This window comes from Callorhinus ursinus, unplaced genomic scaffold, assembly GCF_003265705.2.
Source record: "Callorhinus ursinus isolate GAN/ISIS: 27379988/994484 unplaced genomic scaffold, GSC_fseal_2.0 scaffold17, whole genome shotgun sequence".
NCBI lineage: Eukaryota > Metazoa > Chordata > Mammalia > Carnivora > Otariidae > Callorhinus > Callorhinus ursinus.
In genome coordinates, this window is record NW_027397079.1 from 10581699 (window position 1) to 10870056 (window position 288358).

Genomic DNA, 288358 nt, shown 5'->3' on the forward strand with positions numbered 1-288358 from the left:
AAAAAAGATACAAACTATAGTTACCCTCAATAACCTTTGGGGTGTTGTTTCCTATTGCATTTGATTACACTTCTGATATTTTTTGTTCTTTGGTATTGTTATCACATGATCCCTAGTCTGTTTCTTAAATGGCTCTCATTTCATCTGTTTCTTCATGGTTTCTTCTGTCCTTTTCTTGACCCTGTTTCCATGGTGTTAGAAGAGTCACTCAAGGTCTCCTCTTTTATCATCTTATGATGAATTTCATCCAAAACCCTGCTGATTTCTGCTATATTGGCGAGGTCGATATTGATGTTCCCTGGGTCTCTGGAATTGACTTCTGTAACTATGTCACATTAAGTAAGATTTGACATCTTGTTTTTCTTTCCTTCTCCTGATATCAACCTTCATCTAAAAGATTAAAGTCTTCTCTCTCTGGAAAATACACTTATTTCTAAAGGCAGTTCTTTTTTATAATTTAGTTCCATCTGCATTATTTTTGACGACTTTCTTGAGAGTTTGTGCATGTGGATATCATTTTCTAGTTTCTAGAAGTGCTGTTTTTCCTAGTGTTAATATTTCATTTATCAAAGGGGGCTAAGAAATTTTGGCAATGCTCATTTCCTATCATTCCTCCATATTCTCTATTCCAGTATATTAAAAAAAATGACTTTATAGTATTTATGTGTCTTTTTTTTTTTGGTTTTAATGCCAAGTCTTATATTCATTAATTCATGTATTAACTACAAAGGATTTCCTACTATGAATCCTTGGGTAAACTTCAGAAGGTTCCAGGACTACTTAAAGTTGTAGGAAAATTTTTGTATAGTAAGACTGTGTGTGATCTGTTATTTCTTTTAAGAAATATAAAACTTATAAGAAATTAAATGTACAGATCTTAAGTTTTCAGTGTTAAGTATTGTTTTCATTTTTAAGTTTATAATATTGACAATCATAGACACTAATGTAAGCACAACCAAAAACACGCTAAAAGATATTTCTATCACTCTAGGACGTTCCCCTGAGCTTCTTTTGCTAAAAAGAAAGGAGCTGAGTAATATGTTTTCTACGCTAATCATATATGCTACTCATATATGAATTTAAAAAATGCCACTCATTTAAAATTAATACATGAATAATTATTATATTTAAAATTTTAACATTGAAAATTGGAAAAATAATAGAATGAATCATGAATGCTCAACTTTAAATGGATAGGCAGGTTTATTTAAAATCAATTAACCTATTGCTCTTAAATTAATATCACAAATTTCATGAATTATTTTCTGAAAAATTATATCTGAGAACAGTTGTTAATGTGAACATTCATCAAATAAATTTTTCAGGCAAATTTTATTTCAGTGGATCATCATATGTTTAAACTTCCTAATAAAATGTATTAGCAATTAATACATATTCCTCTCAAATATATATATTCTTTTCAGTCCCACGGCAACAACATAGTAAAAACTTGCATTAACAAATCTATGAATAGTCTCTATATTTCTGCACATAACTCCTGAAATATTCCATCCAAAAATTTTTGACATCAGTGTTTACAGTGAGAGAGAATTCCTCTTTTCAGATTTCTCATTTGGTTGTATTTTGCCTTATTTCCAGTATGTGTAATAGATTTAGTGAAAGGAGGAGGGAGAAAAAGGATCTGTCATCTTGTACTGACCAAAATCCGGTATGAACTGACAAAGGTTTGTTTTAGAGATTCTAAAGTATTTGTTTCTAAGAAGTTTGAAAAATAAGTGATTTTTTTCTAACTGGAACTTGATGTTTATTTTGCCATAATCACTCTTTATCAAGGTGTTATTACAGTTCTGGAAGTTAGTTCACCTACTCTATTTTTCTTTCTTACACTGGTTGCTATGCTGTAAAGAGGAAACATTGCAATCCCATAGCTAGACTGAATATTTCTACTTCCTTCTCCCCCCTTCCCCAGGAATGCATTAGCACATTACTCCAGTTCAGAGGAAATATGAACTTAAGAGTAACTCTAATTGCTGGCACTCTAGCTGAGTTGCATCAATTAATTGCTATTTGGGAATAGATCATTGAAATGGTTCTTTATGGTTGGAAGATAGTGGCAGAGTAGGAGGACTCCAGGTTTGCCTCTGCCCATGAATACAACCAGGTAACTGTCAAATCATTCTAAATACCCTGAAACTGACTTGAAGATTGGAAGAACAGACTCCACAACCAAAGGGAGAGAAGAGGCCACATTGAAGAAGGTAGAAGTATGACGATGCAGTTTGGGAGAAAAACAGATTATGGCTGCTGTGAAAGGGAGAGAGCCAGGGTCACAGAGAAGGGCCAGAGACAGATTACATACAGGGGAGCACAAGGGGAAAACAAATCCCTATAGCAATTGGCTTGGGAAGTGAGGGGAGCCAAATTTCATGACTTCTGGCAATGAGTGGGGCATAAAGGCTGTAGTTTTAAAGTCAGTGGGCTTGGCTGGAACAGAGCCCAAAGGGCATTACACTTCTCTTGGAGAGAAGGTAGGCAAACAACCCATGGACATACAATGGAAAGAGTGATCTGAAAAGTGCCTGGGGAACAGTGTGGGGAGGTTATTCACTCATTTCAGAGCACATCCCAGAGCAGAAGCATTCACAGAGACATTTCTCCAGGAACAAAGAACTAACCAGAGTCATCTCCCTCCCCCATCCCTGAGCATAAGCACAAGGGCCACCTTAGGAAACCAACACAGCACCGACACTCACTACCTAACTTGCTTATACCAAGCCCCACCCCTCAGTGTCCCAGAAGAACCACCCTTCTCAGTCTCCTTTGCCTCAGCCCTAGTGAGGTGGGTCCCCACCCTGAAAAGATTGCCCCAATCCTTGCTCACACCATGCCTCCTGACGGGATTTTTGCAGAACCTAATTTTTGGCAGTCGTGGCAATAGGTCTCATTTCACAAACAGACCAGAGCACACCCAGTAAAAACACACCATCTTCAGTCCAGGGACCAAACATTGTCTGTCACAGGCCAAGAGAACCTCTACAGATGACTGGATTGAAGGTAAAGTGGCCAGTACCAAACAGCAGAGCTCACACAGCACTGGAAACACACCCAGAAGTGCCAGACCCTGGGGACCAGAAGAAACTACACAGAAGGGCACTAAAGGACCTCTTCATAAAGCCATTACCCTCAAAAATAGGAGATGTAGCTGACTTTCTTACCACAAAAAAAATATAGGTACAGAGACTTAGACAAAATGAGAAGACAGAAAGATTTTCCCAAATGAAAGAACAGGACAAGGCCATGGCCAGAGATTAAGCAAAACAGATATAAGTACATGCTTGATAGAGAATTTAAAGCAATGACCAGAAGGATACTCACTTGACTTGAGAAAATAGTGGAAGACATGAGTGAGACCCTTAACACAGAGATAAGGAATAACATAGCAGAGATAAAGGGCTCAATAAACAAAATGAGATACATGCTTGCTGGAATGACCAGCAGGCTGGAAGAAGCAAAGGAATGAATTAGTGACCTACTAATTGGTGACCTACAGAGTAATGGAAAGTAATCAAGCTGAACAAAAGAGAGAAAAAGAATTATGCAAAACAAGAATAGATCTAGGGAACTCAGTGACTCCAACAAATGTAATAACATTTGTATTACAGGAGTCCCAGAAGAAGAAGACAAAGAAAAGGGTGCAGAAAATAACTTGAAGAAATAATAGCTGATGACTCCCCTCTCGGGGGAAAGAAACAGATCTCCAGATCCAGGAGGCACAGAGAACCTCCAACAAAATCAACAAAGGCAGATCCACACCAGTACATATTGTAATTAAATTGAAAAAAGATAGTGATAAAGGAAAAAAATAAAAATTAAAAGCAACAAGACCAAAGAAGACAGTCACATACAAGGGAAACCCCATAAGGCTATCAGATTTTTCAGCAGAAACTTTTCAAGTCAGAAGGCAGTATCATGACATATTCAAAATGCTGAATGGAAAAAATCTGCAGCCAAGAATACTCTATCCAGCAAGGCTATCATTCAGAATAGAAGGAGAAGTAAAGAGTTTTCCAGACAAGTAAAAACTAAGAGTTCATGACCACTAACCAGCCCTACAAGAAATATTAAAGGGACTCCGAGTGGAAAGGAGAGATCAAAAGTGACAGTATAAAGGTGGGAAACACAAAAGATATAAAAATGAACATTTCTGTGAAGAATCAGTCAAGGAACTCAAAAAAATAAAAGGATATAAAATATGACTCCATATATCTAAAACATAGGGAGGAAAGGAGTAAAGAATGGTGTCAATTAAATGACCATCAACTTAATATAGACTGCTATATACAGAAGATGTTATATACAAACTGCATGGTAACTAGATAACAAAAATATAAAATAAAATAAATATTTAAAGAATAAAAAGAAAGAAATTCAAGTACATCACTGAAGAAAATCAGCAAAATATGAGAGAAAGAGAAGAAAGGATCAGAGATAATCTTCAGAAATAATGATAAAACAAATAATAAAATGAAAATAAATACATATCTATCAATAATTACTTTGAATGTAAATGGACTAAACACTCTAATCAAAAGACACAGGGTGACAGGGGCACCTCAGTGGTTCAGTCAGTTAATGATCTGCCTTCAGCTCAGGTCATGATCTCCAGGTCCTGGAATTCAAGCCCCATGTGGGCTCCATGCTCAGTGTGGAGACTCCTTTGGCTTCTCAGTACCTCTGCCCCTCCTGCTCATGCTCTCTCTCTTTCTCTCTCTCTCTCTCAAATAAATAAATAAATCTTTAAAAATTAAAATTCATAGAGTGACAGAATGGGTAAAAAACAAAACCCATCTATATGCTGCCTACAAGAGTTATTTTAGATCTGAAGACACCTGCGGACTGAAGTGAGTGGCTGGAGAATCATCTATCATACAATTGATAGGGAGGGGCAGAAGGAGAGGGAGGGAGAGAATCTCAAGCAGACTCCCCACTGAGCACAGAGCCAGGCATGGCTTGGTCCCAAAATCCATGATATCATGACCTGAGCTGAAGCCAAGTGTCAGACACTTAAACAACTGAGCCACCCAGGCACCCTGGACAAACTAGATTTTAAAACAAAGACTGTAACAAGCAACAAAGAAGGACAGAATATAATAATAAAGGGGACAACCCAACAAGAAATGTAGCAGTTGTAAATATTTATTCACCTAACATAGGAGCACCGAAATACATAAAACAGTTAATAACAAACATAAAGGAACTAATCAATAATAATACAATAATAGTAGGGGATTTTAACACCCCACTTACATCAATGGACAGATCATGTAAACAGGAAATCAACAAGGAAACAATAGCTTTGAATGAGACACTGGAACAAATGGATTTGACAGATATATTCAGAACATTCCATCCTAAAACAGCAGAATACACATTCCTTTCAAGTACACATGGAACAGTCCCCAGATCAGATAGTAGCCTATAAAACAAGTTTCAGCAAATTCAAGAAGATTAAAGTCATACCATCCATCTTTTCTGACCACAGAAGTACAAAACTAGAAGTCAACCACAAGAAAAAAATCTAGAAAGAGGACAAATAAATGGAGGTTAAATAACATGTTATTAAACAATGAACGGGCCAGTCAGGAAATAAAAGAAAAAAATAAAATAAATAAATTACGTGAAAACAAATGAAAATGAAAACACAAGGGTCCAAAAGCTCTCTCCTGGGTTGCAGCAAAAGTGGTTCTAAGAGGGAAGTTTATAGCATCACAGGCTTACCTCAAAAAGTGGGAAAACTCTCAAATAAACAACAATTTTACACCTAAAGGAGCTAGAAAAAGAAGAATAAACACAATCTAAAAGCAGAAGGAAGGAAATAATAAAGATTAGAGCAGAAATAAATAATATAGAAACTAAAAAACCAATAGAAAAGATCAATGAAACCAAGAGCTGGTTCTTTGAAAAAATCAATAAAATTGATAAACCTCTAGCCAGACTTATCAAGAAAGAAGACAAAGGACTCAAATATATAAAATTGCAAATGAGAGAAGAGAAGTAACAGTCAACACCACAGAAATACAAAATAACATAAGAAAATATTATGAAAAACTATATGTCAAAAAATTAGACAACCTAGAAGAAATGAATAAATTCCTAAAAACATATAAATTACCAAAACTGGAGCAGGAATAGAAAATATGAACAGACTTATATCCAGCAAAGAAATTGAATCATAATCAAAAAACTCCCAACAAACAAAAGTCCAGGACTAGATGGATTCACAGGTGAATTCTAAAAAATATTCAAAGAAGAGTTAATATCTATTCTTTTCCAACTATTCCAAAAAATAGAAAAGGAAGAAAAACTTCTAAATTCATTTCATGAGGTCAGCATTACCCTGATACCAAAATCAGATAAAGACACCATGAAAAAAGAGAACTACAAGGTCACACCTTGATGAACATATATGCAAATCCCTCAACAAAATACTAGCAAGCTGAATCCAACAATACATTAAAAAAATCATTCACCAAGATCAAGTGGGATTTATTACTGGGTTGTAAGGGTTCAATATTCACAAATCAATCAACTTGATACATCACATCAATAAGAGAAAGGTTAAGAACCATATCATCATTTCAATAGATGCAAAAAAAAAAGCATCTGACAAATTTCAAAATCCATTCATGATAAAAACCCTCAAGAAATAGGTTTAGAGGGAACATACCTCAACATCATAAAGGCCATATATGAAAAATCTATAGCTAATATCCTTAATGGGGAAAAACTAAGAGCTTTTTCAGGAACAAGACAAGGATGTCCACTCTAACCACTTGTGTTCAGCATAGTACAGGAAGTCCTAGCCATAGCAACCAGACAACAAATAGAAATAAAAGGCATCCAAATTGGTAAGGAACAAGTAAAATTTCACTACTTGCTGATGACATGATAAGCTATATAGAAAACTTGAAACACTTCACCAAAAAACTGCTAGAACTGATAAATGAATTCAGTATATTCACAGGATACAAAACCAATGTACCGAAATCTATTGCTTCTATTCACCAATAATGAAGCAGCAGAAAGAGAAATTAAGAAAACAATCCTATTTGCTCCTGCACCAAAAATAGATACCTAGGAATAAACCTAAATCAAACAGCTGAAAACCTGTACTCTGAAAACTGTAAAACATTAAAGAAAGAAATTAAAGGTGACACAAAGAAATGGAAAGACTCCACGGTCATGAATTGGAAGAACAAATATTGCTAAAATGTCTATATTACTTAAAGCACTCTATACATTTAATGCAATCCCTATCAAAACACCAAAAGCATTTTTCAAAGAACAAGAACAAACCACCCTAACGTTTGTATGGAACCACAGAAAAACACAAGTAGCCTAAGCAGTCTTGAAAAAGAAAAGCAAATCTGAAAGTATCACAATTCTATATTCCAAGATATATTACAAAGCTGTATAATCAAAACAGTATGGTACTGGCACAAAAACAGGCACATTGATCAAAGGAATAGAATAGAAAACCCAGCAATAAACCCACAACTGTATGGTCAATTAATCTTTGACAAAGCAGGAAAGAATATCCAATAGAAAAAAGACAGTCTCTTCAACAAATGGTGTTGGGAAAACTGGACAGCTACATGCAAAAGAATCAAACTAGACCACTTTCTTACACATAACAGAAAAATGAATTCAAAATAGATTAAAACATGTGACACCTCAAACCATAAAAATCCTAGAAGAGAACACAGGTAGTAACCTCTTTGACATCAGCCATAGCAACTTTTTTTCTAGATATGTCTCCTGAGGCAAGGGAAACAAAAGCAAAAATAAACTATTGGGACTACATCAAAATAGAATGCTTCTGTACAGTGAAGGAAACAATCAACAAAACTGAAAGGCAACCTATGGAATGGAAGAAGACACTTGCAAATGATATATCCAATAAAGGGTTAGTATCCAAAATATATAAAGAACTTCTAAAACTCAAAAAAAAAATAAAACTTCTAAAACACAAAACCCCAAAACCAAACAATCCAATGTGAAAATGGGCAGAAGACATGAATAGACATTTCTTCAAAAAAGACAAACAGATTAGTAACAGACACATGAAAAGATGTTCATCATCACTTACCATCAGGAAAATGCAAATAAAAACTACAATGAGATATCACCTCACACTGTAAAAATGGCTAAAATCAACGATAAAAGAAACAACAAGTGTTGGCAAAGATGTGGAAAAAAAGAACATTCATTTACTGTTGGTGGGAATACAACCTGGTATAGCTACTGTGGAAAACAGTATGGAGGTTGCTCAAAAATTAAAAACAGAACTACCCTACAATCCAGTAATTGCACTACTGGGTATTTCCCTTAAGAATATAAAAACACTAATGCAAAGGGATACCTACACCCCTATTTTATTGTGGCATTTTTTAGAATAGCTAAGATATGGAAGCAGCCCAAGTGTCCGTGGATTAATGAATGGATACAAAAAGAAGTGATATCTATCTATCTATCTATCTATCTATCTATCTATCTATCTATCTATCTATCATCTATCTATCACAGAATATTATCCAGCCATAAAAGAGTGAAATCTTGTCATTTGCAAGGACATGGATAGAACTAGAGAGTATTATATGCTAAGTAAAATAAGTCAGTCAGAGAAAAACAAATACCATATGATTTCACTTTAAAAAAAGAAAAAGGAGTGCACTTGTGATGAGCACAGGGTGAGGTATGGAACTGTTAAATCACTATATTGTACACTTGAAACTAATAAGAAACTGTGTATTAAAAAAATTTCTTTCGGTTTCTTTTTTTAAAGATTTATTTATTTATTTTGAAGAGAGAGCAAGCACAAGCAGGGGAGGGGCTGAGGGAAACTCTTTAAGCAGACTCCCTGCTGAGCGCAGAGCCCCACATGCAGGGCTTGATCCCAGGACCCTAAGATCATGATCTGAGCTGAAATCAAGTAGGCCAAGTAACACACCCCCTTTCAGCTTCTTTCAATAGGTAAGGTATATGTAATGCAAATAAAAGCATGTTCCATGATATTTCTGAGAACGTGCACTAATTTTTGTTCATTTTTAATAGCATGCCTTTAATTATAATTAGGCTAGATAATTGTGTTCTCCTGTAAGAAAGGTAACAGAAATCTATTGTCATTTAGCTAATAGTTACATTGAAATTTTTCTCTCTTGATTTGAAATGTTCTACTTCTCATTCCTTCAATTTCTTAATCAAAAGGAAAAATATTTTATGGTCTTACTCTGTATTACTTTTTACACATAGGGAGTTTTGCAAACTATAACCACCATCATTCCCTTCAATGACTGTAGCTAAACATTTAACCTAATTTTTGTTTCTCAAATAAGAAATTTCATGTTTTCTTATATAAGTTCTTTCAGGAAATGGATGTGATTTGTATTCACAGATATTCATTGAATTTTTTTTATTGGTGGTACAATTTACTATTTTAGCAATTAGAGAAGCCCTAGAAATAATGTGGAATAGCTGGAGAAGTAGTTTGTAAGTACTCTGAGCTGATAATACTGTACTGGTTATAAAAGCAGATGGCTTTCTAATACAACTATGGATATACTAAATCTATTTAAACAAATAAACCAGCATAATAGTCCAATACGAAAGAAAGCCAGTTAAAATAAGTTGGCGACATTATTTGCAAAGATAGATTACCAAATGATTTTGACCTAGTCTGATTGGCTTTAGACTCACATGAATTGATGTTAAACTATGACAAAATGTTCATTTCATGTGGTTGATTTAACTGGTAGTAGAACATAAGCTGGATCTTAATTCAAAATCAATATTTTAAAAATTGTGGAGTTCTCTACAATGTTCATTTGTTTCAGCCACTTTTAAAATGCTTTCTCATTGGCAATGATCCAGATTAAGAAATACATATCCTTGGATTTTGTGGCATGCAAGATGTTCAATTGAGATTTACTCCTGATACATGATAGCATTAGGATTAAAATATGCATACTTTAGCGTTGACTTTAGGGTTTGCTGAAAGTTTTAAGTAGACAGGAAAGTTAAACTATGATGCCATATTTCCTGGATATTATTCATGACTGGTCAGGTAAATCTGATAAACATCCATACCCTTCAGACAACATTTTCTGATAGTTTCTTACAGTTTATTTAGAGGGCCTAAAATGTGCTGTCACACAATTTATAGTCCTGGAGGAATAGACACTAAGGGATCTGTTATAAAAAATATGTTATGAACTATAATTATATTTTCTTGTAAGTTATAAATTAAGAATGGTATAAAAACAAGCATACTTGTGAAGAGGGTATACATTCGAATACCATAGCTGTATTCCCTATCTTCTGAGGGAAAAGATAGTCCAGACCGGACCGAAAAAAAAAATAATACAAGAGAATGTTTTTTGTTTTGTTTGTTTTTTATTAAGCTACTATGTGCCAGACACAATCTCACTTAAATATCTTACGGACCTTGCCAAGCAAGTTGAAACAAAGCAGAACAAAACAAAACCAAGGTTCAGTCACTTTAAATACGTTGTCCAACATCACATAGCTCATTTTTGTACCATTCTATATTTCCTCATAGTACTTAAAACAATTCCATTCAGTCAATTATTAAGTTATAAATTGTTACCTAATGTCTGCGTGCTCTGGTAGGATATAAACTCCATGGCTACTTTGTATCCCCCTGAATCTAGCCTCCTGTGTGCTCTTCATAAATATTGGTTGTATAAATGAATGGCTCCTTCAGGGGGGTGGCTAGAAGGATCAGAACTAAATAAGAAAATATGGACTGAGAATTTTAGCACAGTTCAGCAGGATGGGGCTTTCCATAATACTTCTTACAAATCCAGGCACCTTAAAAATTTCCTCTATTTTCTAATTTATTTCATATGTTAGCTTATTTTTGTCCTATATTAGATTCCTGTGGCTGCTGGACTAAATTATCACAAACCAGATGGGTGAAGGCAACAGCAATTTATTCTCCTTCAGGTCTGGAGTGCAATTTATTCTCCTTCAGTTCTCATTCAGTCTGAATTCCAGGTGTCTCTGGCAAGATTCTACTCCCTGTTGCTTCTTGCTTCTGCTAGTTCCCGCCATTTCTTGGCATTCTTGGCGTAAGGCTGCATCCCTCCAATCTCTGTGTTCATCTTCACATAGCTGTCACTTCCGTCTGTATGTCAAAGCTCCTTTGTTTCTCTTTCATAAGGACATTTGTGATGGATTTAGGGGCCATCTGGAAAACCCAGAATGATCTCCACATGCCAAGATCCTTAAGCATACTGCGAAGACCTTTTTCCTTTTAAGGTAACATTTTCAGGTTCCAGGGATTTGAACCTGAAATCTTTGGGTGGCCATTATTTAGCCTACTACTCCTTCCTTACATAACTCATCATTAAATATTTTAAGGATTTTCCATTTGCAGATCCTGGTTCAAGGGCTTAAGCTTACAAAAAACCTAAATGGAAATTGCTAAATATAAAAGTCTATCCTTGGACCATACAGAAAATTAAACTGGGGACAAATTCATTTCAGTTTAAAAGAGTTAAGAATGAGAGTTTGGAAGAGCATGGGGGTGTTTTTCATTTATATCAAATGCAGTATGAAATTCCATATTATCTCTTATCCCATTTGTTGTAAAATAATTAAAAATTTGTGGACATATTAGTAATTACTGTTCATGACTTAACGTAAGCTCACACCTTACCCAAATGTCTCATCCTTATCGAAATGATTTTCATTTCTGACTCTATTAACCTTACACTGAAGAGAAAACATAGAAAGAAAATTGACTAAAGCAAATGATTGACTTATTTATTGGCTGGATACATCAAAATACAGAAATTAGGAACTCCTCAATTATATCTTAACTGAAAGATAGAATAAATTATAATATTGCTCTTTGCAAAACAGAAGAGATAATGGATTGAGAAACAAGGAAATGTACTGGCTTACAAAAAGAGATATATAATACAGATGGCAATAATCTCATTGAGATTCTCATAAAATTAACTGATTTTTTAATAACATTTTAATGCTTATTATTGGTAAATTGCTGTTCGGAGGCTTCTTGGGCAGCATCCACCTGGGTCTCTTGGAAACCCTGTTCTGCATGAAGCCAGCTGCCATGAAAGAAGTCCAAATCCCTGAGATCACCACACTGTGAAGAAGTCCAAATTAGCCATGGAGAAAAGCCATGTTGAAAGAGAGATGCCTGACTCCCTAATATGTCCAGCCACCCCAGCTCAGTGTCAGAGATAGGGATGAAAAAGCCTGCAGATGACTCCAGTGCCACCCATTATCTAACTGTCACTTCAGGAGGGACCCCAGCTGAGAACCACCCAGCTGAACCCAGTTAAACTCCAGAACTATAAGAGATAATGATAAACGGTCACTCAGACGTAGCTTTTATCATTCTCATACATTTTCATGCCCTCCATATCATTCTACTGCCTTTAGGTGTCCCAGCTTCCTTGCTCTTCCACTGTTAACATCCTATTAAGGCCTTATCGTGTCATGAACTAGTTTCCTCATCTACACCCACTTCTCCCCTTTTCCCTCTACCTCTTTCTTCATGATCAGATTATGATCTTCATAATAATAGTAACAGCTCACAGTTAGTAAGTAAGAACCAGATGCTAGGCATTTAGCATTTAACATGAGTCAAGGATTTTATGTCTGTTATTTCATTAAATATTCCCACAAACCATCCCACACATCATAGTTAAATTATCATCACTAGATTCTACATTTAATAAACCACATTTTGCAAATAAATTTCCTTTTCCTTTGGGATACATGCCATGTTTTCTAGGATATTTTTACTGTGGAAGAAGATGAAAAATAAACATGGATATTGAGGTAATTGCAGGTGGTGAAAAATGCCATGAAAAATAAATAAATACATGGAGTGTTGTCTGAGGCATAGTGCTTTCAGGGGACTACGTAGGATGTAGTGGTCAGATAAGTCTTCTCTGAGAAGGTAGTGATCAGGCTGAGATCAGAAAGCTGGAAATGAGCTCACCAAATGAAGATCAAGGAGAAAAGTATTTTAAGCAATGGATAAGACCAATGCAAAGAACTTGAGCCTTAAAACGTTTGAGAAATTCAACAGAATAAAATAATGTTTACTTGCTTGGAAAGTAACAATTAAGGAGAAAAAACTGTTTAAAAAAAGTGGAGGGGTTAACAGGAGTTGATTTATGCAGGATACTGCAGTGATACAGAACTTGGCTTTAATTCCAAGTATATTAAAAAGACAATGGGGCGCCTGGGTGGCTCAGTCCTTAAGCGTCTGCCTTCGGCTCAAGTCATGACCCCAGGGTCCTGGGATCGAGTCCCGCTTCGGGCTCTCTGCAGCGGGGAGCCTGCTTCTCCCTCTCCCTCTCCCCCTGCTTGTGTTCCCTCTCTCGCTGTGTCTCTCTCTGTCAAATAAATAAATAAAAATCTTAAAAAAAAATAAAATAAAAAAAAATCAAAAGACAATAAAGTTATTGAACAAAAGGGTCGGCAGGCTGTGATTTGTAATCGTTATTTAGGAGGGCCAGTGCAGAAGCGGGGAGATCAGTTACAAGGAGGCTCTTGAATAGTTGAGGTGAGAGCAGATGGTAGCTTGGAATCGGTTGATATCAGTGAAGATAAAGAAAATGGGTATTAGAATCTACAGGATGTTTATCTTCATTTGTGCCTGAACGTGTATGAAGGTATGTTCATAGGGTTTTTTTGTTTTGTTTTGTTTTGTTTTTTAGTTCAGAATACATTGAGGTCCAAGGATTGATAATAGGTGTTGGCCACATGAAGGATTGAATCCTAAATAACTCTCCATTAAACTATTTTTGTCTTGGATAGACTGAAAATTTCTGCAGTGATACTACCCAATATCTATAATTGATCAGTTGATTAACTGCCTTTCTCTCTAAATTTTGGTCAAAGTGTGTATGTTTCACAAGAGTATGGTGCATACAAACCAAGAAACTTGAGCTCTTCCTGGAAGAATAATGTATGAGTCTGAATTTTTTTAATATCTTTTTATGATTTGGGTGTCAGTTTCACAACCTTATGCTTCTCTGTTTACCTAAGCACTTAGAAGAGAATAGAAGATTTAAGAGAAATATTTCTGAGAAACAAATCATTTAACCATATTTAAGAAATTAATAAAAATATAATATGCCTGATTCTACCAAGTTTCCCACCAGTATTTCTCAGAAAAATGATAGTTTCACTATTCTCCCTAACTGTAAGGAGAACATTGTGTTCCCTAATGTTATCACACTTAATTCTTAGAGAATGTTTTTTGTAAAAGAATATAAAAGTAAGTAAAGCAAGATAAAAAAGCAATAAAAATTACATACATTAGTTTTCATTTTTTTTAAAGTATGGTAATTTTAAGATGATACTCAAACATTTCAGTTAAATGAAGTTACTTCACCAGACTCCAAGTGTAGATACTATCCAAGTAGGCAAATACTATCCTGGATCATTGTGCCTTTACTTGTTAACATTTCGTTGTTTTTCTCATAATCAAAAGGATTCCAGTAGGTCAGATTGCATGGAAGTACAATGGGTGACTCATCTCTTATTCCTGTCTAATAGGATGAATGCATAACGCAAGTTGGCTATAAAGTTATGTATTTCATATAATGTTATGGAATATAATATTATCAAAATTATACCTGATCCCTCAAATATGATCCTTTTTATCCATCCCCAGTCCAATATTTCCATTTCAAGAGGATCCTTATCATTTCTTGTCTGACTTCTGGCTATTAGTAGCCTACTAAAAAGATGCCAGTGATTGTAACCACAGTCATCTCTGTTTACTCCCTTATCTACTGCCGAAAGGATCTTTCTAAGTGAAAGCTATTCTCCTCCAGTGCCTGACATCTTTCAGGGTTCTTATATTGCTTTCCTGGATATCCCATTCAATATAGATACGTCTGCTTTGGTACAATTTAGGCCACTGTGCATATTTCTATTATTTTATTTTTAAGAACTATTTAAATTATAGACAAGAATAATCCAATAAATGAAGATGTTCATCTTCTGAAAATACATACACTTTCAAAACAAAATACTCAACTATGAAGCCAAACAGAAAATACTATGCTGACAACGACATAGATTTCTAATATACTTGAGTTATTTTCATGAATACAGTAATTTCAAGAACCCTAATATAACTTGAGCAGAAATAATAGTAACTTCACTCAAAATTCTGGAGACGTTAATAGATATTGCAAAAATGTATACTCATTTCCCAACTGTTTAATGCATCAAACATAATCACATGCTCCTTTAAGTTTTATTTTAGAAGCAAATTTACAGTTTTATCTACTAAATCCTTATTTGAGAGAAAGGACTTCACTGTGACTTTCTGGAAAATTCATAAGCAAGTTTATAGGGTACCAAGAAATAATATTTCTTTCATCTTATTAGTTGCTTCAATTAGCATATCAACTTATTATTGAAGAAATGTTTTATTGTTTAGTGCTTATCCCCTGATGGATTAATCTATGTAGTCATATAGGAGCAAGCACCAGATTATAACTGTTATTTAAAATTTATTCATATTTGATACTTTGCTACTTTTGTGTTGATATTACTACATTAGAGTTGAAACAGTTTGAGTAAATTTTTGTGCTTTACCTGGAATGGCTCATAGCTCTTAATTCAGAGTTAATAGGTTTTTGAGACACTAGACAAGTAAAGAAAAGTAGCCTCATTTGATAAGTAGTGGTTGATTAAATCAGTTAACATTTTTTTGTTATTGTTGTTACAGAAAATAAAATCAAGCAGTGCACAGATTTGTGTTTTCTCAATTAATCATTTAAGTTCTCTATGACTTTTACTTATATTTCTATGATATTCATTCCTATATTTATGGGGAATGAGAAAAGCAAACCAATACTTACTTTTACATTTTTATGTAATGATTAATTTTATGTGTCTTGACATTATGTACCCAGGTATTTGGTCAAACATTATTTTGGGTGTGTCTCTTGAGAATGTTTCTGGATTAGATTAATATTTGAATTGGTAGATTGAGTAAAACAGATTGCCCTGCCTAATGTTAGTGGGTCTCATAATGAGTTGAAGGCCCGTATACAACGAAAAGGGTAAGAGACAATTTCTTCTACCTGACTGCCTTTGAGCTGTGACACTGAATTTTTTATTCCACCTTCAGACTTGCATTGGAACATTTGTTCTTCCTGAGTCTGAGCCTGCTGACTTTCAGATTGGAACTACATCATTGACTGTCCTAGGTGTCTACCTTGCTGACTACAGATCTTCAAACTTTTCAACCTCTGTCATTGTTTGAGCCAATTCCTTATAATAAATCTCTTCCATATACATAAATATAGCCTCTTGGTTCCATCTCTCTGGAGAACGCTAGTACATTCTATATTCTAATATAAATGGAATTCAGTAAGCTATGTCTGAAATGCACTGAAGGGAAGAAATTAAAACTATGTAAAATAACTTTTGTTCATTTCTTACATTTGCTCTTTCTTGCATCATATATTTATTTATTAATTAACAAGCCAGTACTATGTGCTAGTTATTGTCTAAAGCACATGAGATGATGTAGTGAACAACATAGACAAAGATACCTGCTTTCATGGAACTGGCAAGTTAAACAATAAATAACAAACACTATATAAGTAAATTATTAACACATTGGAAGGGGATTAAAAGAAAAAGAAAAAGAAATGGAGAAAAAGAAAAAAAATAGGAATGCTGAGGGAGGGCCAGGGTGATGGGGCAAGGACAGTTAGTAATTTCACAGAGCTGTTAGAATGGTCTTTCCTAAGAAGGCATCTTTGAAGCAAATCTTGAAAGAAGTGAGAAGGAGGTAATCACACAAATATCTTGGGGAATAGTATACCAGATAGATGGAAGAGCCAATTCAAAGGTTCTGAGGTGAAATGTGCCTCATGTATTTGAGAAAGAATAAGGAAGCCAGTGCAGCAGGGGCTAAATGACCTAAATTGGAGGGGAAATATGATGAGACCAGAACAGTAACAAGGTGAAGAGATCTCCAGAGCCTTGTTGACCAATGGCAAAACAATGGCTTTTGCACAGAATGAAATAGGAAATTATTTTCAGGGCTTAAGGCACATGAATGATATATCTGATGACTATTTTAAAATAACACTTTTGCAAACATCTTGAGAATGGACCGGAGGAAAGAAAGGACAGAGCAGTTAACACACTCAAATGTTATTACAGAAAATTGGGAATGATGTCAACTCACAGGATAACTACAACTGAGGTGGTGGGGAGAAGTGGATGGATTCTGGGGCATAACAAAAGGGAATTCATCGCCTGTAGAATGTGGTCTGTGACAGGAATTCCAGGGAACTTTGCCAAATCATTGGCTTGAACCACTGGAACTAGTTGTCATCAACCAACATAGTAAGACTGTGACTAGAGTAGGTAGGAGAAGAAGAATGGGAGTTCAGGTAGGGAATTGTTTGTTTATTTGTTTGATTTGCTATTGGACAACCAAGTAGAGATTTTGAGAATGTAGCTGAATATATGGGCCTAGAATTTGGGAAACCTATGTGACTTGGAGTTATACACTGGGAATTGTCATCCTATAAACTGTATTAAAAGCCATAAACCTAGACAGATTTCCAAGAGAATCAGTGCAGACAGAGAACAAAAGAGTATGTGGAAATAAGCCTTAGGAATAAAAGATGAAGCCATAAAAGAAAAGTGGAAAACATCCACTGGTAAAATAGCGGGGGAAATCAAGAGAATCTGGATACTGAAAAGTAAGTGAAGAAAGTGTTTTGAGGAGGGAACTGACACATTGTCAAATGCTACCAGTAGGATGAGAACTAAGAATTGACCATCCTGTTTAGCAATGTGGAGATCACTGGCAATGATTACAAGAGAGTTTTAGAAGAAAAATGGGACTGAAGTCTAAGTGAAGTATGTCTAAGTGCTGGGTATATATTTCCATCACCTGTTTTATTAAGTTACGATGACAACAAAAGATTTTATCAATGAAATTAAAGAGTAACCTGTTGCTTACAGAGATGGGCTTCTTGTATTTTTAGCAACATAAATAAGCAATAGAGATATATTTCTATTTCAAACACACTTTGTAATATTCTTAAATAAAAAAAGAAAAATGTTGAAAAAGATTTTCTAGTTATGGATTTTATATTTGCATTATATGATGAAGAATATAAGCCTCACCTTCAATCAAAAAGCTCCCTTATGAACCTATAAGGTCCCTAAATCTGTGGCTTTAATTATATTCCCATACATGCTCCAAAACGGTATGCCCAAGCTTCAGCAAATTATTATTGAATGCAGTGGTAATCAATACAGTAAACTCAATATCCTCCATTATTACATCAATCCTGATTACTTTGTCCAGGTAGTTAGTAGGAGCTGTGTGAAAACAGGATAAAAACAGACACAGAAACGTAAGAGAGAAAAAGACAGGGATACTCCTGAATATGATCAAAGATATTTGCAGTAACAAGTTTGATATACAAAATAAAACAAAAAAAAATCATAGCTTGATTCAAATGTAGCAATTATTATCAAATGAACTTATGTATAAAACTAATTAAATCTTATCATGTACTATATATCTTGTGATTTGCCATCCCAGCTACAACTATCAAGTAATATTTCTCTATCTTAAATATATAAAAAGATAAAATAATTTTAATGTTCTTCAGTACTGCATAACAGTTTAGAAAAATCAAACAAATAAAACTATTCTTTAGGATGATCATAATATATTTTAATTCTCATTATAAATATTGAAATGCAGAATTAAGCACTGATATATTGAATCAAATCAACTCAGACAAATAACACTTAAGCAGATAGTTTTTCCAAATACTATTTTAGACAGCCAATAAAATTGTGCTTATTACATAGTCCAGGACTAACTGATCTTTTAACAAGTTCTTGAGAGAAAGTTGAAGGTATTGAATGCACTATATTTTATTTTATTTTATTTTATTTTTTAAAGATTTTATTTATTTATTTGAGAGAGAGAATGAGAGAGAGAGAGCACGAGAGGGAAGAGGGTCAGAGGGAGAAGCAGACTCCCTGCTGAGCAGGGAGCCCGATGTGGGACTCGATCCTGGGACTCCAGGATCATGACCTGAGCCGAGGGCAGTCGCTTAACCAACTGAGCCACCCAGGCGCCCCCTTTGAATGCACTATATTTTAAATTCAAGAACATATTTGTCTGTGGCTTTAAAAAAGTACTCCATTTTTATTTTACCTAAGTATATGTTTCCTAGTTTCATAAATATGTTTTTTTAACAACACTTTTAAAACATTACTTCATTAGAAACATATGTGAATTTTAATGATGTCATCAGATTTCTGGACTTGTTATAATTTATTTGAATTTAAAAATAGTATCCTTCCTATATTAATTTTTCTAAGATGATTTTATTTAGATATAGTAGAGAAAACACTTCTAAAGTTATAAATATACCATTTTTAAGTATTTTATTGTATATTTAATCAAAATCATACCTTTATATTTCTCCCTGAAAATCTCCATCTTTCTTTCTTTGCTTCACTGAATACCCTACAGCTTCCCAATGGGAAAATAAATAAATCCTCTAATAATGAATAATTTCCCAACACGCATCCTGTCTTGATTTGGAATATTTTAATGAAGGCAAGAATAATCAGTCTCCACTGTGTTTATCAAAACTTTAGAAATTTTCACTACAATTTTTTTTTTCCTTTTAAACATATAAGTGATTGCATAGGCTTCCTGTTCAAATTGGTAGTTTCCTTTAACTATTTGAATGATATGTTTTGACACAGAGTCTCAAAAGCCTTAATTTACAAGCAGGTTATGATCAATAATGGTTAAGATTATGACGAGTGAAGGCTTACTGATTTCCTCCTTGCTTGTCACCCAGGGCTCTTGTGAGTGGTTTCCTGTTTCTATCACACTTGTCTAGTGAGGATGTGTTTTTAATTCCTCTCTGTCCTTGTCTAATTTTTTAAAAGAGGTGGATGCAATATTGGGTGTGTCTGAAAGTTTGGTTAATTTTATTTGCATTCATTAAGATGTGGTTTATTCACTTTACAAGGTTATTTAGATAGAGGCAGCAATTTGGGGGAAAAATCTCACTTATACACACCAACACCCATATATACATAAATACAGTGGTATTTTAAGTAACTCAAAACCAACCTGGTGTGACCTTAATACTGTTTTAAACCCTTAAGTTGGGGGCGCCTGGGTGGCTGAGATGCCAAGCGTCTGCCTTCGGCTCAGGTCATGATCCCAGGGTCCTGGGATCGAGCCCCATGACATGCTCCCTGCTCAGCGGGGAGCCTGCTTCTCCCTCTCCCACTCCCCCTGCTTGTGTTCCCTCTCTCACGGTGTCTCTCTCTGTCAAATAAAAAAAAATCTTAAAAAATAAAATAAAATAAACCCTTAAATTGTAGTGAAATTGGAATTATGTATAGTGAAGAAGAAAATGTCTACTAAAGGGGAAAGATAAAACAAACATAATTAATATCATTTCTATTAACTGACTTCCTTAATTAATCTATTCTAAAATAGTTGGAACACAGTTTCTTTCTTGAGAACATGAACTCAGTGGGCCTTCATTTTTTTTTTTAAAGATTTTATTTATTTATTTGACAGAGAGAGACACAGCGAGAGAGAGAACACAAGCAGGGGGAGTGGCAGAGGGAGAAGCAGGCTTCCTGCAGAGAAGGGAGCCCGATGTGGGGCTCAATCCCAGGACCCTGGGATCATGACCTGAGCCGAAGGCAGACACTTAAGGACTGAGCCACCCAGGCGCCCCAAGATTATTTTTTACCTTCTTAAAGTGGTTTTACACTTTGCCCATTTTTAGTTTTCAGGATTTTATTTTCTTAATGATTTCCCCCCAAAAAATGGCAAAAAAAAAGTCTGTACTGTTATTAGCCAAATAATTAACATTGTATGGCAAATTAAATTATGTATATACATATATATAATTTAATATATATACGTGAATTAATTTTCTTTGTTTCTTTGTAGTTTTTTTTAGTGTGGCTACTAGAAAATTTTAAGTACCATATATGGCTCATATGTGTAGTTCTCATTATACTACTAATGGATACATTGCTCTGGAGCATTGTTTACAATAAATGGCATTATTAATGCTAACAATGCTGAATGGAAAATCATAATGGAGCAATACAATTACACACATCCATTAAAAATACCTGTCAGCCTTTTAAGTTTTTTGTAAATGATAAGATCTCCTGAGGTTCCTGTTTCATTTTCCCTGGAACCCAGGGGAGCCACACTCATTATATGTGTCATGTGCAGTGACAGGGTATAGTTACAGCTGCAAAATGATCTTCTTTTATATCTCTATTTCCATGTTCTCAGAACGAAGAATATCTCACCTTTTATCTGGAAATTTGCCATTATTTTGCCTCAGACCAAAAGCTTTATTTAACTTTTTAAAAGTTATCATGGGTGGCAAAGATACCCTTTTTTTCCTTTGCCCAATATTCTGAATAAGATCATTTTATTAACTCAATTGAAATATAAAATATATAAAATGGACAATACCTTTTTCACAATAAGCATGATGTTCATCTTCCAGTGACTTACGATCAACTCAGAAATATCTCCATTATTCAAAATCCAGAAAAGCATGCTGTGAATTTGCATCAGAAATCTTAAAAAGTTAATCAGGCACTCATTTTTACTTAAGATGATAGAGAAAGATCACAATTTGACATAATTCATTGTTTTTGTGCTTCTGTCCATAACTGAGTAGCTGCTATGAGAAGCGAAGCCTAGAAACTATACTTCAGGGTAAGCAGTTACGGAAATTATTCTGCACTCCCACCTTCTTGTACCCTTGTATCTTTGAAGCATGTCTAAATGAAGTCTAGAAATCCTATTTCTTTTCTTGCATAATGGGAAGCTCCTAATAAGTACTGGCTTGAGAAACCCATAACAATCTTTTTTTTTTTCCTTCTTTTAAGATGATAGCCACAGGGATTGTTTAGAGTTCATTGAACGGACAAAAGCTCAGAAATTTTAGTAGTATTTTCTCATGGTGTTTGGGGCTTCACACATAGGCAAAGATGTAGCTTCAGTAAGAGAATTTAAGAATTACTTCAGGATTATAACACTAGCCACATACAGGTTCCTGTAGATAGGCATTCATGTAGCCTATCTATTGAGTATTTATTATGCATTTTCCCTAGGAAATACAAAGGTGAAAAACTAATAATCACTTTCTAGTTCTAGAAGCACGGGAGCTAGCATACATTATAAGACTTTCCCAATCGAAATTATTAAATGGTGGATAAAATGCAATTTAAAAAAACCCTTTAAAAAGCCATAATTCTGCTGACAAAATACAAAGGAACTTCAAGGACTAAAGCAAAAAGAAAATAATACAACCCTGGGAGGTAGACTGTACCAAGGCTAATATTGGCCCTCAGGGTTTCTGTTCTCTCAGTAGGAAAGAATTGTACATTGACACTTTTTTGTTGTTAGTTTTTTTTTTCCATTTTATCATGATGATGGTAGACTATATTTGAAAAGCAAAATGTCATTTTGAAAATAGCATTTTTCAATAAGAACATCCTAATATCAAACAGTGCCTACCAATGTAACAATCAGCCAGACGTAGGGTTTCCCTAAATATTCTTTTTGATTTTACACAAGTTTAAAAATACTTAGCATCATTAATATAGCAACTTATGAATTCTGATTCCATGTGGATAATGTCTCTGAGCCTTCCAACATATAATTTAAAATCAGCTGAATCTCAGATGATATGGGGTCCTTCATGTTAATCAATCCTAAACAGATGATAATACTTAGAATTACATAAAAATTACATATGGACACTCCTGAATTCCTACATGTGAGCAGTTAAGGGTATGAGCAGGGTTTTATGACACAGAGAAACTAGTAACAACAAGCTGGTACCACCTCTAGGGCTGAAGTGGTAAATAAAGAAATAATGTGCAGAGAGGAAAGGGGCCACTGAGTGGGACCTGAGTCTTGGGGTTATGCTACCACAGAGCCAAGTTCCTAAAGACAGAGGGAGCAGGAAAGATAGAGCCAACCTCTTCCACCTCCAATCCTCCAGTTTCTTGCTATAAACTCCATTAACTGAACCCACCCTGAACAGTCAATAGACTTCCTGAAATTCTATGGCCCTCTTCCTGAAATTCTATGGCCCTCTTTATTAGCAGAGGGATGATTGAGCTATGAGAATGCATGATCTATTTTTTTAAGATTTTGTTTATTTATTTGAGAGAGAGAATGAGAGAGAGAGAGCACATGAGAGGGGATAGGGTCAGAGGGAGAAGCAGACTCCCCGCTGAGCAGGGAGCCCAATGTGGGACTCGATCCCGGGACTCCAGGATCATGACCCGAGCCGAAGGCAGTCGCTTAGCCAACTGAGCCACCCAGGCACCCCTGCATGATCTATCTTGATCCTTCATTAATGCAAATGGCAATATAATAAATACTATTTATGTTCTTCGTTTTAAGATGGACAAGACCATTTAAGACCAGAGACCATGCTTTCTCCCCTTTAGTCAATTACAGCCTTTGTGTATTGACATGCAGTCCTCAGCAACCCTGAGGATCAAAGACAGAAACAAACCAGCATTTTTCTGTGTAAATACTGTGCTACACTAAGTGAAGTGATGACTTTGTTTTCTTTTATGTAAAATCCGAATCATAAAATTAGAAGGCCAAGAAAACAAATGTCCTGTGCCAAGCAGAACGATGCATTTCTCATCGTCTCTGATTATATATTAGATATAGAATTTGTGGTGTTTCATCAGTAAAAATGTATGCTGGAATGTATTAAAAAATTTACAAGGCACAGTAGGTATAATGAGGTTATAAAAATGAGTAAAATGTGGTCCCTTTTCTCAAGAATTTTATGATGGGGAATAATACACATTCAATAATGTTAAGACACGATTTGTAAATGCTGAAAGAGATATAATCACACTATTGGTAAAAGCACATAGGAAGGTAATTTATTTTTGAATGGAAGGATCCAGAGCAGCTGGGGTGGGGTGGGGTGGGGAGTAGGTCTTGGGTAGGAAATGGAAGATAGAGCTAGGGAGTTGCATTATTACACTGTAAGAGAATGGATGGAAAAAAATTACCCAGGGGTGGAGGCAAGTAACTCAGAAGAGGTACAAGAATTTTAATATGTTAATCGGAACATGGGGTACTTTTCTCCAGATAGAGGAGATAAAGTCAGAAATCGAAGTTGGGGTCATGTTTTAATGGATTTGAACACTATATTTAGAAGCTTATTATGAATAATGAAATTCTATAAGGGTCTAGCAAGATAGCAGTGATATCAAAATGGTCAATTTATTAGAGCTTCTAATCTTAGATGATTTTTATATTATTTTAATATATACATTATATTTTAATGAAAAGTGAGAAAAGTATAAGATAAAGAACCTTGAGTACGAAAACACTAGATGCATAAGTATGATTTAATCATTTGTAATAATATATATACGATAATGCCTGCACTAGAAGGTATATATTCCAGTAAAATATTCATTATATAAAACTTCATTACTAGAAGTTGAAATAATTTTGAAACAATAGAATTATTCCATAGTGTGGAAATAGCCCCACATATGCCTTGATAGGTGTAAAGGAATTATTAAGCCCAGTGTCATTATTTTTAAACTTGAAAACTGGAAATTAACCCATAGTGATTTGCAAAGGAAAAAAAAAAAGGTACACAAACACGTTAATCATAAAATGAACATTATCACAGGCAATGGCCAGGTTAAGAAAAATAATTGAATTAGTACTTTAATGCTGTTGCTTTTCAGACTTTTAATGTGTACAAGGAGATTTTTTTAAAATTATAGCTCCTGATTCAGTAGTCTGGGGCAGAGCCTGAGATGCCTCCAGGGATTCTACAAATGAAGCTGATGTTGCCAACAGAAGTATCACTCTTTGGATAGCAAGTCTTGAGACAACCTCCTTTAACCTTCTATTTTATAACCCTTCTTCCCTCCCACTAGCATAGTGCTGACCTTGATTTTCCTTACATCTTAATACCTAAATATATCTCTCCCAAACTGTGTATGTGCATATGGATTATTTTATATCTTCCAGTTTTGAAAGGTATATACATGAAATATGAGATTTTTAAAAAAGACTTTATTTATTTGAGAGAGAAAGAGAGCACAAGTGGTGGGGAGAGGGAGAGGGAGAAGCTTCTATCTGAGCAGGGAGGCCGATGCGGGGCTTGATCCCAGGACCCTGAAATCATGACCTGAGCCGAAGGCAGATGCTTAACTGACTGAGCCACCCAGGTGCCCCGAAATATGAGATTTTTAATCACTTAATATTATGTCTTAAGGGTTAGTTATAACTGCTTCTTTTATTACTCTGCTGTATATTGTTCTATTTTATGATTATATTACAATTCATTTGTCTATATTATTATTGTATCTTCTAATTGCCAGCAAACATATAAGCAGCAGTAGGACTATTACTGTTAAAATTCTTATGCATATGTGCAGGGGTACATGTGCAAGAATTTCTCTAGGGAGTAGGCTGGAGAGGGAAATGATTCCAACGTAGTGTAACATGGAGTCTGACTCCATTTCTGATGTTTGACTGTGGACAGCTTTTAAGCCTCTTGCTACCTTTTGCCCTTTTGCCCCACATCTGGGAAAGTTGATAAGAAAGCCCAGGTGATTCTGCCTTTGGCGCGGATGGGTCCTACAAATCCTCCCTCTGACTCTACCTCCTAAACGCCCCTAAACCCCCAGTCAGTCTCTTTCCCTGTTCCCTTTAGTCATTGTGGCATCCGCCTGGAAAGGTTGATTTACTCTTCTTAAAATACCTCATTGTATGAGAAACAAAACCTCTTGTATCCTCTCACTGAGGGTGTGATGTCCTCTCTCTCAACACTTGAACCAAATTTTGGAAAAATGCAGCTTATATTCTCAAGGTGGCCTTAACCCATTGGATAAGTAAGAAATTTCAAATGTACCAGGTAATGCCAAATCATTTTCTAAAGTGTAAAGAATTATCATTTCTTTAAATGTTTTCCAGTGCTTGATACTGTTAAACTTTATCTATATGAATCCATTGGCTACACAATTTTATCTTTTTATCCTTGATTTAGTTGATTATTAATATGCTTGAAACAACTTTTTGTAGTTTTCTTCACCATATGATCCCATCATTATTTTTTATTCTCTGAAATATCTGTATATACTTAGTTTTTCAAAATCTAATTGCTATTGACTTATAGTTTGTAATATGTAATAAATGTCAATTCATAATAATTTTAGGATTATTATGGTGCCATTTTTCTCTGATTTAGCATAATGTCTTTTTAGTCAATTTATAGAATCTTTTCATGACCAGAAATTTAATATTTGATGGGATATTTGACAATTTTATCATGCATTTGAATTTTAATATTCTTGTTTAATATCTACTTTTATCTCTCCAAAAAGGTTTAACATTAAATATTTACATTTACATGTCTAATACACCACTTACTGATATGGTACCATGTGAAGAAGGAAGGACTGATCCAGTTTCACTTTCTTTCATCATAGATGACAAATTTTCCTAGAAACATTCATTTAATGATCCATCTTTTTCCCATCCACATGCAATGAAATTTCTGCCCTATAACAAGTGACCCATGTTTGGGTAGAGTCATTTCTAGAGTTTAAGTGGTATTTAGTTAGTCAATTTATAGATCCACTTGATTTATAAACATGCTTAAATACTATATATTTAAAAAATATCTTGACATCTGTTACAGAGAATTTCCTCTATATCACTCTTTGTTAACAAAGTGTTTCTCTTATTCTTGAACCTTTGTTCTTCAACTTAAAAAATTAGAAAACTTTTATCCAGGTCTTAAAAGGTAAATCTGTGGGGATTTTATTTGGAATTATATTGACTCTGTGGGTCAACTTTAACAGAATTTACATATTTAAGACATAAATTATATATCCATTTATTTTATTATATACACATTATTTAAGTATTGCGATCTATATAAAAGATATATTATCTTTTTCATAAAGACTGGCATGTATATCATGTTTTACTATTTTTTAAGATTTTATTTATTTATTTGAGAGAAAGAAAGCATGATTGGTCAGGAGAGGCAGTGAAAGAGGGAGAGGCAGACTCCCTGCTGAGCAAGGAACCCGACTCGGGGCTCCAACCCAGGACCCTGAGATCACGACCTGAGCCGAAAGCAGATGCTTAACTGAGCCAGCCAATCTCCCTATTTTTACTATTATAAAGAGTAATTTTTATATTAAATATTCTCCATTTGTTGGTGTATAAAAATACAAATGACTTATACATAAAAATCTTAAATTCAGCTATATTGTTAAAATCTTTAATTTCAAGCCATTCTATGATGTCATCAGCTCTCAAACAATGAAATGGAATATTTAAAAAATATCAGCCTTCTATAACTATGTATTATCATTTGTAGTATTTTTTTTAGCAATGTTCCCCATACACTGGGGAACTGTCTATTGTTGGAAATTATTACTGTTTCTAAATATCAGTATTTATTTGGATTTATCCACATACTTATTAATGTCTTTGCTCCTCCTCCTATTTTAGATCTCAAACGTCCCATGTAGGAGGAATTCCGGAGTTATATCCTTTATTTCCTTTATTCATAAACCTTGTCTGTTTTGCCTAAAAATTATTTTATCTCACATTCTTTATTGCATTTTTCAATGGTCACAGAAATCTGATGTGAAGGATGTTTTCATGACATACATTAAAAGTTCTCTTTTGGGGTGCCCAGGTGGCTTAGTTGGTTGAGCATTTGAGTCTTGGTTTAGGCTCAGGTCATGATCTCATGGGTCATGGGATTGAGCCCTGTGTTGGGCTCTGCCCTGGGCGTGGAACCTGCTTGAGATTCTCTCCCTCTGCCCCTCCCCCAACTCATGCACCACTCCACAAATAAATAAATGAATAAATCTTTAAAAAAAAGTTCTCTTTCACTAAAGGAAGTTAGGAAGGAAGGGAGGGAAGGAAAGGAGGGAAGGAAGAAAGAGAATATCTGACCCACAAATCCTGAAATATGTACCATCTGACTACAGAAAACATTTGCCAACTCTAAATCTACATGCATAATTCGTTTGGATTCATTTTCTAGTCCACAGATTTTATTTTCCATACTATCTAAACTGCAGTTTAAAGTGTCACTGTATTTTCAGTGTCACTGGGAAATACATCATTTCCAAAACATACATTTGTTTTTGTCGTGTGTAGTAGGTCTTTATACTTTTATAATTTCTTCCTTACGTTTTTCAATGTTTAAAAAAATTGATGCAGATTTTATTTTCTGAATTTGTTTTTTTTTCATAATCATGGTGTCTTCTTTCTATAATTGTATCTTTGAGGAAAAGAGTACAATTGAATTTCTCCACAGGAATATTCCCAACCTGGAAAAATATGATAGTGAGTGTTTTACTGAAGTTTAATGGGCCATACTAGTCATATGAATTTGCAACAAAAATTTCATGAAGACTGACTTATGGTTACAAATTCTCAGGGCAAATATATTCTCCTCCATCCAGTGCCAAATTCAAGATAGAAAATTTCCCTTATTGTTCCCAATATTTTTTCATTTACTTTTGTCATTTATTTTAGCTCTTTTTTGTGCCAGCTTTGTGTAGTACCAGCTCTGTGTGGGCAAATACAAGTTTTATATTCTGTCTTCCAAATTCTGTGTAGCAATCAGTGTTTGCAAGGCAAACTAGACTGAAATATTCAAAATCAGAAAAATCTCCTAGATGAAAATATCTGCTAGATCAACTGACTCATCTGTACTTAGTGCATTTCTTCCAATATGGATATATTTTGATGTTTCTTAGATCTTTATTCAGTAGATATAATGATCCTCTTGCTTCCATATTTTAAAATCATGCCATTTCTTTTTTTTTTAAAGATTTTTATTTATTTATTTGTCAGAGAGAGAGAGAAAGAGCACAAGCAGGGGGAGCAGCAGAAGAGGGAGAAGCAGGCTCCTCACTGAGCAAGGAGCCCGATGCGGGGCCCGATCCCAGGACCCTGGGATCATGACCTGAGCCGAAGGCAGACGCTTAATGACTGAGCCACCCAGGAATCCCAAAATCATACCATTTCTTAATGATTTAAATTGTCATATATTTAAACCATTTGTAAAAGTTACACCTTTTATTTCATATTCTTCTCTAGCTTGTCCCCTCATTTTTTTTTTTTTGCCTTTTATGTAAAGTTACTCAAAATAACAGTGGGACAACTTCATAGCTGAGAGCCTATAGGAATATCTCTAAATAAACTATTCTTATTAATTTTACATGATCTTTCATCAGAACTTGACATTGTTGACTACTCCTTTTTTCATGGCTACTAAGATGCCCTCCTCTCTTTCTCTTTTTTTTAATTTTCTTTCTTAATTTCTCTTTTTTGTGTGTGTTTATAATCCTTTATCAGTTACATGATAGGTTTCTTACCAACTATTTAATGTTTAAGAATTGGTATGTTCCAATGATCTATCTTCTCCTCTTCAGAATATATTTTTTCTCCAGAAATGTTTTTTGTAATTACATAGTTCCACATTTTATTTTGTTAATACCTTTCATAGTGATGACTATTGTCTGAGCACCAGGCACTCATATCCAACTGCTGACTAGATTTTTCACAAAGATCTCTCCCTCTGTTAATGCACAATATCCTTTTTAAAATGCCCTATTTCCCCATCTAGATCTTTTTTAAAATTTTTATTTAACTATTTTAGAAAGAAAGAGAGAGAATCTCAAGCAGACTCCCCACTCCTCCCTTGGGAAAAACTTCAAAATGCTTTTTTTTATTTTTATAATTATCTAGGTGTATCTCCCATCAATACATATAATGTATAATACTAAATACTTATTTTTTAGATTTATTGGTATTTTCTTTTTCTAAAAAAATATTATCTCCAAGAAACCATCTACCCCATCTTATTCATGTAGGACATACTTACACTATAACTATACAAGATAAAAAATTTGCTGGAATTTAGAAATAATTATGTAAAAATGTGGGAGTTTGTGCTTAACCAACATACTGAAAATCTTTTCAGGATGGCTCTGGTTTTAGTTTGATTGTTTGTTTGTTTTGTTTTTAATAAGAAGAAACATGTTATAGGCCTAAAATATCAAAGTTAACTAGCATAGTAAGATTGACTTTATTAAGAGACTGGATAATGAAAAAGAAATAGGAAGATTTTTCAGGCAAGAAAGAAATGCTTACTGTGGAATAAAATAAGTCTTTACATTTACAAAGGATATATAGATAAGAAAAAAATTGGACTACCATATGTATCCTAAAGAATATCTCTTCAAGACTCTTAAAATTCCTTAAATATGTGGCTCTTCATCATGGAAGTTTGAGATATTTATAAAATGAAATATGTATCAGTAAAATAATATTTTTAACATAATATATTGAGTTGCAAAACTTTTTAGGAATGCTTGAGTGTACCTATAAACTTTAGAAAATTATTACGTGAATAGACACATCCTGTCACATAAAATCCTTAGCCTTATTATAAAAAACAGAAGACTGTAATTTAAGTGTTGTATTTGTACTTCATTTTGTCAAAATTTTTATGAACTGTCATCATGTTACATTTCAGATGGGAACAGCTAGCAGCTAAAATAATTAACTCCCAGTTCTGACAGGCAAAATTTTGTGGTTTAAGCTGTCCCACTGTCTTTACATAAATAGAAAGGAAAACAAGACAAATAATCCTCCCAGACTTGAGTTTAACACATTCTCAATTCACTTACAAATAGGCTGTATGTGCCTGCATAAAACAAAGATATTCAAAATTATTTAAAAAAATTTCCAGCAGCTATAGTACCTTTATTCCAAACTTGCATTTTGGCCATCATAAAGGTCCTTAGATCCTAGTCAACCTTCCTTCTCTGGGTCATTTAGACCCATGGGCATGATAATATGAGAATATGTTTATAAAGTTCTATCAACTGCCTTATTTCCATTAACTCTTGCACAAGATTGTAAAATTAAAATACAAAGTAATTTTCTTCTCCTCATATCCTTAAATAGATAACATGTTTCAGATTAAGTCCTGGTGAGAAGAAATTGACCTTGGATTCAGATAGTGAGGATTCTAATCCAGCCAAATCATGTGACCATGTTTTCTGTTTCTTTTTTTCTTCTTTTTTTTTTCCCCAAACTATTCTTGAGCCTCAGCCTGATTGAGGAATGAAACAGATAATGCAGGGGAACTTTTATGTTGGAAGCTGACTCATCATGTTTCTTTTTATTAGTAAATCATAGACTGAAATAAAATGTGGGCAATCTCATGGTGAACTAAAAATCTGTATCTTTTACGTGATTTTCTCAAGATTCAGAGTCTTCAAATTATGTAAATGTTTTTCTGACATATCTTTGTTACTTTGTGTTTAAAATATATGTATTTCAATATTAGAACATTGATAACCTATTTTTTAATTCAAAAGTAGAACAAAATTTGAAAGGGAAATCTTCCTACCCCCACCTCAGTATATTTGCTTATCTGGGGATATGATTTTCCACTAAAGTGTGTGTGTGTGTGTGTGTAAAATATATAATAATCATAATTGTAACACTATAATACTCTGTAATTTTCTTTGGTGATTTCTCTAAGCAGAGTATATATAGAGAATGTCTTTCTTTTTAATATATGCTCAATAGTTTATTGCATGGGAGTAGCATAAATTGTTTTATCCAATCCCCTAAACATGACCATTTGAGTTTTTTCAAACATTTTATTGTTACAAGCAAGGCTTTAATGAACAATATACACGAGTTAGTGCAATTACTTTCTTGGGGGAGAATTGTTGGAGTTTAATATATTTTGTAGTTTTGATTGTTATTCCTAAATTGTCTCTGAGAAAAGGTTTTGATGAATTATACTCCCACCAATAATAAATGAGAAGGCCTATTTCTGGCCAGAATTGAGTACTCTGCATCTTTTTTTCTTTTTGCAAACTACTAGAAAATTACCAATAACCACTTTTGTTTAACTTTCATTTAAAATATTTTACCAATTATATATCATCAGGTTGAGCTATATTTATCTATTTGTATTTCCTCTTCTATAAAACTGAATAACTGTATTTCATAAGCAAAATTCCCTGGGAGTATTCAAGATTGAACCAATATTTCTATGAGTGTCATGGAGGTTAAGGAAAACCCCTGTAAATTCACATTGCATCACAGGATTTCCAGACCATATTTGAGGAGTGAATGCCGGGATTGAGAAGCAAGGGATGCAGTACTTTCACTGACTTTTTTTTTTTTCTTTAAATATGGCTGTTGTAAGTAGGAGTCAATGTGATGGAAAAGGAAGAATGGAGTAATGTATTCTGTATTAAACCTTTAGAAAGTTCACTTTTGCATCAGATGTTTATATCTAGAGAATTAATAAAGTCAAGATTAAAAATGCCTTTCATGTTGCTACATTAAATACAGATTAAAGGAAGTTGTCTCAGTTTTCATATTAATAGTTTTGGGAAGAAGAAAAATTTTAAATTGCTACTTTTTAAAAAGATCTTAGATTTTGCCTTTAAAGCGTTCAGACTTTACATTCCTCAGACTGGATGATGTGTTTTTGCCCAAGGGCATATGAATGTCACTCCCTCAGAAACCCATCAGTGCCAGGTCTAAAATGGCCAGAGGAATTGCTGCAGGCAGGGCAGGCTGCAGTATCCATTGGCTCTTGCTGCCTTCACCACTCTGCGGGCTGAGGGACTTCCACTAACATCTGTATGTTGTGCAATGTCAGTACCCCAACTGGCTGTGTGGAGCTGTCCAGCAGTGATACAGAGAAGGATAAAATATTCGCATGTCACTGCAGGATTTTAAAAAGTCCCATATGCCCAGATCTATAAACCCAACAATATATAACAATATGTATGGGGCAAAATTATTTGTTTTGTTAAAATGTAATGGGTGAATCAATCTAATGGCAATTACAGAACTTAACTGTTTTCCCAATTTAGTAGCTTTAATACTGATGCTTACGTCTATGTACTTTTTCAAAACATGTAAAAGTCAAGCACTTATTCAGTCTGAGCCTCGTTTGAGACTGCCTTTTTGATTCCCAAATGGCAAGATGCAGGCTGCATGGGTGAGACAGTCATATGTAGACCCTAGAGTATTTTCAAAAAGAAAATTATCTCAAGGCCATGATGCACGTATCATAATTTTTCTCAAATTATTATTTTTAAAAATATCCTCATCACAGTAGCAGCCTGAAAAGAACTTTTGATGAAACTGGGCAGGTGGAGTAGACCAGCCAATCTGTGAGCGTGGGATGTAGTGTGCCTTTTTGTTCTTAAATATTTAAGTAAATTTTTTTTAAATAAAGTATTAAAAATCAGTTTCAATGCTGTTGCCAACTAAATTATGATTATTATCAGAATCATCAGATAGCTTGGAATGAAATGAAGACTGATTTGAGTAATTGGATAGAAAAAGAAAACTGGATAAGACAATAAGATAAGCCACAAAAAAAGGCAGAATGTCTGATATTATTTACTAGAAAAATTCCCATCACTCACCATTTGGTGGATTTAAAATAATCTGGAGAAAAGCTCATAATATAACAGGGATAATCTCTGTATCTACTGCTATTTATTTCAAATTTAGCTATTCTTACAGCAAACTTACATGGCATTATTTTTGAAGAAAACTGTGACGACCTTGTCATGGTGACAGATGGTATTCCAAAGTCATATTCTTTTCATCACTAATCTAACTACATGATTTCACCTTGGGCTCAGTTTTGTGAAGAATAAATACAACTTCTATACATAAAGAATATTTTTTTACTTTATGAAAATAAAATAATTTAATTTAATTTAATGTAACATAATATAAATGCACTTAAAAGGTGAGTCCATTACAATTTATATAAATATGACAATTTGTTTTATCTTCTTGTAAATACAGTGATCTATTGTCCTGGGCTTTGATAACATAACACTTCAAAATTACTTATGCAATTCCTCTCTTCTGGACTTGTAGGCAGGAGTCTATATATTATAGTTTAGTAATGAATAATATCCATTATGTAATTACAATTCCTTGGTGCAAATCCTGTCTCTACCACTTACTAGGTGGCTATAATGAGATTGTTCCACTTACAGAAAAGTTTTTGATATAAATGGCATTGAATTTTCTTTTTCTTTTTGCTTTTTTCAATGTATGTGCTGGATTTTAACTTTTTAAATTATTTTAAGGGATCTTTTGTTTTATTTTATGTTAGCCTTTGTGGATGAGTTGAAAGAATATTAGAATGTTATTCCTTAATAGCTGTATTAGTCATAACAGATGTTGTCAAATCCTGGACTGTCCCGTTCGTTGTTACCACTGCCTATAACATAGTCTAGTGTGACTCATATTTTCATTCATACTGAATGTTCTTCTATTGGTCTGTATATATACTGTTTTATGTTTAGTGTACTATTTCATTATATTATGTATCTTTAAAAAAGTAGTAACTTATTATGCTATATAAACCACATCTCAGTATTATAAATAAAATACAGTCCAATAACTACCATTGGTACTACTATCACACCCACTATTATTACTATTGCTTTCACTCATACTCTGAACAGCCCACATTTGCTGAATGTTTTCCATATTATCAGAACGCTCCTAAGTGCTTTATATTTACTATTTTAATTTTTATAATAACACTATGAAACATTAGAGGTCTCGAACAGTTAGATATCTCCAACAAATCACAAATCTCTTATGTGTTAGAACCAAAACGTGAAATCTGATGTATCCTCTCCCGGCCAAAGCCTGTTTATGCACTGCAAGGGTATAAAGCCTCTTTGACAGAAAAGCATTAAAAACAAGATGAGTAAACCCAATTAAATATCTTTTGCTTTTTTTTTTACCTTTTTACTCCTTAATTTGAATATTTGCCACTTATTTTTCAAAAGTGTTTCCTTTTATATTTTACTTCTACTTTGATCACATATTTAATTTTGTTCTAATTTGGAGCCTTATTTACTTATTTATTTAAAGATGTTTATTTATTTATTTGACAGAGAGAGAGCACAAGCAGGGGGAGAGGCAGAGGGAGAAGCAGACTCCCCGCGGAGCAGAGAACCGGTTGTGGGGCTCTATCCCAAGACCCTGGGAACATGACCTGAGCTGAAGGCAGACGCTTAACCAACTGAGCCACCCACGTGCCCCAGTAATCAAATACTTTTATATTTTCCCAAAAATATGTATATATCATGTAGGAAATAACATATATTTTATTTTATTTTTATATATTTTTTTAATTTGAAATGGGACCTAAAAACATTTGATCCCACTTTCTCAAATTACTGTGAACATTAAAGCTAGCTTCAATACCTATTCACCACATTTTTTTTTTCTTCCTCTTTCAAGGAAAAAATATAAAACTAATTTTTGGAGCCATCTGCTAAGGTGTCTTTAAAATATTTTCAATTTCTCAGTCATTGCACAAGAGCAGAAAGTAGCTTTTGGTACTGAACTAAAATTGGTGATTTATGAAATGTCTTATATGAAATAGGTCCCATATTTTGCAAGTGTTGAAAAATATACTCTGAGTTTTAGAGTCACCTACAGAATTTTAAGGACAGGAAAATACATCCAGTCATTTCTCTAACTTTCTCCTGGGTCACAGGCTAACCATTCCAGGCAAACAAGAATCCACCCATGTCTGAAAGAGCCTCCAGAGAAGGTTTCTTAATACGCCCTGTAATGCTTTCACTCTTGCTTTCAGTAGAATCTCCTTACCGATAACTTTATTGCTATGGGTGAAGGCTGCTTCTATTGTTCTTCTCTCCATGGAGATGTAGAATAGCTACCCAATATCTCCTGTGTAAAGACATTTGAAATTCTAGAATACAGCAATAAAAATTCTTCTTTGCCTTTGACTAATATTTTCTATGATGTTTTTGAGACTTTAATATGTTTTCAGGGTGTGTGTTCTGAGCTCTGGAATACTTTCTCACGAAGCTCATATTTTTCTATATGAGGTACTGGCTGAGCAGCTAAGAGAAATCAATGAATTGCTTTATATTATTCTAATATATCATTCTTTCATTTGTTTAAATATTGCTATCCCAGACATGAACCGATCAGATAATCTCATATTTAAATTTCTTCTTCATGTCTGAAAATAAAGGGAAGCGAAACAAATCACCAAAAAGGATTACTTTATGGTTATACCAACTTTATTTAAAGAATAGTTTTGTTTGGGAACCCTTTCAAATTCATCTGTGAGCCTGAAATAACTTGACATAGATTATTTCTTTCAACAAACCATTTTTAGTTATTCACAGAGCCTCATAATCCATAAGCTTGATTACAACCACTATTTATTTGTACAGGTGTTATTGGCCCTGGTTTCTGACATAAACTACAATTTTATCTTGGATTTGTTTGGCAAGGGCTCATGAGACAATAGGTGTAAAAATAAAGGAGAGAAAAATGGAAATAGAAGCATTTACACTAAGTACACTGCATCATCCAGCCAGGAGGATGAACTGATTTTTTTTATCCCTCAAACATAATCAACGGCAGTAGTCAGGACAAGTTTTCTGCAAAACGCAAGATAGCAAATATTTTAGGTGTTGCACACCATATGGTCTCTGCTGCGGCCACTCAACTCTGCTATGGTATCACTAAAGTCGCCACAGGCTAATTGTAAACAAATGCATGACTGTGTTATAACAAAACCTTATTACAAACACATAAGAAATGCTGAATTTTGCCCATGGACATTATTCATCAATTCCTGTTCTAGGACAAAGAGTGCCAAGACCTGCCTATATCTGCTTAGATTTTTGTTCCCATGTTTTCCAAAAATCTCTCCTCTGGTCGGACTCTCTGAGGGATCAATCCCTCAAGAAGAGAACTAAACTGGAAATCCACAAAACTCCACCTCCGTGTCCTGTGCAGGCACCTTGGACACCTACAGAAGGCATTTTTCTCATGCATCCTGGCTAACGTGTATCATGACTTTTATCAGTCTCAGTAGGAGATCCCCCTACCTAAGTTCCCTGCTTTTTGTTTTTCATAGTTTAGAGAAAAATCTAAGTTTTGCCACCACAAGCCTTCAAAGAGACCGGAATGCTCATCCCAAATTCTAACTCCAGTGACTGGATAGCCAAGCGCTCCTCATAAATTCCATTTCTCAGTTGCTCAGGCTAAAATAATAAAGACTTGTTTTTCATTCTTTTCCTACTTCATACAATTCATCAGAAAATTGTATTAACTATCCTTGAAAATACATGAACTCCACACCATCCCCAAGGTCCCTCCTGGTTTGAGCATCATCATTTCTTCTATGGATTATTAAATCTACCATACCACCCCAATCTATCTTTAATAGAGAAATTATATAATTAAAGCCTAAGTTGGATCACATAAAAGTCATCCCATGAGTCCTCATTTCAGCCAGAGTGAAAAAACAAGGTCCTTACATGCCGGGGTGGCTCAGTCGGTTAAGTGTCTGCCTTCGACTCAGGTCATGATCCCAGTGTCCTGGGATCAAGCCCTGCATTGGGGTCCCTGCTCAGCGGGGAGTCTGCTTCTCCCTGTCCCTCTGCCACTCTCCCTGCTTGTGTTCACTCTTACTCTCTCTCAAATAAACAAATAAAATCTTTAAAAAAAAAAACAAGACCTTACAATAGCATGCATGGCCTCAGTGCATATGATCCGTGCCACCTGCCACTGTTATGCCTTCAACCTCAACCACTGTCACCTGCACTTTGGAATCCAGCCACACTAGCCTCTGCTACTTCTTGACTACACTAGGCACACTTCCACACTAGAGCATTTCCCAGACTTAATTATTCTGCATGGAATGACCCCCCACTCTTCACTTAAGCAATGGCATCACCTCTTACTCTATTTTTATATAATTCCACATTCTTTAAGTCCTGACATGGCCAGTTACTTATTAACTACAACCATCCCTACTGTAGCCAACACTCCATCTCTCAGAATAGCTCTTATCTGCTCTTGCATTTTTACCACATATCAATCATCACCTTCTATCATAAATTTAAGTTTTTATGAAGTTGTACTTATCATTCTTGACTTTCTCTAGCTATTAAATTGCAAACTCCTGAGGGCATGAATTCAGTGTTTTCTTCCCAACCATCAAATGCAATGCAGGACCAGATAGAAGATAAACCTCAAAAACATGATAGTAAGTAAAAGAAGCCAGACACAAAAGGTCACATGTTGCATGATTCCAGTTTTATGAAATATCCAGAAGAGGTAAATCAACAGCGACAGAAAGCAGATTGGTGGTTGCCAGGAGCTGAGGATGGCAAGGGGAATTGGAAAATGACCACTTAATGATACGGAGTTTCCTCGTGAGGTGTTGAATTCAACTAAATAGAGATTGTGGTTGCACAACACTGTAAATGTATTGAATGTCACTGAAGAGTTTACTTTAAAATGGTTAATTTTATGTTATATGAATTTCACTCCAAAATAAATAAATAAATAAATAAATAAATAAATAAATAAAATTTCTCTACCGTGCTTTCACCTAGGGAGACACTTATTAGTAAGAGTTCATGTGCTTCAGGAAAAGAGTTGGTGCAAACTGAAGCTGGGGACACCTAGAGAGACAGCATGTGCAACAGTCACAGAGTTCAGGATAACTGAAAGGTCCAGGGCTCCACCTCAGCCTGCAGGTGACACAGGTTTCAGTTTACCACATACACTTTGCCCCAGTCATTTCTCTCCATCCACAAAACATGATCTTTGAGCATTAGGACACATAATACTATAATAAGTTGTGAAAGCAGGAGATACTTGTAACTATTATACTTGTGTATCTTTCTTAAAAGATCATTTATTAGTTTTAAAGTTACACATTGCCCATATCTCTGCTGAACTAATTCCTTTGTGTGTGTTTAGAAGGCAATAGGTCCCACTTATTACCTAAAAATGTGCCCTCTGTGATAAATAAAACCTATCAAATGGAAACCAAAAGACAGAGTGGTATCCAAATTATTGCAAATGTTCATCCAGCTGCAGCAAGATACATCACAAAGATAGATTACTCTAAATTTCAAACTACATTTTTTTTAAAGATTTTATTTAGTTATTTGAGAGAGAGAGAGTGAGGGAGAGAGAGCATGAATAGGGAGGAGAGGGAGAAGCAGGCTTCCCACGAACAGGGAGCCCGATGCAGGGCTCCATCCTAGGACCCTGGGATCACGACCTGAGCTGAAGGCAGACGCTTAACATACTGAACCACCCAGGCGCCCCTAAATTTAAAACTTCTTAAATCTGCCCAGACCAATTCAGGACCTTCAGCTACAAACAATGGAGCATGGTGCCTGCACAACTTGGTCTTACTAATATCTTATAATATAGTGATTGCTACTGTCCTACTTTTTGTTCTGCCCATTGAGATCTTGTTTCCCTTCTTCTGTCACTGTATACCTGCCTTACAGTTGCAATACAGCTGTCTTATAGTTTGAATTTCAGCCCTATACCCTTGAGCTAACATCTATAAACCATGAGATTTGTTTACCATTTTCTGGAAAATAATAGGAAATGGTTCATTTGACTGTGAATGTGTTAAGTCATCAGGGGGATCTACTGTAGGGCTCAAAGGCATAGCAGCTTCCTGTTCAATCATGATGGGTACCCTCAGTGATGCCCTGACACATGTTATTGAATATACCATTTCTATTTGGAGGAGGCATTTTCCTCCCCTTTAGAATGTTGTTTTAACAAAACCCATGATATGATGAGCTTTTCAGGTCTTAAAATATTTTTATGTCCTTCCGGAACAGAAACAATTCAATTATAAACTAGTCATTGCCTCTCAAAGGGACTATACCTACTGGCCAATGCAGGTGATTTGCTAATACAAAATCCTCAGGGCCACCACTGGTTGGCAGTCATGGGCTTTTGCCCAAGGCTCCTGTAAGTAATATGTTGCTGACAATTCCAATGTCATTTGAACAACAGAGTATGTGATCCCAAAAGAATCTACTGGGTGATAGCTTTTTGAGGCTTTCAGAGAGCCTGCATTTATCCAGAGCACCACAGAAATCCATTTTTTTTTCTCATAATGTTGTTATAGGGGCTGCTACTAAAATTTCCAGGTGTGACAGGTGATGTCTCCACAAATCAAACAACTCATTCAAATCTTATGCTTCTTGTTTTGATTTCAGAGCTGGGTGAGACAATAACCTATTTTTAATTGTTCAAAGAATCTCTAATGGCTCTAGCCTCTGTTATTCTTCATAATTTTAACATTCATTTTGGGACCTGTACTTCAGTTCAATGGCCACTCCCTTGTGGTTGTATGATTAACTGGTATTTGAAATTCAGTTTTAGCTTAATATTTGGGTTGAGATATCAGCATTATATAATAACTATTTCAACTGAATTATAACTAAGCGTCATCACACCAGGTTGTGGACAGTAGCAAGAAAGCTTAAATATCTCTGCACAGTAAACAAGTCCTGGAGTCCATCACATATGAATTGAATCTGACTTTGATTTTCTTGCAAGATACAAAGTGAAAAGAATGTGTTCAATCAGTCAATCACAGAATACCAATCTCCTCTATCTTGTTGCTCAGCTTGAATCGTTAATGCTGTTATTGAACACAGCTGATGCTTTTGGAGGTGTGCATGTACTCCTCTGTAGTCTTTAGCTAAGCTTTAGGATCCGTAAGTTTTTCTTGAAGTCCATATTTTCTCACAGGCCACCAAAAAAGAGATTTGTGGGTACTAATATAATTGCATTTGACAAGTTTTTAAATTTAAGACAAAAGTTCTTGAACTCTAGGGCTCTTATATATATTTTTTCATATATTTTTAAAATAAGCTATAAGAATGCTTTTCTATAATTCTAAAGGCTCTACCAAGAATGACAAATTAAAAGAAGAGAGCAGATTTTCACACAAACCCATTCCTATCATATTCCATTTAGACATCACGTTTATTCTAGTAATACATTCATGTATGGGTGAGGTAAAAACCATTATAACCATTAATTCATTAACCACTACTTTTTTTTTTTTTTTTTATTTGAGAGAGAGAGAGCAAGCACAGAGGGACTGGATGGAGAGCGGGAGAGGGAAATAATCTCAAGTGGACTTCCTGCTCAGTGTGGAGCCCTACCTGGGACTCAACTTCATGACCCCGAAATCATGATCCAAGTTGAAATTAAGAGTCGGTTGCTTAACCCGCTGATCCACCCAGCTGCCCCCCATTAACTCCTTCTTTGAACTATAATTTTATTTCTTTGCTTTCAGGTACATCACTATATGCCCCTAACTAACTAATATAGTTTACTATATTTAACTTTTAATCAATAGGTTTGTGTATAGTACTACACTGTACACCAGTGTCCAGTAATCCCAATGAAATTCTTTCACTGTACACTATGGGACTTTTACCCATAATAGACAGTCTCAAGTCCTCCTCTGCCAACAGATGCTGAACAGCCTTTTATTCAGAATCATACTCTTTTATCTCACACAGTATTAATTGGCACTGGTTATAGAGAATCTATAGATTCCTCTCTTGCATTCTTATAAAATATTTCAAAAGAGACTACATGGTTAACAAACACTAGAAATTTATTTCTCATTGTTTGGGTGCTAGAAATCTGAAATCAGGTTCTGGTGAGAACCCTCCTTCAGGCTGTAGACTGCGTAATTTTTATTGTGTTCTCACATGTCAGAAAGAAAGCAAGAGTGTTCTCTCAGGTCTCTTATATAAGGGCACAAATCCCATTCATGAGGGCTCCAACCTCATGAACTAATTATCTACCAACGACATCTTAATACCATACTTTGGGAGTATAACTAAAACTAATATAACACTGTATGTTAACTAGCTGGAATTAAAATCAAAAGTTTAAAAAATACCATACCTTGTAGGGGTAAGAACTTTAGCATTTGACTTTTGGGGGGACAAAAACAGTTCCTTGCTTTTTTGCCCATGCCCCCCAGCAAATTCATGTCCTTTTCACGTGCAAAACACATTCATTCAATCCCAACAGCCCAAAAAGTCTTAACTTGTTCCAGCATCAACACTAAAGTCCAAAGTCTCATCTAAATATCATCTAAATCTGGGGTGCCCTGGGTGGCTCAGTCGGTTAAGAGTCCAACTCTTGGATTTGGCTCAGGTCATGATCTCATGGGTTGGGAGATCAAGCCCCACATCAGGCTCCACACTCAGCAGGGTCTGCTTGAAGATTTTCTCTCTCTGCCCCTTCCCTTCCCCCACTCCCACTTTCTCTCATTCTCTCACACTCTAAAATAAATAAATAAATATTTTAAAAATATCATCTAGGGGCACCTGGGTGGCTCAGTCTGTTAAGCATCTGTCTTCAGCTCAGGTCATGATCCCAGGGTCCCGGGACTGAGACCCACATTGGGCTCCCTGATCTGTGGGGAGCCTGCTTCTCCCTCTGCCTCTGCCTGGTGCTTCCCCCTGCTTATGCCCTTTCTCTCTCTGTGTGTGTCAAATAAATAAAATAAAATCTTAAAAAATTTAAAAAAATATATCATCTAAATCCAATATGAGTGATTCTAGGCACATTTCATCCTGAAGCAAATTCCTTTCCAATTGTGAGCCTGTGAAACCAACAGGTTATATACTTCCAAAATACAGTGATGGGACAGGGTAGGCAAAAATAGGTAGAAAAATAGGTAAGAAAAAAGAAGTAATGAATCCCAAGTAAGTTCAAAACCTAACAAGGCAAATGTTAATCCATAAGGCCCAAGGATAATCCTCTTCGGTGTGATGCTCCACCCTCCAGAAACCACAAAGATAGCAGTTGCTCCACCATGGCTCTCCCAAGCTAAGGTTGTGACCTTGCAACTCTGCGTGCTCCTGCTCCCAAGGCTCCAACTGTACATTACCAACGCTGTAGCTCTCTGTGGGGGTTTCACACCTGAGGCACTGAGAGGGAATGTCCAATCCTGCCTGAACTAGGGAGGTGACTCCACTCTTTGAAACTGCTCTTCTCCTTGGGCCCTTGTACTCTGGACCTGTGGTGGCAATGACAGCCATAATGATCTCTAACTCACCTTCTTTGGTCATTCTTCCATTGTCTTGAAGAATAGTTCCTGGCTTCCACTGAGAGGGGTGTTTAAGTTTGTGGTAACTACCCACACTAATTTTATCAAAGGGTCAATGAGCACATCCTTTGTGTTCTTTTCCATAGGCACTTCCTCATTTTTTTTGCAATATGGGAAGGCTGAAATTTTCTAAATCTTTAAGTTCTAGTTCCATTTTGCCTAATGAGTCTGTCTTCAAGTCATTTCTCTCTTCTCACATTTTACTGTAAGTAATCAGGAGTAATCAAACCACTCTTTCCATACTTTTTTCAGAAATCTCCTCAGCTAGTATCCAACTTCATCACTCACAAGTTACACCTTCCACAAAGCACTAGAACAAGAGCATAATTCAACCAAACTCTTTGTTACTCTCTTACAAGGGTCACCTTTTCTCCACTGTCCAATAATGTTCCTTATTTCCTTCTGAGATCTCACCCGAATGGACTTAACTGTCCATATTTCTACCAACATTCTGTTTATTATTATTTAGATATTCTCTAAGATGTGAGCTTTCTTTACAGCTATGCTTTTTTTATTCTGAACCCTCACTAGAATTGCTTTTAAAATTCTGATCACAGATATCTAAGCTTTTGATCATTTCCATCTCAAAATTCTTCCAGCCTCTACCCACTACCCAGTTCTAAATTTCCTTCCACACTTTTAGGTATATGCTACAGCAGTGCCACCACTTCTCATTACTGTTTCTATTTTAGTCAATTCAGGTGTCTATAACAAAGTACCACAGATATAACCATAGGGGGTTATAAACTAGATATTTATCTCCCACAATTCTGCAGGGGGAAGTCTAAGATCAGGGTGCCAGCATGATTGGGTGAAAGCCTTCTTCAAGGCTGCAGACAGCTGAACTCTCATCATAACATGGTGGCAAGAGGGTAAGCAAGCTCTCTGGGGTCCTTCTTATAAGGTCCACTGTTCAGACCTTTACACTCATGACTTAATTACCTCCTGAAGTCTACCCTCTTGAAGCCATCATATTGGGGGTTAGGATTGCAACATATGAATTTTGGGGAACCATACATTCAGTCCAATGTACTCACCAATGCATAAATTCATTGTAAAAGTGCAAAAAATCCATTTCAATAGTGGTTTAACAGGAAGCTATTGATTTTAGTCCACAGAGTGATATAATTCTTTGACTCATTATCCCTGTGTTTTGTCATTTGATTCTCTTCCTTTATGAACTACAAAGTCTTTAATGTGACTTTCAGTTAGATAAGATTGTTTTCTGTTCAAAAGAAATACCCACTCAACTCCCTTTTGGCATTATATATATATATGAAATAAGTTAAAATATTAGTTTTACTGTGAGCCATCAATGAAAATTTAATCTAATACATTTTCAATCAGATATATTTCCTTCTGTTTTAATAACAACCACTTATTAAAATGAATCATTCATGTAGATGGCAACATCCTTCCTTTTTATAAATAACATCATCACCCCTAGCTTGACAGACCTGGTGACCTCCAATTCCTTATCAAATATTTTCATTTTCACCAAAGTGACCAAAAGCAACCAAGATACCTAGGGTAGTCAGCCTCCAAGGTGGCCCACAGTAATGTCCGCATCATTGTATTCACATTCTTTCACATTATACCAGGATTGGGCTCTGTAAGGAATGGCATATAGCAAATGTAACGATATGTCACATCTGAGATTAAGTTCTAAGAGTCTCTATCTTGGGTACTTTCTCCTTAGTTCATGGACTCTGTTAAATGACTTGCTAGGAGGAAAATAACCTGTCATTTTGGAGCATTCTAATAGAGTTGTCCATATAGCAAGGAATTAAAACCTTAGACCAACATCCATTAAGGAACTACCAAAAAGCAAATGAGTAAACTTGGAAAAAGATTCTCTAGCCCCAGTTGAACCTTGAAATGACTGCATCCCAGACTGACACCTAGACTGAAATGTTTTAAGAGATCTTGAGACAGAATCATTGGCTGAACTACTTCCAGATTCCTGACCCTGAGAAGCTGTATGAAAATTAATGTTAATTATTTAAACTACTAAGTTTTAAGTGATTTGTTGTGAAGAATTAACTAATAGAGTACCAACTTCTTGACTGACTTCTAATCTACCTGAAACTTTATGAAACTTTAAAAAATTAATTTGGAAATGAAAATGGAATTACAACTTATCAAAATTTGTGAGATGCATTGAGTAGTGGTTAAAAGAAAATTTATAGAATTGAATGCAATTTAATAGACAAGAAGAAAGATCTAAAATCAATACTAGAAATTCCCAATTTAGGAACCTAGAATAAGAAGAGAAAAAGAAATATATATATAAGCAGAAAAATGAAATAATAAAAACTAGAGCAGAAACCAATATAATTGAAAATCAGATAACAATAAAGAAAATCAATGAAACCAAAAATTGGTTCTTTAAAAGGATGAATAATGTTGTCAACTATCCAGCCAGGCTAAACCAAAAACAAAACAAACAGACAGACCCCCCCAAAAAAAAATTAAAAAAGGAAAGGAAGATAACATAAACTATTAATGTAAAAAATGAAAGAGAAGACATCACTATTGATTTCATGAATATTAAATGGTAAATGGATAGTAACGAAATATTAGGAACAACTCTATGTCCATATATTGGATAACTTAGCTAAAATGAAAAGTTTCAAAAAAAAAAAAGGAAAGTTTCCTCAAGATAAGTAATCTACCAAAACTCACACAAGAAGAAACAGGTAATCTTAATAGCTCTATGTCTATTAAAGGGATTGAATAGTTAATTTTACACAACAAAAAGCACCAGACCCAGAATGTTTCACTTATGAGTTCTACCAAATATTTAAGGAAGGAAAGGTACTGATTCTCTACAGTCTATTTCAGAAACTATAAGCAGAGGAAACACTCCTAAGTATGAGGCCAATATTACCCTAATACCAAATCATACAGCTATACTTAAGAAAAAAGAAAAATACAGATTTATACTTGCTATGAACATAAATGCAAAAGTCTTCAATAAAATATTAGCAAATTAAATCCTTAAATACATAAAAGTAATTGTACACCATGACCAAGTAGAATTAATTAGATATGTAAGTCTGGTTCAACATTTGAAAATCAATTAATGTTATCCATCATTACAAAGAAGAAAACTAACTGACCAAAGAAGAAAAATCATTTAATCATGTCCATAATACAGAAAAGTATTTAAGAAAAACCAATATCCACTCATGATAAAAACTCTCAAGAAACTATGTATAGAGCAATTCTTCTACAGTTTGATAGAGAACATTTACAAAAATCCTATAGCTAACATCACACTTAGTGGTAAGAAACTAGATGCTTTCCTGCTCAGGAAAAAATGCTACATTTTGTTTTCCTGCTAGGAAAACAACAGTGCAACAATGTCCAGTCATACTAATCTTATTCAACTTCATACTGGAATTCCTTCCTAATGCAAAAAGATAAGAAAAAAAAACAGTATATGGATTGGAAAAGAAAAATAAAACTTTGTTACAAATTATCTATGTAGAAAATCCCAGCATCAAAAAACCAAAATATCTCATAGAACTAATAATCAATTGTAGCAAGTTGTCAGGATACAAGATTAATGTACAAAAAGCAGTGCTTTCCTCCATACCAGCAGTAAAATACTGGAATTTGAAAATGAAAACACCCACCATTTTATTAGCACCAAACAAACAAACAAAAACAAACAAAAAACAACTTCAGTATAAATTAAAAAATATATATGTGCATAAGCTATATGAGGGAAACTACAACACTCTGATAAAAGAAATTTTGAAAAGACCTCAGTAGAAAGATATTCCATGTTCATGTATAGAAAGACTCAATATTAGTAAGATGCCATGCTTCTCAAATTGATGTATAGATTCAATAGCAAAATTCCAACAAGTTACTTTGTGGATATTGGTAAACTGATTCTGAAGTTTTGAAGGCAAAACCCAGAATAACCAACATAATTTAAAAAAAAAGAACAGAGTTGGAGAACTGATACTACCTGAATTCAAGATTTACTATAAACCTACATTAATCAAGACAGGGTAGTATTGCTGAAAGAGAAAGAGAGAAACTGAATAGAATACAGAACCCAGAAATAGACTAGCAAATACAAAACAATAGAATATATTGCCCAGAAATACTCATAACTATATCAGTTGATTTTCAACAAAGGTGATATATTTTTTAAAGATTTTATTTATTTGACAGATAGAGAGAGAGCACAAGTAGGCAGAGCGGCAGGCAGGAGAGGGAGAAGCAGGCCCCCCGCTGAGCAGGGAGCCTGATGCGGGATTCGATCCCAGGACCCTGGGATCATGACCTGAGCCGAAAGCAGATGCTTAACCGACTGAGCCACCCAGGCGCCCAAAGGTGATATATTTTTTTTACTTATATAATAAATTACCTGCATCCAAAATATACAAAGAACTCTGAAGACTCAAAAACAAGAAAATAGACATCCCAATTAAAACTTACAGATTAATGAGAATGACTTTATTATTTTCCTCTTAAGGCCTTGAGATTAAATGTTTCTTGAACAATGCAGGAGTACATTGCAATTGCATAGAGGTTCTTTCTAGGAGGTAACAGACATCACGTAGATAAAGATCTCCACAATACTGCTGAGGAGACTGAATTTATTTGGAACATAGCATGGATGACAAGAGAGAGAGAAAGGACAGAAAAAACATTCAAAAAATAATTTGTTAAAATTTCACATATCTGATGGAAAACAGAAATCTATCTATTCAAGAATGTAATAAACTCCAAATAGGATATATATAAAGAGATCCAACCTATTTTATTTTTTTTTATTTTTGAGATCCAACCCATGTTAGTAAATGAAATTTTTTCTTTGACTTTGATGAAAGTCAAAGAATAAATCTTGAAAGCAGATAAATGACTCTAAAAGAACCCCAATATAAGCAACAGATGATTTTTTATCAGAAACAACGGAAGTCATAATGCAAGGGGAAAGCATTTCAAAGTGTTCAAATTAAAAATAAAAACACAAACAAAATGCCTTATAATGTTTTATAATTCAAAATTCTCTCTCAAAATGATGATGAAGTCTTTCACAGATAAATAAAAACTGAGAAAATTTGTTGCTGAAAGACCTGCCTTACCATAAGTATTAAAGGAAGTTCTTCAGGATGGAGGGAAGAAATACAGACACTAATTGGAATCCACATTAAAAAAAATAGCACTGCTAATGCAATTATGTATAAAAATATAAAATATAGTATTATTGCATCTTTCTCCTTTTGGTTAATAGATATATAAGCCAATTCCATAAAACAATATGTATATAATTGTATTGTTGGTCTTAAAACATTTAAACATGTATTACATTTTACAATCACAGCACAAAGAAATGGATGAAAATAAAATTGTCTTGGAATGAAGACATGATAACATGGTAATTTGAATCTACAATTTTTATGTATAAATATTAAAACTTCTTTTTTATGTCACTTCTTCAGAAATATAAAATTACACCAAGTAATAATTATAACTATGCACTATGGTGTTTAACATAAGCACAGGTAATATGCATAACAATAATACTACCAGAGGTAGAGGAAATGGATACTTATTCAGGAAGACAATTTCCTTATTACACTACAATTAAGACAAGTCTGACTTGTATTTGAATGATTTAAGATGTATATAGTAATCCTAGAGCAATCATTAAGAAAATATTCCAAAAATATAATTAACAATTCTTAAGTTAAAATTTTACACTAGAAAATAATAATTTAATAAATGATGGCAGTAAAGAAATAAAAGAGGGAAGAAAAAGATCTGAGGCATGCAGTTTAAGAAAAAGCAAAATAGCAGGTATAAATCCATTCTTTTCAATAATTACATTAAATGTGAAAGATTGGGAAATCTAATCAAAAGATAGAGATTCTCAGCTGGATATAAAAATGATGTACAAATGAACTATGTGAACTAAATGAACTATATGGTGTCCATACTCCTATCACCTTAGATTAAAAGATACAAACATGCTGAACATTAAAGAATGGAAAATATATATAGTACAATGCAAACCCCACAATGAAAGAACAAGGCTAGAAGGCTAGCTATACTAGTATAGTTATATACATGTTAAAAATATACATGTTAAAGCGAAACCAAAGTCATTAGAGATAAAGAGGAACTTTTAATAATAATAAAAGGTCAATCTATCAAGAATATATTAAATGTAGAGACACAAAAATATCTAATAAGAAGGCCCAAATATACATGAAGCAAAAACAAAGGGAAGTGAAGAAAAAAAATAGACGTTAAAAAATATAGTTTGAGTCATCAATATCTCACTCAATAATGGTTAGAACAACTAGGCAAAAGATGGACAAGTAAATAAAGAACTTGAAAACAGTATAAAACAATTATATATGATAGATACCTATAGAGCACTCCACAAAACCAATGCAAAATATATATTCTTTTCAAGTGCATATGGCACATTCCCTACTATGGACTGTATGTTAAATTATAAAACAAGTCCTAATAAATGTATAAAGTTAACAAAACAAATAAACATTTACAACTACTGTAGAATAAAACTAAATTCCATATAGAAGAGCATCACAAAGAATAAGATTTATAAATACACATTAAAAAAGAGTGCAAACCTGGTGCACTGAGTCCATAAAACACTATTGCAAGAAATTTAAAGCTCTAAATTGTACAACATCCACTGTTCATGTACAGCTGGAACAGGAGAAAATGGATCTATGTTGGAGCAACTTTTCTATATTCTTACTGGAATGAATTTAGTATTAATCAGAAATAGATAATATATTAATATATTAATAATATAATAATTCCCAGAGCAACCACTAAGAAAAGTACTTAAGAATAATAAAAAATAACTAATATATTAAAATGATACATTTGAAAAATTTTTTTTAAATAGAGGTGATAAAGGAGCAGAGAAACCAAAAGACACAAAACATATAGAAAACAAAAAGCAAACTGGCAGACATAGACCCAAATATATTAATAACATTAAATGCAAATAGGATCTACACTCCATTTCAAAGGCAGAGATTTCCAGAAGTGATTTTTATTTATTTATTTTTAAACATTTTTAAAAAGATTTATTGATTTATTTGAGAGAGAGAGAGAGCACACAGAGGGAGAGGGAGAGGGAGAAGCAGACATGCCATCAAGCAGGGAACTCCATGTGGGGCTCGATCCCAGGACCCTGGGATCATGACCTGAGCCAAAGGCAGACATTTAAGCGACTGAGCCACCCAGGTGCCCCAAGAAGAGATTTTTAAAAAAGAACAAAATTCAACTGTATTTCATTGAAAAAATGCAAACTTTATATTCAAATATACACATAGATTGAAGACATATCCAACAAAAAGTGACTATGTACAAATAATATATATATATATATAATATAAAATATATATTATCAGACAAAATAGATTTTAAGGCAAAAGTATTAGTAGACAAAAATAGTAATTTTATGACAATAAAGAGGCCAATGGGGGTCCCTGGGTGGCTCAGTTGGTTAAGTGTCTGCCTTCAACTCAGGTCGTGATCCCATGGTCCTGGGATTGAGCCCCATGTTGGGCTCCCTGCTCAGTGGGGAACCTGCTTCTTCCTCTCCCCCGCTCATGCTCTCTCTCTCACTATCTCTCTCTCTCTCAAATAAATCAATAAAATCTTGTAAAATAAGAGGCCAATCATTGGAAGTGTATATGTATAAACATTTATATGCATATATATATAATTTTATATATATAGTTATATGTAATTATACATACATAATCCCATACATGCATATATCCCTATATGCATGTATGTATACTGAAAGACAGAGTGCTCCAAACTATATGACATCAAAACTGACAGATTGAAGGATGACGTGGACAGTTCAACAATAATGAAGATTATAATGCCCACACTCAGTAATGGATAGAATTATCAAGACAGAAAATCAATGAATTTATAGAACACTTGGAAACTGCCAACCAACTGAACTAAATAATATCTCCAGAACAATTCCCCCCAAAACAGCAGAACTTACATTCTTTCAAAGTGTACATGAGATTTTCTCTAGAACAGAGCACATACTAGATTATATTTTTTAAAAGTCAATAAACATAAAAGGATTGAACTCTTTCAAAGGATGTTCCCTAACCACAGTGATAATCAGCTATAAAATAATAGAAGAAATTTTTGAAAATGCAGTTATTTAGAAATTAAATAGCATACTTCTAAATAAGTCTTGGAGAAATGTTTTAAATTTTTGAGAATTCAACAGAATTCTACTTCTTATAAGATTCAAGAGACTTAAGAAATATTTTGACCTGTATGAAAATGAAAAGACAACATAACAAAATTATTATATGTAGTTAAAAAATGCCTAGAAGAAAATTATACAGTAAAGTACATGTTATTATAGAACAAATAGCATATCTATAATGAAATCTTCTTCTTTATGAAACAAACAAAAAATAGCCAACTACACCCAGAGAACATAGAAAAAAGGAAATAATTAAAATTAGACTGAAATTTGATAAACTATTTTATTTTATTTCATTTTTTTGCTTGATAAACTATTTTAAAATATTGAATAATTAAAGCTGAAATTTATTTGGAAAGAGCAAAACTGACAAATCTTTAGCTAGATGGAAGAAAAAGAAAGAAAGAAAGAAAGAAAAAGAAAGAAAGAAAGAAAGAAAGAAAGAAAGAAAGAAAGAAAGAAAATCAGGGATGAAGGATTAAAGAAGGGGATATTATCACTGACTTCAGAAGTTAAAAAATTAGGGAATATTATGAGCAACTTCATGGCAACAAATTAGGGATATTTAGTGAACTTGATTCCTAGGGAGACTCAATTACTGAAACTAATTCAAATTGGAATAGATCTATAAGAAGTAAAAGTACTGATTTAGTAATTAAAAATCTTCCCAGAAAGAAAAAGCTAAGATGATTTCACACAGGAATTCAACCAAATAGCTCAAGAATGAATCTATTATATTTCTAGGCACCAGCAATGAAGAATCTGAAAATGAAATTAAGTAAAAAATTCCCTGATACAAGAGTATCTCAAAGAATAAAATTCTTAGAAGTAATTTTTTTAAGTACAAGAAATTTATACTAAAAACTAAAAAGTATGTTATTTCAAAACATTGAAAACATCTATATAGGGAGCAATTTCACATTATTTAATTAGAAGATTTAAAGTTATTAAAATAGGGCTGCCTGGGGTGGTTCAGTTGGTTAAATCTTTGTGTTCAGGGAGTAAGCCCTGAATCAGGCTTCCTGTTCAGTGGTGAAGTCTGCCCCTCCACATCTGCCTCTTCCCCTGCTCATGCTCTCTCTCACTCTCTCTCTCAAATAGATAAATAAAATCTTTAAAAAAAATAAAGTTATTAAAATAGCAATTGTCCCCAAATTGATCTACAGATGTTATGAAATTCCTATCAAAATCCCAGTAATAACCTCAAACACATTATGAAATGTGAAAGAAGTCAGATGCAAAAGACCACACATTGCATAAGTCTATTTATATGAAATATCTAGAAAAGGTAAATGTGCAGAGACAAAAAGTAGATTACAAGTTGCCTGAGTGTGGACAGTGGGGAATGGACTGAGTGCAAACTGGCATGAGGAATGTTTTTGAGCTAATGAAAATATTCTAAAATTGGACTGCATTGATAGTCACACATTCCATAAATCTTCTAAAAGCCATTGGACTATAGCCTTAAAACAGCTGAATTTATTCTATACACATTATACCACAATAAAGCTTTTTAAAACTTGTGAATTTTTGGAGTTGAAAAGTTTAGTTTTGAAGGGAAAAATGTCCTAAAGGATTTATTTAAAACAAATAGAATTGTAAATTTTAAAAATTGATAACTTGGGAGGTAGTTTTATCTCATCGTAGAGATACATTTAATCAGCTGGGGGCAAAAAGAACTCTCAGGAAGCAACTGAGTTTATATTTTTGGGTGTCTATGAGCAGAGAGTCCTTTTGCTGGGGAGTCCCAGAGAAGAAAGACCCTGTTTGTCACTCTCCAGCATTTTGAGGGAAATCTTTTCACTCCATAGGATGCCTGGATATAAGAGCAGTAATGGCTCAGTGAAGAGTTTAGTTGGATTGGCAGAGTGCAGCCTCTTTAAGGAGAGTGAAGTCATTTGTGTATTATCTTCCTAGAGCAAATTGCTATGCTTTTAGGCATAACTGAATGAATGTTATACTTTGGGAAGCAATAAAAATAAGAAAAAAATAAATATAAGAATATGTATATCACCACACTTGTAAGTTCCAAAAGAATAAAAAAAAGTATAGGGACAATCTCAAAGAACAGTTGAGAAGAAAAGACATTTGAATGAGGTGAAAACACATTATATATTTTTTTAAGATTTTATTTATTTGAGAAAGAGAGAGCATGAGCAGGGGAGGTACAGGAGAGGGAGAAGCAGATTCCCTGCTGATCAGGGAGCCCAGTGTGGGGCTCGATCCCAGGACCCTGAGATCATGACCTGAGGCGAAGGCAGAGGCTTAACTGACTGAGCTACACAGGCACCCTGAAAAAACATTAGATTTTAAATAAAGGAAAATAAATTCTAGTTTTAACATTTTCCAGTAATTGTTTAAGACTTCATATGAGTCACTTAACCACTTCCCAACTATAGGAGAATTAGCCAGAATAAATGTCCTCTGATACCCTATACATGCATATTTCTAAAACTGTGAGGTCCAAGGTATTGCTGAACTTGTGACTGAATTAACTGAAATGAAGATGAATGTATGGGAGCCCTAATTATGAAAGAAAAGAATAGCAGGAAAGCCTGATTCTTATTCTAGGTTGCCTCCGTATTGATCATTAATTCTATTACATAACTATGGCAGACAACAAATAGGCACTCTGATATTGTTTTGTTGACAGACTTATCTAAAGGATCACATTCGTTCTCAACAAATATCTACTAGGTCTAACCTTCAAGATGCTTTTTCATATCTTTATTTTTATGATTTTCTGATTTGATTTTTTGGTGTGTCAATTTTTTTGAACCCAAATCTTGGGTCAGGTCAACATTTTCTGTCTACTTCTAAACCCATTTGTTTCATGATTTATTTACTATGTGATCAACTTTATGAAATTTTATAAATCTAATATATATACAGATTTTATTTATTTAAGAAAGAGAGAACATGAGTGGGAGGAGGAGCAGAGGGAGAGGGAGAAGCAGACTCCCCACTGAGCAGGGAGTCCCACATGGAGTGTGATCCCAGGACCCTGGGATCATGACCTGAGCAGAAGGCAGAAGCTTAACTGACTGAGCCACCCAGGTGCCCCATGGAAATTATATCTTTTTTAAAGGACATGGTAAGTTACTCCAGATGAGCACTCATGGCAACGGGGAAGTTGAAGAAAGACAAATCTTTGACGGTTTGAGGCATAATAGCTTTGTGTAATTTTAATGATTTATTTGAATGCTACTTTAAATCATGCCTTATGATGGACAAAAGGAGAACAATCTCCCATCATATGTATTAACAGAATTATTTATACCAAGAAAATCAACAACTTGATTTTAAGGCAGCATGATATGTTTGCTTAATCAAATAAATGCAGTCTGAAATCAAGTAAACAGCATTTTTTATCTCCAAATATGATATATCTTTCAATTTATTGGGAATTAAAATGTGTGCAGGATCCACATGTATAATACATATTAATAAGAAGCTGACTGTGGGGGCGCCTGGGTGGCTCAGGCGTTGGACGTCTGCCTTCGGCTCAGGTCATGATCCCAGGGTCCTGGGATCAAGCCCCGCATCTGGCTCCCTGCTCTGCGGGAAGCCTGCTTCTCCCTCTCCCACTCCCCCTGCTTGTGTTCCTGTTCTCGCTGTCTCTCTCTCTCTGTTGAATAAATAAATAAAATCTTTAAAAAAAAAAAAAAAAAAAAAAGAAGCTGACTGTGACTCTTTGAATGAGTGCCCAAAACCTGCCTACCTGAAATAAAGTAGCAAAATTCTACTCTAAAGCCTCACTAAAATTGACTTGGTAATAAAATCACATAACATAAAGCAACAAAGATCTTCATTACCGTCTATTATTTTACTGTAACAATATGACCTATACTCATTGCTAATTTTGTTCCTTCACAAAGAATGTAGTCTTTTCTTAGGAAAAAATATTCCACCAAATATATATTGAGGCATTCTTGATCATATGAATTCTCTCTTAATCTTCTACTACTAGTTGGGATGTACAAAGGAGAAATCCGACAATAATATCTGCCTTTGAGGAAGCTGTCTTGTGAGAAACACATGATAGTCCCAGAATAAAAAGACATACCTTTTAGTTAATCTCCCTCTTGACCTTATGTGTGTGGGTGGTACAATGTATAGTAATTTTTCACATTAATATTTAAATGAATAATAGGAATGGAAACCCTAAAAATATTATGCTCCTCACAAATATCAACTAAAATATCATACAATTCAGATTTGTCCCAAATATGTGCCAATTTTAAGTATTCAACCAATAAATGATTGGACATAAAATTTTTAAAACCCGTCATTACTTAAATTGTTATGCAATTTTCATAGGAAGGGAAAAATGAAGGGGGGAGTTGGAGGGGGAGATGAACCATGAGAGACTGTGGACTCTGAGAAACAAACTGAGGGTTCTAGAGGGGAGGAGGTGGGGGGATGGGTTAGCCTGGTGATGGGTATTAAAGAGGGCACATATTGAATGGAGCACTGGGTGTTATATGCAAACAATGAATTATGGACACTACATCAAAAACTAATGATGTAATGTATACTGATTAACATAACATAATAAAATAAAATTTCAAAAAATTGTTATGCAATTTTCAATAAATACCTTATACTCACATAGTTTCCTTATTTTATTGGATGATACCTACTCAGTTTATGCTAGGTCCCACAAATGATGTATGGAATGAGATAGAATTGATTCATGATCTCTCAGACCTTGCAACCTTACAATTAAAGATGACAGATATTTAACTAAAAAAATCAAATGCAATGATTGTAATTTAAAACATAGTATTCTATGGTAATTCATAGTAGCCAGTTATAAGATATTAAGAGAGACACAAGGAAAACTCTTTTTAAGATTAAATTCTTTTAGACCAAGGCATAAAAATTGTTCAAACCAGGTAGTAATATGGATGAGGCCTTTGGGAAGCAAAAAAGATTAAAAATTGAAGTAGATAAGATAATTCCAATGTATTTGAATAAGAAATAGTAAAGAAGGAATGATGTCAGCAGAAGTGGCAGAGAAGGAACCTCTGGAAATCTTCTCCATATTAGCAATGAGAGAATTGGAAAAAAAAAGTCAAAATCAAGGGTTTCATAACTCTAGAAATTAAGCGGTGAATTGCAACTATCTAATGAATGCTTAGTCTAGAAAAAAGCAGATAAATGTGGGAAAGAACAGAATATAGTGAGCTCTGTGATGTTTTAAGTTGTGCTATTGCCATTATTCTCTCCCCATCTCCATGGGAGACTTGAGTATCAACTACATTACAGGAGCTGGGAAGGAAAGAAAGAGGTGGAAATTCATTCAAAGTCACATTCCAAGATTACTGTCATTATTTGACATGTCTGAAAGTTCCCTAGAAAATCTCACTTGCAAGACTTGTCTTTAATTGACTTATTTAAATTTCTCCCAATATGAACAGCCTTTTCCCTAGGAATGTTTATCAAAAACAATCAGCAAATTGTTTAATACTGTAGCTGTCTGAGGTGGCAATAATAGTTGAAATAAACAGCAAAATGACAAAAACCCTAAAAAGGAAAGCCGAGGAATCAGATAACCATAGGGAACTTTGAAAAGCTGTGACACATTTCGGGAAATGCAGAAGGTTACAGGGATACATAAGGCTATTTGCATGTCAGGTGGGTCTGCATGCCTAGAAACAAGTGAAATGGCTCTAGCCCTCACCTTTGTCCAGTGTTCTGTGCAAGCAGGAAGTGACAGGTAAGGCATAAATATAAACAGCCTGCCTGAGCATTGAATGAATGCCCCTAAACACAGAGTCTGTTGACAAAAGCTGGAGGATTTATTGGTTCCAGCATGTAAGAATACCTTTGACCAATTATTACCTGATAACTAAGCTACAATGTATAGAGATTCCATGGGCCATCCAGAACATTTACTCTACACAGAATGTGTACTCTAAAAAATTAGTTCTGCAAACTGCTAAAACAAAAAACAAAACAAACAAACAAACAAAAACAGCAATAAGAGCAAATTCTTGGAAGGAGGGAGATCCAATATCTAGAGTTGCCACATTAGATTACTTAAAATGTCTGGTATTTAAGAAAAAAATTATAAGCATGCAAACAATATATGGGCCAACACAGGAAAAGAAGCAGTAAGTAGAAACTGAGGATGAGGGACCCCAGGTGTCGAATTTAATAGAGAAGTACTTTAAGTTTAAATTTGCTCAAATAATTAATATCTAAAAATCCTAGTGGAAATGTCTTTCTAAATAGAGAATAGGAATTACAAAACAAATAAAAATCCTGGGGTTAAAACACAGTAAGTAAAACAGATTTATTTCTCCATCACATTTCATGGCTATGGCAGATTGGTCTTATTGTGGTCACTTGAAAATCCAACTTGAAGACAGCTCCACTATCTTAACATGCCACTATCACAAAATGTCTTCCAAGTTGGCAGTGGAAGAGAAAAAGAATGGATAACTGTAATCCAGATCTTTAATTCTTCTGTTCATATATCACTGATCAAAACAATACACCTGATTGTACCCTCTTCAAGGAACCAGGGAATGATAATCCTCCAGTGTGCATGGATTAAAGAGATAGTAAAAAAATATTGAGAGTAGTATCTCCAATATTGTGTAATCACAATTTTGTTATTTCTTGTTATTTGAAGTTTATTTTTATTTTTTTAAAAGATTTTATTTATTTATTTGAGAGAGAGAATGAGAGATAGAGAGCATGAGAGAGAAGAGGGTCAGAGGGAGAAGAAGACTCCCTGCTGAGCAGGGAGCCCGATGTGGGACTCGATCCCGGGACTCCAGGATCATGACCTGAGCCGAAAGCAGTCGTTTAACCAACTGAGCCACCCAGGCGTCCCTGAAGTTTATTTTTAATGAATTGCTCAGTGTTAGGCATTTTAGGCCATGACATCTGGCTGCCATACAACTTCAAATCAATTTTTAATAAAGAATATTTATAAGGTCTTTAAATTTTTAATATTTTCTTTCATTAATTATGCTGATATATAAACGACAATTTTTGCTAGGTAAAGAAATTTGGTTTAAATATTTTCACACAAATGTCTTTTTGATACAGACTAATTTTGTTTGTATATAAAAATATGTCTTGCCTGGATATTTGTAATATTCTTTGTACTTGAATCACAGTTATTTGAGTAAAACCATTTTATTTTATGTAGATATGGAATAATTTTTCCTGAAACACTCATCCTTTTAAAATTCAGACTGAGTTCTTCATTTCATTATACACATTTTTTTCCCCAACATTTCTACCTCATATTGTTGACTACTGTAGCCATCCCAAAACTAGATATCATGCCAATCAATGCTTTAAGATGTTCTATGTTAAGATGCTAGTTACACTATGTATATCCTTCGAGTTGAAAATATTACCATCATTACCAACACATAATTGAGGAAAATTTTAAGGGAACTCCGTAATTCTTGAATGAATTAATTTTGATGTAGTGTCAATGTTTCATTCTTAATTTTCTTATCTGAAGAAAAATGAGGAAAAAAGTCAAATAAAATTTGTTAACCACAACCTATATCTTGACTAAAATTTAAAATATCTGACCTCTTGCCTTGGTCAATATGCTCTGGTTATTGTTTTATGTTTATTTTTTTCCTATCTTTTTAACTATCTTTTTTGATCACTTGTTTCAAAGTTAAACATTGGGAGCTTCAGCATCTGCTGGCTCAGGTTGAATAATCCCACTGCATTCTATCTTTCCCACTGATTAGAACTAAAATACGTGAACAAACTATAAAAACAAAACAAAACAAAAAACAGCTAATTACCAGAAGACGCTGAAGAGTAAGGACTAGTACATGAATTGGGGAGGTAAATGAAAACTAGAAAAAAATGACTGATATGGCAACAATAAAATAAGAGGAAAGAGGAAATTCTTATTAGAGAAATAGAGACTACACAAATAAACCAAATGAAAATTACAGAGCTTGAATATATAATATCTGAAATTAAATAATGTATGGGGTAGGCTCAATAGCAGGATAGTGATGCAGAAAAAGAGAAAGTAAACTCAAAATAGATAGATAAAAATTACAGAATCTGAAGAATAGAGAAATAAGAAAAAAAAATTACAGGATGAGAGCCTTGGAAACTGCTGGGAAAATATCAAAGTTCTAACATTTTCCTTACTGAACTTCTTGAAGGAGAGGAAAAAGACATAGGTATGGAAGAAGAAACCATGGCTGATAGCTTCCTAAATTTATTTACAGATTAAAAATACACAGTAAACCCTTCTTTTTTTTTTCTTAACTTATATTGCATTATTTGTTTTAGAGGTATAGATCTGTGATTCAATAGTCTTGCACAATTCACAGCGTTCACCATAGCACATACCCTCCCCAATGTCTATCACCCAGCCACGCCATCCCTCCCACCCCCACACCACTCGAGCAACCCTCAGTTTGTTTCCTGAGATTAAAAATTCCTCATATCAGTGAGGGCATATGATACATGTCTTTCTCTGATTGACTTATTTCACTCAGCATAACACCCTCCAGTTCCATCCACATCATTGCAAATGGCAAGATCTCATCCCTTTTGATGGCTGCATAATATTCCATTGTGTATATATACCACTTCTTCTTTATCCATTCATCTGTCGATGGACATCTTGGCTTTTTCCACAGTTTGGCTATTGTGGACATTGCTGCTATAAACATTGGGGTGCACATACCCCTTCGGATCCCTACATTTGTATCTTTGTGATAAATACCCAGTAGTGCAATTGCTGGATCGAATGGTAGCTCTAATTTCAACTGTTTGAGGAATCTCAATACTGTTTTCCAGAGGGGTTGCACCAGCTTGCATTCCCACCAACAGTGTAGGAGGGTTCCCCTTTCTCTGCATCCTCGCCAACATCTGTCATTTCCTGACTTGTTAATTTTAGCCATTCTGACTGGTGTGAGGTGGTATCTCATTGAGGTTTTGATTTGCATTTCCCTGATGCCGAGCAATGGTGAGCATTTTTTCATGTGTCTGTTGGCCATTTGGATGTCTTCTTTGGAAAAATGTCTGTTCATGTCTTCTGCCCATTTCTTGATTGGATCATTTGTTCTTTGGGTGTTGAGTTTGATAAGTTCTTTATAGATTTTGGATACTAGCCCTTTATCTGATATGTCATTTGCAAATATTTTCTCCCATTCTGTCGGTTGTCTTTTGGTTTTGTGGACTGTTTCTTTTGCTGTGCAGAAGCTTTTTATCTTGATGAAATCCCAATAGTTCATTTTTGCCCTTGCTTCCCTTGCCTTTGGCGATGTTTCTAGGAAGAAGTTGCTGCGGCTGAGGTCGAAGAGGTTGCTGCCTGTGTTCTCCTTCAGGATTTTGCAGGAGGGGAAGAATGAAGGGGGGTAAATCGGAGGGGGAGATGAACCATGAGAGATGATGGACTCTGAAAAACAAACTGAGGGTTCTAGAGGGGAGGGGGGTGGGGGGATGGGTTAGCCTGGTGATGGGTATTAAAGAGGGCACATTCTGTGTGGAGCACTGGGTGTTATACACAAACAATGAATCATGAAACATTACATCAAAAACTAATGATGTAATGTATGGTGATTAACATAACAATAAAAAAAGTAAAAATACACAGTAAACCCTAAAGAAGATAGACTCAAAGAAAACCATGTACAGATACAATGAATGCTAATGTAAAAAAAAAAAGAAATTTTATACAGGGGCAATACCATTCAGCTAACTCCATATTTCTCATGATGAATTGAAGAAAACAGAAGGTGGGCAATGCCATTCCAGGGACAAGAGAAAAACAGCTATTGACTCAAAACTCTGTGCAGGTGAAATACCTTTCAGGAATGAAGGCCAAGTAAGGCATTCTCAGATAATGAGAAACTAAGAAGATCCATTGCAAGTGCTACTCTAAAGGAAATGCTAAAGAAAGTTCTACAAAAATGTGAGATCAGAGGGAAAATCTAAACTTTAGAAATTATGAGTTTCAGATGGCAAATGTTTAAATAGGTCGAATAGAATATTATCTCTGCTTTAGTCTTGAAAAATGTGTGATCATTGGGTTGCCTGGGTGGATCAGTCAACTGAGGGTCTGACTCTCGGTTTCAGCTTAGGTCATGATTTCAGGATCCTGTGATTGAGTCCTGCATCAGGCTCAGCAGGGAGTGTGCCTGAGATTCTCTCTGTCCCTATGCCCCTCTCCTTCCTGCTCTCTCTCTCAAAATAAATAAATGAATCTTAAAAAAAATGTGTGATTATTGAAAGCAAAATTATAATATTTTGTAGGCAGTTGGTCAACATATGTAGTACACAATACATATGGCAACTACAAGATACAGTGGGGGAAAGAGGGGTTTATATGGTTTTAAGAGTCCCATGTCTTACTTTAAGTGGTAAAACCCTAACTCTGAATAGGCTATGAAAGTTAGGTAGCCACTAAAATTAATATAAACATATAGAGTAAAAAACAGAGACATTAGGGCGCCTGGGAGTCTCCATCATTAAGCGTCTGCCTTCGCTCAAGACAGGATCTTGGGATTGAGCCCCACATTGGGCTCCCTGCTCTGCGGGAAGCCTGCTTCTCCCTCTCTCACTCCCCCTGCTTGTGTTCCTGCTCTCGCTTTATCTCTCTCTCAAATAAATAAATAAAATCTTTAAAAAAAAGAGACATTAAAATAAAATTCTAAAAAAAATTTCAATATATTAAATGAAGTCAAGAAAGGTGAGGGCAGAGAATAAAATTTAAAAAAATGAAAGAAATAAAGGAATAGGTAAAACCTACATGAATGATTTCAATAATAATATTTAATGTAAATAGTTTAGATATATTGATTAAAAGATAAACTGGATTAAAAAAATAAAACCCAAGTATACTTTGCCTCTTACAAGTTCATCTTAAGTATATTGATAAAGATGGTTTAAGTGAACCATACCATGCAAACACGAATCTAAATGAAGTTAGAGTGTCTCTATCAATATCAGACAAAGTCGAATAAGGAGTATTTCCAGCAATAACCTTTGACTCCCCCAAAAGTTAGCTAAAAGCCTACTGTTGACCAGAAGCCTTCCCAATAACATAGTCAATTAATATGTATTTTGTATGTTATATATATGATATACTGTATTCTTCCAATAAAGTAAGCTAAAGAAAAGAAAATTTTATAAAGAAAATCGTAAGAAAAAATACATTTTCAGTACTGTACAGTAAAAAATCTGTGTTTAAGTGGACGTATAGAGTTCAAAGTCGTGTTGTTCAAGGGTCACTTTATGTTAAAAATAAATAAGTAAATAAATATTAATGAATTACTGTTGTTTCCTTATGCATTAGTTAATTGTTTTGGCCCTTTTACAACTTCTGAATATCCTTCCAATATCTGATAAAAATAGTTTTAAAAATAATACAAGTCTGAATTTGACATGAGCAAATTGTTTTGTACTCAGTGCCTCATTTCTTATATAAGAAAATGAGAAATGCATGAAAAAGAGGCCATGGTGAATGAGCTAGCAGGTAGTACTCTGCACCTCTCCTGGGGATTTCACTCATGTATACTGTGCACTAAACAGCTATTTTTGTTCCTTCCTTGCCCTACCATTAGAATGGACATTGAAGAAATGTTGTATTTAAATTCTTTAAATTTAATTTCAGAAATGATCCAGACTGTATAAATTTGAAGTCACTTATTCAATTCTTATATTTTATGTTTGTAAAAGAAAGTGTTAATCTCCTTTCCAGCCTTAAAATTCTAAAATAATAGCTTTACCTTTTAATTTTGTACCCCTATACCTATGCTTTAAAATAATTTTTGAGTTTCTAATTGTCTTATTCAAATAGGTCTCTCTAGTTATATTTGTAAGAATTCTATAGCCAGATAATAATGACATTCAGTGCAGTTCCCTTTTATCTACAATATATATTCAAAGTCAGTTCTGGTGATATCCAGAAACCAGAGGGCCCTTGTTCAATACTCTTATGTATTCTCAAAGACCTTTCCATCTTCTAAGAGTTCAATTCTAAGTATATGTGCTTTTGCTTTAACATATAAATGTGTATTTATTTATGTGCAGATAATTCAAAGAGAACTCTGGCTGTGTAACAATAAAAATGTCTGGAAAATTTAATATTTGCTCAACAATGGGATCATGCTTTTATGCTAATCACAGGCATATGAAAAATGCTTGTAAAATTTAGTCAATTTGTAACTAATGTCAACTGAAATAGTTCCTCAAGTATATCAGCAAGGATGAGATCTTTCATATCCCAACTTGGTATACCGATAGGATATAAATGTAAGAAATATAAATAGGTCAAAAAAGCCTGCATTGATATTTGATATCTATTTAATGTCTTTTCACAAAGAAAATCTCAAATCTTTGACTTGAAAATTACTCTTCAAGAACTTGAGTCCAAATTGTTAGACTGAGACTTAATCCAAACTAAGGACTTTTATTTAAAAAAAAGATTTTATTTATTTGAGAGAGAGGGAGAAAGCATGAGCGGGGGAAGGGAGAGAGCTAGAGGAAGTAGACTCCTCACTGAGCAGAGAGCTGGAAGTAGGGCTGGATCCTATGACCCCGAGATCATGATCTGAGCCAAAGGCAGGTGCTTAACCAGCTAAACCACCCAGGTGCCCGTAGACTGTTAAGCCGTATTTCAATACAAAATGATTTGAATGATAACATTTATTTTGATAGGAAAAATAGTAAGAGTATGACTGGTCAACTCTGCTTTGGCCAAATGCAGAAATATAGAACACGTTAAGTATTTTAAATCATATAGTTGTGATTCAAAGTAATTTAAATTATCTGGATCTAAATTTGTTCAGTCTTTCAAATAAAGCACTTCTGATATGATCACTAATTAACACATATTTTTCTGTTTAATATGTTTCAGCTGAGGATAATTTTTAAATAGTTTTGATACATGATTATACATTCAGTGAAAAATTATCATACAATATTTAATCTATTTCCTATTTATTTGTACTCATGTAGATTTTTCCTTCAGGCTACTAAAGGAAGAATGAAGGATGTTTTCCTCTGTGTCTCCATTCATATGTCTTTCTCCAATCTATAAAAAGTAAATTGTCATCTTTTCTTGACACTTAATTAACAGGAGGAGACATGGTCCATTCTGATGTCCTTTGTTGGTGAAGATTGTTGTGTTATGTTTTGCTGAATTCATGGGGCTTTTCTGGAGAAGTCTGTCTCAGTGGCATGAGGCAGTGTGTGATCACAGCAAACAACGAGGTTAGCGTCTGAGCTGCATGCTAAAATCTCCCTGCTGCATTGTTCCTGATCAGGACGAGGAGGAGAATTTCATTTTGACCTCAAGTCCAAAGCAGATGCAAAAATCCAAATCTTCCAACAATAAAATTGATATTTTTTCCCTAAATGTCATCTTTTTATAGTACTTCACTGTTTCAAGACGTTGGAAGTGAAGTCAGCCTTCGGACTTCCAGATCTATACTTTCCTCCTCGTAACTAATGAGCCGCCTCTCTGGTAAATGCTCTAGGAGAACCCTGGGAGAGCAGAAAGGGTATAACCCTCTAGTGCATCTAAACACTAGTAGTTTAAGAATTAAAGCATTACTCTTAAATTTTTTGGTTCAGTTACAAATTCACCCCCTTTAACATTTTACTTTTTAAAAAATATTTTATTTATTTATTTATTTGAGAGAGAGAGGGAGAGAGAGAGAGCACAAGTGGGGGAGGGGCAGAGGGCAAAGGAGACACCCCGCTGAGCAGGGAGCCTAACGTGGAGCTCAATCCCAGGACCTTGATATCACCTGAGCTGAAGTCAGACACTTAACCAACTGAGCCACCCAGGCGCCCCACCCTCTTTAACTTAATTTTCAAGCTGAAAGCCTAATGAACAATACTACCTCTTGTAGTTTCTCTTAAACCAAAATTTGTGCAAGGACCAAGCTCGTTAGCATTAAGTGGAATCAGACCATTCAGCTCTTGCAATAGTTTCTTGCAATATTTTCACCATTATCACTGTATTTGGTTAATAAAATATTGTTACTTCAACTGTTACTTTATTTTTCTTATTGTCACTGATGTCAAATTCTTGTTATCCCATGAATTAAACACCACTACTTCCAAATGACAAAGATGCTTTTTCTTTTAATATGTGCAAAATATATTCATTTTTCAACAATAACAAAAATGTATTTGAAAATTCTATGATATGGAATTACATTTGGGGGATAGTAGGCCCTAGGTCTTTCTTTGGTCTTATGTTTTACGCTGTATCCATCTTAGACAAATAAGTGCCTTTGTGCTCAAACCTTATATTCTAGTGATTTCTATTTCAGGATGAACAACATGCAAAATCATAATAAAAAGTTATGTCATTTCCTTTACTTATTTCTCCCTTGCAGAGAGTTCTTAGGGTTGAAGAGTGTGTTTGCCAAGGTAAATTTCTATTGCTCCTGAACTTTGTAGCTAAAATGTCATCTTAATTCAGATAAATTGAGAAAGACTTTCTCAATTTAGATATTGAACTGAGAAAGTACCTAATCTCAATTCTTCTGTTCAGTGAGTCAAAAGAAATGTTCAGAGTCATAGCTTTTAAAAATCTAATTCTGAATGCTAAAAATGAATTGATTGATGAATATACTATGATAAAATTAGAAGCAATGATACTGTGATTTCAGAGCACAGATTAGGGCATTTAATGATATCATGAAAAGCTAAAAAGATATGGTAACATATGAACTCAACTATGAGTATTAATAACAATTCACTAAGTAAAACTTGTAAAAGCTTAATAGTTGGAAGCACAACAAGTATTTAATTATTGCTAGAACTTATAGTTTTAGGTTAATTTCCAGGGCTAAAAACACCATAAAGATAAAAAATTTAAGGTAAGTTAATGACTATGAATAGGTATATATATATATATATATATACATACATATATATATATATATATATATACACACACATACATATAAGCTGAATAGAACAGCTTTCCCTGAATAAGAGATAATTCTCCAGTAATGGCCTTCAGACATCATCTATAAGACTGATTCTGCTGGGTTTCCAGCTTGCTGACCCACCTTTCAGATTTTTAACTTGCCAACTTCCATAATTGTATGAGCCAATTCCTTAAAATAACTATCTATAGATAGATAGATCTATAGATAGATAGATAGAGATACATATGCTAGTTAATTTGAAACCAAAGCCTATAATCTAGGTTCTACTAGGGTTAGATTCAATGGGAACCAGTATAAAGTTTGATAGTAGTGGGAATGTAAGCTGGTGCAACCCCTCTGGAAAACAGTATGGAGGTTCCTCAAACAGTTGAAATTAGAGCTACCATTCAATCCAGCAATTGCACTACTGGGTATTTACCCCAAAGATACAAATGTAGGGACCTGAAGGGGTACGTGCACCCCAATGTTTATAGCAGCAATGTCCACAATAGCCAAACTGTGGAAAGAGCCAAGATGTCCATTGACAGATGAATGGATAAAGAAGAAGTGGTATATATACACAATGGAATATTATGCAGCCATCAAAAGGAATGAGATCTTGCCATTTGCAACGATGTGGATGGAACTGGAGGGTGTTATGCTTAGTGAAATAAGTCAATCAGAGAAAGACATGTATCATATGACCTCACTGATATGAGGAATTCTTAATCTCAGGAACAAACTGAGGGTTGCTGGAGTGGTCGGGGGTGGGAGGGATGGGGTGGCTGGGTGATAGACATTGGGGAGGGTATGTGCTACGGTGAGCGCTGTGAATTGTGTAAGACTGTTGAATTACAGATCTGTACTTCTGAAACAAATAACGCAACATATTTTAAGAAAAAAGAAAAAGAAGAAGATAGCAGGAGAGGAAGAATGAAGGGGAGTAAGTCAGAGGGGGAGACGAACCATGAGAGACGATGGACTCTGAAAAACAAACTGAGGGTTCTAGAGGGGAGGGGGATGGGGGGATGGGTTAGCCTGGTGATGGGTATTAAAGAGGGCACATTCTGCATGGAGCACTGGGTGTTATGAACAAACAATGAATCATGGAACACTACACCAAACAAATGATGTAATATATGGTGATTAACATAACAATAAAAAATTTTAAAAAAAGAAAAAATCAATAGCATTAAATAAGAGATGGAACCAGTGGACTTAATAAAAAACTTTAAAAATTTTTCTACCAGTTCTGTGCAAGCCTATATAAAATTATGAGTTTGCCTGCTCAGTGGGGAGCCCAATCTCCCTCTCTCTGTCCCTCCCCCGCCGACTCTGCTCGTGCTCTCTCTCACTCTCTCCCTCTCAAATAAATAAATAAAATCTAAAAAACAAAAACAAAAACAAAAGCAAAAAACCAGCATTTTTCACAGAGCTAGAACAAACAATCCTAAAATTTTATGGAATCACAAAAGACTCCAAATAGCCAAAGCAATCTTGAAAAAGAAAAGCAAAGCTGGAGGCATCACAATTCCAGACTTCAAACTATATTACAAAGCTATAGTGATCAAAACAGTATGGTACTGGCACAAAAACAGATACATAGATCGATGGAACAGAACAGAAAACCTAGAAATGAGCCCCAACTATATGGTCAACTAATCTTTGACAAAAGAGGAAAGAATATTCAATGGAAAAAAGACAGTCATTCAATGAATAGTTTTGAGAAAACTGGACAGCAACATGCAAAATAATGAAACTGGGCCACTTTCTTACATTATGTGCAAAAATACAGATGAAAGACCTGAATGTAGGATAGGAAACCATCAAAATCCTAGATGATAACACAGGCAGTAACCTCTTTGACATCAGCTGTAGCAACTTCTCACTGAGATGTCCCCTGAGGCAAGGGAAATTAAAGCAAAAACAAACTTCTGGGACTACATCAAAATAAAAAGCTTCTGCACAGCGAAGGAAACAATCAACAAAACTAAAAGGCAACCTTCAGATAGGAGAAGATATTTGCAAATGACATGTCTGATAAAGGGCTAGTATCCAAAATCTATAAAAACTGATCAAACTTAACCCCAAAAAATAATTAATTCAGTTAAAAAAAGGACAGAAGACAAAACAGACATTTTTCCAAAGAAGACATACAGATGGCCAATGGACACATGAAAAGATGCTCAACATCACTTACCATCAGGGAAATACAAATCAGAACCACAATGAGATATCACCTCACACTTGTCAGAATGGCTAAAATTAACACAGGAAAAAACAGGTGTTGGGGAAGATGCGAAGAAAGGGGAACTGAACTCTGTTATACCATTGGCAGGAATGCAAACTGGTGCACAGTCACTGTGGAAAATAGTATGGAACTCTCTCAAAAAGTTAAAAATAGAACTACCCTATGGCCCAGCAATTGCACCACTAGGTAGGTATTTACCCAAAGGATAAAAAAATACAGATTCAAAAGGGAATATGCATCCCGATGTTTGTAGCAGCATATATATATATATATATATATATATATATATATATATCCCACATCTGTACCATTCATCACTCAATGGTCATTTGGGCTCTTCCTATAATTTGGCTATTGTTGATAATGGAATATTACTCAGCCATAAAGTAGAATGAAATCTTGGGATTTGCAAAGACATGGATAGAGCTAGAGAGTATTATGCCAAGCAAAATAAATCAGTCACAGAAAGACAAATACCATATGATTTCACTCACATGTGCAATTAAGAAACAAAGCATAAACATATGAAAAAAAGAGAGAAGGAGAGAGGCCAACCAGGAAATAGACTCTTAACTATACAGAACTGAGAGTTACTGGAGGGCAGGGAGTGGGCAGGGGATGCCCATTTTTTAACTGAATTTATTATTTTTTGGGTAGAGTTTGATCACTTCTTTATAGATTTTGGATACTAGTCCTTTATCAGACATGTCATTTGCAAATCTCTTCTCAACGGGCTAGGGGATGTGGGATGCAGATTAAGGGCAGCACTTGTTATGATGAGTACGGAATGTGGCATATAAGTAATGAATTAGTAAATTCTATACCTGAAACTAATATTACACCGTATGTTAACCAACTGGAATTTAAATAAAAACTTGGAAAAAGACTGTTAAAAAACTAAATGATAGTCTTTTTTTGAATTATGTTAATCACCATACATTCCATCATTAGTTTATGACGTAGTGTTCCATGATTCATTGTTTGCATATAACACCCAGTGCTCCGTGCAGTACGTGCCCTCCTTAATACCCATCACCAGGCTAACCCATCCCCCACCCCCTCCCCTCTAGAACCCTCAGTTTGTTTCTGAGATTCCATCATCTCTCAATGTTCTTCTAAATGATAATCTTTATCAACAGAATGGTAATGCTAATTTAAAAACCTTAGAGAGGGGAAACTGCTTTCTGATGACAAAAGCACTGACTTAATTGAGGACATGGAGAAGAGTTTGGCTGGGAGGGCCATATTTGAGCTAATAGGATTGTTCCCACAACTTTCTTTCAAATGATTAAGACCTTTCCTTCCCTCCTTTCCCTGTTCTATATCTAATCAAATTCCTTAAATGCATCATCCCCAGAAAAACTCCCCTAACTCAACCTCCGTGTTTTAAATGTGTATGTCATCTGTCCTTCTATTGTAACTTGAGCATCTTATTTCACAGCACTAACATGATATTGTAATTATCCTTTTACAAGTTATTTCTTCTTATAGTTCATTGAGGTCAAGTACAATAAAACTAAACCAAACTTATTGCACAGTTGCTTAAAGGAAAAAAAACTAGAAAAATATTTATGTAATGGTAAAGTAGGAGGGCAAGATCAAAGGGCAAATGCCCAGGAGGTAATAGACATATGAGACCATTTTTAAATTTTAGGCTGTTAAAAAACAAATTTCTAAGTAATAAATATGGTATACATTTATAATAATTCTTTTGCCAGATTGACAAAGTTGAACACTATGTTGCTATGAATTCAAACAACAGTTAACATTTTATGTACATTTTAAGGATTCAGTTTAAAATATGCATGATTTCCTCCTCAAATTTTCCAGCATTATATGTCATTTTAACTTTGCATAGAGTAATGACATTCAAAATAATATAATTCAGAGTGACTAATTACTTGAAAAATATCACTGTACTTGAAAACAATACATTTGTTAAAATAATAAAGCCAAAAGGCCATGAGACTGAGGTTCTAATGCTTTGGAGGCCAATGCAAGTAAACGGAAACCTAAGCCAGAGTCAACGCACTCAAATCTGAGAAAATTAAATTTAAGAACACCTAATCACAAACAGGTAACCAGGCTTCCAGAAAGAAGACAAACGATTAAGCTACAGCCAATCTAATCTAATTGCTTTGCTTTGCTTCCTGCCTTCTCAATAAAAGCCTTTCTCCTGCTCCAGTTAGTGGAGTGCTCCTAACTATTTTCAGTTTGTCAGATGCCTGACTGGAATCAATGTTTGCTCAAATAAACTCTTCAAAATATTAATGTACCTCAGTTTATCTTTTACATGTTCTGATTTCAGAAGCGAGGTTGGAAGGGAGTAGTGAGCAGTGGAGTGAAGGAATATGGCCAGTTGCTCATGTTCACAGATTTCTCCCTGCCCTAGAAAGCGGGGTGGGGGTGGGCGGTGAATCCCTTTCAGATCTGAGCCCCATTGTTTCTCATTAGGAACTCTCTGACTATTTGAGTATTTCTTTTTTGGTACTGGATATGGAGATGGACTGGTTCTGTTCTAAACTGGATGGGGTCCAGTGTGAGGTCTGCAGAGAGCAAAACAGAGTCCCTCCTGTCCAGCGGGAGCCTGTGTCAAGCAATGACCAAGCAGTTAAAGGTACGGCAGCTATGACATATCTCGGGGACCAGCATCAGCGGACACCCCAGAACTGATAGCAAGCAGGAGCAGAGGAGGTCTGCAGGGGCCCAGGACCGATTAAATCCCCTTAAAAGGGGGAGGATTTGGGCAGCGGACTGTCAGACTCCTCTCAGACATGACCCCTCTGTGTCTGACCACTTAGAAAAGGCACCTGCCTGGGAAGCTCTGTTGAAAGGATCCCCCAAAGGAACAGAGATCCTTCCCTGCTTGAAAATAATAAGCAGTAAGTGCCCAGAGCTGACCTGGACCAGATCGAGGCTTTATCTCAACTGCAGGCCCACAGACTGACCTCAGGTTTGGTTCCTGAACTTCCTACACCATTTGTCACCTTGTTTATTATGTGGTTTGTCTTCTGTCCTGCTCTGAGTGCTGTGTAAGAAGCCAACTTCAATCACATGGTGAAATGTCACTGAGTTTTGGAATCTGAACCTGCTTTATAAATTGCAATTAACTTTGCTTTATGATTGAATAAAGCTGACGTTGTGGAAGGATACAAGTCATGTGTGCACCTTCACAGCGTGCTCATGACAAGGCCTCAGGTAGGTAAATTTGCTTTTATGAGAACAAAAAAGAAAATGGGTTCCTCTGAGTCCAAAGGGTCTGGGACTCTACTCTGGCTCACTGTATGTATAAAAATTATGGGTACAAAGTTATGTTTTTCTGAACAAGTGGATTAAACTTGTCAAAGATAACCCTGAATTACAGAGGTCACAGCAGTAAACTTTTAACCTTGTTTACCCATTTATGAGAAGCCCTAGCGAAAAAGAGGTCCTAAATCTCCCCAAACTTAATGAGACACACTTTGTATTGGTATGCAGAAGTTTCTAAGAGACTAAATTAATTTTAAAAATTCCCTCTTTAAAAGATTCCTTCCAAAAGGCATATTTAAAAATCTTAAAAGTCTTTTCACAAATATTAATAAAAAGCTTTATCCATCCAAGTGGGTAATCTGAACTAATTCCAACTGCCAGAGACATTTGGTTCCAGCTGTTCTTTTATAAAGTAGTAAGCATTGTATTATTTTGTATATCCTTGTATGTACTTGTTTCAGGGTTAAAATCTTTAAAAATCTGTCTGTATGCTTAAGAATGTCTATGTGTTATTTTTCTACCTCTGGATGGTATTGCCAATATTAATTTGTAAAAGAGCTATTTTTAATTGTCTTAAAGAAAAGTAAGCACTAATATAAAATTAAGTGTTCTCTCGAAAATACAGAAACTAACCCAAATGTTTCCTAAGTTCATGTGATCTTAGATGATCTTTGGTAAATAAAAGCTACTTCAAGTTTGTTGGTTTAATTAAAATAGGCATGTTTTCAGAGTTATCGACATTAAATATAATTCAAAGATATACAACTTTCAATCTACCTAGGTTTACTAGTCAAATAAGCTCACATTATCTCTGTTACAAAATTTATCAGCAAGAAAAATAACAGTACGATTGCTAAATGTCTTGTGAAATTTTCATGAGTAATCTATACATAAAAATTAAGAATGAGCAAGTTAAATAGATGCAGAAACGTTTTTTATAACTTGAAGGATTAAAGTTATACTAAGTGAAGTTAAATGATGTATATTCATCGAAATCGAGGTTATTCTCAAATAAGGTAAAATATTAAAACAGGGCACCTGGGTGGCTCAGTAGTTTAAGCGACTGCCTTCGGCTCAGGTCATGATCCTGGAGTCCCGGGATCGAGTCCCACATCCGGCTCCCTGCTCGGCGGGGAGTCTGCTTCTCCCTCTGACCCTCTTCCCTCTCATGCTCTCTATCTCTCATTCTCTCTCTCTAATAAATAAATAAAATCTTAAAAAAAATAAAATATTAAAACAGTAACTACTAAATAGAGGTTTATCTACTTTTAGCTTATTACAGAGGAACTAAAGAAGTTTGGATCTGCTAATAAACATGTCTTGTGACACAATGAAAAAATTAATTTGAGGAAGAACGTGCTTCCAGAAATTATGAAAAGAATTCGTTTGCCAATCTACTACAGAATATTGGTGTAACAGTCCACACTTGCTTACCTCTTAGTTTTCATTAGAAATTAAGGTTTCTAAGGGTTAAGAATTCTATTCAATATTTGTAATTAAAACTAAGAAAATAATAAGGGAAACAATTCTGTATACAAGGAAAGTAGGATACATATTTTGAAGGAGAAAAAGATATAAGGTATGGAGACACAATTTTTAAGGGAAAATAAAGTAATTTTGTCTTAAAGGAGAGTATTTTCAGAATGAGAAAGAGAATAAAGTACACAAACTAAATGGGTATAGGAAATTGGAAGAGAAAGAAAGAGAGAAGGGGGTAATGACTCTTACCTGGTCAAGCTGGCTAACGTTGGATGAATTTAAAAATAAACTTTAATATCAATAGTGTGCCTATGTAAAACTAAATTTTAATTTTATTTCATATGTTAAAAAGACAAACTTTCTTGGACTATTGGTCTGCTCTTGATAAGATTCTGAAAGGTCTGTCTTTAACTTTTGGGTAATCAATCTAAAAGGCAAAGGTTTTCTGTCTTACCAAAATAATTTCCTGTGCTTAAAGTTGTCTTTATTACGTCTTTGATTACTTGGGAGAAGTGTGTTTTCTCTATTAGATGAGCGGAAAGATTTTATTTTGTTTTGTTTTGTTTTGTTTTCACAACTATGTAACTTTCTGTGTTTGCCTTTTAGTCAAACTAAGTTTTGTGTAACAGTGATACTGATCCTATTTAATCCATTGTTTTAAACTTTTGATATTGTTGACAAACTTCCCAAATCAATATTCTAAAGAGGAAACCTTTTTGGCCTCAAAATAACTTTGAAAAAAATCTCAAAAGCATGTGTGCTCTTCCCTTATAAAAGAAGAGAAAATGTAGTATAATTAGGTTTATTTGATAAGCTAAATTTTGTGAGAAGCATTGCCAAATTAAAAAACAAACCAAAAGTAATGCTAAATATTCTTTAGGTTTATTTGTATGGATACATTATTAATATAAGTGTTCCAGAAATTGTATGAAATTCCTAGAGAACTGATATGTCCTAGTATAATGTTATTAGTTATAATTCTAATTGTTATTCTAAAAAATTGCATGTCACAGAAATAGTAAATCTGCTCTGTCAGTTGTGTTATAATGAACTCTCATCAAATCTTTAACCATGGCCACTTTTAAGTCTTTTGTCATTTACAGACAGTTTCTGTTTTACACTGATGTCTTTGCAAAAGTGTTTCATCTTCAAAGAGATTCATGGAAAGGACTGACAAAGATTTCTGATAACTTTAAGATCATACCACTGACATGGACAAGAAGTTTCTAATAAGAAACTGATGGATTCATAAAACTGCTAAACCAAGACCAAGCAAAACAAAAATTAATTACATAGGACTGGATAAACTAAAGATGATTATAATTTCAATGACTCTGTTGGAAACATTGATAGTTCTTCAATGTTTTCTTTTCCAGATTTAAAGAACTATTTTCTCCTTTCTTTGAAGCTATCTATAACTTAAGCAATTTGGTAAAGTATGTTTTTGGGAAATAAAAATGGAATATTTATCTTTTTTTTTCTCTACCTGATCCCTCCAGAATTCAGGAACTCTTATTGAGTATCCTCATTTTTCCTGATAATATAAGTATTTGCCTAAGTTCAACAGGACACAATTGGGCAAATCCTTGCTTGGCATGTCTCCTAAAGAGGCCTTAAAAACTTTAATCCAAGATTCCTTATTAACTGATACTTATAAAAATAAGATTGACTTAATGGAGTCAATAAAGCCCCTTAACTATCAACTCAGACAATTTATCTAGAATGTCATATGTAAGAATATATGTAAAATTACTATTCTTAAACTGGATCCTGAAATTCAGGATCTAGTTTCCTCCAATATCTGGATACAACTCCAAACTAGTCTTCCCAATTTTCTTCCACCCTTCTGACTTGAAATAGCCAAGAACAAAAACTGCCCTTTTATTGAAGCTCTACAAACTGAAGCTGGCTGACTCGATATCAGTTTCAGAGAAATAACCACAACTCATGTATGGACAGTCTTTGTGCCTGTTGCTTGTGGGCCACTCAGAAAGATCACCAGGACACTGGACGACATTTATACTACAAGAGGTCCAACATCTAGAACCCCGCCATCTGGGAATCTCAACGGACTGCCCTCCGGACTCAAAAAATGATTTATAGTCTGTTCCACCCTTTGTTTTTCTTCTGTTTTCATAGAAATACCTCTTATTAATACCTGATTGCACCCACCATGTTTCTAACTTTGGAAGCCGACTTGCAACAGCATTTCCTGAAATGAGACAACTATTTAACTGAATTGACCTATTTTTAGGACTAAGAGACTGGTCCATTGAGGTGGAACAATCTACCAAGTAAACTTCTGGACTGTGAAACTTGGGGAAGTTTCAAAAGCAGGGAATGAAGAATAGCAGAATATGTCATCTAAGAATATGCCTCTTTAGCATCAATTTATTTATTTAGATAATAGTATTGCCTTAGATTACTTGTTGGCTAAATAAGGAGAAGTCTATACCCTAGCAAATTCTTCCTACTGTAGGATCAACACTCCTGTTATTGTAGAAACTCAAATACAAGAAATTAAGAAACCATTTGCTAAATCAGGTTGATGGCTCTTTGGGTACATTCTTTGATTTATTTGTTACTAACTGGTTTGTTTTTTGTGGGCTCTGTCTGAGGAGCATACTTTAGTCTCTTGACATTTCCCTCCTAATTGTCACCACTACAGTCTCTCTGATGGCCCTGTGTTCTCACAAGAGTGTTAGATACCTGTTTGCAGTCCTCGGCAGTGTTATCAGGTATTCTTACTGAGGTTGCAGCAACAGAAACAAGATGAACAGTGAGATGAACAGCAAAAAGAATTCTTCCATGGACATGGCAGGATAAACTATACATTTCACAATTAGACAAAAACAACTTAACCCTGATGGTCTACCAAATATTTGCTCCATACTGCATGTAAGAGAGGTGACCAAAAGAGGGGAATTGTTAAAGTAATTAAACAAGTGCCTTGGTGACCTATGCAAGCAAACCAAAATGTAAGCCAGAGTCAATGGACTCAAATCCACGTATAAAAAACTTAAGAACAACTAATCATAAACAGTCAACTAGGCTTTCCCAACGAGGCAACTGCCTAAGCTACAGCAGTTCAACCATTCCTTCACTTTACTTTCATGTCTTCTCTATAAAGCCTTTCCTTCACACCTGTCAGTGGAGTATTCCTAACCATTTTTGGTTTCACGCTGCCTAATTTGAACTGATGTTTACTCAAATAAACCCTTCTAAATTTTAATGTACCTCAGTTTATCTTTGAGCACACCTAAAAATAAAAGTTATTTTTACTATGAAGAAATGTGCCTTGATATAGTACAATGTGTATTTAGATAGACAAATGTTAAATGCATGCTTTGTTGTCTTTTTGCTCATGGTGGGAATTTTCTTTCTTGTGAAGTTCCCCAAAAGACATTATCTTGGTTTCTCAGAATAGAAATGTGTGCAACAGAACAATTTTATACATGTGGTATAAAAGAGCCAGTCTTTTTAGTATGTAGATGTCACAAATTGCTAGGGGGAAACTCAGCAATCTTCATACTTTCTACTTTTTTCTAATCTATTAAAATTCTTCCAGATTTCCTATTGCAACTACAGCTGTGAGCCTGTGATTATCACTAAACCAAAATGTAAATAGACTTTACAATTGAAAAAATACATGGAGAATAAGTAAAGATTCATTCCCACCTTGCCCACAACAGTACACAGACATAATGGTTTCATCTGATTCTACTAAGGCTAATGGGAAATGCCTAAATGTCAAGCTAATTTCTATCAATATGTACTAAACAAGTGCTTTTAGAATTAGGATTAGGGTTGCTACTAAAGAAAAAAAATTGAAATCTCGATACATTTTTTAATATTCTGATTAATCAGCATTCTTAAACCATGTATGCATATACAAATAACACTTCTATTTAAATGTTAATATCTAAACTAGAATTTTATTTTATATGTTACTTTTTATAAATATTGACATGATTTGAAATAAAATGTGGTCATGTATTTTGATAATGTTTAGCAGACTTTCTGATATACTGTAGTAGTAATAATAATAGTAATTATAGTAATAATAGTAATATAATAATAATAGTAATAATAGTAATAATCATTGTGTTTTAAATTAACATAATAGAAGAGGAACTCAATTTAAGTACAATCTAGACAAATAAGCTAAGGAATTTGTTTTCATATGATTTCTACCTCATTTCCCACATTGCAGCCACAAATGTAATTGAAAGGAAAAGTCAATTTTAATAAGAATATAATTTTATGAATTTTGAAGCCATATTTTTGAAATACAGATTAAACATACAGCCCATAGTAATTAAATGAATTCAGTTGGAGTTCTGTCACTAAGCCCATATAATACCACCTAATATTTGAATGGTGCTTTATAATTTAAAATAATTTTTTCAGACTTTATTTTATTTTCCCAAGAAATACATGAGGATACTGGTCAAACATTATTAATCTCATTTTACAGAATAGGGCACTAAATTAGATTTAGTTAAGTCATAAATGGCACACATAAAACTATGGCCTTGCTTTTTTCTTTTAAATGCCAATTTAATGTTTGTTCCATGATACCTCACTGCATTTGGAAGATAATATTTTCAGTGATAAATTTTGTAATTGTTCTATAATAGAGTCATAGAGTTTTCTGATGATTAGTGGTGTTATATTTTAAAATATATCATTTGAAAAAATGCTTAACACTATTTAGATATTCCAGTTTTCCCAACATAACTATGCTTCTGCTTATTTATTTTAAGAAGCTTTGTAAAAACGTAAGCAAAACTATGGACAAGTTAAGGGGGAATAAATTTTTATATGATAAAAGCTGAAAGCTCACTTTATATTTAGAGAAGTGGTATTTAATACAATATTTCCATAGCTATCACAAAATATATTATCTAATTTTAAACTAATAAAAAAATTATATGGGTCATCTTTATTTAGGAAAGGTGATTTTTGGAGACTGATCTTCCAAGGTGTTTGGATGTACAAATAACTTTTCCATAAGTAATTTCTTCTGTGGATCTCAGAATTTATAATGATGTTATGTGCGCTAATTTAATATACTTTGAAGTTGATAAATTGCATTATGTTTCTGCTAAGACAATTACTCTACATTTCACCCCCAGAATCTACCCAAAGGCTTGCTACTTATTACTAATAAAAAAGACATCATCAAAATTTGATTGGTAGTTTTAGTAGAAAAGTATTACTGCCTTTTACACTTTTGATAAAACAGAAGGACTTCCAAATATGTAATGCCATCATGTCTGAAAAAAATGGGAAGAAATTGGGACACTTGGCAAGTTATCTAGTTCATTTAACTATTCCACTTAATTGCTTACAATAAACACAGTCATCAATAGATCTCAAACAGCAAGCAGTTAACACAAAGCAAATGACTGACTTTTTATTATAAAATGTGGATTTTAATCATTGGTTTGTGTAATCTGGGTTTGAATTAAAAGTGAAATATAACCAGAGAATACTTTGAAAACACTACAAAGTATAAAGAAAATTAAAATATCATTTTTGTTTCCAAAATTAGACAAATGGTATTAAGGAGGTAACAAATGTAATTTAACACAATGACATTTACAATGCACAATGAGAAAGGAATACAAATATTTATGAACCAAAGAGCACAGCCTTTAACTCATAATGCCTGTATGACAGAGAAAAAGATAAAGGAGTCAATAGAATCATCAGAAATGAGAATCTTTATCTTTGTCAACCTATGCCAAATTAAGTAAAACTAAAGTAAGTATGGGGAATATAAAATTATTTTGATCTAACAGATATAAACTGATTCTTCTAATTGGAAAAGAGTTATAAGTGGAAAATTGTGTTTGACTATGAAAACACCCTAAAACTATAAAATTATTTGATAATATTAATGATAAAACATCATTAAAATAGCAGTACTAATTGGACAACTTTGTGATTCCATTTACACAAATAAAACAGGTAAAAAGAAGTAAATCTAAGTCACATTGTCAAAAGTAAGAATATATTTATCATTGGAGGGAAGCACTGTTGGAAGGGGCCAAATGGATGCTTCCAAAGATCCAATAAGTGTCTAAGTCCTGATCAGAAGCGCCACTACATGCACATGTTAACTATGTGATAATTTATCACAGTTACTGCAATCAGTATTGTGTCCCTGTCCATATCTATGATATATTTCCATAAAATTCTACTAACATACATAATCAGGCAATCTCACCTATAAATAAGACTGCAAATTTTTAAGTTAAACCTTAGTGAATAAAACTCTACAGTACTGTCAAAAAATGATATGTCAATAATAGTTCAATATGATGCAAATGATTAATAAAATTCATCATATTTATGGGTCAAGACAATAATCATGGGATCATCTAGAAATACATCAAAAAATTTGTTTCATTTGATCAGCTATTTCTGCTTGAGGAAAATCTCTCTCTCCTCTCTCTCTCTCTCTCTATATATATATGTAATAATAATAATATGGGCACCTGGGTGGTTCAGTCAATTAAGTGTCCAACTCTTGATCTCAGCTCAGGTCATGATCTCAGGGTCGTGAGCTCAAAGCCCCACACTGGGCTCCACACTGGGCACGGAGCTTATTTAAAAAAAAATAGTTGCACTAAAAAGTTTATACAGGAGTTACATCATTAAAATAGTGAAATAGGAGTTTTCTACCATCTTTCCATCAAAGAACACTGATTTTAGTAATCACTCACAGATAAGAATGCCTTTGTGGAAGTCTAGTAGTCCAGTGGAGAAGTTCCAGCACACCTTTGGAATAAAAATAATTCGAGATTGGATGAATTGAAGAAAGTAAGAGGAACAGTCTCATCTCACATGTCATTCCTCTCTGGGGAGCCATAACTCAGTGACAAGAGAACCCTTCTTGGCCAGTGACTTCTCCCACAGGGGAAAGTGAGAGCATGTGCATAAGCACCTGGCTTTCCCGGCAGTAAAGGATGCTGCCAAAGGGACCCACTTTTTTCTCTCCCAATATAGAAAAATTCTGAACCTTAGCCCGGGGTTGATGAGAGGTATTTCACTCTTAAAACCAGTCAGTAAAAATGGAGGAGGTGACTCCTTCTTCAAATGAAAAGTCAGCAAAACAAGACTTTAAAGAACATGAAAAATCAAGGCAACAGGACACCACCAAAGAAACACAATAATTTTCCAGTAATCAACTCTAAAGAAATGGAGATCTGTACTATGTCCATTTAAGAATTCAAAATAGCTGTTTTAAGGAAGCTCAGTGAACTACAAGAAAGCGTAGAAAGACAATTCAATGAAATCAGAAAACAATACATGAACAAAATAAGAAGTTTACCAGAGAGAGAAATCATAACAAAGAACTAGACAGAAATTCTGGTTTGAAGAATACAATAAGTGAAAAGAAAAATACAATAAAAAGCATAAATAACAGACTAAATCAAGCAAAAGAAAGAATCTGTGAAGTAGGTAGACAGGTAATTTGAAAGTATCCAGTCAGAGGAAAACAATGAAGAATGAAAAGAGTTTCAGAGTGCCTACATGTACTACGGAATACCATTAAAAAAAAAATACAATATTGCAGTCTCAGACAAGAGGTAGAAAAGGGCAGAAAACTTATTTAGAGAAATAATGGCTAAGAACTTCCAAGATGTAGGAAGATATCTGGATATCCAAGTTCATGGAACTTATTAGTTGCCCAACATTTTAACCCAAATCAATCTTCTCCAAGACACATTGTAATAATACAGCAATCCCATCTATGGTTATTTTTTTAAAGATTTTATTTATTTATTTGTCAGAGAGAGAGAGGGCACAAGCAGGGGGAACTGCAGGCAGAGAGAGAAGCAGGCTCCCCACTGAGCATGGAGCCTGATGCTGGACTTGATCCCAGGTCCCTGGGATCATGACCTGGGCCAAAGGCAGATGCTTAACCCACTGAGCCACCCAGGTGTCCCTCATCTTTAGTTATTTACCTAAAAAAAATACATCGGTATCTTGGAAAGATATTTCCATTCCCATATTCACTTCAGCATTATTCAAAATAGCAAAGAAATGACTTAAGTGCGCCCATCAATAGATGAATGGATAAATACAATGTGAAATTATATATAGTGGAATTTTACTTAGCACACACAAAAAAAGGCAATCATGGTAGACTTTGAGGGCATTATACTAACTGATATAAGTTAGACCAAGAAACACCAGTACTACATGATATCACTAACATGTGGAATCTAAAAAAGTCAAACTCATGAAACAGAAATAAGAATGGTGATTTTCAGGCCTGAAGTGTTGGGGAAACGAGAAGATGTTGGTCAAAAAATATGAACTTCCATTTATAAGATGAATTTGTTCTGAGATATAATGTACAGGACGGTAACTAGAGTGAATGGTACTGTATTATTTACTTGAACGTTGCTAAGAGAGTAGATAAAATATTCTCAGTACATACAGGCGGGGAAAAGGTTATATATAAGGTGATATGCATTAACTGTCCTTATTGTGGTGATCCTGCTGCATTATATATGTGTACCAAAACATCACAAAGTGCACATTAAATTTCCATAATGTCATGTGTCAATTATATGTCAATAAAGCTGGAAAAATATTTACACATACATATTAGAAAGTGGGTATAAATGCATATGTGAATATATATGAACAGATTTATTAAGTACTTAATTTAGAATTAAACATTACATGTAATTTTATCTTTTATTCAATACCGTGGTCCTATAAATTAGGTGTTTTTATTGTTCCCTTAGCAGATAAAGACATTGAAGTAGAACAAAGCTCGGAGTATCACAGTTCCTGATTTTAAACTATACTACAAAGGTATATTAATCCAAAGTGTATGGCTCTGATAGCAAACAAACATAGATCAATAGAACAGAATAGGGAACCCAGAAATAAACCCACGATTACATGGTCAATTATCTGTGTCAAAAAAGGCAAGAACATACAATGGGGAAAAGATAGTCTCTTCAATGAACTTCAAAGTCTCTTCTTCTGGTTTTGTGAAAACCATAAAACTATATGCAAAAGAATGAAACTGGACCACCTTCTTACACCATACACTAAAATAAACTCAAAGTGTATGAAAGAATTAAATTGAGACCCAAAACCATAAAGCTGAAAAGAAACAAAGGTGGTAAGGTTTTGAACTTTGGACTTAGGAATATTTTGGGGGGTCTGTTTCCTCAGGCAAAGGCAATATAAGTAAAAATAAACAAAGGGTATTATATCAAACTAAAAAGCTTTTGCACAGCAAAGGAAATCGTCAACAAAATGAAAAGGCAATCTACTCAAGGGGAGAAGATATTTGCAAATGGTATATCCATTAAGGAGTTAATATCTAAAATATATAAAGAACATCCTACTGCTCAACACCAAAAACCAAACAAAAAAATCCAAAAAAACACAAAATGATCAGAGGACTTGTACATTTTTCCAAGAAAGAGAGATGGCCAACAAACACATGAAAAGATGCTCAACATTGCTTATCATCAAGGAAATGCAAGTCACAACATCAGTGAGTTACCACCTCACACCTATCAGAATGGCTAGCATCAAAAATAGAAGAAATAACAAATATTGGCCAGGATGTGAAGAAAACTAAGATGACTTTAGTTTGCTTTGTTTCTTGGCTATATATATATATATATATATATAGCCAAGAATTATATATATATATTACATTATGATAATATATATAATAATTACATTATTATCCATTGTAATTATAAAATATTAATATATCTTTATTTTAATGGCTACACATTTAAACAGGAAATGTACTTGATCTCTCATTTTATTTTCATTTTCGTTTTCATTTTTGGAGCATTGTGTGAAGTTGAGCTCCTTTTCCTACACTTGTTATTGTTTTAGATTTCTTCATAGGTCAATTATCTGCTCCTCTTTTACTTATAGATTTTCGAGAATACTTTGAGATTTAAATACATTTCTAGCTGTATGCGGTATACCTACTCTGTTCTTTAATTCACCTTTGTTATTGTTCTCTTTTCCTATAATTACTTCCTCTGTTTTAGAATTAAGAACTTAGGCAGAGTTTAAGGATGTCAAAGTGATCTAAAATGATGTTCCATAATCCACAAACATTCCGTGTCACTACTCTTTAGATATGTTGCAGTGATGAGATATACTTTTATAATTTCAACACACTTAAATTGGACAATGAAATTTGGTGTAAGGAGGTGAAGGAGGCCATGAAGTAATTATGTTTGATTCAGAGGTAAAGACTGAAGCTAATGCTAACATGGCCAAATTATAATAAAAATCACTGTTTCACAGGGCGCCTGGGTGGCTGAGTCGGTTAAGTGTTTGCCTTCAGCTCAGGTCATGATCTCGGGGGCCTGGGATAGAGCCCCGCGTCGGGGCCCCTGCTCAGCAGGGAGCCTGCTTCTCCCTCTCCCTCTGCCACTCCTTCTGCTTGTGCTCTCTCATTCACGCTCTCTCAGAAAAATAAATAAAATCCTAAACAAAATAAAATAAAATAAAAATCACTGTTTCACCGCATATGTAGGGTAGGGTTCTTAATGAAATAACTGGAGTACTCAAGAAGAGAGCCCAAGCCTCTATATCTGCTTAGAATACGCCATTATAACATTTCATGAATGCAGCCTTTACTGTGTTGTTTGTGTTGTCAGATACGTAACATAGGGAACATCTGGATTTGAGATTACTGAATACCTTTAATGTTCGTATTGTTACAATTTAGATGTTTAAGTATATGTTTGGAAAACTATGTTGACAGTACCTTTGATATTTTAAATCATGGAAAGGTTTTAAGCACTACTCAATATTAGCAGAAGTTTATGTCATTTGCTGAATGTGATTAGAATCATCCTGTCTCAACATGGTACACACATATAAACATACACACAGACACACACACATGCACACTCACACATAAAATCTCAAAGGTCATTTTAACTAACAACAATGATGACCTTAGTACAGTAATCTTTATATACTTGAAATGTCAATTTGATCTAGCTAACATTTTTAGGTGAATTACATAATTATCCATCGTTCATGTTTTACTCCCATGGGGGACTGTTTATTTACTGGAAAAGTACCCTTTATCAACCCTGTCATATTTTTATAATGTGCTTATTTTAAACACTTCCCATATGTTCCCTGAAAATGAAGACATATGGTTCATATAGCATTACCATATGCTTGCAATGATAAACTTGCATTACAACAAACACATATACTTTATAATTTATGATGTAACTCAGTTCCAAACTGTTTTCTTCCATGTGATGCTCATTTAACTACTTTAACCGCCCTTACAAATAACTTTCCAAACTAATCATTATTATGTATTGAATATTGTGACGAAAAAGAAAATAAATTATGATATGTTAGAGAAAGAACTCTTGAGGTTAAATATATCACTGTCATAGATTAAGAAGAATTTCAGATATATAGCTAATAGGTTCTAAGATTATAATATAAAAAATATCAGGAAGGAACATGAAAACAAGAAATAATCACCAAAAGGACATAAATTATACTTATTGTGCTTTACTGCATTAAAATATAGATCCAAGCTAAAATTTGGTAAACAAAACCATACTTTGATTCCAGTGGTTTTGTTAACAATATTTAAAAAAAAAGGAAATGAAAACAATTCTTTCTCTTTTTGTCTCCTTTTTTTTTTTCCTATTTGTGTTATTTTGCTGTAGAAAAATAAGAAGTTTCAATGGAGTGGAATGGATTATCTCACTTTTCAGTTTGGAATTCCTTTAGTCCAAGAAATCACAGTGATGCCTTAGAGTAGAAAATGAGTCTACAAATCCTTTGTTTTCTGTGACATATTATAGGTTCCAATGAGTTAACAAATCCTTTCCAATTTTATTTCTTCTGATAAATAATTATTAATAGTTAATTGCATAAAATAACTTATTCAGGTTCAAAAAAGACTGCCTATTTATCATTTTCTTGAATGAGATATAATGTAACTGACAAGGCAAAAGGATGGTTTTGACAGTGCTTAATAGATAAAGATTTAATCTAATTCATTAATACTTGAGTAAACATAATACAGAACTTGTACATATACATTGCTGGTGAAAAGCACATGTAAAAAAATATACTATTTTAAAGTATTAGCATTATTGATCTAGGGAAAGTGAATACAATCTATAAAATGACAGAGAAATATTTTAAGTCAAGGGTTAATTAATATACAAACACTTACTCAACATTAGCTTTTTTCTCATAATTATGAAATCATCATTGCATGATTTTGTCTTTGGAATTTTTTAATGGATCATGTCTACCTGGGAATTTACAAGGTTGTAATTTTTCAAGATTTGCCTCCACAACCAGTTTATTTTGTTCTCCTTGAGAGTATCTAAACATAGTTTATGCTCAAAAGAAGTTATTGAATTGGACTAACCTAAATTAAACTGGTTAAATGCTGTATGTACCACTTTTATTTCTTTGGCATTTAGCCTATTGCTTTGAACATAAAAATATTCAATATGTGTTTCCCTTTAAACTTAAATAAGTAAAGTAAGAGTTGGTCAGACTTGTGGTACATAGTGCTCATAATTATTATATTATCCTTGTCACCATGGGGCAAATCTGATTTGGATTGTTGCTTTTATTTGATTTTGATTTTCTTTTTAATAGTATAGAATTTAGTTTTTTTTATTTGTCCTACAGAATATGAAATGTGATTTGAGATTAAATAATCTTTGCTCAACTATTAATAATAAATGTGTTTCCCATCTTTGGCAGGTGGGAGTAGGAAAATTTTGATAAAAAAATATTTTTCATTGTGAATATTTTATATTCAGATCATTGGAGGATAAAACATTTTATGCATCATCAATCTATTGTTATTAATTATGCTGTCACTTATAGTAATATACTATATCAATTCATAACACTGGCTGCACATAATAGTAATATACTCACTTAAAGAGATCAAATAAATTGGGGAATTACAAAAGTTAGTTATTAATATTATAGGCCACATGCCATTTTGGGTTATAATGTGATTCAGTTTTTACATCAGGATTACATCATTTTAAGAAATGTACCAATAAGACATGTTTACTTTCAAGTATTAGAAAGTTGAACAAACTTAGGTTGATTTTTGTTATCTTAAATGTTCAGACTAGTGGATTTTCTTTTAAAAAGAATTCAACTTGACAGGAACATATTGTGTCACTGGAAGAAGGGATTAATCCTTATATTCATGGATTAGTAAAATAACAATGTGAAAACTTGTCATAAATACCAAGCTTAGCCTGCTAAATTTTCCTTCCACCATAAGATATGGGGAAAATCTGTCTTAGAAATTATAACCCTGCTCAGGTATGGGTGAATATGTGTATTTCTCATTCTTTTTGAGCTTTAAATTCTATTTGTGTTCTAGAAAAAAGAAAATTCTCTCAAGTAAGTGTAAATTTTACTTTTCTTTTTCTCCATAGATTTAAGTCTCAAAAAAGAAAACTTTTAAACATACATGTATCTAGTGGCATTCTCTGTGTATCATTTTTGGTCACAAATATTTGTGTTTTAATATGTCAAGTGTGTTTATTCTCATGTCACTGTTCTTAAATACTAATAAATCCCAAATGATAGAAAGAAACAAAAGAGATGAACATAGAGGGGGAAAAAAGAGAAAGGTAAACCATAAAACAGACTCTTAACTACAGAGAATGAACTGAGGGTTGATGGAGGTGGGTGGGGGATGGACTAGATGGGTGATGCATATTAAGGAGGGCACTTGTTGTGATGAGCACTAGATGTTATATGTAAGTGATGAATCACTAAATTCTACAACTGAAACTAATATTACTTTGTATGTTAACTATGTGGAGTTTAAATAAGAACTTAAAAAAAATTACATGGCAGCTAAGTATAATGGTGATGTATTTGTGCCCTTGGATAATTTGTCCATACATTGTTTCAAGAACTGACTTTTATGAATCCATTATATTTTTTTACCTGAAAGGGATAATGTAAGTCATTCAAATAATGTATCTTTCAAATAATATGAATTTAGAGAAGTCATCTGAACTGTTCAAACTTACAGAGCTAACTATAATAATAGAATCCATGTCTTCAAGTACCAACCTTAATGTAGATTTTCAAATGAGAATTAATAACAAATTGTTACTTGACTTTTGAATTGAAAACCAGAGGGAGGGATGTGGTAGCACAGCCTATTAAAAGAAATAATCAAAGAGGAAAAAAAAAATCCAGAGGGAAGCAGGAGCCTAAGAGAAGAGCCACAACTGTCTATTTCCAATTAGCAATTCCAGGCAATTTCAGGGAAACACTGAGATCCAAGAAAAATCCAGTCTGAGGTCTTTGGAAGCAAGATGCTGTAAATATTGGAGACAAAATATGAAATTCTCAGATAGAAAGTCAGGAAAGATAAAAAGTTAAAAAAATAGCAAAAGAAAGTTCTAGATTTGGATCAAAGGAAAAACAAGTAACTGAGTGGATAGAAAATTCCACTTTCTGAAAAAAAGGAGTTTATCAGCCAAAAATTGTGAGATTCAGGATTCAGAGGTTTGATTTGAGAAGCTACCATCAGAGGTATTGTAAAATGTGAAAGCCCACTGGCTAATGGGGCTAATGGGGTAGGAGTGATTAATATTTTCTTGTTAGGCTGGGAGAGATGTAAAATATATAACTGTGGTTAAATATCTCTTGAGATTGTCTAGGTTTGTAACAAAACTAGTTGAGGCTTATCATAAAACCATTGTTTTTTCAAGATACTTAAGGAGGAGAAAAAAATAATTTAATAATGAATTCCAAAAATATATTTTGCATTTTCTCAAGCCAAATAGGTAACAATTAATATCTCTCTATTCTGCTCCCCATGATAGTTGGACTTTTATCTCCAATATACTATGTATTCCTTTTTCTCTATATTAGATTCATGTTCTTCATGTTGCCTTCGCTGCTAATTTCTTTAGGGTATTCTAGTACCTCCCAGAGCAATTAGCATGGTGTTTTACACTCAATAAAAGTGTGTTAACATATCTGTTAAACTGTGACAAATAATATCTGTACCTATGTCAAAGTTACTGTGTTAAATAATGCAAGTTAAACTACTTTAAAAATAATATTATTTGTGGGACACTTGGGTGGCTCGGTTGATTGTCTGTCTTCGGCTCAGGTCATGATCCCAGGGTCCCAGGATCGAGTCCCGCATCGAGCTCCCTGCTCAGTGGGGAGTCTGCTTCTCCCTCTGCCTGCCACTCCCCCTGCTTGTGCTATCTCTCTTTCTCTCTCTCTCTGACAAATCAATAAATAAAATCTTTAAAAATATATTATTACTTGCAATGGAAATAAGTTTACGAAAGTTAACATTTATTGAAAGCCTACTATGAGACAGGCTCTGTTCTAAATGTTTTACATTGACTAACCCACTAAATCCCTTCAACAATCTTAGAGGATAAGTGCATTTATTATTCTCATTTGCCACCTGAGAGAATTGAGGCATAGAGACATCAAACTTCTCAGAGAGTAATAGGTATTTACATTGATATAAATATACCAGAGGAGTGTTGTGATTTGCAATGATATTGTATAAATAGGTAGCATTGATAGAATCCTACCTATTGCTTATAGCTCAACTGGTTTTGCATGAAGGTTAGAATTATTATCTAATACACAGATCTTACAGCTTTAATATTCTCCAAATGAGTTCCCTATAGATCTTGTGATGCAGTATATTATATTTCAAAACAAAACAAAACAAATATCAAACCAACAAAAACCAAGATAATGGATTCAAAATGACAAAATATGAAATCCTAGAGGGCAAACACTGGAAATCATCCTTTTATGCTCTGCTTACTTGTGACTTTTTACAGACAATGGCAGATCTCACCTGCCATCTTCCTCTATTTCCTCAATGTCTGTCTGTTTTTCAGTAGGAAGGCAACCTCAGTCAAGGATGAGACTCACTGTTCTTTATACAACTGGGCCAGTGGGAGATGAACTCAACTCTCTACCCAAACCAACAATGGCCAAGCTACAGCAGCCTTAGCATGTCCCTACAGAGAAAGAACAGAGCACATTCTTGTAGAAATAATTTTCTTAGAGTCATCCTTATTAGTGAAAGTAATCCTTCAATGGCCAACCTCTGATAGGTACATTTGAAGAGAAAGGAATGACTCAGATTAGAGCAGGCTACAGTTTCAGTAACAGAGTACCTGATAAGAGTCGGATGACAGCAAACTTTGTAGAAACCGTTTTACATCATTTCTGTTCAATGTTATTATTTATTTATAGAGATGGACATTGAACGCTTATTCATATTTTTAGCAATGAAAAGTTGCTAAAAGGGAAGCTGACCCACATGGAAGGGGGAGAATTTATGATGACTATAGAAGCTGAGATTTAATACAATTACAGTCAAAATTAGAGAAATGAAATTGCATAAACCTCGATTTTAGAAGCCCTGGAAAAAAGCATTCCTGAAACCTATAAGACATTAACATTTTTAAAATATTTTTTTAAAGATTTTATTTATTTATTTGAAAGAAAGAGAAAGAGTGAGAGCACAAGTGGGGGACGAGAGGGGCAGAGGCAGAGGGAGAGAGGCTCCCCGCTGAGAACAGAGCCCAAGGCGGGGCTCCATCCCAGGACCCTGAGATCATGACCCGAGCTAAAGTCAGACACCTAACTGACTGTTCCACCCAAGTGCCTCAAGACATTAGCTTTCTTAAAAATGTATGTTATTAATCATATTCCTCCATTAAAATTTAGAGCTTAGGTTTAATTTTGAAAATAAATGTTATGTCCTATGGTTCTGTTGGTGGGAATGTTACCCGAATTGTTACCAGCCTAGATGAGAGATAATGGTTCCCTGGGGAAATGAGAAGTCATGTGACCATTAGCAAGCATACATATATGGAAAAAACAAGAATAATTTCAGTGTAGTCCTTAAATATACTTTACTTTAGAAGATACATAACTCCCATCAAGATTGTTGAATATTCTGTTGAATACCACATGGCATTTTGCCTGTTACCTTGTCTTCAGTTTTCAGCCACATATAACTGTGCCTCAGAGCCCCCAACTCGCAGCCTCCTCTGGTAAGGATGATTTAAAAAAATAATCCCGGGTGCCTGGGTGGCTCAGTTGGCTAAGCGACTGCCTTCGGCTCAGGTCATGATCCCAGGGTCCTGGGATCGAGTTCCACCTCGGGCTCCTGGCTCAGCCGGGAGCCTGCTCCTCCCTCTGATCCTCTCCTTTCTCATGCTGTTTCTCTTTCTCTCTCTCATAAATAAAAAATAAAATCTTAAAAAAAATAAAAATAAAAAATAAAAAAAATAATCCCAATTTTAAGAGGCCTCCAAAGATAGGCGTTCATTTTACAACATGGCCCCTACCCCCATATGAATAAGATAGGTTAGAATCATCAGAAGCAAACTTTTCCTTATTAGGTGGAGAATGTTATATACATCTCATCGTTACTTTAGTAAATCTCGTAAAATTCTTAAGAGTGCCAGTTTACAAGAAAAAATATAGCTAAATTAATTTTTATGGGGGTTTTCTAGAACTACTCCAAAAGTAATATTTATGTTGCCCAATGAACTATGTTAATTATTAAAGAACAACCACACAGACAAATAATGTTCAAAATTATAATAAATATTAGCAGCTTTACAGAATTTGACATAAATCCTGTTCTGGAACTTTCACTTACATTGCAGTTTGTGTTTAATTGGGCTATAGCAGCTTTTTAGTGTTACTAAAAAATATACATATCCATGCCTCTTTGCTAATTCACCATACGTGTATAATTTTGCAGGTTTCTTCAGCTATCCTTTCCTTCCCCTTTAGTGATGCATAATCATGACTGTCAGAAGAAATGAGAATGACTATAACTCACAAGCACAATGATAATTAATGTTACCTCTGTTTGAAGGCAGCAATATAGCCTTGGTCATCACTGCCTTCAACCAACTGAAATAGTTTATTATTTATATTTTGTTGAGTCAACTGTAACCTTAGCCCTTTTATCCTCATGTATGAAAGCATTACTGCAATATGCATGAGTATTAAATTATGGGGATAACAGTGAATGTAATTTTTTCCAAAAGCAAGATTATTTGAAGCTCTCACTAATACTCACTAATACTCACTAAACTAATAATACTGCTGTTAAGAACAGATACCTTTGGTAGACATCTTGTAAATTCTATGAACTTTATTCACTAAAAGTGAGCTAAATATGAACCACCATCTGCTTCATTACAGTATTATTATTGGTTAATCTTTACTGTCATCTGAGTTGGAATTATTTAAAAAAAAATGGCTGTAGCAATTTTAAAAAGTGGTTGAACCTGTCAGTTCATAATACTTTCCCCAGAACACATTAAGTAAATTACTTTATAATTATTTAGAAATTCTAATAGCATAAAAAACACTTTGAAGGAGAATATGGTAAAGTCAGTTCTAAGTATGACAGACACAGACATTGTGTTTTATGTTCAATGTGTGGAAGAGCCAATTTTGAATGATTTAGAAAATGAAAATAAGTAGAATACCATGATGTTTCATGTTGGTAGAAATATATCACTAAGAAAAAGAGTTCATAAGAAGTTACCTCTATGTTATTATCAGTTAGAACATGGCCTATTATATTTCATTGTTTTGTCCTTACTTTTAAAAACAAAATAAAGAAACAAGCAAAACAAAAGAAAACCCAGACTCACAGATACAGGGAACAGAGTGCTGGTTGTCGGGGAGAAAGAGATCAGGGTAGAGGAACAGGGGTGCAAAAGGGATGAAGGGGGTCGAGAGATATAAACTTCCAGTTATAAAATAAATAAGTCATTAGGATATAAGGGACAGTATGGAACACAGTAAATGAAGTATTAACTTTGTATTCACATTACATACACAGAGGCTAACTAGACTGACTGTCATAATTAGTTTGCAATGAATACAAATGTCAAATAACTATGTTGTACATAAGAAACTAATATTGTATGTCAATTATACTTAAATAAAAAAACAGGGGCGCTGGATGGCTCAGATGGTTAAGCATCTGCCTTCAACTCAGGTCATGATCTCCAGGTCCTGTGATCGAGCCTCACTTCGGGCTCCCAGCTCAGCAGGGAGTGTTTCTCCCTCTGCCTTTCCCCCTCCTGTGCTCTCTCTGTCTCAAATGAATAAATAAAATCTTTAAAATAAAACATTACATATTCTATATGTACATTGGGGACAATCATGTTTATAGTTCTTATAGTAATTAGTAAGAATAATTAATTTTGTAATGATAAAAGCCAAACCTAAGCTAAATACTGAAACATAAAGCAAGAATCAGAATACAGCCCTGAAAGAAGGTACATGACAAGAAAATGAAGAGACGGGGCGCCTGGGTGGCTCAGTTGGTTAAGCGACTGCCTTTGGCTCAGGTCATGATCCTGAAGTCCCGGGATCGAGTCCCACATCGGGCTCCCGGCTCAGCCGGGAGTCTGCTTCTCCCTCTGACCCTCCCCCCTCTCATGCTCTCTATCTCATTCTCTCTCTCAAATAAATAAATAAAATCTTTAAAAAAAAAAAGAAAATGAAGAGACATGAGAAATACATAAATTAGAAAGTGTGTGTGTGTGTGTGTGTGTGTGTGTGTGTGTGCATAAGCTTAAGTGAAGAATTCCTGAAAAATAAAGTTTAATAATAAGTTACATAGCAATTTATGTAAATCCTCATAAAGATTTATTAAAGGAAGGCATTAACATATGTTCTCAAAATTGTTTATAAAGAATCATAATATGCATTTAACAGCATTTATATTTCTTTATAACTTAAAGAATTAGAGTGACTTTTAACATAGAACAAAGGTTAGAGGACTGTAATAAAAACAAATGAAAAATTTTAAAAGCAATGGTAAGCGATCTCTTTATCTCTCAAAATTTCCAAGACTTTACTGACATTTCTAAAGCAAACCAGAATAGTGACATTGATTGCTCAGTATTTAACTACAGAAAAATATGGGCCTAGATTAAATCTCCACACTGCCTCTCCCCAATGTGAGGATTAAATGACATAACATATATGTGGTGAATGGCAGATGATAAGCATATACTACATCAGCAATGAACACAATTATACAATTGTTATCATCATCCCCCCAACCCTTCATCAATCTCACCCAAATTCCTTAAACCACTTACAAAAATGATTTCCTTAAAAGTCTTTCATATGATTCTTCCAATGGATATTGGTTAAAATTAAATATTGACATAGATATTTGTGTGACTTGGCAGAAAAATTCACAGCCCTAAGCCAAATGATCAATTTAATGATAATTTAAAAGTAAATTCCCTGGAAATGTAATTATTATTTAATTATTTAATTTATTAATTTCAATGTTACCTGAGAGCAGATTTTAGTCTATACTTAGAGGAAGAGATAAAATTGACATAATTGGAATTGCTTGATCTCATAAAAAGGACGAGGGCATGTGGACCTAAATTAACCTGAAAATTGTAAAGGGAGACCTAATTAACAGTATCCTTGAAAACATTAGTCTTAAAATGAGAATTATTGGAAAATTAATGTCTACGAACATTTATTTCAAAGTAGATCTCATCAATTTAGGAATCTTTCCAACATTACTCATTACAAAAATATTTGTTTTACCCATACCTCTCTCCTTTGAGAACTATAATTAGTTGTATAGCATTATAACATATAATATGTAACATTGTATATTATAAAAACATTATATAATACATATTATAATATTATGTTGTATATAACATTATATATAATAATACTAGTTACATACATTATATAGTTTCACTTGAGGTTGTTTCATAGCTGCAGATGCTCTTTTCATATTTTGTATTCTAATTTTGTCTTTTTGAATTGTTATTATGATTGAATTTTCAATTTCAATGTTTTCTTTTGCAAAGTCTAATAAATAATTAAGTGCATCCAGTGAATTTTCCATCTCACATTCTGAAGTTTTCATTTCTAGAATTTTACCTTTTTATATCTCCATATCGTCACTCACCATTATGCAGTTTTCATTGTCTAGTCTCAACATTTTGAACATATACAATGTAGTAAACATAATTGTTTTAATATCTCTGTCTTATAATTCTAACAGCTGCTTCAGAAACACTGGCTCTATTTTGATTGATTGAATTTTTCTCCTCATCTTGCGACTTATTTTCCTGTTTCTTGCCATGGCTGATAATTTTTATTGGATTTTAGAGATTATTATTTTATTTTGGAGGATGCTAGTTTGTATTCCTAAAAATAGTCTTATTTTAGGATGAATTTAAGTTACTTCAAAACCACTGGATTCTTTCTATAATACTTTTAGGATCTGTTACGGATTGATGGAACACCATTGAGTCTGGAGCTAATTATGCCTCATTATTGAGCTGATGCCCTGTGTATTGTGAGGTTTTACAGTCTGGGTGGAGGAAAAGAGGACTATTGACAAATGTCTATGTCACCAGACACTGTTACCTCTAATTGAATTCAAATGTATTTCCCCCCCTTTGAGGAGTTTCCTCACAGGTGTAAGGTGACCATTACACTGCTCAATTCTTAATGGAGATCTTTGGAAGTATGGTCATCTCATTCTCTACGTTTCTCTCCCCCCTGGTGCTCTGTCCTAGGAACTCAAACCTCCTCAGTCTCCTTAGACTCTCAACTCCTACTACTCTACGGCAGGAGTCCACGGGCTCCAAATGAGTTCCCCCACCCCACCTGGAAACTCTCTAGGGCAGTAAGCTGGGCAAACAGAGGACTTCACTTCAACTTGTTCTTGTCTCTGAGGAATCACTGGCTTTCATTTACGGATGTGTAGTGTCATGAAAAAGCAAAGTTTTATATATTTTTCCCAGTTTTTGGGTGTTTTGTGAAGGAGACTAATCGTGTTCCCGGTTACGCCATATGGAAAAGAAACAAATATGTTCACTAGATTTTAACTGATAAATTGTCAAATCATATACTAAAATTAAAATTTAGGACTTATTTTGACAAATTTAAATTAGGACAAATTTATTTAAAACTTTATAGCTTTGGTATAAAACTAAATTGTGCTTAAACTCTGAAATACACACTTACTTGTTTTAACAAAAAAATCTTAATTTATTGGAGACTTTGGGATGATTATTCCTTTCCTCATGAAACACACTAGCTGCACTTTAACAATTTTATGATGAATAGCCTGCATTTCTGTAACCTTGCTTTCAAAGAGAATTTTGATATTCTATCTGTAACACAAATATATTTTTAGTTTTAATTTTGGGGGGAAATTTCAGAAAACTATATTATGAATGTGTTAAAGTCAATTTGTAGTAATTACCGGAACATTAACAGATGTACCTATGTATAAGTATTAAATAACTGAATTCCCCAGATATAATGCTTTTTTTCATATCAAAATCATCTTATTTGGGATTCTTAAGCACAAACTAGAAATTATAAATATTGTAGAATTATGTATTCTGAATTCTTTTCTGCTTGTTAATTATTTTCTTAAAATATGCATATAAACATATATCAAAATATATGTGATGTATTTGTATGCACAAATGTACATGTAGACACAGATAGTCTGAATGTAACATGTTATATTTTAAACTGTGCTTTTTTATTTGTTCCCCAAATCTTGCATTAATGGTAAATTTTGGTTTAATTCTCAAGGCATTTTTTTAATGTGCCTAGAGAATCATACTATCTGATCTTTTGTAAGTAATTTAACCAATTAAATGAATGTGGCTTTGTTATAAACATTTCCAATATTGAGAGAATCAGAAATCCCATGACAGAATGTATCCATCCATCTAGTATTTGGCAAGTTACAATTTTCATTTATTCTTGTTTCTCTTTTGAGACATATATAGGAAATGAGCTTTTTATTTTGAATGAAACAGACTATTTTCTTGGTTGTATTTCTATTATGTTAATGAAATGTTTCATTAGTTTATCCTTAGGGACTAAATGTGGCAATTAGTAGCAACAACAATGTGGGTGTGAGAGTAAATAAATAAATAAATGTAAAAATTTTAATGCTATTTTCTTCAATAAAAAATGACAGCACCCAGAGTCCCAAACCTCTTAGGATATAGCAGCTTTGTTTGTTTGTTTATTATTATGAAGACATTTTAACAATACCTTTTCTAAAATAACCTGCGAACTGTTCTCTTAATGAAGCTATTGTTCTCTGAAAGGAGCATTCACATTAACTGAGCTGAAAATATTTAAGTTCTTCCTTGGAGGGAGGAAATATCTTCCTCCTAAATCATCAGCATAATGAAATAAAAACATTTTACCATGAAATGAAAATAATTCAGCAACTTATATTCTCCCAAGAGACAGGCCAACATTGACACGTAATAAGCGAGACATTCTGAAGGAAGTAATACTGGTCTTGAATTAACGAGAATACAGCAATGTCAACTTCAGTGTTCAACGTCACTGAAACACCATCCATCTATCAAGAAACACAGTGGGCAGAGTTCACTATGCCTCGTGTATGAAAGAGAATATGAAGAGTAGGGGGCTAAGAGGAAGTTTCAAGGCACAGAACAATTACTATTCTGGGTCACTAAGTGAAAAGCCAAAAGTACGATATGAGATTTATGACATAAGCTAAAAACAGGAAAACATTCGCAGGACTAAGCATCAATATTTTCTTCAACTATGTGAAACAATGAAAGAGAAATCTTGAAGAAAGATTTATACAAAACCTACTTTGAACATTAAAGAGGCCAATGGTAATAGCAATGTTTTAATAATTCTATAAAAGATAAACCTCAGGTAAAAGAAAGGCAAGGGAATCTACCACACATTCTGTCATCAAGTGATTTATTTTTCTGCCCCCAAACACTTATAAAAGGTTATAAATATACATCAGTTTAGTAAAGAAGGGAGTGGCCATTCACGGAACAAATCTTTAAGTGGGTCTTGTTGGAAGACATCTTCTGTGATAAAATGTACTGACAATAGCTTTAACATACAAAACTGATGGATTAGTTATCATTCTGTTAACATTGTGTTATTACTGCTGTTTTGATAGATATGTAATTCTCTTGAATTATGAAACAAATTTTATGTCATGCAAAATAATGTCTGCTAGAAATAACCTAGTTGTATTTTTAAAACTGTTGCTCTAGCATGGGCGACAAAATGCTTAACTGTAGTAACTCTACTAAATGACATAAGCAACTCAGCAGAGTATGGCCGAGAGGCTTTGTGCTTTCATGGCACCCATCACTTGATGTCATATTTCCTCTCATTCGAGAGATCTGTGGACAGAGACAGAAAAATAAAGGGAACTAGAGCAAACTAAACTCATATCCTCCAGACTGCTTAACAGCATAGGATTTTGGTTTGCTTTTGTTTTCACCTTTGGCACAAATTACAGAGATGAACAGGGAAAAAAAAAACAAAACAATTACAGTTACATTATGTTTCTCCCTTTTAGCTTCATTTAAAAGTTGTGTGGTCTTAATACAACAGACAAGAGTCACATATGTGAGGGTGCCTGGGTGGCTCAGTCGGTTAAGCAACTGCCTTCGGCTCAGGTCATGATCCTGGAGTCCCGGGATCGAGTCCCACACCGGGCTCCCTGCTCAGTGGGGAGTCTGCTTCTCCCTCTGACCCTCTTCCCTCTCGTACTATCTCTCATTTTCTCTTGCTCAAATAAATAAATAAAATCTTTAAAAACAAAAAGAGTCACATATGTGAGTACTCTGAGCTAGGACCTTTTTCCCTATCATAAAAGCACTGTACAAAGATTCAGAGCCAGATTATTCCTAATAATAATGTTTAATTAAAAATAAGAGCTAATTCTTCTATTGCTACAGTTTACATTAACAGATAATTAGATTTAAACAAAAGATTTTAATATACATTTTAATAGTTTTTTATATCTAATGTTATATAATAAAAACAAGTATTTAATACATAGGTATATATTAAAATCCTTTGTCAAATCTAATTTTCTGACAATATATCAGCAAATACACACAAACACATGTCTGACCCTCCCATTAAATCTTTACTTGTACTTCTCAGTGTCACTAAATCAGTGTAGTTTCATAATTTCTCTATGAGGGGCACATGGTTGGCTCAGTGGGTAGAGTGTGTAACTCTTGGTCTCAGGGTTCTGAGTTCAAGCCCCATTGTGAGCAAGGAGCCTCCTTAAAACAAAAAAAATAAACAAAAATAAAAATTCCTTATGAGACAACATTAAAGTCATCACTTTTTAACCTCAAAGTACTTACTTGAAAACCTCAAGTGACCCAGTTACTAAAAGGCTGAAATTAAACTTGAATCTAGGACTCCCGGTTTCGAGGGTGGGCTCTTTCCTTGTAAGCCAGGCAGCCACTTAGCGAATGTCACCTTCCAGAAATCCCACCCAGCAGACAGTGAGACGTTTGAACACAGTGAGTTTTAAAGGATTCATGATATTTAATGTAATAGAGGGTTGAGAACATGGAAACATCACATAACATGTGTGTACTGGGAAATGAAAGTAATTCAGTATAGTCAGATTATGGGCTGATAGGAGATTGAGGTAGCGGAAGTGGGGGATAAAGGTTCTAGAAAAAAAATGTGGTAAAATATTATGAAAAGGATTTTTATACTGTGCCATGTGAGCAGGGAAAGGTTAACCTGGTAGCTCTGAGGGGCTTAAACTCTGCATTTAGAGTGAAAGGACAAAGTCCTTTCCCTGGCCAGCTCCTGGCTGATGATCTGGGGATGTGGAATATTCTGTGTGAGAAGTTTTTTTGTAAGCCTGCAGCCTTGGACCATACTCTATCAGGGTGATCAGATAAATGTATCTTAACTATGTGATTTAAGGTGAATATTTTTGCTGGGAGGGTGAGGGGCTATCTAAGTAGCTGGTATCAGTCAAATGAGCCTTGCATACCTATGTGACTGATGCCAATAAAACTCTGGACAACAAGGCTCTGGTGAACTTTGCTGGCTGGCAACGTTTTTGTGTTGTCACACTTCAGTGTTGTGGGAATTAAGTATGTCCCTTAGGTTTCTCTTGGGCTTCATTCCTGTACCTTTTCCCTTGCTGATTTTAATCTGTGGACTTTCACTATTAATAAACCATAATTGTGAGTGAGCATAACAGCCTTTCTGAGTCCTTCCAGTGAATCCCTGAGCCTGAGCATGGTTTTGGAGATCTCCAGATTCACAGCACACTGTGAAATTTGGATTTTATCCTCTACATAACTGAAAATTACAATAGTCTTTAAAGAAATAGAGGTTTATTTTCATTCATACATTTAATAAATTACTATGAGTACCTTCAATGTATCAGACTTATTTTTTGGCTGTGGGAATTCTTCAATGTAGACAATAAATAAAATTTCTGGTTTTGATATCTACCTGATACAGATAATAGAGAACACATTAATATCATATTCCAATATGATATCTATTTTATCGATGTAAGTGGACTGTAGCTGGATAGAGACATGGTGGGACTAAAGAAGTTAGCTGGTAAAAAGAGCAGTCACTTGTATTAGGCAAGAGAGTCTTGCCTGGCGTTTTGTGGATTGCATGGTATCGTTTTCATCCGTGCTTGGACAAAATTACAAAGTGGTCATTTTTGTTGTCTCACTCCATCATGGTTGCAGAGTGACTTTCTCATGTGGCTGTTCCATCAGATTGTTTATGTCCCCCAGGAAACTGCACAACCCAGCTGTGAGCGTCAAGCCAGTTTGTAACAACACTAAAGCCTACCTGTAAGTGCTGAGAGGTTTCATATATCAGCACTGCTTTTTCCTTCTCAATGAAAACTGTAAAATAGCCAGGTGTTACTTCCAAAGTGCTAGAACAGAAAAACTAAGACGCAGTATTCCAAACTCTGTGAAAGTCTCTCTCAAAATTGAAGCAAACTGAAAATTTCAGAAACACAATAACTTGGAAGAATTGTCTCCAGTGGATCTACACTAAAATAAAATACCATTCAGCCTGAAGAAAAACGATTCAAAATGGAAGCTAAAGAGAAAGAATTAAAAGTAATATAAAGCATAAATATACAGATAAATCTAAATACAACTGTATAAAACAAGAAAGTTAATAGGGGTGCTTGGGTGGCTCAGTCGTTAAGCATCTGCCTTTGGCTCAGGTCATGATCCCAGGATCCTGGGATCGCGCCCCGCATCAGGCTCCCCGCTCCACGGGAAGCCTGCCTCTCCTTTTCCCATTCTCCCTGCTTGTGTTCCCTCTCTCGCTGTGTCTTTCTCTGTCAAATAAATAAATAAAATCTTTAAAAAAATAAATAAAAAATTGAACAAGAAAGTTAATATCTTGTGGAGAGATATACATTTATATATATATAAATATAATATACACACACTTAAATTACAGGCTGGCAATAGATAATAAAATTAAAGTTTTTAAGATTATTTTCTTTTCTGAAAAGAGGTGAAATTTTTAAAATATATCAAACTAAACTAAGGTAAGCTACACATTAAATAGAACACATTAAATACACATATCAGACTAAAATAAGCTAAGATACATGTTATAAAGTTTATTGAAATAATAAAAGAATAGTAGGGGTCTTACTAGTAAACTAATAAAGTTGAGGAATAAATGATAAAAAAAATGACCAAAAGAAGGCAAGGAAGTAGAAAAAAAGTAATATAGAAAATGGGACCAGTAGAAAACAAAGAGAAAGCTGAGTTAATTATAATATTAAGTACAAACAGACCAAATATTCCAACTGAAGGACAAAGATTCATACACACAAAGACATGCACACACACACACCAGCCATTTGTATAATGTTTTCAAAATAAAGACGATGTAAGTAACAAGTACATTAAAAAGGTATGCATGCATCACTAACCTAAGGAAACTGGTGTCTTTATACTAAAATAAAGTATACATGAAGTCAGAAAGCATATCTAGAACTAATGAAGGACACTTCATAATGATGTGTCAATCCACTGTGGAAATATAACAACTTCATACTTACATGCCCACAACATAATCTCAAACTGTATCCATAAACTCTCGAGGGAATATAAGTAACTAACATAAAACAGTATGAAAAGCAAATAAAAATTCGGTAAGGATATAAAAATTGGAATTGCATTGAGAAATGTGGCCAAAACAATGATATAAATAGTATACTCAATGCTGCAGCATTCACATGCTTGTCAAGTGCACGCAGAACACTTAGGAAACCTTTATGGTATACAGCAGGCCATAAAGCAAGTTCTAATAATGATGAAGAATGAAATTGTAGTGAATATGTTCTCTTACCATTGTACAATTAAGCCAGAAATTAAGAACAAAGCAATAATTTAAAAATCCCCAAAGTGTCTGGTAATTAGCAGTGCTTTTAAACATAACACATGTCTCAAAGAAGGAATTACAAAGGAAGTTATGACACATATTGAATCGAAGCATAAAAAGCATAAGATGTGAGTGAGATTCATTAATGGCTTTGTGTAGAAGAAAATCATAGACATTACTGCATAATGGAAGAAAGACTGGAAAACTATGATTCAAGCATTTTTTTTCAAGGTTGAAATAGGAGAAATAATTTAAAAAAATAAAGGATAAATAATAAAGTAGAAAAATATATATGAGATAATTAAATCAAAGCATTTTGAAAAGATTTATAGTCATATAACACAAATCAATAAAAACAAAACCAAAAAATAAACACCATCCCTCTCTCAAAGAAGTGCAGAAAGCATAATTTACAAATACCAGGAATAAGAAGAGAGAACATTACTGTAAATTTATTGCCATCAAAAGGATAATAAGATGATTATACAAAAACATTTATGCTAAAAATAGTTGAAAAAGATGCAAAAAAAAAGAAAGAAAAAAAAACCCTAAACAAAATAATAGGATGTATCTTAATAACATCAATGCAATGACAGAAACTTCAAAGCAGTGACAGAAACAATAAAATGCTATATCATAAGCAAGCTGGGATTACTACAGAAACGCAGGATGGATTTAATATTCATGTATCAATTTGTAATTTGCCATACTAATATAAGTAAAAAAGGAACAGAATAGAAGTTAATGCAAACAGAAAAAAATGTATTACATTTTCATTAGAGGTAGAAAAATGTCTATTTCACAAAATCAAACATACATTTCATAAAATTTCTTGTCCACCAAACAACAGAAGAAAATTTCTCTATTAAAGGGACCGCCAAAAATCTTAGAGTAAACATGAGATTAAAAGCTTTCTTTCTGAGACCTGAAATGACACTCTGATAGCCAGTATTACCACTTCTACTCTTCCATTATATATTATATATAATAATATTATTATATAACAATTTTATTTCTAAATTATTTATTTCCAAATAATATTTTTTCTAAATAATTAAGAAAAAATTAAGAAAAAACATAACTACCATTTTAATAGCATCAAAAACACCACATTCTAGGTATAAGTTTAATGAAACTGCTACAAGACCCTTATACCAAAAATAACAGAAAGAGAAAAGAAGACTCAAATAAATGGAAGGATACACTATGCTCATTACTTTAAAAAACAATATTACAAAGTACACAATTTTATCCATATTGCTCTCTACATAACATGAAATCCTAATGACTATCCCATATATATTTGCATATATATGGAATCTAACAAGATTATTTATATAAAAATACAAAGTATCAGAAGAGCTAAGATTTTAAAGAAGGACCACTATGGAGAACCTTGACTTCCAGACATCAGAACTTATTAGAAAGGTCAGTATTATGTAGGATGATAATAATTATATATATGTATATATATATTTTTTAAGACAATATCCACCAATTTTAGGTGGGGACATGAAATAACAGGAGCTCTCATACACTGCTGATGGGAGTATAAATTTGGAGAATTCTTTTGATAGTATTTAATAAAGCTGAAGATACACATCCCCTGCCACTGCATGATGAGCTTTATCAGACCTATTGATTTCATTGTGATGGCCCACCTTGACTTGTCCACACTGACCATACACTTGGACCCACACATTTCCTTCCTCTCATTCCTTTCCTATTTATACTTAATTCCTTCTTATTTCCTTTCAATACTGTTCTATTATTCTTCACTAAAGTATTTAAGACATGTCTGAAACATTTCCCACAGATTACCAACACCTTAATCTAAATAAAGCACATTAGGAAAAAAAATCTTACTTTAATGTCAGAGATTTAAAAGTAAAATTATGCTAGTTAAGATAGTGAGGCAGCATGCATATGAGTTAGAAGAAGAAGCATCAGCGTCAGGCCCCTTGGGGGACAAATCCTGATCCTAATATGTTATGATTAAGTGAATGTGGGAAAAGTATTTAATCTATCAGCAGGATCTTCATTGGTACCTACATGTAAGTCTGGAGCAAACTGGTAAGAGTAGGGATCCTCAGTAAAATGTTTTATTTTTGGATGTGAGGGACATAGGTGTGTTCAAACTGTGAAACACATCCATCTGTACAATTATAATTTGTGTCCTTTCTTATAAGAAAAGTTTATTTAAAAATTAAAAAAATAACTATGTTTCTCAGCATAAGGAGCTCATACATTTTCCTCATGTTCACTGCACTAAACTCCAGCTCTGTGGCATCTTCCTGTGCTTCAGTTCAAGTTTCAAAATCTAGGAAGGAGAATCTAATGAGTTGCTCACAATTTGGAACAATTCCATTTCCAATTCTTACTTCCCAGTAGGACAGGAAGAGCTAATGTGATTAGCAGCACTAACAGAATCTTCTAACTGCTACATGATAGATTCAGTTCCTCAACGTTGTCTGGATGCTGAGGATTTTGCCAAGAATAAATGGTAAACACGCCAGGTGGTTGAATAACAAGAAAGTCTCACAATCCTCAATGCTTATCAATAGACAACGGTTAGTTACTTTGTTATTACATCTAAAAAGTGGAGAAGTATGGCAAAAAGTGGGGAAGTATGGTAAACAGTGGCAAAGAAACAAACTAGAATCTGGGAGAGATGAATGTAGATTTTATGGGAATACTCACAGACAGAAGGGTCAAAATGACCCACAGCTCTCCTAACATCTCAGCACTTCCTTCAGAGTGGTGTATCAGAAACCAGGATGGAGAGTGCTCCAAGGGAACGACCTAACCTCCCTACCATTATATAAATTTACAGGGAACTTGGAAAGAGATCATAGAACACCCAACTGAGTAGTTATTATATAAAAAGGTGATGCCTGAACAGAGATAGGGACTTGTTAACCCAGAGTTTAAAGAGGTCTTGGGTTCTTCTATTGAGTTAATTCTGCAGATTTACCAAATGAGAAAATAGGAAAGAAAATTAGCCTCGGAACACCCAGATTATTTCTCCTCAGACCATCTTCTGTCCCTTGAGGGTTTATTGGATATACTTACACATTCAAATTGATATCAGGTTGTATCAATTTCTACAACATTGCATGTAAGTGGAAAAAGTAGCAAGTTTTTTTTCAGCTCTGTTCAGTTAGTAACTGACATATCAACATCACCATCACTTCTCTGATAAGCAACCCTCCTTTATAAGCAACTACCTCTAAACTCTCTTTTTCAACTTTTTCCTTACCCTTGGAGATATACATTTTATACATTTTTATTTAGTCATAAATGTCTCTTTATCATTTTATGTTAATTCATTTTAATATCAAAGTGATATATTTGTAATGTTTTATATACTACATAATCTATCTCACACACTGTGCTAAAAAGTGAAAGTTTTTGCCCTTTCTCAAGTAGCTTTAGCTTGTACTAAAAAAGGGTGTTGTAATTTTTTTGAAGTATTTTCTAGTTCTTTTGGTACTTCTAAATATTTTTCATGGCCCAAATCCCTAACTCTGTATTAAAATTGTGAATGTAATTAAAATGTATATATATTTAAAATATATATATATATGTGTGTGTGTGTGTGTTGGTGCCTGGCTGGCTCAGTTGGGGGAGCATGAGACTCTTGACCTTGGGGCTATGAGTTTGAGGCCCAGGTTGGGCATAGAGATTACTTTAAAAAAATAAAATAAAATAAAATTTTGAGTTGTTTAAAACCTCATGGAGTCCTGTATGTGATGCACAGATGTGACAATTGAAATATGCTATTTAAAATGCTTGAATCATTTATAATATAATTTTAAGGTATATTATAGAATTTCTGCCACCGTATAAAATAATCATAATCTATAACAAAATAATAATATAAGGACAACAATAAATGTTTACTGATTTCTGTTTTTCAGCCTTCCTATAGACTGAATGTTGTGTCTTCCCAAAATTCCTATGTTGAAACCTAGCCCGCCAGAGTGATTGCATTTGGAGGTGGAGCCTTTGATTAGGTTATGAGGGTAAAGCCTTCCTGAATGGGATTACTGCCCTTATAAAGGAGAGCCAAGGAAACTCCCTTACCCCTTCTGCCTGTAAATCCACTGCAAGAACATGGCCATCAATAAACCAGAAAGTGGGCTCTCACCAGACTCCAAAGCTCCTGGTGCCTTAATCTTGAACTTCCAGCCTCCAGAACTGAGAGAAATAAACTTTAAACTCTAGTTTAAAGCCACCTCATCTGTGATTTTTTTTACGGAAACCAGAACAGATGAAGACAAGGCTTAGTTTTAAAGATTTTAATTGAGGGGCACCTGGGTGGCTCAGTCGTTAAGCGTCTGCCTTCGGCTCAGGTCATGATCCCAGGGTCCTGGGATCGAGCCCCACATCAGGCTCCTGGCTTAGCGGGGAGCCTGCTTCTCCCTCCTTATGCACGCGCGCGCTCTCTCTCTCTCTCTGTCTCAAATGAATAAATAAAATCTTAAAAAAAATTAAAGATTTTAGTTGAGCATCTGATTTCATCTTCAAAATACGTATCTGAACATTATTATTATAACCATTTAGCGAATAAGTGTGCTAAGAACAAGACACTGATTAATTTGTTCAAGTTCACTTAATCAGAATATATTAGAACCAGAATTTAACCAGAGTCTGATGCCTGTTCCCTTAACTAGTATGTATGCTATCTTCCTAACTATCTTAATTAGCACAGTTTTCGTGTTTAAGAGGGATAAATGAGACTTCATTAAGTATTAACAGGAGGGGAATGAGGAGAAGGGAAGGTGTGGTTTCAAGGGTATCATCAGTAGAGGCAAGTCAAGGCGGGCCATCACCATAAAACCAATAGATCCAATAAAGTCAAAGAGAAGCAGGGGAATGAGTCCAAGAAGTTTGTGGCCTGTCGCCTTTCCCTGCTTCAGAAACATCCTCTGGACTGGTCTGATTTTCAAATCAATTAGAAAAAGAAAGATTAGCAGAGAAGAGAATAGTTTCTAACAATGAAAACAATGAACAAGAGAAGCATTACATTTTAGCAGGAATGAGATGGAGAGAGTTAAAGAAAACTAGGACAAAGAAAATGCAAACTCTAGGAATTGAAATGCTTAACTGCCAGGAGGGAAAAGGTGTCCTAGGAGACAAATAGACAGAATATAAGGCAAAGAAAGGAAGGGAGAAGCCTGGGGGCAAGGAAAGAGCTTGTGTATCTTTGTAGAATAGAGAGTATCGGAAAGACAGAGAAATTAGTATCTGATGTGAATAAAAAAGGAAAGCAAAGGAAAAGGGAAAATGATGTAACTGGGATTCTAAAAAATGACGATGAGAGAAGGGGATATATTTGAAGATCCAAATGAAAGCACATTTAAATATCGCAAAAAAGATTTATAAATAATTTGCGTACAAAATTTAAAATAATTTTACCAGCTAGTTTAACTTTATTTTAGGGGTGCCCTAACATAAGGTGATACAACACACGCTAGCTAATAAACAAAGGCAAATTCACTATAGATAGGCATCTTCAATATGTCATGTGAATGACACTATTCAATAAAAGCTTAGTTTTCAAATAATAAGCTTTATTTTTTAACTGTAGAAAAATATATATAACATAAAAGTACTATCTTACCCATTTTTAAGTATACAGTTCTCTTGCATTAAGTGTATTCACATTGTTGTGCAACTTTCATCTCCTTCCATCACCACAATTTTTTCATGCTGCAAAAATATGAGCTACGTTTAATTTTTACAAAATTTTATGCATAGGCACACCTATGTTATTTGAGGACTACAACTAAGATCCCCAGCCCTTCATTAACTGGGCTTAATCCATTCCTGATACAGTTTCCTTCTATCTCCTACATAAATAATACTGATTTAATTCCCTTCAGATGCTATTTTTTTTTACAATAAATGTTTCAATAAACAGAACTTAAAGTAAAAATTAGATATTCAGGTAGGAGAAATAAAAAATTCCTTCTTATTTAAAACTAATACTTGACCAACTGAAGAGCTATGGTAAAAAAATATCCATATGCTATAGTAATAATCTATTCTGTGTATATCAAGTCCTGATACAACATTTCCATATGCCTTTGTCAAATCCTAGCAAATTCTTTGGAATAGCTAAAAAATAGCAGCATCAATAAAATTGTTGAAACATTTGAACTGAAGGGTTTTTGTTTTTTTTTTTAAGAAAAGGCAATACTGTGGACTTTAAGTCAAATAGTATGAATAGCATATTGATCTTCTCTATAAATGGGGCTTTTCTGCACATTGTAAGAATGATTCTTTCCACATCTTCCCTTTAGCAAGGCTCAGTTTAGCTTAGGATTTTCTAAATATACCTATCATTTATCCAGTTTTAGCACTGAATGCTTTTTTTTTCAAGTTAAAGTCTATAAATTTATCTGCATGAACAGAATTTTGTTGATATTTTAACCAACATAAGAACATGTGACTTGGAAAATTTTAATTATTGTTTCTTATTTGGTATAAATGCTGTTTATGTAAGACATCTTACATTATTGTAAAACAGCAAATATAACCAGTAAACATAATCTTCATTATTCTTCACTGTGATCTCCATGTTAAAAAAGAACAGGTAACACCAATCACCATACATTCCAATCCTGAGAATTTGAGTCTTTGTTTTATTCCTGAATTTGTAAGTATAAGGAACTGCCTTAGTTTAACACTTGTATTTATTGAAACTACATTCACAAAACATTTACATCTCTTGGGAAACAAAGCATTATGAGGAATTACCATTTATGTTAATTACAGATATAAAAATACAATTATTTTAAGAACTTGTACTTTACACTAAGTGTATTATGTTACTATCAAAATTGATGTATTGTGTCAAAAATATATTTCACCGCTAACTTAGCAACCTACAACAAGAAAGCAGAAAATATTTTTACAAAAGATACTGTGGAAAGCTATTTTCCACTTGAATGAATTATAAATAACAGGGTTAATCTGTTACTAATACAATAAAGAAATAGATTCTAGATTAGCATTAAGGGATCACTATATCAAGTTATGAAGGATTTGCAGAGTGCGAAATTGTGCATGAATTAATCATAGCTATTCTTTCTAAGATTTATGAGTTGTGCTTCAAAAATTAAATCTAAAAATGTATTGAAAAGAAATATGTGGAAAATTTTCTAAGTCACATTATATTAACTACTAGACTTAAAGAAAATAGACATTGGTCTTCCAGCTAGTTATATACAATTCTACAAAGAAAGAAAAGAATCAAAATGCACACAAATGTTTCAAATGTATGTTCTACAATCCTAAGTAGTGAGAGACTTTAAACTCAATATATGTTAGGCATTTTTTTTGAAAATACAACAGAAAAGTGTATATATACATGGATATATTAATAAATATCTGGCCATCCAAAATAACAAAATTCCCATGCTTAAGAAGAAGTTATGAAATCTGCTATGATACATTCTGGATGTATGGATCCTCTGTAAAAAATAAGGTATTTTCATGAAATATTTAGCTAAATGTAAAATAAATGCAGATATGTGTAAAGTTTAAAAAACTAATAATTCTTGGGGCACCTGGGTGGCTCAGTGGGTTAAGCGTCTGCCTTCAGCTCAGGTCATGGTCCCAGGGTCCTGGGGAGCCTGCTTCTCCCTTTCCCACTCCCCCTGCTTGTGTTCTCTATCTCCCTGTGTCTCTCTCTGTCAAATAAATAAATAAAATCTTAAACAATATAAAATAAATAAAACCTAATAATTCTTAAATACCTCAATACTAATGAGTTTACTGAGTATACCCTGTACACAAAGAGCTTAGATTTTAAAATTTTTCCATGCAGGCTACATGTTGATTGCACTCTGTAGAAAGACACTGGTGAAAGAACTTGATGTGTGAGTGTGTGTGTGTGCACGTATGTGTGTGTGTCTGTGTGTCTGGTTGGCAAGAGTCTTTCCGGTTTTTGTTGCTTTTTAAAGTTTATTTTATTTTATTGAGTTTATTTATTTTATTGAGTTTCACAGCTGTCAAGACACCTGTATTCTCCAGCTGATATTCTGGATTTATAGTTCTGCAGTTACAGAATTTCATTTTTATTTTAAATGCAATCATCATCATTAATATGCCTGTAAGAAGATATTCCAATTCATTTTTTTTCCAAGACAACATATGTCCTCATACATATTTTCAAAAACAACTACTTTATTGAACTTCAGCTTTTGTTTCACTAGAAAAATTACTATCTGAAATTCTTATCATTATGCTGGAAAATCTTTTGTGGAATACAGCTGCTCAAGTGACAACTGCATATTGACAAGTATTGTAATTTCTATAAAATAGAAAATGATCCATGTTTGATTAACATTGTAATATAAGACTACTTGTAAGAAATGACAGAAAAGACATTTTAATATTTGTAAAAATTATATTTCTTTTAATTCATTTGAATATACTAAGCTTGCCATCTTAAAACAATAAAAAAATAGATAATGGAAAGAAAGTTTTCTCATTATTTACTTATTTCCTTTTCTCATTTTACTTACAAATGAAGATCATAAGAAAAATGCAAAATCTTAATTGAAGTATTATCTGTCTATAATGTACCAACTCTTCATATGGAGTGTACTGTCATACATTTATTTTCTAACTATTGAAATATTCTATTATATAATAATTCAAAATAAGTTATACCAAAAATAAAATGTTCTGTATAATAATATATCTGATGGAATCAGGCCATAATTATGTTTTAATAATATAATGTATTTAAATTTGTCATACAATTAATATAGTTTATATCTAAGGATTAGTGTCTTGGATTAATTTTCAACTCATTGTCCTTGAATAATCATACTGATTACCTGAATATTAACTATTACCATCCACCAGTAGTTCCTCAGTAGAACCAGTATTATGATAGTTTTCAATTCAAACTTAACGTTCTACCAATCATAACGATGTACTATAACATTTAATGTTTATTTATAAACACACAGAAAACATAATATAAATGAGTATAGTTTTAATTTGTCATTAAATCCTCAATCTTTGAATATAAGTAACCCATTCATTATATACATAGAACCTTATTTAATTCTCATTTGATTTATCATAGGGCTCAGTAATTATAACTGTTTTGCTTATAACTCACTGCAGTTAAACTCTGTTGACAATAAAACAGACAATGAATGGGGTGTAGAAAATTAAATGCATATAATATTTTTGATTTATTCTTTTCTGTACGCCATCCATCTTTATTTTGTTAACTTTTTTTATTACACTGGTAGCTAATATCTTCTGATATATTCCACACATCTTAATAAACAAGGCGTAGATGACCCATTAACTACAATGAATAGCAAAGGAATAAAATTGGTATTTAATAACCACTATATCCTTAATGTGATATTGGATGATTTATTCCTATTGTATAAATTAATATTTAAGTTAACCTGAGATTTTTATATTACTATTCTAGAAAGCTGATATTCATAAGGGTAATGTGACTTGCCCAGGGCCTCAAAATACCATTACACCATACTGTCTGGACACACAGGGTAAACAATAATATCTCATATTAATAAAAAAAAGCCTAAAAGGGTGGATATGATACACATATATGGAGATATAGTTTTGATAAGAATAGATATCAAGAATGATATTATATAGTCAGCTGAAGTAATTAAATTTTAACATAATGCCTTGAGCAATGAGACCAAACACTGGTTAAGAGAAGAGTAAGTGGTCTATGCTATTGTGTATGTGGTCATGAGAAATAGATTTTCCCATTTTGTGCAAAGGCTTAGGACAAAGCATGAGCCTTGGGGCAAAATTAAAAGTAAAGACATGGTAGAAATAATTTGCCACCATTCTTTATATATAAAGAACTGATAGGATTTTTAATACTAGTTTGGTGTTTCTAGTAAAGTATGAATAATATTTACTTATAAGGATATAGGTAGTCACCCGTATAGAATTCCAGTTAGAAAGAATCTATCTCTAAATTCTAGACAATGAAGAAATGATCAGAGTCACTTGAGTATAGCTGGATTTCTTTTCTAGTTGGATGATAAATGAAGTTTAGTAAATTGATGTATTCACTAAATTATCATTTAAAGCAATGGAAAGCAGAATTACCAAATTGCAGTTTTAACACATTTCTTAATGAGAAAGAATTAGAGTAAGAAAACATACAAAGGATAATAAGATAGATTTACTATTAAGGGAAATGAATCCATGACAATCTCTTTTTCAATCTGGAGTGAGATACCTAAAATTGTGTTTAGGCTAAAAACATGATCAGTAAAAATGTTGAAAAGCAGTTGTTTGTTTGTTTAATTTTGCAAAAGAACACTTTAAGGAGCACGGCACTTGAAAGATAAATTACTTTTAAAATTTATAATCACAAAATTTATTATACTATAAATGTAGAATATGAGAATTAAGGTATCCTCTATGTCAGGTGTCCCTTAAAATATCACTCTAAAATTTATGCTCTGCAATGCCTTGAGTAATACAACAAATTCATTTTGGGTTACATGCCTATAAAACTCTATTTGGTTTGGTTCTTTTGTTTTGAGACTGAACCTTTGATTATATATATTAAAATGATGAGCTATCTAAATAAGTAAATATTATTTATAATATAGATGCCTATGTCATCTAAATTTTACATTACCAATTTATTTCCAAAAATTCACTAGGCACAAAAAAAAATGGAAAATTCTGCTGGTAAAAGTGTGGGGGGAAAAAGCATCTGTATGTTAACATAGAAGGAAGAAAAGTAATTTGCAAGTAAGGCATTTAAAAATATATCCAAGAAGAAGTTAAGAAGTTGGCATTCTTGTTAATATTATAAGGTAATGAGTTTGAAAATTTATCATCATGCTGATAACTTGCAGAATTTAGGTGATTTCTGTAAGGACCAATAGTAGGTAAAAGCCTTAGAACTACTATTACCCCGTCAGTGTTGATTTTGACAACTCAATGTGGATATCTCTCCATCACTTTAGGAATTGTAAGGATTAATATAGGGCTTTGATTCCTTCTTGTCAATCAATCTCTCATCTTTCTCTACCAATAAATTCAACTTTATTAATAAATAGATGTATTCTCCCAATCACTTGAACTTATGGGATTTTATTTTCTTTATTTTTTTGTTCCATTCTGTCAATTCTCTTCAGGGTCTTCGGTGGTTATTACTACTTTTTAACATTAATTATATTGATAGATTATACAGAAATACTTTATATTGCTTACAGTTTTAAAATATTTTATACTTTCCCTTAAACACATTTCTGAAATTATTTATTTCAATATCATCTAGAGAACCTACTTCCCTTGCCAGCCAAGTCTATTATTTAAAGATCCAATATTTAACACTCTTGTCCATTGAACAGTTTTTTAGTCAACATTGAAAATATGATTATTCTGGGCACTTATCCCTTAAAGAAGGCTCAGATCTGTCGTTACTAATTTCACTATGTATAACTTCTAAAACTAAGTTCAAAAAGTTAGAATCAAATTATTTCTAGAACTGTAAAAGAAAAACAGCCTTATTTTAAATTATGATATTCTAAACTCTAAACCTTTTGCATTTTTATCTATTTTGTATTTAAATAATATTCACTGTGTTTGTTTTCTAAGAATGTGTGAATACCCTGAGACCTTTTAGGCTTTCACTCTTATTTTTACTGTTGTAATAAGATATATGTATACACACACACACACACACACACACACACACATATAAAGACCTATATATTTAAGAAATATATTATTTTCATAAGCAATACTCATTCTTTCTTTCCTTAGATATTTATTGACCACCTATAATGTATTGGATATTGTTCTAGGTACAGAGGTTATAACAGTAAACAAGATAAGCTTATTATCTTTATATTTTTCCTAAGAAGTTTTTAGTACTTTATTTTTTGGTATATAATTTTGTTTGGTCTTACAATGCCATTAATAACCTCAAGCTTAAGCTAAGGTCTTTAACTTATATTTCTTTCCCTTTAAGTATACGATCTTTCAAAAGGAATGAGATCTTGCCATTTGCAAGGACGTGGATGGACCTGGAGGGTGTTATGCTGAGTGAAATAAGTCAATCAGAGAAAGACATGTATCACATGACCTCACTGATATGAGGAATTCTTAATCTCAGGAAACAAACTGAGTGTTACTGGAGTGGTTGGGGGTGGGAGGGATGGGATGGCTGGGTGATAGACATTGGGGAGGGTATGTGCTACGGTGAGCGCTGTGAATTGTGCAAGACTGTTGAATCACAGATCTGTACTTCTGAAACAAATAACGCAACATATTTTAAGAAAAAAGGAAAAGAAGAAGATAACAGGAGAGGAAGAAAAGGGGAGTATGTCAGAGGGGGAGACGAACCATGAGAGATGATGGACTCTGAAAAACAAACTGAGGGTTCTAGAGGGTAGGGGGGTGGGGGGATGGCTTAGCCTGGTGATGGGTATTGAGGAGGGCACGTTCTGCATGGAGCACTGGGTGTTATGAACAAACAATGAATCATGGAACACTGCATCAAAAACTAATGATGTAATATATGGTGATTAACATAACAATAAAAAATTTAAAAAAAAAGTATACGATCTTTCATGATATATCTTTTTGAAATATATATCAAATAAATTTAGTTTTTAAGGCCAAGGAAAGAACAATCTCATTGCATATACCTACAAAAATTAATAGTGGTGCAAAAATTATGCACAGCCAGCAAAACTGGCAAAATTAATATGCTGATCCTAACCAGATTTGCAAAAATGCAAATACTGCAGTTTTTATCTCACGGTTTAAGGAGATAAATTTCAAGAAAAGAGCAATACTTTTTTACTTTATAAAAGTAATAGTGAGCTTAAATAATTCTTAATACTAAAATATTTGTAACAGCATAGTATAAAGAAACTATTTCTTGGTGACTTTGTATTTTCTTCAAGAAGATACACATTTTCCAAATATGTTTGACTTAATAAAAATTACATTTTTATGTTTATAGGATCATTATTGTTCACATTATTTATAAATACTACTGAACTTATAAATGGGAACATATATTTTCCAAGAATGCATTTTACAAATTAACTATTTAATGCTTATTAATTTACTTTTACTTGTGTATGAAATAGGGAATCTAATGTTAAAACTGATCACACACACAAAAAAACTGGTTACAGATTAGAATTTAAAGTACTGATGTATTAAACATGCTATAAGAATATTTTAAAGAAAGTCTGTTCTTTATAACAAAACAATAAATCAAGTAGCTAGGCTAAACCTCATGATTAGTAATAAAGGAGGGGCTGGACTGCGCTATAAAAGGCAGAATTCATTTTCACTAAGAAAGAAGGAAAACAAGTATCTCCTTTAAAGTTTATAGTCATATGAGGAGGATACTTCCTTTTATGTTTATAGTTAGAAAAAGTGTTTTCTCATAATTCACTACACAATTTTGTACCTAAAGGAACTTTTTAAATATGAAACCTGGTAGAGATCATAACAAGATTAATATTTTAAAAAATTATCCAGAAAAAATAAAAGAGCAATAATATGCAATATATATGATATAATATTAAACACCAAGGGGTAAGAGTTTTTCTTCCTCTAACAATAAAATTTTTGAGATCGGTAATACAAAACTTGTGTTTTGAGAAGTATCTGCTCAAGAAATAAAAGACAAAACAATATAAAAAAAGTAAAAGAAAAATCATAATACTCAAAAATCTTTAAGTGAAGATAGGCTAACATTAAACTTGATATCAGTTACATAGAAAGTGGAGGCAGGTGATAAAGATTAGAACATATCCTGGCAGGTAGGTAGCGGCTGAGGTAGTTGCATAAATGAAGGCTGCATAAAGATTTTCTGCCTGGAGAATTATCTGAGATAGTAAAGGAAAGATTAGGAAAATATGGTCATATCCATATCCATATCAATAATTTACATATTAAATTAATTACATTAATTATAAGTGGTCTAAATGTACAAGAAATATATATTAAATATATTAACTAAAAGCGGTCGAAGCATATGAATAAGATTCAGAAACTAAGAGAATGATTTAAAAAAGAAAATGAGCCAACTATATGCCGTCTACAAGCAAGTAACTTAAAATGAAATAGAAAACTGCATAACAATATCTTTCAAGAACTTAGATTAAAAGTAAAAATAGGAGAGCTTTCTACCATGCAAACGTCAATCAAGAGTAAGGTAAAGTAGTTGTATTAATATGAGGTAAAGTAGATTTCAGAGGAAAGTAAACTACAAACAATTCATATAAAGTGAGCAAATCGCCAAGAGGACATAGAAATCTTGATGAACTATAGAGCTCCAAATACATGAAACAAAAACTGATGGAACTGAGAGGGAAAATTTAAAAATATAAATGTATTTATATATATTTATATATACTCAACAGTTTCTCAGTAACAGATAGAATTAATAGAAAATTAGCATATATACAGAAGAGCTGCACACCATCAACCAGGTGAATCTCATTGATATTTATAGAACTCTCCACTTAACAATAAAATTAGCAGTTTTTTTTTTTCCCAAGGGCACATGGAACATTTACTAAGGCAGACTATATTCCAGGTCTTTCATCAAAAATAATTAAATGAAAAAAAAAGACAATCATATAAAATGTGTTCTCAGACCATATAAAATTAAATTAGGAATTAATACAAAATAATAAGATGAAAATAACCAGAAACATGAAATTAAGCAATAAGCTTCTAAGTAATTTGTGTGTCAGAGGAAATTAGGATATACCTTGAATTAAACAAAAATCAAAATATAGCATACAAATATTTGTGGAATACAACCAAATGGAATTCTTAGAAGGGTAATTATAGTGTTACATTAGAAAAGGAAAATGTTCTTGAAATGATAATCTATTTTTCCCCTGGAATAAACTAGAAAAGAGAGAACAAATTGTGCCCAAGTATAGTGAAATAATTTAATAAATGTAGAAGCAGAAATCAATAAAATTTAAAAAAATAATGGAAAAGTTCAATGAGTTCAATATATTTATTTGAAAAGATCAATAAAATTTATAAACTTCTTAGCAAGACTGATAAAGCAAAAAAGAAAAAATAAAGATACAAATTGTGAAAATGAAGAATAAAAAAGATGTATCATTAGAGATCCTGCAGCCATTAAGTAGATACTAAGAATGGTAATGCTAATATATTGCTATAAAGAATGCTATGCACTCTCAAAATTCACTCCAGTTGAAACATAATCTGAATATAACTATTAGGTAAACCAAACTTCTAGTTTAAATATGTGCAGAAAAATATCTGGACAATTTTTGGATTGGAAGACCATTCAAATATTTTGAGAAGAAATAATTCCTATTCTATGTAATTGTTTCTGGAAAGCAGAAAAGAGCACCTCTTGACACATTAAATACTAAAAGCAGAAAAGAAAAAGAATTACATACAAATATCCCTCATGAATTTAGACACAGGCAAAAAAAGTTGTCAACAAATGTTAGAAAATTTGATTCACAAGTATATAAAAGAACCAGTATACCATAACCAAGTGGGAATTATTCTAGGAATACAAGGCCCATTTAATATTTGAAAATTAACCAGTACAACCCATCCTAATAACAGTCTAAAGAAGAAAAATACACATGGTTCGTATATACCTAATATTAAATTTAATGGGTAGAGAATTAATAATTTTCTGTTAAGATCAGGGACAAGACAAGAATATCCTGTCTTACCACTTGTATTCAACATAAGGATGGAAACCTTAGCAAGTGCAATAAGGAAATAAAAAGCATTCAGATTTAAAGGAAGAAATAAGACTCTATTATATACAACATGATTCTCTATGTAGAAAATTCAAAGGAATCTACAGAAAGGCTCCCAGAAATAAGAAGTAAGTTTAATATGGTTGCAAGATAACAGGTCAGTACACAAAAATCAATTTTATTTCTATATATTAACAATGTACAAGTGGAAATAAAAACTTCAAAAAATAGCTCTTATATTAGCCCCAGGAAAAATTAAATGCTTATGTATAAATCTAGCAAATGATCTCTAACATCTATGTACTAAAATCTACAAAAACCTGATAAAGAAATTGAGTGGTATACTATGTTCTTGGAATGGAAGACTCATCATCTTAGAAATGTTAATTCTCCCCAAATGGATCTATTGATTTAATACAATATAATATTCTAATCAAATGTGATACATTTTGTTTTGTTAGCTAGATAAATTTATTTTAAAACAGATATGGAAGAGCAAGGATCAAGATAAAACAATTTTGAAGAAAAAAGAATGAAATTAGATATAAAGGTTTAAAATAAAGGTACAATAATCAAAATGCTGTGGTACAGAGGAAAAGATAAATAGATCAATGGAATAGAATGGAGAGTCCATAATATGATCTGTGCAAACGTAGCATTTGGTTTTTAATAAAATACCTATGAAATTTAATTCTAGAAGGGTAATCTTTTTAACAAATGGTATTGGAACAATTGATCCAAAAAAAAAAAACAAAACACATCAACATGAGGCTCATAACTTATCTGTATATTAACTCAAAAGGAACCAAAGATCTAAATGTTAAAAGTAAAGTTATAAAACTGTGAGAAAATAAAAATAAGACAAAATCTTTACAAACTAAGGTTAGCTTAAGACTTCTTAGTTTGACACCAAAAGAACAATTAAAAAAAATAAATTGGTTCCATCAAAATAATAATAATTAAAAAATATATATTTTGCTCTCTGAAAGACACTGTTAAGAGATGAAAAGACAATTTTCAAATTTGGAGAAAATATTTGGAAATCATATGTCTGACAAAGGAATTGAATCCAGAATATAAAGAACTTTGCGTTGTTATTAAATATCCTTTAGTAAAGGATTTGAGATAATCACAACAATTAGATTTACAAATTTACATAATTTGTTTATGCTATGCAAATGAATCTGAAGATAATTCCAAATGGAATAGTATTTCAAGAAAGAATGATTTCAGAAGAATCCCATTTTAGGGCGCCTGGGTGGCTCAGTTGGTTAAGCGACTGCCTTCGGCTCAGGTCATGATCCTGGAGTCCCGGGATCGAGTCCGCATCGGGCTCCCTGCTCAGCAGGGAGTCTGCTTCTCCCTCTGACCCTCTTCCCTCTCATGCTCTCTATCTCTCATTCTCTCTCTCTAATAAATAAATAAAATCTTTAAAAAAAAATAAAAAAAAGAATCCCATTTTAATGTTTTGAGATATCTCCTGAGAAATTTCTAAAATTAAACTTCAAAATGTGACATGCATTAAAATGCGCACTCAAATTGCCAAATAATTTTATATAGCTTATTTACCAATCTTATGTGAAAATATTCCTTTCTCCCAACCTTTTTGTGAGATAATTCTAGATCTTCGGCAAGATTTAGCACCAGCTCACTTACAAAATACATACATATTTTTTCTTTTGTTAGAAAAGAAGAGGCTGCTTTCTTTCATCCAGCTATTTTATTCCTGTACTGAAATCTTTGTTCTTCCTTTATTCTAAGATTCTAGGTTATTTTACCGTGTATACTAAAGTTAGAGATTGATCTCCCACACTCACAATTAGGGGTTTCAAGGAAATCTTGAGAAATTCCACTTTTGAGAAATGTTTTTATGGCTGATATGAAAATTCCCTAAAGACTTTAGATAAACTCATTTCTTTCCCCAACTAACTTTTTAATGACTTATTTAATTCATTTTAGAGAGAGAGTGGTGCGGGAGGGGCAGAGGGCGGAAGAGACAGAGAATCTTAAGCCTACTCTCTGCTGCGCTGGGAGCACTATGCTGGGCTTGATACCAGGACCCTGAGATCATGACCTGAACTGAAATTGAGAATCAAAGGCTTAACCAACTGAGCCATTCAGACACCCCTATCCATCTAACTATTCAAAGAGATGAATCAAAATCATAAAAATTTAAAAGTTAACAGGTATTTTGTTTTAAATTCAGAGGTTTTTGTTTTAATTTTTCTTTACTTTTGTTTTCTCGGAGAGAGGTAGAAGGCAAGTTTGCAGTGGAGTAATTTGCCTGAATTTCCCAGGTATCAAAACTAATTTAGCAATTATGTATGTTTTCATTTTAAATTATATTTCTGGACATTAGTTTTGCCACAGTTATGATGTTTCTTATAAGAACTGCTGTTGGATTTTTAATTTGTTTTGAAATCATACTTATAATAGGGTCTGCATTCAATGGATATCTGAAAAAAATGCTCTTTTCCCCGAAACTCTCAAAGTTTTTCTCCATTTCACGACATTTGCCTTTTACATATGCACTATCTTTCAATGTTATTAAAGTAAAAACTCTGAACTTACTTCCTAGTTACATGAAAACACTGATTTAGTGCCTTGTAAAGAATATATAACCAATGTAGATAAAGTTGTAGGATGACTAATGATATCACTGTAACATTATCTTGTTTTTACTGGAAAAAAAAATTTTACTTCACACACTCAGAGACAGATATCCAATGCTTCCTTGTTGCTTCTTATACAACCTTGACAGTTAAAAATATTGATAGCATGGTTGTATTTCATAATCTTCACTGCTTTTCTGAACTGAGGTATATATAAACACTTTTCATGTAAGTAATCAGTAAGTCAGATAAACTAGTGATGTGTTTGAAGCAGCATGTAGGTTATGATACTAAACTGCTTTTTTTTTATAATAGTTTCTGTATAACTTGCCATAGTTAAAGGTGTTTTGCTTCTGAAGGAGTTAAAATATGTGTGTTCATTTTGCAAAATTAATGTTTTTAAGGGAAAAATGTACATTAATTATTATAGTAATGCAACAAGTATTTCTAAGGCTCTTCCAAAGGTGAAATGTACTGTCACTATAACACTGTGAATCATCAAGTTTACCTTTAAAAAGAAAAAGTAAATCCTTCTTTTAGAGCATTATATTTGAACCTAAGACATATAGGAGGAAATAGGAAACTTTTTAGTAGATTATGTCCTAGTTTGGTTAGTTTGGTTTTATACTTTGAAGCCTAGTGTGTTTATGAAGATTGGAAACTTGGTTGAGAAAACCAATGACTATGCGTTCAATCAGAGTAGTTATAAGTGATCAATCTTAGTATTTGAAATTCCATGTGAATGAGATATTGTTAGAGGCAAATTAACCATTTTCATGATCTCTGAACTTAGTTTCCTAAGTGGATTTGGTGACAGAAACCTTTTGAGAAAAACATCATTAACACTTTGTGAGGCATTAAAATTACATAAAACAGTAGTAGGGAAGATTACTTTGTATAGTAATACTAAGAGGAAACATATTAATTAGTAGCTTCTGCTCACTTTTTTTCTTTTAAAAAAGCAAAATAGTCCATCCTTGGCCTAATAATCAAAATTCTATCTTCTTTACTTAGATATAACATTGCATAAGTTCAAGATGTGTGACATATTGATTTGATACACTTATATACTGTAAAATGATTATCATTGTGGCATTAGCTAATATCTCCACACCTCACATCCTCATATAATTACCATTTCTTTCTTTTTCTTTTTTCTTTCTTTCTTTCTTTCTTTCTTTCTTTCTTTCTTTCTTTCTTTCTCTCTCTCTCTTTCTTTCTTTTTCTTTCTGTGAGGACAGAACATTCAAGATTTACTCTCTTAGCAACTTTCTAGCATCTAATACAGTATTAACTATAATCAGCATAGTGTACATTAGATTCCCAAAACTTACTCATCTTGTAACTGAATGTTGTACCTTTCAATCAGGTATCAGGTGATCTCATTGTAGTTTTGATTTGCATTTCCCTGATAATTAGTGAGGTTGAGCATCTTTTCATGTATCTGTTGGCCATTTGTAAATCATCTTTGGAAAAATGTTTATTCAATTCCTCTGACCATTTTTTCATTGGATTGTTTGTTTTCTTCTTACTGAGTAGTATGAGTTCTTTACATATTTTGGCTAATAACACCTTACCAGATATATGATTTACAAACATTTTCTTTCATTCCACAGGTTGTCTCTGCATTTTTTTCTATTTAAGTTTTTTTGCTATGCAGAAGTTTCTTTTTAGTTAGACATAGTCTCATTTATTAATTTTTGCTTTTGCTGCTTGTGCTTTTCCTGCCATATTAAAAAATCATTGACAAGACCAATGTCAAGGGGCTTTTCCCCCTATGTTTTTTTCCAGGAGTTTCATTGTTTCATGTCTTATGGTTAAGTCTTTAATCCATTTTGAATTAATTTTTTCAAGTGGTGTAAGATAAGGATCCAATTTCATTCTTCCACATGTGATTATCCAGTTTTCCCAACACCATTTATCGAGGAAATGCTCCTTTCGCCATTGAATATTCTTGGCTTCCTTGTCAAATATTAGTTGACTGTATGTGTGAGGGTTCATTTCTGGGCTCTGGATTCTGTTCCACTGGTCTATGTGTCCATTTTAATGCCTGTGCTACACTGTTTTGAATACTATAGCTTTGTAGCATAGTTTCAAATCAGGAAATATGCCTCTGGTTTTGTTCTTCTTTCTCAGAACTGCTCTGGCGATTAAGGATCTTGGTGATTCCGTACAGCATTTAGAATTATTTTTTTTCTATTTCTGTAAAAAAGTATCATTGGAATGTTGATAGGGATTGCACTGAATCTACAGGTGATTTGGGGAAGTATGAACTTTTTTAAAGATTTTATCTATTTATTTGAGAGAAAGTATGTGTGTGTGAGAGAGAGAGAGAGAGAGAGAGAGGGAGAGCATGAGCTGGGGGTGTGGGGAGCAGAAGAAGCGGGAGAAGCAGACTCTCCCCTGAGCATGGAGCTGGATACAGTGTTTGATCCCCGGACCCTGGGATCATGACCTGAGCTAAAGGCAGATGCTTAACTAACTGACTGAGCCACCCAGGGACCCCGGTAGTATGAACATTTTAACAATATTAATTCTTCTGATCAGTGAACATGGGATTTCTTTCCATTTACTTGTATATTTAATTACTCTCATCACTGTCTTATAGTTTCCATTGTATAGATTTTTACTTTCTTGGTTAAATTTAATTCCATCTTTTAAAAATGGGATGCCTGAGTGGGTCAGTCAGTTAAGCATCTGCCTTCAGTTCAGGTCATGATCCCAGGATCAGGGGATCCCGTCCTGCATCAGGCTCCTTGCTCAGTGGGGAGCCTGCTTCTCCCTCTGCTTGTCGCTCCCCCTGCTTGCGTGCTCTCTCTCTCTCAATCTCTCTTTCTCTGACAAATAAATAAAATCTTTAAAAAAATAAATAAATACAAATGATTATTATACCCAATATATACACACATACAAACACTACACACACTCACACAATAAGAGGCAAAAGCTGGGCAATAATAAATTGGAGGAAAATAAAAAGTAATGGCATAAAATAAAATTCCTTCTGAAACTAAAAGGTTTATTTTCTTCTTAATTTCTTAATAATCATTCATTGGAGCAAAGGATTTCAACTTGGACTCTCTGAACCTCTTTTACTACACTTGTAAAAAAAAAAATGTATTTCTGCCTCCTTATGTCCTAGGATTATTTGAGAGAATCAAATGAGTTAATAATATGAAAACTCTGAAACACTAGTCAAATGCAAAACAGTATTGTAATCTTTTAGAAACAAGGATGACATTGTATCTGAAATGGGGAGAGGGCTTATTATTAACTTTCATACTGGTAAAGTCTTTCATAATCTTCTTGGTAACCACCATATAGTCTTATAAACATAAATACAAAATTCAGTTGTAGAAAATGATAATTTCATTCATTCATTTATATATAGATACTAATAGTCCATTGTGGACCAATAAAAGTTTGCTGATATATATTGGACAAAATCTCACAAGATGCAATATGTGATGTTTTCTGTAAATACTCTAAACAAAAGGTTCAGGAATACAATTTAAAGTGATACTATTTAGAGAAGAGCCAGTGGAATTTGTAAAATGTGCTCCAATGTACTGTTTGATAAATCAATGATTCATAAATAGGTAAGAGCAGTACCAAAATTTTTGTTACTACTTTAAAGTTTTTTTTTTGTTTTTGTTACTACTTTTGCTCTTGTTTCATTAAAAGACTGCCTAAAGACGATCTTAAATTACCTTCTCAAATCATACTCAATAGCTCACATAAAAAAGTGAATAAACAGTTTTGCTAGGTTGGGAATAAAAAAAGAAAATCCAGTCCATGAAATAGTTTTTAAGGTAATTTGTACTTAGTACTTTAGTAACTAAAGTTACTAAAACTGCTGGTGTGAGTATAATTTAAATTGTATTAAAAAGTTAACATTAAACATTAACTGTCTTACAGTTAATGTATTACAATATATTAAATATATTAAACATTAAAATGTTTTCCTTTGAAGACTTCTAAGTTATATCTGAAGTGTGCATTTCCTCATTTTTGAGTACTGCTATTCTACAAGTACAAAGAGATAGCTTTGGATTGCTACATTCATATAATCCGTGTTCTTTTAAAAATCAAAGTTATCATAAAAAGATAGTGTCTAAATTTGAGCAGCATCTGTCAAATGGGATTATGTGAAGGATTAAGAATCTAAGAAATGGATGTTTCTAGGCTGGTCATCAGAAATGATTTAGTGCTTCTACTGCCATCTCCAATATGTAATCACAAAAATGTCACAATAAAGTCATAATCTCTACTCAATAAGTCAAGCCCAGAAACCTTGTGATGAGTGAAATTTAAATCCTTTGAAACTTTGGTTTTAATATCCTTCCCATAACTACTTGGAAGTTTTATTTTTTTTCATTATTAGTAAAAACTATCATTAGTAAGTCATTATTATATAATGCACAAAATATTGTGTATCAACCATCCCTGAATTTTATTATTCTTTAATTCATGGGAAGATATTGAGATATTGAGCTCTACTTAACATGTACATATACATATACATATCCATACATATGCATGTATACATATACATTTTAATATATATGCATATGTATGTGTGTATACATGCATAAGAATGAAGCGATACTAATAACTAACCAAAATGTGTAAATTATTCTATGTTAAAATATCAACTTCTATTTCATCAATATTTCAGATTTTTGTTCACTTGACAAAGAAGTAAAAAGGCAAGTTGAAGGCAAACTTTAAAACCAGATGGATCTATTCCAATTCCAGCTTTGTTACTTATTAGCTAAAATATTTTCAAAAGGAAAGTTTAATTTCTCTGAGCTTTAGATTTCTCATTTATAATATTAGAATACCTATTTATATTTTCCCCATCAGGTAACTGTAATTTTGAAACGTGACATCTAGCACACCTAGTACATAAGTGACACATGCTCATAATACTAGTGACAACATGCCTACTTATACTTCCACTCTACCAAATAAGTAATATAACATTGATGTTAGTGGGAAAAGAATGTTCAAACATTTACTTTCACCTATTCTTTTTGGGTTTCAGTCCCTTCATGTCAACAAACAACTCTGCTAAGGCGCACAGTGATCATGGTCTCTAATGCGTTTGATCCATAGTTGAATGTTATTTTCTAGTCTTGTTTCTGTCCTCCCATGTCTTTTACGACATAATCACCTTCTTTTTTTTTTTTTATTTTGCTGTTTATAAATTTTTTTTGCATCATTTTATCCCCACCCTTAAAATATCTCATGGGCACTTTTAAGTATATAAAAAAGCAAATTCATTGGCTTTCTTCAGAAATGTGAAAATGCAGATCACCTTATTTTTTTATGAAATCACTATTATCCCTCCAAAACCAGAGCCTCCATTTCTATCACCCCTTCTCCAGTCCATCATCAATTTTGACTTTCATATCTCTTGAACGTGTGTGGAAATCTTTGACTTCTCTCCATTTCCATCACCTCCACCTAATCCAAATATATATGTGTTTTTTCTATTGTGACTGGTGCAGTAACAGTTTAGCTGAATTGCTTCCATTCTCTCTGGTTCTCTTCTACCCTCCACATGTAACGACGTAGTTGGTTTTTGTTTTGTTTCGTTTTGTTTTAAATTCAATTTAACTAACATATACTGCATTATTAGTTTCAGACGAGATCGGGCGCGTTCAGGGTGGTATGGCCGTAGATGAGGGGTTAGAATTTAGTGGTTCATCAGTTGTACATAACACCCAGTGCTCATTCCATCAAGTGCCCTCCTTAATACCCATCAACCAGTTATCCCATTACTCCACCCACCTCCCCTCTAGCAACCCTCAGTTGTTGTTTTTTTAAGATGTTATTTATTTATTTGAGAAAGAGAGAGAGACAGAGAGAGAGAAAATGAGTGGGGGGAGGAGCAGAGGGAGAGGGAGAAGCAGACTCTCTGCTAAGCAGGGAGCCCAATGTAGGGCCAAAGGCAGATGCTTAATCAACTGAACCACCCAGGTGCTCCCCTCAGTGTGTTTCTTATACTTAAAGAGTCTCTCATGGTTTGCCTCCCTCTCTGTAATGACAGAGTTTATCCATAAAGAAAAATAATTTTTCCTCCCCAGCTAACAAACATTTACAGGCTTCCCATTGTTCTTAACATAGTCATTAAATTTCTCATCGTGGTCTGCCAGACAATGTATGCCTTTTCTTCCACCCCCATCTTATCACTACACACATGTCCTTTTTGCTTTTTATATGAACCCTGCTTCCTCTCTCAATCCTTCCCTGAATCTCCATCATTTCCCAATTGTATTATCTCATGACATCATATACTTTTCCTTCATGGCATTTATTACAGCTGAAATTTCCATTTCCACTTACTTTCATCTTGAGTTTAAGTCAGGCACCAGCTGCCTTTACTTGTCATTTTTTCCAAAGCGGATAATAACATGTTTGGGACATTTTAGATAGTACATAATTATTTGATAAATAAATTTAAATGAATAAATGAAATAGCACAACATGAAGGATGGAGCAAAATCCTAGATGATTTCATGGGAAATCCAATATAGACTATTGAAGAATAATGGTAGCATTCTACTTTACTATTGAATTATTTATACTAATCCATGAGTTTCTGTAAACCCACCCCACTATAATCACAGAGTATTCCTAGGTTAACTGCAAGGGTAGCATGTTGATAGACCTTAAGGGAGTATTGCCAGTTGGGAGGAAATATGAACTTCCTCTATTTTTAGAATTGGAGCATAAATGATACAAAATGACCACAATGTAAGACGAAAGAGATCTTTAATCAAACCCAAGTTAAAATTCTAAGTTCCTAGAAAAAAGCAATGACCAAAAGATCTTTATGAGAAAGAACAGTTACTATTGATTATACTTTATAGATAAAGAGAGGTGTAATGATATTCTGGAAGAGCTATAACTAAATTCATAATGGTGTGACAAGAGCAATATATGCCCTGGGTGAGTGTGGACTTCCCAAAAACCACTATTGCCCATCATCATATAATGATAAAACTCGTTGAGAGTGTGGAGCAAATTATGGATATGAAATTATTATAACTTATTGGTCATAAATCTAAATTGTCATAAACTTCCCATCTTTTCTCCATTTTATCATTCATCCATTGTCAAGTTCCATTGTATTCCCTTAATGTCATTGATACTGATTTACACAAGTGGATTATTCCATAGTCAGCACTAGTATCCAGTACATAAAGTAAATGTTTCTACCACAAAGGGACTTATGTCAAAGTTAATTCAACTTACCTTATATATTTTTTTTCAAATTCAGCTAACTGGTTTATTCCAATTATAATTTATTCAGAAATTATAAGCCTAAAATTTCTATTCTTAACATCTTTTCTTAGGAGAAATCAAGTAGATATTAAAGTGTAATGCAATTATATTTTTATTTTTCTACATAATTCAGGTTAGCATTATCCTAAATTACAGTCCTTTATAAGACAAGTTATTATACTTTGAACTATAAAAATGAAGAATACATAGTAATAAAAGTTATAATTCTTGTCAGTTTTTTATAATTTCTAAGTTCTGTTGATCTTTTACCTCACTTGGGCATACTCTAGCACATATCCAACATATCCCTTCAGAATTCATTTTTTTGTTACTATTTCAGCCAATATTATGCATAACTGAATCATACAGCCGTTTTCCCTATAGACATAAGGAATTTATTTTATACACATTTAGTTTTGGTTAAGCATTCTATGTGGGCTGTCCTTGTTATCATCATAATCAATAAGAAAACTAATATGTTCAAAATGTGATTTTATAAAATATTACACCCGCTACTTTAGTTGATCTCACTGAATGCTCAATCCTTTACACATATATTCTATCAATTGATCAGTGTTTTAAGACTAATTTTTTTTCTTCCTTGTCAAGCCAGTATCCAGCTGTATTTTCTCCAATACTTCAACTACCATAGCTCATTAATGGACAATCTCACATGTTTTGTAAAATCTCATACTGAATCAAACCAATCATTTGATCCTATGCTTATAAGTCAAAATAGGCCAAGGCTTTTGAAGGAAAAAAAAAATCACAGCAGTATAGATTTTATGCCATAACACACAGTTCCTCAAAACCAACTGCAATCTAAAAACTAACTGCAAATCAATTCCTTGAATCACCTGTTTGTTCCAAGAGTAACTCCTCTGGACTATACTCATCGTTACCACTACTTTCCTTTCAAGAAATACCCATAGTTTCTGCTTTTGTGAGCCTGTCAAGCCATTTACTATATATCCTACCCCATCCATTCTTACAGCTAAAAATGGATTTAAAGGGTCATTAATTTTATCCACCATTTCTTTTACTCTTCTAAAAAACACTTATCCTCTTGTATATCAAAATTTAATGAAAGAACTGTCCATATTTGATCTCTCTACTCTCTAGTCTTTATTTTCTCATTTTGGAACTGACCTGACTGATGAACTCTTCAACTCTATAGTGGATGCCACAGTGCTCTGCCCCAGCTCCTCTCAAGGAAAGAACTCATCTCTCCATTGTCAGGAGACTCCTGCTGAATCCTCACAGTTGAGTTCCTTTCTGGGAATTGCCTTCTGACAAGGGAACTGCCTTTCTCAATGTTAAACCTTCTTGCTGAAAGGGGCTTACATCCAATTGACTAGAGCAGCTCTTAATGTTCCTGACTCCCTTGCCTGAATTGAAGACAACTGTGAAAGGTCACCCCAGCTCTAAAGCTCCTGACGTCTTTGCTATTACATTCAGTAAGTGGATCTGAGCATCACAAGGGATGTGCCGTAAGAAATTCCATGGTTCATTATCCAATCTTCTCTGTCACATTCCCAGCTAAAGACTGAGGCACGAATTCATCAGCTTCTGGGAATGTTGTTTGTTGATGGTTCAAAGCTGAATCCCTCCCCAGGAACTGCCTCCAGCCAAAGATTAGGTGCCCTCCCTGGGACTAGTGCACATCTAAGGAAAGAGGAAAAAGGCCAATTCCCTCAATTTAGATAATGCTGAAGGGTCATCCCATCTCTAACAGATGTCCAACAGAATTAAAAATTTCCTCCATGTAAATCTTCTATCAATGCCTTACAGTCCACAACTTTCTGAAGAAATATCTCCATCTCAAAGACTATTTTCTGGGACAACCACCCAATAAAATTCAAATTCCAGTCAGTGATCAATGATAACTATATCATTCATTGTCATACATACACCAAGCACTATACTGATCTGCTGTTGGGAAAAATTGCTAATTATGCACATTTTCTGCTTTCCAAGTATATGCAACAGTGACAGAAACAGGAAAATATGAATGTTAGACACTGGGTGAAGTACACTGGTAGAGATACGTTTCTTAAAAGGGATTATATGCCAAATCCGCCTGAAAATGTGGAAAAGAGTACAGAGAAATTGTAAGAAGAGGAAAACATCCAAATGGAATCCTGAGAGATGAATAATACGCAATATCATGAAGTAATGCAATATTTAGAAAGCATCTTGATCAAGGCTGAAGGGTATATTTCTCCATAAATATTGTCTGAAAAGTATCTTCTTGGGCAAAAATTATGTTTTCAACTCATAGGCTGTATCAAATACTATTTAAATTTTTGAAGCATTACATTTATAAAGAGTAAATGATAAATAATTAAGAAAATAACATGGAATGTTTAAGTTGTATCTAAATGGGGATGTACTTTTCCATTATATAACTAATATATTAATTCATGAAAAAAGGGATAAATACATCTATTTAAAAAAATTAAAGAAACTCTGGACATCAAATTATAAGAAAATAGTGTTATATTAATCCTATATATTTTAAGCTCTGTAATAACTCATGTAAATACTTAATGACAAAACATCATGTCTCCTCGATTTTACATGATAGCGGGAAGAAAAGACAATTTAAAAAAAAAGAAGAAATAACAGATAAATAATAAACATAAAAATATTCAGCCTCATATTTATTAATTATAAATACATTCATGAAGCATTTATGAGGAGCTGACCACATGCTAGTTACTTGTGTGAATTATCAAAATTCAATAGTGAAGAGATAATCACTCTCTCTACTTTAGATATTATTTTTAATCTAGTGGGAAAACTAGCAAAAAGTAAATAAACAAACATGAATCCATAGGGCACATATCCATATACTTATGCAATTATATTCAATTATGTTGAGTCATTTATTAATGAAAGAAGAAAACAGAGATCTCTACCAAAATTGTGAGGGATATTTCTCTGAAGATGTTATAGGAAATGAATAAAAGATGATAACAATCGTAAATCTTGAATTCTACCTTAAGGAAATTAGCAAGAAGTAGAAGAAAGCGACATGAAATAGCAAGAATGGGTTTGCTTATACTCTGGATGCTTTGGTGAAGTATAATAATGTTTAGGTTGAAATTAAGTGCAAAAACAGGTTCTATTCAGAGTGTAAAATATTAGAATTGAAAATATTTACCAAAAACACAGAACTCAAGGAAATGTTTGGAGGTGATGTATATGTTTAATATCATGATCCTGCTGATGCCATCACAGGTATATGCATATATCCAAACTCATGAACATGTCTCAATTAAATGTGTGCAATATTTTGTATATCAATTACACCTCAAAGCTAAAAGTTGAAAAAGAAAAAAAATGTTCTGGAGGAAACCAAGTTTAATTTTTATTTTAATTAAATGTATGTATAAACAATATATGTATGTAAAGTAATAAACATCACTGGTTAAACCTATCTTAGCTTAGCTGATTTAAAAAATTCTATCCAAGCTGTTTCTAAATTTAGTCTAATCTAGAGTTAAATCAAAAGTTCTTCTTCTTGATTTTTCTTCTTTTAGTAACTCTAATAGATATGCTATTTCAAAAAGTAAGTTGTAAAACAAATTGCAAACTGTAGCTGTTAAAATTAAAAATAAAGAACTTAAGTGAAATTAGGTATTTGCTAGTAGATCAGTTATGCCTCATTAAGTAAATCTAAATTGTATTTATCCATTTATCTACTATGAAGCAAGGAAATCTTATCTCTGCAAAATCAATACTTCTATTTAATTGCATGTAGAAGAAAGAAAAGTGATGGTACTAGGAAAAAAAGATATTTCCTTCTCTGGAAGTATTTCTTTGCTACTTTATCTATTATGATAGAATGAATTATTAAAGGGTCTTATAGTCTTTTTTTTAATGGAAAATATCTGATTTTTCTCTTATGAAAATATCCCCAACCCTTCCATACAAATTAAAATTTTTCTCACAGAAGTACTCATTAAATAAATATTTTAGGGGCGCCTGGGTGGCTCAGTCATTAAGTGTCTGCCTTCGGCTCAGGTCATGATCCCAGGGTCCCGGGATCGAGCCCCACATCGGTCTCTCTGCTCGGCGGGAAGCCTGCTTCTCCCTCTCCCACTCTGCCTGCTTGTGTTCCCTCTCTAGCTGTTTCTCTCTCTGTCAAATAAATAAATAAATAAATCTTTAAAAAAAATTAAAAAACTATTTTAAAATTTGAATTTCATTAGAAGTAATTTTTTTTAAAATGTCCAAAAATTATTCCCCAATTTTTTCCCACTTGCTTCGCTTTACCCAAAGTACAAACAATACCGGGATTTTTTTAAAGCATATGATCACTTTCTTTATATTATAACAAATACTTGTTACACACACACACACATATATATATATTACTTTATTATTTGAGAAAATTACAAATGTGGTCTCATACTCAATGCATTTTTCTCTAACTTATTTTTGTTAATTGGCATTATTTTTAATTGCCATATTTCATTTCACTGTGACCATGCTCTGTGAAGTCTCCTATTGATGGCAATTTGAGTTGCTTCATATGTTTATTTTAAAGAATAATACTGCAATAACCTTGTTTTGTAAATGTTCCCAGGTGAACATTTGATAGATTTTCCCCAGTATACATACAGTGATGACTGGGTATTCTGTGTTCTATTTTATAACTGTTGGGTCTTTTGCAAATAATGCAAATTGTTTTCCAAATAGTTGTGCCTATCTACATTTCTTCCAGCAGTGACTATGAGTTATAATGTCTCCACATCTTCAATAGCACTTGGTTTTGCCAGACTTAATTTCTGCATCTGGTACCATTCTAATTTTTATAGTGTCTTTTGAGTTTTACTTAAGAAAAACTTATCTACTTTAAGCATATACATTTTTATTTTAGTACAGTCTTAGAATTATAAAGTTGTAAAGATAATATAGAGTTCTTATATAACCCCAAAATAGTATCCTCTATCATTAATATATTATTATTGTATACCTATCACAATTAATAAACAAATATTGATGCATTATTAACTATATTTCAAGCTTTATTCAGATTTCCTTTATTTTCATCTAATGTCATTTTTCTCTCCCAAGATCCCATCTATGATGCAACATGTTTAATAGTAAAGCTTAAACTTAGTAAATTTAATCTTTTTCCCTTTTTCCATTCTGGTCTCTTTGGAAAGAAAGTACTATGCAAAGCCCTCACCAAAGGAGGAAGTTATTCTCCATCTCTTTGAGGGGAAAGTATATAACATTCATTATTTGCAATGTTTCTGCATGGAAGATTTTTTTTTCTTGCACAGTTATATATTTTTAATTTATTTATATTAGCATGTTTTTATAAATATTTCTTTTATACATTGTATTTTAATCCCATACTGCCGTATTTATTTTCCTGCTCAATTTATTTCAGCTGTGGTGATTGGGAGCTTTTTCAATACATCCCTGCCTTCCTTCGAAATACCTCATCATTTCATGCGGGGTGTGTGTGTGCGTGTGTGTGTGTGTGTGTGTGTGTGTGTGTCTTACTATCATGTTAAATGTCTTCCTTAAAGCTTCTTCTTGTCTTCAGTGTTTGGGTTCCTTGGTTTTCCGTGTAATTTTTAGAATCAACTTTTCAAGTGTCACAAACATTCAGATGGGGATTGCATTGAAATATGAAAATCAATTTGGAGAGAACTGGTATTTAAGTTATAATTGATGAATTTTCTGTAAATACATTTTTATTCAGGTTTTATAAGATACTTCTTATAATAAAATTATATGATGTCTCAACAAATAGCATATTCACCTTTTGCGAGTTACATTCCTAAGAGGCTTATATTTTTGTGGAAATTACAATTTTTTTACAATTCTGCTTTATTGTTGTTATTGATGCATAACAAAGAACAACTGCAAAGGGAGACTGATTTCTGGCAAGACAATGTGAGTTCTGCTGACCTGTCCACAGTGAAACTGGTGAAAACCTACATTAAAAAAACAGACAAACAAGGGCATCTGGGTGGTGCACTTGGTTAAACACCTGCCTTTGGCTCAGGTCATGATCCCAGGGTCCTGGATTCGAGCCCCGTGTGGGGCTCCCTGCTTAGCAGGGAGTCTGTTTCTCCCTCTGCCTCTGCCTTCCCCACCCCCACTCATGCTCTCTCTCTCTCTCAAATAAATAAATAAATAAAATCTCTAAAAACAAATAAAAAACACTGACATTTAAAGCTTAATCATTCCGGGCGCCTGGGTGGCTCAGTTGGTTAAGCGACTGCCTTCGGCTCAGGTCATGATCCTGGAGTCCTGGGATCGAGTCCCACATCGGGTTCCCTGCTCAGCAGGGAGTCTGCTTCTCCCTCTGACCCTCTTCCCTCTCGTGCTCTCTATCTCTCATTCTCTCTCTCTCAAATAAATAAATAAAATCTTTAAAAAAAAAAAAGCTTAATCATTCCAAGGGAATATAGCAAATGAAGAAACATCTAGATAAATTTGAAAAAAAAATATGTAAATTTGATAAGAAATTTGAAAGTCTGTTGTATTTGAACCAAGACTACTCCCTGTCTCCCCACTCCTAGCTCAGTCAATGAGGCACATACTCAGTGCCAGACTACTACAGTCAAGAATACAGAGTTCCCTCTCCCCTCCTGCTCCCAGTTGAAGGGCTTTCCTTCTAGAAGAACAAGACATCAGATTTTCTCATCCTGCCCCACCTACCTATTGTTGAGGCTAAGTCTTGAGCAACTTTGGTTGACATGGAAGATCCCTTATTCTACCTTGATCTACTTGAAAATAGAGGCTTGGCCTTGGGTACAGTGAGCTAAGAAGACTAGGACCTTACTGTACAGAAACAATAAAGCTTTGGCAGGTGGGGAAAAAACAAGTGGTGGGGGTCCCTGATAACACTAACTCCAGCTCATAAAGCATTGATTCAAAACCAGAAAAAGCTAGCTGGGAGATTTTCAAGATGCTATCTTAGCCTTCACAGAATGCTCAATCCCTAGGGCTGGGGTTTCATTCTGTCACTCAGAGAGAAACTTGCCATTGTGCTTAACCACAGATCTAGAGCACTGGGTCAGAGATTTTACCAGGGCAGACAAGTAGACCAATACACAGATGCTTCCTAATCTCTTCACAAAGACCTGACGTCATTTGAAATAGACTCTGGATAATCTCAAAGTCGAAAGATACTCTGAAGAACAGTGGAGGCTGTAATGAAAGAGAATTGGGAATAGATTTAATATACAAGCTAAATTGTAGGCAGTCTAGTTTGAAAGAGAATTGAGAAATAATGCTGGGAGGAGACCTACTGGGATCAGAACAAATACAAAACACTACCTCAAAATACTCTTTCGGGAAACCTGGGTGGCTCAGTCGTTTAAGCATCTGCCTTCTGCTTAGGTCATGCATGATGCCAGGGTCCTAGGATCGAGTCCCGAATTGGGCTCTCTGATCAGTGGGGAGCCTGCTTCTCCCTCTGCCTGCCGCTCCCCCTGTTTGTATTTTTGTGCTATCTCTTTTTCTCTGACCAATAAATAAAAATCTTTAAAAAATATTCTTTCATAAAAGCCACAATTTGGGTTGCCTTGTAGAGGAATTTATACTCCTAGGATATTGTTTAAAACAATTGTGCAATTAACAGGTAATTAGTGGAGTATAACAGTTTGGTGTACTCACGGAAACAGAGAGAAGAGAGATTCCTAGGGATCTAGGAATAGTAGGGAATTTCCTCAACCTGATGAGGTCATCTATGAAAAACCCATAGCTAACTTCATACTTAAGAGTGAGAGCCTAGATGCCTTCCTCAAGATAGGAGACACAAAAGGGATATCACCTATCACGAACTCTATTCAACATTGTACTAGATGTTCTAGTGAAGGCAATTTGGCAACAGATAGAAGTAAAAGCCATTCATATTGGAAAGACAGAAGTAATTGTATCTAAATTCACATTAAATAATATTACATAAAGAACATTGTAACTATTGCACTAAAAAATCTATTAGAATAAACAAGTTCAGCAATTTTGCAGTATACTAGATCAATATACAAAAATCATTTGCATTCTATATACTTGCAACTCAATTTGCAATAACATCAAAAAGAATAAGATACTGCAGAATAGGGGGTGGAGCAAGATGGTGGAGGAGTAGGAAACTTGGATTTTGTCTGGTCTCAGGAATTCAGCTGGATAGGGATCAAACCATTCTGAACACCTACGAACTCAACAGGAGATCGAAGAAAAGAATAGCAACAACTCTCTGAACAGAAAACCGACCACTTTCTGGAAGGTAGGACCGCCGAGAAGTGAATCCAAGGTGATATTCGGGAGGATAGATGGCGGGGGAGGGGGCCTCCATCCGCCGCTTCTGGCAAGTGATAGAGCCGCGGAGCACAAAATCGGACCTTTTAGAAGTCGGCTCCGCTGAGGGACGTCGCTCCAGTGGCTAAGCAGGGGGTGGAACCCTCGCGGGACAGTGTGGTCTCAGGACCCTCGGGGTCACAGAAAGACCGGGGGTGCCTGAGTGCGGCAGAGCTCCCAGGGATCGGAGTGGGGAAGCCGGCTGTAGAGACGGAGCCGAGGTGCAGGCTCTCAGCTCGGGGTTGCCATAAACTGTGATCTGCAGCACAGTCGGGCCACTGCTCCTCCAACAGGGACCCAACAAGCGGCAGAGCCGGGGAGACTCCCCTTCCTCCTCCGGGAGGAGTGGTGCGGGACCGCACCGCAGAGATCTGCTGGGTTTGGAGACTCCACACCAAGTTGGGTGGCAGAGATAGAAACTCTTGGTCACAGGCCAGGTGCGCACAGAGAGCAGCCGGAGACTGGGGAGACGGGAGTGATTGACTGTTTTTCTCTGGGGGTGCACTGAGGAGCGGGGCCCTGAGTTCTTGGCTCCCTCGGGGCGGAGATTGGGAGGCCGCCATTTTCACTCTCATCCTCCAAAGCTGTACGGAGAGCTTGCAGGGAACAAAGGCTTCCGAGAGCAAACCTGAGCAGGTTATTTAACCAGGACCAGCAAGGGCAGGGCAATTCTGCCTCCAGCAAAGACACTTGGGAACCACGGCAACAGGCTCCTCCCCCAGAAGATCAGCAAGAACAGCCAGCCAAGACCAAGTTTACCAATTAATGAGAATGGCAGAACTCCAGCGATAGGGGAATACTGCACATGGAATTCATGGCTTTTTTTTTTTAAAGATTTTATTTATTTATTTGACAGAGACACAGTGAGAGCAGGAACACAAGGAGGGGGAGTGAGAGAGGGAGAAGCAGACTTCCCGCCAAGCAGGGAGCTGGATGTGGGACTCGATCCCAGGACCCTGGGATCATGACCTGAGCTGAAGGCAGACGCTTAAGGACTGAGCCACCCTGGCACCCTGAATTCATGGCTTTTTTACCATGATTCTTTAGTCTTTCAAAGTTAATTTTTTAAATTTTTTGAAAATTTTTTCCCCTTTTTCAAACATCTTATCAATCCCTTTTTTGAAAGAACATTTTTAATTTTCATTTTTAGAGTCATAGTCTATCCCTTCATAGTAGTTACCCTTACCTTTGGCATATATATGTAAGTTGTTCTCTCTTTAAAATTTTGAGATACAGTTCCTTCTAACAGATCAAAATACACCCTAAATCTCTAGTGTATGGCTTTGTTCTAGTCTCCTGCCTGATCACATTCCCTCCCTTTTTTTCTTTTTTTTTTAAATCCTCTTCTTTCTTTCTTCAAACAACTTATCAATTCCTTTTAGAAAATTTTTTATAATTTTCATCTTTACAGTAATATTCATTCTCTTCATCTTATCAACCCTTATATTTGTACATATATAAGTTTTTCATTCTTTAAAATTTTGGGAGACACTTTCTTCTAACAGACCAAAATACACCCCAAATCTAGTGGGTGGCACTCATCTATGCACCAGCCTGACCATATTTGATCATATTCTTTTTTTTTGTTTTGTTTTGTTCAGTTTTTGTTTGTTTTTACCTTTTTCTTTTCTTTTTCTTTTCTTTTCCTTTTTCTTTCTTTCCCTTTCTTTTCCCCCAGCTTCAGGTCTTTTCTGATTTTAGAGTATATTTTCTGGGGACATTGTTACCCTGTTAGCATTTTGTTCTCTCATTCTTCTGTTCTCCTCTGGTTGAAATGACAAAATGGAAAAAATCACCTCAACAAAAAGAACAAGAGGTAGTACCAACTGCCAGGGACATACTCAATACGGATTTTAGTACGATGTCGGACCTAGAGTTCAGAATCATGATTTTTAGGATACTAGCTGGGCTCAACAAAAGCATGGAAGTTATTAGAGAAACCCTTTCTGGAGAAATAAAAGAACTAAAATCTAACCAAGTTGAAATCAAAAAGGAGATTAATGAAGTGCAATCAAAACTGGGGGCACTAACTGCTAGGATAAATGAAGCAGAAGAGAGAATCAGTGATATAGAAGACCAAATGATGGAAAATAAAGAAGCTGAGAGAAAGAGAGATCAACAACTACTGGACCATGAGGGCAGAATTCGAGAGATAAGTGATACCATAAGATGAAAAAACATAAAAATAATTGGGATCCCAGAAGAAGAAGAAGGAGAGAGAGGGGCAGAAGGTATACTGGAGCAAATTATAGCAGAGAACTTCCCTAATGTGGGTAAGGAAACAGGCATCAAAATCCAGGAGGCACAGAGAACCCCTCTCAAAATCAATAAAAATAGGTCAACACCCCGACATCTAATAGTAAATCTTACGAGTCTCAGAGATAAAGAGAAAATCTTGAAAGCAGCTCAGGAGAAGAGATCTGTAACCTAAAATGCTAGAAACATAAGATTGGTAACAAACCTATCCACAGAGACCTGGCAGGCAAGAAAGGACTGGCATGATATATTCAGAGCACTAAACAAGAAAAATATGTAGCCAAGAATACTATAACCAGCTAGGCTCTCATTGAAAATTGAAGGAGAGATAAAAAGTTTCCAGGACAAACAAAAACTAAAAGAATTTGCAAACAAGAAACCAGTCCTACAAGAAATATTGAAAGAGGTCCTCAGAGCAAAGAGAGCCTAAAAGCAACATAGACCGGAAAGGAACACAGACAATATAGAGTAACAGTCACCTTACAGGCAATAAAATGGCACTAACTTCATATCTTTCAATAGTTACCATGAATGTAAATGGGCTAACTGCCCCAATGAAAAGACACATGATATCAGACTGGATTAAAAAACAAGACCCAGCGACATGCTGTCTGCAAGAGACTCATTTTAGAACCAAAGACACCCCCAGATTGAAAGTGAGGGGGTGGAAAATTATTTACCATGCTAATGGACACCAAAAGAAAGCTGGGGTGGCAATCCTTAGCTCAGACAAATTAGATTTTAAAACAAAGACTGTAATAAGAGATGAGGAAAGACACTATATCCTACTTAAAGGGTCTATCCAACAAGAAGATCTAACAATTGTAAATATCTATGCCCCTAACATGGGAGCAGCCAATTATATAAGGCAATTAATAACAAAAGCAAAGAAACACATTGGCAACAATACAATAATAGTGGGGGACTTTAACACCCCCTTCACTGAATTGGACAGATCATCTAAGCAAAATATCAACAAGGAAATAAAGACGTTAAATGACACACTGGATAAAATGAACTTCACAGAGATATTCAGAACATTCCATCCCAAAGCAACAGAATACACATTCTTCTCTAGTGCCCATGAAACATTCTCCAGAATAGATCACATCCTAGGTCACAAATCAGATCTCAACTAGTACCAAAAGATTGGGATTATTCCCTGCATATTTTCAGACCACAATGCTTTGAAACTAGAACTCAATCACAAAAGGAAAGTCGGAAAGGACTCAAATACATGGAGGCTAAAGAGCATCCTACTAAAGAATGAACGGGTCAGCCAGGAAATTAAAGAAGAATTAAAAAATTCATGGAAACCAATGAAAATGAAAACACAACTATTCAAAATCTTTGGGATGCAGCAAAGGCAGTCCTAAGAGGAAAGTATATAGCAACACAAGCCTTTCTCAAGAAACAAGAAAGGTCTCAAATACACATCTTAACCCTAAAACTAAAGGAGCTAGAGAAAAAAACAGAAAATAAAGATTAAACCCAGCAGGAGAAGAAAAATAATAAAGATCAGAGCAGAAATCAATGAAATAGAAATCAAAAGAACAGTAGAATAGATCAACGAAACTAGGAGCTGATTCTTTGGAAGAATTAACAAGATTGATAAAGCCCTGGCCAGACTTATCAAAAAGAAAAGAGAAATGCCCCAAATCAACAAAATCATGAATGAAAGAGGAGAGATCACAACCAACACCAAAGAAATACAAACAATTATAAGAACATATTATGAACAACTCTATGCCAGCAAATTAGATAACCTGGAAGAAATGGGTGCATTTCTAGAGATGTGTCAACTACCAAAACTGAACCAGGAAGAAATAGAAAACCTGAACAGACCTAACACCACTAAGGAAATTGAAGCAGTCATCAAAAGCTCCCAAGAAACAAAAGCCCAGGGTCAGTTGGCTTCCCAGGGGAATTCTACCAAACATTTAAAGATGAATTAATACCTATTCTCCTCAAACTGTTCCAAAAAAATAGCAATGGAAGGAAAACTTCCAAACTCGTTTTATGAGGCCACCATTACCTTGATCCCCAAACCAGACAAAGACCCCATCAAAAAGGAGAATTACAGACCAATATCCTTGATGAACATGGATGTAAAAATTCTCACCAAAATCCTAGTCAATAGGATCCAACATTACATTAAAAGCATTATTCACCATGACCAAGTGGGTTTTATCCCTGGGCTGCAAGATTGGTTCAACATCCACAAATCAATCAATGTGATACAATACATTAACAAAAGAAAGAAGAAGAATCATATGATCCACTCAATAGATGAAGAAAAAGCATTTGACAAAGTACAGCATCCTTTCTTGATCAAAACTCTTCAGAGTATAGGGATAGGGGGTACATACCTCTGTATCATAAAAGCCATCTATGAAAAACCTACAGCGAATATCATTCTCAATGGGGAAAAACTGAGAGCTTTCCTCCTAAGGTCAGGATCGCGGCAAGGATGTCCACTATCACCACTGCTATTCAAATGTTATTAGAAGTCCTTGCCACAGCAATCAGACAACAAAAAGAAATCAAAGGCATCCAAATCGGCAAAGGAGAAGTCAAACTCTCACTGTTTGCAAATGATATGATACTTTATGTGGAAAACCCAAAAGACTCCACCCCAAAACTGCTGGAACTCATATAGGAATTCAGTAAAGTGGGAGATATAAAATCAATGTACAGAAATCAGTGACATTCCTATACACCAACAAGACAGAAGAGAGAGAAATTAAGGAGTCGATCCCATTTATAATTGCACCCAAAACCATAAGATACATAGGAATAAATCTAACCAAAGAGGCAAAGGATCTGTACTCAGAAAACTATAAAATACTCATGAAAGAAATTGAGGAAGACACAAAGAAATGGAAAAACGTTCCATGCTCATGGATTGGAAGAACAAACATTGTGAAGATGTCAATGCTACCTAGAGCAATCTACACATTCAGTGCAATCCCCATGAAAATACTATCCACTTTTTTCAAGGAAATGGAACAAATAATCCTAAAATTTGTATGGAACCAGAAGAGACCCCGCATACCCAGAGGAATGTTGAAAAAGAAAGACAAAGCTGGCGGCATCACAATTCCGGACTTCCAGCTCTATTATAAAGCTGTCATCATCAAGACAGTATGGTACTGGCACAAAAACAGACACATAGATCAATGGAACAGAATAGAGAGCCCAGAAATGGACCCTCAACTCTATGGTCAACTAATGTTTGACAAAGCAGGAAAGAATGTCCAATGGAAAAAAGACAGTCTTTTCAACAAATGGTGTTGGGAAAATTGGACAGCCACATGCAGAAGAATGAAACTGGACGATTTCCTTACACCACACACAAAAGTAGACTCCAAATGGTTGAAAGACCTGGATGTGAGACAGGAGTCCATCAAAATCCTAAAAGAGAACACAGGGAGCAACCTCTTCTACTCAGCCACAGCAACTTCTTCCTAGAAACATTGCCAAAGGCAAGGGAAGGAAGGGCAAAAATTAACTATTGAGACTTCATCAAGATAAAAAGCTTTTGAACAACAAAATAAAGTCAACAAAACCAAAAGACAACTGACAGAATGGAAGAAGATATTTGCAAATGACATATCAGATAAAGGGCTAGTATCCAAAATCTATAAAGAACTTACCAAACTCAACACCCAAAGAACAAATAATCCAATCAATAAATGGGCAGAAGACATGAACAGACATTTTTCCAAAGAAGACATTCCATAACAAATGGCTAACAGACACATGAAAAATGTTCAACATCACTCAGCAACAGGGAAATCCAAATCAAAAACCCCATGAGATACCATCTCACACCAGTCAGAATGGCCAAAATTAACAAGTCAGGAAATGACAGATGTTGGCGGGGATGTGTAGAAAGGGGAACCCTCCTACAGTGTTGGTGGGAATGCAAGCTGGTGCAACCACTCTGGAAAACAGTATGGAGGTTCCTCAAAAAGTTGAATATTGAGCTACCATACGATCCAGCAATTGCACTACTGGGTGTTTACCCCAAAGATACAAATGTAGTGATCCAAAGGGGTTCATGCACCCCGATGTTTATAGTAACAATGTCCACATAGCCAAACTGTGGAAAGAGCCAAGATGTCCATCGATAGATGAATGGATAAAGAAGAGTTGGTATATATATACAATGGAATATTATGCAGCCATCAAAAGAATGAGATTTTGCCATTTGGAACGACGTGGATCAAACTAGAGGGTGTTATGCTGAGCGAAATAAGTCAATCAGAGAAAGACTTGTATCATATGACTTCATTGATATGAGGAATTCTTAACGACTGAGCCACCCAGGTGCTCCCTGATATGAGGAATTCTTAATCTCAGGAAACAAAGTGAGGGTTATTGGAGTGGAGCAGTGGGTGGGATGGGGTGGCTGGGTGATAGACATTGGGGAGGTTATGTGCTATGGTGAGCACTGTGAATTGTGTAGGACTGATGAATCACAGATCTGTATCTCTGAAACAAATAATTTAATATATGTTAAGTAAAAAAAAGAAGAAGAAGATAGGATGAGGAGAAGAATGAAGGGGGGGAAATTGGAGGGGGAGATGAACCATGAGAGAAGATGGACTGATTGTGAAAAAGAAACTGAAGTTTCTAGAGGGGATGGCGGTGGGGGTATGGGTTAGCCTGGTATTAAAGAGGCACGCTCTGCGTGGAGCACATGGTGTTATACACTAACAATGAATCATGGAACACTACATCAAAAACTAATGATGTGATGTATGGTGATTAACATAATAAAAAATTTAAAAAATGTTCCAAAAACAGAAAAAAAGGATACTGCAGAATATATTTAACAAAAGAACAAAAACTTATTCTTTGAAAACTATAAAAACTTGTTGAAATAAATTAAAGAAAATCTAAGTAATTGGGAAAACATTCCATTTTCATTGATCAGAAGACTTAATATCGTTAACATGATAATATTCCTTAACCTGATCTAGGGATTCAACACAGTCCCTCTCAAAATCCCAGGTGCCATGTCTTGCAGAAATTGAAAAGCTGATTACAAAATTCATATGGAATTGTAAGGGATCCAGAATAGCCAAAACAATCTTGAAAAAGAAGAATAAAGTAGGAGGAGTCACACTTCCTGATTTGAAAACTTACTACAAAACAATAATCATCAAGAGAGTTTGGTATTTGCACAAGGATAGACATATGAATCGATGGATTGGAAGCGATAGTACAGAAATAAACCTAAACATCAATTGTTAAATGATATTTGACAAGGGTGGGAAGACCATTCTGTGGTGAAAGAATAGTATCTTCAACAAATAGTTTGGGGACAATTAGATATCCAAAACCTAAAGAAAGAAGTCAAATCCTCAACTCTAAGGTCCATCACACTGCATTCTACCTTGTACTTATGGGTTTCGTTTTTTGGGGGGAGGAGAGTGGATTTTACGGCTACTTTCATGACTAACTCACAGACTTTCTTAAATTTATCAAATAGATATTAAAAATATATTCTGCAATTACTGAGTTTAGGAATTCATATTTTATTAAATCCATCTTGTCAATTGTACTCTTTGATTCTGCGTGGCATTCTGGATGTCTTTGTGCATACGCTAAAATGTATGCCCCAGGGGTTAATTACGTGTGAAAGTTATTTTCAAATCTCTCACTATATTTACTCATTTCTTCATTTCTTCATGTATTTCTATCAATTTTCAATTTACATATCTTGAATATATGTTATGAGGTGCATAAAAGATAAACTATTTTCATATGTGCTTACATGATATATTTTGTTCATACTTTTAATAACACACATCTTTTTATTTATATTTAGTCACTTTTAAAAAATATCATGCAACTGGACTTTCTTTAATCTATTCTGTCAATGTAAATTTAGTAAATTTAGAATACTATATATTTTCTTTTCTTTTATATAGTATTGCATTTGAACTTTTTCTAAACTCAAATTTTGAACTTCCTGTTTATCCTATGATTCTTATGTTGCTTTTCTTTTTTCTTGTTTTCTCTTCAACTGAACTCTTTTTCTCATTTTATTTTTTATATTCATTGCCTTGAAACATATATATTCTGTTTATATTCTGTAGCTGCAAAGCATACTTAAACTGGATCAGTCAGGGTTCAGTGACTGAAACTGAAACCATCCGAAGTGTATTAAGGAGTGAAAGACATTTAATACGAGAACTCAGTGCTTATAAAATTATTGAGACATTGGAGAAATATTCTGCAGCAGCTGTCACTGGAACTGTTGTAAAAATAACTCTTGCCATTGTGTAGTTCTCCCAGGATCAGGAAACCATCACATTAAAGTCACCAGCTCCACTCCTGCAATTATCCCTGGATATTCATGAATATGGAATAGTGGATCCAGCCACTAGCTAGCAGAGACAGAAAAAAGCAATAAGAAATTGGCATTTCTGTATTTCCAAACTTTAGTTGCTGCATCTTAGTGATAAAACCCAATGTGTGTCAAGGACTGAAGCTGCAAGGAATCCAAGATATAGTTTCTAGATTTTCATCCTCTATGTGACGGAAAGAAGCAGATTGGAAAGAAGACAGAGTGCAAATCAATCATATCCTCTACAGCCAACTTAACTACTTAATATCCAATTCATCTTGCAGCTCCATCTTTAAAAAAATACAGCAACAACATTATCCTGCATAATATAATTTAAATGTTGCTATTGCAAAATAAAACATCTTTACTCTGTCTCCAAAAGGATATGCTGCAGCCTCATCAGTCACTCTACTTGTCTTTTTCGATAGTCACATTTACATTTAACACTCACACTCTAAACGTGAAATATTGATAGATTCTTTGACTCATGGGGACTTGGTGACACCGTTTTCTACCTGGACCCAATTACATACCAAAAATTGATTCTCTACTTTTCTCCTTTGCCAAAGAAGTCTGAGCTTTATTTGAACATTTCTTGTTTTTTTTCAATGAGATTATCCTCAAGGCCAATGTTGTCATTTGTCCAGCAATGTAATATTACCTAGATATTCCTTCTAGAAAAGTGTTGCACAAGATATTGGGGCTAGAAATAAGTCTAACTTCTTTCTATCATTTAAGGTTAACCACCAGTGATATTTGCATATTAGTGCAAATTGCTTAATATATCAAGAAGTCATTTCTTTTGGGGCGCCTGGGTGGATCAGTCGGTTAAGCATCTGCCTTCGGCTCAGGTCATGATCCCAGGGTCCTGGGATCGAGCCCCACATCGGGCTCCCTGCTCAGCGGGGAGCCTGCTTCTCCCTCTGCCTCTGCCTGCCTGCCTTCCTACCTATGCTCTCTCTCTCTCTCTCTCTCTGTCAAATATATAAATAAAATCTTTAAAAAAAAAAAGAAGTCATTTCTTTGATTTAGACTCTTTTTTGTTTTATCCTTTGCTGCATTTTGCACTGAAATGAACTTGTTTTAGACACCGGATAAAAGAGTGAAATCAACACTTTCACTTAATACTGATACTGAGCTCTACTGTGATAATTTTGGCCACATGCTACTTCAGTATTCGTGAGTCTAGTGGCCATGTGACTCACTCTGGCCATTGAAACACACATACTTTCTAGTGGGAGGTTTTTAGAAAGTGTTTCTTTCTTTCCCCCAACCCCTCCTAAACAAGGCATACATAGACGGTACACTCCTTTTCCTCTGTCTTTCTGTCTTGAAAATGAGTGTGGTTTTTTTGGAGCAGAAAGCAATCATCTTGTGAACAAAAAGTAACAAGCATGGGGAATAAAGCCATCACACTTTGTATGGGGGAGAATGCAGTGAGAGACAAAAACTGGCATCTTTGATCAGCTGAATTGATGTAAGCTACATTTACTTCTAAACTTGGTGTTATGTGAGGAAAAAAATAATACTTATTTTTTTAAGCTACAGCAAACTGGATTTTCTGTTACTTGAGTCAGAACACATTAGCTGAACCAAAGCCTAAATAAATTGGCTTAGTAGATCTGCATATGTAAATGTTTATTTATATCTTTTAAGAATTTTTAAATAAAAGCCAAGCATGAATTTGCGTTTTAGAATCAGTACCCACATTCTCTCAATAAACTATGAATATATACATGTTCAATATTCCTACCTTCTATAATGGATTGCTAGATACTGAAGTGAGATGCTTCTAATGTAAGTTTCAAGAACTCCTCTGGTTTATTTTTGTTATTGATTGAAGTTGCATTATTTACTTTTTCCATGTTATACATTTATTATATATTTCCTTAATTTTTCTTGCTGAATTTAGTAAAATGTGTAATTTATGTAAGACAAAAAAAAAATTTTTTTAGAGTAAGAAAACTGTCTTTTTCAAGAGTTCAAATATATACATATATATATATATATATATAAAGATATCTACTATTTTTGCTACATAAATGCTACAGACGCATTGTGGGGAAATTTTTGTATAAAATTTTCTATAAGACATTGACAGAATCACTACAATGAAATGAGACATTTGGGGACTTTTATAGGTTGAATGCATGAAGTCCTGATGCCTACTGCCTCAGAATGTGACCTTATTTAGAAAGAGGGTAATTGTAAATACAATTAGTTTAGATGATGTCATACTGGAATAGTGTGAGCCTTCTTATTTTGAGATTATATTTATTTATTTGAGAGAGAGAAAGAAAGAGCCAAGGGACAGAGGGGAGGGACAGAGGCAGAGGGAGAAGCAGGCTCCCCACTGAGCAGGGAGCCCAACGTGGGCTCATCCCAGGACCCCGGGATCATGACCTGAGCCGCCACTTAACTGACTGAACCACCCAGGTGCCCCAAGGGTGAGCCTTTAATCCAATATTATCAGTGTCTTTATAGAAAGAGAAGAGGCACAGGGAGGAAAATACATGTGACGACAAGGAGATACACAAAGGGAAGACAGCCATATGAAGATGAAGGCAGGAGTATGTTGCCATAAACCAAGAAACACTTGGGGCTACTGGAAGATAGATGAGGCAAAAAAGTATCCTCCTCTAGAAGCATAAGAAGGAGCATCCACTGCCAATAGCTCGATTTTAGACTCCTAGCCCCCAAAACGATGACAGAATAAATGGTTGTTTTTTAAGGCATCCGTTTTGTAGTATTTTATTATAGCAGCCTTGGAAAACTCAGGACCTTAGAAGGGACAGAGTACATTTTGCCTGTGGGAGGGATGCCAAGGATTGGGAACCAGGGGGATGAGAGTAATAAGTAGCCACTAAGATGCCCCAGTGATTCTCACCTCATAAGAGTGTATAGGTCTCACCGTTGGAAGGTGCGCTGGATTTAGTGACTTGCTGCTTCTTCTTTTTTTTCAATGTATTTATCTGAGAGAGAGAGAGAGAGAGAGCGTGCAAGCTTGAGTGGGGGAGGGGCAGAGGAAGAGAATCTCAAGCTGACTCCCTGCTGAGTATAGATCCCGATGTGGGGCTCCATCTCAAAACACTGAGATCATGACCTGCGCCGAAATCAAGAGTCTGATGCTTCACAGACTGAGCCACCCAGATGCCCCTAGTGACTTGATACTAACAAATGTACTATATAAATGATAGGGTGTTAATTCTGAGGTTAGATCATAAACGACTGCAGCTTCAACCTTAGACTTCTCTTTCTCTCTCGGTCTCTCATTCTCTCAGATCTCTTACCATAGGAGAATCCAGCTGACATTTTGTGAGATGGTCCAGTGGAGAGACTAAAGCCAGACAAAAACCATGTGAGAGGATTTGAAAGTGATTCCACTTAAGCTGAGCCGTCACATGAGTCCACAGTCCTGAAGAGTAGCTTGCAACTTTTGAAAAGTCTTCAGTTAGAGGCACACACCTAATCAATACCCAGATTCTTGACTCATAGAAACTAGGTGTTAACAAATGATTGTTGTTTTAAATCACAAAATTTGGGCTAATTCATTATACAGCAATAGATAACTAACACAATTGGTAACTAGAAACTGAACTAAAAAGATGTTTTCTGTTACATACCCGAATTATATTTGGCCCCTCTTCACCTCATTGGTGAGAGAGAGATTACTACCTTAAGGTTATAAGCATGTATGAACACCACAGTCAACACTAGAGAAATGAGAACAATGACAGTTTTATAAGTGCACATAGCCTGGAAGAGGCTCATCCTTGAGGCTGCATCTAGCAGACCACAAGAGGAAACTCACAGGTCTGGCTCAAGAGGGTCAAAAGGAAAAAGAACGGCTCCCTATAGGCAAGAAGCTTGCTGAAAGAGCACTCCAGGTAGGAAAGATAACCTCAAAATGAGTGCAGACCCTCACAGGTACAATGGGGAGCATACACTCCTGCCAGGTGCCAAACTGATGTTCCATATCCCAGTTAGGAAAACGGTCCAGGGAATCTGAACCAGGAGCTTTCCTTCATCATGAGCCCACTATCACTACCCATGGTAGATGGATGCCTCCCAAGGATCTTTAACCTTCTACTCGGGGACACACCAGGTATCTGAATGGGGGTGGGTGAGAGGCTTATTGCTGTCAAGATGCTGCCTTTGAATGGCTGCTCACCAGAGGCATAGTGGTGTTTCCGGCCTATGTGGATGGAACACCATTGTTTGCACTGAGATGCCACAGATTTCAACTGCCCAGTCCAACCCTCCCCATGCTCACATCCAGGCCTCTGTCAGGGGTGCAGGACAAAAGCTCTCATTGCATAAGAGATCGAGAGGAAAGGCCTGGCAAGGAAGCTGAGCTGCTGATAAGTCATCCTGGAGTGATGGCAGAAAGAGAGACTGCAGGTCAGCTGATTCTCCACACCTCCATTGTCCCTCCTGACTTCCACCTGACTTCATACACAAAACACAAATTCAAATTTCAAGACATCAAGGGCAGAGCATTAAAACCCAAGCCTGGGGCTCTGTGAAACTGCCCTGGTAGCACAGCCATGAAGTTGGCCTTGGCCGAATGTCAATAACCAAGGGTCCAATTCACAGTATTACCTAGTGCAGGAGGACAAGGAGCCCTCTGGTCATCAAGCAGGCAAGGTGATGGCTCTAAGAAAAAGGGAGGGCAGCTAGACAATAGGCAAAAGAATAATGCCTTTATGTGTTTGGCCTTAGGGATGCTAGACTACCTATTAAAACAAGCAAGTCATCAAAGGCCACTTGCAGTGGCAGGAAAGAGACCCTTTATGTGAAAATCTAAATTGTTTGTTTATTGTGGGTCACACCCAGGTTGATAGAGCTCACTGCAGCTGTATATATGTCAGAAAACCTTTTTGAATGATGTAAGAATAGGATTGATAAGGATGTATAAATGCTATCTTGCAGTAAGTTTTAGTGATTTAATCCTTCTTATAAATCCAAAGAGCACTGGAGTTGTAGGCTGCCAAAATGCTTCAGGATATCTTCGGGGTGCATATTATTGATGACAGAGAGTAACATAATCCCCACATCCAACTGGGATATTTTTCAGATTTCTGTTTTAGTAGCACCCTATTTTCCAAATGTCACCATACAATGCCTCCGTGCCAAAAACACCAGCAAAGCGTTGCCATGGAACATGATAAAAAAATCAGTTTACACTATTATATTTACCTCAATTCAAAGATGCCAGTTTTCAGAGATCTTAAATTCCAGTAAGCTCTTGATCTCTTGTGACCCAAAGGAAACAGCTGTGGTCACTAAATGGTTTTACATTAAGTCCAGGTACTTCTGTTATCTTAGCATTGCTACTTTGGGGAGCTCATCTATTTGGCATAAAGTATAGAGAGTTATTATTTATTTAATTGCTTACTTACACATTTCAAAAATAGTTATTTGGTGTCTACTACACTTTAGGCACTGGAGATACAACCAGTGAACAAAACAAAGATCCTGTTCTAATCAGTAATATAGTCATGTAGGGTAACCACATTTAAATAAGCAAATAAGTAAATGCCATGTTAGATGATAAAAATGCTTTGAAAAGAAATAAAGCAAAATTAGTGGGGGCTGAACAGGTCAAGGATTATTACTATTATTTTCTGTGTTCAGTGTATGTCTCACCAATTGGGTGGCACATGAGCAAAGATCAGAAAGTAGCTGGAGACCCCTGCAGGTGGTGGGGGATGAACTTTCCAACAGGGAAAACCGCGAAAGGGAATGTCTTGCGGGAGGAACATGCCTGACTGTGGGAAGAGCAGCAAAGAGCCAGTGTGGGAGAAACGGCGTAAAGAGTACAGTGGAGGAAGGAGAAGACGAAATTGGAGAGAAAAGTGGAGAGAGCAAAAGATGAACTGGAGAAGGTCAGATTATGGAGTACTCTGTCCGCTTTGGTAGAGTTCAGCTTTGACAGGAGTGCTGTAGGAAGGCAGGCACTGGGGAGTTGTGAGACAGAAAGAACAACACTCCTACTTTGACTCCTGCTTTCAAAAGGATGATTCCAGTGACCATGTTTATAAGAGACCATAGCATGGTAAATGCAAAAACAAAAACAATAAGAAAGCATATCCTTTGCCTGCTGAAGGAATGCAGTTGTCTCTAAACTGTAAATGTGAATAAGGATACCGGTAGCAGAGGTGTTGAGAATTGGTCAGACACTGGGTATATATTAAAGAAAGTGCAAACAAACTTGATAAAGATAGATATCAGGTGTGAATGGAAGGGAGGAGTCGGGGGTAATTAAAAGATGTCTGGTTTGAAATCTTGAAGATCCAGTGGTCGTTTAAAGAGCAAGTTTGAGGGCGCCTGGGTAGCTCAGTCGTTAAGCGTCTGCCTTCGGCTCAGGTCATGATCCCGGGGTCCTGGGATCGAGCCCCGCGTCGGGCTCCCTGCTCCGCAGGAAGCCTGCTTCTCCCTCTCCCACTCCCCCTGCTTGTGTTCCCTCCCTCGCTGTCTCTCTCTCTGTCAAATAAACACATAAAATCTTTAAAAAAGAAAAAGCGTAAAGAGCAAGTTTGAGGAGTGTAGGCACAATCAAGAGTTCAGTTTTCAGTATGTTAAGTTAGAAATACCTCTGTTTTACAGAAAGGGATCCAGTAGGCAGCTGAATATGAATTAGCTAGGTTTACAGGAGAAGTCTGGAATGTAGGTAAACATTTTACAGCCATCAGCCTAGAAATGAGACTGGAAGAAAACACTTAGAGACTTTCTATAAATAGAAAAGAGAAGGCACCTGAGGATTTGACTGATGACCACTGCAACATACAGAGGAGGAATCACCAGAAAAGACTGAAAAGAAGTAGCTAGTTGTAGGAAGAAAGGGACATAAGCAGGAACACATTGTACTAGAAATAAGCAAACGGAAACAGTGTTCCAAGAAACACAGAAGACTTAATTAACATGTTCCATTGCAGGTTATAATGAAGAAAGAGAACTAACCACTGAATTGGGTATCAAAATGGTACATAAGAGTTGTTTTCATACTGTATTGGAAAGAAAAGCATGAATGAAGTGATTTCAATGGGAAAGGAGATTTGGAGATCTTGACCCTAAGCTTTTTTGACAGGTTTTACTTTAACAGTGAGAAATGGGTCAGTAGCTAAAAGGAAATTTTGAGATGTTGTAGATTAAATAATGGACCCTTAAAGATATGTATATCTTAATCCCCAGAACACAGGATTATGTTACTTTACAGGGCAAAGGAACTTTGCAGATGTGGTTAAATTAAGGAATTTGAGATGGGGAGATTATCCCAGAATATCCAGATGGGCCTAATGTGATCAATCACGATGGTCCTTAGGAGAGGAAGACAAGAGAGTCAGATAAGGAATGAAGAAAACTCTATACATTGGAAAATGAAAGAAAATGGATTCCCTTAGACCCTCCAGAAGGAACACATCCCTGCAGATATCTTGAATTTAGGCCAATGGAACGGATTTCAGGTTTCTGATGTTCAAAACTATAGATAATAAGTACATAATATATTTCTATTGTTTTAAGTCACTAAACTTGTGGTATTTTGTTACAGCTGCAATAACAAACTAATGCAGCATCAAAGAAATTTTATATAAACCTTTTATATTATAAAATAAACCACATACTTGTAACATATATACCACTTTGTAGAAAATATTTTAAAGCAAATACCTGTGTAATTTCAAACCACATGGTTTAAAGATGGAAAATTTCTAGTAACTTAAAATTCCTCATAAGATACTTGCCCATCAAAATGCCATTACTCTTAGAGGCAACCACTACTTTGAAGTTTACAATAACTGCCTCAATATTTTCCTTTACAGATTTATAATCTAAAAAGATGTTACAATATAGTTGAGATTGCTTTATCAACATTACATAAATGGAGGCATCGATATATATTTTGTTTTCAATTGTACTTAACATTTTTTTAAATATAGTTAGATTCTTGCATGAAGAAAATCATAATATTCATAATATATGAGATCCCACTGTCTAAATATGCCTTAATTACATGCTGACGAACATTTACCTATTTCCTGGTTATCACAATTACAATGTTGTTATACATTTCTACAGGTTAAATACTAAGAAACATAATCTATGAGCCATAGGCTACATGGATATACACTTTTGTTGAAAATTACAAAATATAGATGCTTTTGAATTGCTACCAGCAGGGTATTAAAGTTCTCTTTTCTTGGTATTCTCACCATCACTTGATATTACCTAACATACTAGTTTTTGTCTATCTTTTTGTCAAAAAAGTTTGCCTGTTTTGGGAGTATGTAGTCTTCATGACTTTTTGCATTCCCATGATTACTAATGAAGTGAGAACTAATATTTACATATTTTTGACCAATTAGATTCTTTCTGTTTACATTATTTTTTTAAATTTTATTCACATGATGGAGAGCTTTCTAGATACAAACAGGGTATTTCCCCCCCCTCTTTAAAAAATATTTTTTTGGGGCACCTGGGTGGCTCAGATGGTTAAGCATCTGCCTTCGGCTCAGGTCATGATCCCAGAGCCCTGGGATCGAGCCCCACATCGGGCTCCTGGCTCAGCGGGGAGCCTGCTTCTTCTCCTGCCTCTGCCTCTCTCCCTGCTCATGCTCTCTCTCTGTATCCCTGTGTCTCAAATGAATAAATAAAATCTTAAATAAATAAATAAATAAATAAATAAATAAATAAATAAATAATATTTTTTTAATGATTAGAAATCCAGAACTTTCAAAACAGGACTGGTGTAAAAGAAAAGTGATAACGAAGCTAATATATTCAAGGTATATTAGAACATGGCACCAGGACCTATGAATTCCTGATCTGAAGGGGCAAAGTGAGTAATATCATCTGGTGACATGGAGTTGAAATCTGGGGGACTTTAGGTGGGAGAGAGAGACTATGGTATGAAAGTTGTAATGAGGAGCAAAGAATACACATATTCCTCTCCATACTCAGTGATTTGCAGAGAATTTGAAAGGAACCACCACAGCCTAACTGCAGGTGCAGAAGCAACGTCATACAGAAGAGTCAGGTTCCACTTAGGGCAAGAATATGGAAGCATAATAAGAATGTACTAACGAGGAGATGTGAGTTCCTGAAAGTTCATTGGAAATCTTTCCATATTTGGAGAGAGACAGAATATTGGTTTGTGCTAGTGCTATGTCAGGATGGCATCTGTAAGGGCACGAGAAGCTGAGATTTTAAAGAAAGCCTGGGATTTGGGGCTTTTTTTAGTTATTGATGTAAATAGGCAAAACGTCCTGGTGAGATGAGTCCTAGTCTCTTGAGATTATTTTGCTGAGATTTTAGGATTAAGGTGAGTTGATAGGGAAGAGGAAAACTTCCAGGAGCAAGGAGAATGATGTGAATCCCCTCTTTCCTGGTAATAGCTACCTGAGAGCCAACGGATGGTGTCACAAGGACAACACAAGAGCTTAGCCCCCTTTCTTCATTCCTATTCGTGAATAAGGAAGTTACAAAGCTGGATCTTTGTAAGCGAAATACATTTATATAAAAGAATTATTGATAAGAAAAAATGTTACAAAGAGAGATTCTCCATAAATGATTAAAGTGGAGAAGATATTGAAAACGCCTTAGATAAAATTTTGTTTACTAGATAGATATGATCTGGGAACCAACCCAGGAAACAGTGCCTCAGGTTTAGATCATTTTAGAGGTGCAGCCAGTCCAAATATTTTTCAACCAATCACCCCATGTCATTGTAAATCAAGTTAGTCTGGAGGACTTTTCTCTACTTTTGACTTTTTGGCAAGTGGAATAATGCACTGCAGGAATGAATCAGGTAATGCGTATTTTCTCAGGATTAATAAAGCATGTCGTAGTATGTCTTGCTTTGTGTCACTATGTATTTGGGGTATAATATGGAAAAAAAGAAAATCATACTAATACTATCTGTAATCAATTTTGGAGGTTTTCTTGTATCTAAAAAGAAATATTGATGGAAATCTTTAAACACACACATACACTGTAATAGACTAACAACTTGATTTGGGTGGAATCTAAAAAATCTGATGAAAACACCACCAGGCATATCTCTTCAGCACTTCTTGACTTTCAGGTAAGAAATAAAATCCCACTCTTATATAGATGCTCCATGTCATTTAAAGCAAAGGCAAAAAGGCAGGGTGAATCAGATGATTCTCTACCCAGTTAGAAAATGCAGACTGGAGACACAGTCAATGTGGTCCTAAAAACCAAAATGGGGCAAATAATAAATTCCAGAACTTAGCTGCTTAAGTTAATTTGGGCTTGCACTTTTCTGATGTTTTCTTTCTTTTTGCTCTGTTTGTCTCATCTTCCTGTCCTTCTTGATCTCAACAACACTTAACACACACACATACACATAAAGACACATGCAACTCATCACACTTTTTGTTACCATTCTCAACACAGATGCTTTATAGATCTGGGTGCTAAACTAGGTAAAGTCATAGAAATCTGTATGACCAAGGATACTTAATGAATTAAGCCTGTAAGATAACAAGCAAAGGTATTCTGGTTTTCCGAAACTTCCCAGAAGGAAATTTGCTTTTATTTCTCTTTTTTAAATTTGTATAAAGATCCAGCAATTTTCTTTTAGGTTGTACTCTGTCAGTGAACTATGAATCTTTCATTAGAGTCCATTTTATGTCAAACCAATGGTAAATGTGGAAGGCTTATTAATGATAAGCCTTTATGAACATAGAAATTAAGACTGTAAAACCACTCTCTTATAATCCAGATTATGATCAAGTGTAAATGCAAGGGGTGTTAAATTTTACCTTTCATATAAAAATATATGAATATCATATATTCTGTGTGGTTTAAGAAACCAGAAGCAACAGCATTACCTAGAAGCTAACAAAATGTGTTCCAAGGAAACAAAAGCATAAGCATCACCTAGGAATTTGCCAGACATCCAGCCTTGGGTTCTAACCAGCCCTACTGAATGAGATCTGCATTTTAATAAGATCCTCAGGTGATTTGTTTTCACATTAAAGTTTGAGAAGAGCTGTCACAGAAGTTGCAGAAGAACAACTGAGTTGCACTGGAGAGAAATAAATGGAGTATTTGAATGAGGTTTTCTAAGTATATGTACAGTTTCTTGCATTTTTAATGAAAATGAACAGTTGCTTTTTTTCTGTCAAGATCATATCCCCAAGAAAGCGTGATACTATTGACCTCATAGTACAAAATAATTTACAAAAGTGTCTAAGGAAAATGTGACTCAATTTGTTCTTATAACCATTCAGCCATATGCATGTTAACCAAACTGCCTTTCTCCTTGTGAACAGAAAATGACAATCAGGATAAAGTGTCAGTTCCTCAGAATGAACAGTAAACAAAGTTTCTTGAAAGTCTGATACTTAGAGGAAAACTATATTTTCTAGGTCCTAAAATCTTTCTTGTAGTAATTCACCACGCTGTATTCATTGTCTTTTTTTTTACCACACTGTATTCAAATGGCCAAAAAGATTTAATTTAATTCCCTAAAAACTTAGTGTACAACCTGAGAGGAATCAAGATCCAGATAAACTATAGAGTTGCTATAGATTTGAAGGTTTGAAAATAATGATGTTTATGGTCAAATTTAAAGTATATATGTATATATACTACTTAAGAAAGTACTATTTATTTCACTTATATTATTTGTTTCATTTATATTATGACCTATTAGGTAAGAGTACTGAATTTCACTCATTTGAGGAATACAGTTTCAATTTTTCATTACCAGTTATACTAAACCGATAATGGATATGGAGTATAAATATAAATATGGCTATAACAGGCTATCTTTATGATTTTAATGGTTCTTGTCGAATTATCCATTTGCATCATATCTTCCTTATTTATAATCACAACTCTGTAATTTATGAAGTTTCTGATATGCCAGTATAACAACTACCTAACAATTTTATCGTGACTGCCTAAACATTTCATGATGCCTTAATTCAATATCCCTGCTGTACCCAGTAGTTGTCACTTAGATAAAGATGACATGCTGCTTTATATCTCTGATGAAATTTCAGACTAATAGAGCTTTGCCACATAGAGAAAAATAAAAGTAGTCATTTCTAAATTTAGGTGGCACTATAAACCTAGATTGAGGTTGGTAAGATCACAGCAAAGAAGGCTATTTGTCACAGTGATCAGTAAAGTTTGGAGAAAACGTTGTTTGTGCTATTAAAAACAAAAATAAAAACAAATAAAAATATCTAGCTGCATTTGTAATGAATTTATTGATATCTTTATCTGGGATCTTCCCTGAAAACTTTGCTTCGCATTCCCTTAAGTGTCTACATTATCAGTTACTCCAGTATTCTTAAATTTATACTCTTGAATTTATATCCGATAATCAGTAAGATTTAGAAAACTGACATTTATATTCAAAATTTTAAAAAATAATTATTTGAAGATATTTTCCAGGTAAGGGAAATATTTACAGTTGGAGTTTTAAAATATATCTTTGATGATGTGCCTTAAAGTTCAATTAGAATTACTGAAATGACTTAGAAACAATAAAATGTTGAACTACAGTTATGCAACAGACATATGTCTTTTCTAAAATTTAAGTTAAATAAATTTATTACAAGCATTTACTTATTCATATTCAAGCTTACAGTATTGTAAAATGGAAATTGTAGATTTAAAAAAATCCAATAGAATTCTGACTGATGAACTAAGCTTCAGTTTGCAAACTAAGATCTTAATCTCAATGAGCTGGTTTAGTAAGTTAAAATAGAGTTAAAAGTTAATTATTCTAAAAACATTGTTAGATGGTAGTTGTTAAAAATCACATTCTCTCAGTAGGAATTTTTTTAAAGGTTGTTTATATTTTGGAAGAAATGGCCAATTACTAAATATGTGCTTATATGTTGGAGAGGGAAAACTTACACATAGAAGAAAGTTATTATGGGTTAAATAATTTATTCTTATAAACTTATGTGAACTAATTTATCTATTTTTTTGGTTTGTTTATTTCTATAACCTAAGTGAACACTTAGATTATTTGCCTTCTGCAACTCTTGTCTGAATAAGGAATAATCACAAACACCTCTATAACAACAGTGTGATTTTACTTCACACCCAGCATGTACCTACATAGCCTGAAAGCAAGGGTTTTGACAGAGTAAATGGAGTAGTATCTTTCTGAGAAAGAGGAAAATCGATGAATCTGTATTCAGCAGAAGCACCCTGCTGGCCTCAGCTGTCCAATGCTGAGCTATCAGTTTCCTCATTGATACCCAGTGGCTATTCCATTTACTCTTTTAAAAAGTGCTCCCTCTAGATAACAGTAAAAGAAAGATAATAAGTATCAATATTGTAGGAAGTCCCCTGTACAAGCTCTCTGGTAAACAGAGGGAAAAAAAATAGATGAAGCTTTCCTGGAGTTCAGTGTTTGTGTAGAATGAGTTCAGGATGATACACTCAGTACCACAACTCTGTTTGCTAGATATATGAAATTTTCCTGAGTACAAATTTAAGTATATTATTTTCTTTATTTCTGGCACTTACAGTTAACATAAAATCTGAGGGTAGCCTTCCACAATTTCATCTTTTTTTTTCTTCCTACACAGATAGGTGTAATACATAATATTATAATAATATTAAAATAATTTCTACTTCAGTTTTAATACAGGAAACAATACCACTTAGAAAATCTTTGGGGATACTTCTAGAGGGAAATAAGAACATGCATATCAATTTTGACTCAGGTTTGCCACAATATCCCTACTCACAGAATGAAGATTTATGTAGCCACTATTAGAAGATAACACATAAAGAAGGTATCTCTAACTACTTCTATATCTCCACTTGCAATCCCAGGCCATTCTATCTTCTCATTATTCTGTTGGGACGATGCACGTTATACTTGCTCATCCCCGCTTTATTTGTAATGCCTCTTATCTCTTGCCAAGCATAGCTCTGATTTCTGCGCACCTTCCTATTTGGGCAAGACATTAAAGGTTCTTATCATTTCCATTTCAAAGTGATCTTAGGAAAGTAGAAGAACTCAAGAGTTCAGCTCTTAACAGGATGATACCATACCCTTTGAAATAACCATTCCAATATTGTCCTTGAAATAACATCTGTAGCTCACCATCAATGTTTTCTTTTCCCAGTTCTGCTGTGGCTTTTACACCTGCTAAATCATATAAAAAATAACTAAGAGTTTTTTTTTGTTTTTTTTTCCCTCTAGAATATGTCTGTTAAGCTAATTGGAGAATTGTCTTAATGTTGCCTGCAAGCATACATAAATGTTATATAAAACATACCATCATTATTTGCTAACATAACTGAAAGTAAACACGGTAGGCAAAGTAGCTTTGAAGTCACACATTGGCTTCATTTGATGTTTTATAATCACACACACAAAAATTTCACATTCTGCATTACTTTAATCTTTAATACCAAATGTGAATTCATGGAGACACTCCACTAGAATATGTTTTGGTAAATGATTATTGTTTTCAATGCCAAATAGCAATATGTGCCAAAAGACCACTGCATTTTACCTGTTAGAAATTATAGTTTGGTTAATACACAATGTGCATGAAAAAAAGCATTAATTTTTAGCAATTAATGCTTATTGCTTGATGAAACACTAAAACGTACATTTTCAAATAAACAACTTAGCTCTAGATTCTTCCTTCAATTTAGCATAGAATTACTAATGTAGCAGGAACTTTTTTTATTTTTTAAAGATTTTATTTATTTCTTTGTCAGAGAGAGAGAGAGAGAGAGAGAGCACAAGCAGGGGAAATGGCAGGCAGAGAGAGAGGGAGAAGCAGGCTCCCCAAAGAGCAGGGGGAGTCCGATGTGGGACTCAATCCCAAGACCCCGGGATCATGACCTGAGCCGAAGGCAGTCGCTTAACCAACTGAGCCACCCAGGAGCCCGTGTAGCAGGAACTTTTTGAACCAATTCTTTATTTAAGATATGAATTTCTAAAAAAGAATTTATTAAGAAATGTCTATGTGCATTATCCTTTGCTAGGTGATTAAAAAAGTTAAAAAAATAAAAAAGTAATATTATTTCAACTGGATAAAGCCAATATTCTTGTCACCAAATGCCTCTTCTTTTCTTACTTAGATATACAATCCCTGGTATTTAGCATGACACCTAGCCACGTGTAGAAGAATATTTCCCAGCCTTCCCTGCAGTAGAGGTCAATGGATTTGAATGGAGGGATTATTATCATTATCAGATAATGAAAGCATCGATATTTAAAGAGGATGCTCTCATTAACCTGAGGGTGGGGCGGGGGTGGGAGACAACAGAAACAATAAGCCAAAACAGTAGATATAAGAAAAATTCCCAATTTTTGAAGTAAAATGATCAACCTATAAAAGCATTTTTTCTAATGCTCAACTAGAAAAGGGAACAAAAGCTAAGATATTAGCAATAACAACAACCCAAAAGAGGAACTGAATAACTGGAAAGACTGGAGAAAGTGGCTGCAGCAAAGATTTCTTGGTCATTTTTGCTTTGCAACGTTCAGGTAATATGCAAAGTCAAGATTCCACAAGCTAAAAAATCAATGCAATATTAATAAAAATCCGGACACTTTCTTAGGCAATTTGCTGAAATTTATAACATTTATGTATTTATAAATTTATATATCTATAACATTATAAACATGTGTTATATGTTATCTTATACTAAAGATCTTGAATATGATTCAGGCTGCAACATTGAAGAAGGAGGGAAGTCTTTCACTGGTAGTTAAGACATTATTATGTCACAGTAATAAAAATAGTTTGGCATTTTCACAAGAACAGACAAACTGACCCATGTGCAAAATGGGAAAATTCAGAGATAGAGTCAGTATCTATTGAATTAGGCACCATGAAAAAAGGGAGAAAAGATAGGTTAGAAGATGGAAAAACTGTCAAACCATATGAAAAAAATAATACTGCTTCCCTACCTAAAACGATTTAATTTACAAAGAAAATATTAAAAATGTAGTAAATGTATGACAAGATACTCAACATCATTGGTTATGTTATTTCTCCTCTCTTATTTGTGATTTTATTTATTTGGGTCCTTTCTCTCTCTCTCTCTCTCTCTTTTTTTTTTTTTTTGATAAATCTGGCTGGAGGTTTATCAATTTCATTGATTTTTTTCAAAGAACCAGCTCCTGGTTTCATTGATCTACTCTGTTGTTTTTTAGTTTCTCTATCATTTACTTCTGCTCTAATCTTTATTATTTCCTTCCTTCTGCTGATTTTAAGTTTCATTTTTTGTTCTTTTTCTAGCTCCTTTAGGTGTAAGGTTAGGTTATTTATTTGAGATTTTTCTTGCTTGTTAATGTAGGCGGGTATTGCTATATACTTCCCTCTTAGGACAACTTTTGTTGCATCCCAAAGGTTTTGGACCATCGTGTTTTCATTTTCGTTTCCATGTATTTTTTTTTTAATTTCTTCTTTGATTTCCTGGCTGACCTATTTATTGGTTAGTAGCATGTTTTACCCTCCATGGATTTGTGGTCTTTCCAAATTTTGTCTCATGGTTGACTTTTAGTTTCATAGTGCTGTGGTCAGAAGAGGTGCATGGTATGATTTCAGGCTTTTTCTATTTGTTGAGGTCTGTTTTGTGGGCTAATGTGATCTATTCTGGAGAATATTCCCATGCACTTGAAAAGAAGGTATATTCTTCTGTTTTAGGATGTGATGTTCTGAATATATCTGTTAAGTCCATCCGATCTAGTGCGTCATTCAAAGTCATTGTTTCCTCATTTATTTTCCATTTAGATAATCTGTCCACTGATGTTAGTGGGGTGTTAAAGTTCCCTACAATTATTGTATTATTATCAATTAACTCTGTTATGTTTGTTATTAATTATTTTATGTATTTAGGTAGTTCCATGTTGGGTGCATAAATATTTACAATTGTTATATCTTCTTGTTGGGTTGTCCCCTTATTTATTGTACCATGCCCTTCTTTGCCTCTTGTTACAATCTTCGTTTTAAAGTCTGTCTGTCTGATACAAGTATTGTTATTGCAGCTTCCTTTTGATATGTATAAGCATTATAAATGTTTCTCCATTTCCTCACTTTCAATCTGCAGGTGTCTTTAGATCTACAATGAATCTCTTGTAGGCAGCATAGAGACGGGTCTTGTTTAGCTTTGTGTATATGTGTGTGTGTGTGTGTATGTGTTTTTTATCCATTCTGACACGGTATGTCTTTTGATTGGAGTTTTTAGTCCATTTACATTCAAAGTAATTATTATTTTTTTTAAAGATTTTATTTATTTATTTGACAGAGAGAGACAGTGAGAGCAGGAACACAAGCAGGGGGAGTGGGAGAAGGAGAAGCAGACTTCCTGCTGAGCAGGGAACCCGATGCGGGGCTCTATCCCACGACCCTGGGATCATGACCTGAGCCGAAGGCAGACGCTTAGCAACTGAGCCACCCAGGCGCCCCAAAGTAATTATTGATACATATATATTTCTTGCCATTTTATTACTTGTCTTGTGGTTGTTTCTGGGGATTTCTTGGATCCTTTCTTGACTTTCTCATGTTTTGCTGATTTTCTTTAGTGATATATTTGAATTTCTTTTTCTTTATTCTTCTTATGTTTATTAGTTTTTTTTTTTTTACATATGGTTACCATTAGGTTTGTGTATAACCTTTTCTGTGAATAGCAGTCTACCTTAAATCGAATGTCATTCAGATTTGAACCCATTCTTTTCTCCTCTCCTCCCCATGTTTTAGGTATATGTTATTATATTATATACCCTTTTGTATGTGTGAGTTCCTTGACTGATTTTACGGAAACTCATTTTTACTGCTTTTGTGTTCCCTGACTTTATAATGTCACTTTTGGTCTCTCCTTTCCACTCAGAGTCCCCTTAACATTTCTTGCAGGGCTGATTTAATGGTCATGAAATCCTTTAGTTTTTGTTTGTTTGGGAAACTCTTTATCTCTCCTTCTAGTCTGAATGTTAGCCTTGCTGGATAGAATATTCTTGGCTGCAGATTTTTCCCATTAACCACTTTGAATATATCATGCCACTCTCTTCTGGTTTGTCAAGTTTCTGTGGAGAGATCTGCTGCTAACCTTATTACTGGTCTTCCTTTGTAAGTTAGGGACTTTTTTTGTCTTACTGCTTTTAGGATTTTTTCTTTATCTCTATATTTTGCAAAGTTACCTACAATGTTGTCTTGGTGTTGGCCTGCTTTTATTGATTTTTGATGGGAGTTCTCTGTGCCTCCTCAATCTGGATATCTTTTTCCTTCCCCAGTTTAAGGAAGTTTTCAGCTATTATTTCTTCAGATAAATTTTCTGGCCCCTTTTCTCTTTCTTCTTCTTCTGGGACTCCTATAATATGAATATGAATATGAATATGAATATGAATGTTATTACATTTGATGGAGTCACTGAGTTCCCTAAGTCTATCCTCATTTTCCATAATTCTTTTTTTTCTTTTGTTCAGCCTCATTGTTTTCTATTACTTTGTCTACTAAGTCATTAATTCATTCCTCTGCTTCTTCCAGCCTGCTGCCATTGCATCAAGCATGTTTCAGTTTCATTTATTGCACTCAATTCTGATTGATTCTTTTGTAATTCTTTTATCTCTGTGGTAAGGGTCTTAATGATGTCTTTTATTTTTTTCTCAAGCACAGTATGTATCTTTATGATTTTTGCTTTAAATTCTCCATCAGGCATATTATTATATCTTTTTTGCTTAGAACTCTGGCTATGGCTTTATCTTGTTCTTTCACTTGGGATAAATTCCTTTGTCTTTGAATTTTTTTTAGTGTTGTTTTTTATTTATTTATCTGACAGATAGAGAGACAGCAAGAGAGGGAACACAAGCAGAGGAAGTGGGAGTGGGGGAAGCAGGTTTCCCGCTGAGCAGGGAGCCTGATATGGGTGCTCGATCCCAGGACCCTGGGATGGTGACCTGAGCCGAAGGCAGACGCTCAACGACTGAGCCACCCAGGCATCCCAACAGCAGTGTTGTTTAACAGTCGAATCACGAACCTAAGAATCTGTCCTTGACAGGAAACATTTAGCCTGTCTTTGCATTTTGTCTAAGTCTCTGCCTTCTTCTCTGTGTTAGAAAAGCCAGTTTGTCTCTTGCTCCTAAAAGTATTGGCTTTATGAAGAAGAAGTCATATAGTGCCAGGGCCTGGCACTTCAGGGAGTGTCTCTGGTGTGTGCTGTGTGCACTCTGCTGTTGTGTTCTGGCTGCTCTGTTCTTCAGGCCAATTGTCTGCAGAGGTTCTCCTTGCCTACTGTGGGCAGTGTTTGGTCTCTGGCCTGAACGGGGCAAGTTTTAACTAGATGTGCTCTGGTTTGCTTGTGAAATGAGACCTGTCACCACCTCCACCAGAACTGAGGCCCTGAAAAACTCTCTGTTCAGAGATGTGGTGTGGGCGGAGTTTTGTGCTGCACTTCTCGGGGAGGGGCCCTCTATGCTGAGACTGAAGCAAGCATGTCTAAGAAGGCCGGTGCAACCAGAGCACAGAGGGGTAGGGCTTGGTAAAAGCAACTTAGGCATGCAGTACCAGTGTTCTACTGCTTCCCACAGGTGTCTGTGATTATGTTGAGAAGTGGGGAAGTAAATGGCACCCAGCCGGCTCCTTTGTTCTTACAGAGGTATCTCCATGAATGCTGCCTCTCAAGGACATGCTCCAAGAAGAGCTGATAAATTTTCCACTGTGTGCAGCAGGTGTTCTTCAGATTATTGTTTACATGCCCTCTGCTCCCAATTTGTTTGCCTGCGTTCTTTCTAGAAGCAGTGTAGTGTCCTCGGGGCTCTATCCCAGCCAAGCCCACTGACGTTTAAAATAGCACTCATGATCCATTTCCCCCTTAAACCACTTCTCTGCACTTCCTACCTTCTTTAATATGTCCTCTCTACTCTTTAGTTGTGGTGTTTGTTCTGTCAGTCTTCAGGTTGATTTCTGGGACATTTAGGATGATGTGATAGTTATCTAGTTGTGTTTGTGGGATGAAGTGAACCTAGGGTCCTCCTACTCTGCTGCTTTCTTCCTGCTTCCCAGGGGAGTGAGTGATGGTAATAGCCAAAGACTTAGGTAGAAAGAAAAAAGAAAGGGGGGAAAAAAAAAGAATCTTATTAATTGACAACACTAACTAAACTATTAGGTCTGGCTACTAGAACAATCAGGGCAAACACATCATGACTTTCAGTGCCTAAAAGGCAGGAGAAACCTTTCATTCAGATTAGATCTTCAAGGAAAGGTCAGCCACTGGTGAAAATCTCCCACTTGAAAAATCTGATGAACAAGGCTATATTATTGCTCTAAGAACATCTTTAGGAAGATTCATACTTTGGCTTGAGAAGTAGAAATGATGAGGTAGTAAATAGCTCTAAAAATAAATCTTTAAAACATTAGGTATCTGAATTAAGTTGAAATACCCCAACTTTCTCTTTATTCAGATAACTTTAGTCTATGGCCTCTCTTCATATATTGAATTAGAATAACACACATGACCCCAGACATTAACCCTGTTGAAATTACCCTTGTAGCTGAGATTGAATACAACTCTCCTGCAGAGCTATTTTATGCTCCTTGTTTTTCTTTGTTTTGTTTTTACTTTGTGTGTATGTATGTGTGTGTGTTCAATGGCATATCTTATGTGTGACTTATGGCAAATAGATACTGGGGGCAAAAGATATCTTAAGAAGGAGGAGAATTAATTAGTCATTATACAAAGAATTTCAGGTCTGAAATTGACACCATCTATCACCTGCTCTAACTTTTCAATTTGTAGGTGAAAGAGAAGGCTGAGCAAAGTGACCTGGCTTGGTCAAGGTCACACACCTAATCAATGATAAATTCAGATTCCCTCAAGTCTTGTCAGACCAGTGTTCTTGCCTATATAGCAAAGGGTTTCAGTCAAAATTCTCCATAGTACTAGAGTGCTTCAGGAAGGGCCTCAAAAGACCAAGCAGGTGGTCCTCCAGCCCCTCCTCCTAGGTTTGACCTGGGAAGATTTACTATATACTGGACTTTCAGAAATCATTTTTGGAAAAACATTTTTTTTGTTAAATGGGAAAAATAAACATTATTTTACTTAATGCTTTTTATCGTACTTGCACATTAGAGCATTAATTATGCATTTAACTCACATACTATTATTTTTAATAAATGCAACTTTTGCATTATTTCAAAAAATCAGTTGAACTTTTAGTATGTGACAAATGCTATGTAAAATCCTGGAGCTACAATCATAATCAAGATATGGTTTCTGACTTTAATTTCCTTCAGGGAGGGATAGGGGAGAAATAGGCAATTGAGAAAGACTTTAAAATTAGTATGAGATACAGATAGGAAGGCCATTTCACCCAGTTGAAGTTCTCAAAGAATGATATAATGCAGAAATATGATAGATGAACAGTATATAGGAAAAAATAATTGGGATAAATGGTCCAAGTAGAAGAAAGAGCATGTAAAAGGATCATGAAGCATGTGAGAGTAGAGCATACTTTAGAACCTAGAATTAATTCTGAATGGATGTGGGAGAAACTAGAATCATGGAGTAAATAGTGTGGCATGGAGAACAGAAAGTATGGGCTTCAACATGAGATTGATGTGGTTGGAGTCTTGGCTGCACAGACAGTGTAAACTTGACATACTTTTAACTCTCATATCCACTTTTTCCTCTTCAATTTGTGTTAGTAATAATACCTGCTTCATAAAATGTGACAATGCTAAAATATACAACAACTAACATGGGATAATTCATTCAAATAATGAGATGTGGATGTGAATACAGACAGCTTTAAATTAGAATCATGGCTTTGCTCCTAAATAATAGCATGACCTTAAGTTGAGACATTGACTGCATGCCTTTTCAATATCTTTATATGTATCATGGGTGGAAGAATAGTATGTTACATAGTTGCCTTATGTGAATTAATGGTTTTTTTATGTTCAAAGTACCCACATAAAATTGTCTGCCACACAAAACAGCTCAATATTTTTTATTTTAAATTTTAGGTGTATATATGTGTGTATGTATGCATGTGTCTACTCATCTATCTATCATCTATCTATCTATCATCTATCTGTCTATCTACCTACCTACCTATCTACCTACTTAGAAGGCTTATCTCATATATTATAAGGCAAGGAAGGTAAAGAAGCATGACTGAGGGGTGGAAGTTAAAATAATATGGTTGGGAAAAACCATGCTGAGAAGATGACATTTGAAGCTCAAAGGAACAAATTATGTGGGTGTTTGGAATAGGCAATAAAAATATATGCCTACATATTTCTGGCTATATAGGTAGACAGATACAAAGTTAAATGGAGGTACCCATCATATTTGAGAAGGGGTAAGGAAACAACTGTGGCTAGAGCAGAATGAGGAGAATAACAGCATGTGCTAAATTCTGAGAGATATGATACAGTGCATGAGAAAATGGTGAATACGAAGCTTGGGATTGGAGCCATTGTAAAGACTTGAAGCTATTATTCTAAGGGAAAAGGAAAGGTATTGGAAGTATTGGAGTTTTATGTTGAAAGAGTAGTGGTCTTAATCATTAGCTGCTTGGTTGGGAACAAATTAAGGTAGGAGGCAGTGGGGAATCATTGTGTTAGTCTCAGGAAAAGGGGATGGATACTTGGAACAAGATGATAGCAATGGAAATAGGGAAGGATGTGGTTGGACCCAGGATATATATTGAGGGTAGAGCTGATAGTACTTTTCCACAAATTGGTTACGAACAAATGAGAAAGAAGATCTTGTAACAGTAAAACAGAAAGTGTATTAGATTATAAAAATGGCCACTATAAAATATTCCAGACATGCCTTGTACAAGCTCTCAACTAGGCTTTAAGAGGCCTTTAGGCTTCCTGTCTTCCTGCTTTTGGGATCCCTGCACCACCATCATGTGGGGAATTCCGTTAAGCCTGTTGGATGAAGAAAACCACAGGCCTCAATAGCTCTCATCCCTCTGACAGCCAGCCAATCTCCAAACACAGAGCATGAAGTTAAACAACAGCTGTCCATAGACCAGTCAAAGAACTGCCCAATGAACTCAGCCTCATTTGCCAAAAGACAGAATTTTGAACCAAATGATTGGATGTATTCTTAACCACAAAGTATTAAGGTGGTTTGTCATGCTGCAAAAGATAATTGTTACAATGGATCTATAAGTTCTTTGCTGGATTTGTATCAGAGTATCATGGTCTCCTATAGATTGTGGTATAAATTAAAATTGTCTATTATCTGTGAACCAAATTTTTTTTTTCTTTACATCTGATCCCCAAAGACCAGAGGCTTCCAGGACATCTTAGTAACACTAAAACATCAACACTGGTTAAACTCATCAGTTTTTTATCATAAAGTCAAACTATAAATAATTCTTAATATAGGTTCATACAACTATATATTCTGAGGCTACTCCTCTCCTACTTGGCTGGAAGACTTTTCCCTATCTTTTCTCTACTTTATTTCCAACAACTCCTTCCCAATCTTTACTCTCAGATGATGACTTCTTTCCAGTTTCACTTGGGGGGGTATGGGAAGTTCGAAAGAAAACTTCCACTATAAACAACCAACTTAACTACACAACTCTTTGGATCTTTGCTTGTACACCATATTTTTCTTTCCATTATGTTATTATAACTGATCTAATCTCATTTTTCTATGTGAAACAGAGACTAGCCTACCCATTTCTGCACAGGATCATATCTACACACATCTTTCCCATTTCTTCTGCATTGAGTTGCCTTTTTTAATTAGGTCTTTCTTTAATTTCCACTTTTCAAGCCACAATCTCAAATTAAAAAGGTAAGCATAATCAATTTTACAATAAGCATGGATAATTTAATTTTCTTAAATGAAGATTGACTCTGATGAGTATATAAACAGATCAGATTATTTTAAACATTTACAAACTAATGTGGGCACTCATTCTCCTACATGGATTCACCATCACAATACATACAATTTTGAGAAACTGTTAGCATTTTCAGGATAAAATATTTTATTATTCAGGACAGTTTCTTCGGACATTTATGAAAGGAAATAGTAATCATAGTTTTCCTCATTTCTTCATATTTTATTTATGCTATATTTATTAAATTTAAAAGTATATTACTTTTGTCTTTTGTCCTTGCAAAATGTTTTTCTAATGCATCTAATTAGAACTCAGGGAGTTGTATTATACACTTGGCAACAGAGGTATAATAGATGCCAGCTGCAAGGTTTTGAACTTCAAATTCTGGAATTTAAGATTTCTGAAATAATAACTCTTGGCATTGCAGAAATGGTGCTGATGTCCTTCCTATGCAATAAATATGGTACTCCCTTAGGTAATTCATTAAAAGTTTCATAGAAAATATTTTCATTGAATACCTTGGAAACTTTTATTTGTTACCTTTTCTTATAGAAATAATTAATTTTTAAATTAAAGTTCTCCTTTGTTTTTTACATAATCTTTATATTAAAAGGTTGTTTAATGTTTTGAAGCCTGTTAGAAAAATATTTTCCAAGATGACCTTCCCTTTATTCATTGGCAGGATTTTCTGGTGTAGTAGAGAATGATGATGTTATTGCTTGAAGCAGTATTCCAGCTGTGCTCAGCAGGCAGGAGAATCTCAGTCTAGACACACTTATCAAGTTCGTGTGCATGTACAACATTACAGAAATTGGATGAGGTGTCCTGGAGAAGGCTATGAATGATCAACAGTTTAGTGATATGGTTGGTGCTGGCTTTTCTGGGACAATTCTGAATTAAAACATATTTTAAAAATTTCCATTTGAGTAAAATTCACCTCGCTGATCATATATTTTGACAATTGGTTTAGAAAAAAATCTATCTTCTATATTTCAGAAGCTCAAGAACATTGTCCCTTAGGTAATAACATAGCCATACTACAAAAATTAGCATGACTGACTGGTAGTGAAAAGATATGGTATGTTTGCTTCACGTAGAAATGGAAATTTACATACACCTCACATCCATTTTCTGAGAATAGTTAGAAGTCAAATAGCCAATTGACGCTGAGGCTTGTGGAAGTGTGGATATTTTTGAAAACCATGGAAAATGTTTTAAAGCAGCTACTATAGAAGAATACAATTGAGAGACAAGAGAAACAAATGGAATTCAAATTCAAAAAAATCTAGAGACATTTTAGTGGCAGGGATTTAAAATTGAATAACAGCATTTTCCACAACCTTATATAAAATACATAACCTGGAAGAAGAACAGAATAATCAAAGAAAATAGAATGAGTTTGGCAGTTTTTGACAAGAGAAGAGCATCAGGGAACTAAATGTGCCATAGTATAAATCTACTATTGTACTATCTTGTCATGAGATCTAAGTGGTTGAGGAGGGTAGTCACCCTATAAAACAGTATGGAGGTTCCTCAAAAAGTTAAAAATATAATTACCTTATGACCCAGCAATTGCACTACTAGGTATTTATCCAAGGGACACAAAAAGTGATTCAAAGGGGCACATGCACCCCAAAGTTTATAGCAGCAATATCCACAATTGCCAAAAAGTGGAAAGAGCCTAGATGTCCATCGACAGATGAATGGATAAAGAATATGTGGTATATATATATATATATATATATATATAGGAATATTACTCAGCTATCAAAAAGAATGAAATCTTGCCATTTGCAATGACATGGCTGGAACTAGAGGGTATTATGCTAAGTGAAATAAGTCAGTCAGAGAAAGACAAATACCATATGAATTCACTAATATATGGAATTTAAGAAACAAAACAGATGAACATGGGGCAGAGAAGGAAAAATAAAATAAGATAAAAACAGAGAGAGAGAGAGAGAGGCAAAACATAAGAGACAACTATAGGGGGCGCCTGAGTGGCTCAGTTGGTTTAAGCGACTGCCTTCGGCTCAGGTCATGATCCTGGAGTCCCGGGATTGAGTCCCGCATCAGGCTCCCTGCTCAGCAGGGAGTCTGCTTCTCCCTCTGACCCTCCCCCCTCTCATGTGCTCTCTCTCTCTCATTCTCGCTCTCTCAAATAAATAAATAAAATCTTTAAAAAAAAATAAAATAAATAAAAAAAAAGAGACAACTATAGGGAACAAACAGGATTGTTGGAAGAGAAGTGGGTAGGGGGATGGGATAATTGGGTGAAGGGCATTAAGGAGGGCACTTGATGCAATGAGCACTGGGTGTTATATGCTACTGATGAATCACTAAACTCTACTCCGGAACTAATAACACACTATATCTTAACTAACTTGAATTTAAAAAAAAAAAAAGGTGTTTGAGGAAATCAAGTCAAATTTAGTAGTAGTAGTGGATGATAAAAGTGACGTATTTCAAAGAATGGAGTTTACAATGACTATGAGCAGAATAAATTAGAAAAAGAAAATGAGAGAAGTTGAAAAAGAATGTGTGGTTAAAAAAGGAATTGATTTTGAAATATTCATGAGAATAATATTAAGTAGTAATGAAATACAGAATGGGTGTATATTTAAAAATAATCAAAATGGGATGGAAATGAAGTGGTTAAACATGGTGAAATAAAGAATCTTTGAAAAAAGACAAAATAAAACATAGATAAGTAGATGTTAATAATTTTCCAAAAATGGAAGATCTCGTTAAAGATAGGGCAGCAGCTATCCTTAATAACCATGGTGATTGAAGTACATGGCAATTGTTTCTTCTAAGTTCCTAAACTGGAGCAACAGGAAAAGGTGCCTTTAATAAACTAGTGGAAGGCATAGTAGTATCAAGGAAAACGACAACAACAACAACAACAGTTTTCTATTGGTTCAAGGAAGAAAACAGCATTTTGTAACAAATTGGGGGAAGGTTGAAGAAAAGAATGCAGAGGCGCCTGGGTGGCTCAATTGGTTAAGCGACTGCCTTCAGCTCAGGTCATGATCTCAGGGTCCTGGGATCGAGCCCCGCATCGGGCTCCCTGCTCAGCGGGAAGCCTGCTTCTCCCTCTCCCACTCCCCCTGCTTGTGTTCCCTCTCTCGCTGTCTCTTTCTCTGTCAAATAAATAAAATCTTTAAAAAAAAAAAAAGAAAGAAAAGAATGTAGTGGTTATGACAGTGACCAGCTAGCTGTAAAGGACTCACAGTCCTGCACCTACCCCAGTTCCTCTGTAGAGTGCAAAACATCTTGGATTATCACATGCCCAATGGGGATAATTTAATTTAACTGTAATAAGAGCCAACAAATCTGCATGGGACCACTCCCATGAAGGAAGAAGTGACCCCACTATAGTAGACGAAGGGAAGCACAGTCTAATTAGAGCCCAACTATAAGATGCAGCAGCAAATTAAAAAAAAAAAAATTGCAACATCACTGAAAGCAACAAAAGGCTAAGACCCTGAGGAAGATGATCTTGCTTTGAATAAATCAAGAGAAGTCACAACTTCATCAGCTATATTTCAGAGGATATCAATGTATAGAGTCCAATTATAAAACCAACCTAGCCAATTCTAAAACAGTATAATACGTTTGTAAATTCAGACCCATCTTTCTCCAAACATCATGATGTTACTAAGCCCCCTATTTTGCACATAAATTGATAAACCCTCTCAGGTTGAAAAATGGGAGGGAAAACATCTAAAGAATATAACATTTATAAAACTAAGTTACTTAAAGTGAAACTTAATGAATTACTATCACACAGTGGGTATAAATAGTCTTACCACACACCAAGTTGGATGGGGATTATGATACATTACATATTATTTGTTCAAAATTATTTTCTCTCCATCAGTGCTTCATAACCTTCCTATCTACCCCACTGATTTTTTTCTTGGCCATGTGACTTGCTTTCTTCAACAGATTTTGAGCACACCTGACTGGCAATGTCTAAGCAGAAGCTTTAAATACATTCTATTCATGTAGTTTCAATGGGGCCCTCTTCATTTCCCTCCATCCTGATAACAAAATGTCCTCCCCCAAGCCAACTGGAAAAAGCAATGTTGTAAGCACCAAGATACTGTTTTTTTGGAATTTGGGGATTTTTCTTTCATTTTGTTTTTGACACAAGTGTAAAAGCTTACTGACCATGGATTTATCAAAAGATTACATAAATTATATTAAAGTAAAGGGCCTCTTTAAATAAAAAGATCAAATGGACAATAAGAGCTACTTCTGATAGCTATTATCACTAAATTCTGTTATTCAACATACCTGTCTCCTACAGATAATCATTCACATGGGGAATTTATAGACTTAGAATATAGTTCTCTATCTTTGCTTTTCCATTCATTTTGATATATTTTTTTGTGGTAGGAATTATCTACACTGTGATAAATTTTCATATGTATCTTTTATATGGGGCATGTTTATGTCTTCTCCCTTTATCCCTTTGCCCAGATACTAATGTGACTAACATTTACTTATTACATAAATTAAGTCACTAAAAACCTTCAGTTTATCTTGGGGTGCTCATATTTTACAGAAAATCATTTATGAAACTTAAGTTCTACAGTTGAATAACTGCAGAACATGAGAACCAAAGATAAAGCAAACAAGAAAATTAAAGGTGCTTATAATTCCACTATCTACTGATAGCCAGTATTGAAATATTGACATGAATTCTTCCCCCAAAAACTGGGATAATATTCAATGTGATATACTTAAAAATATGTAGCATAATGCATTGTTAATTAAATTAGATATACTTCCATTGCATTCAAATTTATAAATTAACTTACTTAGCCATTTCTTATAATTTTGGACTACAGTCATTTGAGTTAATTAGGTAAAAACTAAAAGAGATATTCCTGTTGATTTAATAAAAGTTCTGAAAATGTTTTGCAGCTTGGTTGCTATTGCATACTATTTACCTTAGAGAAATTTCTTAATGTGATTCTAAACTATGTCTACCACAGCTGTCTCTTAATATGATAACAGTGAGAGAGAAATAAATAGCTCTAATTATTTCTTCAAGTCCTAGAAATCAGACACTGGATTTAGGTCTACTGTACTCTAAAGCAATCTGTAGTCAGTAGACCTTAATATTCTCTCTCCTTTCCATACCTAAAACACAAAAATTGACAGAATTAACTATTGGCACCATTTTGTTGGACTTGAATAGCCTGGGTTCACCTAAAGATTAAAAATGTCATATTTCTAATGGAATTGAGCACAAGATTTTGCTAGGTAAGCTTGGGCATTCTAAAATTTAATCAAAAGACAAATAATGTCAAGGTAACAATATTATCCCATAGTAAATCCATAATATCTCATTTCTAATTTGCCTGGGAATCTTTATTCTTCTGAGAATGCTACTTATACCTCTAAATATTGAAATATAGAAAATTCTATAGTAAGAAAGAGATTAATATCAGGGCAGTGGAACAAATGAAGTTGTCTTGATTTCTTTTTATTGCAATGCCCTGCATTTTCTTTGTATGTGAAAAAAAAAAAGAAAAATGGCTTTCTAATCATTCTGCTTCAAAAAACAAATACTTACGTAAAGATACTTAAGTACAAACTGAGAAGGTTTTTTTCATGACTACATTTAAATGTGACATCAGTCCACTTTTTCCACATAACAGAGTGTTTATTAAAGTCTTCAAGCTACTGCAACAGAGGTCTTTTGTCAAGGTTTCTGTGCATTTCCCCTTTGGTTTCACATCTTTAATTGGCTTAACCAAAAAGAACATAATCTCTACCTGGTAACAGGATGATATCCAAGTCTCAGATTAGCTTTCTTAACTCTAGTGGCTATCTCTAGCAACACAGAATACTAACGAACAAAATATAAGGACCTCTGTGGCTAGAAAGAAAGGGAAAGGTGATCTTCATTTTTGGAAAGTTTTACCACTAAACCACATGGCTCCATGCAATTTTCTCTAGTGTGGTCTCAAACATATTGTAAGTAGACTTCCAATGAGTTGAATTCTTTTTGTTAAGGTGTTATATTGCCAAGCTGTTAGAGTAATGCAGCTGGGTCCAAAAATTTCGGCTTTTTAGTTAAAGCTGAACAGTGTCCATGGATTTTTCTGAGCCACTTCCAACATACAGTAGCAGCTGCTGTGTTTATGTACGATACCACTGTGCAAGTGGCAATTAAATTACAAAATTCTAGATACGTACTTGGGAAGCAGCAGGCAGTCAGCACACAACTGGCATTGAGCTAAAACAGAAAAGATTCCTACTTTTAAAATGTAAGTCAAACTAACAAACTTCAGGCTGCTGTGTACATAAAATGGTGGGTAAAAAACCAACACTGTTTGATAGAATAGGACAAGAATCTTTAGAATGAAATATAAAGGGTTTTTCTTTTCTTCACCTTTTCCACATAGGGCTTTAAAAAGTAACTGCAAGGAGCATGAACTCCTTTGATACATTATAAAACAATTATTATTTAACATTCATATTTTAAAATAAGTTACTATTTTAGTGCATGTCTGATGTGTGCAAAGTCCTAATGCTAATTTCATAAGGGCAGATGACTGAAATTATTATAGGCTTTGCTTTTAACATTTGGGGCATATGAATAAAAATGCCAAAAGATCTCTGATGAAAATAAAAGACAATTTAGTCATAAGCATTGCATCTACTAGGTATTTCCTCTCTTTGAAGATTTAGATGGAGTATAAATTTTCTTGAAAAGTACTGGCTTTAAATCTAGTGGACAACACTTTCAGAGTCTGTCATTAACTCCAAAAAAGAAGTTTTAGATGTGGTACTCTCTTCTGGGATATTAACCAAGACAAATGTAACTCAGGTGAGTCTATTTACTCTATTTTATTTTATTTTATTATTTTACAGAGGAGAGAGGGAGAGAGAGAAAGAGAGCTGGGGGAGAGGGAGAGGGAGCATCCCAAGCACACTCTGCACTGAGCGCAGAGCCCGATACAGAGCCTAACGCAGAGCCTGATGCAGAGCCTGACGCAGAGCCTGACCCAGGGCTCGATCTCACGACCCTGAGATCATGACCTGAGCTGAAATCAAGAGTCAGACACAACCATCTGAGCCACCCAGGCGCCCCGAGTCCATTTACTCTGAATTAACACTGTCAAATGCTGTAAAGTTCTATGTGTTGTTAAATAGATATTTCCATGTTTTACCGAAAATGTACTCTTATCTAGCACATTCTGCAGAAATAATGTATTTTTATTAAGCAATGTTTTATTAAAAACTATAAAATACAGCTTTGATTTAGTTCATACTTGTTCTGTCATCTAATGAAAAAAAACTTTAAATACAATGATCAAAAATGTGAGATAATATATTAAACTAACACAAAAAAATAAACAGAACAACTTGATCTCTTTCAAACACTCCCAGAGTTTCAGATATGACTTCCACTCATAGCTCATCTCACTTCTGATACTCCATAATATCACTGAATCTTCTTGATTTTAATATCAAGACATATGGCGAGGTATATAATATGGGAAATTCCACCTGCAGTTCCAGAAGAACTGAGATTTGATCCTGCTTGAATGATTCATTAGTTGTAAAACCTGGAATGACCATTAAACCAGTGTAAATCTGGGATTCCTTTAAATAATTAAACCTACACCCCCCTCAGGAGTGTAGAAAGTAGTTTCTCAAGTTGGGATATATTACCGTACAGGACATTTAGGAATGTGGCTGGAGAAATATGAAATCCATTCAGTTCTGGACTCTATGAGGTTAGAAGCCATGCTGTCCTCTTCACAACTGTCTTCCATATCTCTGCTTTATGCATTTCATGCACAGGTACTCAACGTACATTTAATGAATAGAGATTGAAGCATTTCATATTTTGAGGGTACTGACTTTACCAAAAGTTGTATAGTTGCAAAAGAGTTTTCTTTTCATGTTAAAAGTGTTGATTTATTATGCAGTAAATTGCAATATATGAGCTTCTAAATAATATGGGGACTTCAAACACATTTTTCATTTATAGTGATTCTTATTGCCCTGAAGTCTTAAGACTTCTCAAGAAATCTCAGTTTATCCTTGGGATGGAGATGGCTATTTAGCCATCAAAACTCACTTTTCTGTAATTTTATAACCAGTTTAAGTGGGCTATCCATCAAGAAATCAAATTCTTCAAGCTCCACATTCGTGAGCCTTGGGTTGATCAATACGTAGTTCACCTCTTCTTTCTGAGCACATATGAAGCTATACATCCCATTCTGGTGGGATCACGCAACCAGTCTGGGACAATGGAATCAATGTCTGACAATTTCTGACCCAGCCACAGACACTTCAACACCTCCCCCACACCTCGACCCAGTTGGCTCATTGTCCAGTTAGATACCAAGAATCCAGAGTGGGATCCGAACACTCTGAGGAAAAACGGAAACACTGATGGAAAGAGTCCATGTCTATGAGCGACTACATAGAAGAGAATCATCCAGAAGACTTATATAAAGAACATCTGCATTTGTTTGTGCGGGAAATGAAGCTCCATTGTATTAAAATAACCAAAATATTCAGGTTTCTTTGTTTACACAGAGTAGCTTATCTAAACCTAAATAAAATAAAAATTTGTATCTAGAAATAGGGTGTTAACAATAAGTCTTTATGTGTCATTGGCTTAGTGTTCAGGTAGTGAATGATAAGGAATTTTAAACTGAATCCTAGAAAGATCTATGTTCTGTATCAGCAAATTTTTTGGTAAAACTGTAAACTTTGATAGAATGATTATATGTCTCTCTGCTACAAGCTATAAGGTAAAACATTGGAAAACGATGCCACAGTTGTATGTGTTGGTTGATACTATTTTGGCAAAATATGACAAGGCAGAAATGAGTTCAGAAGGAAATCAGGTGATACATATAAGTAGAAAGAGTATAAAAAGGTTCTATAGATTCATTACTTTTCAGTGTTAAAAATCAGATTGCAACTTTATCTCAAAGATTTGAAAAAAAAAAGAGTTGAAAATAAAATTTTAAAAGACTTGATCAGCACAGGATCATTGAAACTTCTCACGAACAAGGTGATAGAAAGAGACAGGGGCATTGGATCAAGAAAGCAATGAGATAAAGGATATTTAAAGGTTATGCCTAACAAAGAATTTCAGGATTGATTATTAAAACATCTAAGTGATTAGACCAATTCAGTTCTGAGGAAAATGTATTGCCTAAGGAACAAGGGGCTCAGGCTCAAAAAAGTCTTTAATTTAAAAATGCCTTCAAATTGACTAATTATATGTTGTTGTAAAGACCCCAATTGTATTTATAATCATCAGGCTCAGCCCTTCAAACAGAGGGAATGGGCTGTGAAAATGAAGAGGCCAGTGACTAACAAGAAGGGAGAGGCTCCTCATTACTCCTCATTAATTACAGAATTACTGGGAATTTGGGCTTTTCTCCTATGCCTCTCCTGATACAACCCTACTGGAAAGAGCAGGGGGCCTTATGGCTGTTTCACATATGGCCTCAACTGACACTATGGGGTTGCCTCATTAGCACAGGTAATGAAGAAAGTCCTGATTCTCCACTAGGCTTCCTCTGATACTCCCCACTTGGGGAGGGTGAGAGGCACCCCATTTCTGCCATGGGGTGGTTGAAGTCTAGCTCCTCCACATAGTCTCCAATGACACTGTCGAAAGAGGTTCCTGGTAACTTCCTGGTGGGGGTGAAAATCCCAGTTCCCTACATACCCTTCTCTGATTTCACCCTGGAAGGGTGAAATTTTGGATCACCTCATTGCAAACTGACAAGTGTGGAAGTCCAGATGACTCCCTAGAGCTTTGCCATAGTGGGTATGGATGGCGCTACACACTTTTTTTTTTTTTTTTCTGGAGTATATGACTGGAATAGAGCAGTATTAGCTAAATATTTTCTATATCATTATCCTCTCCTTTCCTGACCATCTGGCTTAAAAAGAGTAGGATCTTGTTAGGACCTCTACTGTCTGTACCCATTGGCATCTCTGTGTTACCACCTTCTCCTCCATACTCTGAGTTATAGGAAAACCTAGAGGACTCACCACCATCACATCATCCCTTGTGTCCCTGAAGTCTGCCTTCTACTTTACCCTTTTCAGAATCTTCTTAAATATAAAGTTTTATGTATAGTACACAGGGGTTTTAGTTGTACTTAATGGAAGGAATAGGGAAAAGTATGTCTATTCTATCTTCCTGGAAGCAGAAGTTGTGAATATGATATGTAAAGTATTATCATACATAGTATTATTTGTATGAGAGTGAGCTCAGAAAAAAAAATGTAATACAAGTAAATCATTTTAGAGTTGAGACACCTGAAGCTCAGAAATGTCAAGTGGACTGTTCAAAAATTCTCAGGAGCTACTGCTTTTATTGTGCTCTATACTGCTTTAAGCCTAATGTAGCATTTTCTACCCCATAAAGTTTTCCTATATTCTTGATGCATAGAAAATAGTGAAATGATAATGTTTTCTACCATGATATGAATTTGACAATCTCTCCTTGTAATTATGTCAAATAGATATGCTATTGGTTATATTCTAACTTAAAATGTTGAACCTTCCAGGTGAATTTTTCATCATTTTGTAGTGACTATCATAAACCCTATAATGATTTTTGATTGAAAGTTTTTTTGTGTCAAAACACCAACATTAACTTCATCCTCTCACTTTTAAAATTCAATCTTTCTTCTGTGTTCTTGTAAGAGGAACACATCTGGATTTGTTAAAATAAAGAAATTAATTGATTAATTAATGCAAACTTACAATCTCCTATTAACTAGTAATTTGCCATCAATATGGGAGCATTTGGATTTGTTGCTACCATCCATTTTTCACGTGTTCTTTTAACCCTGCTTTTCTCTTATGCAGCTGTCCTTTCTGACCTCCCTCAGAACTGATTACTCTTAGCCTGTAACTGATTACTCTTAGCCTGTCTCAACCTTTTGTCTACTCTTGCTTCAGATATTTGACGTTATTTTTCTATTCTTCACTGACTACAGTTAAATTGCTATTATTTGAATTTGACATTAAAAAGTTAATTTTACCATTATTCTCCTTGAAAAAATAACAGGGAGCTTAGACTCCTTTAACTCTGACAGCCAGCCCTTGTGGTACATGCTGCTTTATCAGCATTATAATTCTGCCTCATTGTATGTTGATCGACTTGGTCACGATTGTTATTTCTGTCACACAATGTCAATTTGTTTGGTCTTCAATTATTCCCTTTCAAACTTTTCACTTAGGGTCAACATTTTTCTTCTCAAATTCTTTATTACGATTTTCCAGGTTTCATCTTTTGTAAGTAAATTCCCTTGGTCTTTTTGTAAAGTGTCTTTTAATTTCATCTATCTTGTCAAGTCATGGTTTAATTTGCACATAATCATACAATTGTTTTCTACTCTAAGCAATTTGAAGATGCTTGAGTATGTTTGCACCATATGGAAATTTAATATAAGCATACTGAATACTATGTGCTGCATCCCACTATTTCACTGTATTTATATACATGTGTTTTTAAACTTGTTCCAATTTGAATGGAGTTCACTCCACAGCTACCTTATTTCTCCAATTTCAGTTATGTTCAGTTGTCTCAATCTGACACAGTTATTATTTTGCTACTTGGTAGGTGCCTTCACATTGAATCAAAGAACAGTATAGATATTTTCAGTCCTCCATCTCCTTGCTCTAACTCATCCCAGGTCAACTGAGAAAGTGCTTGGTGACAACTCACAGCATAGAGGCAAAGAAGACATGAAGACATGTGCTCTGTTCTACAGTGCAGTCAAAATTCGTAAGGTATTTTACCAAATGGTAAATGACTATTATTCTCAGAGTGAAAGAAGGGCTATGGCAATTAAACTCAGTTCACAATGCAAGGTATTTGAAGATGGACTATTAGATCAGAAGCGGGTACTTAATAAGCCATGATCTGTCTATACATGCAGGTGAACATGGTTGTTTTGAACTTGCTGGAGTTTATACAGGTAAGATATGACCTGGTTGTGTTCCCTTGTCTTCTAACACCTATTGTTGCCCTTGAAAAATCTACAGGTGATCTATTAAGTCTGACTGTTATAAGACAACTCACTTTGTTTTTTTAAGCCTCTCTGGGATATGTATAGAAATGAATTTAAAAATAAAAAAAAATTGTCAGGATTTCTTAAACTTCCACAATATGATTACATGTTTCATCAGCTGTAAAATGTTCTCAGTTTATCTCCCCCAATTCTACCTATTCTATCCTTCTGGGACTCTTCAAAATTCTCATTTTGCCTCCATGTCTCCTAAATTTTCTTTCATTTTTTTCTATCCCTTGATCTTTCCTTTTGAGCAAAGTTTACAAGAAATACAACCTTGATGTTATTGTCTTCCACAGCCTCTACCCCTGGGATATCAGTTATGAAGGAAAAAATAGACAACATTTAAGAAGGAGAACCTATTTCTGCTCTCTGGAGATAAGTCAGTCTTGATTTTAATATACAATTACTGGCACTAACTTCCTTTCAAATTTAGAGTGATCCATGATTCTCTTCAATGTTGCCGTACTTTGTAACTTTCAAGAGAAAATAGTGTGCTTTTCCCTGAAAACAGTAACTCGTCTCTCTATAGTGTCCCTTTAAAGGTTTCCAAGGTCAAAATTGTATACTACACAATTAAACAGAAGAGTCAATATCAAAATACTAGCATGCAGCCTTAATGGTTTTAATTTTATGGAAACATTTCTGCAAGTTAAAATTAAAGTTTAAAATTTGATGTCATATTTCCTCCAAATTTACTTTCCCCATATTTGAATGGAACTCAAAAATATCTCAAAATCTTTATTTCATGATTAAGAATATAATGATTAAAAGCAAACAAGAGAAGATGACTTTATTCTATTATCACAACACAAATCTACAAAAGGACAATTTTTAATGAGTCAGCAATTATTGCTTTGCTGTCTGGATACTATAAAAGATGCAAATACATAAGATACAAGATATAATCTTCTCCTTAGTAAGTTCAAAAGGACTTTCAATTAAAATAGAACAAACGATATAAAGAATGGGATGCTCAAGGAAAGAAATGTGCCTCTTTAGTCCTCATCAGAAACACCTTTAGCAGGGGAACAAGAAAAAAATAAATCAACTCATTTTTCTCCCATCATGTGCATAATGCTGGGAATACTAACTTTCGGTTTTCCATATGTGTCCATATGACCCTCAAATTCTTGAATGCCACAGAATGCCGTTCTAGTGGAAGAACAGTGAAAAGGAGGTCAAAGAAAATAAAGTTTATGTAACCCTAGGAAATTTCCCCACATTTTAACCTTCATCTGTGCCCCTCCATTCTTTTGTCACACCTCTCTGTTCGCCGTATGCAAGGTCATCCCAGGACTTTGAGGGTTTTATTCCCTGCTTCTCATTGCTTTTCCTTCCACCCAAGCTGCAGTGTCTACAGTTTTCCTGAGTAGGTATTGTGAAAAATATATAATATGTTGATTTTTCTTTAAAAAAAAGTATCTAAATATAAAAAGCTATTTCTGCAGAAATTAAATAGCCTTTGCTTTCTGTTCCATGGTCAACTCAAAGTAAAGATAAAGTGTTCCATTAAATCTCTTTTTAATCGTATAAGTGCCCTGATGAAATTGTTTCACTATACAAAACCATTACGTTAGACACAAATTAAGGCATACACAAGACATTACAGTGGTATTTAAAGTGAAATATTTATGAAGTGATTTAAATACTAATGACACAGCATTCCTACAGGAGTCACAAAATTAAAGGATAAGAGCATTCCACACCAGCACTGCAGTCCGTGAGTCTGTTGCATGTTGCATATATTGTTTCTCATTATTCAGTTCTTAGAAATGTAGCCAGGAGACAGGAGAGAAAGAGAACATGTGGGAGTGAAGAATTGTATTTGAAGGACATCCTCTTTGTTTACCCTTGGATATTAGTACCAATCCAGCAGCAAATGGTCTGTCCAGAATCCACTCACGTAGTAACTGCAACTATCTCGGACACAGTCTTGCCCTTTGTATTGCAGAGAATGTTTACTGCTTCAGATAACATAAACAAACTTCAGCAAAATCCTGCCATCATGAATCCAACCTATTTGCAACCCTCTGCCTGCCTTTCTCAGCATGATGGTGATCCATTTCATTATGGTTGTAACATGGCTAAGGAGGAAGGAGTAGGGTGGGTTTTAATTAAAAAACTGACCATACCTGTCATATCTCTAAAGCATTTTTTCTAAAAGTAAGTAAAATAATACTAAAGAAGAAACCAGAAATTCATAAAATTGTATTGATGCATTTTAAATATTTGGTCCAGTGTTGAGTCTCCTAAGTCATTTCTGTGAATTAAAAATTTATTGTAACTTTATTTACCCATAACTCCAAATTTTCTAAGCTGCTTATTTCTTAAAACTTTTAATGTTTGAACAGGAATATGAAGATAAGATAGAGGGATTAACACAAACTTTTGGCCATCAAAAATAATATTGGATCAAATTTATGAGTCCAGATTAAAATAAAAATAATACAACCAATGATTGTTTTGCATTGAGATGAGCAACTCTACCACACTAGCTCTTTAAATATCAGTGTATGAAAAAATATTATATATCAATGCATGAGAATATGTAATATGTAATATATGTAATATACTATATAGAATGGTATATACTATATAGATATAGATATATATAGGTGTGTGTATATATTTATATCTGCCATAATGTTTTGAATATTGTGATAAGGCTATATACAGAGAATATGTAATATATGTGTGTGTGTATATATATATATATATATATATGTATATATATCCCATAATGTTTTAAATATTGTGATAAGGAAGAGGAAACAGATTTCAAGCCTGAATTTCACAAGTGGATACAATTTAATGTTTAAATTTGAAGGAACTATATTTCACTAAGTAATATACTCATTGATGATTTCAAATAAATGATGTGTATTGTGACTACAAAACAAAGAAAAGCTATCACAATAATTAAAAGAGTAAGGAAGTAGGTATACCTCTCATAAATGTTATTACATACATTAACTTAAAAAGAAAATGAAAATAAAAAATAATGATGTAATATTTTGATGTCATTCTTAGTTTATTTTAACTTTCACTCAAATGAAATATTTTCTTTGCTAAAAAAATAAAGCTCTTTTCTAAGCAGTAGAATTAAATTCGTAAGATAGTTTCAATAATGATCTCTTAAAATATCAACATCCCATATTTCAGAGTTTCATGATTTAGAGATTGCTTATGTAAATGTAACTATGCAAATTGACTTAAGTGCCACCTCCATATTAAAAATAGTAGGTAAGGTATGATAGGTTACAATATTTTCTGGATAACAAAATTGTTATATGAAATAACTGATTATAAAATTGGTTTAATAGTCACATTACATAAACAGAAGATACCATTAAATATTTTTCACATTATTTAAATCAAGTCAGAGTATAAATAAAATGAAACTATCTAGAATAAGATTTTGTTGGGACACTGCATGAATGGACGCCAATCTAAAGCTACATGTGGAAAAAAATCAGATGCTCATGAAGAATTATTTAAATGATTAGCATTAAGAGCATTTCTCAAGAATACTCAAATTATCTAACTTCAGTGAACATTGACAGAACTTAAAAAAATAACTTGATTAATGCTTGAAATGCATGAATTATATCCTAGAGGAGTATTACAAAAAAAGATCTCAAACCGAAGCAAGAGACCTGACAAATTCTGACACCAAGTGCTTTGATGATTTTGGTCCAAGTACTCACCTTTTTTGGGTCCGCAATTTTTTATTTCTCTGATAGTAAAATGAGAGGGTTGAACTAATATCTAAAACACAATATAGACAAATTTTCCAAGAGACTGGGACAGAGAATGAATGATAACTTAAACATAGTTATGTTATACACAGCATTTTTATGAGTTATATATACTTATTTGGTATTGAACTAAAGCTTGTAATTTTTTTATTCTACATTGCTTCTAATTTTGGGGGGTTAATATAAGTTCCTGGTTAAGATATAGCTAGTAAGTTGTTAATAAAAGAATAAGAATATTTTGAATAGTCATCTCTCAACCCTGAAAAGAATAGAAAAAACATGGTTGGTATATATCCCTCTCAAAGTTTATGTCTAAGAAAAGAGAATGTTCTGATGAGGGGAAATAAGTTTATTGAAGTCACAATATAGTGTGTTTTATTTGACCTTTATACCATTAGCCTAAGCCTTACATACTTATTAGTCTATACCTTATAATTTGTTGAAATTAAATGTATATGTTTCAAAATACCATATATTTTGACACACAAAATAAACCTTAATGAACTTAGTAATTGTTTTCCTCATCTCATTTTAGAGGAAAACCAGTATTAGTTTTAAAATAAGGCATGTAAATGCCTCATCTGGTGTTAAGTTGAATCCTCCTTCTATAGTATTTCTAATTAGGAAGTGATAGTATCTGTGTAATTTGTGATTAAAACCAATCATTAGGTAAAAGCCATAATCCTGAGGCAGAGAATAGAGACCAAAAGAAGCTGGAAATTGTTCTCTATTTTAACTGCAACACTATAAAATAATGAAAGACCAAATTTTTTTGAGCATTTATTCAAAGGAGAGGACTATTCACTTTATATTAACAATCTAATTATTATAACAGACTCTTAGATATAGGCATTATTATTTTCTTCATTTTACAGATGAGACATATAAGATTCTGACACATGTCAGAAGGAGTTTTACTTTTTTTTTCTTTTCTTTTAACATTTTATTTATTTATTTGAGAGGGACAGAGAGAGAGAGAGAGAGAGAGATAATCCATGTGCAGGGGCAGGGGCAGGGGCTCCTGGAGGAGCAGACTCCCCACTGAGCAAGGAGCCTGCCAGGGTCTCCATCCCAGGACCCCAGGATCATGACCTTAACTGATTAAGCCACCCAGGTGCCCTGGAGTTGTTACCTTTTCAAGAGAGCTAATTGATTACTGGTATTCTACATTTTGATTTGGGGAATTGCAATTTATAATTTGAAAGACCACAAAAGTGCATTTCTCAGGAGCTATCTATTGAGTAGTCATTCATATAGAGCTGATACTTGGAGACATATTACTGGCAAATAATTCAGACAGAAATAAATGATAGAAATGAAGATATAAATACAGATATAGGTACACATATGGATATAGATATACTGAGAGAGGGAGGGGGAGGGATAGGAAGGGGAAGGAGAGAGAAAACATGCAGGGAGGGGAAGGAAGGAGGGCAGAGAACCAGGTAAGAAGTGTGTAACATTCACATGACGGGGGTGGGGCGTCACACAGTGAGAAACACATAGACAGGGTAGGTTTGGAACCAGAAAAATCTCAGTGTCGTGGAAGCCAAGAGAGGAGAACTATTCCTAAAAGGAGCTATTTAGACTTGTCAATTGTTGCATTTATTTCCAAATATGACGTTAGTCTTGGGCATTTCCTTCCAACTTGAATTCTCTTGCACATTTTCAACATTAAAATTTTCCTAACATTCTGCCTTTTATTCCCCACTGCTACTCTTCTGCTGCAGAACCTTCCCAGCATCACTGCAGATGAGAGGATAAGCTTCCACTATCCAAGCTTGCATATGAGGACCCTCAAAATCTGGCTCCACACTATTTTCTAACCTTAGATCCTTCTACTCTTTATCATTTGGATTGATTGAATAGAGCTCTTGCATATTCTTGCATATTTCTAAATTCTTGCATATTTCTAAAAGGACAATCTTGCATATTTCTAAAAGCCTAGTAAGCTTTGAAAATTCCAAAAATTATTCTTATTTTTAAAAGAATATTCTTAGTTTCAAGAACTTTTTATTTTAAAAATTATGCTTCTTTTAATGAGGAAATATTATCTCAGGACTTTAGTGTGTCATATTTTAGATAAATTGGCAGTTTCCATTTGTCCAGATAAAGGAATGATAAAAAATATATCTCTTAAAATTTTAGATTTGCAGCAAAATAGCTCAAAGATTTATGATATGCTCAATGAATGATGAACTTTGTTTTTTGTTTGATATTTCAATATGACTAGGAAACAGAATTCTGTGTTTCCATTTCTTGTGCTTTAAATCCTTATGCACATGATCTTATTTGATCACAGATTGTTGACAAAATAATGGAAATCTACAACTCTTCATACTTTGCCTACAAAAATGCTCTTTGAACAGCTGCAGAATACCAATAATTATCTTAGTCCAGTGCAGAAAAGTCAGGCAGCTAGCATTTAACTCCTCTGCTAAAAAATAGCCCACATAATGAAATGTAAAATAGAGATACTCTCTCTCGGACCCAAGAGCAGCTCATTCTTTTTCTCTGGATAGAAAGGAATAGAAAAGTGCAAACAGCTGAGGGCTTGCAACAGCTGTAGAAGAACTCTGGTTCTCCCTCCAACCACAAATTTTCATTTAAATATAGCTGCATGAATTGACAACTGAGTATATGGACAAAAGATTTCAAATAATCTATACGAAGCCCAAGTGAAATCTATTATTAAGTGTTATAATGAAAATGTTTTTGTAAAATTCCTTAAATAATGTGATAAATAATATTTAATTTTTTTTTAAAAAATGCTCCTTTCCTATAAACATGTTGATGTCAAGTAAAATATTGTAGATCGAAGTTCCACTCTTCAGAATATTTCTTTTCCACACTAAAAATATGCTGATAAAATATCAGTACAAATTATATTTTCCCAAAGAAACATAAGCAATTGTAGGGAATCAGGTGTTCATTGGCTTCAGAACGCACAGACAAAATTCTCTTAGGGAAAATACACATTGATGTAAAGTCCAGGAAAGAATGCAAACAAGGGGTACAGGGAATGAAAATATAATACCTCCTTTTTAGTGGTTGATGGTAAAAATTGCATAGCATTATTTAACAAACCCTTGAGTTTTTTTTACATCTGAGCAACACATTATCCTGAGCTTGAGCATAAACAGGAAAAGCACAGATTTTATCCCTAGAGGATTTAAAATCTTGTTGAAGCCAGATTTCTTATTTAAGAATATAAGCTTCTAGGGTGCCTGGGTGGCTCAGTTGGTTAAGCGACTGCCTTCGGCTCAGGTCATGATCCTGGAGTCCCAGGATCGAGTCCCGCATCGGGCTCCTTGCTCGGCAGGGAGTCTGCTTCTCCCTCTGACCCTCTTCCCTCTCGTGCTCTCTATCTCTCTATCTCATTCTCTCTCTCAAATAAATAAAATCTTTAAAAAAAAAAAGAATATATGCTTCTATATTTAAGAATAGGAGTTATGGCATTTGAAAATCACTTAGCATATAACAGAAATCATACATTAAAATTATATATACAAATAACAGACTAGTCAAAACAGATTTCTTAAAGGAGGCAAATCTTGAACCTAATTATGAACATGGGTTTGTGACGAGTAAAGGAAATAGTCACTCACAAAACAGTAAAAACATGAGAAAGATAGATAGGTACAAGGGAGATCTTTAAAGTTGTATTGAGTGGAGTTGACCTTATTTGCTATTCTTGATCTCTTTCTCACTAGGTTCCAGTCACCTTTGCTTCTTGCTTCTTGGTGTTCCTGGGAAGCAGGACTCTGGCAGGGGTCTTAAAGTACTCAGGCTTCTGGGGAGTTCTCTTGGCAGCTGCTGGTACCTTTAACAAGGTAAATAAAGCTGGTTCTAGCAGTGCAGAAGGACCTAGAGCCCCTACAACTACCTACCATTGCTCACAGCAACCCTAAGATTATCCACATTTAGAATCAGGAACCCAAAACATAGGAAGGTTAACCAACTTCCCCTAACACTGTGTGGCTAGGCTTCAAATCTTTGCAGTCAACTTCCAAAGCCCATACTCAGCCCTGATCTGCTGCACTTCCTGGACGCATGTCATAGGAGGTTTCTTTTATTGTCACATCTCAGGTAGTTACAGACATCTGGGATATTAAATGTTATCTTGGGAAAGGAGGGGGGGGTGAGGGCTGGGATTGTCCTAGTACACTTCACTGCGACCTTTTACTATCTATCAGAAGATAGTTGTTAGTGACCTTTAGACCTCAGAATAAAATACTACCTGAGTTAGGCTCAACGCAATGTTAATAGCTTTACTTAAGACTGTCAGGTCACTTGGGGTGCCTGGGTGATTCAATTGGTTAAGCATCTAACTCTTGATTTTGGCTCAGGTCATGATCTCAGAGTTGTGAGATCCAGCCCAGCCTCAGGCTCCGCACTAGGCATGAAACCTGCTTAAGATTCTTCTCTCTCTCCTTCTCCCACTGCCCCTCCCCCACCTCTCTTAAAAGCTACAACAACAAAACTGTCAGGTCACAAAGGTGTTATTTGTCAAATTATTACAAGAGTGTTCCAGTCCAAAGAGGATCTAATTTACTTCCGATGAGAAGCTGAGGCCACTTTTGAAAAGACGGTGTTGCTTTTTTAACCCTTTCATAAATCATTTTATTAGTAAGGGCAAGGATGATACAAAAATCACAACTAAATTGCAGCTTAGAGACTAAATGTAGAAATGTGTCACAGTTCTAAGAATAACAATTATCTTCATTACTGATGAAAAATGTCACAATATCTATAATCCTACATTTAAAAACTAAGAGAAGTGGAATTAAGTGACGTTGATTTAAATATAATAAATAATAGCAACTCAGACTGACACTGCCCACTCATAATACTTTTATACTTTTCTAATATTGTTAATACTTTTTTGTATGTATTGTTTTTGGACAAGGGTCATGTTTTGTCTCAAATTTATGTTGCACTGACAATGAGATTTATTGACCACACTTCATTTTATGTCTATACTCATAAAAGGTACAAACGACTTAATAAAGTTTATCTCTACATATTCTATTTTGATCCTTACATGATAGCATGCTTTCACATTGCATAAATATGCATACTTAATAATAGATTGTAGGCCTGTCATTTTAAATTTATAGTATGCACTTTGTAACATACCTCAGCATTAAGTCAATAAAGCATGTTTCACTTCTGGTAAACAAAGATCTTCCTTAAAATTGGCAATGGAGTGTTTTGATTATTGATAAATAGTAGACTGATGAATTTATACCTGAACAAAATTATTATAATACTCCAATTCTCCTTCTAATGCTATATTTACTTGTCTCAACCCAACATTACTTGTAAGTAAAAATAAATATATAACATAATTTATATAAATTAATTTATTAAATATTAAATAATATAAAACTTATTTAAATAATTGTATAAAAATCTTTGCACCCATGTTCTATAAATGTTTCCTTCTATTTTTCAATGTGTACACTAAAGATTCAATAATTAGCTGGTAAGGAAAATCCTATCATAATAAGAACACACTGAATTTATATAGTGTTGTTTTGTTTCGTATAACATGCTCATAGTACTTTCAGTATATTATCGCATTTAATCCTCACAGATTTTTATTAAAAAATTGCTGCAGTGACATCTCATTTATCCCTACAACATTTTTATTGAAAAGGTTTTGTATCTTCTTTCTAAAGTAGTTTTATTTTTTTGTTAAACTAGTTTTAAAACAGTAACAGTTTTGTTAACTATGAAAATAATTTTTTTCTACATGTTAGATAGAGTTATTAGTTTTAATCAACACTTTACATATAAACATATACCAAGTCCGAAATTGTTAGCAATAAAAAAATAACTCTAAGTTCTTTCATGCTATCTATGCCTTTCTGTTTTGTAAAATTTTCTTTTCTTTCACTCAAAGTTTCATTCTTTCCCTACATATTTATCAATGTAACTTAAAGCACAATATGCTTCTCTCCCCTTTCAGCTTCAGCCTAACATACATTTCTCTTGCTTTCAAAGTGTTTTCTCCAGAATATTCCAACATGTGTTTTCTATTTATAGTGCCTCTCTTATAGAGTCTTCCTCACACTTCTATTAAAGCTAACATTCATCTCTCTCTGTCTCTATCTCTCTCACCCTCCCACTTTCTATGTTCTTATCCCTTTCCTTGGTAATAATTCTGAACTTTCCCATAAATTTTAGATGCAAAAGAGGAATCTTAAGATTATTCCATCTCTGCCAGTTTTTGTTTAAATAATACATTTTAAAAACAAGACATTTCCTCCCCACACACAACCTGCACATCTGCTCATATCCAGGTTTTTATATCTATTCATTTTTCTCCTAGCTTTAGTACTAATTATTTACAGTAGTTGAAATTATTTACTATGCACCTTAAATGCAGCTAGATAAATTAAGGTGTCTTGAACTAGTACATTCTCTATGCAGAGAAATCTTACCAAAAACATAGACTTTCATTCTTTAAAAAAATGTAGATTTTCATTCTTGTAATTATCATTATTACACTATTTTTGATATGAGCCTCATTTTTAGGCTGCTGGAGAACTACTGAAAAGCTCAACTATTCCCAATCACAATGTCCTGACTCAAGATATTTTTCTTACAAGTATTATTGTTGTTATTTCACGGTCCTAGGGTCTGCAGCTTAATTTTTAATTTAGGTTCTCAAATCTCATTTCCTAAGGTACAGTATAAGTTTACTGAAAGTGGGAATGATTTTTTTTTTTGGCAGTGGTGCACCTCACAGATGCATTTACTTATGCCACAAGGAAACAACACATCTGCAAGTGTACAGTGAAGTTTCATGTACCCAAATAACAGAGCTTCCTGAGAATTACAGCCAGACTGATATTCCATCTGATGTGTACTTCAAGTAAAGCTGGTTAATGATGACCATGAGCAGGTGCAGGACTCAGAGCTTTCAAAGCTTTACTTTTTATCAGCACCCCTGCTCTTATAAATGGTGAAGCCCATCAACCCCATTCCTACCCAAATCTCCTGGTAAACTTGGGTATAGTAGAGCATTAGGGGTACCCAGACATTTATAAAAAAAAGGCTTTGAAACATCTCAGAGCAGTACCCACAGCTCAGGTCACCCCAATTTGCATGGCCAATGACTTGGAAATGTCACCAAGTGTGTGAAAGTGAGAATGCATTTTATCTGCCTTAATAATGCAAAAATGCATGGCACACATGCTGCACTGAGCCTAAAACACACATTCCATCCCTCTTTGTTTATCTGTCTAGCTCTTGCTCTTCCTTTAAATCTCAAGTTAGTTATCATTTCTTCTACAAAACTTACCAACACTCTAAATGGACTCTCTATTTTCTGGATCACAATTCAATGCAATCTCAATAAAAATCCCAGCAAGTTATTTTGTGGGTATCATCAAGCTGTTTCTAAAGTTTACATAGAGAAGCAAAAGACTTAGAATAGCCTACTCAATAATGAAGGAAAGAGCAAGAAGAAGACTGAAATATTAAACTTCATGACTTAATAAAAAGCTACAGTAATCAAGCCAGTGTGGTATTGGTGAAAGAATAGACATACAGATCAATGGAACAGAATTGAGAGCCCAGAGATCAATCCACATAAATATAGTCGACTGATCTACTGAACTTTGACCATGGAGCGAAGGCAATAGAATGGAGAAAAGGTAGTCTTTTTCACAAATGATGCTGAAACAACTGGACATCCACATGCAAAAAAAAGGTCTGGATCTGGACCTTACATCCTTCACAAAAACTGACTAAAAATGGACCACAGATCTAAATGTAAAACATAAAACTATAAAACTCCTAGAAAATAACATAGGAGAAATCTAGATGACAACTGTTATAGTGATGAGTTTTTAGATCCACCAAAGGCATGATCTATGAAAGAAATAACTGAGAAGCTGAGCTTCATTAAAATGGAAAATTTTTGCTCTGCAAAAGACAATGCAAAAAAAAAAAAATCAGAAGGCAAGCCACAGAGTAGGAGAAAATATTTTTAAAAGACGTTTGACAAAGGACTGTTATCCAAAATACACAAAGAACACTTAGAACTCAAAAATAAGAAAATGAGGAACCCAGTTTAAAATGGGCATAATCCTGATACCTCACCAAAGAATACACACACACACACACACACACGCACACACACATACACGACAAGTAAGCATATGAAAAGATGTTCCACATCATATGTCATAGGGGAATTACAAATTTAAACAATGAGATAACACTGCATACCCATCAGAATGGCTAAAATACAAGAACACTGATAATGCCAAATGCTAGCAAGTATGTAGAATAGGAACTCTCATTCATTGCTGATTAGAATGAAAAATGGTACAGCTATTTTCAAAGACAGCTTGGCAGTTTCTTATAAAACTAAACATAGTCTTGCCATATCATCCAGCAATGTGTTTTCTGGCATTCACCCAAAAATGTTGAGAACTTAAGGCCATATGAAAATTTGCACATGAATATTTGCAGCAGCTTTATTTATAATTGCCAAAATTTGGAAGCAACCAAGATGTCCTTCAGTATGTGAGTAGATAAATTAGCTATGGTATATCCAGAGAAATGAAAATTATTCAGCACTAAAAAGAAATATCAAGTCATGGAAAGACATGGAGGAAACTCAAATGCATATTACTAAGTGAAAAAAGCCAATCTGAAAAGGCTAGGTACTGCATGATTCCAATTATATGAATTTTTGAAAAGGCAAACTCTAGAGACAGTAAAAAAAAAAAAATAATCATGGCCAAGGGTTAAAAAAGGAGGGATGAATAGATAGAGTACGGATTTTTAGGGCAGTAAAATTATTCTGTATGAAACTTCAATGATAGATACATGTCATTATACATTTATCCAAACTCAGAGAATGTACAACACCCAGGGTAAACCCTAATGTAAACTTTGGATTTGGGTTGTTAACAATGTGTCAGTGTAGATGGTAACAAATAATACCACTCTGTTGTGAGATGTTGATAGCAGAGAATTGGGGTGGGGGTTTGGAAACTATATTTTTTTGCTTAATTTTTCTGTGACCCTAAAACTGCTCTAAAAATAAAGCATCTTAATTTAAGAAGAATGAAGAAGAAATAAAGATCTTTCCAGACAAAATTAATGATATAAGTAATTACCATCAGACCCCACACTACAAGAAATGTTAAAACTCTGGCCAAGAAATATGGCCTAACCAGAAACATGAATCTATACAAAATAATAAAAGAGATCCAGAAATAAAGACAAAATAAAATTCATTTTAATTGTATATATTGCTGTAAAAATAATTATCTGCCTAAGTATTTCAATATAATATGTTGTGTTTCAATGCCATTTGTAAAAATGAAATGTATGAGAATAATAAGGATTGCAGAGAGTATTTAGGACTATCATGTGTAAAGTCCTTAAACAACATGTGAAAGTAGTATAATATTCCTTAAAAGTAGACTTTGTTTGGGGCTTCTGGGTGGCTCAGTCTTTAAGTGTCTGCCTTCGGCTCAGGTCCTGATCCCAGGGTCCTGGGATCGAGCCCTACATTGGGCTCCCTGCTCTGCGGGAAGCCTGCCTCTCCCTCTCCCGCTCCCCCTGCTTCTGTTCCCTCTCTCGCTGTGTCTCTCTCTGTCAAATAAATAAATAAAATCTTAAAAAATAACCAAATAACTAAATTTCAATTAATCCAAGAAAGGCAGAAAGAAATAGAGAAAAACCAAGGAACTAAAAATAGCAAAACAATTCTGAAAAGAAACACAAAATCAATGAATCCAAACCACCTAATCTCAGTATTTATTATAAAACTACAGTAATCAAGACCATGGAGTGTTCACAAATAATGGATATATAGACCAATTGAACAACATAGTTCCGAAATAAAGCATAGTCCTATTATATAAGTATGTTTTTCTATGTTTATGTTGTCTTAAGTTTAAGTCAAGTATTATAGATCAATTTTTGGGCTGAGTCTATATACATAACTAAAGATTATGGAAAGATACATCTGTGTAAAGGTTGAGTGTATTATATTAAAGATTATCTTCCTAAAAGGATCAGAATGCCATAACAACTTTTAGAAAATGTTTTCTTTACTAAATTGGTACCTATTGGGGTGAGTTCCATATTTAATATTTATCAAACAGACAAGTTTACATATATTTGGGTTAATATTTGCACTAAAACCTTTTATGGAATAATGTCAATACCTTTAAAAAATGGCATATTTCTGATATGTTCCTCTCTTGCTAAAAAATGATAGCAGCTCATAAATCATGGACTTTGTCATTTCTCCTCTTTCTATGTATTATGAGTATTCATACATGCAACTTCTTGTACTTATCTATTTGTACTCATAATTTAATGAATGAACAAATCAGTTTCTGGGACTTTTTCTTTTTTCTTTTAAGACTGATTTATTTGAGAGAGAGAGAATGTGGGCAAGTGGGGGGAGGGGCAGAGGGAGAGAATCTTTAAGCGGAGTCCCTGCTGAGCACTGAGCCAGAACACAAGGTTTGATCTCATGATGCTTGAGATCAAGACCAGAGCCAAAACCAAGAGTCGGAGGCTTAACCAACTGAGCCACCCAGGCGGTGGCTGGAACATTTGCAAATACTCTTTTACACTTTGTATAATCTAATAGATTATTTTTGTCTGCATTTATTTCAATTAAAACACACAAAAAAATTTACACATACGTTTGAATACATAGCTTCAACTCCTATCTTTGCTTGCCACATTTTCTCTATCTTGAAAGCTTCTAAAATTTTAAACTTTTTTTTTAAATCTGACTTATGTATAGCTCAAGGTCTTTTCGCTTTCTTTTGCTTTGCTTCTCCTTATGAGTTGGCATTAGTTTTAAGACATGAACAAATTGTCTTTTCAAAATTTTTTGGTTGAACATTATTTACAATGTCAGTTGTCTTGATTAGTTTCCTCTATTATGTATGTATGGTATCATTCAAATATTACTTACTTTTCCTTAGTGGCAGATAGAAAATGACCTCAATTGTCAACCAGTAACCTGTTTTGGTCCCTTGCCCCTACCCCAGGGAACTGATGTTTTTAAAACTTTCCATCATTCTTTTGTAGCTATCCAGAGTTCTTTACTTTCATGAAGACAGCGTACCTCTACACCTAAATATACAATCAAATATCTGGTTTTTAATATTATGTATATTAATTGTGGCTGATTTCTTTTTCAAAGACTTTGGTATCTAATGTTTTCATATTTATTAATCTTAAAATACCAACTGTTGGCCCCAATCAATATCCACCTAACTGAGTTTTGTTTATATTTTCTTTTCCTTTCTATCCAATTTTTTTTTTCTTTTTTCTTGCATTATCCATCTATAAACTTCCTGCTTTTTCAGACTTTGCTTCTCCTCTCCCTTTGGACTTCTTTTCAGATGCTAATCCTTCTATGGTTGTCTCCCTTCTCTTTCCGCCATGAACCCTGACTTTGCCATTTGCCAATCACCACAGCTAGAGTGCTTGCCCTGAACGTGGTTTACTCTTTATTTCTTATTTCACAGATGGAAGAATGATCTTGCTGATTTTCATTTTTTGTTTTCACATTTCCTCCTACTCTTTAGTTTTCTCATTTCTCTTTTTTTGGACCACTTTGAAATTCTCTTCTTTTGTTCTACTTCCTTTTTTCCTCCCCACAGACATTTTTTATTCATGTTAAATTGCTCCTACCTTCTGTGTCCAGATGCCCACAGTTTATCTTCCTCATGGAAGATTCTACTCAAGTTTCCTTCCCCCCCCCTCATTCATCTCCTTTCTCTTGCCTCCTTGTTCTATTATGCTCAGGCTAGGTAGTTAACTGAAGAAAAAGAACTGGCCAGTTTTACAGACCTCCTTTGGGTATTCTACAGAAAACAAACAAGCAAACAAAAAATTACAATTGACGTTTGACTAAAGGCATGATGTGGGGGACAGGAATGTGAAAAATACACCAAATAGGGAAATTGTAAGTTGAAGGAATAGAGGAGAGAGAGAGAAAAGAATAGAGAGGTTTGATTAACTGGAGTGAAGGTCATAGTAGAAGTGCAATGAAAAAGGTTATTCAGTGCCTGAAATAATTACCATTCATGATGTGGTGTGCTAATTTGACAACAAGTAGTTACGGATGACACATGCCTATATGAAGTATGTTCTGCTTTTCTGCACTTACAGTGAACGTCATGGAACCTAATCTAAAAAGAATAGGAAGAATAAGCAAAGCACATTGAAATTTTCGTATGGATGACTCATTAATACTGCTGACTTATTTCCATTAGCCACACCCTAATTAGTTTCTGCATACAATGTCAGCACTTATTTTCATGGTTGGATGTCTTATATATGAAACCAGGTGAAATTTGTCCACTCTCTTAAAATTAAAATTGTATAATAAAATCCCCAATACACTATTTTACCAATGTCATTCTAATAACTTTTGGATTCCATTCATTGGGCTATTTGAGAAAGTAATTCATCTTATCATAATGGTTTCCATTCTGCATTTTAAGATGTTACACCGTGACAAGCTTTTATGTAAAATGCATCATTGTCCTTCATATTTAAAGATGTTATTGCAAAAGTTAATGCTGTTTTTGTATGTGAGTAAGACTGATAAAACCAAGAGCTTTATGTTTTCAAAAAATGTAAGAAAAGTATAAAAATCTAGTAACATATATCTTTTTCCCTTCCCCATGTGACATAAGCACATTTAAATTAATGTAGCTAAAATAATATCTTTAATACACTTGCCTTCAACTGCTATTTTTTATCATCAAAGAGCTTTATTACATACATTTCTTAAATTGTATGGAAATTGTTTTGATTATGGACATTATTCACATCAAAGGGATTATCATATATCTAGTAATGGGGTGGAAATAGTGAGATAAACTAATAAGGATGGAACTTCTTATTTAAAAAAAAATAGGTAAGGCAGGATTTTAAATAAAAGTCTGCCTAAAACACCACCAATCTCTGTCACGGCTCTCATCTTTTGAGACATATTACTCCAAAATCCAACTTTCCTAGTCATCTTGCTTTCATCCTCACTGTCTTTGTAAAGGTCAAGGTAAGCTAAATAGTTTGCTCTAACAAATACTGCAACCCCAGTGTTCAGTTGTACCTTCACGCTTCCCTTATGTTCTGTAAGAGAGAGGGCATGGTAAGCAGAAACTTGATTACTGCCTCAGTTTCCACCAAAGGGACTTTGACACTTCTACACCTAAGAAGAAGAGCTGATAATGTAAAGTCAGAACTGAACAAGTGAAAAGAATAATACATCTTGTCTGAACTGTTTTAGGTTTCATTCCAATACACTGGGTATTTTGTCTTAGGAAACAATTTGCTTTCTTGCTATACCTTTATCTTGTTTTGCTGGAATTTAATTGGTAATCTACAATAGTTATTTACAGCAACTGTAAAGATTTCTTAGCCTTCATTTTATGTCTATTCCCACAAAGCAAAAACTCTCTCCTCAGTTCATTGCTGTTTTATATATTCCATAATAAACTACATGAATATATATGGAACTTTTTATATGTAGAATAAAATAATAAGTATGTTATATACAATGTAGTTTATATATAGTATATGTTATATATAATAATATACTACATATAATATATTCAAGTATATAATAATAATAAGTTTATACTATATGCATATATAGTGTGTATATACATAAATGGAGAGAGAGAGATTTACCAATTATAAGCATGATAATTATTACAAATAAAATGAGGATTTCTCTTCGTCCAGGATTATATGTTTAATTGAAGGATTGAGGAACTTGGAGTCAAAATATATTGCTCTGTCCTCCAGCTTAAATCCTGTTTAGTTCTCTGACCTCGGGTATATGATTGAACTGCACTATATCTAGTTATCAACTTGTGTAAAATAAGTTTTCCTACAAAAATATCATAAAGATGAAATGAACATCTGACAAACATACTTTAAAGGCTATTTAACCATTGTACATATGTAAGGCATTTTACTTTCGATTTACATATCTTGTATTTTAGCCTGCTTTCCATTCTTCATGTATATCCTAGACTCTCCCATCTCAGATCTTTAATTGGAGATTGCATAATTTAGTGCATAACCCAGTATTTGAGTCCATGACTGAAATTCAAAAATGACAAAACAAACAAACAAAATTCCTAAAACCTCCCAGACACCTTCTTAGGCTGTGGGATCACGGGTCGTAGTCTACACCCTGAGGATATTGCCTTTGGGCAGGTACTCTAGTAGGCTTCTTCTCATCCTTGGTGGTCTTGGGTTGGGCTTTAATTTGTGAGATTGCAAGGAAATTTAAATTTGTCCCATTAATGAATGACTTCAGGGTTTTAATGTGCTATGTTGCTCCACTTTTTACTTTCTTCTGCACATGGGCCTGATAATCCGTTACTAGATCTTTAATAAAGTACTTTAAAAATAATTTATTCAGTATTTTTAGTTGCTTTTAGCAGGAGAATTGGTCCAAGTAATCTTGCCCACCACAGTCTAGGAAACGGAACTAGGTCTGAATGTATTTTTTTTTTAAGATTTTATTTATTTATTTGACAGAGAGAGACACAGCGAGAGAGGGAACACAAGCAGGGGGAGTGGGGGAGGGAGAAGCAGGCTTCCCGCCGAGCAGGGAGCCCGATGCGGGGCTGGATCCCAGGACCCTGGGATCATGACCTGAGCGGAAGGCAGAGGCTTAACGACTGAGCCACCCAGGCGCCCCGGGCTGAATGTATTTTAAAAGGTATTTTACTGTGATTCCAAATCCTAAGCATTTGTATTTGGTTATTCTGCTAGGTTTTCAAAATGTTATAATGTCTCATTTAAAATATTTTACTCAGATAAACTCCCAGCTCTTTCTTTTATTCCTGACGTCTAACTTTTTTCTGCTCTTTCTCCTATACTTTTAAACTAAATGCCTATATGTTAATTCTTACTTCTTTTTTTTTAAGATTTATTTATTTGAGAGAGAGAGAGCACACGAGCAGGAGGGGCAGAGGGAAAAGGAGAGAATCTTAAGCAGACTACCCCATGAGCAAGGAGCCCAACGTGGAGCTCAAGCCCACCAACCTGAGATCATGACCTGAGGCAAAACCAAGTGTTGGATGCTTAACTGACTGTGACACCCAGGCACCCCTAATTCTCACTTCTTAATTAGGGTTGTAAAACATACAATTTCCACTCTGACACGTTTGTATTTGAAAGTTATTTTATTTATTTTCCTCCATTTAGCAGTATATCTCCCCCAACTCATTTTTGAGTTTATTTCACAAAATCATGTTTTTCACTTCTCTATTTGACTTCACTAGCACTTTTCTAAATCACATTAGCAATAATTCAGGCCTAGAGGCTGTTATTGACCTTTAGGTTTTTCCTATTCCAGTGTACCCATTAGACCACTCTTAGTTTTGGTTTTGTTATAATAGAAAGAAGATCTGATCATCTGACCCAAATATAGACCAACATTTGCTGAATGAAGTTTAAAAAAAAAGTATCTTGCCCAATAATCAAAGTGTTCTATATAATACTAAATTCCCTTTCACATTTTTTTGACTCACCAGTCACCGTCTGGCTTTGAACCTCAGATCTATAACTCACTAGGTGTATAAACTTGTAAAGTTACTTAACCTCACAACTTGTCCTCTGTAAATGAGAAGCATAATATAACCTATATTATACAATTGTGTAAGAATTAAATTAATATATGTGCAGTGTTACAGGGTTTGTCACAGAGCAAGTATTAAATAATAATAAATATTACTAATATTATTTTTCTATCTTATCATATGCTGCAGTTAAATAAAGCATGTATTCTCCCAGAACATCTTCTGAAAAGTTCTCTTCTTGTTCTCTTCTTGTGTATCGTCCATGGATATTGTTACAGATAACATCTTCATGCACTTGTTTGCTTAACCATGATCTGACCATTACTCGATGAAAACCTCTTCCCAGGAAAATTCTTAATTCCTTGGGTCAAAAATAATCTTTGTTTCTTATTTTCCCATCGAAAGCCACACATCTAACATGACAATCTTTTACCTGCTTTTTTTTTGAAGTGGCCATATTTTATTTGTCTCCCTAAGTAAAATGTAAATTTCTATATTTGTAGAATATGTCAGCAGTTTGATATTTTTAATTCCCAGTGTTTAGTACAGTGCTTTGAATAAAGTAAATGCTCAAAAAAATCCTTAGTGATTTAAATTTCAATAATATAAATAAGATGAAATGATTAGCAATCTCAAATTAGCTTCAAACTTTATATTTTATTACGTCGTATGAAATGATAGTACGTGTATTAACAATATTCCAATAAATAAGATTTTTCCTATTCATTATATAATTACAGTATGCCCCATATTCCATTTTTGCATGTCAGGTGGGTGACAGTTTCCTTCACTCATAACTCTCCCTTTGTAATTCATTTATCTCTTATAGTGAATTATTCATAAATGTGAAAATCTGGTCAATAAAATTTAGTGCTAAAGTATGGTAAGAGGCAGTATTCTTCAATGTTCAAACTAGTGATGAGATGATTAATTTATTTCATAACCACCTAAAATTCTTTCCCCAAACTTTTAGAAAAAAATAATATTTTGGCAGAAGAGTGTTAGTCTTACCAAAAATCTGTTACATTTCCTTGTTCTCATATGTTTAGAAGGGGTCATATAATTATCTTGCCAGTGGACATGAGCCAACGTATTTGCTACTTTTGAGCCAAGGCAAATATATAGTATAATTGTTTATAAATACGTGTTTTCCAAATTCCCTCATCTGAACAGTTAAGAGATGATGGAATTAGAACATGCAAGCAGCCTGAATTTTAAAGATATCATGACATAAAGGAGAGTCACTCAACTCTCTTCATCTATTTTCCTACTTACCTATATCATTATTTTTTTCAAATCATCAAACTATGGTGTTTTTCTTGTCTTAAGCACCACAATTTTTCTTGTCTTAAGCACTAGATCTTCAGGGTTTATTTATTATTGCATAAACCCAGACATTCTGAGTAATCATACTGACTGAACAAAGGAAAGGACAAAAAGCCTTTAGTGGGCATTTATTCTAAGGAATGAAAACATTGCAAATAAAACCCTTCCCTTTCTTCTAGCTATTTCTTCTTGGTTAGTTAATAGGTTATATTTTCCATAAATATTATAGATTTCATTTGTATTTAAATATCTTTCTTTATGTTGGTGTTCATTTTTGGCAGTGAAGCCATCCTTCCCCAAAGCAGGTTCCATAAACCATTAGGTCTATAATATATTAGAAAAATAATTTATAAAGGGAGAAATACCCTACAGAATTAGCTAATGTTGTTTATAAAGCATTTATTAAGTTAGAATTTTTATTTTCAAAAATAAAGCTCAATTAAAAAAAAAGTAATTTCTAAAAAAATAGAATCAGTTAACCCTGATGCCATCTCAAATCGTTTTCCTCCAGCTTTTCACCTGACATTGCCATGCATCCACAAAGATATAAATACAAGCTCTTCACCTCTCTGAGTTCAATCCATCTTAAAAATTTCCTAAAATAAGAAGCATTGGTAAGCAATATGTACTTTACTAAAATTTTATAAGGTCAAAGAAGAGCGTATTTTTTGCAAGCATCACACAGCAAAGATATTCTTTCCTCAAGAAGCTTTCTCATCCATGCTGCTATTGGTTTTTCTATCTTTTCTTTTCTTTCATTTTTTGGATGTCCCCAGCCTTCCTTCACATAGTCCTCAGATTTTTATCCTTTCTTATTAAATGGAACAAATTCATCCTTTATGTTGTACAGAGAAGTTCAACAAATTTCTCTAAAGTCTGGGTTCCAACAGTATGTACTGGGTGTACAAAAAGTACTGAACAAATTGCTTCTTTTCTTAAATGACAGTGGGCTCCCACTGTAAAGAATGTTGATAAATATATCCTCATTCTTATTCTTAGATGGTGTGGACTTACCCACCAGTTTACTGGATTCTTTCACATCCTTAAATATTAGTTTAAATGTTGCCTCTTTTTTAAATACACCTCTGAACCTTTACATCTTTCTCTGTCCTAGAAGGTTTTATTGTGCATCTCTCTAGCAATTATTCCACAGAGTGGCAAATATGTTTCTACTTCAATGGAAAGTGTAGAGCCATCAAGTCATTTAAAGGATTTTCATCCCACCAGATAAAGGAAAGGAAGAAAAAAAGTGGCTGCATTCAAATAACATGAAGATCAAACATATATCTATATCTCTTCATATACACATATTTTTGCTATTCTTTTATTGTTACTATTTTTTGACCTGTTCCTATTTTTGTTTTTCCCTCTTTTTCTGTGTCTTGTGGATTTAACTGAAGATTTATGATTCCATTTTCTTTCCTTTTTTAGCATATCAGTTGTTGTTTTTATTTTTTTTAACTTTTTTTCCTAATTGTCCTGGAGTTTGCAATATACATTTACACCTAATCCATGTCCACTTTCAAATAACAGTTTATCATTTCACAGATAGTCAGATAGTGTGAGTACCTTATAATAACACAATAATCCTAATTCCTCCCTGTTGTCCTTTGTCTTGTCATTCATTTCACTTATATATGGGCATACAAAGCACGTATGTATTAACAAAATATATACATAAGCATATATAATCAAATTCATTGTTGTATTATTTTGAACAGTTATCTGTTAGATCAACTAACAGTAAGAAAAGTTTTAATTTTGCCTTTACTTATTCCTTTAATGCTCTCTATGTAGATCTGAGTTTCCAATCTGTATCATTTCCCTTCTCTTTAAATTACCCGTTTTAACATTTTTTTTCAAGGCACATCTACTGGCAACTAATTCCCTCAATTTTTTTTGTCTGAGAAAGCCTTTATTTTTCCTTCACTTTTGAAGCATAATTTTGCAGGGTATGAAGCTCCTGGGTGGCTCAGTCGTTAAGCATCTGCCTTCGGCTCAGGTCATAATCCCAGGGTCCTGGGATCGAGCCCCGTATCAGGCTCCCTGCTAGGTAGGAAGCCGGCTTCTCCCTCTCCTAATCCCTTTGCTTGTGTTCCTGCTATCACTATCTCTCTCTCTGTCAAATAAATAAAATAAAATCTTTTTAAAAAAAATTTGCAGGGTACAAAATTCTAGGCTGATATTTTCTCTCAAAATTTTAAATATGTTATTCACTCTCTTCTTGCTTGCACAGTTTCTTAGAAGAAGTAGGATGTAATTCTAAATTTTGTCTGTCTATAGGTAAAGTGTTTTTCCCCTACTTCTGGTTTCTTTCAGGATTTCTTCTTTAGCTTTATTTTTCTGGTAGTTTGAAAATTATATGCCTAAGTGTCATTTTTTAGTATTTATCCTACTTAATGTTCTCTGAGTTGGAAAACAAACAAAAATGAACCACCACTTCAATGGACTTCAGGGAAAACATTATCTTTAGCGAAAGGCCAAATTCACAATACAGCAAAATGTTGAGAAGAGTGTTCAAAGAAGACATTGAGGATTGGGGCAACTTCGAATTATAAGGGCACACTGAAAAGTTTTTCCAAGAGTATGAGGGAGGAAGAGGGAAAAGGGACTGATAGAACATCGAAAACTTATAAAGCTTAGTTAGAGTCGGGGAGATAGGATTGACTTGTGATTCCAGAACTTCCTATTGTTCCTGACATGGACAGAAATAAAAGTCCTAATGATGTTGATGGACTTGTTGCATATAGTGATGGAGAGACTGGGTGAAAGAATAGATAGAAGGGTGGGCACCTAAGATCTCTCTTGACCTCTGTATAGAGAAATATGTGGGCCTGAGGAAGTAGGTTCTTATTTCAATCATACTGATACTTTTTCATCCGTGATGATGATGGTCAACAACCTAGTGGAGACAAGTATTTCTAGCAAGGATGGGAGGGAGGGCAAGCTTGCATGAAGGTCATAAGTTCCCTCTGGACTTCTATTGATGGAATTGAGCACCTTCAAGAAATTAAGATGTTATTCTGTTGTTGAGAATTTTTATCCCTTAATAAAAGAAAAGGAAACCTTAAGAAAATATGGCCTCGGGGCACCTGGGTGGCTCAGTAATTAAGTGTCTGCCTTTGGCTCAGGTCATGATCCCAGGGTCCTGGGACTGAGCCCAGCATTGGGCTCCCTGCTCAGCGGGAGCCTGCTTCTCCCTCTCCCACTCCCCCTGCTTATGTTCCCTCTCTCACTGTGTCTCTCTCTCTCAAATAAATAAAAACCTTAAAAAAATTATATGGCCTCACTCCTTTGTGTGAACCTCCTTCCTCTTTTAAGTCAATAGACATCCTGGGAGCTAAGGTCTTACCCTAAGGATGAGTTTATTCTTCACTCGGTTTGGGAACATCATAAATTAATTGTGAATGTGCTGATTCTCTTTTTACTCCACAAATAGAGGAAAAGTTAATTGAATAATGGAAAAAATTATATTTTTACTAAAAAAAAAACAATTAATTGTTTAGAATTGAAATAAATGGAAAGAAAAACCTACTTTTCCTATTTAATTCTCTCATTCATAGAACAAGCACGATTTTTTCTTGTCTTGAAATTCACTGTGAGGATAAGAAAAATTTATGCTCTATGCATATTTTTCAAAAATTGACATTAAAATAAACTCTATGCCTATTGTTACTCCAATAAGGCAGAAATGAAGTTTATAAGTATTACTGCCAAAGCTAGGCAAAGGAATATAAAAGAGTTTTCAGTGATATTTGCAAAAGGTATATGGAAGCAGTTCTGGTGAAGAATTTCACTGCTGGCTGAGATGAGCAAAGAATAATGTATAAGGTGATACTAATTCACTGTGTTATATTGAGAAGATGAATGATGTGGTTTAAGGGATTCTATCTCAGTTTAATTCAATAGTTCAGAATCACTCAGCATTAAATTCAGACTCCTGTTAAGATGATATAGCAGGGTCTAAGTATCACAATTTCAACTATATTTTGTCTTCTCCAAATTTTCTCTCCTACTTCATTATGCTTCCTTGTTTTCTCATTCGTGACATTAATCTTCACATGTGTTTTGTTTTATTTGTATCTTATACTTCCATCATATAGAACTCCTAAAGTATCTAACTATCATTCTTATCCACTAAATTTCTAACTTAAATTTAGAAAAAAAAACACAAATTAGTTGTCTAAATTTAACTTATGACTACTCTTTTCTCATTTTCAGCTTGTCTGGGAACTGTGATAGATTAAATTGTAAAAGAGTATAACTTTCACACTTGTGAACTTTCATAAAATCAGAAATCAAGATAATAATCCTGCCTGATGATATGGAATTAAAGAAAAAATATTTCATTTTTCATTATGAAATATGAAAAGTACTTCCACTTCTTTTCTCATGTGTCTTTCAAATATTTTTTGGTCATATTTTTCATACATTAAAGGAAGAAGCAAAGTATCATCTCTCTGACACATGAGATATAGTTAAAATACAATAAATACAAACAAACCTGAAAGAGTTATAATTTTCATTTTAAGTTTAATATAGCTAATGATAATAAAAATAACAGAAAAAATATATGTACATAGAAATACATATGTGTACATATCCAGGTATAAATGTACACATAAAAATATAATATACATACCAGATTTTATGACAACATGAAAAATATTTTCATGAAATATCACCATGGCCAGACAAAAATAACTTTGGACAATTTCTTTTTATGAAGTCATTAAACACAATAATTATCTAAGACATTCAAAATTTGAGGTAATCCTAATATTAATAAAACTTTATCACAGTTTTGAAAAAAAATTTTGTTAAAATAAGCCAACAAAAATATTTTAAAGAGTTCCAAAATTATAGAATTGGAAACAGAATCAGGCTAGGTACTTGACACCCAATGATAAAATAAAAATTAAGGGTTACACCCGTAAGTATAATAAAGTGGTGTGTTTCAATTTCTCTCACGTGAAATCCCTACTGTCATGTAGAATTCCACCTCAGCACAGTTATTCAAAATGTAATGTTAACTGTATACAAAGATTATGTGTCTTCTATCAATGTCTTTAAAAAATGAATAAAGAAAGAAAGATTAACATGAACACAGAATGAAAACCAAGCCAAGTAAAGACTACTGTTGTTGTGGTAACAGAAACAACTATATTGCTCAGCCTCGTGTATTATAATCCATCCCAACGTGATGCCTGAAAGAGTCTCATAAAGGAGCAGAATGCTCTAGAATGTGGTATCTTAACTATGCAGTTCTTCCAAGAATAAGCCCTTCATATGCATAACAAATTTATCTGCTCTTGCAGGTTTGTAGCTTTTTTTGGTATGTATGAATATGTTTTCAAAAATACATTGACATTTATTGTTGACATTATACTATTTAATTCTTTCCAATACATATCACAGTAATTATCGTATGTGACACATGGAAGCAAAACAACATTTTATCTAGCTATTCTATCTAATTGTTTTATCATCCATAATTGATTTTGTATTACATCTTGATATAGCAATAATTGATTTGAAATCTAGGAAGTATTATGAAATTTATTACTATTAAGAGAACACAAGTAGTAGAAAACAACTTAGTCAAAGAAAAGAAATTCATTTTTAGAGTTGACACCAAAAGCAAAGACAACAAAAACAAAAATAAATAAGTGGAACTACATCAAGCTAAAAATCTTCTGCACAGCAAAAGAAATCATCAACAAAATAAAATAGTAACCTATGGAATGGACGAAAATATTTGCTAATCATGTATCTTATAAGGGGTTAATATCCCAAATATATAAAGAGCTCATAGAACTCAATAACAACAACAGCAAGACAATCTGATTTAAAAAAGGTCAGGAGAACTGAATAGACATTTTTCCAAAGAAGTCTCATAGATGACTAACAAGTCCATGAAAAGATGCTGAATATCACCTAATCATCAGGGAACTGCAAATCAAAACCACAATGAGATGTCACCTCACACCTATTAGAATGGCTGACATCAAAGACAGGAGTTAATGTGTTGACAAGGATGTAAATGAAATGGAACCCTTATGCATAGTTGGTGGGAATGTAAACTGGTACAACCACTATGGAAAACAGTATGGAGGTTCCTCAAGATGTTAAAAATAGGACTACCATATGACACGCAGTTCCATTTCTGGGTATATATCCAAAGGAAACCATGATGTCAAAGAGATACCTTCAGCCCTATGTATGCTGTAGCATTATTTAAATAATCAAGACATGGAAATAACCAAAGTGCCCATCAATGAATAAATGGATAAAGAAAATGAAAGATATATCTACATCTATATCATGATAACGTGGATGAATCTTGAGGGCCATTGTACTACATGAAATAAGTCAGACTCAGAAAGGGCACTTTCTCACTTGTATGTGATCTCACTTATATGTGGAATCTCAAAAAAAAAACAAAATCCTCGTAGAAACAGACAACAAATTGGTGGTTCCCAGAGGAAGGGGTGGGGCTTGGAGGAAATGGGTAAAGGTGGTCAAAAGATATAAACTGCTACTTATAAATAAATTCTGGGGATATAATGTACAGCATGGTGACTACAGTTACTAATATTGTACTGCATATTTGAAAATTGCTAAGAGAGTAGATCTTAAAATTTCTTGCATGGGTGGCTCAGTCAGTTAGGTGACCAACTTTTGATTTCAGCTAAGGTTGTGATCTCAGGGCCCTGAGATCAAGCCCCATGTCAGGCTTGCCACTGGGCATGGAGCCTGCTTAAGATTGTCTCTCTCCCTCTCCCTCTGCCACTCCCACAGGGCACTCTCTCTAAATCCTCACCACAAAAAAAAAAAAAAAAAAGTGTAAGTATGGGAGCTGATGGATGCTAACTAAACTTATAGTAGTAATCAAAACACAATATATACATATATCAATCACTGTTATACTCTTTAATACAATGTTATATGTCAATTATATCTCAACAAAATTGAACAAAAAGAAATGCACTCATCACCTATCAATTGAAGATTACTATAATTGCATTACAGTATGAATTGAATCATGAGAATTAAAACATGACAATGTTTTCTACTAATAACAGATAAAGATTTACCTTTGTCTGACTCTTTTGCAATTTGGAATTCAAACTAGTGTATGTTAAAATATCTAAAAAACACAATGTTTCTGTGATTTAAGTGTCTAGGGTTTACCTAACAGTTTTCTAAAATCATTAGGAAAAACGGTAGAATTAAAAATGTTTCACATGAATTAAAAAAAAGAGTCTGCATAAAAAATAAAAAAATAAAAATAAAAAATGTATTTTTTTATTTTATATATTGACCACTTTCTGTGTTGACAGGAATAACGAAAATGATGTGAGATGTGTATAAATGACACAAAATAATTATTAATGTTATAGTTTCTAATGATAAGCCATTCAAAGATAATTCATCTCCAAAGTGAACTGATTAAAGCTAAGCTAATAAAACAGTGAGAATCTGACAATAAAATATACTTTGAAATTCATGCATTCCTTTTTTCAGTTTAAATGTAATCTAAATTAAAAACATTCTAAAACTGAGGTGCCTGGGTGGCTTAGTGGGTTAAGCATCTGCCTTCAGCTCAGGTCATGATCCTGGGGTCCTGGGATCAAGCCCCACAACAGACTCTCTGCTCACTACGGGGTCTGCTTGTCCCTCTACCTCTGTCCCACCTCCCCCCTACCCTGGCCCTGTTCATGATCTCTCTCTTGCCCACTCTCTTTCACATAAATAAATAAAATCTTAAAAAATCTAAAACTATAAGAGTTTCCTTAACTACTTGAGCTTTTACAGTTCTGTGGTTTTTTTTTTTACCAACAAAAGGATTTGAGAAAGAAAAATAGTAATTAAAAGTATCTAGTTATTTATCCAAAAGATACAAAAATACAGATTCAAAAGGGTACATGTACCCCAATGTTTACAGCAGCATTATCAACAATAGCCAAACTATGGAGTCTAAATGTCATCGACTGATGAATTGATAAAGAAGCTGTGGTATATATACACAATGGAATATTACTCAGCCATCAAAAAGAATGAAATCTTGCCATTTGCAATGATGTAGATGGAGCTAGAGTGTGTTATGCTGAGTGAAATAGTCAGAGAAAGACACATACCATATGATTTCACTTATATGTAGAATTTAAGAAATAAAACAGATGAACATATGGGAAGGGGGAAAAAGAGAGAGGGAAACAAACTATAAGAAACTCTTAACTATAGAGAACAAACTGAGGGTTGATGGAGGGGAGGTGGGTGGGGATGGGCTAGATGGGTGATGGGGATTAAGGAGGGCACTTTTTGTGATGAGCACTGGGTGTTTCATGTAAGTGATGAATCACTGAATTCTACTCCTGAAACCAATATTCCACTATTTGTTAACTAACTAGAATTTAAGTAAAAATATGAAAGGAAAAGTGTCTAGTGACTGCCATAGCAAAATAAATAATATCTACACTTTCAAATGTGCCTCAATTATCTGTTTTCATATTTATATATTTGGAAAACTAAGTTATCTTTGTCAGATATTAATTACATGATGTTTCCCTATTTTCAACAGAATTGAGTCCTACAAATCCTCCCAACTCAGAGAAATTCTAAGTTGCCCAACCGCAGCATGACACTTGGAGGAAAACATAAAACTGCAACAATAAAACAAAAATGTCCAATAGTGTTAATATTGAGAAACACTGGAAAACAAATGCCAGAGATTTCAGTGCTTTCAGTCATAAAGCAGTTTGAATTAGCAACAATAGCATACAGTTTGGAAGTCAGACAGATCCAGGATGGAACACTGCCTCTGCACTTCCTTGCTTCATATTTTGAGCAAATAATTTTTTTAAAGATTTTATTTATTCATTTGAGAGAGGGAGACAGAGAGAGAGAGCACGAGCAGGGGGAGAGGCAGAGGGAGAAGCAGACTCCCCACTGAGCAGGGAGCCCGACATGGGGCTGGATCCCAGGACCCTGAGATCAAGACCTGAGCCGAAGTGGACGCTTGACCATCTAAGCCACCCAGGCACTCCTTGAGCAAATAATTTAACTTAAAGCTTCATTTTATCTTCTGTAAAATCAAATTGAGTGGTTTAAAAAAAAATGATTGAACAATTAAAGGCTATAATACCCATTAAGTATTTAGAACAATGTATGATACAAAGTAAATGTTCAATAACTTGATATCTGTTGTGGTCATCACCACCTTCTTTACCGTCGTCAGCCTCACCAATTTCAGGGAAGTTCCAATAGCTAGTTTATAACTTTTAACAAAATAATGACATATTACTAAAACTATATAACTGACATATCAAAAAACTCTACTTATACTTTCTAATTTACAGATTGTTTCAGTTCGTTGTCAGCATTAACTAGAAGCAACAGATAATCCAGTCATAATGGTTAACAACATAGAGATTTATTTTTATCATTTAAAATGATTTCTAAACAATCCAAAGCAGTTGTTACTACTCTAGGTGACTTGGTCTTCTAGTTCCGTTATTCTTAATGTGCAGATTTTTTCTTTTGAAGACTGCAATATGGATATAGCTTCTCCTGGCATCAAATCTATACTACATATATGAATAGAGAAGAAAAAAGTTCAAAGATAAAAAGAGCACAATTTCATGAACCAACCAAGCCTGTCCCTGTCATCAGCTTGGCTGAGAGCTTCACCTGGGATTTCTGTCTACATCTCATTAACAGAGCAAGGTTACATGACCAATCCTCATTGGAATGGAGTCTTAGAAGCTGACAATAGAACTTTCAGCCTCTATTAATAGAATAAGGCAAAGGAACGACTTCTGAGAGGTAATTTGCAATGTTTGAAGTCACAGAAGAGAACAAGAGAGAAAAAGAAATGTCATAGACTAGAAATCTGTCAGTCCATGGATCTTCCTAATATCTGAACCCAATTATTGCAGCTTTTAGAAGTATTTTTCTAAAGTGAAAGTAAAATGCCCAATTTGGATTGGCTAAATAGAAAAGAGATGGAGGTGTTTCCCTTCAAGAATTTTGAAAATCACAACATCTTTAACACTACGTGTTGAGACTTGAAAAGGTAAGTGACCAAACAAGGGAACAAGCTACCTGGAGACAGAGTTTTGCTGTGGCCTACATTTTACTGAAATAGTTCATTTACCTCCCTGTAGTGCAGAAGCAAAAGTCTCCTTCCCACAACCCCAATAAGAGAGAAAACTTAGAGAGTCTGGAGTCAACCCAACGGAATGTACCATACTTTGTGCGGGGGGGAGGAAGGAAAATATAATATTTGGAATTTTGGTAATCAATCAAGTATTTCTCTATGTCTAAATAAAATGGTCCAGGTTTCCACAACTGAGATTACCTGCAAAACTATATGTTGCCCCCAGGAGGAATACAGGTCCATTACCGTGATGACACTGGACTCGCTAGTCTTAGTGAACAGGAAGCAGCCTAGAACTTGGAAAAACACATCGTACTCCTTAAGGAATCTGACCTCACTGCCTTTATAATTTGTAGAGACAGGAGTTTGGGGTTAGTTTTAAATTATCTCAGCAATTATGATGTTTAATTCCCATTAAAAAATGATGATGAAGAATTACAGGAAGCCAGCTGTAATGGGTGGGCCAGAGGGAGGCATGGGTGTGTTCCTAGGAAAAGCTTCCTTAATTCAAAGAAAGATCTGTAGGACTGTATAATACATAAGCTCTGCTTCCTCTAGACATTTTTGTTTCTGAATGTGGTATATGTTGATGCTACATTCCTCTTTTTACTATGAGGAAAATCAGTCTGATATATACCAAATTTGGTAAATGAAGAGAAAATAAGGTAGATTTTTGTATGATGGCAGTAAATTCAGGATTTAGCTAATCATGATAGTTCCCTATCACTGAATTTCCTGTCATTAGCCAAGATGCAGAACAGTTACATCAGGACAAGGATTCTTCCTGTTGCTTTTTATAACCACACCCACATTTCTTAAGTCACTATTATCACCATGTTGTAACTCCTGGCAACAGCAAATCTGTTCTCCATATATAAAATTTTATAATTGGCTTTTTTTATTTTTTCAGATTAATCTCAGTTGTTGGATGTGTAGCTGTTGGCTTCTTTTTATTGCTGAGTGGTTATTCCATGGTAATAGGTGTGCCAGTTTGCCACTTATATTAAAAGATATCCGGATTGTTTCCAATATGGGCTATTATGATTTAAGCTGCTATGTACATTTTCCAGGATTTTGTATGAATATACAAAATGTATTTCAGGAAAAATTATTTATTGCTATATTTTATTATTTTTATTTTTGCCAAACTTTCTAGAGATTTACCAATTTTACTGATTTTGTTTGAGGAACCAGACTTTTTTCATTTTCTCTACTGTTTCCTATTTTACATTTAATTGATTCCTGCTCTGATCTTTATTATTTCTTCCTTGTATTTGGTTTAGGTTTATTGTGCTCTCCTTTTCCAAAGTAATTAAGTGAGAACTTAAATTATTGATTTGAGCTTTTTCCTCATTTATTATGTAAGCAGTTAGTGCTATAAGTTTCCCCAAAAACACTACTTTAATTACTTTTCTTCCACATGCATTGATATGTTGGGTTTTCAGTTTCATATACATATGATATATATTCACACATATTATATATATATTCAAATATAATTTCACACACACACACACATATATATGTGCTGGGCCCATTCATAATTAAAAGTATATTGTTTGAATTTTCTCATATTTAGATATTTTCTTACAGTTTTACTCTTACTTCAAGTTTTAATTTTATTACAGTCAGAGAATATTCTCTACATGATTTCAGTTGTTTCAAATTTGTAGAGGTTTGGTTTATGGCCCAGGCTATGGTCTATATTGATGAATATTTCATGGCTGCTTGAAAAAAAATGTTTGTCTTCTATTGGGAATAGTGCTCTACATAATTCAATTAGGTTTTGTTCGTTGACTGTGTTGTCTAAATCTTCTAAATATTTGCTGATTTTCTGTCTAGCAGTTTTACCAGTTACTGAGTGGAAGTACCAAAATATAATTGTGAATTTGTTTATTTTTCCTGTCAATTCTATCGTTTTTTACTTCATTTATATTGAAACCCTACTGTTTGGTATGTACATACCTCAATCATTATCTCTTCCTGATTGAATGGTCCTTTTACCCCTGCTTTGTCTCTAGTAATTTTCTTTACTATCATCTACTTCACTGATTATCAGTATAACTCCTGCTATTTTATTTTGCAATATTTGCATGTTTCCTTTGTTTTTATTTCTTTTTTTAACCCATCCACCACCTACCCCCCCTCTGATAACCATCAGTTTGCTCTCTATAGTTAAGAGTCTTGTTTCTTGGTTTGCCTCTCTTTGTTTTCTACTTTCTGTGTACTTATGTCATTTAATTTGACTTCGATGTAAGTTTCTTGTAAAGAGCACAGAGTTGGGGGTGCCTAGGTGGCTCAGTTGGTTGAGGGTCCGACCCCTGATTTTGGCTCAGGTCATGATATCAGATCCCTGAGATGGAGTCCCACATCAGGCCCCATGCTCAGCACATCTGCTTGAGATTCTCTCTCTTCCTCTGCCCCTCCTACCCTCAAATAAATAAATAAATCTTTGAAGAGCATAAAGTTGGGTCATGTTCTTTAATCCACTCTATCAGTCTTTTTTTTGGCTTGGTATATTTGTATCACTTAAATTTAATATAATTTTGAGATAGTAAAACTCTGCCCTTTTGTTTTTGTTAGTTGTTTCCTCTGTTGTCCCTGTTTCTTTTTTCTTTCTTTTTTTTTTTTTTGCCTTTCTGTGGATCATTAGAACCTTTTTTTCTTCTTTCTATAATTATAGTGTTTATGAATGTATTTCTTGTAGTTTTTAATCGCTTTTTAAACTCAATAAAAATTTTGAGAGTTCTAAACCACATTTCTAAGTCATGCTTGCTAATACAGAAAAATATAGTTCAAATAGTTCAAGAAATTGAGAATCTAGTTCATAAAGTTTAGCTCATTCTTTCTTAAACCAATGGATTACTATTGCGCACATCCCTCATTTTTCAAATGAAATTTTACAGAGATGACTGTAGATACTTATAGTTATACATGACGTCTGCAGACCCCTGACGAAACCACCCACTGAAGAGCAAGACATTACCCTTTCAGATATGTAAAGATTACATTCATTTTTTCTTCCATATGTCAAATTAAATTTGCACTTATAAAACAATATGATGTAACTGTTTTTTAGTAGTGTATATGTAATATGTATTAAACATTAGAAGAGCTTTCTTACCAACCTGTAAATATATTATTTTCCCATAGTCCATGAATCTCCCATGAATTTCAGGGCTGGAACGTTAGATTGATGTTCACTTCCTAGCCTATGTCAAACACAGGTAGTTGACACCAATACCCATCCTTCTCTGTTTCTCAGCCTTCTGGGCAAAAGATAAAGTCTATATTTATAGACTCCTTTTAATCTAGTTTCAGCCACGTAACTAAATTCTGGCCAATGGGATGCAAAAAAAAAAAAAAGTGTGTATGCCTTTCAGGAAGGTGTTAAAGAGATTGACATACTCTTTTATTTTTCTTCTCTCTTTCCAACTGGTTAGATTGCTGGTTAGAGTTTGAGCTGGCATAGCTGTTTTGGAGAATGATCTAGGATCCAGACAGCAACATAAAGGTGCTTGGATTACTTTATATCCCAATGTTAATTCCACTGTAAATGCCTCTTCCACTCTGAAACTCATATTATTAAGAAAAAAGCATCCCCCAAGATTCATTATTACAGCAATTATTTAATATTTTAAAAACTATTATCATGTTACTTCCTTCTTTCAAGCACTTCAAAAACTGCCAAATTATATTATGATTAAGGTCAATCCTTCATATGATTTTATTATCCTGTGTGATCAAACAATACCTGCTTATTTGGCTCTTTAAGATGGTACACCTTTTCCTGCTTTTTTTTTGCCTTTTTATAAAAGTTCCAATTATAAGAGTGGTATCATTATCATGAATTATGTCATCTTTTACTATGGTTTCATTCCTACTAAGGACTCTCCCACCCTACTCCAAATTTGCTTTTAAATTTTTTATTATTTATTTAACTCCTCATCCTTCAGTTCTAAGATTAAGTACTCATTCTTTGGAGAAATCTCCTTGAACTGTTGGTTCATCTCATATTATTTTATTTTATTATTTTTTAAAGATTTTATTTATTTATTTGACAGAGAGAGACAGCGAGAGAGGGAACACAGCAGTGGGAGTGGGAGAGGGAGAAGCAGGCTTCTTGCTGAGCAGGGAGCCCGATGTGGGGCTCGATCCCAGGACCCTGGGATCATGACCTGAGCCGAATGCAGACACTTAATGACTGAGCCACCCAGGCGAACCACCTATTTTATTTTATACTTTCATAAAAATGTGTTTCTTTACTTCATCAATGTATAATTTTTCTTTTTTTTCTAAAGATTTTATTTATTTATTTGAGAGAGAGAATGAGAGATAGAGAGCACGAGAGGGAAAAGAGTCAGAGGGAGAAGCAGACTCCCCACCAAGCAGGAAGCCTGATGCAGGACTCGATCCCGGGACTCCAGGATCATGACCTGAGCTGAAGGCAGTCGCTTAACCAACTGAGCCACTCAGGTGCCCTAATTTTTCAATTAATGTCTGTATTGACTTCTTAGAATATGAACCCCATGAGCACATGTCTCTTCTTTGCTTTCTTGCAAAGAAGTTTTCAAAGAAATGAATTAAAAAAAAACACAAAAAACTTTTGGACACTTTTCTTTGGAAATGATGACATCAGCATTTGGCTTATTAACTTTCTCTATATAATATTTCATGTTACATACTTCGATAGCTTAAAAATTACTGTGAAATACCCATCCAGCAATTTTGTCTCTTTGCTCCTGGAAATACTGTTCAATAACTTTCTTTCCCATTCCATTTCAGTTGCCTAATATCATCATCATGCTATGGATATTGATACCACCAAAATGTCAGCCAATGAACATTCTCTGAATACAACATCTTATTCATCCTTCCTCTTCAATTATTTCTACTGCCTTAAACTTAATAGCAATGGTACTTGCAATCTGCTATGTTTTAAATCACCATTGCTTTTAAGTTATACTACATATAATTTCTAGAATACTTTAGAATGCAAAGCAGTAGATAAAAAGTACATTCCTAGATGAATCCAACTGTTGGTGTCCCTTGTGACAGCTACTAAGGTGCGGATAGACAATCGACAGCAACAGACTTCAAACTGGGCTTTGAATTGTCCAGACATCTAAAATCCCTAAGGAATTTATTCTCTATCTAAAAAATGATTAACCCCAAATCCAATCATATGATTTAGAATGCTTACTACTGAAATACCAGAATTATATGTGGGTTAAATAATGATATAGCACATAGGAACATTTTAAGATTTGCTGATTCAATTACTCCGCAATGTCATAGAGGAATTAGATTCTTTCTATTCCGGCATGTCATATTTTTTTTTTTAAGATTTTACTTATTTATTTATTATTTATTTATTTATTTATTTAAGAGAGTGCAAATGGGAGAGGAGCAGAGGGAGAGGGACAAGCAGACTCTGTACAGAGCACAGAGCTGGATGCGGGCCTCAATCCCATGACCTTGAGGTCATAACCTGAGCTGAAATCAAGAGTCGGACACTTAACTGACTGAGCCACCCAGGTGCCCTGGCATGTCATATTGATACTGCCTTCCCTCACGGTTATGAGATGGCTTCAGCAATTCTAAGCACTGCATGAAGTCAGGATGATATCCACCAAGTAAAAGGGGTGTTTCCTTCTATGCAAGGATTTGTATTGGCAAAGAAAACCTTTCCCAGAAGCCAACAAGCACACCTCTCAGGTTCCAGAGGTTACAACTGGTAAATGTGTGTATCCCTATACTAATCATTAGCAAGGAGAATAAGACCACCATTGTCTTTTAGATGACCCAAGTTCTTAATGTTGCCATAGGGGGTAAATTTAGTAAACACAATGGTGATTGTCTCCATAAAATTAAAGGCTTGTTAGCAAAAAAGTGAAAGATATGATATTTTATAGACAATAAACAATAGAAAAATGGTGCCCATAACTTAAGGAAGCAACAAGTTGAAGAGGGAAATCTAACAACCAAATACAATGGTTCTTTTTTTAAAATATTTTATTTATTTATTTTTGTGAGAGAGAGTGTGTGTGTGAGAGAGAGAGAGAGAGAAAGAGCACCAGTGTGGGGAGGGGCAGAGGGAGAAGCAGACTCCTCACTGAGCAGGGAGCCCGATTCAGGACTTGATTCCAGGACCCTGTGATCATGAACTGAGATGAAGGCAGACACTTAACTGACTGAGCCACCCAGGCGCCCTACAATGGTTCTGATATAAAGTGAGAGAAAAATTAAAATAAAATGCATTATCAATAGGAAGGTCATTCATGACCTTTGTAAAAGAATTTTGGTGAAGTAGTGAGATCCTGCAGACTTGGAAAGAATGGTTAGAATGTCTCAAAAACAATTCTTTAAAATAAAATTATCCAAAGCTGACCATGCTTGACTGTAAAAAAATAAAAGAAATAGAGCTTGGATTACACACAGTGATTTAAATGATAATATTCATGTGTTGACCTTAAATAGAAAGACTTCGATGGGCTTCGATGGGCTTCTCATGATCTACTCTAGTGGAGTTCAGGAAAATAACAAAAATAACTCACTGAAGAGAAACCTTAGACATAATGTTTTTGTTTTTGCTTTAGATGGAAATGCAATTTATATGGCATCCAGTGGAATTTACTAATGTTTCACATTTATCCTAAAAGACAGATCCTTCTTCCATAAGACAACAGATGAATTCCCTTGAGGTTATTCAGCATTTTCTGTGTAGTTATAGACAGAGAATACTTTAAGAACTGATGTGAGGAAGGGAGTTAGTTCTAAGGGAAGGTCTAGTGTTGAACGGCATTCTTAGGAGAAAAGAAAATAATTTAAGAAATGTTGTGAATATTCATAATATCCCATTAACACATATAATAATTTTCAGCTCTATAACTAAGCATGCTGTTATCTCCTTTCTAGCACAGTTAATATTTCATAAAATGTTCTGATACACTGCAGGGTTACCAACACTGTCTTTAATGTAACATATTTTTTTGAAGGACTGAAACCAAGTGGTCTCTCCAGGGCATCATAAATCTTAGTTTTCATTTAGAATATAGAAACCATAAAGAACATAAAACAATATTTAAGCCTCAGAGAAGACCAATTTCCAATACAAAATGGGATTGTTATGACAGTAAAGGAATGAGCAGATGAGAATAGGAACACTCCAATTTACACAAGGCTGCCAAAAACAAAATAAAGGAAGCATAGGAGCCCCAGGGATTGTACATGATAAAGCAGTGACCAGAAAACTGAAATGGTCCACGTGGACTATTCCATTTTCCAGCCATCTGTAACAAAAGACTATAGAATATCAAGATTTAAATGATATTGCTAAAGACAGATGCTCAAATGATTTAAATATACATATTTTACATTTATATACATTCATAAATATATGAATCAAGTTAAGAAGATCTTGTTTTAGGTAAATACACAATAAACATAACATGATCTGAGAAAGCTTTAAGGTAAAATAATTGCATGGAATTAAGCCATCATACATTATAATTCCCTCATTACATACACCATCTTTAAACTTTTGAAGCCATTAAAGCATAGCAGGGATTTAATGGGATATCTAATTTTGTCTACATCTATTGCATGATTCATTTCTTAGAAGTTTTTGTGAGTCTAAGTGTGGGTAGCAAACTTTCAGATTGTTTATATCCCAACAGTATATTATTGTTCTATTTCTAAATATACCCTGGGATTTGCAAAAATAATATAGATGGAGTTTCTTACAAACATCAACGATTTCCATTAAAATGTTTAAAAAGAAGGGAGTTTTACTGTAAAGTTTTGTTGTGTTAAATAGTACAAAAATACCAATGTACTTCATTGTGCTCTCAGTGAAAATTTAAAAAAATTAATAATTGACTTAATCGACAAAATAACAAGCAGTTATCATCTAATAAGCATTTACGATATACAAAACACTCTTCTGAATGTTTTAGATGTTTAACCCATATCATCTTCACATTAAATTTATGAAACACTATTTTTTAAAAAGAATTTTATAAATTTGGTAACCAGAACACTGACAGCTTAAGTCACTGAGCCCAGTGAGTTGCCAAGACTTGACCCTAGGTAGTCTGGCTCCAAAACCTGTGCCTATAAAGAGTATGTTATTTTGCAAACTTTCTTGTGAATTTTTTATTCCATATACCAGTAAGTCAAATTACTACCTTTACCTAAATTAAGTTTGTAGACAGTACTGGCATAGTATGTAGAAATGATATAAAAGTTTTAATATGACACAATTTAAAGATTTCCCACAAAAAAAAAATCTCTCACCTCCTTCTCATTGTTTTTATTCTCAGTCCATTAATAATGACTAATTCCCTTTGTTTAAACTAATACAGTAAAATAAAAATGCTTATGGGTGGTAAATACTTCATGCTGTATTTAATCACTTATTGTTTTGTATAAAGTTCCTAAAATGTGGCCCGAGGATTCCTGGAATCAGAATTACCATGTCTGCTAATTATTTAAACACTTTTAGACATATCTCATATTATATGTCTCCTGGTGGAGACTGAAAGTAGTTATTAAATGAGCTCTCAGGTAATACATGGGTAGGTAAAATTTCAAAGTTGGCTTAAATATGAATGAATTCCACATTGTTGGGTTTTTTTCATTATAAAAGTAAGACTTGCAGTGAGCATGAAGACGTTGGATCTCTTAAGTTGTTGAGCTACAATGCTACTGAAGATGGGAGTCATGTATACAGAAGACACGGTAAAATAGTAATAAATTCTTGTATACCTTAAAATACCAATGAGTGATGTTAGTGACTGAATGTGGTTGATTTCAAATCATTAACTTTTTGTCATAATTAAATATTCATAAAATACTGCAAAAGATCATCAATCATTTAAAGTATTCTAAAATGTTGAGAATTTTTTTCAGATTTTGTTTTACCAAAAGATAGATTGTTTAGCTTAAACTACATTAAAATAATTGAAAATTAATATTAATTGGTACAAGCCAAGTGCTATTAAAATGGATTTTAATAAAAATGTTTTGTTTTTTTACAGATTTATTGTATCCACCACTTTAAATGTCTACAAAATTGACTGGCATTTTCAAGTCTTTGGCATATACAGTTTCCTGTTTTAAATTATTGTTGGAAAGACAATTGGTTGTGTTTTGAGAATTTTCAAAAGCCGAACCAAGACTCACCACATTTAAGTTGTCTAACATTACAAATTGAAATAAAAAATGTCTATTTACAATAGGGTAAGTTGTGTGTGAAGGAGGTAAAAAGAAGTTAAAGAAACAGGCAACAGATTCTAAAATTCCTTTTTTACTCATATGATCCAATTTGAACTGCAATACAACTCATGCAATCTGTAGGGTGTCAGGAAGAAACAGAGCAGCAGATGAGTAGGAACTGACATCTGTGGCTTGGGAAAAAAAATTGGCAAGGAGAGCAAAATCAAGTAGTTAAAGTGCTCTAAATGGCCATAAAAATATAGTCTCCTGAAAAACAAAGGGCAGTTTAAATTCGTATTTTTATTTTCTTCCCCTATTAAGTAATACTTTTGGCAATAGAGCCATAAGTGAGAAGTCAAAATATTCATTCTAAAAACAGTAGAAGCATGCATTTTATGGAGGATAGAAAGGCAGAGAAGCATATTTTTATATGTAGTAGATAATTTAAAATATTTAATGTAAATCTGCAATACTTTGGAAAATATATCTCAGGTTCCATCAATGACACTCTTGCAAAAATCAGGATTGCACTGTTCAAAAACCTTCTTAGGTTTACATAATTATCTCCTCAAAAAACAAACTGTGAGAACAATTTATACTAACATCTATGAGTTACAATACCTAATAAATTATCAAAATGAACTAGAGATCAGAGATAATTAAGTATATACAGGGCCCATGGTTACTGATATAATTTTAGATCTTCAATGAAAATAAAATAGACAATGCACAAATTCATTACCATAAACCAAGAATCATATTGTCAGGTCAAAATCAAATGCTAGAGAATACAAGCATTTATAGTAAAGAAATAAAGAAATGCTCCAGCAAAATGCTTTTCTTCTGTGATATTAAATCAGACTTCTGTTTATCACTTTTAGAAACATCTTAAACACAGTAAACCCTATGATAATACCAACCCCGCCCATAATAACATACATTTGAATATAATGTGAATTTTTAATTGAATCATAGTCTCCAAGTAAAGTTCACATTTACTGCTTGGATGTGGGGTAGGAGAAATGGAAGATCATGATTAAATGACGAAATGACATTCTTCAATTTAATTTATGGTCAGTTGTATACACAATAAATTTTTCTAGCTTTAATTTTGTGTTTTTTTTCTCTGGTAGTACAGACTGGCTGAGAACTAGATTTTTCTGTTATTTGTTTGTTTTTTATTCTTTCTATAACATAACTCCAAATTTTACTTGATTGATATTTTCGAGCCAAACTTCGTTTTGGTAGAATATTATGATATTACATATAGAGAACATGCAAACTAATTACAAAACCATTCTTAATTCTTCAGATTCCTGCAATTAAACATCTTTTTTTAAAGATTTTATTTATTTATTTGAGAGAGAAAAAAAGAGAGCCCACAAGTGCTCTTGAGCCCAGTGAGCAGGAGGGAGGAGCAGAGAGAGAGAGAAAGAGACAATCTTCAAGCCAACTCCTGCTGAGCATGTGACCCTGTGGGACTCGATCCCAGGACTCTGAGATCATGATCTGAGCTGAAGGCAGATGCTTAACCGACTGAGCCACCCAGGCAACCCAATTAGAACATCTTAATGAGATGAAATGAGACCTCCAGAACACTGATTGAAATAGCAATATTACTAAAATATTGCACTCACGAAACAATTTACATGAATAATAGATGTTAACACGCTAAAATTATATATCAAACCCATTGTAACATATTAAATATTTTTCATAATAAAATATACCCCATGTCTACAAAATGAAGTGACATATTTATAGACATATTCTTTACTAAGAATAAGTCAGTACCTCAATAACAATCTGCTAAATGGCCTCTGTTGATTTACCTGTAAGCCTATCTTCAGAAAACATTTATTCATTCAGTTAATTTACCTTAAGGCTACATTCTGAATTCTGTAAGATCTGGTTAGAGATCATCTGTAGATCCAGACAATGTTGGCCAGCCTAATTTGAGTTGAACCACCTAAATGGTATTTTAAGTGCTAAAATAATCCTTTTGCCATGGCGTTTAGCTATGTTTGTATGGCCATTTTAATTCCTCAAAGTTTAGTTCCCAGTGACTGATATTCTTCTCCTGGGATGTGTTTTATTGGCATCCAAATAAAATACTCTTGAAGTAATGGATTGGCTTTATGGATTAATGCAAAGTTATTTTAAGAAATCTGAATTGCAAAAAGCTTACTTCTTGATATATAAAATTTTAGATCCTGCTAAACATCCAAGCTAGACATGTTTTTTAAAAATAATAAAGCAGCAGGGAAAATGCTATGTGAAGCAAAGCAGGTCTTCAACAAATATTTGTTAATAGACTGAATGAACTAATGAATGAATAGGTTGGCCTCCCTCATTTACTGGTAATTATTACTACAGATTCCCATATTATCAGGATGGAATTTATTCATTCTAGTTTTAATATGTGTTTTTAAATCAAGTATAGTTTGCATCAGAGCATATTTTTCACCTATTGGGACTTAGAGTTCCTGCTTGGTAGTTCTTTACATGCCACAGGCATTTAAAAAATATCGACTGAATGCCTACTATGTAAAGTAGAATTATTTTCTAGCTAGATTGGAAAAGCTCCATACTTAGCTCCAGGGATGACTGGGATTCTGGTGTCGATTCTGGACAAGATAAGGATGAATAAACTAATAATAACGATTTTTAAATCGTTCTTTGTTTGACCTTCCTTGGGCAGGGCAGACTTGTTTATTGATGGCTTTTACCTGGTGTAATCTGATAGGCAGCTTGACTTGGCTACATGACCTGGGAGATGAAAAGGCCCCACTGAAAACTTTTGTGGAAGCTCTCCTAAAACCAAGATTTCTTGCACATATCTTAGTGGCTCATACTCCAAAGACCAAGCACAATCTGTGTGATTGAGAAAAATCCCAAGGATATGTTCATTGCTTGCTTTTGGGTCTTAAGCAGTACCATATCATCTGCCTTTAATAAAGTCTTGCATGAAAATGCTCTGTGGCATTTTGTGAGTACTTTCAATTGCTGAAAATGTGTACATTTTGCAGCATTTATGAAATGAATTGATGGAAATTCAATATTTTACAGGTAGATATTACACCCTTGTGAAGCGCACAGTACCCTCTTTAAGCTTCATCCATCTTTCTCTACAGATGAACTCAGTCTTCTCCCACACTTCCAGGTACCATACATTTGCCATTTTGAATGGCAAGCTATTAAAATACTACTTTAAGCTGCTCTATATTTTGTTACAGGTGTTACATTCCTTCATAATTTGTGGTTTGATAAAAATGTTCAGGAAATTGAAAATTTTGTGCAGAATCGCAAGATAATATTTGAAAAGAACTCAGAAAACACTATTAAACGTGGCTTTCGCCTTATTTAAAACATACTCTTAAGTACCTTTTGTCCCTAAAAATGACTGAGGTACAGTGATTTCTTCTATGGAGACATAGGTTTGATCATAATAACTGGAAATAAATATAGTAATAGGATATAGGTATTTACAATCGTATTTTATGACTATAGCAGAGATCCCAGTTAATGACTGGGAAATTTGTATTTATTATCTGTGGAAAGAGACACAAGACTTTGAGGACCTTCTATCTTCTCTAATTTATTGTAAATAATATTGACTCTAATAAACTAATAAACTGTTAAAATAAAGACCATTGCTCATACTTTTTCAAATGTCATGTTAATCTGTATTAGAGTAATAGAAATGCATATTACAAAAAAACAATAGTGCTGAAGGTTAAAGAAGTTGACAATTCTTTTGGTATCTACATTCATCATTCTATATAAAAATCTTCATATTATCTTTGGCTGATGAATTTTAGACATCATCTAAAAAAATTCCACTAATAGAAAGATATGTTTTTTAAAAATCCACTAGTTCCTTCCTACCAATAAATATGATTTTTAAAGTTAAATCATCAGTAAATATTATCATTATAATAATGTTTAATGATGAGTCAAAAATATATTATGATCATGATTCCTTTTTTGAAAGCTTTTTTATTACCTGAAGCTAATAACTGAATCTTATTTTACATTTTCATAAATTTCTATAAGCATATTATGAATTTGTATTCCCCAAATTTTATACAGATCTTTAAGATGCTAAACAAAATATTTTTCCCAAATACTCCAACTCAGCCTACGAGTTTCATATTTCTCTTGTAGAAATATCTTTTTTTTTTAAAGATTTTATTTATTTATTTGACACAGAGAGAGAGAGGGAACACAAGCAGGGGGAGTGGGAAAGGAAGAAGCAGGCTTCCTGCCAAGCAGGGAGCCCGATGCAGGGCTCGATCCCAGGACCCTGAGATTATGACCTGAGCCGAAGGCAGTCGCTTAACCAACTGAGCCACCCAGGTGCCCCTCTTGTAGAAATATCTTTCAAAACTTCCAAATTTCTGTTGAAATATGGTCAAATTGATCTTTAAGTCTACTGCATATGTATCATAATGTTCCCAGTGTCTGTGGTTGTATAAAGCCTACCCCAGACTAAATAACTTAAAACCATCAGTAAATAGTTTGATAAACTGTAATTTCAGTAGCAATTGGCAAGGATAGCTTATTTTTGCTCCACATGTTGTCAGCTGGGGTGATTTGGATGCCAAGGATGACTAGACAGGTGGATGCTGTTACACATGAAGATTTGCTCCTTCATATGCAGAATATGGGTTGAGATCTCCTGCATCTGCAGATTGGAACAGCTACATGGGACCAGTATATGGCTTCCTCAGAGCATGGTATCTGTGTTTCAAGAGCAAGATTCTCAAAACAACAGGGCAGAATTTCACGATATTTTTTACACCTGCCTTTGGAAAACACATAGCTTTACTTCTGCCATGCTCTATTGAGGGAGGCAGACACAATCATGCAACAAAGTTGGAGAGGAGTGGACCCTTTCAGTCAATGGTAAGAGTAACAGTGTCATATTGTAAAAGCATGTGGGATGGGATATATCACAGGGGCCCTATTTGGAAAGTGTACATAGCCATATACCACATGGCTCTTCTCTGTTAAATTGCCACAACTTCATGTTCCTCTTAGATAAGTTGAAGTACAACCCCTAGCTCCTGAGCAATAGTTTATGGATAATAATGTAAGTTCAAATACATATGTATGTTTAGAGAATAAACATTGGAAAGACAACATTTAACTAGTGGTTTCAAAAAGAGAAAATGTAATAAAAGATAAGGAAGGAATCATCAAAGAAATATGAAAATACAATTATATTAAATTATATGGCTACTTGTACTATGTACTGTGACTAATTGCAATATATATAATATATAATTGTATATAATTTTTACTTAATTATATTTAATTATATTTATATTTTAGTATTTTTTTTAAATTTTATATTTTAGAGTAATTTTAGGGTCACAGCAAAATTGAAAAATCATGGCAAAATCTCTGTACTTTTTTCTTATTTTGCTGTGAAACTAAAATTGTGACAAAGGTACAGAGAATTCCTATATACTCCCTGTACTCCCCTCCACATGCATAACTGTCTACATTATCAACATCCCCACTGGAGTGGGGTGTTGGATGGATGGGGTGGGTGGGGTGGATGTTATTACAACTGATGAACCTATACTGATGTATCATAACCACCCCAAAATCCACAGTTTCCATTAGGATTCTATCTCAGTATTTTACATTCTATGGGTGTGGACAAATGTATAAATGACATGTATCCCTCATTATGATATCATGCACATTATTTTACTGCCTTAAAAATCCTCTCTGCTCTGCCTATTATCCCTTCTTCTCCCAACTCCTGGCAATCTCTTGACATTTTTTTTATCATCTGCATAGATTTGTCTTTTCCAGAATGTCATATAGTTGGAATCATAGGGCACCTAGCTTTTTCAGATTAGTTTCTTTCACTTAGTAATATCATTTAAGTTTCCTTGATGTCTTCACATGGCTTGGTAGCTCATTTCTTTTTAGCACTAAATAACATTCCATTTTCTAGATGTACCACAGTTTATATTTATCCATTTGCCTACAGAAGGACATCTTGGTTGCTTCTAAGTTTTGGCAGTTATGATAAACCTGCCAAAAACATCCATGTGCCGGTTTTGTGCAGATTTAAATTTTCTATTCCTTTGGGTAAATACTAAAAAATATGGTAGCTGGATCATATGGTAAGAGTATATTGATTTGGTAAGAAACTGCCAAAATACTTTCCAAAGAGGCTACATTATTTTACATCCCCAACAGTAATGGTGTTGTCAGTGTTCTGGAATTTGGGCATTTTATAAATGTGTAGAGATAACCCATTGTTGTTTTCATTTATAATTCCCTGATGGCATATGATATGGAGCATCTTTTCATATGTTTATTTCCCGTTTGCATATCTTCTTTGGTGAGGTGTCTGTTAAAGTATTTGGCCCATTTTTTAATCCAATTGTTTTCTTGTTGAGTTTTAAGAGTCCATTCTCTCTCTCTATATATATATATATATTTAAAGATTTTATTTATTTATTTGACACAGAGAGAGCACAAGCAGGCAGAGCGGCAGGCAGAGGAAGAGGGAGAAGCAGGCTTGCCCCCCAAGCAGGGAGCCTGATGTGGGGCTTGATCCCAGGACCTTGTGATCATGACCTGAGCCAAAGGCTGACGCTTAACAACTGAGCCACCCAGGTACCCCTCGTTCTATATTTTGTATGACAGTCTTTTGCAAACATTTTCTCCAAGTCTGTGGTTTGTCTTCTCATTTTCTTAACATTGTCTTTCACAGAGCATTTAAGTTTTTAATTTTAATGAAATCCAGCTTGCTAATTACTTCTTTCATGGATCATGCATTTGACTCTAAAAAGTCATTGCCAAACCCAAGGTCATCTAGATTTTTTTTCTATGTTATCTTCCAGGAATTTTATATTTTTGTGTTTTATATTTAGGTCTATGATCCATTTTGAGTTAATTTTGTAAAGGCTGCAAGGTCTACACCTAGATTCATTTTTTTGCATGTAGATCCAGTTCCCAGTTGTACCATTTTTTTGAAATGACTCTATTGTTCCACTATATTGCCTTTGTTACTTGGTCAAAGATCAGTTGGCTATGTATGGATCTATTTCTGGGCTCTCTATTCTGTTCTACTGATTTGTTTGGCTATTCTTTCACCAATACCTGTCTTGATAACTGTCATTTTATAATAAGTCTTAAAGTTAGTGTCTGCCCTCCAACCCTGTTCTTCTGCATCAATAATATACTGGATTTTCTGGGTCTTTTGAATCAGTTTATCAATATGCATAAAATAAATTTCTGGGATTATAGACCAGGATTGCACTGAATCTAAGTTGAGAAGAACTGATATACTGACAATAACAAATCTCCCTATACATGCACATGGGATAGCTCTTTTTCATTCATTTAGCTATTCTTTGATTTCATTCATCAGTGTTTTATAGTTTTCCTCATATAAATCTTGCACATATTTTGTTACACTTATACCTGAATATTTCATTTTTGGAAGTTCTAATGCAAATAGTATTGTGTTTTTAATTTGAAATTCTCTCATTTATTGCTGATATATAGGAAAGCAATCAACTTTTTGATATTAACCTGTACCCTACAATTTTGCTATAATTCCTTATTAGTTTCAGGGGTTTTGTTGCTGTTGTTTTGTTAATCATTCTGTTATATTCTCTGAAAATTGAGAAAAGTATTTTAAAATTCCTTAAAGTGTGCTAAAATTCTTGCCATGCCTGCAATACACATTGATTTCATTGATTTTTTCTCTATTTCTCTTTATAATTATGTTCCCTAATGCTTTATTTATACATTTTCTGAAGAACTAGATCTTTAAATAAGGAATCACCATAAATAAAATTAGCCAAATATGTAACAATGTATAAATATTTATCTGAAATGTAATATTTAAATACAAAAAATGTTACTGTGGATTTGCATGCAGGTTCCATGAAATTATTAAAGTTGCAGGTGAATCTGAGTAAGAAGACGTATACTGCATGGTAGGCATATGTCAGATAATTTTCTGAACACAATTGTTTAAATGTACTGTGCATTTTCACTATAATATTCCTGAAGTAATTAAGGGAAAATGACTTTAATGACAATAAAAATTCATGTGAGGAAAATGAGTGACCCTAAGAGGGCTAAAAAATTACACATATAATAGGAAATTTTTAAGTTATAAAATATACTGAGAAACACAAAACTATAAAATATATAATCTGGTGATTCATGTGTCCTAAATAAATGGAAGACTTAATATTGTTAAGATTGACAATACCTTCCAGATTGCTGTGACTATATACAGCAATTTTTTTTCATAATTACTCCCAAAGTACCCTAACTGGAAACAACCTAAATATCCTTCAGCTGATAAATGTTGGCACATCCATATAAAAATATTCTACTCAGCTATGAAAAAGAATAAACTTGTGATACATGCAACAACATTAATGAATATAAACTATATTGTGCTAAGTGAACAAAGGTTCGAAGTCTAAATGACTCTATATTATGAATTCATTGATTTATTACTGAGTAAAAGGCAAAATTATTGGAAGAAGACAGTGTTATCAGGGGCTATAGGCTGGCAGTGGGGACTGACTACAAAAGACTTTGAAGAAAACTTTTGAAATGATAGAAATTTTCTATGTTCTTAATCTGATGGTGATTACATGACTGCATGTGTTTGTCAAAGTCATAAAAGAGGACTAAAAATGGGTAAATTTTATGGTCTAGGTCACATAAATTATATTTATGCAAATTATTCTTCAATAAATTTGAAAAGGAGATAAAATAATATTGGAAAGAATTAGATTAAAAATGGGAATTGTTGGGCGCCTGGTGGCTCAGTTGGTTAAGCGACTGCCTTCGGCTCAGGTCATGATCCTGGAGTCTCGGGATCGAGTCCCACATCGGGCTCCCTGCTCGGCAGGGAGTCTGCTTCTCCCTCTGACCCTCTTCCCTCTCGTGCTCTCTATCTCTCATTCTCTCTCTCTCTCTCTCAAATAAATAAAATCTTTAAAAAAAATGGGAATTGTTTGCAAAACTGAGGCTATATATAAAATCTTTAAAAATAACTCTAAATATTATAATCATTATGAATTTTTGTATGACTATCATGCTTTTTAATATAACCATTGTATATAAATATATATAAAGAAAAGAAATTTTTATTATTTTATTTATATATGTAGTCTGTTAATCATAAAATGAGATTTTAAAAGATACCATTTAAAATTATATCAAAATATATGAAATTTTCAGAATATATGCAATAAGATATGAGAAATATTACAGAATATTTTATTTTATTAATTTTTAAAAAGATTTATTTATTTATTTATTTGACAGAGAGCGAGAGATAGGGAGAGCAGGAACACAAGCAGGGTCAGTGGAAGAGGGAGAAGCAGACTCCCCCGCAGAGCAGGGAGCCGGATGGAGGGCTTGATCCCAGGACCCTGGGATCATGATCTGAGCCGAAGGCAGACGCTTAGAGACTGAGCCACCCAGGCGCCCCACTGGAATATTTTAAATGTAATTAAAATATATTAAAACAGTAATTAAAAGAATTTTCAATGAATGGTTCCTTTATTGATGTGGAAAATGTAAAATTAGAACTATACTTGTACACCAAATCAATTACAAGAAAGAGGAAAAAAAGAAACCAAGAAAGATACGGAGCCATGAAAATTCTAATTTATTGCTGGTTGGGATGTTAACTGATAAGAATCAGTTTAGAAAACATTTTGGTATTATCTAATAACATTTAATATAATACATATCCCGGGGCACCTGGGTGGCTTAGATGGTTAAGCGTCTGCCTTCGGCTCAGGTCATGATCTAAGAATCCTGGGATTGAGCCCCACATCGCGACGGGCTCCCAGCTCAGGGGGGAGTCTGCTTCTCCCTTTGCCTCTCCTGCTTGTGCTCTCTCTCTCATGCTTTCTCAAATAAATGAATAAAATCTGAAAAAAAATAATACATATCCTATTATGCCATAACGATTCTCCTTTGCTCTATATAAAATTTTGCCCATACTGTGATATATGTACAAGAATGCTCCTTAGCACCATTATTATCACAAAAACCTAGAAATAACCTGAAATATCCACCAGGAATGTTATAGATGAATAAATTGTTGCATGCTTATACAATTAAATATAATGCACTTGTAAAAATGAATAATCTGTAGCAGTATGCAGGAAAATGGACACATTTTACAAATAAAAAAATGCTGAAGGAAATAAGCTAGTCAAAAAGAATATGGAAAGTATGATTGCATTAATATAAGTTAAAAATATGACAAAACTAAGTTATGATTTGGGAATGAAAACTTAAGTGATAAATTTATGAAGAGAATCAAATGCAGAAGAAATTTGAGTCAGGAGAGTAGATACCTGAGGGGAATAGGATCATAAATCAGAAAAAGAATCCAGGGATCTACTAAGGTAATGGTAATATTTTAATTCCTGGCCACAGTGGTGTTCATCCACTTGCTTACTATATAAATATTTCTCTAAATGTATTCACATGCTTTACACATATTTCATTATGTAAGTTATATTTAAGAATTTTAAAAATACATTAGTGCTTAAGAAATAGAAAAATAAGTGTAAAATTAATGGCGTTTTTTGAAAGTAGGAGACTAGAGAAAACTTTGACAAAAAAGATACTAGAATTAAGTATAGAACCTAGTCATAACTGGGGATGAGGCAGTGGGAATTTTAGTTAATGGTAGGATTCAGATTTCAGCAAAGGATATAAATATGGAACAACAATGGAGGTAAATAATGGGGACAGAGTGGCTTTAAAGAACAAAGATTTCAATAAGTAACAGGTAACAAAAATTTTGAAATATTAGAACAGCATGTAGAAGCATGAAGATTAGGTGAATAAAACATTTATTATGTTTATTAATTGATTAATTAGATGTTGTTTATCACTTGATATAGCGCATTATACCTGGTTATTATACAAGATGGATCCAAACATTTGAAGGAGTGTGTTTGCTGTAACAATGAGACATAGGGAAAGCAAAAGAATGGAGGATTTTCTCAGCTATTGTGTTCTCCAGTCTTTTCAAAGGTTGATTCTCTTCTTACCTGTGAGACCTACCCGAAGTCCCCAAATCAATCCTGACTTGAATCTACTGCATTCCATTTCAGTAGGATCTAACGTTGTAAGTCATCATTATCTTTTCAGCCAGACCCAGGAAACACTCCCTAGGAACTGATGCTATGAGAATCTAGAAATTAGGAAAAGGCCCCTCCAGAGATGAGATGACTTGTGGCAGGATTGTCACAAACTCCTTCTGCCAGCTCATGAACTTGGAGACCTTTCTCTCTTTGTGGAATAGGGATATAGACCTTTGAGGAGAGAGCACTTTCAAGGAGATCCTGATAACTCTTCACCTCTGAGTAGGCATGACTGAGCTAGCTCTGCAAGTTGAAAAAGAAGGTAGCAACTGGCACTAACTGGTGCCAGAAACAACTGCTGCTTTTATTTAACAGTTGGAAAGGGAGAAATGTGATGTGCAGAGTCTCAGTCTCAGCATCACAAAACAGAGTAGAAGGAGATGCTTCGAACCAAGAGACAACAACTTAATACCTGGTACACTCAACTACTCAAATTTTTCAATTTCAAACTCAGCAGTAATATCAACTCTTCATAGTACTTTTCTGAACATTATGAATACATGTGGCAGAGATAGTTATTGGCCCATCAAAAATATATAGTTCTCTGCCATAATATTGCATTGTTATTGGAAAAAAGCTTACCAGCCCTCTTACAACTAGGCTGGAACTCATATGATTGATGAGTTCTGGACAAAGAATTTTGGGGGAAGAAGTTACATATTTTCTTGTCCATGTGCCAGTTAGATATCAAAGCACAGACACCTTTGGGAGATAGGTAACAGCCTTTTTCCTGTATCACTTCTACTATGCCTGTGGTTGGACTTTATGTGAGAATAAATTTTCATTATGCAAATCCACTGAGATTTAGAATTTTCTCTCTTAAAGTAGCTATTGTTATGCTAATATAGGAGTCTGGAAGTTTTTTTTTCCTATAAAAATCCAGGTCCAGATAACAAATATTTTAGGTTTTGTGAGCAAGATTGTCTCTGTCATAACTATTTAATACTGTGATTATAGTGTAAGAGTAGTTACAGACAATACTTAGATGAACAAGCATTGCTGTGTTCCAATAAAATTTTATTTACAAAATTAGGGGTGGGGCCAGATTTGACCCATAAGCTATAGTTTCTGTAATACAATAGACAAACCTAATGCCTGAGTCTTATTTTGTGTCTCCCATTAAGGATGAGTGTTGTCAATATTTAGGGTAGAGAAGGAGAAATTTTTATATAGAATCAAGGTTAAACGAAGATGTCATTTTAAAATAAACTAAATTAACTGTGTAGGCAGAAGAAAGGACAAAATATGTACATGTTAGGTGTATATAAAAGAGGAAGAATACATTTAACTGATTAAGCAAGGACTTAGAAAAAAGAGAGAATATATGGTATATGGAAACTAACTTTGGAAAAGAGTGAGACACTACTTGCTGGAAACAGAAGGAATGTTATTTGGGTGGGTGAAGAAAGGAAAATCTTAGATAAGATAGAGAAAAATGGTTACTGAGGAGTAGAAGCTGAGATAGTAGATATCATTGGATACACCAAGATACTTGTTAGATAGAAGAGATTTTAGGACATATAATTTTAGAAAATTTTAGAATGCACAATAATCTTTTTTAAATTGAAGTAAAATTCATATAATATTAATCATTAGTGGAATTACTAGATCATATGATAATTCTATTTTTAATTTTTTGAGGAACCTCCATAATGGCTACACCAGTTTACATTTCCTCCAACAGTGCACAAGGATTCCTTTTATCTCCACATCTTTGACAACACTTGTTATTTCTTGTGTTTTTCATTTTAGCCATTCTGATAGGTGTGAGGTGATATGTCATTGTGGTTTCAATTTCCATTTCCCTAATGATTAGTGATGATAAGCAACTTTTCATGTGTCTGTTAACCATCTGTATGTCTTTTTCAGAAAAATGTCTATTCAGGTCCTCTGTCCAACCTAGCCATGGCAACAAAACAAACAAAAAAGAAATAAAAGGCATCCAAATTAATAAGAAGTAAAATTTTCATTATTTAAAACAGCACAATACCATATATAGAAAACTCTAATGATTCCACGAAAAAAACTACTAGAATTGATAAATGAATTCAGTAAAGTCACAGGATACCAAATTAATATACAGAAATCTATTATATTTTTAAACACTAATAATGAAGTAGCAGAAAGAGAAAAGGAGAACAATTGCATTGAAAATTGTACCAAAACAATAAAATTCCTAGGAATGAACTTAACCTAGGAGGTGAAGGAACTGTACTCTGAAAATTACAAAAAATTGATGAAGACAACTGAAGATGATGCAACCAAATGGAAAGATATTCCATGCTCATGGATTGGAAGAACAAATATTACCAAAATGTCCATACTACCCAAAGCAATCTACAGATTTAATACAATCCTTATCAAAATATCAGAACTAGAACAATTAACCCTAAAATTTGTATGGACTCTGAATAGCTGAAGAAATCCTGAGAAAGAAGAACAAAACTGGAGGTAACACAAACCCAGATTTCAAGATATATCACAAAGCTACATTAATCAAAACAGTAAGCTATAGGCACAAAACAGACACAGATAGATGCATGGATCAGAATAGAGAGCCCAGAAACAAACCCATGTTTATATGGTCAATTAATCTACAACAAAGGAGGAAAGAATACACAATGGGGAAAAGATGATCTCTTCAACAAATGGTGCTAGAAAAACTGGATGGGTACATGAAAAAAAAAATGGAACTAGATCACTTTCTTACATCATACACAGAAATAAACTCAAAATGGATTACAGACCTAAATGTGAGACCTGAAACCATAAAACTCTTAAAAGAAAACATAGGCAAAAATTTCCTTGACACTGACATATGTATACAAAATCATTGTGATGTACACTTAAAATACCTTACAATCTAATTGTCAATTATACCTCAATAAAGCTGAAGTAGGAAGTAAAAATATAAAACCCCAAAAAATGGATGGACAAAAAATTTAAGAACCCGAATATAATGTACTTTTAGTGTACCATAGAGTCAAAGAAGGATAGGACCAGTATTACTTACTTGAGGGTAAGTAAATAATGATAATGAGAATACAGAGTCATGCCTAAGTAGGTGACATGAACTTCTCATGAAGTAATTCTAATGCTACTGGCAGATCAATAATTTGCAAATGAAAATGAGGTGGTAGTAATGTGATAACCCCTACTACCATTTCTATGAGTTAGTCAGGGAAGTGGGCCATACACTGTCCCTGATTGAGAGCAGAGAATAAGAAATTGATACAATGATTGCAAATGTTCAAGAGTGAAAATTTTGTTCTCATGAGACTGCAGATTTCCTGGAGCAAAACAGAAGTAGAATAGATTGAACAAAGTTATTGACCAGCTAGGGAAACATAAGTTACTTAAGTTTCAGATACTGTCAAAAGATAGTAGGAAGGAAGTTTGCCATAAGAGATGTGATTTCAGATTTGATAAAATGTAGATAAAATTAACTTGGATTTTCAGCATTCTTATAACAGGTGATTTCTCTACTTTTCCCAAATTGTGACACTTTCAGTACCTGAAATTCTTTTGCATTTCATATACTGTTTTGCCTTTAGAGCTTCCTAGTGATACAAGCAGTTTAGTGTTTTAGCCCCATTTTCTGGGTGAAGTAGCCAATGTCTACAGAGATAAGTAACACAGTGAGCTCAAGGTGACACAGAAAGTAGTGCTCAGACTGAGATCTCGGACTTGTAATTGAATATCCCAATCAGGCCTTTATTTATTCTACATCAACAATACCTCCAAGGTATTAGGTATTAATCTTTGCCACAAATAGTGAAACATGTTTTCTGTCACATTTCTTTGATTTCCTTGGTAGAAATCTACAGATATGCCTTACATAGGAGTTTCCAGAGTTTGTTTGAATTAAGTTTTACTGTTAAGTTATACAAATTGAAATCACTGTGGTTGATAAATTATTTTTCTCCTGAAAAAATAAGAGCTTATATATTAATTCTTGAATAAAATGGAAACAGAAACCAAAAAGAAGGGGGCAACAGATGTTTTCCTCTAAGAAAAATTGCCGCTGATTGCACATTTTCAGTCCCATGCAGCAGACTGTGTCACACTTAGTGACAGATAACAATACAAAAATAATCCCAAGTCATAAGACTTTTATGAAATGCCAGGTACGGCAAATGTGGAAAATGAGAAAAGAAAACACTCTGTACTCAGATGAGTGTTTCACAAATACTATTTTACCCTGAACATCATCTTTATCATATAGCATCTAGGCTTTATACGTTTATAACAGGAACTGAGAAGGGGCATCACAAAGATTGCTGTGCACTTTGGTGATCACATATAACCAGAGCTAAAGTCCTGCTGAATCAAAATACGTTTGATATTAAGAAATATATTTGATACATTTGACTGATTATTGGAAAGTGAATCAGAAATGGCACGAAAGCAGGAATAAAATAGAAGTCTTAATAGATATTTGAATAAAAATATCAATTTATTACTGCAATCTTTGAAGAGATAGTACTATATTTGCTTGAAGCAGTATGAAAAAATATGGTTTTGCAAGTCATTTAGTTTGTGATATAATGAACCAAATGGCTTGCTGAAAATTTGGATGAATTCCAGTTCAACAGCCACTATTCAAATTGATAGTGACAGCTCATTCTGAGGAAAAAAATGTTATTTTCAAATGATTGATATGAACTCAAAGGGGTGTGAAGAACTATAGTGTACTTTGTGCATAGGCGTTGTGACAGGTTGGCACTTCTTTAATTCCGATTTAAAACAAGCCAGGGCACTGCAGTTTCCAATGCCATTAAGCTTATATACCACATGAAATTATTTGATGCACTGGAATATTCCAAAAAGCAAAATGTGCCAAAATTTCAAAACTATGAGTCTGATTTCTGTATTAGATTGGCACATTATCTTCTAAAACTAGTTCCAATATTTTCTTTCTTTAATAAGAGAGAAAACATGCGTACATATTAATTAAATTTAATTATAACTTAGTAAATGCTGGCTCTTTAATTGTGAAATCCAGAGGTGTACCAGGTGAAAGGAAATAGAGTCCCTGCCATAAAAATAAAACATTAAATTCAACATCAAAATAATGGGGTTATAACTCTATTGGGTGACAAATGGGGCTACATGTAGATTGGTGGCAAAATTCTTCAATTCTGCCTATCTAGATTTTGCTGATTTGGTATGTAAACATTTTAATTTCTTCCTTGTATTCCCACAAAGACCAATTAGCATTTTTCCAATACAAAAGCAGTCAAAGGAGACTATATAATTTTGAGGGTAATGAAAAAAAAAACAACTCTGATTTTTCAGTTTCTATTGTCACAAAGTGGATCTTACTAAACTATATCCTAGGAGTAACTATCCTAGTAGTTATGATCTCCTAAAAAAAACTGAAGGTGAGGGGTGACTGGTGGCTCAGTCAGTAAAGCCTCCTACTCTTGACTTCAGCTCGGGTCATGATCTCAGGGTCGTGAGACCGAGCCCCGCGTGCGCTCTGTGCTGAGCACCAAGCCTGCTGGTTCCTCTCCCTCTGCTCCTCCCCTGCTCACGCGTTCTCTCTCTCCCTATCTCTAAAGTAAAACAAATAAACAAATAAATAAATAAAATTTAAAAAAAGGCTTAAGGTGGTTCTTTATTTAGTGAGATATTTTATATTATCAGTTTATTTAAAGACATTGTAGGCCCCGTTTCCTAATTTATGGAAGCTAATTGTCATAGACTCTTATATGCAATATTACCCTCCACACACACAAAGGGACCAGGACCACAGGTCAAGGAAGTATCTATATTCATACTTTCAGGTATGAGTCAGTTATTTTCCAATGAAGTGACAGAAATCCAAATCAAACATTCAAAATCTAACTGGGAAGGTCAAGCTATAAATAACCTTAGATAAGACTTGAGAAAGATTCCAAAAATTTCCTGATGGGAAAAACAAAACAAAACTGTTCTCCAGGAATATTTCATCTGTCTTTTGGCTATGTGTGCCTATGTATAGAATCCATTCTCTTTTAAGAGGTCTCTACACAGTGGCACAAATAAACACTAGAAAAGCTAGGCTTTCCTGTTAAATATTTAAAGAAAAATATCTTTTTCTGTATTTCTTTCAATTCATTAAAATAAATCTTACTATCTCAGTTTTGGTCAAATGTCTTTTCTCAACTAAAAGGGGATGGTACACATTGACCTGTCTCAGAATTCTACCATGATGTTTCTTATATTGAAGGCTGCATTTGTAAATCACATCAATGTACAGGAGGGACGATTCTCAAAATAAATGAAAGATTCTATTATCAAAGGAAAGGAGAGCAGTAATAGATGTTTTGAAAGAAACAACAGAAAGCCAAATTATCTGCCTGATTAGCCTCTGTAATACTATTTTCTCCTTCAATGTCTGAAATTCCCATTTTTTAAATCTCACATCTATGTTGTTGCAAATCATCATATCCAAAGGAACACTGTAAAATTTTTATATTGTGCATTGAAAAAGAAAAGAAGCTCATGTGTTGAAGAAGAGATTTCTAACCAAAAATAAAGTAATATTCACTTATTAATATACCAGCACAGATAGACCCAATCTTATTTTACTCTTTGTATGTACAACAGAACTCTTATTTGTCAAAGCTCAGAATTGTTCTGTTTAACTCGATGTACGGGAATTGGAGACTTTGTAAGAACAGCTTCAATGGAACCCTTCATCCAGATCAATCACAAATTACTAAATCTTAAAGCTATTTTCAATGAAGTGAATATGTGAAGATAAATGTCTAGAATTTTAAATTTGGTTTAAAACCAAATGATGTAAAATATATAAGTTCAATCCTTTTATTTTTCACTGTGCACATTATCATATTTCATTATTGTACTTTTTATATTGTTTGAAGCAAGCCATTTAAAAATATACATAGACCAATCACATAAGTCACATGTTCTATAAATGCCACCAAATCACCCATTCTTCCACACAAGACACATAAAACTAATTTCTTCATTATAGTATTACTCTAATTAATATAAACATCAACGTGAGTTTATGCTTAGAAGCTCAGTGCACATACATATTCACCACCTTAATCCATTAATCTCCGTTTCACTTAAAAAGTCTGAATCAACATAATCTGAAATTTTAGGTACATTAAAAAAAAAAAAGCCAAGGAATATGGTAAAGAGGAAAAAGCAGCAGAGCTTGTAAAGGCTGAGGTCGAAATAGAAATATTCAACTTGAACTTTAAAAAGCAAACTTGATAGATTGTGAGTTATATTTGCTTTTAGAAGGCTTAAACTGTGTATCCAGCACAAATGCATCAGACAAGTCAAAATTCTATTGACCTTGGCAATGTCTGAAGGGAAATGTATTCATGGAGATCAGCTGTGTTGAAATTAATCTCTTGTGTTGATAAAATAAAAGTGATGTTTCTTTCTCCCCCCAAAAAAGAAAAAAAAGAGATATTTTGGCTTCTGTGTTACCTGCGATGGTTGGGGCAGAAAAACTCATCACTGTGGCATTGTGGTCTTTAAAAAAGATCTCATTTACTATTTGTCACAGTAAGTCAGTCATGGAGTATGAGTGCAGTGAGGCAGTTTAGCAATCTATGTTCCTGCTAATCTCTCTTTCAGAGTCTACAAAGGGCAAAGCTGAGTATTTAAGTAACTTTTTACACTGCATTTTGGGAAAATTTTATTTCATTCTTTGAAGCATGTGTGGTATGGAAACTTCAAATTTTACTTTACCTGAGACTGAACTATGTATTTATTAGCAGACTTTTTAACATCGCTTTAAAAGTTCAGAGTTGGAGCCTCAGGAGAGTGGAAATAAAGCAAAAACGAAAAGAAAAACAAAAACATAAAACGCATTCTAGTCTATTTTTTTCTTAAATGCACTTTGCATTTTAGGACAATTGAAGTTTGAGAGCAAAATTATAAGCATACTACAGGGAGTTCCCATATACCCTACACTGAAATTCTTCTATTATCGGTATCTTACATTAAATACTCTATTTGTTACAATTAATGAAACAATATTTTACATTATTGTTAACTAAAGCTCATACTTTATTCAGAATTCCTTAGTTCTTACTAAATATACTTTTATTTTCTGTTTTAAGATCCCACTCACCATACTGCATTACCTTTAGTGGTCATTTGCTTAAGTTTCTCTTGACTGTGACTAATTCTTAGACATTTCCTGCTTCTTATATCCTTCACAATTTTGAGAAGTACTGGCTCAAGTATTTTGTAGAATGTCTTTCTATTGGGATTTTCTGGTATTTTCCTTATGATTATACGGGGTTTTGAGCATTTTAGAGGAAGACTACAGTGGTAGAATATCATTGTCATCCCTACATGAAAAGATGCTCCCTTTCTTTAATTAAAAACAAAAAGGAATTTGAAACCATAATTGTTATATTGTAAGTGGTGAAAATGAAAGAAACAGACAATGTTCATCTATTTTGTTTCTTAAATTCCACATATGAGTGAAATCATGTGGTATTTATCTTTCTCTGACTTATTTTGCTTAGCATTAATTATACTCTCTAGCTCTATCCACATGGTTGCAAATAGCAAGCTTTCATTCTTTTTGATGGCTAAGTATTCATATATATATATATATATATATATATATATATATATATATATGGCCACTGAAGTCTACATTTACATGTAAAAATAGTAAAATGAACAGGAGAGTTTTAAAAATGGTCAGGGGAAGAGCTACATAAATGCAATGAGTCTGTAACTGTAATTCATTAACTCCAATAAGGAAAGAGTAAGAAATGAAAATTTAGTTTTTTTTGAAACAGCAGAGTTAGGCCTACCCAAAGAATAATTATGACAATAACTATCTAGGATTATCTGGTATTTTCTAGTAAATAGCACCTAAAATAACTCTGCATTAAATTTAAAATCAACTAAGACCCCAATTCTTATTTTGGTAATGCCTTTTGGCTAAAGAAATGATATTTATACTTTTCAATTCAGAGTATATTCTCTTAAAAGTTAGATACAGCACATTTATTTTAGTGAGTCCTATGAGATCTCTAGATTGCCCTATTTCTTATTCTATGGTAATAGATGTACCACAGCATTCTTAATAAAATAAATATGCTAGGCATCTGTGGTTACTTAGCCAGTCTGAGAACATGGTTTCTATACATACTAGCTGATAAACTTGGGCATGTACCTCAACCATGTTATGTCAGTTTCCTTACTAATAAAATGTGGATTAATATTATTATCACCTATTTATAAGTTTATGTTTTAAAAAGGAATAAATATTTCTAATTAACTGGAGATTAACATATACATAAGCATAGGTTGCAACTTTTTAAAGCTCTAGTAATATAACCTGCATCTAATACTACAATTAACAGTGAACAATAATGATTTGAATCCAGGCAGTTAGATGCCAGAGCCTGAATTCTCAGAAAATAAGTAATCCTCTTCTTTTGATAGTTCAATCAGTAATAGGCATCTTTAATATGCATGACTTAGTTTCATACACACCCAGTAATTTATTGCAGAAAGTATGATCATTAATATAGGTTTTGTACTGACCATAGTCTCTAAGTTGTTTTTATGAATACAGTTATGGTATCAGACTGTTTATTATCAGTTGCTTCTCATAAAATTATAGAGCATGAAATAAATTCCAGTTGTTTGGATTCTCAAAAGTGATTTCTCAGTAGCTGCTATTAAAAAATAAAAGAATAAACACCATATCCTAAATTATATTTCAGAATAAGCACTGTAGGTAAGGTAATTTCCTGTTGTTTGCCAAATGTAAATTTGAAATTCATGTAGCGAGTTGATGGCAGAACTAAAGCTAGTCTTGTGAATGTTGAACTATTAGCGGAACAGTTAAAAAAATTGCAGCCTATAAAAAACCTCACAGTCCTATTAACATGTTGAATGCAGTAATTTCAGTCAAAATCCTAACCAGTTAAATAAATCTCTTTCTAACTCAATGTAATGATGGCTTTCATTTTAGTGCTTTTGTCACCCCTTTATTAGATATTTTAGTTCATGTCAAAGAAAAGTGATTTTATTTGGTATTACAAGCTCTTTGTATTAAGAATAATATTGAACATTTGAGTTGAGTATACTGATGCATTAGCCATGGCATTCCATTTTTGGCAAGACTGTTAGTTAATCAAAATGAATGAAAAAAGAAACTAACCTTTTTCTAAAACAATGTAACCCATTCAGGAAAAGATGGATGACACAATAATTTCAATATGTTGATTTGATGTCTTTTTCCAGTTGAATCTGAATCAAAATCTTGAAAGTTTAGCTTCTACCGCATCATATAAACAACTACATTAGTTTCAATTTATGAAGAAATGTAGAAATTTCTTTTGATCAACTGAGTAGTCACATATCAATCTGCTGCCAAGGAGTAAAAATAAGAGTCATTTTTATTTTTCCCATGACTTTACTTTTATCATCATAACTGGACAGTTGTGAATACTTCAGTCAACTATGTTACCAAAATTTCAAGCATTTTATGTAAATTTAGAACTTTAAGCATTCCCAACCTCTACACCATAGAAAATATAAGAATACTGCAAAAGTACAAGAAACTTGAATTTACTGTAATTTACTTCTTTGAGAAAGAAATCATAAGAACTTACAATTTATGTGGTATTTCAGTCATTTGAGGTTTCAAAGATTAACAAAATATATTAATTTTCCTCAGGAAGTTGAGGAAGATATACAGATGACAAATATGTAACTGACTAGCGCATTCAGATCTGTAGTTTTGAGATTCTGAACACAATATTTGTGGGACATCTCCTGTTACATGTGCTAATGATAACTAAAATTCAACATGACAAAAAGTGAGTTCATTTTCTCTCTTTTGACCATGCACCTATTCCTTAGCTCAAACCCACTTCATGCCTGCTTTTGCTAATTTCATGCAATGGCACCAATTTCCACCCAATCATGAAAACTCATATTCCAGAAATGGTCCAGGTCTCTACTTCTATCGGTAAGCTTAGCCAACAACTTACTGACTCCTATTAAGTCAGCTCTTGAGTATCTCTCAAGTATCTTTTCACCTAACAACCCCTACAGTTGATTATTTACTTTAGATTGGTCTTCATCTTGAATCCCCAGGACTACTACAAATAAGAGAATGATCAAGGTAAAACACAAATTAAACCATAGCCTTTTTTTTTTGTGAAACATTAAGTAGACCATCTATGACCTAATTATTTATATTTCTCTAGTCTAATCTTGATATTCATAGCTCCATTTGCATCTCAAACTTTAATGAATCTAAAACTTCTTGTTTGAAAAACAAACTAAAATATATAGTACACAGTGTCATTACCAGGCCAGTTACTCTGTATAAGATGCTCTCCCCAGTCAGTGGCTTCTGATGCATCCCTGTTCACCCAATAATTTTATACATGTGGCTTTCCATAGAATTTATAATCTTTCCTTAGTATAGTTCCCCCTATTTTATAAACACTTTAACATTGTTTATATGGGGACCCAAGTTTGCTGACACTATATTCAGATATACAGAGAACACATCTTCCATCTTTCCTTTTTTCTTTATGTATCTAAACCATTTTATTTCCCTCAAGTTTTCTCACCATGATAGAAGAGATTAGTATTGTTCTAATTCAATAACTCACATAGGCCCATAAGGAAACTTACAGTGTCTTAGGTAAAATATATTTCTTTTCAAATTTCCACATATATCTTATTGCTACTTCTCAAGATAGGGAGTGGACTCACAGTAGACTCATATGACTTACTTAACCTTGCCATGGTAAAGTCAAAATAGCATCCCACTGTTATTTTCAGTAGCCTCTGATAAGGAATGACAGATCTAGATTTTCTCTGAGTAGATATCTGCCTGTATCATGTGATGATATCATTAGCTGATGTATCTCATGTCCAATGACACTATCATATTCTACTTTGGCCATCTACCCTGACATTATAGCTAACATCAGCTGCCACTGTTTCTGCAGACCCCCTTGACTCTGTTAATATAATCTCTGTTTGCCTTCTTGGGTCTGCTGTGATTTCCATATTATCATGAAAAAGGAGGTTCACTCATAGCTTTCGGCAACAGAGCTATCCCCTATGAAAACTGTCCTCTCCCAGGTGAATGTTACTCATATAAACAAAAATGGAGGGAAATTTAGAATATTTAAAGCAAGGTTCTCCTTCTGTATTACCAAACTAAATAAGCTTCCATAAATGTGTCCACAACAAGGTGGTAGCAGAGAACTAAACAAGAAGATGGGAACTTTGTTCCTCAGGCATTTTCCTTAAATCTTACAAAATTACTCCATCCAACCTTTTATGAACAGAGAGGAGTTCCAGACCTGGGTTGTATTATAGGCCAATGTTTGTTCTCTCTTCTTATTTTTACATTCTTACACATGACAGGAAAAGAAAATCTCCCTATCCCCACCACCCTTCCTGCCTGATTGTGACCTCTATCTCATAAAACTCTAGTATAATCAACAATTACAACCAAGAGCTAATGAAATTAAGAAAACACATTTCCTTTTAAACTACTTAGATTTCAAGTCCATAATCCTATAGTTCAAAATCACATTAAAACAGTGAATTGTCAGTTCTATATGATGGACATACATTCACTTAAGCATCAATGAATTGAATGCTCCAAGGCAACAAGATTTATAGATTATAAAAACAACTGAGAAGTATATAATGCTCTCATCTTTAAACAAAATCAGGCATAAGCCTGAATATGAGGGAATATTTTTCCTAATTTACATCTACATAGTATATAAATATATAATATATAAATCATAAATATACAATTATATCTCATATATATCAGGAATATATATATAGAGAAAGCATATATTTAAAGAAATGTCCTTTTATATTTAATTTATATACACTCTGTTGTATCTAGGATGTTCTTCCAATTACTTTATTTTGAACAACAAAGTACTGTTCAAGGAATACTTGCTGACATTACCTGAATTAAGGAAATTTGGGGATATGTCTGTAGCTGTCAATTGGCAGGATTAGTAAAAAAAGAGGCTAATAAACTTCCTTCAGTTATGTATTTCTAGTTCATTTCATTGTAGCTGGAAAACATTTACTAACATATAGCAAAAATACTATAGCACAATGATTAGCAGCAAAAGCTTCGAAGTCAAACTGTCTTAACTCAAAAATTGGCCTTGCTATGGGGTCTGTAGATAAAGTTAGGAAAATATTAAACTCTGTATTCATCATCTGTAAAATGTGGATAGTATTATTAATTATCACAGTATATTGTTCTCAGAACTAAATGAATTATATACATCAAGTGCTTACAATATGCCCAGGTAAAAATTATTTAATAAATGTTAAATATAAATAGCACTTCCTCATTCAAGAATGAAATTGTTTCCCTAATACGTTTACCTTTATTTTCTTTTAGAGGAAAAAGAAAATATAGCTATATAAATTTTCAAATACTGAAGATAGTTGCTAACTCAGCTTATCATTCAGTTTTAAATTATTCCTCACTCTGTTTTCCATTTATAAATAAACCCCAATTACTTTAAAACACTCAAGGTGTTTATGAAGAATTAAACCCAGTCATCCTGGCTTGATTTTTGGCTATGCATGCTAAATACCAATAACATCTTTTTTTTTCTAGATATTAAGGGTATTATAGATCACGCTGAAATTTTGTGATGACACAGGACTCTGTAAAGCAAAACAAAAGCAAAAACAGGAATCTCACTACAATGAAGCTCCTTCTTCTTTCCCCCAATTTTCAGTCTTCTTCTGATTGTTTTATATTTAATTTCATGGAGTTTTATTTGTATTAAAATGAAAGAAGAAGTAAAATGTGTCCATTGCATTTTTCTGGAAGTATAGGTCTTGTAAAATCCATTTAAGCATAAAAATCCTGAAGTTATTTTTACTTGTGTTGCTATTAAAATATATTTTCTTCCTGTGTATTTGTACAGAGAAATTTTGAACCATACCTGAGCTAAAATTAAGAGTTGGATGCTTAACTGACTAAGCCACCCTAGGTACCCCAAAAGTTAAAATTTTTAACATAAATTTCTACCAGATATCTTTGTTGTGCTTTCTTGTAAATGTAATCTTCAAATTTGATATTTTCCATAGATTTATTCAAATTATTGATATAATCTTGAAGAGATGTAAGACAAAACTCCCAATCAAGTCATCATTATTGCATTTATTTATGCATACAACCAGCAATTGCTTTTGAAACGCTTTCTAATGATCAGTTATTGTATAAACTAATGACCCTAAAAATCTAAAAATCTAACAAAAGCACAAGAACAAAAAAAAAGTTTCTACCCCAAAAAAGTTTGTATCTTGAGTCAATGAGGAAGAGAATTGCTTACACACATACCTCCACACACATTTTAGGAAATATGGAGGGAATACTATTAAAATAAACCGCATACAACTTATAAACTATGGCGGTTGTATGAGAGAAAACAAGGATTTCCAAGAATGGAAAAGGCATTACACATAGTTTGCTGACTGATAAACAGAGACTAGGACCCATAATCTCATGATAAACTCCCACATGCACATGTATAAAAGAAGCTTTCAATTTCTGAGAACTTTAATATTAGTGGTAATATTAAGAGTGTATTAGTGGAAGCAGGATGAAAGAGTATACTGAATACTGCTAGAATGACTGTTTTCTGAAATTGAAGGCAAACTTACACAGGTGAATATTATTATGATTTTCTTTAGATTTAGTGAGAGGAAATAGTACTTTACATGATTACCTAATTCAGACTTCATTGAACTGGATTCAAACCCTGAGCTATCTTATTCCAAAATACAAGTTCTTAATTACATATTATATTGTGTCCTCTACATACAGCAATTTATATGGAATCAACAAATACGATATACATGTGATCTCTCTTGTTAGGGAAAGATTTGTTTGATGGTACACTGGCTTTTCTAAAAGAGGGAGTATTTTGCATATCTTTTAATCACTATTCCCTCAATATCATTTCTCCAGATTGAAATTTTTTTTTAAAGAGGTTAAACATAAGATTATATTCCCCAGCAAATGATTGCTTGAAAACTGTCATAAGGTATTCATTGAACACATATTCAGGGACTAATACTCTTCCATAAAAACTGAAGAGTCTAAAAATAAAAGCATCTGGAACTGAAGAACATCTAATGTATATTAGGAGATAAGCCTTAAGAGTGTCTCCAGGCAGGGCAGTCAAAATAAACCTCAGATAATGGTTTTGAATTTACTTTACTGCACAGTTGACTTAAGAATGAGCTCACAAAGTTCTGTTTTATAAAGCGTGGCTGCATTCATTTTACCTTGAGCAATTTTGAATGCAGGTATAAACTGATGCCTGCCTGAGCGAACATAAAGATCTTAGTAAAGCCCATAGAGAATTTCAAAGGAAAAAGAATGATCAAGAATGTCAAATACCCACAGAAGAGTTTAATTAACATATAGCCTAAAGAGTGCTCAATGTACTTGGTAGTAAAAGTTACTGATAACCTTAGTGAGAAAAGTTTCACTGGAAAGTTGAGTATGGGAGTCCAATTAAAATGGGTTAAATAGTGAATGGGAGGTAAAAAGGTAGTCTGGAAGCAAAGGTTTTTTTCTTTTTAAAGGTTGCTATAAAAAGAGTTGTGGGGTCATGACAGAATTCTTTTTTCTTTTTTTTTAAGTCTTAAAAACTTAAACACATTTATGTGCTCAGGGAGAGAAACTGATTGGAAAGGAAAAGATACACAATGAACTAGAAATTTGATGTACTTACTTTGCTAAAAAAGACAAAGGGTCAGTCTCTACCATACAGTGACATGATTTTACTTTGCATAGGCAGATATGTATCTCTTTGGAGAAGGCAAAATGAAGAAATCGTGATGGATACACAATAAGATAAACTAGTGTATGAGCCAGCAAATCATGGGCTACATGCCTAAAAACCTCTGTCATAGGAAGCAAGGTTGTCATCTGGTTTTGAGAAGGATGAAGGTGAGGTTGAAAAGATTAGGAAATATATCTATATATTTTACGTTTTATTATATTTTATTATGTTATGTTAGTCACCATACATTACATCATTAGTTTTTGATGTAGTGTTCCATGATTCATTGTTTTCATATAAACCCAGTGCTCCAGCAATACATGCCCCCCTTAATCCCCATCACTGGGCTAACCCATCCCCCACCCCGCTCCCCGCTAGAACCCTCAGTTTGTTTCTCAGAGTCCATCGTCTCTCATGGTTTGTTTCCCCCTCCGATCCCCCCCGCTTCATTTTCCCCTTCCTTCTCCTAATGTCCTCCATGTTGTTCCTTATGTTCCACAAATAAGTGAAACCATATGATAATTGACTTTCTCTGCTTGACTTATTTCACTGAGCATAATCTCCTCCAGTCCCATCCACATTGATATAAACGTTGGGTAGTCATCCTTTCTGATGGCTGAGTGATATTCCATTGTATGTATGGACCACGTCTTCTTTATCCATTAGTCCCTTGGATGCCTCTTAAGGGCATCTCAGCTCTTTCCACAGTTTGGCTATTGCGGACATGGCTGCTATTGAACATTGGGGTGCACATGGCCCTTCTTTTCACTACATCTGTGTGTTTGGGGTAAATACCCAGGAGTGCAATTGCTGGGTCATAGGGTAGCTCTATTTTTAATTTTTTGAGGAACCTCCACACTGTTTTCCAAAGTGGTTGTACCAACTTGCATTCCCACCAACAGTGTAAGAGGGTTCCCCTTTCTCCACAACCTCTCCAACATTTGTTGTTTCTTGTCTTGTCAATTTTTGCCATTCTAACTGGTGTAAGGTGGTATCTCAATGCGGTTTTGATTTGAATTTCCCTGATGGCTATTATGATGAAAATTTTTTCATGTGTTTGCTAGCCATTTGTATGTCTTCTTTTGAGAAGTGTCTGTTCATGTCTTCTGCCCATTTTTGACTTGATTATTTGTTTTTTGGGTGTTGAGTTTGAGAAGTTCTTTATAGATCTTGGATATCAGCCCTTTGTCTGTAGTGTCATTTGCAAATATCTTCTCCCATTCCGTGGGTTGCCTCTTTGTTTTGTTGACTGTTTTCTTTGCTGTGCAGAAGCTTTTTATATCGATGAAGTCCCAAAAGTTCATTTTCCCTTTTGTTTCACTTGCCTTTGGAGATGTATCTTGAAAGAAATTGCTATGGCCGATGTCGAAGAGGTTACTGCTTATGTTCTCCTCTAGGATTTTGATGGATTCCTGTCTCACTTTGAGGTCTTTCACCCATTTTGAGTTTATCTTTGTGTATGTTCTTAGAGAATGGTCGAATTTCATTCTTCTTTATATAGCTGTCCAATTTTCCCAGCACCATTTATTGAAGAGACTGTCTTTTTTCCATTGCATATTTTTTCCTGCTTTGTTGAAGATTATTTGACCATAGGGTTGAGGGTCCATATCTGGTCTCTCTTTTCTGTTCCATTGGTCTATATGTCTGTTTTTGTGCTGGTAGCATGCTGTCTTGGTGATCACAGCCTTGTAATATAGCTTGAAATCAGGCAATGTGATGAACGGAAATTTATCTTTAAAACTTTATGATGGTATTTAAAAAAAAAAAACTTACTATGGATTTTGTTAGTAATACTCCTTTGACTTTTTCTAAGAGTCTTTGCAATTGAGAATGTGATAATCAGAGTGCTATAACCCATCACATCATTTTTTCCACAATAACCACTGGTATAGTAAAGGCTAATGGTTAAAAATCCATGATTTCTTTGGAGCTTTATAGGGAGTTATGCTTTCTGGACTTTATTATGGCTCAAGATTAACACTACAATGCAGTTTATCCAATGCTATATATCCATAAATTGGTCACATATATAAAAATGAAACAGTATTTTTATCTATTTGTACACTTTTCCTTGCTTATAATAACTTCAGGAACTCTATTACGAAAAGGGGTGTAAGGGTAAGACAAGATTTTCAGCTCTTGACCACAGTGTCAGTACTATAATGAGTACATTCTGTAACAGTTTTAGGACTTAGAAAAGAAGAGAAAATAGAGACAAAGAGAGTTGAAGAAAGAGGAGTGAAAGCCCTAGAAGTGTGAATAGTGCTATTGAATCAGCTGATACCAGTCAATGTGTAAGAGAGTGGCAAGGAAAAGTGGCTGACATCAAAGACTGATGCATTCGATTTCAAATGTCAGAGGTGGGGTGATGAAAAAATAAAACAAGGTCTTAAGTATAATCATGGTTGTTAAACCTAAGTCCCCCACCTCATGTTTCCCAATTCCTAGTTCCCAAGCACTTCTATAATCTCTTCCCCTTGAGTGTGGGCTTATACTAGTCACTTGCTTTTAATGCATAGAATATGGCAACAGAGATGATATTATTAGCCCCCTACTCCTCTTCCTTTCTCTCTCTCTCTTTCTCCCCCTCTCTCTCCCTTTCTCCTTTTCCCGTTCTTTCCCTCAAAATGTTGTGAGCTGCCTTGTGGAGAAGTCCATGAGGCAATCAACTGTTATCTCAGGCCAAAAGTCAAGAATGACTTGAGGCCTGCCAACATCCCCCTGAGTGACCTTGGACGCGGGTCCTCCCCCAGGCACATCCTGAAGAGGCTGGAGCTCCAACTGACAACTAAGTGACAGCCTGTGACAGACCCGGAGCAAGAGACATCTAGTCAAGGTTCAACCAGACTTTCAATCCACAAAAACTATGAGTTAATAATTGTTGTTGTTTTAAGCCACTAAATTGTTCGATAACTGGTTATACAGCAAGGGATAAATACACGTGTTGTGAACAGCTGAAATGGCGTGGAAGGGAATGAATAAAAGTTCTATGAGGTAGGATTTTTTAAAAGATGATCATCATGGTTCATGATGAACCATGATGGTTCATCATGGCCATAATATAAGTGGCCATAATATAACATGAGAAAAAATATTCCTAACAACCTCACAACAATTGTGAGGACTATTTTAGATATTGCATTGAATTCTTAGCAAATTAACATATCAATCAAGAAATATTAGTGATTGGCATAATGTTGCTTATTTCCTGAAGGGGCTTAAAAGTAACATCATTTTCTATCTATCTGTACTAGAACTTTATTTGAGATAGGCTAAGACTAATAAGGCATACACATTATAAAATGGAATCTTTATTATTGTTAATATTATTGCTTTCTTTTATGTGGGAAGGTGATATAGTTGAGTGGCAGTAACTGATTCTAATACCAAATCCCACAGACAACTTACCCAGCTATAGGTAGCTCCCAATGATTTTGGGCATCCCCATGTACAGTCAGCTTGTATAAAATTTGTGCTCTGAAGAACAAAATGTGGGCTCCCAGCAATCTGACTTGCAAAATTAGAGAAGTGGACTGAGCTACACATTCCTAGGTCCACTCTCAAATTCACTGACAAAATACCACTCATCTTCCTATAAATAAAGAGGATGGAAGGGAGACATCAGAGATATTCTTCTAATGATATATTCTCCATATGAAAAAAACATTAAGAATAAGGGATAATTTACCATTATCCTTACAATGATTATATTTATTTTTGTATACTGTCTGAAACTAGCATAGGCTTTATAAAATTATCTGTTCAATAAATAATTTGAAGTATGAATGAACAACCAAAATATTATAAATTAAGATGATTAATAATAATAAATTAAAATTTAAGATAAATTCTGGCTTCTGTTTTAGATGGAGACAAAACAAAACCAGAAAGTATGCCAGTCCCACCCATAAAACAAGAAATGCCAGATAACTTTGAAAAAGCAAAATTTTCTTGAACCTCTCAGAAAAAAGAATGAGAAGAACAGGCTAACTAAATCTGAAATCTAAGGAAAGACAGGCAACTCCAAGGAGTTACAAATCATAAGCATTTGCACACCTCCAGAAGATGCCATGTGATATACAAACTGCTAAGAATAAAGCAGGTAATATTTTCAAAAAATTATTAAAGACAAATGTGGGCCATTATGAGGGTACATAAACCCTGGAAACCTCAGATCCAAGGGCCACATTGACTCCCAGGCTCTTGTCCATGAACCTAGTTGAATAGTTATGGACTGCATGTTTATATTACCCCTAGATTTATATGTTGAAATTCTAACCCTAGTGTGATGCTGTTAGGAGGTAGGGCATTGGGAGGACATTAGGTCATAAAGGTAGAGCCTTCATGAATGAGATTATTGCCCTTATAAGCAGAGACATGAGAGAGCTCTCTCTCTTGCTCATGCTCTCCCTCACTCTCTCTCTGTCTCCCTGTTATGTGAACGTACAAGGAGAAGACAACCGTATACAAATCAGGAAGCAAGCCCTCACAGGACACAGGATCTGCCAGCACCCTGATCTTCTACTTTTCTGCCTCCACAACTTCTCATTATATGAGAAATAAATGTTTGTTGTTTAAGCCACCCTCCATGGTGATTAATTATAGCAGCCTGAAATGACTAAGACAGGTATGCACGAGGAAGACTGGAATCAGGATGAAACACCAGAGCCCGGATCCCTTGTTGTATGCACCTGGAGGAGGGGAACAGCACATGCTGTGGGAAAGACATAACACCTCAGAAGGATCCTCTTTCCTTTCTTCCCTATGACACACAGCCTCAGGATACTGGCAGAAGAGTAGCAAACCCTGTTGCCCTTGGAATTCAGGTGAAGATCCACTGTAGCTGAGAGAAGAGATCAGAAAGGTCCTCCCTCTACTCCTAGGAGGTGAATGGAGAAATCTGGGCTCAGTCCATTAAAGTAACCCTACAAGTGGAGCAGGGAAAGGATCAGTGAGACAACCTCACCCCCATGACTCAGGGATACAAAGTCTCTCTAAGTCTGAAGCTGAACCAAGACAACAGGAAATTTTTTATACCCCCTTACTTATCCCCACCCTCAGGTTAGCAAGTACTAAATGACAACACTATTTACTGTTGAGGAAATTCATGAGCATCAGTCATACTCTTTCTGAGGAGTAATCACAAAGGGAAAACCTAAAACTGAAGGTAGAGCAGCACTCCTAAAATTCTCAAGCAAGCCAGCTCCCACACTAAAAACAAGGTAACATTAGAGAAATTTGAAGCCTATGGTATGGTGCAAGTAACCACAACAGAACCAACAACCCACATAAAAACCTGGCAGAAAGAAGAAATATGTCTGTCTGCAGGTATTGATACCATATACCTAAGTCTTGTAAGCTTACAGAAAATATCCAGATTCAACCAAAAATTACAAAACACATAAAATAAGAAACGGAATACACTCTCAGTAGGGAAAGTAATCAACAAAACCAGTCTTAGATATTCCCTAGTTGTTGAAAAAATCAGAGAAAAAAACTTTAAAAACTTATGAAAAGTACCTTAAACACTCTAGTGGAAAAGGTGAACATGTGTGTAAATAGATGGGCATTTCAGTACAAAGATAGAAATGATAAGAAATAAATGAGATAGTGGGAGGAAAATGTGATTTTTCAGTCACAGAACTCTACATGCTAACTGATACACTCTTCCCCTGTAGAACAACTTGAAAGAGCTAAGGATCAAATCTGAAAATCTCTTTATATAATTGGTTTATATTTGGTAGGGGTCTTTATTCCCTTATCTATACGATGAAATAATAGCATGAAATTCAGGTATAGTCAAACAAACAGTCAGCTCTCAGAAACACTTCTAAGTGTGTGAAACACTTCTAAGTGTGTGCATATTCTGTGCCCATCTCTCAGTACAGATGGTCCACCTGGGATTTCCTATCAAGTATCCCACACCAACTACATGCCTTAGAGTGTGTTTTCTAGGGTGACTGAGAGGTCCTCTCTTCCTTTTGTGAACCACAATAGGCAAATTAGAGTTTTAACTGAGATTTGACACATATTTTATGGAAAAGAGAAGGTCTTTATTCCTCTAGGATCACTAGTTAGAAGGGTTATGCCATCTTGGATCTTCCAAACCTTCTTTGCCCACATGTGGAATGTGACTGAAAAAGAAATAGCCAGAGGAAAGTAACACCAAACAGAAGGAGAAAGTGAGAAAGATAACCCCTGGGGTCTTTCTTTCCTGGCTTGCTAGAAAAAGCCTGCATTTGAATAAAGATTTGGAGTAAGCTTGATAGTTCAAATAAAATTACAAAAACTATAGGACTTATTTTTTTTAAGATTTTTATGTATTTATCGAGAAAGAGAAAATGATAGAGCAAGAGCATGAGAGGGGGGCGGGTCAGAGGGAGAAGGAGACTCCCTGCTGAGTAGGGAGCCCGATGTGGAACTAGATCCTGGGACTCATCATGACCTGAGCCGAAGGCAGTCGCCTAACCAACTGAACCACCCAGGTGCCCAGGGCTTATTTTTTTTAATCTTGGAAAATTTTTAGCAAAACAGAAAACAGAGAACCAATAAAAATAGAAGATAAGTATATTTTACTAAATAAAAATGTACAAATCTTAAAACACACCAGAAAACAAGTTGCATGACATTTTACTAAATAAAAATGTACAAATCTGAAAACACACCAGAAAACAAGTTTCGCATTTGCTGCAAATATGAAAAGGATTTCATTTCCACACCAAATACTTCTGATATCAACAATAATGAAAAATATTAACTACACTGGAATTTAAAATAAAATAAAATTAAAAAAATAAAAAATTCAAAATTTGTAAAATACACAAAGAAGCCTTTCAGGCAAAAGATAATACAGATAGCAAATGAACATACAAAAAATTCTCTACCTCAGTAATATAATAATTACAAAATGAAATTAGTGGTTCTTTCTTATAGTTTGTATTGGAAAACACAATTTATAATATGTAGTATTTATTATGCATAGACATTAAGTCAAAAAGTATCTTTCTTGTGAAATGTATTCCAAATCCTTTTTATACATGCATATAACAAAAGCAAGACCAAGACATTCTTTATGACATATTTATAATAGCAAATGTTAGGAACACTTAAATATTTATTAATAGGTGGATATTCAATCAATTATAGTATCTTCACATATGCGATTCAATAAAACAGTTAAAATACTTAAACATATTTGCATGAACTGTCCTGAAAATATTTCCAAGTTTTCAAATTAATTGAAAAAAACAAAATATAAAACAACACACTTTACAATTTTATGTTAAATATATACTTTGGAAACATTATATTTCTATGTATACACATATTTAGGGTCAAACAAAAAGTACTAGAAATATAAATGCTCTATTAATAGTAAGTGTTGGCCCTGGAGTAAGGCTTTATGATTTGTGTGTATTATTTTATTTTTTAAACGTGGAAAATGTACTTTTAGTGACTACATAATTATATTTTATTTTACTATTTAATAAAAGAAAGCCAACTTTCATCATGGTTGAGTTTCTTGGAAAAGAATAACTTTACTTTTTAAAAATGTGTATATATTATAGAAAATCCTTGCAAAAAAATAAGAAAAAGAAAAAGAAAATGTTTGCAGAATCACAAATTATTGTAACTTTATTATAGATATGAAATACATTAATTTATAAAAAATATACGGAAAAAAAGTACAGGTAGGAAAGCAGGTAAGAAAACATGAAGAATACAATAAATGGATATCCCTTGAAATAAAATTTCCTAAATTTCTACTTCAGGTATTTCACTTTCAACCTGGGTGTCCTTGGTACAATTTTCTAAATTCTCTACTTATCAGATTCCATAACTATATTATGAGAACACATATAAACAATTAGATATGGTGGGTGTAAAATTATTTTTTTTAAAGATTTTATTTATTTATTTGAGAGAGAGAATGAGAGAGAGCACGAGAGGGAAGAGAGTCAGAGGGAGAAGTAGACTCCCTGCTCAGCAGGGATCCTGATGTAGGACTCGATCCCAGAACTCCAGGATCATGGCCTGAGCTGAAGGCAGTCGCTTAACCAACTGAGCCACCCAGGCGCCCTGGGTGTAAAATTATTAATGTAACTTTCTAGAACATAATAGAGCTTTGTCACATTAGTGACAAGATACCTCAAAGACATTTTTCTGTTCTATAAGATTTTTTTAATTATGCAAATATAAGCTTATTTCAACATATCAAAAATTAAAAGAAAAATTAATTTCCCTTTTCCAATCTCACCCACTTATGATTGTTTAAAGAAAGGTAATGTGTGCCTCTACAACTCTTTCATGAATATATTTTACATAATATTTTTTCAATAAATATTTGAGTCCTAAAATACCACTTTTAAGTCCTTTCAGAATTGAAAACAAAAATCTTTACTTTTTTCTTGCTAAACTGTATAAGCCATATATATTTCCTATATTCAATAAGTATGTTAAATTTTGACTACGTATACATTTACCTTACATATTAACTAGACAATTTAACGATTAAAAATAATAATATTGGAAGAAACATGCCCTAGATTAAATAGACAATTATCTCAAAAATATAATCTTAAAATCTAAATCAGTGTGATTCAAACTGAAGTTTGAGCAAATGTCCTCTCAGGAACTTGATAAAAATGCATTTCCTTGTAAATGCAACCCACGTTGTAAATTCTGGTTTAGTAACTCCGGGTTATTCACAAGAATATGCATTCTTACCCAAAGAATCTGGGCTGGCTGTGCACAGAACTTTAAGAAACAAAGCATTAAACTCCTTCTCCCTCCCTATAAGCTTTACCAACTACTCAAAATTTAAAGGAATCAATATATCCATGTAAGTGTATAAGTCAACCATTCATTGACTTGTGTTTTGAGAAAATGTAGCCCATGATATACAACTTATTTGTGACAGTTATATAAAAATGGAACATGCAAATGCACAAGGAGTTGTAACACACAGCATTTAGGTACTTGAGATGCAGTGAGATTTGTTATGATAGATGGACTTTCTTAGAAACTTTTTCTATTTGCAAAACCAGGTGTAAAACACAAGTCAAATGATTTAGCATATCATACAGTATTAACCTGATAGTACATCATATAATTTATTTTCCATAAGGATAACTATAATAGTCCTTATATAATATAAGCCTGGCTCAACAATTGCTATTAAATTAGTGTCAGTAATTAGTGGATTACACAGTTTAAAACACTTCTGATTGTTCTACTACATTACTCTTTATATGAAACTTTTAATATCTGCTAAACATAAAGCTAAAATGAGATTATATAACTAAGAAATTTATCCTAAAGATTTCCATTTAAAGACAGATAATTATATGCATTATTTCATGATGTGTAATAAATATGCCACCTTCAGAGAAAATTGCCTAATAGTTTTTTTTAATTTAAATGGAAAGATAAAGTATGAAGTCAAAAATACGAAAGATTACTTTGTTTAGATCAGAACATACACACTAGCTATTATAAAATATAAATTTGAACTATGCTGAGTCATGTGTGTGTATTATTAGTGTGTCAAGATACTCTAGGAAAAAAGTACAAAAAACAACAACAAAAAAAGAAAACTTCAGTGGTGACATAAGATATCTTGGTGTAGAACAAGGGCAGAGTATGTGTTAAAGAAATAGAAAAAAAAAGCCTATGATAGAAGTAAATGAAGAAGAGCTGCTTTTGCATCAAAAATGGGATTATCAACTATACTTCAAAAAAAAAATGTGTGGCAGTTATATTTTATGTCACAATTTTGCTTAGTGTCATGCTTAGAAATATATGCTCTCCTGTTAGTGCAGCCACTAGTCGGAATGATAACTTGGAAAATCACTGTTTAGAGCATTCCCACCAGAACATTAAAGTGTTAGATTAGTTCATTGCAAAGGATTTCTTCAGATTTAAGAGATACAGCATTTTCCATAACACTAACAGCATCTTACTAGATTTGGGCTTTATAAACAAATTCCAAAATTATTTGAGTGTATTTTCTGTACATGCAATGGCCAAATGTTTTAAAATTTTATTTCAATCAAATATTAAATTTCAAGATGTGAAAGATATCCCATTGATAATTTCCAAAATACTGCCTCACCTGAATATTCTAAATCAGCCCTATTTTATAATATATATTTATATAAAAAATGTTTAAAGAAATGCATTTATTGGAATCAGCTGTTGAAACAGGACATAAATATTAATTCCCCTTAGAAATTAATAATAATTTGCCAGCAATGGCCAGCAATCCCTCTACCGACGGATAAAAGATTACTCCAAACTTTGCTGTGCAAGAGAGAAGGCAAGGGTGTCAACGCTCAGAGACGAAGACCCTTTGCTCTTCTTTGGTTCCACTTTTATTGGTTCTTTAGGATACTCACAAATCCTTATCATTGTTTCTCAAGGATGTGATGTGTGACTAGGAGTCTTACTGAAACTGAGAGGTTTTACGGGAAAGATACAATATGCTAATATGCGTATTCTACTAAACATAGCCTAGGGGACAATGCATACATCTCTTAGATCACAGGGCGTCTGTTTGGGCTAAGAGAGCTTTGGGGAAGGTGGCATTCCAACGGTGGTGGTCACGTAGGCCTCCGCATTCCAAAGGCCTATGCCCTTCTCTGAAACCCTCCCTCTTCCCCAGAGGCCTCCATGTAACATTTTAGCAAGCCAGGTATTATGGCTGATTTCATGCTCTACATTAACCCCAACAATAATTCTATCAGAGCTGAGTTTAAATATACTTTTAATGTATTGACTCTAATGAATAAACTTTGCCAAAAGTACTATGATTATCATGGAAATATAATCCACATTTTTAAGAAAAATTAAATAAACTTTAAAAAACTTATCATGGAAAAGGAAATATAGATATCAATCCTCACAACTGATAACATCACAAAAGAAAACAATAAGACACAATCTGGTATCTGATGGAAGAATATACGACTACTTAAGTAGTTCTGCCCAAACGTTAAACCCATTGAAAGCTGTAGATCCAGCTACTTGTTTACAAAAACACAGATGTCAGATAAATGTCCTAACAAATGAAGATGTAATCAATAAAGTCCAGACTGTATACATTCCTACAGGAAAAAGATCTTCCCAAAAAATAAACTGTAAGACAAAAATACAGGCAAAACATGCAGATAAATGAGTGTGTGTGAACGTGTGTGCATATACAAATTACAATTTTAATTTATTTAGATTTTGATTCAAACAAAATAAAAATAATGGAATCTTTAAGAAAAATGGGAACATATGAACAATGATTATTAAAGGATATGTTATTTTTAAAATTTGTATATAATAGTAACATGAATTTTTAAAAGGAATTATCTTTTAAAGATACTTATTTAAACTTATATATGTTTTACATATGGTTTACATAAACTTACGTATGGTTTAAAGAAGTAGTTAAAGATATAAATAATATAACTTTAGACTTAAGTTGATAATTATTGAAGCTATGTCATGCTTACATAAGGAATCATATTAGTCTTTGTATTTAAGTTTTTTCATAATAAAAAGTTAAAATTATTTTATAGTGCCTATTTATAGACAAGCTATATAGAAAAGCCATAATAGAGAAGTTTATTAATGATTTTTATCTCTTTATAAAGCAATTTGACTTACTTTTATTATTCAAAATAGATTATGTTGTTACTTTTCACAGGTAAAACCCAAAAACTCTTTATTCTCTTTAAAATGTATAATTAAGCATTTCACTCATTATATTTACTGAAATTGCTTCAAATGATTGCATTTTATTATCTACAAACTACCTTTACTAGTAGAGTCATTTTTCTGATTAAAGGATTTGTAGATGTTAATATGATGAAGACAGATGATAAACTGATACTCAAGAATAATTTATATTTTTGGCCTTCTTATCTCAAATAACTATATCCAAAATTATGCTCTTTCTCTCCCCACAAAAAATGGAATGTGTTATACAATCAAAGTGAGATCAGTATGAACTCACCAGTTCAGATGCTGTTAATAATGAGAAGACAATATCTAAATTAAAATTCTGCATGAGATTTAAGGAAAGTGAATTCCAGGGAGATGAGAAAGAAAGTAGAAAAGCTCTGAGTTCAGAACAGGATTAAACTGTTTGAAGAAATCAACAAATTCAGTTGTTTAGAAATGGGATAAGTCAAGGGAAGAGTGGATTCAAGTAAGTCTTGTTAGCAGAAGTCATATTGGGTTCATGGTTAGGAATAATCAAATGTGAGGAAGACTGTTTAGAAATGGGCAGGCATGTTCTGGTTGTTGGTGAGAAATAAATTCAGGAAGGTTCAGGAAGGGAAGCAAAAATTTCAAAAGGTAAAAGTAGGTAAACGAAAGTAAACCAGTGTAAAAGTCCTTGAAGTAGTCTAGGAAAAGACCATATTGAGATAGGAAGTAAAAACTGGTCAAATACATAATATGTTAGGAGTTAAGTAGATATGGTTTGAGGTTGGAAGAAAGGGAAGAAAAAACTGTAAGACTTTACCCGAACTCCTCCCACCCAAACAGCTGCATGTATAGTTTTGCTATTTACCAAGATGGAAAAGCTGATAGGTGAACAGATGTGGGAAGACAGAGTATGAAATCTACAGTTCTTTTCTCCTTCCTTCCTTCCTCTCTCTTCTTTTCTTTCCTTCTTTCCCCACCCAACTTACTCCTTTCCTTAACCTTCCTTTCCTTTCCTTCCTTTTCTTTTTAATGAAATTTGAGATCCATATTTTATATCCAACCAAAAATGTTAAGTAGATAGTTGTAAATATAAATCTGAAAAGTTCATGAGAGAAAATGTTCAGGAGTTATAAATTTCATATCATTACATATATGACTTTTTAAATCTGTAAAATGAGATGAGATTCCCTGCACAAAAACTGATTCTTGGAATGTTTTGCCATTTATAAGTTTGGAAGACAAAGCAAAATTTTTTTAAAGTGAGTGTACATTTTCATGTCACACATTATCAGGAAATTAAGTATTGGGGTTATATTTGTACTTCAAATTCAGCTAACAATGCATCATGATTCACAAGAATGACTGAATCAATCAACAAGCATGATGGAAATCCTGAGGAGAACCATTCAGAATAAAGCATTTTAAAAAGGTGAGAGAACTTTCTGGCCACAGTATTTTAGCCATCTTTCTAAAATGCCTCAAAAACTGAACACAATATATAAATTAATGGCTTTCAAACAGTGGATAATTTCTGTCAGTGCAGGACAGTGATTTCTGAGAGACAGGAAATAAGACCCATGAGTGTCTCAGCTTACTGCCTGGAGACTGTCCAGGGCACACCCAAAAAGAGTTGCCAGATGGAAGGCAGAGGGGCATAGAAAAAACAAGAGCAAAAATTTCCCAGATTTTATGAAAATCATTTACCCACAGATCCAAGAAGCTCAACAAACTCCAAACACAAGAAAGATAGAGAAAGTTACATAAAAGCACATGATCATCAAATTTTTCAAAGCTATAAATAGAGAAAAACTTATGTGTGCCCAGAGAAAGAGGACACATTATGTATAGAAGAGCAAATACAGTGATAAAAACAAGGTAATACAAAATACAATACAGAAACAATTTTATAAACTGAAGAATATTGTCAACCTAGATTTCATATCCAGTAAAAAGATTTCTCAAAACAAAGGCAAAATAAAGACTATCTCAAGTACAGAGAAGCTATAAGGATTCATTACCCACAGATGTGCGCTGAAATATGTTAACAGAAGTTATTAGACAGAATTAAATGATAACACATGGAAACCAAGATCTCTACAAAGGAATGAAGAACACTGAAAAAGATAAATCAGTAAATAAATATAAAATAATTTCCTATTTTAAATTTCCTTAAGAGTAATTATTTACAACAAAATAATAACAAGGCATATGTCATTTATGACTTATGTAGAAAGAAATGAATAAAATTGCATAAAACACAGGAAAGTGGATATGGAAATATTCATTTCATGATTTATGTAAGGTTTAAGTGATACAATATTATTTGAAAGTATACTGTAATAAGTAAAAATGTATACTAGGAAATTTAAAGTAATCATCTCACACACAAAGAATTGCAGCTAATAAATCAACAAAGCAAATAACAGGCAATCATGAAAAACTCAGTTAATTCAAAAGAAAATTGAAAAAGAAAAACTGATACAAATGGGACAAGAAAAACACATACATACATACAAATCCCAAAACGATAGATACAAACCTCACCATATCAGGAGCTAAATCAAATTCAGATGGGCTAAGCACCCCAATTAAAAAGCAGAGATTGTTAGTGGAGTAGCTATTTTAAATAAAATGCTGTAAATTTAAAAGAAAAAATACTGGGGATAAAATGGTCACTTAATAGTGATATGAGCAATTCACCAGAAATATAACAATCCTAAATGTTTATAAACTAACAAAACTACAGAATACATTGAAAACGAAAAATAGAACTGAAAAGAGAAACAAACAAATCACTAGTAAGTTATTTACAAATGGCTGACAGAAAAAATAGAAAATCAGTAAGGAAGAAGAAAGCTGGAACATAATACTTAGTGGTTAAACATTGAGGAATTTCCTCTAAACAAGAGAGGAATGTCTGCTTTCAGCATCCTATTCAATGTGGTACAGGAAATCCTAGACAGAGCAATGAGGCAAGAAAATGAAATAAAAAGATCTACAGATTGGAAAAATGAAAAAATTATCCTTAGCAGCTGATGATATAATTGTCTACTCAAAAAAAAAAAAAAAGAAAAAGAAAAAGAAAAAGAAAAATCCCAAGGTCTAGATTTGTATATTTTGAACCATTATGACATCCCAAAGAGAAATGACACTTGGTCATAGTGTTTGATACCTACAGTGTGCTGTTGAATTCAATTTGCTAATATTTTGTTGACAATTTTCCATCCATGGCCATCAGGCATATTGGCCTAAGATTTCTTTTCTTGCTTGCTAGTCCTCATCTTGTTTGCTAGCATCATAAAATGAGTTTGCAAGTGTTCCCTCCTCTTCTATTTTTAGAAGAGTTTAAGGATTGACATTAGTTCATTAAATGTTTAGTAGAATTCACCAGTGAAACCACCTGGTCCTGGGCTTTCCTTTGTTTGGAAGTTTTTGATTAGTTATTCAATCTTGCTATTTGTTTTTGGTCTATTCAGATTTTCTATTTATTTATTATTTATTTTCTATTTATTTATTTATGTTGGTAGGTTTTATATTTATAGGAATTTACCCATCACTTCTGGGTCATCCAATTTTTTGGCATATTGTTGTTCATAATAGTCTCGTATGATCCTTTTTATTTCTGTGGCCCCAATTGAATTGTCTCCTCTTTCACATTTGATTTTATATATTTGAGTCTTCTTTTTTCATAGTTAGTCTAGGAATGAGTCTGCCAATGTTGTTGATCTTTTTCAAAAAAACACATTGTTTCCTTGATTTTTCCCTATTATTCTTTATTTCATCTATTTCTTATCTAACTTCTATTATTATTTTTTCTTCTGTTAACTTTGGGAATATTTTTTTTTCTTTTTCTAGTTCCCAGAGGTGTAAGATAGGTTATTTGTAATTTTTTTCTTTTTCAATGTAGACATTTATCATTATAAACTTTCTTCATAGTTCTAACTATGCTACATCCCAGAAGTTTTGGTATGTTATGGTTTTTGTTTATCTTGAGATTATTTTCTAATTTCCTTTTTTATTTCTTCTGCGACCATTGGTTGTTCAAGAATGTGTTGTTTAATTTCCACAGATTTATGAATTTTGCAGGTTTCTTTCTATTACCAATTTCTAGTTTCATTCCATTGTTGTTGGAAAAGATATTTGGCATCAATCTTCTTAAGTTTCTTCTTTTTTTTAAATTTAATTTTATTTTATCATGTTATTTTAGTCACCATACAATACACCATTAGTCAATTCTTCTTGAGCTAATATGTGATCCCTCCCAGAGAATGTTCCATGTGTGTTTGAAAATTGTGTATTCTGCTGTTATATAAAAGTTCTGTGGGGTGCCTGGGTGGCTCAGTCTGTTAAGCATCTGTCTTCAGCTCTGTCATGATCCCAGGGTCCTGGGATCGAGCCCCCCACTGGGCTCCCTGCTCAGCAGGGAGTCTGCTTCTCCCTCTACCCTTCCCCCCTGCTTGTGATCTCCCTCTCTCTCTTTCTCTCTCTAATAAATAAATAAAATCTTTAAATAAAAATGTTCTGTGTAGGGATGCCTGTGTGGCTCAGATGGTTAAGTGTCTGCCTTCAGTTTGATCACCCAGGGTCCTGGGATCAAGTCCCACATCAGGCAGGAGCTTACTTCTTCTACCTGCTGCTCATCCTGCATGTACACACTCTCTCTCTCTCTCTCTCTCTCTCTGACAAATAAGTAAATAAAATCTTTAAAAAAAAATGTTGGGTGCCTGAGTGGCTCAGTCATTAAGTGTCTGCCTTCAGCCCAGGTCATGATCCCAGGGTCCTGGGATCCAGTCCTGCATCGGGCTCCCTGCTCAGCGGGAAGCCTGCTTCTCCCTCTCCCGCTCCCCTTGCTTGTGTTCCCTCTCTTGCTATGTCTCTCTCTGTTAAATAAATAAATAAAATCTTAAAAAAAAAAAAGGTTCCTATTATGTTAGTCACCATACAGTAAAAAAAAGGTTTCTGTGTATGTTTGTTAGGTCTATTTGTTCTATAGCCTTGTTCAAGTCCATTACTTCCTTATTGATTTTATATCTGAATCTCCTATCCATTATTGAAAATGGAGTATTGGATTCTCCTATTACTATTGTCTACCTGACAAATTCTCCCTTCAGATATGTCAATGTTGGCTTTACATATTTAAGTTTTTTGATGTTGGTTGTATATAAGTTTATAATTATTATATTTTTCTGATAAATTTACACTTTTATCATTATATAATGACCTTCCTTGTCTCTTTTTGACTTAAAGTCTATTTTTTTCCAATATAAGTATAGTTAACCCAGTTCTTTTCTGGTTATGATTTTCAAGGAATATGTTTTTATACTTCTTCACTTTCAGCATATATGTATTCTTAAATCTAAAGTGAGATTCTTTTAGATAGCATAGAATTGCATCTTGATTATTCCATTAGAAATATCCATTAAGAGAGGCGCCTGGGTGGCTCAGTCGTTAAGTGTCTCCTTTCGGCTCAGGTCATGATCCCAGGGTCCTGGGATTGAGCCCTGCATCGGGCTCCCTGCTCTGCGGGAAGTCTGCCTCTCCCACTCCCACTGCTTGTGTTCCCTCTCTCGCTGTGTCTCTCTCTGTCAAATAAATAAATAAAATCTTTAAAAAATATATCCATTAAGATACTCTATTTCTTTTGATTGAGGAGTTTAATTCATTTATGTTTTGTTTTGTTTTGTTTTGTGACTGTTATTTCCTTTGTCCCACTCTTCATCTCCTATGGTCTTCCTTTGCAATGCATTGATTTTTTTTGTAGTGATATGCTTTTATTATTTTCTCTTTTTCTTTTGTGTATCTTATATAGGTATTTTGTTCATGGTTACCATAAAGCTTACATGAAATATAAAATACAGTTACATAGAATATAGCTATTTTAAGTTGATAATGTGATTCTTAATTTTATGTTTCAACTTGACTGGGTCAAGATAGGCCAGATAGCTGGTAAAAATTTTTTTTTCCTGGATATGTTTGTAAAACTTTTTCCAGATGAAATTAGCATTGAATTGGTGGATTTAATAAAGCAGTTTGCTCTCCCTGATGTGTGTGGGCATCATCCAATCCATTAAAGGTGCAAATAGGAAAAAAAGTGAAAGAAGGAAGAATTTGGCCTTCCCTGATTGCTGGATGGGACACATTATGCTTCTCCTTCAAGTGCTCCTGGTTCTGTGTGCTTCAGACCCAGACTGGAATATACATGATCAGCTTTCCTGGTTTTTGGGTCTTTGGATTCGGACTGAATTACACCATCAGTTTTGTGGGGTCTGCAGCTCGCAGATGGCAGATCATGAGACTTCTCAGCATCCATAATTGTATGAGCCAATTCCTCATAATAAATCTCTTCATAAGTATCCCATTGGTTCTGTTTCTCTGGAGAATTCTGACTAATACAGATTAAGTCGAATTGGATCACATATCAAAACTACATTTTAATTCTCCTCCACACACTTTATGTTGTTTATGTCACAATTTACATATTTTTATAATGTGTACTTATCAACACATTTTTGTAGCTATAGTTATTCTTGATATTATCTTTTAGCTTTTAGACTCAAACTAGGGGTGATTTATACATCACCATTACAGTGCTAGGGTATTCTGTATTTGTCTATATACTTATCTTCACCAATTAATTTTACAGTTGCATAGGCATCCATGTTACTGTCAAGCATCCTCTCATCTCAACTTGAGGAATTCCCTTTGGCAATCCCTAGAAGGCATCTATTTGTAATGAGCTTCCCCAGTTTTTGTTTGTCTAGGAAAGTCTCTATCTTCCCGTCACTTTTGAAGGAGAGTTTTGCCAGGTATCGCGTTCTTGGTTGGCAACTTTCTTTTCTCTCACCGCTTTGATCATCCTACACCTTTCTGGCAAGGGTTTCTGCTGAGAAATCTCTTTATGGTCTTAGGGGGGCTGCCTTGTATGTAAAGTCACTTTTCTCTTTCAGCTTTCAAAATTCTCCTTACTTTTGACTTTGGACAATTTGATTATAATGTGGCTTAGTACAGACTAATTTGGTGTTATTATATTTAGGGGTTTAAGGGTTCCGTGAATCTGGATAACCATTTTCTTCAGATTCAGGGAGGTTTGGGCCTTTATTTTATTTTTTTAATTATGACAATTTATTTCATTGGTCATTTCTTTACTTAAATTCAATTAATTAACATAAAGTGTATTACTAGTTTTAGAGGTAGAGTTTGGTGATTCTTCAGTAGTACATAACACCCAGTGCTCATTACATCATGTGCCCCCCTTAATGCCCATCACCCAGTTATGCAGCCCCCTCCCCCCCCAGCAACCCTCCGTTTGTTTCCTATGATTAAGAGTCTCTTATGGTTTGTCTCCCTCTCTGATTTCACCTTGTTTTATTTTTCCTTCCCTTCTCCTATGCTCCTTTGTTTTGTTTCTTAAATTCCACATATGAGGGAAATAATATGATCATTGTTGTTCTCTGATTGACTTATTTCACGTAGCATAATACCCTCTAGTTCCACCCACATCATTGCAAATGGCAATATTTCATTTTCTGATGGCTGAGTAATATTCCACTGTATGTGTGTATGTATATATATATATATACCAAATATTCTTCAGCCATTCATCTGTCAATGGACATCCAGGCTCTTTCCACAGTTTGGCTATAGTGAACACATTGCTGCTATAAACACTGGGGTGCAGGTTCCCCTTTCGATCACTACATTTGTATCTTTGGGGTAAATACCTAGTAGTGCAATTGCTGGATCATACGGTAGCTCTAATTTTAACTTTTTGAGGAATCTCCAGAGTGTCTGTACCAGCTTGGTGTATGCCCATTAACAGTGTAAGAGGGTTCCCCTTTCTCTGCATCCTCACCAACATCTGTCATTTCCTGACTTGTTAATTTTAGCCATTCTGACTGGGGTGAGGTGGTATCTCATTGTGGTTTTGATTTATATTTCCCTGATGCCAAGTGACGTTGAACATTTTTTCCATGTGTTTTTGGCCATTTGGATGTCTTCTTTGGAGAAATGTCTGTTCATGTCTTCTGCCCATTTCTTGACTGGATTATTTGTTCTTTGGGTGTTGAGTTTGATAAGTTCTTTATAGATTTTGGATATTAGTCCTCTATCTGATAAGACAGTTGCAAATATCTTCTCTCATTCTTTCAGTTGTCTTTTGGTTTTGTCGACTGTTTCCTTTGCTGTGCAAAAGCTTTTTATCCTGATGAAGTCTCAATAGTTCATTTTGCCTTTGTTTCCCTTGCGTTTGGAGATGTGTTCAGCAAGAAGTTGCTGCGGCCAAGGTGAAGAGGTTTTTGCCTGTGTTCTCTTCTAGGATTTTGATGGATTCCTGTCTCACATTTAGGTCTTTTATCCATTTGGAGTCTATTTTTGTGTATGGTGTAAGAAAATTGTCCAGTTTCATTCTTCTGTATGTGGCTGTCCAATTTTCCCAACACCATTTTTTGAAGAGACTGTCTTTTCTCCATTGGACATTCCTTTCCTGCTTTGTCGAAGATTAGTTGACCATAGAATTGAGAGTCCATTTCTGGGCTCTCTATTCTGTTCCACTGATCTATGTGTCTGTTGTTGTGCCAGTACCATACTGTCTTGGTGATTATAGCTTTGTAACAGAGCTTGAAGTCTGGAATTGTGATACCACCAGCTTTGATTTTCATTTTCAACATTCCTTTGGCTATTCAGGGTCTTTTGTGGTTCCACACAAATTTCAGGATTGTTTGTTCCAGCTCTGTGAAAAATGTTGATGATATTTGGATAGGGACATTAGCATAGACATTTTAACAATATTTGTTCTTCCAATCCATGAGCATGCAATGTTTTTCCATTTCTTTGTGTCTTCCTCAATTTCTTCCATGTGTGTTCTATGGTTTTCAGAGTACAGATCTTTGTTGGGCCTCTATTTTTTTTTAAATGAGTTTTCTGTCCTTTTTTTTCTCTCTCTTCTCCTTCGGGGACTCCTATCATTTATATATTGATTTGTTTGATGATTTCTCATAAGTCCTTTAGGCTTTCTTCACTCTTTTTCATTCTTTTTTCTATTTACTTCTCTAACCTGATCATTTTAAATGATCTTTCTTCAACTTTGCTGATTTTTTCTCTCTGTGATTGATTGAGTCTGCTGCTGAAGCTCTTTATTAAATTTGTCAGTTCAGTTATTGTATTCTTCACATACAGAATTTTTGTTTAATTCTTTTCAATTGTTACTTTTTTTGATATTCCCATTTTGTTCATGCATCATTGTCCTGATTTCATTTACTCTTGCTATATTCTCTTTTAATGCACTAGGCTCCTTAATATAATTATTTTAAAATTTTTTGTCAGGTAATTTATAGATCTCATTTCTTTAAGGTCTATTACTGGAGATTTCTATTTTTTTCCTTTGCTGTGTCATGGCTTCCTGATTCTTGTGTTCCTTAGAGCTTTGTGCTATTATCTGTGCATTTGAATAAGCAGCCATCTCTCCAAATACTTATTATCTTTGACAAGGAAAATCTTCACCAGTCAGTCCAGGGAGAAATTTTTGGGAGTGTCTCAAATCTTTCCTATATCTGTGTCTTCTCTGGACTTCTCTATATAAATTATTGAATAAGGGGTAACTGGTTTCTTTTTCTTTCAGGAGCTCATAATCTCTTGCTCCGTCTGGTATCTGACTGCTGTACCATGGGCCACGATGTTGGAGGCATGCTTTATTTCTGTCCGTCCTTCCTTGTATAGGTCTCTAGTTGTGTGCCTTCTCTCTATGTTGCTGACCCAGCCTGGGTACAGTAAGCCACCTGTTCCTTTTCCTTTATTTATAAATTTCCCTCATTAAACTATGTCAGTTCCTTCAGCATTCCATGTGAGAAGAAACAAACTACCTCCTCTGATAGCTTGCTGATAGGTCAGGGTCTTTTAGCAGGCATTCTCAACACTTTATCTCTTTCCTGGGAAAAAAGCCTCAGATTCTGTCTTCTCTCAATCTCACAGAGCCATGACAACTTCAGTAAGCAATCAGCCTACCACTCTGTTTTTTTCTTAGCTGCCTCCAGGCATCTGATCTTTGGCTATTCCATCAGCACTCCATGTGAGGCAAGACAGAAGGTTGCCCCTCAGGTAGCACACTAAAAGACCAGTGCCTTCCATGCTCCACTCTTTCTTTACTCCTCAGGGAGAAGTTACAGGTTGAAGCCAGCCCCCTTCCTTCCTTAAAGCCTCAACTCCTTGATCACATGGCCTTTCTGTCTTGACCAGACCCCATCCTGAGCGATTTCCTTAGCATGAACTATCTAGGGGCCCACCATGAGTCATCTTGCTAGCATTCATTATCTGGTGCAATCTGATTGCTCATGATGAGTAACAGACACTACTATCACTTGGCCAATTCCATGAATTTAAAGGTTATATTCCAAGAACTGAGGATAAAAGTCAGCCATATAGTTTATTTTACAGATTCTCTGCTCAGTGTATGACAAGCTTGAAATTAAGGCATTGCCTAAATGTGGAGGTTGGATCAAGAAATGAGGTACTTTAAATCTTCCTCAGGTTGTTTGCAGAATTCATTTATATGTGATTTTGTGACTGACATCCTTGTTTTCTTGCTAGGTCTTGGCTGGAGAGCATTCTCAACATCTAGTGGCCACTTCCGGGTCTTTGTCACAGGCCCACTTAACAATATGCCCATTTGCTCCTCAGGCCAGTGGATCAGTCTCTGCTGCTCTGAGTCTCTTTTAAAATGGGCTTAATTAATTATGTCTGGTCCACATAGGGATAACCTCTCTACTGATTATGTTAAAGTCAACTGATTAGGGACATTAATTAGGTCTTCAAAATTCTTTGGCCATATTACACGAGTATTTCTCATCATATTAACAGCTGTTACTGGCAGTCAAATGGAAGAGTTTATAGAGAGCATGTACACTAGTGGGTGGAAATTTGGGGTCTCAAATTTTGCTTGCTGCAACATCTCTGGGAAACAATTTGTCCATTTCTTATAAAATGACAGCAGTTGCACTACTGGGCATTTATCCTAGAGAAATTAAAACTCATATTCACACAAAAACCTGTCCCTGAATGTATATATCATTTTTGTTTCTTAATAACTTGATACAAAAACTCAAAACAACTCAAATGTTAATCATTAATTGACTTACCAAAGAGGAATCATATATAGAGAAGAGACCTAACAAAGGAATGACGATATCTGAAAGAATAAACTTCAGGAGGAAGGACTCATAAATGGAACAGGAGAACAGAGCAGTGTCATGGTGATTAACAGGAATTTAAAAAGACTAGTGTGGTTTAATTTCAGAAAACAATGGGAAAATGATTCCTTTTAATACTATAAAACCTATAATTGGCATATAATAAAATAAATGACCTAGCACATTTTACTAATTAAAATATAAACAGTCGTAATACATCATTTTACTTGTTTAATATAATTAAGTATATCTAAAGTAACCTTGTGAAGTATCAATTTACCATATGATAAATGTAGCTGGATAAGCCACAGGTTTCATTTTCAACATCTATTGATAACTAGAACCTTTTTCAGATTTGGGGCATTTTCAGCAATATCTCCTAACTACCTGACAGTAATGAATCTGGTGTAATATGCATGATAATAAAATAAGTTCCCTAATGACCTTTATAATATATGAAGAAAATAAGAAGGGAGAAGGAGGTAGAAGAAAAGTAGGATGCAAAGGAAAAAAATAAGAAAACTCAAAGCTGAGACAATAGAGACTGGCTAAAAGAGAGCATCTATTGGGTTTTTCAAGTTCAATGTTGTTAACATTATAAATGAATGACCTTGTTTCATTACTTATGTGTGCAAATGCACATACACACATGTATTTTAACATTTCTTAATTTGGAACGTTTTGCAATCCTACTGGGTATTTACCCCAAAGATACACGCACCGAAGGGGTACCTGCACCCTGATGTTTATAGCAGCAATGTCCACAATGGCCAAACTGTGGAAAGAGCCAAGATGTCCATCAACAGATGAGTGGATAAAGATGTGGTATACATATACAATGGAATATTATGCAGCCATCAAAAGGAATGTAATCTTGCCATTTGCAATGACATGGATGGAACTGGAGAGTGTTATGCTGAGCTAAATAAGTCAATCAGAGAAAGACATGTATCATATGACCTCACTGATATGAAGAATTCTTAATCTCAGGAAACAAACTGAGGGTTGCTGGAGTGGTGTGGGGTGGGAGGGATGGGGCGCCTGGGTGATAGACATTGGGGAGGGTAAGTGCTATGGTGAGCGCTGTGAATTGTGTAAGACTGTTGAATCACAGACCTGTACCTCTGAAACAAATAATACATTATATGTTAAAAAGAAGAAGAAGAAGGAGAAGAAGAAGAAGAAGAAGATAGCAGGAGGGGAAGAATGAAGGGGGGGAAATCAGAGGGAGGGACGAACAATGAGAGACGATGGACTCTGAAAAACAAACTGAGGGTTCTAGAGGGGAGGGGGTGGGGGGATGGGTTAGCCTGGTGATGGGTATTAAAGAGGGCATGTTCTGCATGGAGCACTGGGTGTTATAGGCAAATAATGAATCATGGAACACTACATCAAAAACTAATGATGTAATAAATGGTGATTAACATAACATTTAAAAAAAGAACATGTTTTGCAATCATAGTTGGCTAAGGGAATTTCATAATGATGTTTTTATTTCCTTTACAAGTGCTAACTTGGTCTGCAATTCTTTTGTGGACAATAATAATATGAAGAATATGGCAATATCAAATGTTCCAAAAGGGATGTCAGTAGCCTAAAGAATTTCTAAAGAAAATAAAGAAGTATACTTTCAGAAATCTTATGTCTCTGAAGATCTTCAAAACACAGAGGAAATACTGTAGAGAAAAACCCAGATGTGGATACACCAGAGTCAATAACTGATTCAAAATTCCAGAATGTGAATACAGAAAAGATTTAGGCATATCTTTTTGAGCTTTTTTTCACTTATTTTTTAAATTAAGCACAAGGTCATATATGATTAAAATATATCTTCAAGTCTAAAAAGCTCTTTCAAAAAGTATAAAACATAAGTTATAGAAATGTTGTATAACAGTTTACTTGACAATGTTTCTGAATTGTTTTTTGTAGCAAATGAAATAGTGGTGCAATTATACTCTACGGCATTTCTGGTTGTTTGAAAATTGTACTGGGTAAGTTCTTAACATTTGCAGTCTCAAGAAAGGAACAAAAAGGAAAAATCACACACCATATGTCCAGATATTTAAGTTATTTACCAAACTTTAAGTAAAATATCTACTAACCTCCTATTTTGATAAATATATCTTTATTTTTATCCAGAAGGCTCACAGTCCATTCCTCTTCTCTTTCCACCCTCTATGTCCTTCCTGTATCATGAAGAACCTCCCATTCACACATGCATATACTCTAGGCTGTTCATCCACGCTCAGTCTACAGTTTAGTCTCTACAACCAACAACAATTCCCTTTTAAACAACCCTCTGGAATTAGGGGTAAGCCCACATGGGTGGTCTGACCTATGAAAGACTGACTGGCTGTTGAGAGTTTAACTAAACTATTCTATTATATTACTGCCTCAGCATCCAGTTTATAAGCTAAGTGGCTTACAGGGCCCTTGAACTGACACTAGCCCCTTTCTCATGTGCATGCCATTTATGATAGCTTACAAGTGTAAGTTTCTGTTATAATTTCCCCAATGATGCTGATAATGGACAGTCTCTTCTGCCTCCCAACTCCTTCACTTGTACACCCTTGAGATAAAACCAACCATAGAGCTTACCAAAAGCTCCCATTTTCAATTTGAATTGACCAATCCAGCCTTAGCCTGGGAACACCAAAAGCACTCTACCCACAGATCCTAACAAAGGCATATGCCCCAAGTCCTGCAGCTTGCTCTCTGCCCACACCTTGCCCTGACTTCCCCATGTGGCCACTCAAGGCATGTCATGTACTTCCTCTAGGACTATGAGGAATAAACTTCTCTATTTCACTTTCCCTTGCAGTCTTTGTTGAACAGTGGCTCAATTCACCCCAGGGCTCAGGCCATGGAGCCAAACTGAGGTTCATTTCGTGCAGAAGAGTACTTCCAATGTATCTATAATGTGGATGGGTGTTCATTAAGTTCAGTACTCTCTCCTTGGCCCTGAAGAAAAGAGTATGGCCAGAGAAGAGCCAGAATGAGTCCCTCAAATAGACCAGGCCCATGTCAGAAGCTCTAAGCTCTTCTTGGCCAGGTATAAGGGTGGCACTGTAAGGCATAATGCTTGAAAATCAAACTGACTTACAAGAAATGTATCTCAAGGCTATCAGGTTGTTGATAAAATGCTGGCATGTTGATAAAATGATTTTTTTTTAACTCCTGATATGAAATTGTGGGTCATGTTTTCACATTTTTTCCTTCCCTCCTTTTATTGTGTCAATAATTCCTTCATCTTGCCATCATGTATTTGCTATCACAGCTCACAAATTCCATTGCACTACTTATTGAGAAAAATCTTCTGAGTTCTTCACTATTCCCATGAAAACACCTTTGCCAGGGAATCTGCAGTAATTCTTTAATCAGCTAAATTATCTAGAGAGTTCAGCAAAACAACTATGCCAAATGGTCCCATAGCTGATTGGTTGAATTTAAATTATGGAAATACTTTCATAACTGCTAGATTCATCTATCTGAATACAGAAAGGATTTTTTTTTAATAAATCAGAATTAGTACGTTTCTTAGTGAATGAAATGCCTTAGTGACTAGAACTGAAATGAAGGTTTTGTGTCATTAGAATTATTAAAAAACATAAATTAAAGAGCAATCTCAATGTTAAAGTAAAAATTTTGTTAAACATAAAATATTTCTTAATACAATGGTAAATTAAATATCTTTCATTTTCTTCACTGTAAGTGTGCTGAGAAGACTGTACTTAACTATACCTAGATGGCTCTTCCAGTTTATCAAGGTTAGAGATTATTATCTTCTAAAATGCTTCCCAAGTGCCATTATTTTAATTAAAATTATGTGATATGTACCTGTACCTTGGGCAGTGCTCTTTATATCACTTAAATCTTTACATTAATATCTTTGTGTTTTCCCTAATGAGTCCCCTTCAATGTTGAATCAAAGTGATAAAGGAAAATAAAATGAATTGGAGATAAAAGAAAATGCTTGAGAATGCATCTTCACTCATTAGATTTTATCATTAGCATTACTTTCATTGAATCAAAAGAAAACTAATTTAATGCTGAAATACACAAATAGCTTGTTTGTGATGTTATAGTTCTACGTCTTACAGTGCTAATTGGCTGCCTGTTGAGTCAAAGAAATTACCTCAGGAAGATCTAAAATGTCTATTACTATTCAACTAACAGTGTTAAAAGAGCTAGTATATATTTATATACTTACATTGCTTTGCACTAAATATAGTATATAATAGTTGCATAATAAAAAGATTAGTGGGAGGAAAGAAAACAGCAAAGCAGAGGTCAATACAGTAGTCTGATTTTTACAGGGTCTTAGTTACTCTCTGGTCACCAACCTGGCACCTTCAGGAAGTACTGCTTTTATACCCTCAGAGTACTGCTTAGTACACCTAAGAGCAACTTAATTTTAGCATTGAGTCCCCCAGGTAAATCTATTGAGTGAATGGAAATGTGATTAATATCAAAGTGCTATTGGAAATTCACACTATTCCCTAGACTTAAATTCTCACACATTAAAGCACAAACTTTAATGGAATCCCTGTGAGCTGAAAGAGTTAACAAAACATCATACTGCCCTGAAAATCTCCACTTTGGACAAAACTGAGAAATGAGTTTGAGATTGAAATGCCTATTGTAGGAGTGATAAACAGAGGAACAGATCAAATGACCATTACAGTGTAACCATGAATTTTCTAAACTGTCTTATTTCACAGAAGGTGGGTTATATATCTGGCTGATAGATTCTAGGTTTTTCAAGAAGACACAGGAGATGTTAAAACAAATACCAGAAAAGAAGTATGTGAAATAGATCCTGTAATTAATATATCTACAAACAAATGGCTGAGCAACAAGCAAGAGACTCTCAAAGTTAAAGATGGAGAAATCAGTCAATAATTATTTCTAGTTTGACTCCATGCTGAGAAACAGAAATAGTTTTAACAAAAAATGTAATAGGAGAAAAAGGAACACTTGAGCAAGCTACGTGAAAATAAAAACTTCACTGCTAGATGTGAAATTACTGATGCAGATAAAGAGAAACTCTTTAACTTTACTCTTTTTTCTTTTGGTGATAGATAGCTCACAATGCAGGCATTAGAGTCTGCAGAACAATGAAAAGAAGAATTTCCTTGCATGCTCACTAGAAACTCCAGAAGCTAGACCAGGAATGTGAGATTGATGTAATGAGACAATCTACAATGCCTAGAGAAGAAGTACTGCACAATGCCAAATCATTAAACAAATCACAGTGTGCTGGATACCCAGAGACCAAAAACAGCTTTCAGAAAGTCTGATAGACTTTATGACTTGGCTAGTGGCCAAGGCATGGCACATGAAAGATGGTTGAGATAGGTTTGATACTGATTTGCATTTGTAAAAGGACAGACAAAACTAATTCAGGAAGACATATAGAAATCCAGGAGAAAGTAGATTCCAGACAGAGACAATATTTCATTTGAAAAATACAAATCTGTCAAATGAAACTAAAGAGATCACTAATCATACCATCCCTCTATGAGGAAAGAGGGAAAAAAAACAAATTAACAAATGAATTTTAAAAATTCATTCATACATAGAATATATAACATCATGCCCACTGTAGTATCAATCACTTACTATTGTTTAATTTTAACAATACTTCAATAAGCCGCATTGTTTTATTTTCTGTCACATAAAGAAACTAAGGTTTAGAGAGTTCATCTCCATGAGAAATATATTTTAAAGTAAACTCAAATAGCCTTCATCTCTAGTTACTCTTACAGCTGTACCTAAAATTGTCCTTGACTGTTCAATGTCACAGTCCTATTCTCCAGTTCTTATTAAGTACTTTTTATCACACTATTTCACTCAAACCCTTCCTTTCACCACTTGTGCTTATCAGCCCTATTGTTACATACAAGTCTTTGAAATAACAATTTTCTCCTAATTTAACAACCTTTTATTGTTTGACTTTTTTTTTCTTGGCCAGTGCAGACAATACAGTTCACCATTCCAATCACTTTCTTGATGATTTATAAAATTTCCTTTCACCTGAGATAAATTATCCCTCATACTTCAATTCTGTATTGGTCCTACAATAATCATTCCCATTTCTTTTACCCAGGATTCTAAACCCTACCTTGGCAAATCATATAACCCTGCCAATGGGTATCACTGAAGTTCAGGGACTCCAACATCGATAATCTTTCTACATTCTTCCAGTTTCCTAGTCAGCTTTGTAAAATGTTTATTGATAGCTTCAGTTCTCTGAGACTCTCATAATCCTCCAGTCACCAGGGATACTCAACTACCTATAATCTTAATTGCAGAAACAGAAAAAATATATATTTCTCTGCCATCTCAAAGAAAAATATATTTTTTCTGTTTCTTGTTTTTGTTTTGCTTTGTTTTTGTTCTTGTTTTTTTTTTTCTTTTTAAATCAAAGGCTAATCCCTTTTTTTTTTTTTTCTGGCTTGGGTTACTCTGAAGTCTGTTTCATTTTAAAAATGAGATGCATTTAGCAACCCCAATCTCAATTATATGGTATATATGAACATTTGCAATTCTGCAAGAACAGACATGATGTTGCATAATTCATCTCAATGAAAATGTGTAATATGTGTCTAGACATAATAAAAATTGTATAGGTTTATTTAATGAATGCATAAGTAGAAAAGTTAATTTAAAAGAAGTATTTCACAAAGGAAAAAAAGGGAAAAAGTCACAGTCTAAATTCATGTACTCATACTCCTTGGTATAAGTATAAATGTATTTGTGTAGATTGCATTAAATCATGCCAATTATAAATATATCTTTCATTAAATACTTCAAACTTTTACATATTCATCTTTCTAAAATACAGAACCACAGTCCATGGTTTCTTTTCTTTCTTTCTTTCTTTCCTTTTTCTTTCTTTCTTTCTTTCTTTTTCTTTCTTTTTCTTTCTTTCTTTCCTTCTATTTATTTATTTATTTATTTATTTATCTAAAACAGAACAATGTTATTATATGCTGCACTGAACTTTTTATATAAATTATTAAACCATTAGAGTTAGTGGACATATTTTAACTATTCTATTTTAAAAAGACAACAAATCTTATCATTACCAAATTAAATCAGCTTTTCCTGGTCTCCAGTAATATCAAGACAAATTAAATTGTATTATTCAAAACTTTCTAAAAAACAACAGTTTTTTAAAAGTTCTGCTTTATTGTTCCATAAAATCAATTATAATTAATTCTTCGATTTGCATGTGATTTAAAGTTGAGTAAAGCTTCAACAACTTTCCATGAAGTGATTTGAAATATTTGACATAATATCAAATGCTTTTCCACTGTGTACAATTATATTTTTCTTAATAAGGCCTAATATTAGTATGTTCAATATGTACCTCATTATGGTTCTGAAATCTTATACTTTTTAAGTGCAGAATATAGCAATTAACTTGATAAAGACTTTAAAAGAAAATAATTTACTGAATATAGATTTTATATTTCCCTTTTTCAATGATATTTTATCAAATATTAAATATGAATTCATGAGTTAGGGTTTGCATTCTAATTTAAAGATTAAAAAGTCTTGCAAAATTTCTAGGAATATTACCAGTGAATGATTAGAAAATAACATGTTAAAAGGAAAAGAATATAAAAACTCTAAAGGTGAGGAAAAATATAGCAGACATTTGATCTTATGGTATTAATTAAAGCTATACATAATTAGGCCAGCCATGTTTTTTTTTTAATTTTATTTATTCATTTGTGAGAGAGACAGAGAGAGAACAAGCAAGGGGAGAGGCAGAGGCAGAGGGAGAAGCAGACTCCCCGCCGAGCAAAGAGCCCGATGCAGGACTCGATCCCAGGACCTTGGGATCACGACCCGAGCCAAAGGCAGACGCTCAACCACCCGAGCCACCCAGGTGCCCAGCCATATTTTTTAAAAAAAGATATACAGAAGTTAATGAGGACAGTGTAGCAATAACAATTTATCTTAATGTTTTTAAGCAGCCCCAGACCTATAAGGCCCCTACACTTTCAATGTTTAATATATATTTAATTTTAATATTAAACTATTGGTTTATTGGTCTCTTGGAAAATTCCATCCTCTAGCACCACTGCTACTTTAAATAGATTTGAAACATATTTCTAATCAATTTTATTCAGGTAACCTTTAATAGTTTAAACAGGTTAATTTTTAATGTCATTTATATTTGAAAAGGGCTCAAAATACTCTACTATTAAATATTTAATAATATCATTACAAAAAATTTAAGTAATTCAAGGCCAGACCCTAGAGGCATAGAGATCACTATTTCTGGCTCTTGAAACACCAAACAAGTCCATTGAGATTTATGCATTTTTTCATAATTTAATAATGTGGTTTAAGTTGTTGCTAGCTTTGCAAAAATATAGTGTAATAGCACAGATGTGACTGTTAATTAAAAAGTCTCTTGTGAGAGCAAATGGGTTTCTGGGTGATGTTTTAAGCAAGATTATATCATTTAGAAAAAAATTCTGAGTACACAAAATCCTGAACTTATAAACATCATATGCCTAAGAGACCACTACTTTCTTCCAGCTCTAACTACTCTGCCGAGTGAAGAAAAGTAAAGGTAATTTACACATAAGCCTGAGTATTTTTATATATACTTTAAGCCAATCATATTTCTTTTTTTTAAGATTTATTTATTTATTTAAGAGATGGGGGAGGGGCAGAGGCAGAGTGAGAGAGAGACTTAAGCAGACTCCTCACAGAATGCAGAGCCCAACACAGGGCTGAGCTCAGGACCCTGAGATCATGACCTGAGCCAAAACCAAGAGTCGGATGCTTAACCAGCTGAGCCACTCAGGCACCCCAAGTCAACCACATATCTGGCAACATCAAGACTTAGCTTTAGTTTTTCACAGTGTATTTGTAATCTTAAAAAAAAAAAAAGTTTGTTGCCAACAGCATAGGCGAAAAGCACATGTGTGTCTTTGTATCAATTTTATTGTCAGTGATAATGAAAATGTCTGAAATTTGCCAAAATACGATTTCATAAATAATTTATTACATTTTATGTAACTTTAAATGTAGGAAGACATTAACATGCCCTTCTAAGTAAAGAAAACTCAGAAAAATACTTAGATTTACATATAACCAATTCAACCACTGATTGAAGATATTTTATGCATGATATATCATAAATTATTTTTCTAAAATTATCAAATTTTACATTTTATTTAAATCATGATGAATAATATTTAAATCACATACATTGAAGAAAATGTATCAATATATATCCATGAGACAATAAATGATCATCAATATTAAGTATAGGTGAGGTAATTTAATATAACCTCCTAAAACATCACAAATTTTGTCATTTCCCTGTTAAGACAATTTTTCCAGCATATGAAAATTCCCTAGGAATAAATCAAGGAATTTAGCAAATTGCTTGACTCATTAAGGGAGCACGCTGATAGTGACCATATTCACTTAGACATATACAAACACATTCACATATACACACGTATACAGGTTCACTCACACAGACATAAGCATACACAAACTTAAATGTGTGGAGTATATATGCATGTATATATGGGTGTGTAGAGTTAAAAGTATATCGTTGTGAAAATACATTAGAAATCTGGGAACTGTTTACAAGGCTTCAAATCTATCACTTCAGTAATGGGATTTTTTTTTCCCCTCTCCTGGAAATTCTTTCCAATTTTTATATCATTTTTATATAATTCTTCAATTTATATATATATTTTTTTCTCAAAGGACTTTTAAGTTTTTGTTTTAAATGTTCTCCTGCATTGCTAGTAAATATAATGCTTAGAGTTTCATTAGAATGCTTGAATAAGAACTTTTGTCTTTATTTAATTTTTTGGAAAATACCAGCCATGATATGCTTAAATATTCTTTACCTCTATTCTGCCATCTCATAGATCTGCTTAGACATACCCCCATCAGAGAGAAGTCAAAAGGAAGGTCACTTAAGAAGTGGGGAATTATGTTCAACCTCCTTGAACTAAATTATTACTACATAAATTATTTGGAATTCTTCTGCATGGGAGATTTGTCTCCTCTATTTATTAATTCATCTGATAAATTTATTTATATTAGTATATACTCACAAATATTTAATACTTTGTGTTATAATCGAACAGTATTTTTCTGCACTGTGTATAACTTTCTTCCAAAGAGTATCATATAGAATGAGCAAGAAAGAGTAAGTTTATAGTGGAGAAACCTGACAAAAATTAGTTCTACCAGGGGCTCAAGGTCAATATCAATAGTGATAAGTCATGTTGATAGTATGTACACTTGATATGTTAGAAATGATACTTTACCTCTCTGATCTTCCTCTGTAACACATAACTTCAGTCTACTATCATAAAAACATCATACAAATCCCAACAGATAGACATTCTACGAAATACTTGTCTAGTAATTTTAAAAAAACTGGTAAGATCCTCAGAAACAAAAAATGTCTGAGAATCTGTGGCAGTCAAGAGCAGCCTAGAGAGACATGAAAACAATATAATATGGTATGAGGTCCTGTAACAGAAAACCTAAAGGTACCTAGGTTAGTAATAACGTATCAATATCGGTTCATTAACTATAACAAATGTACCACGCTAAAATGTAAGCTCCAAGCACAGAGGGAACTGGATCTGTGGTATGTGGACACCCATACTATCTATATCTTGCCCACATTTTTTTAATTCAAAAATGTCCCAACCAACGATTTATTTTTTTCCTGGATTTTTGTGAAATACAATTGACATATAACATTGCATAAGTTTAAGGTGTAGAAGTGATGATTTGATACATGTATCTACTGTGAAATGATTACCACAGTAAGGTTGGTTAAAACTTCCATCACCTCAAATAATTACCTCTGTGTGTGTGTGTGAACATTTAAGATCTATCCTCTTAGCAACTTTCAAGTATTTAATGCAGTAATGTTAACCATAGTCATCATATTGTACATTACCTCTCCAAAATTTAGTCATCTTCTAAAAGTAAATTTGTACCCTTTGACTGACATCTCTCCACTTCCCCCACCCCCAGGTCTTGGCAGCCACTATACTATTCTCTTTGATTCCATGAGTTTGGCTTTTCTAGATTCCACATATAACTGAAATCATACACTATTTGTCTTTCTCTGACTTAATTTCACTTAGCATAATGCCTTCAAGATCCATCCATGTTGCTGCAAATAGCAGGATTTCCTTCTTTCTCATAGCTCAATAATATTCCATTATATATATATATATATATATATATAATATACATACACATATATAGTATATATACACATCACATCTTCTTTACCATTCTTCTGTTGATAGACATTTAGAATGTTTCCATATCTTGACCATTGTGTATAATGCTTCAGTAAACATAGCAGTACAGATATCACTTAGGATTCTGATTTCATTTCCTTTTGATATATATCCAGAAGACTGCTGGATTCTGTGGCAGTACTCTTTTTAATTATTTTGAGGAAACTCCATAGTATTTTACTATTTTTAAGGCCCCCATGCTATTTTCAATAGTGGCTATACCAATTTACAATCCTACAAACAGCACATAAATGTTCCTTTTTCCCCACTTTTTTGCAACACTCATTATTTCTTCTTTATTATGGTAACCATTCTAACAGATATGAGGTGATATCTTACTGTGGTTTCATTTGCATTTCCCTGATTAATGATATTAAATATCTTTCAATGTATTTTTTGGTCACTTGTATGCCCTCTTTGGAAAAGTCTATTCAGTTCAGTCCATTTTAAAAATCATATTTGAGGTTTTTTTTGGATTTTGTTGTTGTTGTTATTGAATTGCATGAGTTACTTTTATATTTTGAATATATTTTACTATTTCAATTTAGCAACCCCTTAACAGTTTACAAATATCTCCCACTACATAGTTTTTTTTCCCATTGTGTTGATTGTTGCTTTTGCTATTGTCATGCAAAAGCTTCTTGGTTTGACATAGTCCCATTTATTTATTTTTGCTTTTCTTGCTTGTGCTTTGGGTATCATATTCAAAAATCCTTGTGAAAACCAATGTCAAGGAAACTTTTCCTTATGTTTTCTATCAGGTGTTTTATAGTCTTTAATCCATTTTGAGTAGCTTTTGTGGGTGTTGTAAGACAGGAGTCCAATTTCATTCTTCTGCATATAATTATACAGTTTTCCAAACACCATTTATTGAAGAAACTATCCTTTCCTCATTAAGTAACCTTGGCTCCCTAGTCATATATTAGTTGACTATACATCTGAGGGTTCATTTCTGGGCTCCCAATTCTGTTCCATAGTTTATTGACCTATTTTTATGCCAGTACCATACTGTTTTTATTACTATAGCTTTGTAGTATAGTTTCAGATCCAGAAATGTGGTGCCTCTAGCTTTGCTTTTCATTCTTAAATTGCTTTGGCTATTGAAGGTCACCTGTAGCCCTGTATGAATTTTAGAATTTTCTTTTTATTTCTATGAAAAATGCCATTGGAATTTTGAAAGATTTGCATTGAATCTATAGATGGCTTTGGGTCCTATGGTTATTTTAATATCAATTCTTCTAGTCCATGAACATGGGGTATCTTTCCATTTATTTACATCTTCTTCCTTCCCTTCATCAAAGTCTTCCAGTTTTCAGTGTACAGATTTTTCAACTCCTGGTTAAATTAATAAGTATTTTATTGTTATTGATGCTTTTGTAAATGAGTTTTCTTTATTTCTTTTTTTCCAATATTTTGTTGTTAGTCTATAGTAACAGCTAATTTTTGTATCTTGGTTTTGTATCCTTCAACTTTAATGAATTTGTTGTTATAACAGCTTTTTTGTGGAATCCTTAGAATTTTCTGTATCTATAAGATCATATCATCTACAAACAGAAAAAAATATTGCTTCTTCCTTTCTGATTTGGATATGTTTTCTTTTTCTTACCTTATTGCTCTGGCTGGGATATCCAGAGCTATGTTGAATAGGAGTGCTGAGAACAGACATCCTGCCTCACTACTGATCTTAGATAAAAGCTTAAATTCCTTCTCCATCGAGTATGTTAGCTGTGGGCTTGTCGTATATGGTCTCTACATATGTCATATAGGGTCGAGGTATGTTCCTTCTATATTTTTTGTTGAGAGTTTTTGTCACGAATGGATGTTGAATTTCATCAAATCCATTTCAACATTTTGTTGAGAATTTTTGTATTTATTTTCATCAGGGATTTTGGCCTGTAGTTTCTTCTTTTGTGTCTTTATCTGACGTTGGCAGCAGAGTAATGCTGGCCTTGTACAATGAGTCTAGGAGAGTTCCCTCTTCTTTTATTTTTCTGAAGAGTTTACAAAGAATTGGAATTAATTTTTCTTTTATTTTTATTTATTTTTTAAAGATTTTATTTATTTTACAGAGAGAGAGAGAGACAGCGAGAGCAGGAACATAAGCAGGGGGAGTGGAAGAGGGAAAAGCAGGCTCCCCGATGAGCAGGGAGCCCGATGTGGGCCTCGATCCAAGGACCTTGGGATCATGACTTGAGCCCAAGGCAGACGCTTAATGACTGAGCCACCAGGCGCCCCTAATTCTTCTTTTAATGTATGGTAGAATTCACCAGTGAAACCATTTGGTCCTGGGTTTTTCTTTATTTGGATTTTTTTAAATTACTGATTTAATCTCCTTAACTAAGTACTGGTCTGTTCAGATTTTCTATTTCTTCCATGATTGACACTTGGTAGTTAATATGTTTATAGGCATGTGTCTTTTTCTTCTAGGTTATCCAATTCGTTGGCATGTAATTGTTTATGATCCTATGTATTTCTGTGGTATTGGTTGTAATGTGTCCTCTTTCATTTCTGTTTTTATTCATTTGAATTTTATTTTTTCTTAATCTAAGTTTGTCAAAATTTGTAAAATCTTTGCAAAAACCAGCTCTTGGTCTCATTGATATTTTTTTTTCTATTGCTTTTCTGACCTTTATTGCATTTATTTCTGCTCTGATCTTTGTTATTTCATTCCTTCTGCTGAGGTTTTTTTATTTTTTTTCTTTTCTTTCTATTCCTTTGAGTGTAAAGTAAGTTCTTTGAGATATTTCTTTTTTCTTAATTTAGGTGTTTATCACTATAAACGTCCCTCTTATGGCTGTTTTTTCTGCATCCTGTATGTTTTGGGATGTTGTATTTCAATTTTTATTTTTCTTAAGATATTTTTTATTTCCCTTTTCATTTTTTTTCTTTGACTCATTAGTTGTTCAGGAGTGTATTGTTTAATTTCCAGATATTTGTGAATTTTCTACTTTTCCTCCTGTTGCTGATTACTGGTTTCATACCACTGTTGTCAAAAAAAAGATACCTGTTATGATTTCAATTTTAAATTTGCTAAGATTTGTTTTGTGACCTAACATATGGTTTATCCCAGAGAATGTGCCATGAAGGGTTTGAGAAGAATTTGTATTCTGCTGTTGCATGAAATGTTCTGTATATGCCTATTAGGACCATTTGGTCTACAGTATAGTTCAAGTCTAACCTTTTCTTAGTGATTTCCTGTCTGTATGATCAACCATTGTTGAAAGTGAGGATATTGAAGTCCCCTACTATTACTGTTGTCTATTTCTCCCTTCAGATCTCTTAACTTTTGCTCAATATATTTAGGTGTTCCCATGTTGTGTGCCTATATATTTATGATTGTTATATCCTCTTGATGAATTGACCCTTCTATTATTATATAATAACTTTTTGTGTATCTTGTTGCTATCTTTGGCTCAAAGTGTGTTTTCTCTGATATAAGTATGCTTTGCCTGCTCTTTTGGTTTCTACTTGCATGAAATAGTCTGTTTCTTTTTCTTCTCTTTGAGCCTGTATTTTATGCCCTTAAAACTGGAGTGAATCTCTTGTAGGCAGCATAGAGTTGGGTCAAGTTTTTATCCATTCAGACACTCTATGCTTTCTTTTATGACTTCTGATTGGATAATTAAACCATTTACACTTAGAGCAATTATTGACAGGAAGGGCTTTCTTTTTGTTTTCTGGCTGTTGGTATTTCCCTTGCTCCTTTATTCTTGATTTGCTGCCTTCCTTTGTGAATTATGATCTTCCCTAGCAGTATGTTTTGATTCCCTTCTCTTTATATTTTGTGTCTACTGTATGTTTTGCTTTGGAGTTACCAATACAGCAGTCTATTTTAAACTGATAATAGTTTAACTTTGATCATATACAAAAACTGTACCTTTTACTCTCACTCTTTTTATGTTTTTGATATTACAATTTATCTGTCTTTACACTGTGTATTCATTAAATGATTATTGCAGCTACAGTTATTTTTTATACTTTTGTAACCTTTTAATAGAATTAAATGGTTAATACACTACCTTATTACAGTATCATTCTGAATTTGACTGTATACTCACCTTTACCAATGCATAGAATGTCTTCATATGTTTTCATGTTACCCATTAGTATCCTTCTATTTCAGCTTGAAGAATTCTTTTCAGCATTTCTTCAAGATATGTCTAGTAGTGATGACCTCCTTCAACTCTCATTTGTTTGAAAATGTCTTTTTATTTCCTTAATTCTGAAGCAAAACTTTGCCAAATATAGTATTCTTGGGGCAATGTTTTGTTTTGTTTTGTTTCAGCACTCTGAATATATCATCCAACCCTCTCCTGTCCTATAACACTTCTGTTGAGAAATCAATTGCAAGTCTCATGGCTAGGGCTCGCTTATAAGTTATAAGCTTCATTTTCTTGCAGCCTTTAAGATCCTCCCTGATTTCTGACAGTTTTATTATAGTGTATCTTAGAGAAATCTTTTTATGTGAAATTTGCTTGGATTCTTATGAGTTTCATGAATTTGGATAGCCAAATATCTCTGCAGATTTGGGAAATTCTCAGTGATTATCTCTTTAATAAGCTTTCTGCACCCATCTTCTCCTTGTCTCCTGGAACTCCCAAATATTCAGATTGCCTTTCTTAATGGTTTCCTAAAGTTCATGTAGGCTTTATTTACTCTTTTTCATTCCTTTTTCTTTGTTTGTCTCTGGTCCAGACATTTTGCTAGAATCATTTAATGCTTATTTTTTTAAATGGCATATAAACATAGAGAAATAATTAATTATGTTCAATTTTATTTCCACATTATTATTCCTACATGAAAATGTGTGACAAAGTGGAACTGAAGTAGTGTATATTTGGGCAAGTCCCATATATGGTATCAGGCCTGGCCTGGTATCTGAATAAGACTTATTTTGGAGCTACAAATTTAATGATGTAGCTTCATGGATTGGTAGGAAATAGTAGCCTCAAAATAGGAAAATCCAGCAGCTTTTTTTTAAAAAGATTATATTTATTTATTTGAGAGAGAAAGAGAATGAGAGATAGAAAGCATGAGAGGGAAGAGGGTCAGAGGGAGAAGCAGACTCCCTGATGAGCAGGAAGCCCAATGTGGGACTTGATCCCGGGACTCCAGGATCATGACCTGAGCCGAAGGCAGTCGCTTAACCAACTGAGCCACCCAGGCACCCGCCCAGCAGCTTTTTACCTAGAATATCTGCAAGCCCATTAACTCAGATTAAACCCTCTTAAATGATGAAAAAGGAAGGCAGGGGGAACCACATATGATTTATCTGTATCCAAAACAAACTGAATTTTATCTTTTTTTAAAATAAGGAAGTTTGCTCCCATCACAATTGTCTGAACTATTTAATTCTGTTGAGCAACTAAACTATCAAGATTGTTATTAAGCTCATCTCTGCACACATTTAATTGTAAAAACATTCACAAGAAATAGAGATATTTGTACTACTTGAAAATTGATAAGCCATGAACTCATTATCTCAAAGTTGCATAATATATAGCTCATGATCTAGGTTCTTTTTTTTCCCCTAATTTCTCTTCCTCTCTCTCTCTCTCTCTCTCTCTTTTCTTTTTTGACTTTAGCTCAATAAATTTAATATAAATAAAAATGTAGAGAAAATGTAGTTGCGCATCTATGATTTAGCAGTCTGTAAAACATTTGTAAAAAATTTTTCAACACAACATATTCTTAGAATTTGTATTTGATTTCTTTAAACTGTCCTGATTCTATTTTTTTAAATAATTTAAAGTAATAAAGATATTTCCTTTTGGTACTCTGAATGTGTGACAAGTGCCTCCACATATAAACATAAATTTTTGGATAGTAAATTCTTTCTTGTGACTTCCACATTACTTTCTTTCATTCTTTTTAAATTTTTATTTACAGTCACTATGGATTGGTATTGTGTTACAGAGAGAAATATCGTCAGTGAACTCAGGTGAGAACTCTTAAGTATCTCATATCTCTATTCACTTATTCTTTCATAATTCAAAAAGAAGAGAAATAAAATATTGTTGTAAGTATTATTTTAGACTAGTGAACTTAAATACTTTAGTTTCTACAGTTATGTTGGAAATAATCCTCCAGAGATAGATTAACAAGTGTGAAGGGAAGGATAAGTGAGTTATCTATGCAATTTTGTTTCAAACCAATGGAAATTTCTAGACTAAAATTCATGAATAAAGCTTTGACTATTTGTAGAATGGTTGATAGCAAACTCTTGTTTATATATAAAAACAGGAAGCAGTTGTTGAAGGTGGTCAGTTTATATAGTCAGACTGAGAACAACTGAGTGGAAGCCATCTCTCCAACAGCCAAATATAGACATTTAAAAGGCAATCAACATAAAATCTAGAGTTCAAGTTCTACAGATATATATTTGGTGATCATGAATATTCAAGTGGTTTTAAAACAATGAGAAAGGATGGCATTGTTCATGAAATCATGTATATAAAAAATATCAAAGGAATAATCAAAGGAACATCTTATTTTAAAGGATGTATATTAATTTTCTATTGCTGTGTAATAAATTACCACAAACCAAGTGACTTAAATGAATACCCGCTTACTAGCTCACATTTTTATAAGTCAGAAGTACAGCAGGGTTGGTTGGATTCTCTGTTCAGGTTGAAATCAAAATGTTGACTAGCTGTGTTCTCATCTGGAACTCAGGCTCATTTGGATTCTTAAAAGAAAATGAGTTCTTTGTAGTTGTAGGACTGAAGTCCTCATTTCTTCAATGGCTGTTAAATGGGAGCTGCTCTCAGCTTCTGGAAGCCACCTATTTTCATACCAAATAATCCCCTCTATCTTCAAGCCAGCAACAATGCTTCAAATTTTTCTCCTGCTTCAAATCTTTCCCTCTGCTGAGCCAGAGAAAAACTCTACT

General features: G+C 34.1%; 1 pseudogene; it reads right to left on the reverse strand.

Moving 5' to 3' along the window:
• Positions 1 to 190845: 190845 nt before the first annotated feature.
• LOC141374377 (ATP synthase F(0) complex subunit j, mitochondrial pseudogene) lies at positions 190846 to 191029 on the reverse strand (annotated as a pseudogene).
• Between the last annotated feature and the right edge of the window lie 97329 nt (positions 191030 to 288358).